General features: G+C 44.3%; 1 protein-coding gene across 1 annotated transcript; it reads left to right on the top strand.

The window, feature by feature from the left end:
• Window positions 1-64,715: 64,715 nt before the first annotated feature.
• On the top strand, window positions 64,716-223,078 carry ADGRB2 (adhesion G protein-coupled receptor B2). The gene is given in 30 exon segments (XM_063312278.1): window positions 64,716-65,493; window positions 101,852-101,935; window positions 102,295-102,312; window positions 110,970-111,116; window positions 136,472-136,636; window positions 142,987-143,151; window positions 144,074-144,175; window positions 147,585-147,691; window positions 149,191-149,385; window positions 150,803-150,871; window positions 150,955-151,063; window positions 152,245-152,391; window positions 154,444-154,519; window positions 154,664-154,766; window positions 155,668-155,711; window positions 175,452-175,578; window positions 179,992-180,095; window positions 181,498-181,600; window positions 187,692-187,842; window positions 189,887-189,956; window positions 190,924-190,990; window positions 192,652-192,737; window positions 201,725-201,896; window positions 205,816-205,911; window positions 207,872-207,911; window positions 209,235-209,899; window positions 213,507-213,542; window positions 219,082-219,186; window positions 221,374-221,427; window positions 222,405-223,078. Coding segments are annotated over 30 exon segments (4,368 nt in total). The 3' UTR covers window positions 222,588-223,078.
• The last annotated feature ends 65,280 nt before the right edge of the window (window positions 223,079-288,358 follow it).

Consider the following 288,358-nt stretch of genomic DNA (forward strand, 5'->3'; position numbering starts at 1 on the left):
AGAAGCATAAGAAAAAGAATTGACTCCCGACCTTCTTTGTTAGGGTTAGGGTTAACCCTAACCCTAACCCTAACCCTAACCCTAACCCTAACCCTAACCCTAACCTTCTTTGTTACACATGTAGGAATACATTTACTTCAAGCTCTTACTCTAACTTTACCAAATATTTTCCATTATTTCTACTGTCCATTATTTATTTAATCATCAAATCCAAATATCACAATTTCATTTTTTTTTCATTTTCACATAAAAAGTTCAGAAGAGGCATTCAGGTAGCAACGAAATTTGACAATGTCTTTTCCCTAATCAAAGCTGTCGGTTTTGCCAGCTCTGCTAACTCTGTCAACTTCACCATCCATTCTTCTCTGGTAGGTAGGCTGACCATATTTCCCTGAGAAAAAAAGGGGACATTGGGATGGCAAAACGGGGCAGGGCTGGGCGACAGGCTGGATTGGCAGGCAGGAACTTCTCTGGTTTTCTCGGGCTGGGAATCTTCGGATTCCTTCATTTGCGAGAGGCAAGGCTGGGCTGGAGAGTCTAGTGAACGGCTGGTCCTGACAAGCTGCTCCTCCTCTGGCTGCGCTTTTACGGTCTTTTCTTCCTGATGTTTTAAGGCAGGAGCCAATTGGCTTGTCCTCTGATCACCACCTATCAACTGATCCTGTTTTTCCCTTTTTAGGTTTCCTGCCGGGTTAAGCTCTGCAGCTTTTTTCCCACCATTTCTGCTGAGCTCCCCCTCCTTCCACCCAAAGTCAGACTGCCTTCTGACAGGTTCATGGGAACTTTCACATTTTTAAGTAAGGTTTTTAAGAAAACAGGATAAAATGGAAGTTTATATTAAAACGACAGGACAGTCTAGAAATGTTAAAAAAATGGGACTGTCCCATTCAAAACAGGATGTATGGTCAGCCTACTGGTAGGCAATGTCACCTCTTTCCACCAAGACTTAGGCCTTAAGAAGTTCCCCCAAGTTCCTCCATTCCCCTTCCACATTTCTGGCTGCCATAAGGTGGGAAGGCCTCCTAGCATGTGGCAACATTGCTCATTACAAAACAGAGGAAGCAGAAAGGAGGTTGAACACAGTTGCTTTGAGGCAACAGAGTTACATTTGGGCTCTCGGAGTCAAGCTTGACTTGAAGGAGATTTTGCCATTTGAATGCCCTTACTGCATAGCCAGCAGCCAAAGATAATCATTCTAGGTCATCTGAAACTGATCTCCAGGTTGAGGAATGAGGGATAATAAACAGAAACTTATGGTACTTTCATATGGTGCCATTTCCACGCCCCAGTCCCTCCAAACACTTTTGAAGATAGGATGGTCTTCATCCCTGCCAGTCTTGGACACCGGGAGAATCTTGGGCAGGGGCTTGGACTAGAAGACCTCCAAGGTCCCTTCCGACCCTATGTTTCTATGATCCTATGATATGAGAGGCATTGAATACCAGCTCCCTGTAATCAAATCACAGAAGCTACTCAAACTATTATTTACTAAGTGCCCTCCCCTTAATTTAAAACAGCTCCTGGATTTTTTTTTTTAACTGTGCCCCTTTCAGGGGGTTCCGCTAGAGGTAGGTCAAAAAGTCAAGATGGTGGCCATGACCACACTGTTGAAGACCTGATCCTTTTTAATGGGGCACACATGCAGCTCATGGAATAACAAGAGGGCAGGGCTTTGATCACACGGTTGCAATTGGCATCTTGATTTTTTGGCAGCTCCCTCCCACCCCCCAGTCACATACATTAAATGGGGAAAAATGGGTATTTCTTGCCAGTGTTTCTGGTATGTGTTACATGCATTTGTGAGGCCTTTTTGCAAAGCTTCTAAGCTGCATGCACACAGCAGCCTGGTCCTCAAGATGTCATTGCTCCATGTGGATATGTGCTTACTCCAGGTAAAACCAAAGTGGTTTTGGTTAGGAAGGATAATGTTAAGAAAAGCCTTAAAAATCAACTTTGCAGTTTTGGGGAGCTAGTTGGAATGTCAAGTGAGTAAAGTCACTTGGCACATCTTTTAGCAGTACTTTGGTTCCGTGTACCCCAACCTGATCAATTCCAGATATGTTTGAGCTAAAAATCTAAGAATTGCCAACCAGCTGGGGGCAATTTTATGACAAGTTGGCAGCCATAGGGGACCTCCCTTTGAACAGGTCCCCAAACTTAGCTGTCAACATGTGAGATGTTAATTATTTTCTTCTAAGAATTGATCAGTGTTGGTCTTCAGTGCACGTAGCTCTTTTCCTGTAACTGTGTTTACACAGCTCGCTGAGTCACAAGCAAGCCAATGTATCCTAGTGTGCTGTGGGAACCGCAGCACAATTGCTTAGCTCAGGGTTCAGCATGCTGGACAAATCCAGAAAACTGGGCTAACATAGTGACTATGGTTCATATAACCCTGGATGAATCCAACCCAAATTAATCAAAATCCTCAAAGATCGCATTATTCCATTGGGTCCAGATGGAGAAGCCCCCTTTCGTGGTGGTGGTGGTGGTGGTGGTGGTGGAACATGGGAGAAGCAGTGGCATCCAGATGTTTTTTTTCCTTCCTTTGGGAAATCTCCCTTGCTCTTGGTTCTGCTTTAGTGATGGTTTTGTTTCTATTAGCCTCTGCTCTCTGTTGTTGAGATTATTTTCTATTTGTTCCCTGTGATGTATGGTTATATTGATTGCCACAGCTTTCTGGCTTTTGTGATTATTTTCTCCCCATTGATGTAACCTGTCTTAAGCACAGTGTGCAGGGAGGAAGCAGGACAACATTTTGCACCACAAGTCAGTCATGCCCTTTTGCTAATCAAATCGCTTTTTGATCCAGTCTGGAAATTAAAAGGCTATTTAAATGAGTCAAAACCGCCAAACGTAACGTCACATCGGTTAGGAAGTCATGTTTGTGCCTTAGAACTCTGACCGTAGCTGAGCCCGGTTCGTCACTTTCCCGCAGAGTTATTATGGGATGTTTTGTCCCTAATGCAGCTGCAGGATTTCAGCATTTGCATATATTAATCCCTGAGTAATCCCCATATTGGACACTTATTAATTGCATTTATGAAAATATAGCTGTATTATTGTATGCTAGTCTTTCTCTGCTAATTGCTTTTAATTACAGTTTCTTTCTTCCTGCTTATTACCACATAGACACTAATTTTCCATTATTGGTAGAACACACTTTAGCAGGGGATGGCAGCTCAGCTAATGACGATCTGTCGCTCCCAGTCATCAATAACAACAACAACAAAATGATTCCTTTTATAACGAACGGAGCCATCGATGCCTCCAATATAGGATCAATCTTATGGAGGCTATTCCCACTCGGGTGCCCACCAGATGTATTGGACTTCCAACCTTACCTTCCCAGCCAGCACTGGAACGATGGGAGTTGAAGTCCAGCACATCTGGTGGGAAGCTAAGGAACAGCTCCCATGTGATCCACTAGAGGGCAGCGGTGCCCGGCTAGCCCGGCATCCTGTTGCAGGCACAGCAAACTGCTTCTTCTTTGGAGAGAGTGGCAAGCAGAGCAAGACCACAGATTTATCTCTCTTTCTGTTTCTCTTGTCTCTGGCCTTTGTTACACTGCCTCTAAACTGGGGGGTTCCATTTATTGACTGCAGCAACTGGACCTGCTCACCGGGCATCGATAAGCTCAGTTTTCTGATGTGATGGGAATAAGCTGCTCCCCTGGCTACATCAAAGCAAGGCGTCGTTGTTCTTGCATAAGAGCCCCCCAGTTGTCTGGCATTTATTTGTTTGTTTATGAAATGTATGCACCACCCATCTCACCATAAAAGTGACTCTGGACAGCTTACAAATAAAAGTTATAAATCCATTATACAAATAGAAAAAAGTACAAAAATAGAAGGTGAAAGAGGGAAACTAAGAAGTGGAGAGACCGTCTTAAGCCACCAACCACCCCCAGGGCTGCCTCGCTGTTGGACCCCCAAGCTAGTTGGCAATGTGGGTTCTTGGGTTCTTGACGTTCTTCCGGAAGGCCAGAAGAGGGGGGGCAACCTCACCTCGGGGGGCAAGAGGTTCCACAGGACGGGGGCCACGGCAGAGAAGGCTCTCCTCCTCGACCCCGCCAGTCAGAATTCTTTAGCCGATGGGGTCCGCAACGTGCCCTTCCTGCCGGACCAGGCAGGAAGGGTCGATGTGATTGGGACGAGACGGTTCCTCAGGTAACCTGGGCCCATGCCGTGAAGGGCTCTGGAGGTCATAACCCACACCTTGAATTGGACCCGGAAGCACACTGGCACCCAGCGCAGCTCACATCGGTGTATAAATTTAATACATAAATAAAGGAAGGCACCCGTGTTCTTGCCTAAGCATCCCCCAACTGTCTGGCCTTTGTGCCTATCAAATGCCTTGTACACCACGATAAGCTAAAGCCTGGCTGGCTGGCTTCTGACCTGACGCATCATGTCAATGTACCCTCTGGCATTGCCTTATAGTTCATGTTGCAAGTGAAAACCGAAATGGGGATTATTAAGTCAGTCACTTGGAAGCCACCACCTGTGGGAGTGGGTTTCTTTTCCCTCTTCATCCAAACAGACCTTTTATTCATTCCCCTTCCATCAGCTGTCCTGGTGGTCCATGTTTTGTCTTTAACCGTCTCTCTCCACCATTCAAATGTTTCAGGAACGTTCTGTGACATCACAGTAACTTAGCCAATTATGTGTGTTTATTCGTTTGGTCGCTTCCGACTCTTTGTGACTTCATGGACCAGCCCATGCCAGAGCTTCCTGTCGGTCGTCAACACCCCCAGCTCCCCCAGGGATGAGTCCATCACCTCTAGAATATCATCCATCCACCTTGCCCTTGGTCGGCCCCTCTTCCTTTTGCCTTCCACTCTCCCTAGCATCAGCATCTTGATCCATTTAGTTTTCATGCCAAGAATACTGGGGTGGGTTGCCATTACCTTCCCCAGGGATCGCATTTAGTCTGACCTCCCTGTCATGACCTTCCCGTCTTGGGTGGCCCTTCACGGTTTAGCTCATGGCATCATTGAGGTGCTCAAGCTCCAGCACCACGACAAGGTAACGATCCTTTGCTGAAGTAGCCAATTATAAAGAGGCATAAATGATGGGAGCCAAGTGCTACCTTGAGCATCCCTAGGCAACTCCATGGTCTGTGTGGGTGATGTTTTCCCAGGCCAAAAGGTACTTGGCTTCAAAAGCCTGGAACTCCTGGTATGTGATGATCTGGTCATACATCTCTGTTCCCCCCTTCACAAAAATGACAAATCTCCTCCCCTTAACATCAAGAATAACATGAGAACCTTTCCACCTTTGCCTATATAAAGGTTTCACATCTGAAAGTAGAGTCCTTGCTGGAATTTTTGCATTGTTACTTTAATCTTCTGAGTAGGTCTTACTAACCAGAGCTGTAAGAGATTGGTCCTTGAGATTAACTGGTTCCAGTCTAGGTGGCCACTGGAGAAGAGAAAATCCAATCAATAGATACATGAGAAGTTCTTCATAGGCTTATTACAATGATCTAATGATCTCATTATTATTATTATTGCTGTTGTTGTTGTTGCATTTGCCTCCAGAAATGGATACAAGTGTGATTGATGGTGGGGGGAGGAGGTGGGAAACAAAGCAAAAGGTTCATTTTTAGTGGTTTATGGAAGCAGAAGGATTTCTGAATTATTATTATCTGGAGGAGCTTCCATGAGTGAAGAGCTGTTGAGTGATCCTGTTGAGTCCTGTTGGCCTTGCTTAAAGAAACGGGAGGTGCGTGCAGCTGTTATGTGACTGCTTCTAAGCGTTCTGTCTGGTTTCCTGGGAGGTCGGAACAATAAAGCAGAGTGCAGAGGAAGAACACAAGGTTGTGGCTGACTGAACATGGATTCAAGGGCATCATTGTGCCTACGGCATGTCAAGAAGACAGGTGACACAACGTACATTTTCAACTGTCCATGATTTCTCCATGTTTCACAAATGTGCAAATTTAGCGGTGTACCCCTCCCCAAGTGGACAGACTCCATTACAGCAGACCTGGAGGACCAGGTTGGAGACAGACTGGGGAGGGGGGGGGGAAACAAAGCACATACGTGAAACACGGAGAAATCATGGCCAGTTGAAAACCTATCTACAGGCATGTCATTGCTATGAGAGCCAACATCCACTTGATGGCGCATAATCAATCACCCCCTTCAACTAGAGACATTTTCAAATGTTATTTTTTTAGCCACGAACTATGCTCCTTCTGAAAACTGTTGGCTGTGGTGTGCATTTAAGATCCTCCTATAATGTTTAGGAGGTCTAATTTTGGAACAGTCACCTAACGTTCTGCATGTTCTTTAATTTCTAATCCATCCCATAATTTTTAAAGCAGATAAATATGCAGTGATTGTTATCTGAAGGATTCGGTGGAATTGAAAAGCTTTTACTTCTTCTTTTCTAGATGGCCGTGTTGATGTAACATGTTGTGCTTGAAGTAAGCATAACAATGACTTAATGTGGTATCTAGGTTCAGACAATATGCTAAGACCATAGCTATGTTCCTAAAATACACTGAGCACCGACTACTCAACCCCATTTTAATGCTGACTAATGTGTTGTGTGAATCCTGTATTAATATCATGCCCGAAGAAACCAGATGCAAAGAATGATGACCTTTAAAAGATGTAGAAAGGAAATGTTGATCATTTGTAATAGAGAAGCAACTGAAATTGCCCCAACATTCAATCTAGTCTTACAAAAGTAATTACTACAATAATGATCTTAATCAGTTGTCCCTTCTTCTCAAAAGCTCAAGATTTAATCTCTCTCTCTCTCATCTTCATCTTGCTTAGCCTGTACCAACCTGGTGCCCTCTGGATGTGGTGGAAATGTAACTCCTACATCCCATTTTAGCTACACTGACACTTGTAATTCCAACAGATTACAAAAGTGCCAGACTGGAAAAGTACCCACTAGCTAAGTGGGGACATTGGTTCAAAAAGGTTCAGGGCTGTGTTCACACATCAAACGAAGCCAAGGTTCGCTCAACCAGCTTCCTATACGATTCCAGGTGCAATTCACCATGGTGCTTGGCGACTAGAAAGCTCTACCTAGCTTGACCCCAGGGTTCTTGCAGGACCGTCCCCTCCAGCTGGAATTGGCCAGCCCAACCTGTGCATCCCCCAGGAGAAACTCCTTTTCTCAATAGTTACACTTATTCTATGGAGCAAGTTCTCCTTAGAAATTAGCTTGGCCCTCGTTGCCTTAACTTTCTGGAAACTCCTGAAAGCTGAGTTTTTCCAGAGGACCTATGGGGAGTGACGCAATGCCCAATTTGATGGTGTATGTGGTGTTATGGTTTTGGAATTATTATGTTAGTTCCTACCAAGGACATTTTCTTTACATACTTGTTTTGCCTGTAATTACCGCAAACTGCTAAGAGCCTTGTGATCATGGTGGTAACTACAATAAACCGAATAGACCATTATCTGGCTGGCTTCAGACCAGGAGTGTGCAAAATACTTTAAATCAGGAGTTGGCACTCAGAGCATGAGTGGTGGGTTGGAGGCTGTGCAGTAAGAATTGAAAATTGGGCCACAGGAACAGGAGGGAGCAGGGGAAAAACCCTATGACTGATTTGGTTTGGTTGAAATTAATTAAGCAGGATTTATTTCCTCAGCATTTCATAATCTTCCCTTTATGACACAGTAAAAATTATAATTCGATGACCATTTTCAAAGCAGCTTGCGGTTTAGCTATGCTGCTCCGTCTCATGCAGTCTTCATACAAGACATGTCACCTGCTTACAGAACACCCGTTTTCTGCGCCTGCAGAGAGGATAGAACCGTCAACTAACCAACTGCCTGGATGTTCGCACAACACGCTAAGTCTCCAAGCAGTAAACCAGGTCACAAACAATTCAGCTTCGCAAATTGTGCAAATGCAGCAACCAGATTGGTGACTGACCTTAAGTGTCTTGTATGAACTGGCTGGCAAGGTTTTGCCTCCAGCTTTCCCTGGAGAGGTTGGGATGAACCTGGAGGATTTATCCTCTGCAGACAGAGCAGGCCCTTGGCCTCATAGCTCTCCCCTTGCCCCACCCCCCAGGGCTTCCATAAAAAATGGTTGAGTTCCCACAACAGGCTGGATTATGTCAGGTATGGGCTCAGTAGGTGCATTCTCACAACATGCTAACCTTGGTTAGGTTAGATGTGGGGATGTTTAGCATGTTGTACAAACCTCACCTCTGTCCTTCAAGGGACCATGATTGACCCCATGTTTGTTCAGAACCAGGGCTACCTCACCCTTTGATTAGGATGGCAAAGTGTGATGCCTGAATGTTAACCTTTTGTCATGAGGAAGAGATGCTGGGGGATTGGGGTTCTAACTTCGGCAACCCAATGCCCCAAGGAGCTTGGGGGGCTACCTGCCGATCCCTTGGACCGGTCTGTCAAACTTGGCGACTTTAAGACATGGGGACTTCGACTCCCAGAATTCCCCAGCAGAGAAACTCTGCCTTAGGCAGATTCCCTCTTGCCCCAAATGCCTTCAGGTTTCCTTTGCCATCAAACCAGACTCCCCCAACCTGGCACTCTTTGTACATGGCACTGGGGGCATGAAGTTCCCAAGGATGGAAGAACCAGCCCACTGGCCTCCTTTCTCAAAATCCACCTGTTCTCCATAGAACCTATTTTTGCTCAACACATAAAATCAGGAATCACGAGGATGAATTTATGGCCTCAATAATGCAGTAGGTTGAAGGCTTGAAGTTACAGGTAGTCCTTGTGTAATGACCACAATTGGGACCAGAATTTCAGTTGCTAAGTGAAGTCATCATTAAGTGAATCCAACCTGATTTTATGTCCTTTTCTGTGGCGGTCGTTAAGCAAATCACCACAGGCGTTAAGCGAATCACATGGTTCCCCACTGATTTTGCTTGCCAGAAGCCAGCTGGGAAGGTCGAAAATGGCAATCACATGACCATGGGACACCGTGACAGTCATAAATGTAAACCGGTTGCCAAGTACCCAAATCGTGATCATGTGACCACAGGGATGCTGCGATGGTCGTGTGAGGACTGGTTGTAAGGTGTGTTTTTTTCAGCACTGTTGTTAAGTCCAAACCATCACTAAACAAATGGTCATTAAGCAAGGACTACCTGTACTTGCAATGGAGCAGCTGCTTACAGACACAGATTACGTCAGGGTGATTACCAGGAAGTACAGTCGTCCTTGACAGAGATGGCGTGCAAAACTATATGTGTGTGTATTTGAGTGTGTGTACATGTATGTATATGTGTGTGTGTGTGTGTGTGTGTGTATGAGAGCCAGGGTGGTGCCAGGGGAAGAGGCTGGACTAGGAGAGGATCTAGTCCTCCCTTAGGCACCGAAGCTGGCTGGGTGACTTTGGGCTAAACCATTTCCCCAAAACTGTGAAGTCGAAAAAATCTACCTACCAACTCGCCCTGGATCAGCGTGGTCAATTATAGTCCATAGTCATAATCCTGCAGCAGAGTGATTCAGGCTATACCAATCATTGTACACACACACCTTTTCCTCTTTTTTCCTTTTCTGACTTTATTTAAAGGCAAAAAATTATATAACCTCATCAACCATAATTTAGATGCCACAACGGGTTATAATTTTATAAGTCAAAACAAAACACCTTAGAGTTTAATGAGATGGTCCGGTTCACACAACACACTAAGCCATCCTGTGGTTTATTTTGTCTCAGCATAGCCATTGTGGCTTGTTAAGCATGGCTGGCAGTGACCTTCCCAAACATGGTGTGCTCCAGATGTGTTGGGACTCCAGAATTCTCCAGCTAGCCTCTGACTTAACCAACCCTCCATTTACTTTATAATCCAGCATTTCTCAACCTTGGCAACTTTAAGATAGGTGGACTTCAACTCCCAGAATTCCCCAGCCAGCCATGATGGCTGGGGAATTCTGGGAGTTGAAGTCCACCTATCTTAAAGTTGCCAAGGTTGAGAAACACTGGTATAATCCAGTTTTATTTATGTGTAACTTAAATAAACTCTGGAGAAGGAGCCTTCTCTATCATGTAAGCAGGGCCATGCAGGAGCAGGTCCAAGGGCCCATGGCCCTCCAGAGGGGTGGGATTCCAGCTCCCAGCATTCCCCAGGACTGCAGCTGGGGAGAATCTTCTCCTATAGCAATAGGGGATAAACAGGATTTCTCCCTTCTGATGGCCCAGGAATAGATTAGCTCTATTTCTATCTTTGGTGAGCATGATGCTGAAATGTGGGCTGGGTTGGCATAACCCAAATGGAATTCCTAGAACCACATAAGAAAGCAGGCTAAAATAGACAAACCCTGTTAATGTGCTGGCCTCATTCACGCCACCTCATTTTAGCCTGGTTTAGCGGGTTGTGTGAAAGCAGCACTAACGTGTGAATACCGGTGCCTTGCTTGCTTGCTTGCTTGCTTGCAACAGCAACATTTACAGACAGGCGACCGGCTCCAGATCCTTATTGACCGACTATTGAATGTACTCCGCCGATTCTTCGCAGATGATCTCCGGCAGCGCCCGGAACCTCCGGTCGGAGCCCGGCCCGCCGTACGCCCCTTGCGGAATAAACCACAGTTAGAGGAACCCTGGCTTAGGGCGAAGCGCCGGCCACCTTAAGAGGAGTTTGGCCGGGCGGTCACCCGTGCTCGCGGGCGGGCTTCCGGCGCCCGTTTCCTACGGGAAAGGAAAGGCCGGCTCCAGGTCCGAGGGGCGGCCGCGCCGGTCCGCCCTCCGAGCGAGGCGAGGGCGCTCCCACCAAGCGCGCGCCTCGAAGGCGGCTCCCGGCCAGGTCGGAGAAGTCCCGGCGCGCGCTCCCCGCCCGCAACTTTGATCTGAGCGGGGCCACCTTAAGGCCCGGGGAGTCGCCTCCGCGGCTCCCCCGCGCGGCTGCCTTCCGCGCCATCTCTTCGCCGGGCCCGCCGCCGCCGCCCTCACACGCGCCCCGGCGCCAACCCCGCAGGAGCCGAGGCAGCTCCAGGCCAGCCCTGCCGCAAGCGGCCGCGGCGGCGCGAGCGAACGAGCAGACGAGCGAGGCAGCCCCGGCCGGGCACGCGTGCCTGCCTGCCTGCCTGCCGCCTGCAGGATGCGAGCCGGCGGCCGCCCCGCGCCCCCCGCAGCAGCCCCGCGCCCGCAGCCACAGCAGCAGCAGCAGCAGCAGCAGCAGCAGCCCCGCCGCCGCCGTCCAAACTGGGAGACGCTGGTGCAATAGTTCAAGCGACGCACCGAGGGAGTAGGGAGGGGGGAGCCTTCCCCCCTCCTCCCCATTTTTCCCCCGGGGGGGGAGGAGGAGGAAGGTGGAGACTTTTTTTTTTCGCCTCCCTTTCGCTTTTTTTCGAAATTACCGAAAGAGCTTCGCGGGCGCCGCAACTTCAAAGGCGCTTTCGCCTTAAAGCGCTCGCATCCACGCCTCCCCTGCCCCCACCCCCCCACCCCAAGGGATGGCAAACTTCAACTCTCTCGCTGCCTCGCTGGGGAAGATCTTAAAGTCCTGCTGAATAACGATCAGGTGAGGAGCGAGAGGGGGACTTCCCGGGAAAGAGGGGACCGGGCGGGGAGGGCAGGGCGGGGAGGGGGCCACGCGGCGGGAGTCGCCTCCCGGCAGGCTAGCCAACTGCCCCTTCCCCGCGCGATCACCCCCCCGCCACTTGTCACACACACACACACACACACACAGACACACACGGAAATTTCATCTAAAACAGGTAGGTCTCAAGTTCTTATGGCCGAAGGAATTCTCTTTCCATCCGCGCCCCCCCCCCCCCATTTCAGCATCCTTTTCTTCCCTGCTTCCCTCCCCCTTTTCCGCCGCTTCGCATCCCAGCCCGGTTCTTCAGCGGCCAGAGAGAGGAAACGGGGCGTCGCGTCTGGCTGCAAAATGCCGGGACTCCATCCGCCGCCCGCCCAGAAAACGATCCCCCCCCCGTACACATTCTTTCGGTGTAGGAAGAAGTTTGGTGGCGCTTGAAGCGGTCAGCCGCGGAAGGAGAAAAAAAAAGATAGTCTCCCCACCCCCCGGACCTTTTGCTGTTTCTAATGTATTTTATGAATGAGTCACCCCCCCCCTCCCCCGTGGCTGAGTGGACTTGAAGTTTTGCTCCGGTATTTATACAAGCATGGGGAGGCGGGGGTCGGTCGGATAAATACCTTCTTTTTTATCCCCCGTTTGCTGTGGAAGACGGAACGTAGCAGGGTCCGTTTCTCCCCCCAAACCAGCCCTCTTCCCCCCCCCCCGCCGCCTGCTTGATTCCTTTGCTGCATTGTTCGTTGTATTGGCGGCTGAGGTTTCCTTCTTCCTCAATCTTCGCCCCCTCCCCCCCCCACCGCATCCCCTTTGTCACTGGCATTTTTATCGCGACGCAAAATATTCCGAATAAATCGGTGAGGGGTTTAAGAGGGTGTTCCCCCACCCCCGCCGCGTGTGTGGATTTATCGATGCCCAAAACGTGCGGACTGGGGGGTGGGAGGGGGGGCGAGGTGGATTTTCCCAGCCGCTGGCTCGCTCCGTGGGCATGCAACGCCTCCGACCGGTCTGCAGCCGACGTGGGCGCGTTCGAATAAATTCTGTGTTCTGCTGAGATGGGGGGGGGGGGAGCTTAATTTGCGTTTCCCGGCGGTTGCGGGGGAGGTGATGGTCGCGAAGGGAAGAAGAGATCGGTGGTCGTCGGCCGTTTTACCTAATGCGGGCCGCGTGTGTAAGATTTGCTCTCCGCGGAAGGCAGGACAGTACCACTGGAGTCGGATAAGCAGCGGCTGGATTAGCCATCTTCGGCAGTTTGATTGCTTTTGCAGTATCTCTGTATCTTTTCTCAGGGGAGGGTGAAGTCTCTTTCCCCAGCCCCTCCCCTCCCGGAGCAGATGAAAGCCATGCCAGGCATCTGCTCTGAAAGGTAGAGTGGACTCCTTCTTGGAAACCTCACTTCCAACTACGGATTTTTATTTATTTTTTAGTATTTTCTCTCCCCAGCACACCCCGTGTTCTGTGTTCTTTGGCGCCTGCTAGAGGAAAAGGAAGGAACTGCACCTTGTGGTCCTGTCCCGAACTCTGGTTCTCAAGTGCCTGGAACCACCGGGGTTGTCATGACCTGGACAGTGGTCCAATGTGTCAACTGACTCCATTTTTTAAAAGTGGTTTTAAAGATGGGGAAGTGACCTGTTGCCACCTGAAGTTGCAATCACCTTGCCTTGCGTTATATATTGCATTATAGATAAATAGTTTTTTGGGTGTTGGGAAAAAGGTCACACTTCGCTTGTTGTCTACCCTCTTCTGACCAGGGTTGAGTTGCTGCTGGCTGGAGGCCTGCATGTAAATTTAGCAGCTGCTTCCAAAGACCTGAATATGAAATGTCCGTCTCTGCCTGTGTGTGTGGCTGATATCTCAGAAGCTCTCAGTGAGGCCTTCTGACTTACCTGGGTCTTAACTACCACCTTTGTCTCTTCCCACTGGAGAATCTCCCAAATCAGAGCTTGAGCATTAAAAAAAATCTCCAATATTGCCTTCTTTGGGTCAGCTTTCAGAAGCTTCCGTTCGCTGGCAAGGGAATCTGTAGGATTTGCTGGTTCTTCTCTTCCTATTTCAGCAAAAGCCATTGTATGAAAGAAACTTCTTTGATGAGTGAACTCATCGTTCGGGGCGGTCCTAAAGGCAATAGGAAACGAGATGCTTGCTGTGCACTCCAGCTTCAGCTGCCTTTAGCTGGAGAGGTGAGAAACGGCAGGCAGCGGCGGCCGGTCTGCAAATGTGTAAATAACCAAGTGGAAATGAAGGTTTGGATGCTGGCAGAGAAGGGTCATTCGTGATGAGTCATTTGCATGCAAGCCTTTGTCTTTCTTCCCCAGTTTGCACTGTTGGTTGGCATTCTGCTCTGGTCCTCTGCGCACTTGCCTCTCTGCATACAAAGGTTCAGATGTGGTGGAGGCTTCTGGACACACTTCAGCAGCACACAGGCGGCGTGGCTTTGGCTCGATTTTAGACGCTCAGCGCACGCTCCACTGATTTTTGTGATTACATATGTGAATCTGGAGTAATTTCTTGTGCCATAACTCTCTGGTTTGTGCGGTGGATATTTGGAACAGCATTTGAGGTTGGAAGCATGAGCGAAAATCCCTCCCATTCAGATGACCCCCTGGCTGTGATATATTCCCTCCTGGGTGGAGAGGGGCCGTCTTGCGTTATCCTCAGCCCCTCTGCGCTCGACAAAAAATGGTTGCAATAACGTTTTGCAGGATCCTTGGAAGAGTTGCTAAGACACACGTCGAGCCTTTTGCATCCTCAGATGTACTGCAGTATGGCTTCAGTATTATTATTATTATTATTATTATTATTATTATTATTATGGCTTTGACAATATTGTTCATCCTCAATGTCTGCTCTTTAGGAATTATGTTCCATTGAGTAGGGGGCTTTTTCAGTAGGAAATATATTGCCTGTGTATGATAACTCTGCATATATTTGGAAGTTCCTCCTCCTTCTCCCCCCTCCCCCCTACAGGACCTCATGGACCTGAATCACCTGCATTTTATCAGTCAAATGTGTGGTCTTCTTTTTGAGACTCACGTCTAATGATGAGGCAAGGAAGTTGGAAGAATTTTTTTTCCCCCTGACAGATGACTGGCAAAGGGAAATTAAGTACATAGCATAGCAGTTTAATGGCCTGTTCCTATCTGTAAGGAATGTTGCTCCCTTCCCTCAGCCTAGTCGTCTTAGATATTATGTATTTATAGGTTCGATGGATTTGAGATTTTTCCACTTTTTAGAGATTTTGGGCTGTTCCCTCCCTTCCACTGTAGCATGGTAAGTCTTTGCTCAGTTGCATGGGCTCCTAAAACTGGGTCTCATTGCCAGAATTCATTTGGAACGTCAGAACTCAGGGCCGGGGCTAGGAGTGGCGAGAATTCTGAGCATGTGCAGAGTGGCTTCCACAGAGCAACTTCAGAACTAGTTCTGACAAACCTGGCATGAGAAAGTGGAGCCTCCTGGGCACAGCGCATGCATCTCTGTGGAAGCTTTGGCCTGAGCACCTTGCTGTTCCTGCAAACGTCGGGGACGTTCTGTTTCTCTTTGGAGCCTCCTTGTTCTTCTTCACTCTTGAGATGCATTAAAATCTGTGTTGTGTCAGTTCATTCTGGAGAGAGAGGAAATACGTAAGGGTGGGGGATCCAGTTTGGAAATCCTAGATCTCCACCAGATATGAATCGCTGCAAAGAGAGATTGGCAAGCTAAGGAACCAGAGCTGTGATGGGCTAATACAGAGCTGTTGCATTGCCAGACAACTTGGAGGCACAAATGGTTTCAGTTTAACTCCTTACTGACCTGACAGTGTCATTACCTATGCAGCAACTGGGAAGGGCTCTTGGGGAGAGCTGCCCCTCAAAGCGTGTCCCTCAAGGGACTTGGTTTCATGTTACTCTTTGCAGCTTGCGCGAGGTGCACAGTGATGTCTTGGTCCAGTGCAAGGAGGGAATAATGTGGTGTGCTGGGAGGAAGGACGTAGCTTTGTAGATCTCTGAAGTGGGACACGGGGTCTCTGCTTCAAGCTGGTGGTGAAAGCTGCTGGAGGAGAGCTGTTGGCATTGCCGTGGGGTGAAGATGGGGTGGGGTGGGGAGATGGGGGAGAAATGGACCTCAGTATACTTTATGAAGCAGATTATGGGATGGCCCTGGGTGGTGTGGAAGGTTTTCAACGAAGGCCTTAATTCCTGGAAGCTTTTCCCTCTGTATTTGAAGTCGTGGAGGGGAATGCTTCTAGATGCTTGGCTGTGGAATCAGGCTTGGATAGGTGCCGAGAGAGGCCATCAAAGATGCTCAAATGTACCCAGGCAGCTTTCTCCAATATGGTGTCCCTGACAGGTCAGCCTGTGGTACCCAGCATCTCCCAGCCAGCTTGGCTGGCTGTGCAAAAGGATTTTGGGGTGGTCTTGAAATCTCAGACCGTAATTGGTAGATCTGTCTTGATCATCAGAGAAGAGTACGGTGCATGTTACTTTTTGGTTAAAGCCACAAGGAAGGGCAGAGGAGGCAGAAGCGAGAAATTATTATGATGAGAGGGTGGGAAGAGAAGTCTGGGAAAGAACCACGGAAAGTAGGATGATTTGGAAAATGAGTAAGTTCGTGTAGCCAGGAGCTGAACAAGGCATATGTTGACTTGGAAAGAAATGCCCAACACAGCTTTTCTGTGTGGGATCCTTTCTTTTCCATCTTATAAAAGAATGTGATTCCCCTATGCTGCAGCACACCCAGTATTGGCTCCTGGTTTTGCAGCCAGGAACTGAACTCTGCTTTGCAATTTCTCAGGTGCTTTCTTCCCCCACAAGAAATGCTTTATTTTATTTTACTGTATTTTATTTTACTTTATTTTTTTTGCAAGGTGCTTGAGAATTTTTCCTTCCTAATTTCTCATAGGGGATGTTTTGAGGTCTCTTTTATTATTAGAGGTCGTGGGAGATGTGCTACTGCTGGTATTCTGTTTTCTGCAACACCTCTCTTTATGCCTCTGAACCTCCCTGGTTGTGTGTAATGTCCAGCTCAAAAGAGCCCCTCCCCACCTCTCAGGACACGCATTTCCTTCCAATGACATGAGTGGATGGAAGTGTGGGAAGCCAAGGAGGTTGTGCCCTAGAGGAGGGAGGGTTGTATAAGGCAGGACATTCCCCATCAGCTCCCAGCCAACTACTCAATAAGTTTAAGGATGCCACGTTCAACTGGAACAATTTCTCCCCAATTCTTCTCCCTGGTAAATTGAATGAGTACTGGTGGAGAAAAACGCAGGTTCCCTATCAGTCATGGCATTAAATTCAACCCAGAAACATCTGCCTGCAAGCCATGGGTTGGAGGCCTCCAATGGACTGAATCCTTTTTTCTCCATTGCAAGACAGAATTAACTATTAGCTCAGACAGCTGCAACTACATTATGTTTGAGCAGGGCAAGAGAGAGTCTGTGCAGGCTTCCTCTCTGAGACACTCAATGCTGCTGTTCATCTGCTTATCAGCTACAGAAACCCAGCAGTAATTCTGCTAAAAGGTCTGTTTTATCCAAATCCTGTAATCGTTCGTGATGTGACAACTGTCACAGAGACCATGAGGGGCAAGATGTTGCGTATGATCAAGAACACCCTAGCCATCTGATTTTGGTCTGGGCTTGAACTCATCTGCAGAGCTGGCTAGGCTAGAAATGGGGAGGACATTGGTTAAGTTCACTTTTGATGTGAACTGACCCAGTTTGCTCTTCCCAAGCAGGTGTCTTCCCTCCCCCAACTGGGTGGCCCTAGAAGGGTGGAATATCAGCTCCCATAATACTAGCTCAATCTGCATAAGCTTTTGCCTCTGGATATGCAAGAGCTTCATTGTGACCTAGTTCCCACATCACACTTTGTCATGGTTTAACTCTGGTTTATTGAATCAATCATAGTTACTTTTGCATGACATGTCAAGTCATCAACCCTGGTTTATGAGCCACAGTGGCTGGCAAATGCAGTATGGTTCCTCGTAGCGGTCCCTTATAAGCTGTGATGATGTTAGGAGACCACCCCCAGACACACTCATTTCATAACATCATCACCTCAATGTAAATTAATTATATATTTTGCGTAATGTCATGATGTGTTGGATGCCCCTTGCCCCAACTCTGAAAATTGCATCATCCTATCATTGGGTGATGATTCAATGATGTATGCAGTGTTACTTGGCTCCCCCCACAATGAATGCCCACGAGGCTTAGCATGATGTGTGAACCTCATCTGTGCCTTAGGAGCAATAAAGCATTCCCTTCAGTCAGTCTGGCAGCCACGCAAAACCACTTAGATCATTTTATCCAAATCCGGTGTTTTTTTATTCTGACTTGCAGTGGAATTTTGGACAGAGATCCAAGACTTTGGGGAGAGATCTTTCACAAATCTGCAACCCCAAAATCTTTTTTCTTTTTCTTTTTCTTTTTCGAACAAACATGATTGGCTTTTGACTGAATGGCTTTGAAGAGTGTCCTGCAATTCTCGATAAGTAAATATGCTCCATTCTTCTTGGACTGTGTACAGAAGGGTAGCAGTGTATTTTCAAGGCTGTTGCATCTCTGGCCTGCTGCCCTCTCTAAACCTCACTCAGATTTTTCTACTTGAAAAATAGATTTAATTGTTCTAATAATTGCACTAAGTTTGCATAATTCAAGATACTGTAATAACTTGCAGATAAGCCCATGAAATTGAAATGGATGGTCTTTTATTTTTATATGCATTTCATGGCTGGTGGCTGATTCCTTTTCCTGGAGGCCCATTTTCTTGGAAACAACGATCAGGATAAACACCTCCCCACCCACCACCACCCAATTAATTGTTTCACTTGAGGCTTCAGGGGTTTGAAAGAGATTTGGATCTGAGATGTGCTACGTGTGAAAAATGGCATAGAGGTTATACAGTCACCTTATCTGGTTTAGTAAGATGCAGTTCTTTAGTGGACCCAGGGACATCCCCACCCCAGTCAATATTTCTTACACTCTCCAGTCACTGCATAGGAGTCAAGTTTAATATTCCTTGATTCTAGCAAATATTAAGATCCAGTGTCAAGGTGAACTTACATAGCAAAGCGGTTTCTTTCCTTGAAATGTGCAAGGTTTGAGAATTCAAAGAAGATTGAGAAACTAAGAAGGTGAAGAACAAATCAGCTGAAAGTGTGTGCCTGTGTGTGTATCGACATTTCTCAACCTTGGCAGCTTTCAGATGGGTGGACTCTAACCCCCAGAATTCCCTAGCCAGCAAGTTGGCTGGGGAATTCTGGGAGTTTCCATCCACCCATCTGAAAGGTGCCAAGGTTAAGAAACACTGGTGTGTGTGTGTGTGTGTGTGATATGAAAAGACCGTTGAGACCAGTAGTGGAAGGCCACAAACAGGACATTGAGATAATGGCCTTGCCCTGTTTAGGCTTCTCTTGTTCAAGGACATTCTGTCTTTTTTGGGTTTATTTAAGTCATCTTTCCCACCCACTTGCAAATGGAATCAGAGATGAAAGAGAGAATTTGGGTAGTTGCCTCCCAACACCTCTGGAAGGGGGTGGGTTTGGTTTAATCCCTTTATTATAAATGAGTCAATAAGGCTACCTGAATGCAGCATCTCCTCTAGAAAACCAGCATGTGGGCAGATCTTCTGGCTGAGTCAGCCCAGGGGAGGGTCAGAAGGGAATAGTTGCCTTGGGTGGGCTGTAAGAAGAGCAAAAGAGCAGAGGAATGGGCCAGAGGAAGTTTTAGGGTGTGGTTGCCCCCTCCCCTCCCCAGCCTAGCATATCTTATGCAACCTGTTGATAGGGACAACTGAGTCTGTGGAGTCCCTGGTGCTCTCTGAGCTTGGTTGCTTGCTTGCAGACATTTCGTTGCCCGACTGGGTAACATCTCCAGTGCTAGAAGAGGGTCTGGTTTGCTCTCTGGACATGCTTCATGATTAGCAGTCATATGAATGGATTTCAAAAACAGTTTAGCTCCTTAGTTATGGAAACTGCATTCAGAAAACCTTACAGGACATGCTATAGAGTAGTGTTCCTCAACCTCAGCAACTCTAACAGAGAGCAAACCCCACCCCTTCCAGCGCTGAAGATGTTACCTAGTCAGGTAATGAGACATCTGCAAGCAAACAACCAAGCTCAGAGAGCACCAAGGACTCCACAGTTACAGCCCTGAACTACAGGTATTCTCTTCTATTGATAGAGCTCTTCAGGTAGAACGTTTGCCTGTGGCAGGGTTGACCCACAGTCCTGTTGATGCAGGATCCCTGCTGCTGTTTGAGGCCATTATCAGTATCTGCAAACAAAAGTGACTGACAGAGATGAAAGGAATGCTAAACTTCTACACAGAGCACTAATAAAGAAAGCTTAGTCTGGAAAATTCAGGATTGTCAATGAACAGGCTTGGCAACCTATCAGAAAGGAGTCTTCATAAAACACTGTATGTTGGGCTCCTTGTATATTTCCCTGCTATGCTGAGGTATCATCAGTCAGGGCAGCTAACAACATTTAAGCTCAATAAAATTCATTCATTCATTCATTCATTCATTCATTCAATTTGTATAGCTGTCCATCTCAAACCAGTGACTCTGGGTGGCTAAGAATCATAAAAACAGTTAACAATTAAAACAGTAGAAAAAATTAAATACAAATAGCAGCCAAGAGATGTTAGAATCCATTGGTGTCAGCACAACCATGAAATGGAGCCCTTTGCACACTCGGGGCCTTGGGCCCGGGCGGGCACAAAGCCAGGTCTTCAAGGCCTTCTGGAAGCCAACAGGGTCGGGGCCATCCTAATCTCAGGAGGGAGGATGTTCCAGAGGGCAGGCGCCACAGCAGAAAAGCCGCGTCTCCTGGCCCCCGCCAGCCAACATTCCTTGGCTGATGGGACCCAGAACATGCTCATCCTGCTGGAGCAGATTGGACAGGTGGAGACAACTGGGAGAAGACGGTCCCTCAGGTAACCCGGTCCCAAGCCATGAAGGCTTTAAAGGTGACAACCAGCACCTTGAATTGCACCTGGAAGCACACTGGCAACCAACGCAGCCCCCAAAGCAGAGGTGTTACGTGTGCTGAGTAGCTGACGCTATCTACAACCTGGGCAGCTGCATTCTGTACCAGCTGAAGCTTCCAAACACTCTTCAAGGGCAGCCCCATGTAGAGCATGTTGCAGGAGTCCAATCAGGAGATCATGAGGGCACGAGTGACAGTGAGTAGTGCCTCCGTCCAGGATGAAGCAACAGTTCAGAAAGAAATACCTATAGTATCCCCCCACCAAGTTCCAAATGTGGGTATTAAATACATTTTATGTTTGCCATGGAACGAATGCCCTTCGCTTCAAAAGGCCTTCTCAGAGTAGCAGAAGACCATCAGCGAGAGTCTTGGGTGGCTCCACCATCTAAGTGCAGCGATGGAGAAAGACCCCAGCCACCAGCCTCTGCTATGTTTAGGACAATAAGGTAACCCCAGGCCAGATTTGAACAGCATGTTAGGCTAAGCTAAAATTGTGGTAGGTGGTTTGCTGGGCAGTGTGTTGTATTAAACAAACCATCATATAATGGCTTGTTTGTTTGAAACCAGCATGCAAAGCAAATAATGCAGTTGCGTGATGATACTAATGCAATTGTCTGAACGTAGTTTCTCTGCATTTGCAAAGTTGATGCAGCCAAGTCTGGAGATTTACCTGAGGCCCTGTGTGTTGTGCAAAGGCAGAGTGGCCACCATTTTGCAACAGTGAAGCCAACAGTAATCATCTGTAATTTTCATCTGTAACAGAGGTCTAGCATGTTTTGTGAACTCATCTGCACCTTCTGCTCCCCATAAAGATAGCCAGTGCTTGGAGGCTCACTTTTTCCTGCTTTTCCAAGCCAAGTGCCAAACATGCTTGCTGCTGTTAGAAGAAGAGTGGGCTCGTTGTGTCTCTGCTTGAATCCTTGCTCAGAGAGCAGTGACTCATCCAGAGAAGCAGTGGCCCCAGAGATAATCCAGTTAGTTCCATTTGCATCCAGAGGCAATGAAATGATCCCGCTCTGGCCACAAGGGAGGTGTGCTCTCTCTTGAATGTGTACTCTTAAACTGGAAAGCAAGCAAGTTGGAAATGCAGTGAGGGAAGACCCCAAATAATGCAAGCTTGTACAGCACTTTTAAGTTCTTCCTTCCAGAATGCAGAGAAGCTGCTCTGATCTTGGGCATGCTAAGGATCAAGCAAAACAGGACGTGTTTCCTGATTAGCGGTTGTGTGAATGGATTTCAAAAATGATTTATCTCCTTAGTTAGGGAAATTGCGTTTAGACTTTATAGGACGTGCTACAGAGCAGTGTTTCTCAACCTCAGCAACTTTAAGATGTACGGAATTCAACTCCCAGAATTCCCCAGCCAGCATCCTGGCTTGAGTGGGATTCAGCAAGTTTTAACACTTTGCTCCCTGCTGTGATTAAGATCTAGGGCAAGGGAGTCCAATGTCTGTTAATAGTTAAGGGGTGCTGCCTACTTTGGACCCCAGGGGGGCAGTAGGGCATGTTAAGACTTCTCTAACACCTCTTAGGGCCCTGTTCTGGATCGTCCTTGCCATCCATGCAGATATTAATTGAAGACCCCATTGGCAAGTTGTTGGGCTCCAAGGGGTGCATTCAGAGATAAATTCAGGGGCTGGATGTCCTTTCACATTTGGCCTCCCTTCCAGCAACCTTGAGGAACCAGGGAGAATTCTAGGATTCCAGGGATCAAGGGAAACAATGAGGCTTCCCAACCCACTCGGTGTGATTGTAGAAGCCAGTTTTAGCAGGATCACTGGGAAGGGGGTGGGAAACCATCCTTCCAGGTATTCTCTGAAAGACTTCTGATATGTTGCTGTGCTCAGTGAGAAGCCAGTGATCATGTGCAAGAACATTATGAGAAAGAAGGAAGCCCCATGACTTTTTTTCAAAGAGCCTAGGCAGTTTACTTGTTTCCCACTGTGATCAGCAGCGGGAAAGCAGCATTCTCTTTCCATTGACCAGCAAATGAGCTCGCCGGAGGAAAACACATGTTTGTGCGTGAAGCAATCGTAGTTTTTGTGACTGAAGACCACTGATGGGCCACTTCTGTGTTAAGGGGTTACAAGCTGAGAAGACCCCACATCCTTACGTTCTCTTATTAAGAGAGCCATCTTTATATTCGAAGAAATCCAGAGGGGTTCAAGACGAAGAATTTTTATTATGGTCACTGACTAGAATTGCAAACAGAAACTCATTAAAAATAGAAATAAAATAAAAAACAAAACAGGGTAAAATATTACAATTGATGATGGGTTCGTTGGTGGACAGAGTCTGCCTAATTTTACAGGCAGTATAATAAGAATTGGCTCTGTTCAAGGAGACTGAAGCATACTGATCTGGTAACAAGGAAGTCAAGTTGGCAGTGCAGTCCTGCAATCAAAATCCATTGCTTATAAAAAGGGGGGTGGGGTAGGCTGAGTGGCACCTGCTGCCATTTTGACTTTTTTGACGTCTTCCCCCACAAACACCCCTGTTTAAATCAGCTGTAAGTAAAACTCCTGGACTAAATATCCATAGCTATCTTAGAGCACATGCGACCATCCTTCTGCCAATGCCAAGCAAGTCCAGTGAGTGAGCAACGCTGTATCTATTCAGATGGGCAACAGCGGTAAGTATAAGACGATTCTCCCTCACACAGAAAAGAAAGGCAGGTTTTTCCCCCTGCCTAATCTTCCTCCATTATCATAATTTCAGGAACTCAAAGATGAACCTTCCATTGCAAAAGTAAATTATTTAGAAGAGGAAAAAAAATCATAGTTTTACTTTCATTTAAAAGCAGTATGATTTAGTTGTAAAAATGACTTATGGATAGGTTAACCTCTGTTCAAACATTGCTTCTCCTGCGAACTCATTATAGATTTTCTTAGATGGATTTTCTCTGTGCAGGGGTGTTAAGAGGGTACCAAGAAAATGTATGTGAACTCCTTGAGCATTAAAAAAATTGATTGATTGATTGATTATGTGCCATCTCGTCAGTGTCAATTCTTAGCGACCACATAGACGGATTTTCTGCATTACTATCTGTCCCTAACCATGGTCTTTCGGGTCTTTCAAAGATGCACCCATCACCGCTGTAACTGAGTCCATCCCCCTTGCTGCTGGTCATCCTCTTCTTCTCCACCTTTCCCAACACTAGAGCCTTCTCCAGAGAGCCTTAGGGGTCTTTGCATAATGTGTCCAGAGTAGAATAATTTGAGTCTAGTCATTTGTGTGTTGAGTGAGAACTCTGAGTTGATTTCTTCAATGATCCATTGGTTTGTTTTCTTGGCTGTCCAAAAGTATTAAATATTCTCAGGAGTCTTCTTGAACACCAAAGTTCAAAAGCATCAGTACTCTTACTATCTTGCTTCTTCAAAGTCCAACTTTCACTTCCATAGAAATAATAATTATTGAAATTATAGGTGCTTCAAAATCTGCTTTCTTCCCCCTACTTTTGAAGACCAAAATCATGCTATATCTGATCTTTGGGTTTCCTCCACTCATCCTCCATCTCTTCCCTCTCCTATGCCCCCTGCCCTTTGGAAAAGGCAAAGATGCTCTTGAGATATGACCCAGGTACATCACTCTAGTTCTCAGGTAGGCATTCACCGAGTCTTTTTTGCCAAGGAGAAATCCTTCATCTCTGAGAAGTTTTTAGGCCATGCCTCCCATTTGGAAAATAATGTTTAAGCTGACAGTTAAGGTAGAATAAATCCCACCAAAGGACCACAGGTCTGCTTGGAACAGGGTCTCTTTCTGACAAAAGTTACATCCATGAAATGACAGCAGCCAAGTCAGGATCCCTGGGACAGGGTGGCATGTTAAGAAAGAAGTGAAGGAACTGTCTTGACTCTCAGCTCAATGGGTTAGCCTCAAACTACTTCTGGGCAACCTCTTCTTTCTTCCATGCCTAGGGAAAACAAGGCCAGATAAAGCTTCTTTCTGTGGGTGCTGCCTGGGGAAAAAAATTGTATATATGTGTATGTGTATATGTGTGTGTGTGTGTGTGTGTGTGTGTGTGTGTGTGTATGTATGTATGTATGTATATATATATATATATATATATCAGTTTACTGAAATAGACAGTCTTGTGTGGTTCAGCTGGTCTTGGCTCTGAGCTCTCATTTGCAATCCTGCAAAAAAAAAAATCTGGAGAAGGATTGCTTCAGAGATAAAATCTCATCTCCAGATGCACTTGGGAGGCTATGTCTGGTTGGGATATCAGTCTAGGGACGTCAGGATTGCAACATGGTTTGTGCTGTCCTTCTTTCCACACTCAAAGCAGGTGTAGAAGTCAAATTTAGGATTAAATGACAAGTTAAGGCGTTTGTTGTAACCATATCTACCAAACTTCATGATAGCATCTTGATGCTCTTGGGAAGTCTTGGCTGTCGTTATATTCTCTTTCTTGGTTTCCGTGAGTCTTGGTCTGGAGAACACAAATTTCTGTGTCCTGAACGTGGAGACAACTTTTAATAATACGCTTGGGTTCAGAGATGCTATTCTTTTTTAATAATAATACTCAACAGCAATAGAAGTAGTGGTGGGGGTCCTCAACAAATAAGGTTTAGCTAGAGTGGAGAAAAGATGCTTTGTGGACTCCAGAGGCAATCGTGAAACTGAAATGAAGCTTCAATTGCTAACAAAATTTAAATTGAAAACGTGGTGAACAGAGATTGGCAAGTAGCCTTCTCAATTTATTCCTTAGACTTCTGTAATGTCACAGAAGTCTAGAGATTCAAAGCAAACTTGGCATGTTCCAAGCTGAGGGGGAGAGTCTAGTCAAAAGATTGCATCTAGGAAGAGGTGCCTCCATCTGCCTGGTGAAAAATTACAGAACTAGCAATTTTGGCCTAACATGAGGGATGAAAGGACAAAAGCTAAACATGAGGAACCATTAATGGTTCAGCTGTCTTCATGACTATGTGAAAATCAGGTGTTGATATGTGTACAGGTGGTCCTTGCTTAACAATCATTTGTTTAATGATGGTTCAGACTTATGATGGTGCTGAAAAATCTGACTAATGACTGGTCCTCACACTTATGACTGTCACAGCATCCCCATGGTCACGTGATCACAATTTGTCCCCCATTGGGGGAGATGGGCGGTGACATAAATTCAATAAATAAATAAATAAATATTTAAGTGCTTGGCAACTTGTTCACATTTATGACTGTCACAGTGTCCCATGGTCAGGTGATCACCATTTTCAAGCTTCCTGGCTGGCTTCTGGCAAGCAAAATCAATGGGGAACCATGTGATTTGCTTAACGACCATGTGGTTCACTTAACACCCACAGTGATTCACTTAATGACCACTGCCAAAAAGGTTGTAAAATCAGGTCAGATTTGCTTAATGACCACTTCACTTAAGAAACGAAATTCCCATCCCAATTGTGGTTGTTAAGCGAGAACTCCCTGTAGTCAGATCTGGTTTCTAAGCAGCTCAAAGATTCTTAGGAATCTTGGAGAGTCAGAATGTTTCCTGGATCACACCCACACCTCGCAATATTCTTTGTGATGAATTGTTCATAAGTGTAATTTTTTTCCCTTCCTTTTTGTCCATGGAAGTCAATAGCCCATTAATTGAGAGTGTGTAAGGAAACCATTGTATTTTAAGCGATTACTTTTGCCACCTTGAATGAAATATATTGATTCCACTGATCATTGTCCCCGTTTAAAAAGGCCCCGAAGGAATTATGATAGCATGTTTTTACCTCCAAGGTAACTGTTTTACGTGGTCCCAGACCTCTCAATTTATGCACTTTCAGAACATAAATGAGTAACATGGGGTGTTTGGCCAAACCGGCAGCTAAAAATGACTGGGGGTCAATCTTTCCAGGACTTGTACTTGCAATGCTGAGAGAAATGGCAGTTTTGCCCGGAGATACCTTCTTTGCAGAGTGTGGGAATTGATTTAGCTTTGCCAAGCGGTTGGCAGCCTTTTCAGGCACCGAGGGTCACCGCGTCATCATCTCCCTTCAAAATGGAAAAAAAAAAAAAAAGATTGGCAGAAATCTGCCAAAATCTTGCCAAGGTTCAGTGATCTTCCTGCTGCGAGCTTGTGTTTCTTCATGGGAGAATGCCGTGAAAGATTTTGGCATGCTCACCTGAAATTCCAGAGACCGTCATGCAAGAATACCAAAATCTTGGGAGATTTGGATGGTTTTTCATTTTTAAAGGAAATCATTCGATTCCAAGGTTCTGTGGACTCCATCTAGGGGTGTTTGGGGCCTTGTGAAGGCTGATTTGTCAGTTCCTTGCTTAAGCTCTTGGCTTCTCCCTTCCAGGTAACAGTGTGTTTGCTCCCTGAGAGTGTGTGTGTGTCTCTTTCACACACTCACATGCATACACCCAAGAGACCCACAAAAAGGGGAAACTGGAGGCTCCTGCAACTTCTCTTTGCCCTTAATTGATATTCTGTAATGTCTTGGTGAATTATAACAAGGCCATGGGGGAATGCTCCTTGTTTTCAGTTGCTGATATGACTATATCAGGAAAATATCTACACACTTTGAAGGAAATCTGTCCTGGGACAGCGAACGGATGGGGCTGTTTTCTCTGACATTGTGTAGTGCAAATCTGCTTTCAAGGTAGGGGTGTTTTGAAATGTAAATGCGCATCTCATCAGCACATGGAACGCTCTCTTTTCTTGCCTGTCAGATGGAATCCTTAGTGCATTTCTAAATGTATCATGAAAAAGGGGAACCCGTTGTAAGGTTTGCAAGTTTGGTATTTCTTTTTTGCGGACCACCAGTCTGCTTTTTTTAAAAAATGGCACAAGACATATCCAGAAAGCTACACTAGTTTTCCTTGACATTTCTCAGGTGTTTTGCAATCCGAATAGGCAACGTAGAATTGGTCTGAAGGTGAAAGTTATTTTCTTGCAGCTGGGCAAGGAGGAAAACATTGTTTAATATGAATTGAGCTCCAGAACATATACAAAAACTAGAATGCTATTTCTGGTCCTAATTTCTATATTTCTGGAAAATCATTATTGAGTCTCTCCTGTGTAGCTTCCCTTTATTTATTGAACTTGACCATCACATCTCCTCTTGGCCTTCTTTTCTCCAGACTGAGTGTACCCAGTTCCTTCAGCCTATCTTCATGGGGCATGTCCTTCAGCCCCTGTATCGTGTTTGTCCCCTTCCTCTGAACCCTCCCTAACTTGTGGAAATGCTTCTGGAAACAAGGGGTGCCCAGAATCATACATGGATCTCCAGGTATGACCTCACCGGTGCCGAGCAGAAGAGAAAAAGGACTTCAGATGTCTTTGGCAGAAGGCAGAAGATAATGAAGTTTGTTTTGATCTCCCTGGTACCCCAAATGCACATTACTCTCTCCCCCTGCACTTTTTATGGCTAACACCACTTCTGACCTGGAAAGGATCCCTGAAAATGTTACCTTTATGGTAGTTTGTCTTGCAGAATGCTTGAGGAAGGATTGTACAAAGAAAGAGGGAGTGGACACACACTCATCCCCTGGTCAACCCATATCTGATAACATCACACTCTACCCACAAGGATTTCACCAAAATGATGATCTTCTTCAGAAGGGGAAGGAAGAACACCTAATTGTGTTGTGTGAAAACAGTTGGAAAAGAACGGAAAAACCTGAGGCCAGTGTTAGCTTATGCAGCTGATAGCCACTCATGTTGTAAAGGTTTGAATGTTCAAGCTTGAGAACAGAGTGCAATACTTCCGTTGGCTATAAAATTAGTTTAGTGACCGGCCTGTCATGATCTCGGAGTGACTTAGCTTTTTGGTGAGGACAACGGGGGTTGAGGCAACGCTCCTCCTCCCCAGAACTCTTAGAAAGAAGGCAGGAACATAATAACCAGCTTTTCCCAAGAGAGATTGGATGTATCTATGGAACATGGGTTGAATTAATGGCTGTTAACCATGGCAGCTGAATGGATCCTCCACTTATAAGAGGAGAATGCTTTCACACACCACTGAGTGGGAGTAAATGGTGGGCAGCAACCATCAATTTGGGGTTCTGCCTCTTTGGACTTCCAAGGACTTGGTCATCCACTGCTAGGAACAGAATCCTCTGCCCCGATGATCCAGAGATTTTAAAAATGCTCTTTTGAATGCTGTTTACCTGGAATAGACTTTCAGCTTCAGCACTTTGCAATCAACAAATACTGTACGCCTGCCAAGAAAGTTGTCCAACCTCACAATAATGAGCTTAAGCACGGCCTCCCTCTCAAAGCATATCTGAAGAAAGCCACGTTAGTTTACAGTGGCAAAACGTCAAGAATTTGGTAGTATCTTTTCCAACTAACACATTTTATTAAAAGGCATAAGCTTTTGGGAGCTCATGAAGGCTTATGCCTTGTAATAAATTTGTTAGTCAGTAAATGTGCTACCAGACTCTTGATTTTCAACAAAAAAGTAAGCTAAAAACCTTCCTGGAAGGAAATTTGAAAGCATTCTGATAAAAGGATAGAAAAACAGAAGCAGGTAGCATTTGGGGTAGCATTAGGAAAATCTTCAGGCACAGAAACATCAAGCTTGTGACAGTTATTTCAAAGCTATTTCAAAGACATCCTGTGTCCTTCCACCTAACCAGGAAAGTATATCTAATTTGCTTTCAGAATTAATAGTTTGAAGTGAATTGGACAAATGGTGGCTCTCTGCTGCAAAAATCTTTGTTGCTTTTCTTTTTTTCTTTTTCTTTTTGCATAGTTGCTGCTGAGCAAGATAATGACAATTCTAAATAAAAGCTAATTTTTTTAGAGGCTATTAGGCAGCTAATAGCCTCTCTCTTGGCTATGGAAAGATCTAGCTTGGTTTTCTGTTGTCCCGTTTAGGGCCGAGATTAGGGATCCCAAAAAGTCAGAGATGTCTGAAGGGTGTCTTTGGAATGTCATTTTGGGGGTGAAGCTGTATGGTAGGACTCACTTACTGTAAGTGAGACCAGGATCTACTCACGGTGCCAGTGACATGACAATGGCTGGGGTCCATGTAGACCAGGGATCCCCAAACTCTTCAGCTCATTGACCCCTTCATGAAGCTTTAGATTGTTCATCAACCCCCAAACATTTATTATATGAAAATAATTTAATAAATACTAATTTAAGTAATAGAGAGCCAGTTTGGTGTATTGGTTATCAGGCTAGAAACTGGGAGACTGGGAGTTCTAGTCCTGCCTTAGGCACAAAGCCAGCTGGGGGACCTTGGGCCAGTCCGTCTCTCAGCCCTAGGAAGGAGGAAAGGGCAAACCACCTTCAAAAAACCTTGCCAAGAAAACTGCAGGGACTTGTCCAGGCAGTCACCGAGAATCAGAAATGATTGAACAGTTTAAAAAAAAAATTAGGTAGTAGTACTAAGAATAACTAACAGTAAAGACAACTCAAGGCTGGTCTTGCTGGCGGCTAACCATCCAACCCTGGGTAAACACTGTCTTGCCACTAGCCACCTCTCCTTCATGACTAGGGACTGGTATGGAGCTCTACAGAGTCCCCAAAAGATTAATTGACCCCAATTGACCTTCCATTATTTATCAACCATCTATTGACCCCTGGCCATTTACTGGGCCCCTTTTGACATTCAGCCCTTGGATAGTCCCATTGATCCTTGAGGGTCAATACTGGCCACTTTGGGGAGCCCTGACTTAGAACCTGAGAAGACCCACCACTGGAAATGGGAAGAGGATGGTAATTCCTCAGTACTGCCTTTTGCACAGCTTACCCCAGTTGTAAGTGCCACCACCCATCTTGGTCTAGAGTGGTTGATCAGGGTGGTGAGATACTCTTTGGATCAGCCTTAGTAACAGGCTCCCACATTTGTTGGGCTGAAAGTGCATCAGCCTTTGAACAGGATGATGGGGCAAAAGAGGTGGGTCAAGCAGAAGGAGGTTAAAAGGAGTGAGGGATTAAAATCAGCTAAATAACTTTGAGTATTGCTTTGACAATGTTATCTAGGCTGGTAATGAAACAGCTGCAGGAAAACAACCAAGCTCAAAGAACATCAAAAACCCAACACTTCAACCCTAAGCTTCATGTATTCTCTACTATTGCAGTATTACTTTAATTAAGGCAATTATTTGATTGTTCTAATACATACTTATAGCAATCTCCACCCGTTGGTATCTCAGTTGATTCCCACGTCTGAAATAAATAATGTATGTAAGGAAAAATCCATCCCTTTCTCTGCCTTGCATGTGCATTCTGCCGATACAGAGGAGGTGAGAGAGTTAGAAATGGGCAGCGTCAGTGGGAGGGTGGTTGTGGGTCACCGACAGAGTCTGGGAGGCAACTGCACAGCAGTGTCCACAGAGGGACAGGATGCCAAAGCATTGTGACTTCATGACAGAAGTTCCCTTTTGAAAGCAGCAAGCTCCTGTAGATGGCCATGGAGCCCCACCTCACTGCCAGAGTTCACAACTCTTGGCACAAAGGTCCTCCTGAAGCACCTGCTCCTGCTGGAAGCTCAAGAAGGCAGTTTGATGTTCCTGTTCACCTGTCACTTTAAACAGAGCTTCATTACATTCCATCTATTGATTAGGCTGGTCCTGCATCCCATTCTTGGTTCTGGAGCTTGTACCACTCTGATGATGGTGCCTGGCAATGTAGACTCCCTCATCTTTGACTCAGTGCTTTCTTGTAAGGTAGGCAGAGCCAGCAGCTTCTGATCTCTTTGTTGTTGGGACAAATTCACAACAGGGAAGCCAAGCGCACATAAAACACGGTATACCATCTTCTCTGGTAGTAATGCATTAAAGCAGAGATGGAGGTACTCTTCTGGTGCCCCAAGGTAACATTTTGGCGGGGAGGAAAAGTCACAGAATGGGGGGGATGGCCAGATATTGGCAAGAGTGCACTTTGAGAGGAAATGTGGGAGGTTTTCTGTGATGCGTTCTAGACTTAAACTACGTTTTTTAGGGATGTGCAAAGCTCCAGATTCCATTCGGAAGAAGTGATTCAGAGTGTGTAAGAATGCATGACTTATTTGAAAGCAGCCATGGCTGTGTCTGCTCTTTGGTGTTAGTCATGTCTGGAACAGACAGACCAGATTCCAGGGTTAGGGTTTTCTGTTATAGGGTATAACAAACAGAATCTTGAAAGCCTGCCAGGGTATCCCTCTGCCCTTATGACACTAAACAGAATCAAGATTTTGAATTTCTTTCTCACACCTTCTCCTTTCTCAAGACCGAGTTGTCGTTTACTGTCTCTTGACGGTTTTTGCATTCCTTCAAGGTTACGGTCATGCTCTTCTACAGACTGTTTCTAGGGTCACAGCTGCTGCTGCTACTGGTGTCTGGAAACAGAGGCAGCTATGTTAATGAGACACAAGCAGCTGCTGCGTTTATGCTCCTGAAAGACTTTTCCCCAATCAAATCCATATCACTGCAGAGACCCCTGAGAGAGGCCATCCCACCATCAGCTTTCAGCAACCCTGGGCAAAGAGGGCTTTCTTCCCAATCATTAAAGCTATGCACCGCCCTTGATGGGCATATTCAAGTCTGACATAAATATATAGTCTGTCCCGGTACAGCAAAACAGCAGGGCTGTCGTGGCTGTTGATGTACTCGTAGGATCCGGTCTCCTTGGTGGCATCTTCCATCAGGTGGAACATTCCTTTGTGGCAGCAAGGATCTTGCACGTGGGGGGGGGCAGGGAAAAATAAGGCAATTTTGGCTGGACGAAGGCCAAAGCCCTGCTTTCTTTCCATCCGACGCATGACCCAGTGAGATTAATTTCTGTTGGCTCCCATGATCTTCCAGGGACCAAGGGACAGCCTGCCTTGCCTGTACAGCTTGTGTATATTCAGAGCGTAAAAATAACTTTGCATGAGTTATGCAAATTACACCAATTTACATAACTGCCATCTTGACTGTTTTACATTATCTTTTATTTGGTGCTTTGTTTTTGCTTGTTCTGGCTTCTGGGATAGCATCAAGCCTGAATTCCTTATCCATCTTTGCAGTTGTGAGGGCTAGAAGCTTGCTTATCTGTTTTTTAAAACAGTCTCTTAGTATGCTGAATTCTGCAGCCAGGCTCCTGCGGAATCACACCATGTGTAGAACATAGCCAGAGCATTAAAATGGTGCCTAATCCAGAGTTTCAGTTAAGAATTTTGGGAGCGGTAGTCAAAATGCATCCTGGAGACCCCAGAATTGGGGAAGGTTGCTCAAGACAAGTTCAGGTTGAATTAAACTCTACCCTGTTTCTAATCGGGGTGTTCCCTCCTGCATCCTTCCACTGTTTGTGCAGGGTGCAGAGTTTTAAATGCTCTCTTCGGTGATTCCAGTTTTGATGGATTCTTTGTAGGAAAAATCAGCTGAAGGATTTTGAAGTCTCCTGCGCCTGCTTCCCTGGAAGCAGATCTCTTCCCCTGCCTGCCCAATCAACCATCAATCAACCAGCCAAGCTGCACAAGAGGAGACTCATAAAGAAATGCTGATAAAAATAATGCCCTGCTGAAATCTGCCTTGCAGCTTCCTGGGAATTTTCTTTCCCCATTGAAGCAGCTTCTGTTTTTCTGCCTTACTTGCAGGGCCCTTTGAAGTCCTCATACAGGGTTTTGAAGCTGGAGGTATCTGAAGAGGTTATTGCCGGTGCTGATATTTTCTGTTATGCAACTTTCTATCATTCTGAAAGAACGTGGTTGGCCACCCTTCCCAATCTGAAAAAGCCCCGTGGATGGGGGAGTTCCCTCCAGATTTCTTCCCTTGAGATGGAGTGGAAGTGTGAGAACCAAGGGCAAGTACATACCATCTGGGAGAATTTCATAAAAAAGTATTTCCTCCTTTGAAAGAAATTTCCAAAGTAACCCAGACAAGGCAGATTTTCAAGGTATGTTATACAGAGACCATCCCCCCTCACCCTGACTTATCCACTGAATGTTACCTGCTGTGAAATGCAAAGAAAGTTGGATGGTATCTGTCTTGCTTTGATGCCACATCGGCCTGAGGAATTTCTCTGGCAACTTAAAAGGTTTGATAAAGCTGGACCTCCCTAAGGAAGTGTTTAGCGTCTTCCTTTTTCAGCAGTACAAATATTTCCCTTTTGCACTACCCACTGCGCCAACACAATGGGGAGTAGACTTCTGTCTCTGTTTGTTTATTTAAGTCCACCTTTACTGAGAAGAAATCTTTCCCTGTCAGAGTGAATTGCTGTAATTGAGAGGAGGGGATACCTCCCCCAGTGAGTTGCTCTAGAAGAAGCAGATTATTAGGATCTCTTTCAGTTGTGGATTGAGCCTGGGCGTGGAACAGGAGCTGCATTGGTTGTGCTGATGGATGACCTGGAGCCAGGCATGGGTGGGGAGAGTCCATCCCTCCTGGTTCCTTTAGACCTCTTGGTAGCCTTCAGCATTGTTGGTCATATCATGGTGTCCTTCTGGGCCACCTGCAAGGATTGGGAGGTGGAGGCCCTGTTCTGCAGTACTTCTGCTCCTTCCTGCATTGATGGTTCCAGCTGGTGATACTAGAGATGGAGAGATCTGCCTGCTGGTTGCTCCAGTTTGGAGAATCGCAGGGTTCAGTCCTTCACCTTCTGCTTTTTAACATGGACATGAAGATGCTAGGAGAGGTCAGCTCTTAGTTCAGGATTAGGCATTACTGCATGATTTGGGGTTTGTGCCTTTCCTTCATCCCAGAGCTAGAGTGGTGTGGTTAAAAGGTTGGATTAGAAGCAGGAAGACTTAGGTTCTACTCCATTCTCAGCCACCGAAGCTACTGGGTGGTTTGGGGTCGCTCCCTCTCCATCTAATCTATCTCACAGGATGGTTGTCCTGTGGAAAACCAGGAGGAGGGATCACTATGGATATTACCTTGAGCTCCTGTACAAAAAAGGCACAACAAACAAACAAACAAACAGACAATTCCACCCTGGACTGAACTGGTGATGTGGTTGAAGTCTGGAGGCTTCAAGGATCTGAGTGGAGCAAAAGGGACTGAAGTTGAATCCCAGTAAGATTCTGCTTCTCCAGACAGAATCCGTTTATGAATTCCAGTGGTGAGTTTGGTTCTGGTAGTGGCCTGAAGGAACAATTCTGCAATGTGGGAATCTTCCTAGATTCCCTGGTATTGCTTAATAGGCAGATGGCAGCTGTGCCATGGGGAGGGAGGAGGCTCTGCCCAGCTTTGGCTGGTAGACCAGTTGCAGCCCCTTCTGGAGAAGGAGACTAAACAGTGCTAAATAGTGGCCCACACCTTTGTCACTTCCTGGCTAGATGGCTCAGTGCACTCTCTCTGGGGCTACCTTTGAAGACTATTCAGAAACTGCACTTGTCCCAAAGTGTAGCAGCTCACCTGTTGGCTTGTGAAAGCTGCTATGGGCACATCACCCCAAAGCTACAAGCTCTGCGTTGTTTACCAATAGGCTCCTAAGTACAGTGTAAATCTCTATATGACTTGGCATGCAGCAACCTCCAAGTAGATGCAATTCATCCAGTGTGCTTGATTCAGATCGGGATCCCGAGGGCTCTTCCCCCATGAGAGGTTCAGGGGAGAACAAGAACATTTCTTTTTTCTGTAATGGCACCTCCCCCAGAGAACAGCTGGAGGGCACTATGGCTTCTGGTGTTCAGAAACATCATCCACACCGAGCTGTTCGGAGGGGCCTTTAATTAAGATCTGTCATCATGATGCTTAATATTTTTGTTTGAGTGAGTTATTAAGCAGATTGCTGGTTTTAATGTATCATGACATTTCTGTTTCTTTTGAGATGATTACAATTATTTGGTGTTTTTCAATTCTCCATGCATCTCCGTGGAGACATGAGGCAGTGGAGGGCTTTGGCACGAGGGGGCAGTGTGCTGCAGATGCTGAGGAAGTCGGGATGATGAATAACAGCTTGGGATGACACTTGCGTGAAAGAAACACCCTGGCCTGCTGCAGCGTTGAAGAGGGTATCTGCCCCCTTGCTTCTGCTCCTTCAGCCTTGGGTCCCTTGATCTTGGTGAACTGGTAAGAGGGATCTAAAGACTGAAGCTTGCCTCCTCCAAGTCCTCCTCATAGCAGCCTTCGCTCCTATCTTCTGTTCCAGTCTTTGTTGATCCTGCCCTGGGCAGAACTTTGTGGACGTTGGACAGGTGTTCCTCGGTTTGCTTCAGCTGTGCGGCTATTCTACATGCAGACCCATAGCTGCATCTGTGTGACCTGCACACAGTTCCACATTGGCTGTCTGGCATCCTCAGCTGCACTGGGGAATTTGCAGCCTGAAAATACTGGAAAAAGCGTGCTAATTCATGGAGCGCTCATTGAGCTGGGTGGATCGGTCTTCCAAGGCATTATGAGACCACTTTCTATGTTTCTCCTGCTCCGTGACTGGAACGTAATTTACAGTTTAGCCAACTCCTCTTGGGTCTGCCCCCAAAGATGCTTCTTACTGCCCTGTGGACTTTCAGCAACTTAATTGCACAATGTTGGTAGCATCCGCTCCTGCCACATGCAGTGGGAAGCAAGAGCATGGCAGGGTCAGGGTGTCATGGTTAGAAAGGAGTTTGGCTAAAACCAGCAGGAACTCAACCTTGCCCAGGATAAAAGACATGGAAAAAAGGAAATATAGGTCCCATTCTGTCATGGAATGGCCGACAGACCTTAGGAACACAGAGGGGGAAGCAAGATCATTGCCAGCCCAACAAGGTAGACCAGATTAAGAAACCAATGCCATATAGGTCTGGACTACTACTACTGTAACAGTTTTGGAGCAGAATCCTGCAAGTCTGAATGTGCTTCCCCCCTCCCTCACTTTATCTTCATGTGAACTAGGGAGGGGTTTGTCTGAGATGTTTTCTCACGTTCTTTTCTTGGCCCGGGTTCAAGACGCTCTTATCTGAATGTTGCCTTGGTAGTGGCTCCTCCTCCTGTCCTTCGAGGCCATTCCCTATGCTTTCTGCCGCTGTTCAGACAGGACCCTTGCAGAAGAGGTTCGTGTAACCCAGGAGGATGGAAGCATGAGAAAGAGAATCAAAGAAATTAAATGCTAAGTCTAAGTTGTTCAGGAGAATTACTTTGGGAGGCTTTCAAGATTTTGTTACATTATCCTATTAGCAACAAAGACCTTTCCAAAAATCTAAGAGGTCAGGGGTATCCCCAGGGCATGGTCAAGGACAAGAAGGTGGGCAGGATGGTGCAATCAAAGCTCCGCCATTTTTATTGGGCGTCACACATTTTTACATGCGCCACAGCATACATGACATACATAAAAATGGGCGGAGCTTTGATTGCACCATCCTGCCCACCATCTTGTCTTTTTTAACCACCCCCTGGGGACACCCTAGCAAGTGGTTCTTCCCTGACCTTGCCACTCTCACAGAACTTAACACATTCACGTGTCTGATAGAACCCCACATACTTCGCAACATTGGGTCTTTCACTTGGACTTCTCACCTGCCCCCAAAATGAATGGGGTCTCCAGCCACCAAAACATTGCCTATTCCAGTTAAAGAAGAATGATGGTTTACCTTTGTGAATAAGCTTACACCGGGGAGTCCCCTTGTATTGCATCATTGTTTTGCCATGAAGCTACTTTGTAACTCTGTTTATCAGGCTGAGTTGAGGACTTGAGCCCAGTGGCTTATCTGCATGTGTAAATGAGAACATGGAGTCTCTCAGAGCCGGCATGAGGCACTGCACCCCCAGAGGTGAAGCATTTCCCATTTCCTTTAAAAATAAATTTAGGCAATCACAGAAGTAAATTTAGAGAATTGCTCTTTTCTAAGCAAGAAGAAACATGAACACTTTGGTTCTAAAGAGACAGAGAGGCTTAAATTTAAGCAAAAGTTAAGCTTTTGCTTAACTTACAAAAAAATATTATCAACATGTATACATAGCCTAGTTAAGCAGCTCTAGGCAACTGACAATAAAAAAAACCCCGAACAATATTTTATCATAAATAAGATAAACGTATTTGAAAATGTTGTCCTTTGTGCTTTTTATATTGTAATTTTTATAGAGATAGTTGGGTTTAAATACATTATTCCAATTCTGTCAAATTTTACAGGCCATTTGGATCTGTTTTCTTCTTTTCTGCTCTTATCAGTAAGGAGGTGCACATTACTCCCAATGCGGTAAACATCTAATAACTTGCAGCCTCCGAGAGGCAATAGCAAAAACTCCAGCTGCCGTCATTTAGTACATGTTAGTGGAATATATCTAAAATTTTAATAGGACTATATTAATTAGCAATAAGGCATTTTACTTTGCTGGTTAGCAGTTAATATGGCTGGCCCTTGGCTGCAATAGATGGACGTGGCTTGATAAAAATATAAACAGATTGCTGCCTGATTAAAACCTTATCCAAAGAGAACTGTCCTGACCAGTTTTCTACAACATAAAGGGTGGGGCTGACCTGATCTGAAGGGCCTGTTATTCCAGAGAGAAGGGTCCCAGTCTCCCAAATTCCCATGGGGTAGGCACACAAATCACCCTCTCTGTTAGAAATGTAGGGCAGGTAGATCTACCTGGAGGAGACCATCCCAAAGGTAACAAGGGTCAAATATAATATGTGTGACCACAAAGCAGGCATTGTTAAGTGTTGGGCTGGACCTTGGTACTTGCCATCCAAACATGTGAATGCTCTCCACTGATGCTTTATGGAGTTGTTCAGGAAGAATGCTTGAGAAGCAGCAGTTATGTGGTTCACACACCCTTGTCACATATCCTTTGTCCAGCCGTGTGGCTGAATAGGTGGTTACCATCACACAAAAGCCTTGAGGAGGTGAACTAACAGTACCATAAGCAGGTTGCAAATCAGCTGTGGTCTAGGCTGAACTGCTGATTCTATTTGGCTCACCAATCCAATTTGATTGAAAAATGGTTGATTGGCTTCTGTTTTCCAAATTTGATTGAGGGTAAGAAAGGGGGCTTTTGCATCATTGCATTCAGTCCCATTTGATGTTTTGAATCAATTCTCCCAACTAAAAGTCCACAGAAGACTTTGGGTGACCTGTTGATAGGGGGAAAAGAATGAGGACCAGCAGTGCTTTGCTTAAGGTGTCAGACCAAGTCTAAGGAGATCTTTCACAGCTGAACCTATCCTGGAGTGCTGTTGTAGGGAGAAAATTAAGAGCAATCCCCACGTGAGCCACCTGGAGCTCCTGGGGAAGAGACAAGATATTCATCAGATTCATCCATCCATCAAGCTATGTCCATATTGCTGCCAGGAAAATTACATGGACATGTTCTGGAATTGTGGATGACTTGAGATTTTATCTTCTTTGTCTTTGTCGAGATAAGTGTCCTCCCCCAACAATTCTCCAGTGATTTCAGAGGGCAGAGGGACCCAGCTCCACTTCTGGACCAGGGCTGGTTTGGCTGCAGAAGGAACAGCAGCCAAGGAGCTGGAGAGCTTGGACTTATCATATCTAGTGAATTGAGAGTGCTGTGACTCAGATGTCCTCATTTGATGGACCTCCTTGTTTTGCTGGAGGTAGGGGGAAAAAGATTCCCCTGGGGAATCTGAGTTTTTAATGGCACCTTTAAAAATTCCAAGGGGAAATTAGACTTGCATGCTTTCCATGGTTTTTCTTGATGCTTCATTATCGCAACGAAACAAGCACTGGGATTGGGGGTGGAGCTGGGCTGGGCTCAGCTTCCTCTTAGTGGTTCTCTGCCTCTGGCTCTCAGAGGGGGTGGGAATTAATAGGGAGGTGTTGGTGGGGATCCATAGCCTGAGCCCCTGGCTGTTTGCAGCAGGGAGGGCTGATGTGACTGTCTCAACCAGGTCTGGTGCTGTATGGTGCCTGCCATTATGAAGAGCTTGGCATTAGAGGACCTTAATCTCTATGTGGAGAAAATGGGAAATGCATTTTTTTTAAAAAGAAAAAGACCGTGCAAATATGGGTGATGTAATCTCCTATTTTAATAAGAAGAAAAAATATGGGGGGAGGGGGGAGTACAATAGGACATAAGTCATGCTTGTTCCAGTCTCTCAGTTTTACTGCTTTAATATAACTGCAATACAGAAGAAAAACAAAATGTGAAGTGCACCACACAAGAATATATGAAACAAATAAACCAACCAAGCACGCAAACAAAAAAATTCTAAGTGACAAGAATTACAATGTAGAATCACAGAATTGTTGGGTTGGAAGGGACCTGGGAGGTCTTCTAGTCCAACCCCCTGCCCAAGGCAGGAATCCTCCGACCATCTCAGACAAATGGTTGTCACAGCAGTGTGAGCATTACTGGAATTCATTTTTTAAACAACAAATCCAACCTTGTCCTCATGGAACCATATTGCCCAGACTTTCCTTAATGCTGATAGAGATCCAATACAAAGGCTGAGTTTTGACAAGTTTAACAAGCTATCTTTGGGATCTGGTACCCAACTATCTTTCCGGTGGCACAGTGATCTTTTTAGCAATCATCCAGGCATGGTAGATTCACTCATATGTAGACAGATTCCAATTTTGTGGAATGTAGTTCAGTGACACATTACGGTTGCAGCTCTACCTCTTAGCTTTCTTCCAAGAACTTGATTCACCATAATAAAAATGTTCAGTCAATACGAGGCAATGAAAGGACATGACTAAAGCATGTGTATTAATGCACCTTCTAGAACTTTTGGCTTGCTTTTTGACAGTGTGTGATAATACTTGAGTCAGATTCGAGCAGCTGGACACAATGGTTAAATATGGAAGATTAGACCAAGTCCCTTACAATGCATGTATTTGTATTTGCAGAGCTCCAGAGATAGAAGACATAACACAGAGATTATTTGAATGTCAACTGTGTAAGGAAGAGAGAGATCATTATCTCGGACCACACATTAGACAGACAATCTATTGGGACCCTTATATTAAAACAACACATTTCATGTGCAATCAGAATCCAAAAATGACATATAATACAGCCCTTTATTTGAACAAAACAGTTCAGCTGAGATCTGCATATGTGAGTCTGATTGGGGTAAACTATAGGGATGGTTCAGAAATATGATTTGCATTTTTTATTCTTATTGAATTTCTTTTATTCTATTTTTATATACAGTCTTATTAAGGTTCTGTGTATTATATTCCGTACTTTGATATGGCCTAATGGCTAATCAATAATGAACTAATACATTAGCGACAATGTGTGATAATCATGGTATAAACAGGAGGTGTCTGAAACAGAGCATCGTTTATTATTTTAGGCTGAAGATATTTGGTTTTTTTTAAACAATTATCAGAGCTCTTTATCTCATTTGGTGGGGATGGTATACCAATATGGTAAACATTGAGGTTATACTGTAAATTGGAATAAATCTAGAATCTTGCCAACAGGCAACACAGTTTCTATGGAAACATTAAAAAGTGAATTTCATTCTTTAAAATTTAGATTCCATTAAGTGTTTGGGAATAATTCCTAAGAAAAGGCATTTCTCAGTAGATCTGAATATTTCTAATTGTATAACACAGATTAATGGTGACATTCATAGATGGCTGAAAATACCCATGAATCTACAGGGAAGAATAAATGCGAAAATAAGTATGAACCCCCCCCCCCAATTGGTATACGTTTCAAGAGGATGTGTAATGATTGCCTATTCTAAAACAATATCAGGCTCACAGGCAAGATTCAAGGATATCTGATTTATTAAAGAACAGTAAGCAGGATCACAAAGAAGGCTGAGAATGATGAAAGTACGCCAAATTCAAACTAAAAACCCTGGGTGCAAATGAAATCCCTCCCCCCGTAGAATCTTCTCAAGTTCAAGTTCACAATCCCAGATGCTCCTAACGGTTTCTGATGGTCTGCAGGAAAAGGCCTTGAGCAGAGCACAGAACCCAAACACATCCCATTCTCCTGATTTCACATACAGAGCTTGGTACAAGGTCTCACAGCAGCTCCCTCCCAAACAGAAACGCGCGTCAGCGCCATGGCATGTGAAACGTTACGATGTACAGTGCACATTGAAACAGTGAACATGACAGGATGATTCACATATGAATATGGAGAGCTTGGGTGCATCTGTTAATCTCTGTTTGGTGCTGGAATGGTTATATTAAATATCTGCCATTCTGGGCCCAATTGGAGAGTTATTATCTAGCATCTTTGAAACTGTGGCAAGTCCATGGTACTATGCGTAGCAGGAATTCTATTGTATGTCCAGCACTGAAGGCAATCTGACACATTTGGATGATATTGAGTAAGAAGCCGAAGCTTCATTCCTGTTCCCATGAGAAATGGATTCATTGGAATTAATCTCATTTAAAAATGGTAGGTTACCATCTTTTCTGGGGCAGGGGGTATGGGCTGAAAATGGGTTGGCTATCTTGGATCAGCTAAATATTAGTTTAGCCCCTACTTTTCAAACTTGAGTAGTTACAGAAAGGGTTTAATTTAGCAAAAACAGGTGACTAGCAGTACATTAAGTTAAAACATTTGTAATGCTCTCTGTTGGGAGCAGATGCGTTGGCTGAAACCTCAGTGGCATTGAACATACCCGACAGTTTCCTTTAGAAGCCAAACAAGCATTTCAGATTTTTCCACAAAATACTAAAATAGTTATAACATAAAAATGGGTAATTTACACAAAGAATTGGAGCTTCACATTCTACAGTCTGTGATCTTGGCATTTAAGAAAAGTTAGATACCTTTCCTGTGATCTTAAAATGAGATTATTAATCCATTAAAACATTTTTTGGGAGCTTTATTGAGACCCTGCAATAGATGCTTAAAAGGATCAGTTGTTCGGGCTTCTGCTAACCCTAATCACTTGCATCACCGTGCAGCCTGCCATCTCTTCCTCGCCGAAAATTGTACTCCGTTTTCTCACCCCTGGATTCTGAGAATCCAACAGGTCTTGCTACTATACATTTTCTGGCCTCCATGAGAGCTGGATTTTTTTTTTCAATGAAAGCTGAGCTGCTGAGGAAGCGAAATGTCGTCCTTCGTGCCTTATTCTGTGCACAGAATGGCAACATGCCTGAGCTTCAGTGGCAGCAGTTAAACAGCAGGATCTGGGGAGCTGCGAAGCCAGGAAGCGTCCCAGATTGACTGCGATTCTTGGCTAAGGAGGCCCCCATCCTCTTCCTTCCTTACCGGAGCAGTTCAGGTGGTGCTGAGCAATGGTTTGGTCTGCAAGGTCTTATAATATTACTCTGACTGCATCATTTTTTTGGCAGGAATAAATAGTTTTAGTCTTGCAACTCAAGGCATGCCGGATGACCTCCTGCTTGCAATCCATATACCATGTAGCTGAGAATGTCAGAGGCATGAAGCAAGTCGAGATATCTTCAGGGCAACTCCTGCAACTTGTGTTCTATTTGCATACAGTACCAGACACGCTCGCATATAAGCCCATCCACAGATAAGCTGGCCCTCAATTTTTATTCCAAAATACCATGAAAAATGCACCATCCGCAGGTAGTTTTCAGGTAGTACAGTTCAGCGACCGTTCGAAGTTACAACGGTGCTGAATGAGGGGTACTTACGATGGTCCTTGTAGTTGCAGCTGTCGCAGCTTCCTGTGGTCACGCGATCGCCATTCGTGACCTTCACTGCCAGCTTCCAAGAAGCAAAGTCAATGGGGAAGCTGGCAGGAGGTCACAAATGGCAATCACATGACCGTGGGATGCTGTGACCACGTGGGATTCACCTAACGACGGCAGCTGGGACTGCCGTAACTGCTGTCATAAGTTGGTGCAGTAGTGTGATGTTGCACCTTATGACTGTGTTGTTTAGTGACAGAGTTCCTGGTCCCATTTACTGTTGGTAAGTGAGGACTACCTGTATATACAGGAAATATAGATATTTTAAAAAAGTATTACCATTCATACTCACGGATAAGCTCATCCACAGATAAGGTGAACCCCATTTTGGGGGTGTATTTTAGCACCGACAATTCTTTGCTTATTTGCAGGTACATGCAGTATATTGTACACTTGCTGCTTTCTTGCTAAAAACTGAAGCTTCTAGACCAGCATTTCTCAACCTTGGCAACTTTAAGATAGGTGGATTTCAACTTCCAGAATTCCCCAGCCAACTGCTGGCTGGGGAATTCTGGGAGTTTAAGTCCACCTATCTTAAAAGTGCCAAGATCGAGAAACACTGGTCTAGACCTTAGTTTTTTGGGGGGGAAATGGAAACGAGTGGAGCTTTAGATAAACTTTTTAAATTTTATGTTATTTAAAATAAAAAGTGGTCCCTTTGCTCCTCCATTTTCCCCCCAACACATCCTTGTGAGGTAGTTTGTGTTGAGAGATTGTGACTGGCTCAAAGTCTCCTATTGAATTCCCATGCTGATAGTGGTCAGTAAGAGGAAAGGTCACACCATCAACCCTTCCCAAAAGTCTTGTGATAAATTTTTAAGGAATATGCCTCAAAGTCAGGCCAAGTGAGTTTCCATGGGGAAGATATTCCGGTGTCAGTACCTGAGATAGGAGAACGAATAATTTCTACCCATACCCCAATTTCCATTTGTTAGTGTTAATTCATTTTGGTCTATTTCTGGATTCATTTGCAATGTCGTTTTTTTAATTGCAGCAAGATTAATTCATGCCTAATGTATGGTTTCTTTTGCTTGCATTTTCTGTGTGTATGAGCACTCATGTTTATTCTACACTGGAACATGTCCTAACAACCAGGAAACACACTGAGACAATGAACTGGTCTCTAATATTTATTGCTAGTACTTAACAGGAATCCTAACAAACTGAAGAAGCGTGGGAAAAACCCAGACATATAACCCCCAAGGGTTAAGGCGGTCCCGATCTGTGTGTCTTTGAATGGCTGAACAATTCATCAGTGCTACGCATGTGCTTGACAGTCTGGATGGGAGCCCCCTGCTCGCCATCCTTACTCATGACATAGATGATGGATGGATAGATGATAGATAGATAGATAGATAGATAGATAGATAGATAGATAGATAGATGATGGATGGATGGATGGATGGATGGATGGATGGATAGATAGATAGATAGATAGATAGATAATGGGTGGATGGATGGATGGATGGATGGATGGATGGATAGATAGATGATGGATGGATGGATGGATGGATGGATGGATAGGATAGATAATGGATGGATGGATGGATGGATAGATGATGGATGGATGGATGGATGGATGGATGGATAGATAAATAGATAGATGATGGATGGATGGATGGATGGATAGATAGATAGATAAATAGATTGTCCTAACTGCCAGGAAACACGCTGAGACAAGGAACTGGTCTCTAATGTTTTATTGCTTGTATATAACAGGGAATCCTAACTGAATAAGTGTGGGAAAAACCCCGACATATAAACCCCAAAGGTTAAGGCGGTTCCGATCTGTGTCTCTTTGAATGGCTGCTCAATTCCTCAGTGCTACGCATGCGCTTAACAGTCTGGATGGGAGCCCCCTGCTCGCCATCCTTACTCATGACAGGCGTGGCATGCATTTTCATGAAAAGACATTTACTGTTGCTTTTCAAGTGATACACAAACCAAAATATGGTTATCCTTCACTGTTCTTACTTCTCTAAATGTCCCATTAAAAAAAAATGTTAAGGTTAGGGGAAATGCAGAACAAATGTAGCAACCAGGGTTCCGTGGCACCCTAGGGTTCCGCAAGAGGTCACTAGGGGCAGGCCGCAAATAGGGTCTGTGTCACCCGGGGCAAACATGGATTCCACACCAATTTTGGCGCCCCCCCCAGAGCTCATTTTGGCACCCCCCCAGCACGGCGCCCGGGGCACATGCCCCGCTTGCCCCCCACCCCAGTTGCGGCCCTGACTAGGGGTTCTCTGAGAGATCATGATTTATTTTAAAAAAATATTTCAAATTTGGGCAACTTCACATTAAATAGGTAAGTTTCATTCTTTATTTTTAGTTTAAGAACATTGTGAATGCATCTATACAGGCCTAAACATGAAACAAGTATAATAATTTTGTAACTTCCGGCCTCCATTTGAGCCTGAATGTGCAGAGGTTCCCCGAGGCCTGAAAAATATTTCAAGGGTTCCTCCAGGGTCAAAAGGTTGAGAAAGGCTGGTGTAAGTGAAAAAAATGCCCACATTTACTGCCATATATTCAAAAACATTGCTCACCAAAGTGTATCTTGGAAAAATTCCCATGAAAATATATATGAATTTTTGCCTGATGAAAGTTTGCCCCATTGCTAGTTTATATCACCTTTGCCAATCATTTTTATAAAGCTGAAGGCCTGATACCTTCTCAGAATGCTCCGATTTTTCAGCATTTGGATGCCCACAGGCAAGTCACCATAGTGGTTATTTATAAACCAGCAGCCACTAGTAATAGGGGACTTTTTCTAAGCCATATTTAGCACTCTTGGAAAGATCATGCACAACGGTTCCACAGTGAAATCATACCAGGAAGATGAATACGTTTGCCTGCCCTTCATGATTGATTACACTAAAGTCTGCATATCTTTGGTTTTCATACTTAACTCTCCCTTGGGAGCAAGGGACATTTTTCTTCTCTCCACCCCTTTTCCATCCCATCATCTCTCCATCCAGGCCACGTTATTCCCTTGCCAGCAAACTGAAAAGAAGGAAAGGAAATATTGGAATTTCCTGAAAACAAATTCTTGGTCTAATCCAGTGTTTCTCAACCTTGGCAACTTGAAGATGGGTGGACTTCAACTCCCAGAATTCCCCAGCCAGCCATGCTGGCTGGGGAATTCTGGGAGTTGAAGTCCACCCATCTTCAAGTTGCCAAGGTTGAGAAACACTGGCCTAATCCATTGTCAGCCTTCCCAGGTAGACTAGACAGGAAGCACAACCAGATGAGCTAACTCTACTTTATTGTTAAGGCTACATTAACAGAATCTTGCAAGTCTGAAAGTACAAATCTCCTGCCGTCTCTTTTTACAGCCTGATCAGTGATTGCGGATCCTTTCTGAGTTTCTTTCTGTGCCTGTTATGCAGCTGCAGGCTCCCGCCGCCCCTTATCTGATCATTCCCTAGGCAGCATCTTTTCCCCCCATCTCCCAAGGTCATTCCCACATAACATTACATCCATAGAAGATATGAAGATGCAGAAGAGCAATGATGAGAGGGGGGATAAAGTTGTGAAGAATGCATGCACTTCCTTAAGGAGCAACGAGAATCGGGTTTCGTCAGGAGGAATTGTGCTGGTAGCTATGGCAGAGGTGATGGCCATCTATCAAGGATGATGCAGTAGCAGATTCTTGGGCTAGATGATCTCCAAGGTGCATTTCAGCTCTTTACATCCCACGGTTCTGCTGTTCAGACCTGGGAAGGGCTCATGGCCTGTATACCTGGCCCTGTGTTCTCTTCAGTAGTGAGATGGATCTCGGTACATTCACGCTCATTTTTCATAACTTACCCTATGACTCAGCCTCGATATTAAATCAAATTTCTTGGCTGAGCCCTGGTACAAAGGAAGCCCTGGGCAACGTCCTGTTTCACATGCTGATTGCAAATGATCACCAATGGCAGATCTACACAGGAGCTGGATCCTTTCAGCATGATGACTGCCGCACTCAGGGAGCGCACAACGCATATGCCGACTCATTCACTGATGATACTTTCCTTCAAATCATCTGTAGCCCCCATTTTTACAGGAGGTCTTTCAATTAATAGCGGCTTCTGTGTGCTGCCAAGTACATTGTGTTCCAAAGTTGCAGTGCTATTAATTTTACGTGTTTGATACTGCTAGGGACAGGTGCACACTGTTAATATAGCAAGGAAAATCAAGGCAGGGAATTGATAGAGACGTGAAACTGCACCCTGAGGTGACTTAAGCATGCAGCTTGCCCTAGAGAATGTCCTGGGTACTGCTTTTGAGAACCACTTGATCAGGGCAGACTGTGGAGAGAACCGTGTTGATAAGGAAATGAAGACCCGTTTCGGCACAATTTTCACATGTGCAGACTCAAACGGGGTGGCGCTGTTTCTGCCCCCCAAACAAAAGCCTACACATTTCTTTTGGGATCCTTCCCGCTGCCCTGTAATGAAGGGTTGCAAAAACTCTTTACACACTAGCTTGTTATCTTGATGTGAGTCAAATTTCTGCCTGGGTCTCTGGACTCTCTTGGTATCTGGTTCCTGCATCAGTGATGCTAATGGGCCTGTCATTCAGGTGAGGGCTGAAATCTGAGCATCTTCCTTCCTGGGCCACTGAGGGTAAAATGCAGAATGCAGCAACCAAGCATGTGCACCTGAGAAGACCCCCCCCCCCCACACACACACACACCCTTCTTTTTCACAGCTGTTTTGCCTGGCTCGTGTGGCAAGAGTTTCTGAGATTCCCCAGGGCAGGGGCAGAGTACGGGGACTGGGTTGAATGTTGTAAATGTGTTTTTCATGAAATGTCCTTGTGGCTTTGGCCCATCAGTCACCTACCTTCACAGGTTTGTTGATGTGAGGGCAAAATGAAGGGAGATCACCATGTCAGCTGCCTTGTGGTTCTGGAGGAAAGGTAGGAGAAGAAAAATCATAAGTAACTTGGGGAGAAGTTGGAGAGGTATCAACAGAAATGATAAAAATGTATTTTAAATGCCATTAAAGATGTGTGATAAAGACACAATTCCCACCCAGTTTAACAGCTGAAACAAGTTATTTGTCAGAGACTGGCCTGAATATAAAGTGCGTTGGTCTGTCAAAGGAGGGTAAGAGAGAGACAACCAACTTGAATGCCAGGATAACACCGAGAAGCCACTGTCCTTTGCGTCTCCGCTGATGGAAGAAAAAAGAAAGGATTAATCTAGTGTTCTTCAGACTTGGCAACTTTAAGATGTGTGTTCACACATCTTAAAGTTACCAAGTCTGAAGAACACTAGACGGAGCTCTTCAGCCTTTCACAGATCTAAAAGCTCATAGTGGAAAACATGCTAAAGAACATTTTCCTCCCACAGTTGGGCTGTCACTGGTTCTTTGCTCCATTTTTGGTAGAAACAATAAGGGGGTTCTTGATTTGCCCTTCCCAGAGCAAGATTAACCAAGTGGAGGTCTTCAGCTTCATATCTGCCATGCTGGTGGGGTTGATGGAAACTCTTGTTCAAAAACACCACCACAACACTCTTAATCGTTCCCCAGGGAGGCCTACTTGGCGCCCACATTGTGGCAACACTCTCGGTGTCAGATTCTTTCTGGTTGCTCCTGCTACTGAAAAGAACTGTTACTTGTTATTCTTGGCTGTTTTTCTCCTTGTCTTGGCCTTTCTCTACCTCTTGGCTGATTCCTTCTGTGAGATTGGTGGAATTAGAGCAGGTAGAAACCATCTAGAAGAATGAATGTAAAATCCTCATGCTGTTGGAACTGATTCATACCAAGAGACAAGATGGGGAGAAATGCCTTGCAGGTACATCTCTGCCCTCCACGTAAAACCCATTAGCTCAGGATGAAGCTGATAGGTAAAGAATGGGGCAGTGGCTCCATATTTGTTCAAAGCAGTTGAGAAGGTAGACAAGAACTTTCTACAGCTTTGTGTCCAGCTAAACCAAGTGAGATTTCAAGTACAGGATAGATGGCTGCTCCCACCATTGTCGCTGCAGCTGAAATTTGATCATGGTGTCATGTGGGAAGGTTGGGGAGACCCAGGTTCAATCCCATTGGGTCATGCAGCAAATTGGGCGACTTGGTTTGCACGTTAAGCTATAATGTGACATTAAGGAGGAGCACCTGAAGCCATAATGAACCTGAGGCCATGATTTGTTGCTGGTTTACTTACCTAAGTCCTGTGGGATGTTGCTTTTTGTTATTCATGGAAGGGTTCCACACTGTGTAAGCTCCCTCAATTTCTAGCCAGTCCCAGCATATCTGGAGTGGGTGAGGTTGCAGTGGACCAGCCTGAAAGATATCTAACCTTCCTCTACAGCTGCAGTTTCAGGAAACGACTAATAATTGTGAGCAAGTTGTGTTTGGGAGAAGGTTTTGCAACATTTGTACCTTTTTCCTGTAGGACCTCTCAATACTTTTTCAAAGAAGTCTCTTCCCTGACCACTCCATCGTTTGCTGGTTTGTAGGAACTCACTTGGAGGGCTCCATCTGGCTGCAATACACAGGAATCAGAGTTGGCTCTTGGTGAACACTTACAAAAGTGCTGTGGATATGAATGGATGATTTTTATTTTGAACCTGCCACTGTTGCCATTTCCCAGCCAGGGAACTGAGTCTGGAAGAGAGATGTCCAAGACCCAAAGGAGGTTCCCTGGACATTCATGCAAAGCTTCATATACGTTTGACCTTTCAGATTCACAAAACGTGCTCTGTTGAGTGTCTTTTAAAGCCCGTAAGCAATCTGAGTGTGTGTGACAGTGTGCCAGATGCATACCCTGACACCACTCTTCTTCTCTTTTTTCCCCATACTCCCACGATTCATCTGGAATCAAAAAACACTATTGATTATTCTCCTCTCTGACAGTCGCTCTACACTTTCCTTTTATAGCAGCAAATTGGCTCCTGCACCAGTACAATGGTTGCAAATGCTTCCACTCGACTTTGGTTGCTGAGTCCTGATTGCTGTATGTCTCCTTCCTTCCCATCTTTAGGTGGGTTTAATATTTGGAAGCAGAAGAGATCAGATGTGATTGCTTTCTCCTCCGAGAGGTCCAGAATCATCAAGCTGGACACAATATTTGAGGCCACGCCCTCCCTGCTCCATGCAGGACAGACAGGACTCGGACATCTCCAAAAAGAGGCTGCCTAGTTGGTCTTCCTAAATCATTGTTTCTTACTGATGAAAGCTCTGCCTTGACTCCACTCTGCTAAATGCACCTACGAATCTAGTCCTGCCCTTTGGGGCAACAGAAAGGAAGGGATGCTGCGAGTGACAACCCTTTGGTGCAGTGGAGAAGCTTTAGGCTGGGCGAAAGTCCACCGATTAAATCGAAGGCTGGCAGCCTTTTGACACTTAGGAGGGGGGCATTTGTGATTTTTTCCCTTATTTTTTAAGGTCCAAAGGCCATGGGGTGCAGCTGGTGGCACAGTACAGTAGAGTCCCCAGACTGGGAAGGCTAATTTTTTCACCCTGTTTTGGGGAGGTGGGGGACGTGAAGAAAAATATGCACTAAGCTGTGCAGAGTTTAAGATGGGCATTTGGTGCTACTGAATGGTGGTGGTGTGGCCTAGAGGAGCTCTGAATGCTGCAGAATGGATGTTGGGAAGTTAGGCATGTGTCAACCCCACTAGATAGACCAGACCAGGAAATCATCTCCACAGGAAGGCTAAATGCTCTTTATTGAGATTGACTATAATAACAAAATCTTGCAAGTCTAATTGTGCTGTCCTCCTCCTCCTCCTCCTCCTCCTCCTCCTCCTCCTCCTCCTCCTCCTCCTCCTCCTCCTCCTCCTCCTCCAATGAATTAGGGAGGTTTCTGCCTGAGTCACTTCCAAATGTTATCTTGTTTCTAAGGACTTAAAAATGTTTCAGCCTAGGTAACAGTTCTTCTGTATTTCTGTCAAGGTCATCTCCCTTACTCTCTTCGCCAGCCTTGCACAACTTGCAGGGGGGAACAAGACCTGGCCCGTCGATCAGCTGTTCTGCAGCTGGCAAAGTAGAGCTGGTGGTGACGATGAGGCACGTGGGCACTCAGCAGCACATCTCTCAGGGTGGTGGCAGCAAATTTATTACTTTTTAAAAAACGCCAGCAGGCTGCACAATGCTGCATGGTGGGCCACATGTGCAGGTCCGCTCTAAGCCATGACCATGAGTTGCAGGAAGGCCATGCCCGAGTTAAACCATAAGGTGGTTTGTCTGCTTTTGGCACAGTGTGCCAGGTAATGCAAGCCATTATGCGTTACATTTGGTGGTTTATGGCTTTGTTGATCGGTGAGCCCAACCAATCATGTTTTATTCAGTAAAACATGGTTAAACAAATCATGGCTTCATGCAGCATTTAAATGTTTCACCCAGCCAGGGAGCTTGGACTGTTGTACTAATATCCTTCAAGCCGAGGGAGTGGTCTCTGTTATTTTAGTGGTGACTTCTGGTTTTATAGGAATATGATGTGTTGCTGTTTTTTTTTACTTGATGTACATGATTTTAATCCCAGTTGCATATTGGGGAGTTGGTGGCTTGGAGCAGCCTGTAAGCACTGCAGATTAATCCAACAGTCCTGCTTAAACTTGAAGGGGAAGGGTTGGTGCATCTCTGGAGAGCCCAAGCGTTGGGTATTCCTGCCACGAGGCATGGTCTCGCATTCACTTTGCACGTAGTTCACAGTGCTGTTAGGAGCACATCAGCCTTCAACATTCCCTACCTTGAACGCTTTAGAGAAAATGCTGGCTATAAATCTGGTATTGTGTATGGAACAATTATTTCTCTCTGGCACTGCAGTGCTGAAACTTCCAGCTATGTATTCCTCTGTAAATCCAGTAGAATCAAGCAGTAATTTTTTTTTTCCTGGATTCCAGCAGTTCAAAATGCCAATAGAAGACGGTTTCTTTGTTTTAAATTTGAATGCAGGCAAGTGCATAAATGCAGGCACTTGTATTTGAAACATGTCCTTAGAAAGCCAGCATCTCAGGCAGAAGACTGGCTGAACTTTCCCATATACAGTAGGTAGTTTGCTGATGTAGAGTGGGAGTGGGTTGTGTGCAATTTCATTCATGCCCCCTGAAGTTTCTCCACTGGGTCATTACATACTTAGTGTCCTAACAGTCAGGAATCACGCTGAGATGAGGAGTAGGTCTCTAGTGTTTATTAGGTAAAGGTAAAGGTTTTCCTTGATGTAAAGTCCAGTCGTGTCCGACTCTAGGGGGCGGTGCTCATCTCGGTTTCAAAGCCGAAGAGCCGGCGTTTGTCCGAAGACACTTCCGGGTCATGTGGCCAGCATGACGACACGGAATGCCATTACCTGCCCGCCGAAGCGGTACCTATTGATCTACTCACATTGGCATGTTTTCGAACTGCTAGGTGAGCAGGAGCTGGGACTAGCAACGGGAGCTCACCCTGTCACGCAGATTTGAACCGCCGACCTTCCGATCGGCAGCTCAGCGGTTTAACCCGCAGAAAATCCTAACAAACTGAAGAAGCGTGGGAAAACCCAGACAGATAAACCCCCAAGAGTCAAGGCGGGTCTGTTCTGGGTTTCTTTGAATGGCTGCTCAAACTCTCTAAACTACGCATGTGTTTTCCACCCTGGATAGAGGCCCCCTCCTGCTCGCCATCAGCGCTCATGACACTTAGTAAGTGGGCACAGAGCCTTCCCCAATTTTGGAAGTTGTTATCTCAGTGCCGCTTAGGGACACCAGGTTGAAGAAGGCTTCAATAGAACAACTTCCAGTGCAGCAATATAGTCTCTGGGGTGCATTAACTGGGCATCCCAGAGACTGATTCTGGGATGCCCAGTTAATGCTCGATAAGGTGTTTGTGTGGCTACGTGAGCCAGCCCCAAGATAGGCTTCCCCATGATTTAGCTAAACATCCAAACTGGGACTTGACAAGGGGTTTTAGGAAGGGTTTCCCGGTCTACCAGTCATGAACTTTGACAAGCCTGAAAAAGTGGGAGCCATCCCAATAAATGTTGGGAGCAGGTGGAGGTTGGTCCTGAGGAATTGCCACATACAGCCAGCATCTTGATCTGAGTCAAAAGTTGCCGTGTTGCACTGATGTAAACATGTCTATGGTTACTCTGTGGGTTGAACTGGAGAGTCTACATAGGAGCTTGTGTCAATTAGAAGTAGGCAGGGCTTTTGATCTGAAGGAGGAAAAATGCATTAGAGCAGTGTTCCTCCACCTCGGCCACTTTAAGATGGGTGGACTACAACTCCCAGAATTCCCCAGCCAGCATGCTGGGAGTTGAAGTCCACCCATCTTAAAGTGGCCGAGGTTGAGAAACACTGCTTTAGAGGGCGTGAGGTGTTCACTTGGCACTGTCTGCAGCCCCTTAAAGCCTATGTACCACAGTCCTGGGAAAAGGCTTTTGGGTTAAGGGTTGTAGACAAGAGTTATATGTGGGGAGGGTACCACTTTGGGGGCAGTTGATTTGGGATGGAAAGATAGAGATTCAGATCTGTTAGGTTCAGATCCAGTCATCATCTCTCAAGCTAAAATACCTGAGAGGATTGCGTTGAATAGAAAAGGGAGGAACGGTCTACAATCATCCTTGGTTCCTTGGAGCATTGAGTCAGTGCAGCAACAGTGTAAAAATAATGGAATATTTTTAACTGCAAATCACTCTAGATAAAACCCCTCTTATTCTTTCCTGTCTTTAGAAGCTCACTCCACTAACTTGGAGCATCTGCAAAGAATTGCCACATTTTGCTTCCATTATATCTTTTTGCTATGTTGAATTATCAGTCCCAAATCTCTTCTCTGTGCATGGGCTAAGCAGGCCCAAATGGAGGCAAATGATTTGTTTTAATCACCTGGGTTCATTCTCTCCCTCACCATGGATCTTCAACCTCTCCTTGGCCCGGTTTCACTTTTTTCATAGCTGCATGGCTCCAAGGTGGCCTTAAACCTATTAAGTATTCAGAGTTCTGATTTAATAAGGCAACTTCACTCTCATTATTTTATTATTGAGTTATCAAAAGTCTGTTTGAAGACTTCAGGTCTTTCTGCGTTGAGTTATTCTTCAAAGATCCAATATTCTTTGCCCTAAATATTATTTGCTTTGACTTCTGTTGTAAAATAGATTCGGTAGTGATTTATGATCCCTAGGTGTATATGCAAAGCACAGCGTATGTAGGCCCTAGACCAGTCTCTCTCAACCTTGGCAGCTTGAAGAAGCACGGAGTTCAACTCCCAGAATTCCCCTTCCATCCAGGAGTTGAAGTCCCTGTAAGCTGGGATTCTTTTTAAGTACTTCTTTTCTCTAATCCAGAGATGTATAACCTCACGCTTCAGGATTACAAACAGCATCTAGAAGTCTTCCTAACCGTTTTCCCAATTATAATTTTTACTGCATCAGAAGTGGAGAAGCAATCAATACGTCAGTAGAGATGAATGCTATGAACTTTATTTCATTTTAATTAAATTTTAAAACAAATGAACTGAAATCAATTTTCATTTTTATCCTGCTTTCACACACTTGGTGGGGAACGTGGGTGGCCCCTGGCATGCCATTCAAAGATCAGGTGTGGCTTTCTATTTCCCCCCTTCTTAAAAAAAATACACAGCCTTGCTCTAGCCTGAGTGGACATAATCAGTTGCTCTGAGACGAACAGCCTGGCTACTTGCTAAACAAGCAAAGAGTTCCTCATTTATTCAAGGACTGCTGCTTATATTTCACACATCTTTAATTTGCTTAATTAGTGAGTTTCTCTGGTAGAGGGTGGATTTGAACCAGCTTCTACCCAGGCCTAGTCCAACATCTGCACCACTCTAGCGCTCAATCTCATTTCAATCTTTGATTTAGATATGATTAGTATTAAAAGTAATCCTGGTTGCTCTGGCTCATTGCTGAATTAAAATAAATTTGCTCCCCCAAATATTCCTCTAATATTGTCTGGTCTTGGCATTAATGAATAGGAGACAGCTAGCATCTTATTTCAGATTCCAGAATATCCAGTAGCTGGCATGCAGTACTCTTGAGCACTTGACAGTTGGCAGTTGAGCAAACTCAAATGTCACGCCTTTTTGTTGAAACTTAACATTTGAAATGATCAATGCGAAGCTTTGAATTAAAAAAGAGGATTGCAAAATGTGCAATGTTTTCTTAGTTACTTCACTTTCAGTGCTCCTTCTGATTTTCTCATTATTCTCCGCCCCCATATAGTAGGTGTCTGAGATATGTTGTCATGATGTCCTGTAGACGATGCAAACGAGATGATGTCACTAGCCCTCTCGCCCTTCCTCTGTGGACACCCACGTGCAATGAAACGTTGGGGAGCTGAGCTGTGCTGCCTTTGGCATGTCTGAAGCCACAATTCCAAAACTATTAGGACCAGACAAAACGGATCAATAGTTGACCTTGATCTCCAGTTTCTACTGGTGAATCTGATGCTATTGTGGGGTATGTGGAACCAGGTAATTCAGAGAAGCTTCATGGAGAAATGCAGTCAAGAGTTTGATGCCTATATCTAAAGAATACATCTGTTTAGTTGAAGAATATTCTGAAAAGCTGTAGGACAAGATTCCTGGCTTGAGCACAGGCCCGCAACTAGGGTCTCTGTCACCCGGGGCAAACATGGATTCCGTGCCCATTTTGGCGCCTCCCCAGCACGGTGCCCGGGGCACATGCCCCGCTTGCCCCTTGCTAGTTGGGGCCCTCTTTGAGCATGTGTACCTTCCCTCCTCTACAGCAGCACAAGGATGAAACGGTCATTTGGGACATGCTTCTCATACTTCCCAACCTTGTGGCATTAAAATAATTCCTAGGGCTGTTTGAAGAATCACCTTGGAGTTGATGAGATTGAATCTCCAAACTGAATTGGCTTTCTGAAGTGCATTGATAGTTCAGGTAGAATTAAATCAGATCCCTTGGAATCGATTGCATGATCTAAAGGCCTTTTGCAATTAGATTCCCCCCCCCCCCAAATTGATTCAGGGTCCTGAATCAAACTGTCCTGATTTAATCACCTCCCCCCAACTTGATTTTCAGGATCAGTTTGCTGCCTCAAATCCACTCAGTCCTTTGAATCAAATTGACACGATCGGAATCACCTCACAATCTCCTCTGTCTATAATAATACGATTAGAAATGGGTGGCAACTTTGGAGAGGGGGGGAGGACAGTGAGCTGTATGGGTTTATTAACTATAGCAGCTAAGTTCTCACAATACATTAAACCAAACAATCTGCGTTCCAAGTGGTTTTGGGTTTGTTTGTTTTTTGGTGCCTTTGAGTCAGTGTTGACTCCTGGCAACTGCCTGGACCAATCCCTGCAGTTTTCTAGGCAAGGTCTTTTGGAAGTAATTTGCCATTGCCTTCTTCCTAGGGCTGAGACAGAGTGACCTGCCGAAGATCACCCAGCTGGCTTCATGCCTAAGGTGGGACCAGAACTCATGGTCTCCTGGTCTAGCACCATCATCACTACACCAGACTGGCTCTCATTGTCTTCAAGTCAATCTTGATACCTGGTGACTGCCTGGACTGGTCCCTTCAGCTTTCTTGGCAAGGTATTTCAGTAGTGGTTTGCCATTGCCTGCTTCCTAGGGCTGAGAGGGAGTGAATGGCCCAAGGTCGCCCAGCTGGCTTCGTGCCTAAGGCAGGACTAGAACTCACGGTCTTCCAGTTTCTAGCCTGGTGCCCTAACCACTACACCAAACCGGCTCTCACATTCTAGGTTAAGCACAGTATAAACTATGTTTTGTTTTTTGGTTTATTCCAGTGACTTCTGGAATATAACATGAGCATGTTCCTAGAGCTTATCAAACATACTACTTGCATTCGCACCTAGCACAAAGCTAGAATGATTTGGCTTAATGTCTTCTATGAACCCAGCTTGTGGTTTACTCAGTGAGCTTACTTGTTGTTTAATCATAGTTAAACAAGCCGCAACCCCAACCATTAAACACTTAGAAGATTCTTGTTGGTATTCCCTTTTTACATACATATATACATACATACATACTCCCTTTTTCATAGTTAATGTGTGTGTGTGTGCGTGCGTGCATATGTATATATACACACACACATACATACTGTGTGTGTGTGTGTGTTTATATATGTGTGTGTGCCTATGTGTAAGACACTTACCATAGAAAAATGTGAGATCACAGCAAGAGGGTGCGCACTAAGCTGCATCCTGTCCAATCCTGAGCCACATCCTGAGGCTGTGAATTGTGCTCGTCTGCGTAATGCATAACCCCTTAACCTGCATAGGTATATTCTGTGTTTTGTCACACAGTACTAGGCAAAATTTTGGGAACTTGCCTACATATATTTGCTTGCAGGGGGTGGGGGTGGGGAAGACTATAATGCACCAGAGCATGTTTTATTTTGTTGACATTTATGAACATCCATTTGAAAATCTGAATGAATTTAAAAGCAATTTCAACAAGTATCAACCCACAACTAGATTGTATCATCAAATGACAGTTGTTGCAGCAGCAATAACCCTGCAATTTGCTGGGGAAGGAAGTGGTTTATGGAGAAAGGGCCACCGCAGACTCTTGGCAAAATCTTTTTTCAGCTGGAGTTGCAGAAACTTACAGATTCTCAGAATGAATGTCCCTTGAAAGGCTGTCCCATAGTTATCTGAATCACAGACTGTGACCTAATGCACAGCTAGTGTGAAGCCATGGTCTGTTTAACCACAGCTTGTTAACCAACCACAATTAACTGGGTTGCTGCAACGCTCTTGAGCCACCAAGTAGAAATGTCCAGCTTTTTCTTTGATCTGGATCTCTGCATTGTCCTCCAAACCTCTTAAGCATTTTTAATGTAGCTGATATCTGATGGAAATTTATTTTTATTTTATTTATCAAATGTATATGACCGCCCATCCCACAAAAAAGTTACACTTGCATATCAAGGGGTAATGAAAACAGAACTGCTGCTAGTTATTTATTGTGCTCATTCATAAACAGTTCACTGATCACAGCAAATTTACCTGCATTATTGCAAATAATGTGAATATGGTTTGGAAGACACCACCACCACCACCACTTTCTCCAGAGGTCCCTAGACCACAGATTCAGAGCGTTCTGTAAACCATAGTTTACAAGCCAGTGGATGCTGGTTTTGCAAAACGAGCTAATGAAATTAATTTGGGTTTTACATCTTGTCTGATCTCACCTTTAGATCAAGGGAGATCACTAGTGCCCTCTCCAGGGGCTTAGAGATTGGATGCCACCCTGCCATCCTGTTCAGTACCCCACGTGATCCGAGGGGCTGTGCCCCAACTCTTCCCAGAATCCCCTGCCACTCAACATGCTCCTTCAGCTGGAGGCTCCATCCTTCCAGATGATTTGTGTTTCCTTGTTGCCGGGGGTTATTAATTATTCGGAAATCTCTGGCTCTGGTTAACAAGACTGTCAAAACTCTCTGACCCCAGCACCAAAGTCAAGATGTTAATTAAAAGCCCCTCCTTCCTCCGGAGAAGCATTAAACGGCTGGGTCGATAGAGGAGCGGCAGTCACCTTGCGTCCTTGGAGGATCCCACGGTCGCATTCTCTGCACGGAGGCTGGGGAGGGAAACTGGCCGCACCAATTAGGAATATCCCCAGCCTGGTCCTCTGTGCAATTTCTCCTGCTCTCTGGGACGCAAAAGAGGGGGCTGCTTTGGTGACAGACAGACAGACAGAAGTCCCCTCAGGGTGTAAGCCAAGCCGTGACCTGCTGCTCTGTGGGTCTGCTCGGCCTTTGCCCCCTGCTCAGCCCCAAGGTGGGGGTTGCAGTCTTCCCATTTCTGAAGGGGGTCAGCTTGGAGAAGAACAAAAGGTTTGATTTGGGAAATGTTCAACAACTTCAGCAACCCAACAGTGATCCAGAGGACTTAATTTAGGAGGGTGGCTGTTAACACCCCCAACTTACCTTTGTACCCTTTTATGGGCCCACAGCAGTCCCCCCAATTACTAATCTGGGGGGAACAGAAAGGAGTGAGGAGCTGGGCTCTTATCCACCCTTTGTACATGATCTGCCTCGGATTTAGAAGCCAGAAGGGAGAAGCTCTCAGCCCATGCTCAGGGGCACCCCTCCTTTTGTGGTGGCTTAATTGGGGGGATTGTTTGCCTCAATTTTTGGGGCTGTTCAGCCAGGATGCCCAGTGGGCATCAGGTTGGGCAAGGCAGATGGCTTAGTTGACCCAAAGTCTGCCTTGGAAATCAGTGTCGGTGTTGTGGACCGCAAGTCTCCCCCAAGACTAATCCCATCGTTCGGGACGGGAGGAATATCAGTGATATTCACATCAAAGAGAAGTTCTGCCAACCCAGCCCATTCATAGCATGGGCTTCAGGAAGCCTAGAAGCAGCTGTGGCCTGCAGCTCATGGTATACTGCCTCTGGATTAGCGGGTTCTATTTATTTCTCACTCTGGTTAGTAATGGCTGGTAGGTGAACTTCCATGGCTTTCTCCAGCACCTGCGGTTGCTGTTTTTTCACTTGCACACTTTTCTCCAGCCATTTGAGGTTGTTCCCAGCCACAATTTCAGAGCCACCCGGAAGGAAACGATGCGCATTGCTCTCTGGGGACCAGCCTGGCCGAGTGGGCTCCTTCATGCACACTCAATGTCTGGAAACGTCCTGAGTCAGGCAGGAAATGTCGCTCTGCTGTGAAAATTTACCAGCTTTCTTTCCCTCCTCCTCTCTCTCCCCAGGTTTATTTTCCTGTCTGCATGCAGATCTTTCCAGGTAGCCGCGCTGGTGACAGCGACTCGTTTGTCTTGGTGTCAGGGGCTGCCTTCAGGGCTCTGGAGAGAGAAGCGGTGGGGGGTGGGCTTCGGTGGGGCGCCCGAACAGGACTGCACAGGTGATACCTTTCCACACTATAGCCGATATTACACTTTGAGCCCTCAGCCACGTGTGACAGCCACTGGCAGCCTGTGACAACTTGTCAGGGAGTCAGAAGGTCCCTGGACACCACCAGCTGCCACACTCCCCAGTTCCAAGTCGGCTCAGTTTTGCAAAGGGGAGGGGGAGGGCTGGCTTTTGGTTTTCCTTATTTTTCTTTTCGATGACTTGCTTTGCAACGAAAGAAGCGTTGGCATCCTTCAGTTCAAGGTAGGAACCTAGGGGAGTCTGCTTGGATTACAGGTCATCCTCGACTTATGACCATTTGTTTAGTGACCATTCAAAATTAAGATGGTGCTGAAAAAAGTGACTTGTGACCATTCCTTGCACTTACAACCGTCAGAGTGTCCCTGTGGTTTCATGATCAAAATTCAGGCATTTGGCAACTGGCATGATTTTACAATGGTTGCAGCATCCTGGGGTCATGGGATCATCATTTGCGACTTTCCCAGCTGCACTCTGTCAAGCAAAGTCAATGGGAGAAGCTGGATTCACTTAATGACCACATGATTCACTTAACGACAGGGTGATTTGCTTAATGACCATGGCAGAAAAGGTCTTAAAATTGAGTGTGACTCGCTTAATGGCCACCTGACTTAGTGACAGAAGTTCTGGTCCCAATTGTGGTCGTAAGTTGAGGACTACCTGTAGAGTCTGCCTGCCAAACAACTGGTCCACCAGCTGGCCACAGCCTTTTGAAAAATCTCTATTATGATTGCGGACGGAGAGTGTCTCAAATGACCCCATCAGTGACCCCGTCTCTTCTTTCTTTCTTCCTTTTACGTTCAGAGTCTAGTCTACTTTGGGTCTGCACCTCCAGGCTGCTGATCTTGTTTGCTTGGTGGCACCAAGGTCAACATCTGTTGGAGGAGACTTAGCTGGTGGTTATGGAGTTACTTTTTTGCTTGATGACATCCTGCTTCACTTACATATCTTTTGAAGGAGATTGGATATGATAGGGCAGAGTGGGCCATAGTCTAGTTCCCCCAAGTGGTTTTCGTATGAGTGCAAGTTCTCGTGCCAGCTGATCGGTGTGTTCAATAGCTGGTAGCCTCCAGCCATCAAAAACCAGTGAAAAAGCATCATCTTGCCATTAGGGCATGTTGAAGAACCACTTTCAGCTCTTCAGCTAAAGCAGTATTTTTCCAACTTGCCAACTTCAAGGTGCGTGGATGTCAACTCCCAGAATCCCCCAGCCAGCGTGCTGGGGACACATGGTTGACGTCCGCACATCTTAAAGTTGCCGAGTTGGAAAAACACTGAGCTAAAGCCTAAAAACTCAAAAGCTTTGATAAAGCAAAAATGCAATAAACAAAAGAAGGGCTAAGTTCCTTCCTCTTAAGGACAATTTTACGCCGGTGCCTCGGAATTACTTCTATTTTATTTCTTTTGGTGGTTACGCTATCCCTTGTAGAGCTGGCAATTCTGTCGGCTTCCACTCCGTTGTTAGGCTGGAAAATTGCCCAGCTCTCCAACTCCGCACCCTGTGGGGTTTATGAGGCCAGTGACTCTATAAACAGCACTTACCCGTGTCCAGGATGTTTGTGCTTAACGGCTTGGTAGATTAAAAAGAAAATGTGGCATGCAGGGTTGGGGGCTGGGGGTGGGAAATCCAAGCTTCAAGGAAGTCAGGGCATGGCTGCTTTAGGAAGTATTCCGCTTTTTAAGAACTTGGAGCCAATATGTATTCTCCTGGTAGGTCTAACTTCCTAATCTGCAGGCTTTCAGGTCACACCAAGCTCTTCTTTAAGATTCTTCTCCCTTGAGACTGCAGGCAGAAAAAGAAAACTGTAGGAACACCCACTGGGTAATTAACAAAAAGAATATCAGACCATTTAACTGCATTTAACTCTCCATTTCGGAGAACAGATTTCCGATACGGCAAGTTTTTGAACTGATTGGTAATTAAAATCTGCAGGAAAATGACCAGATTGGGGAGGAAATCTTTGCTGGTGCTGTAAGAGCAACTGGCTTTTGAAAAAGTTCCAGTAAAAAGGGAAAACTCTCAATGGCCGTGTATAGTTCAGGAAATGTGCAAATGCCATCCACTTTGACTTTTTTTTTTCCTGCCCCCTAGAAGAGCAAATGCTATCTTGATCAGTGTTCCTCAACCTCGGCAACTTTAAGAGAGGTGGACTTCAACTCCCAGAATTCCCCAGCCAACTTTCAGATACATGGACTTCAACTCCCAGAATTGGCTGGGGAATTCTGGGAGTTGAAGTCCACCTCTCTTAAAGTTGCCGAGGTTGAGGAACACTGCTCTAGATGACTTCTGACTAGGGTTTTGCTCAATATGATCCTTGATGGTCGTACTACAGAGGAATCCCCAAGTTTGCACACACCAGAATCCATGTTAGAATTCTTTTTAATCCCATTTTCTTTGCCCAAAGAAAGACATGTCTGTCATCATCAATTGCATTTGGCATTGATCAGTGGGTAAAACAAAAACGAAAAAACTTGCCCCTGCTCTTTTGCAGTTGGACAAATTGAAAGATGCAGGAGAAATGTTTTGCTCTCAGTGAACATTTCCTGGGAGACATCAGGGAGAAAAGTTGTAACCTAAGCTTATTTCTAATGTGGTTATTTCTGAGATGGAGAAGACTCAGTCATTCCATCTCCTCCTTGTTTTCCAGAGGTGTCACAATACCTTCAACTGTATGGTCTTTACCTGAACATAGGTATCTTCTCCTGCTCAAAAGGAGGTATGCCAGGTTGTTATTTCAACCCTCTGGGCATCATTTCTATGCAGTATCTGTCTCAGCATTTGGGGGGGGGGGAAACGATATGGACAAAGTCACCTTCCTTTTAATACTTTCCCGGCTGCCACGTACCCTTCATGGGCCATCCGTGAAGATAGACCAGAAGTTTCAATTTAGGCAAAATGAGGCAACCAATCTGCTAATACTGTTTGCCAGTTGCTTTCATGGCACAGTCTGAGGTGTGGGTTTTAGGGTTCAAGCTCTAAATAGGTTAGGATCAGACTATCAGAGGAAACAGCGATCACAATCTGAACTCCTCTGGGGTCTGAGATCCACAGAAGTCCTCTTAAGGATACCTCCTGGTCGGTCAGAAGGGACTTCCACATTGTTGCCATCCACAGGGTATGCTAGCAAAAGCCAAGATGTTGGCTGCAACAGTGATCGAAGCTCTGCCCGTTTTTATGGCAGAGCTTCCATCACACCCTCCTGGCTGCCCTCTTGGCGTTTTTGACTACATTCTGCGGACACCTCTGTTCCAAGCTGCAGAATATGTTTCCCTGGAAAGTTGCTTTAACCCTGATGTTTTGTACATTCAGGAAAGGACCTTCCCCTTCAACCAGGACCTATCATCTTGTTTAATAGATGAAGTGTATTCTATTTTGCCTTGGCTTATTCTTCGTTGTTGTGAGGGCCTTATGGGTTGAGAAGTGAGGTAATTGAAGTAATAAATCTGTATGTATTGTTAGAGCTGGAAGTGGAATTGTCCTTTGGGAAAACCAGCTCAGACTTACATTCTTTAAGGGTGGAGCAACAGTGCCCCTGGAAAGGAAAGGCATTGCTGGGTCCAACGTCCCTGTCCACGTGAGAAGGTTATGCTTTGCCTGTGGATCTCCAAGCAGCCTCTAGAGGTTGAGTGATCTGTCCTGCCACCGCTGTGGGATCCATTGGTCTGTTCAGGAGATTTTCAGTGAAGATGGAATGTCTGAGCCTGTGGAAAGTGTGTGCTGTGGCAGTCAACCCCCTTCTCCCCCACTATCCTAACAGTCAGGAACCACGCTGAGACGAGGAATAGGTCTCTAGTGTTTTATTACTGCTACATTAGACAGAAAATCCTAACAAACTGAAGAAGTGTGGGAAAAACCCAGACAGATAAACCCCAAAAGTCAAGGCAGGTCTGATCTGTGTCTCTTTGAATGGCTGCTTAACTCCTCAGTACTACGCATGCGTTTCCCCCCCTGGATAGGGGCCCCCTCTTGCTCACCATCAGTGCTCATGACACCCACTTTGCACAGAGTGGTCTTGAATTTAGAGGAACATCTGGAGAGGCTGGAATGGTTTCGAGGGAGAATTCTCCTCCTCCTCCTCCTCCTCCCCCTCCTCCTCCTCCTTCCTGAATTAAAACAATAGAGGTAACATTCTGGATTTTTGTTTTTTTTTAAGTGCATCTCAAAAGGCTTTGGTGACTTCCGTTATGGGAAAGAGTGAGCAGGATCCACCCTGGCAAGTGGTTGCATAAGCTGCACACTTTCTGCTAGAGAACAGGCAGCAACGAGTGGGGCAGTGGGCAGCCCCTGCCTCTGAGACTGGGCTGAGTGGGCTGCCTTCTGCACTGTAAAACTCTGAGGGGTGTGAAGGTGTTTCTCAAGTTGTATTCGGGTAGGACGAAAAGGGAGAAGATGAGTGGCTGTCTCTTGGAATGAGCAAAATATATTTTGCCCGTGCTTAGGGTTGCTTCCCTCGTTACTCTGTCCTTTCTTCAGAGACGGTTTTCGCAGGGATACAGGGGGAGGCTCAGCCGGGCCTCCGAAAGGAGGAAAACCGTTCTCCCCAGGGGCTTCTAATCTCCTTCTTTCAGGCCGTAGCTAAGGGGGCAGTGGGTGAGGCTGCCCTCTGCCATGGCCTCTGACCCCAGAGCCTTTCTCCTGAAGAAATTCTGTTGCTTGGGATGGCTCAGTGCCACGGCACTCTGCACATGCTGTCCGCCCTCCGCAGCCATGGCTCCCGGCAGGGATGTCTGCAGGGTGTAGCCAAAAAAATCAAGATGGCAGCCACGATGGCACGATCCAAGCTTCGCCTGTGCATGTGAAAAACAGGTGGAGCTTGACTCTGGCATCATGGCCGCCACCTTGGCTTTTGTTTTTACCCTACCCTGCGGACATCCCTGGCTCCCAGAGTGGTTCAGGCGTCCTTGACACCGTGCAGGTCTGTGTTGCAGCAACGAACGTGGGTCCTGCTGCAGCTTCTCCCCATCCTCTGGCATAACCGTCTTCTCTCTTTCTCTCCCGAAGGACAAATGTCATAGGATGAACCCTGCTGGACCATTCTTACTGTCTGTGATATCGTGTCTGGTGCGGCTCTCCTGGGGCTTTGATCCAGCTCCAAGTGCTTGCTCTGCCTTGGCCTCCGGGGTCCTCTACGGATCCTTTTCCCTCAAGGACCTCTTCCCCACTGTCTCCACCGGCTGCTCATGGACCCTGGAGAACCCCGATCCGACCAAATACTCCCTGTATCTCAAATTCAACCGGGAGGAGCAAGTCTGCACCCACTACTCTCCCATGGTGCTGCCGCTGGATCATTACCTCTCCAATGACACGTGCAGCCAGCCCAGAGCGACTGCCCTGCCCCAGGAGGGGGGAGAAGAAGAAGAGGAGGAGGTGGGCTTGGAGCTTTGCCAAGGAGGGGGGCCCTTTGCCTTTTTTCATTTCGACAAGAACTTTGTGCAGCTCTGCCTGGCTGAGGAGCCCGAAGCAGCCAGCCGCTTGCTGCCCCCCGAAGCCGTGGAGTTCCGCTTCGTAGAGGTCCTCCTGATCAATAACAACAATTCCAGCCAATTCACCTGCAGTGTCCTGTGCCGGTGGTTGGAGGACTGCCTTCGGCTGGGGACCAGCCAGCCCTGTGGCCTCTCACAAACAGGCTGCACCTGCCAGACACCCCGAACCCTGCCGGCTCCTCCCGAGGTCAACCAGACGCTCCCCAATGCCCTGACGCCCCCTGCAACCAGCAGCAGCAGAAGCAACTGCTGCGTGACCCAATTGCATTCTGGGAATGCGAATGATGTATATGCTCCAGAGATTAAGCACGGTAAGGGGCGGTGGAGCGGAGGTGGTTGGTTGACACTCTGCAACGGCCATTTGGCTGTTGTGATTTTTCCTAGAGAAGATTGCTCGCTAAATATTTGCATGTGAGATTCTCCTTTGGATAAATGCCCCGATTCATCCCTATGACTAATTTTGTATAGAGACAACGTGGGTTGGGGTCACCTTATACAAAAGAACTCACCCTTCCAATGTGTCCTCTTCTCTCTCTTTCCTTCTGGAGTTTTCTCTGCTTTCTGCTTCTCATATCGCTTGGTCTTGTCCTCAACCAGCATTTTTGCTGCTTTCCTCTTCGTAGATCAGGTTTCACCAGTTTGGCATTCTCTGAAAATAACTGATTGGCCTCTCTTTCTAGGGTCCTCCTTTTTTTGTCTCTTTTCCTCTCCCTTCACCCTCCTGGCAGTCACATTTATTTTTCTAAAGCGCTTGAGCTTCATCTAGAATGCTCAAATACCATGTCTTGTGTAAGAGAAGGGACCCAGATGTAGCTTTTAAATCATGATTTGTGCAAAACTTGAGTTTTTCTTTCATATTGCATTACAGGGAGAAGGGGTCATCAGGTGCTATCTGTATGAAGTAAGGGTAGGGAGCAAACTGATTTGTATTCTGTTGTGCGCTTAACTCATTTTCATTTCACAAACGGTTATACAAATTAGAATAGGGCTCTCTCTCCTGTGAGATGAAGTCTTATGATCTGATTTGTTCTCCAGGGTGGACAAAAGTGGGCCATTACATTAGGGGCCGGTACCCCAAAATATGTATATTTATGAATATAATGCAAAAAAACCCCACAACCCTTTCTAAAATGCATTTACGAGCAATGCATATGTTTGATGGATGTGGATTTTCATCTGTCTGTCTGTCTCTTTGTCTGCCAATGTCTGTGGGATGTAGTTGGAATCAATTATAGAGAACTGAAAATAAAGACACTGTGGTTTCCAGATGTAGCTGCAAAATATCCACCTTCCTTCGCCCTACCTTGCCTTCTGGAGCCTCTCTGCTTCCTGCTTCTCTTGGTCACCTCAAGCAGCTCTTCTGCTGTCCTCCTCTCCTTAGATCAAGTTTCATCAGTCTGGCATTCCCTAGAAATTTTAGATTGGATGCTCCATCAACTCTTGCAGCTGGGAGGAGCCTATGGGAGGAGGATCTGAGGAAGGGAACGCTGCCCTGGGCATCCACAGAGAAGGAACAAGGGGAGCATGAAGAGACATGCCTCACAGTTCAGACTCTACTCTTAATACTTAGTGCAGCATTGGGACACAAGTATGAAAGGGTGAAGCTTGCACTGTGATGTCACAATGCACATTTCATCATTTTGGTATTGTGGATGAGTGTGTGGGGTGCTGTCGAGGAGATGCAGTTTCTAGAAAGGGCAAAAATGGATTGCATTTCTGGGGGTCTCCAACCAGCTTGGAGAATTCAGTAACGGTCAATGGTTCATTGCAAGTTTACGAGAATTTTGGCAGATTTCCTTTAGGCCAAGAGAGTAAAAGAATAAGTGTAAATGAATGAATGAATGTGGTTTTCCTTCCCCCCTTTCCCCCAGTCTTTTAATGCATATGTGTTTTTATTATGCCTTTGTGTCAGTTTTGACTCTGGCAGCTGCCTGAACCAGTCCCACAGTTTTCTTGGCAAGATTTTCAGAAGTGGCTTGACATTGCCTCCTTCCTAGGGCTAAGTGACTGGCTCAAAGAAACCCAGCCCAAGACAAGACTAGAACTTACAGTCTCTGGGTTTCCAGCCTGGTGCTTTAACCACAACACCGAACTAGCATTCATGTGTTTATATTAGCTGTCTGCAATTTGTTGTGCTTTATTATTGTGGGTTAATCATTGTTATTTTGCTATTTCTACACCATGCTGGAATGGTTACATGGGAAGGGATCCAGAATGTATGTTACTGAAATAATAAAAAATAAAGAATACATTTAGGGATGTAAAATAATTTTGTCCCATATTTCCATGGAAACAGATTTGTAAGTTGTTGGTCTCCAAGGAATCTATGATGGGACAAATGCCAGCTGGAAAGTCTGGTTAGTGTTTTTCCTTGACCCAGTAAGAAAACAACTTTACCGAGCAGCTTAGTAATTTTGCATACTTTCTTAAAAGTGTGTGATGTGACCAAGGGATCTTGTTTCAGCTTTGTTTAACCTTTATGCGCATTTACAACACCAGCAGGCCCTTTGCAGATTTTTTCCCACAGTGCTGCCTAGAAAGACTTTTATTGTACAGCCATTCCAGGAAGCCCCAGAGCCGAAGAAAAGACTAGCAGAATCTGTGATACTGTTGTAAGCAATCCTGGTTTTTTAAATGGTAAAAACTTTGGAAGTGATTCATGCTAAACATCCAAGGAAACCTCTTCATGGAAGGAGGTGCTCCTCAGAGGACCAGCACCTTGGAAGCTGGGGATGTCCCTTCACTTAGACATTGTAGGAGGAGGACCATGGTAGCCAAAAAACAGGGGTCTGATAGCACCATTCCTGGGAAACAGTTATTATTAAAAGGCATCAGCTGAAGCCAGAGGAGCTCATGAAAGCGTATGGCTTTGAACAAAACTCCTGAATTCTTCTGATCCTTTCCTTAAAAGTACTGAAGCCAAGAGTTGGACTACAATCCATGAGGGAAGGTGAGGGTGGGATCTTGCATTGCAGATCCTGCAATGAGCAACTGTAAGGATTGGCCAGTCCCTCAAGGTCCCTTTCTGAGAATCTTAAGAGTCCTGTTCTTGCCTTGTGGTGGTGGTGTTACCAGTCCTTGAACACAAGTTCATTTTTCAAGGTAAGAAGCTGATGCTTCTTGAAGTAGCTATGGGCTGAGTCATTCCTAGGCCCTCCCTGTCGATCGTCTTGCTGGTGAGGGACCAGTGAACATGAGACCTTTTCTTGCTCTGCGTTGGTGAAGAGGAAGAAAACAATTTATGAAGAAAATAAGCCCTTTTCCTGTGGCAAATTATCTTGACTGTGACAGTCCAGGTGCTTGCTATTCCAAGCCAGAATACAAAGGAACTTATATAAGAGAATATAAAGAACCTTCCAGGCTATTAAACAGGTGGAATGAGGCCATTTGCTTGGTGAAGGATGGACAGCACATGCAGAACGCAGAATTAAACCTTTTCTTCCTGGGCCAGGCATGCTTTCTGGACTGCTGTTTTGATGATTCTTCTAGCACTGGCAGATAATTTCTTGTGAAGAGATTAATCTTCTGCTTCCCCACCACCATCTCATTTGGATTCATGTCTTCCACATCAACATGATCGTGCCAAGCTACCAAGCCCTCTGGCCATGCAGGTCCCCTGAGAGACTTCAGCTCTTTCAAATGACCTTCTATAAATCTTTTTTGTTATGTGTACTGGGCAAATTCCATTTAAGGGATTCCAATATTGACTCAGAAGAATATGTGGATCAGAATTTAGTTCGTTGGCATTTTTCTAACTTCCCAAATTTTCCATCACAGTTTTCATTTTTTTAAAAAGATATGTTAAAGAGATGCATATGTAAATGTGGGCTTTCCAAAGGTGTTTAAAAAGAAAAGCAAAACTGACAGCTTTATGCAGTGATTTGATGGGAAGGATTTATACTCCTATGTAAAAACTAGCCTGAGAAATATTGGCTTGCTTAACCTATAGAGCAGTGTTTTTCAAACTTGGCAACTTTATGATGTGTGGACCTCAATTCCCAGAATTCCCTGGCCAGCCTTGGAATGGAGAACTTTGTAGAATATCAGTTAGTTGGGACTGGCTTCTTTCTCCTTCCCTTTGCAGCTTCTTGTAATGATTGCCTAATCTAAAACACCATCAGACTCATAAGTAGGAATTCAAAGATATCTGATTTATTAAAGAACAGCATGCAGGATCACAAAGAAAGCTGAGAATGATGAAAGCGCACCAAATGCAAACTAAAAACCCTTGGTGCAAATGAAATCCCTCCCTCCATAGAATCTTCCCACATTCACAATCCCAGGTGCTCCTAACGGTTTCTGATGGTCTGTGGGAAAAATCCTTGGACAGAGAAAATAACCCAAACACATTCCATTGTACTGATTTCACATACAGAGCTTGGTACAAGGTCTCACAGCAGCTCCCTCCCAAACAGAAATGTGCGTCAGCGCCATGGCATATGAAACATTATGATGTATAAACTACATTGAATCAGTGAACATGACATGCTGCCCCCCAAAAACAAAGATTACATTAAACAGCAGGCTTTAAAGGATAACCAAGGTGGAAACAGTTAACTAAACGAGGAGTGTTAACATGGTGGGCAGACACCCATTCAGGATGAAGAAAGTGTTTCCATTGGACCAGGTACTGCAGGGTGCCATGAAGCTTGTGAGAATCAACGATGTCCTTGACTTCAAAGTGTTGTTGGCCATCAATCATAATTGGAGCAGGAGGAGGAGGTTGAGGGTGCCAACGCGGCGAGTGGTACACAGGCTTAAGCAAGCTGCAATGGAAAACAGGGTGCAAGCATTTGAAATTGTGAGGCAGGTCCAATTTAACAGTAACTGGATTGATAATTTGAACAACAGGAAAAGGACCAATAAATTTGGGAGCAAGTTTTTTAGAAGGTTGAGGTGATTTGATACATTTAGTAGATAGATACACCTGATCCCCAACTTTGAAGTCGTGTTGTAAAGAATGATGCTTATCAGCTTGAGACTTGTAAGCAGCCTGGGCATCAGCCAAAGCTTGTTGAATTACTGGCCAGGAATCAGACAGCTTAACAACCCAGTCAGATGCAGAACATGTGTGGGAAGGTGGCTGTGGCAGTTCAGGGATGGGAACAAAGTCGTGACCAGAAACCACACGAAAAGGGGTTTGGCCAGTACTTTGATGGACAGCATTGTTGTAAGCCACTTCAGCAAAAGGTAACAACTCCACCCAATCGTCCTGATGGTAGTTAATGTATGCTCTAAGAAACTGTTCAAGAGTGGAATTTAAAATCTCAGTAGAACCGTCAGTCTGTGGATGGGACGATGTGGACAGTGCTTGTTTAGTGCCAATCAATTTTAAAAATGATTTCCAAAATTGGGAAGTAAACTGTGTGCCGCGATCAGAGATTAAATGGGAGGGGCTACCGTGGAGGCAGTAGATGTGGTGGAGAAATAGGCGCACTAATTGTGGGGCTGACGGGATGGATGCACATGGAATGAAATGAGCTTGTTTAGAGAAAAAGTCTTTTACAACCCAAATGACAGTTTTCTTCTGACTGGGAGGTAGGTCCACAATGAAATCCATAGAAATCTCATCCCAGGGGTGGGACAGGCTGGCCACTGGCTGTAGAAGCCCCTGTGGTTTCCCTCCTTTTCGTTTTGATATGGCACAAACAGGACAGGAAGCAACATAGTCTTTTACATCACATCTTAAGGTTGGCCACCAAAATTGACAGCAAACCAAATGCAAGGTTTTGACAAAACCAAAGTGTCCAGCAAGTTTGTCATCATGGGAACGCTGCAAAACATCAGCTCTTAAAGTTTCAGGCACATAAAGGCGATGTTCCACCCACGCCAGACCGTTTTCAAAAGAAACATTGTCTCTATTAGCTAGCAACCAAGTGTCAGATTTCAGCGCCTGGAGAAAGTCCTTCTGTAACTGACAAGGAACTTGCACTTTCCGCTCCCCAGACGGAGCTGGGGGTGGGGTTGCCTGCTCACGGGTCTGGCTCCGGGTGACGGCAACCAAGCCCAGTTGTGGTTCAGTGAGAACAGTCCCAACCACATCTGCTACTTGGTCAAGGTCCTGAGGTAAACATGACAAAGCATCGGCCAGAAAGTTTTTCTTTCCCAGAATAAATTTTAACTGGAAGTTAAAGTGACTGAAAAATTGAGCCCAGCAAATTTGTTTAGGGCTGAGACGTCGTGGGGTGTGGAGGGCTTCCAAATTCCTGTGATCGGTCCAAACCTCAAAAGGGCATTTAGCACCTTCCAGGAGGTGATGCCAGGCTTCCAAAGCGGCTTTTACAGCAAAAGCCTCCTTTTCCCAAACATGCCAATGGCGTTCTGTTTCAGAAAATTTCTGGATAGATAAGCGCAGGGTTTTAAGCGATTTTCTGAATCTCTTTGTAACAAAATAGCCCTGATAGAGGAGTCAGAAGCATCAGCTTGGACCACAAAGGGGCGCTCAGGATCAGGGTGCTGTAGAATAGGTTCAGCAGTGAAAAGGGTTTTTAATTTCTCAAATGCTGCCTGGCATTCAGGCGTCCAAGTCAGCACTGCCCCAGGGCTTTTTACTTTGCGTGTCTCCCCCAAGCCCTTGGTACAGAGTAAATCAGTGAGGGGCAGAGCAATCTCAGCGAACCCCTGGATAAATTGCCGATAGAAAATTGAAGCACTGCCCTTCCAACCCCCACTCGTGCAACTATCTCTGCTGTAGGAGCATGGTAAAATCCATCTGCAAAAGTCACAGTTCTGTGCTCCCAGTTTATATAGGGGCTTCGATAGGTCAACCATGGGATCCCCAGGATTACCAACAGATTGCCAACAGGTGCTACCCTAGGAAACTTTGTAATTGCCTCCGGGTGCGGGGGCATTCCCAACTTAGAATCACCTGAATTTTTGCAGGGTCCATTTCTGTGCAGACACTCGATAGCCCAGATAGTCAAGTTGGGTTTTGTGAAACTCACATTTGGAAAGTTTGGCATAGACTCTGGCATCCCTAAGCTTGTGTAACACCTGTCTGAGGAGGTGTTCGTGTTCCTCCTCAGTTTCAGTGTAAATGAGGACATCATCTAAATAAACCAGAACCCCTTTAAACAAATAATCATGTAATACTTCATTAATCAATTGCATGAAGACTCCGGGCACCCCCACCAACCCAAAAGGCAGGACTTTGTATTGAAATGACCCTAGTGGGCAATTAAAAGCAGTTTTCCACTCATCCCCAGCTTTTATGCAAATGCGGAAGTAGGCTTCGTGAAGATCGAGCTTGGAGAAAATCTTGCCCTTTGACAAATGAGCTAACATGTCCTTCATGAGAGGTAGAGGGTACTTGTTGACAATAGAGATGGAATTTAACCCTCAATAGTCCATACAGAGTTGAAGCGTGCCATCTTTCTTTTCCCGGAATAACACAGGAGCCCCAACTGGGGAATTAGCAGGTTCAATAAACCCCCTTGACAGATTTTTGTCAATAAAGTCCTGTAATGCCTCGAGTTCCTTCTGAGTCATTGGATAAATTTTTTGCTTGGGCAATTGAGTGTTGGGAACCAATTCTATTGCACAGTCAGTTTTCCGGGGGGGGGGGCGGTAACTGATCTGCCTCCATCTCCCCAAATATGTCTGCAAAGTCTTGGTATCGATCGGGCAAGCCTTCTAAATGTGGCAAGTCAGGGCGTGGCGTGGCGATCGCAGCCCTTCCAACCCCCACTCGTGCAACTATCTCTGCTGTAGGAGCTTGGTAAAATCCATCTGCAAAAGTCACAGTTCTGTGCTCCCAGTTTATATAGGGGCTTCAATAGGTCAACCATGGGATCCCCAGGATTACCAAGGGATTGCCAACAGGTGCTACCATGAATTTCAAAGTCTCACGGTGACTGCCCATTTGCATTGCCACAGTTCCAGTGAAATGGGTTGCGCCCCCCGCTCCCCCCCACACTGTTGAGCCATCCAACTGTGTGAAGATCAAAGGATGTTGGAGGGGGAAACTAGGCAGGTCCAGAGCAGCAACCAGATCAGGGTGAATTAAACACCTGGAACATCCAGAATCAACTAAAGCCCAGACCTCTGTAGTTTTTGTGCCGGAACCCAATTTCACTTTTACTGCTAAAGTGGGACAGTCAGCACTCACCATAGCATCTTCATGCCCATCCTCTTCCACCTGCCCGCTGGCGCCCTTCATGGCAGGTGGCTGGCGTTTCCTGCTGGCTCCTTAGAGTCGTCTTCAGCCTCTCCCGAGATGTATATTACTTCTTCAGCATCGGCTGTCCCTTTGGCTGTTGTCATTTGCCACAAGGGGTGGGGGCAATTTGGCCGGCGGCTTCCCCGCTTGATCTCCAGCCTTGGCTTTTGGGCAATCAGCTGCTCGATGGCCCTCCTTTCCGCATCGGAGACACTGACCCCTCGTGTAGCGCCAATCTGTCTCCTCATCCCAGGCTCTATAGCTTGGCCGGGCAGCAGTCACAGCACTTCAGGGTCCCCTCATGGTGGTGGGTGGTTTTTCAGATTTTCTAGTTTGTATGAAGGTATGCTGAGCCTGCTCAGCCTTTCCTGCCAGACAGATCCAGTGGTACAGTGACTTGGGGTCGTCTCTACACAATGCCCATCGTAGGATGTCCCGGTTGAGTCCCTCTTTAAAACACTCTATTAGAGTGGACTCAGACTAGTCTGTGATTTTCCCAGCCAGAGCTTTAAACTCTAGGGCATAATCAGCTACTGACATTTGGCCCTGGGTAAGATCCTTCAGCGTCTTCTTAGCTCTTGCCTTGGCCAGAGGATCTTCAAAATGCAGCTTTAATGCCCACATGAAATCATCGAAATAATCAAGTGCAGGGGAGTCAGCATCACTTAATTGAACATACCAGTCAGCCTCTCGACCCTTCAACTTGGTGGCAATGGCAGTTATCTTAGCCTCTTCGGAAGGGAAGCATGCCCCAAATTGCCTCATATAACTTTTAGCATTTGTTAAAAAAAAAGATAACTTTGTTGGATCCCCTTCGAATTTGACAGAAAAGTCTCTCACTCCGCCTCTGGTTGGAGTGGGACCAGCAGGCACTTGAGTGGTTTGGCCCCAGGTTACAGTAGCTTTCCCCTTACGGGGTGGGGATACTGATGGCCGGGCTCCGCGGGGTGGAGATTCATCCCGGAGCCGTCTCCAGCCCCGCTCTGCTGGCGGTCTGGATGGGAGGATGGGGGATGGTTGCGGGAAGCTGGGATCTCCTCTGCGTCTCCCCTGCCCCTCCAATGACAAAGACAGGTTTTTCAACATGGACTCCATCGATTCTATTTTGGCTTCCACCACTCTTAGTCTCTCAGGGGTTCGAGAGTCCCCTCTCCTTCGCACGCCCGGTTTCCTCTCAGTTGACACCGTAGTAGATTCTTTGTCTGGGGTTAGCGGGAACTGATACTTCCAGGACTCCCCCGACATCCTTGGTTGGGGTTCCCCCACCTCATCCAAGGTGATCAACTCTGCGAGTAATTCGCTGGGTGCCTGTTGCTTTGGCTCTTCCCCATTGTCAGATTCCTCTGCATCAGAATTGGAACTTGATTCATTCCTTGACAGGTCTCGGGATTCTGAAGATTCTGGGGTGAGATTCAGTTCTCCGCTCTTGACCGTCGACTCGGGCATCACGCTAGCTGTCTCCTCGAGTCCCCCGGCCGTAGATTTTGACTCAGCCACCGTTAACCATTTTCCCTCACAAGAAACTGATCTTGGTAGGAGCTAACGGTACAACTTTGGGGATTCTCAGCTTTACGTAATGGTTGCCTATTCTAAAACACCATCAGATTCATGAGCAGGATCACAAAGATATCTGATTTATTAAAGAACAGTAAGCAGAATCACAGAGAAAGCTGAGAATGATGAAAGTACGCCAAATGCAAACTAAAAACCCTCAGTGCAAATGAAATCCCTCCCCCCATAGAATCTTCCCAAGCTCACACTCCCAGGTGCTCCTAACGGTTTCTGATGGTCTGCGGGAAAAGGCCTTGAACAGAGCACAGAACCCAAACACATCCCATTCTCCTGATTTCACATACAGAGCTTGGTACAAGGTCTCACAGCAGCTCCCTCCCAAACAGAAATGTGCATCAGCGCCATGGCATGGGAAACGTTACGATGTATAAACTACATTGAATCAGCGAACATGACACTTCTCTTTCCCTCTCCTTCCCCATCTCATCCTCTCCAACATTTCAGAGATTGGAAAATTGAAAGGCAGACTTTGCCATGAGTAACAATTGCTATGGATGTTCAGAGGTACACTTGGAGAGATATTTCCATTGCTTATTGGACCAACAAATGTACAGCTGGCTTACAGTTTCTGAGAGTGGGTGTTGCAATTCCTGAAAGAAAGGTGTGGGGGAGACAGCGGGTGGCCAGTTGGACGACCAGTTTCCCATGTTTCCCTAACTTTCTCAGGATGCCTCTTGCTGGCTGACTGGCTTTCGAAACCACCATCTTCCCGGGTAGAAAATGCCATCTATGAAGAGTATTCTACTGAAGTCTATCTGAGAAGATTGTATGAAATTAACTTGTTGGGGGAAAGACAGCTCATAAGAGATGTTATCCTTGGTGGACAGATGGAAGGAAGGGGGCAGTCCATGTGCAAAAGAAGCGAAGTCCGCTCAGCTCAAAGGTCAGCTTCAATTGCAAACAATGTTGTGCAGCCCTCACGGTCTAAGTGTCCTGTCCTCCCAGTGAATTGCATGGAAGGTGAGGGGTGAACTTTCTCATCCTTCCATGCTGCAAGCCTGCAGGTAATTTGCAACCACTGAATTGCTTTCTAAGGGCAGTATCTCAAACTCTCTGTTACCTTCCTCAAATTATGTTTGACATTCAATTAAAACCCCAAGGCACCTGGACATAAAATGTTAGTGTAGCTGGGTAGCTGAGAGGATAATGTGTTTTTTCATTTGCAGAGTCATCACACACCGGGCCCAGGGGGAATTGGACTCATCCGTGAGAACTCATTGACTGCAGCCAAGAAAGGGGTTTGTGGGGGGCAGAGGAGTCAGGTGGAGCCTAAGCAGGATGGAAACGTTGCCTGAGCCATAAGGAAGGTATTTTGGCCTTCAGCAATATTAGAAGATTGCTGATGGTCATATTTATGTCTTGCAACTACTTCCTTCTGAGAGGCCAAGGTGGTGTAGACAACCTAGGTGAAAGTATGGTTTCAAAACAAGTTCCTAGATGGATTCTTACATCTTAGCTTCTATTTTTTTTTCCCAGTGGTTTTGCTTACAAAATTGCTATTCTCAGGGCAGGATGTCATTTTGCATCGAATTCGTTCTTCCCACCCTGCTGAGTTTTGGCATCTGCAAGAGCTGGTTTCCAGACTGATAAAGATGCAGGAGATTGCTGTTATGCAGACAACCAGTTGCCGGCCTCCTTTTTATCAGTGCACAGAAATCTGATAGAAAATCAGAACTTCTCCACCCTAATGGCTATATTTGGATGTATTCCAAATGGGAAATAGTTTGGTTGCTGGAATTCCTGAATCTTGCTAGAGAGACTTGGCAAGAAGCACTTTCAGTTTTGGGCAGCTGCAGAAGAACCTGACAGCACCTTCATATGGAAGGAGATAATTCTGCAGCTTAGCTGAAGTGTCTCTCTCCCCCTCCCCCTGCCCCATTTCCTTTCAGTTATAAAAAAAGATATTGTTTTCAGATTTTCTTTAAAGAAGAGGAAGAAACTAGGTGACCTTCTTGTGGTTAGAGCATGCTGATTGTGCCCTTTATTCAGTTGTGAGTTGTTTAAAATCTCACTGTGTGTATCCTGTTCCTAGTTACCTTCAAGATCACTTGCTCCAGAATACATCTGCCTGTCCTATAAGATCTGGGAGGGTGGTCTTGCTGAGAAGTTCCACCTGCAGAGACCTCATAGAGACTTCTCCATGTGGACCACTCCTCTTAAGGGACCACTCCTCTACTTTTGCAGTGAAATTAAAACTTGGTTGTGGGAGAGAGCATTTGGGGAATGTTAAGTTTGGGACCCACCCCTTTTGGATTGTGCCATTGTGGTTTATTTTGCTTTCTGTTTGTTGTGTTGTTTTTCATTCATATTATTGCTGAACCCTACTCAAAGCCATTTGGAGTGGAGTGGGATGGAGGGAGATGATGGATGGATGATGGATGGATGGATGGATGACACATTGATCATCTCTCTAAACACTTTCAGTTTCCTTGGCTTCAGCACCAGCCGATGATAGCAGATGAAAGCTTCACCCAGTAGGTTGGAGAGCAGCAGAAAGATGTGGATTATAAAGCAGGGAGGGAACAACAGCATTCTCATAGTGTTAGCCCTGTGAGGTAGTCCAGACAAGAAGCACAACCGGGAATACTAGCTCTATCTTTATTGTAGGGTTACATTAACAGAATCTTGCAAGACTGAAAGTATTTCTCCCCTCCTTTCCTTTTACTCTTCAGAACCCTTCTGAAATGCTTCCCATGCCAGCTCTGCTTCTGTGGACTGAGATACCTTTTACATGATGGTTTTCCCATCTGCAGCTCTTCTTCCTGTCTCTCAAGGTCATTCCCACATACCATTACGCATAGATATGAAGGCCATACCAAGTTTGGAGGTCTTCTTTATTTTGTTAATCTCTGAACCCTCCCTCTGAGTTTTGCAAAGGAACAAAGTTCTCCCCTGGTACATCTAAAAACAAAATGGCTTCCAAGGTCTTGTGCAGAAGCCTTTTCTGGTGGCTGGAACTGCTGAAGGAGGCCTCAGAGGGACACGGGCTCTGATGAGGTGACTTGCAATAGCTCAGGGCCTCAACAGGTCCAGTTGCGTTGCCCGTACAGTGCAGAGGGCCTCATTGAAGCTGAACGCGGCTAACCTTGTGCTGGCCTATTTGTTATCTCACATTAATGAGATAAGCTGAAGCCTCATTCTCAGAGAAAAGAAATTTATAGGAAACTGGAGAACTGATTTCCCTCAACGGCTTGCCTGTATGCTAATATCGTGTAATGGCTAAGAACCCAAGATACGATCTGGACCATTACCAAGTCACATTTCCCCTTTGCAGTGAATTTATGAAGTTGACTTTAGGGACCTCCAAGGCCTTTACTCCAGCCCTCCCCATTTTGGAACCTGGGGACAGTCCTTCAGAGTCCCTTAACAAGGATTTCTACAGCTTATTTAACAGGTGACAGTGCTGTAGAAGTGTGAAGCATTATTGTTTTAATCAAATCAATATTTATACTCAAAGGGAAATGTAGAAAAGCTGAAACCCTGGCAGGCTGTAAGAAAAACTTTGCCTGTTGTCCTTTGCCGAGATGATCAGCCTGCCCCCTCAATCTTCTTGCTCATTGTACAAGAAACCAAAAGTCAGTGTGGTGGATGGGGATTCACACAACATGCAGAACCCAGGTTAATGAAACTCAGTTGCTATATTCATCTAACATGCCATGCCCAGAGTAACTTAGTGTGATGGTCTGCTTCACACAACATGGTTACACAGTTGCTGGGTTCCCACAATATGCTGAGCTATAAACTACACAACCTTATTTTAATCTTGGCTCTTGTTTGGGGCAAACCCAGTGCGGCATCTGTGCATACATACATACATACATGCAGTACATATATTATTATTAAAGCTTTTAAAGAAAAAGATAAAAACTAACACAAACTAATATAAAGTAAGCAAGAAAAAGGGAAAAAAAGAAAGAAATCAAGGAAAATCTGGCATCTGTACATAATTGAGGAGGGCAAACTCAGTAGAAGCTGTATTTTTTTATGGATTCTCTGAAAATCTTCTGAAAAAGGCCTCTTTTCTTACATGCCCAGTTAATGCGGCAGGAAAGGTATGCTTCTGAATTTTCATGGGCTTTCCATTGGAATCTTTAAAGAAAAAACTATTTTGGGATCTATACGACTGGCGTTGTTTCATTCCTATTCCAAAGAAATGTGTATATTTAGTGGAATGGGCAGGCATGCTATGGATTTTTGCTATTGGGACTAAAACTATGGGGGTACAGAAGAGAGGCTTGGGGCAACACATCCTGAATCTGGAAGACTGGGGAAAAGCTTGGCAGATCCCTGTCTAATCCCTGTCTCCCTATTTCTGTAGGCTGGATAAATTTGTCTTGATCAGGGTTCCCTGGACAGTCCCCCACCACAACCTATAGAAATCAAACAAACAAGCCAACAAACCTGCAGCCCAATAGATATGAGGGACGTCATCTCCTATCATTCCTGGGATTCTGAGAGTTGAAATCTAAGACGTGAGGATAACATCCAACAGGGGAAAGCTGCTCTAGAGTAGCAAGCAAGGTTTCATGGACACCCAGGGACACATGAGTGAAATAAACAGTAGGGGAACATGCTTCCCAGATAGGTCCTTTGGGAATCTAGAAATGATCGACAGAGGATGTATAACGCCACTATATTCTGGCTGCTGTTAATTACTGGTATGCCAGCATCTTCACACCCTTAATTCTGTAATCCTTTAGTGTCAGGTATCCAACTGTTGTTCCTCCAAGCTGTGGCTATAGCTTTGGCATTTCTTCTGGCCCATTTATCACTGCAACTTGCGAATGTCACACAGTTCCTTCCCAGTCAAGACCCAGGTCAATGGCATGGAGAGTTGGTCTCTTGATACACAAGTGAGTCTCTGGCAGGCCAGGTCGCCTTCTGCGGCGCTCCGATGTGGACCTACCGAGATGGTCCGCATGCCAGGCTGGCTCTCGGGGTGTTTGGAAAAGGCAGAAATGAAAAACCTGTGCAAATTCTTTCCGTCACCCTCTCTTTCAGTCACCGGCTTTAGAGATGGCAGCTCACTGAAGAGGTTAAAATGGAGATAGGGAAAAAAAACAGCAGGTAGCTATAGCAACTGACAGCTGAAGGAAGTTGCCTTTAGGAAGACTGATTAGGGTGTGTGTGTGTGTGTGTAAATGTATGCATGTGTGTGTGTGTGTTTGTGTGAATGAGTTCTGATATGAGCAGAGGGAAACTGTGTGTGGAAGAGATACAGGAACCGTTTTCCAAACAGGGTAGATTTTCATTATGTAGGTCCTGGATTTATCATTAGATTGTGAGACGAGGGGACATACATTGCTTCTTGGCATGCAACTCGGTTGCTACCTGTGTTAGAACAGCCCTGGTGCAAGAGCGCTACAGAAAACTCTTGTCTCTGAGATGCTGAGTGTAATTTGCGGCAAAGGTGGTCTCCCTCCCCTTCAGGATGGCATTTTCAGGATCAGGGTTTTGGCTTTTTTTTTGGTTTCAGAATAACTTCATCCAGTGAAAAGTGGGATTTCCAGCATTGGGCCCTTGCTTGGTGCTGCTGAATAAAGGCCGTCCTCTGTCTTCTCCAACTGGTGCTGTTTGGGCTACAACTCCTGCAATTGCTGACTTGCCTGGTCTAGGGCTCTCTTGACCAGCATTTGGGGGGGGGGTGGCCCTAACCTTTCTGGAGGGGCCCTACCCTTTCTTGGGGAGGGTTACCCTGGGGAATTGGGCCTTTTCTGTAATAATTCTGCACCTGTGCGGTGCTTTGCATTTAGTGTTCAAAGCGTGCTCTGGAATACCCAGGAGTGCAAGCCTGGCACCTCTCAGCTATTCCCGAAAACTGTGGCACCTTTTTCTCAGCATTGCCCATGATCCCAAGAAATGACACCCCTGCTTTAAGGGGTGCTACATCTGCACTCCTGCACACTCCTGGGCCCGTTTTGGAGACTGAATGTGATGCACTGCGCGGTCCTAAGCAACACCCAGTCGATAAAGGACTTTGGGATCTCCAGTCTGCACCCCCTTTTGCTGAGCTATTGCAGCAATGAGGCCTTTGAGCAGTTACAGTTGTCATTCTCCTGGGGTGTGTGTGTGTGTGTGTGTGCTTAAATCTGTTCTGCTGCTGTTCTGTCTCTATTGTTGCATTTTCTTTATAGATAATCACTGTTTCGGTTATTAGCTTGCTGTCCTCTTTTCTTTGTTTTAGGGTCTGAATCTATTGTACATTGCCCAAAATCACTTTGGCAGTGGAGGAGTATGTAAATTGGTATAAATAAGTAAGTAAGTAAGTAAGTAAGTAAGTAAGTAAATAAATAAATAAATAAAGGGGTGCCATTTCCCCTGTCGCTCAGCTTTGGGGTCTTTAAAGCAGAAGGATGCTCTGCAAGGCAGGAAGAGGGTCATAATCCCCAAATAAGACAGGTCAGGGTTTAATGTCAAAACTCGATGTTGGGGCATCATTAGCCTGGAATAACAGTGCTGGTGGGCTCACCTTATACCTGGGCCCAGCAATATTTGATTTCCCTGGCTGTTCCACCAGGTGGAATATTGCAACTGTTTACTCACCTATGGCTGAGTTCACCCAACACACCTAACCAGGTCATTTACAAACCAAGTAGCAGCATTCACACAACACAGGATGGGTTTTCTCCTGGTTTTTCTGGAGGTTGACTAGATTGGGTGAACCCAGGCCGTTTGGCTAATTATGATTCAGTCTATTTTGCAAGTCCAGCATAGTAACCAGATTCGGCATTTGCCGACTTCCATACCCTGATCCTGAAGTTTGGCCAAGTCTAGCGTGGTTCTGAGATTGGAGCATCTTTGCTAGCAGTGAGATTTTCTGTTGTGAGTGAGGGGAGAGGAAAGGGATCTTTACCTTGGCAGCAACAATAAGCAAATGAAGGACAAAAATGAAGAATAGTAATGCCGTATAGACGCTATGGCATACGTAGACAAGACTCTGCAATTGGACCCCTCAAATGATTGCTGAATTATATTATAAATTCCCTACGTTGTACTTGGTGGGAAGTTATTATTCCTGCTGCAATTTGTGAGAAGAAGTGTGGGGGTGGGGGTTGTTTTTGTTCTTTCTGTTTCTTACAGTGCCCACATGGATTGGAGTGAATGCATTAAGCAACAAAAGCAGGCGGGTATGGAGTATAGCTTAAGTAAGGACACTTCCTACGTTTGGGCCCATTTTATGCAACCAGTAAGGGTCAAGGTGATAAGTGAGGCACAGGAAGCAGATGAGAAGCAGTGGGTGACCTGGAGCAGCAGCATTAGCAAAGTTTTGCAGCCGAAGCAGGTTGCTCTTGACTAGCTTAATATGGTGGAAGGTGTGTGTTGAGAATAATGTCCAGTAAGAAGGGGGAGGATCTGGGGTAAAGCAGTATTGGAGAGCCAGTCTTATCAATGCCTATAGGAATGTAAAGAATGCTCCTCTGGCTTCTGCTTCTGGTGCCATCAGACTTCACACTCAGTCAACTATAAGAGTGGAGAACGTGGTGCTCTCTGAGCCTTGTTGTTCTCTTGCAGACGTTTCATTGCCAGACTAGGCAACACCTTCAGTGCGAAGGGGGAGTGAGCCTTGCTCTCAGTTTATGTACCGTGGCTTGCCCTGCTTGTGTTGGTGGGGGTGTTGCTCTCTCCTTGGGAGTTCTTTGGTTGGGCTGTTGTTTGCTGCTTGGTTGATTGCCTGAGTTAATTGTTCCTTGATTAGGGTGTATTGTGCTGTTTGATGGTTCATCTGGTGTTAATCCTAGTGTTGATTTTTGCATATCTGGGTGTTGATTGCCAGCAAGGGAGTGTCCTGGTCTTTCGGCTTTTCTATTGTCTCTTTTGAATGTATGTAAATGTTGTTTACCCCTATGTGTCTGTTGATGGCTGCTTTGTCTGAGTGCCAGGCTTTCAGGAATTATCTGGCGTTTTTGGATTTGGCTTGGTTTAGGATGCTCACAGTTTCCCAGTTGAAACTATGGTTGAGTCTGTCCATGTGTTGTGAGATTAAGGAGTTCTCATCGTGTCTTCTGACTGCTAGTTGGTGTTCGTGGATGTCCTCTGCTAGTCTTCTGCCTGTCTGTCCTACATAGTGGCTGTTACAGTCCTTGTATGCTGTAAACAACTCCTGTTTTTTCTTCTTGGGCTGTTGGGTCTTTTGGCTTGCTTAATATGTTTTGAAGAGTTTTAGTTGGTTTATGTGCTACGGTGATGCCATTTGGCAATAGCAGCCATCAACAGACACATAGGGGTAAACAACATTTACATACCATTCAAAAGAGACAACAGGAAGGCCAAAAGACCAGCACACTCCCTTGCCAGCAATCAACACCCAGATATGCAAAAATCAACACCAGGATCAACACCAGATGCACCATCAAACAGCACAATACACCCTAATCAAGGAACTATTAACTCAGGCAATCAACCAAGCAGCAAACAACAGCCCAACCAAAGAACTCCCAAGGAGAGAGCAACACCCCCACCAACACAAGCAGGGCAAGCCACGGTCTATAAACAGAGAGCAAGGCCCACTCCCCCTTTGCACTGAAGGTGTTGCCTGGTCTGGCCATGAAACATCTGCAAGAAAACAACAAGGCTCAGAGAGCACCAAGGACTCCACAGTTCAACCCTGAGCTACAAATATTCGCTTCGATTGGAACTATAAGAGTCACTCTTGCCCCCATCACAAATCTGAAAAAAAAAAAGCATACTATTAAAAGTTGAACAACAGTTTTGGAAAGAGAATTTTATGCATGTGGCTGAGTAAATGCTCAGGAAAGGTTGAAGTTTCAGCTGATATTGGGGAAAAGATTTCAGGGATAATAAATTGGACAAAACATACTATAGGAGGTGGTGTTACTGTTCTACAGATGGGAATTCTAGGAAAAAGAAAATGGCAAAACCAGTGGGGATGTGAAGAGTTGGATTTGGGTGAGGGGAGATAGTTATAGCCGAGATGAAGTTGAACGTGTATTTTCCCACCAAAAAATCCGGCTATTTTTTTTAAAAAAAATACAAAATGGCCAAGACTCCCCACCCACACTGTAGTGCAGAGTCCTAGATGCGTGTTTTTGATTTTGCACCACTTCCTGGAGTCATCATATAATTATGCAGCAGTGTGTGCTTACATGATCATTCCAGGAAGCATTGCAAAGAAGCAGCTTTTGGGAATATTTGAGGCATGAAAATAAATTAACCAGAATTCCTGGGTACCTTGTACATTTTCAGAAGTAAGTAAGAACCTCCTCTGTCCTTAAACAGACTAGTGAATTTATGTCTGGATATTTTATTCAAAATCTGGACATAAATCTTCTGGAATAGAATTCTGCCTTGCAAAGTGAGCAGTAAAATGGATCTGATTTACACCAATCTATATATCTTTTGATACCTGCCAAAAGGAGCCAGGAACAGTAATGATGAGTTTCACCTGAACATTGCCAATATGTCCCCACCCACCCACCCACCCGCTACCTCTCCATGGGTCCACAGAATTGGTATGGTGTAGATTTCAATCCAGCACTCAACAGATTTATCAGTCATCTCATCCAGGTCTGTGGCAGGAATTCCCTTTCAGGGAGTGCAGAAATTTCAACAAAAAACATCTTTTTCTTTCCAATGGCTCATGCATCTTGCATAAGTTAGATAGGGAATGATGTTGACCTCTTGACCTTGATGAAATGTGGGTGCAAGGAAGCCCATTCTGTTGGCAAACCAGACCCCTGGGAAGTCAGCAGCCTGCTGTGGCTATGGAACCTTAACCTCTGTTCTCAATTTGCTCTCCCCTTCTGTGCTCCGTCTAGGACTGCTGTTGGTAGTCTCCAAGCTGATAAGCGTGTTTGCTTTTTACTTCTTGCCATTTGTTTTCTTCTGACATGAAGCACATGCTGAGTAAATAGCAGGACTGTCTGCAGCTGCTGGCTGGCCAGGACAAAGTCACAAGTGATGGATTGTCAGTAACCACCCTCATCCACCATAAGCTGGTGGGGGATTTTGGTTACAAGAAGCAAACAACCCTGCTGTGTGTAACTGATAGGCTGTTTAGCAGCCATACTTGATGATGATGATGATGTTGATGATGATGACGACGATCTATGTCTTGGACTATATTTTTTATTTAAGAATGTTGTTTTATTGCATTTTAATGACTATTTACTCTTGTTTTATTGTAAACTGCCCAGAGTTGCTCTCTGAGTGGGATGGGCGGTGACTAAATTTGAAATATAAATAAATAAATAGATGATGATGATGATGATGATGATGATGATGATGATAGGAGGAAAAGGCCTCACACTTTCTTTGATGGCTAAGCAGGGCTAAACGGAGGCTAAGCTTTGAAAGATGGTTGATGGGATTTGAAGAACAGGAAGAAATTAAGTACAGTTGGAGCAGGAGCCCGGTTGATACTATGGATATTTGCAAAAGGGGGGCAATTACGTGCATCATAACTTCATGATATATATGACATCTTTGTGACTTGAAGCCAGACTTTTAAGATTGATATGGAAGTCCTCTTTACGTCTTTGTTTCTTTTGCTCGCAAAGAACATTCTCTGGATTTATCAGACTGGACAAGAGTCAGGGAGGAACAGGGAGCTTATGTGCCTGATATTTCTTTCTCCTTCCCTTGTTCTTTTTTCAAGTGTTCAATGCAGATAAATAAGTTCTTATTGCACAGCCATTAGATCACAACAAAAATTAAGAACAATGAAACAAGCCAGTCGGAAGGCCAACATATATTTCTTCACTTTTCCATAGAATCCTGTAGTTGGAAGGGATCCGTTTGATCCTGGAGTCCCATTCCCTACTCAGTGTAAAAATTGAAATTAAAACATCTCTGGCAGAGGGCTGTCTAGTCTTCTGAACATTTCCAGCAAAGGGGAATCCACACTTCTGTCACTTGAACTGTTCTTACCATTAGAACATTTTTTGGGACCATGGACAAGTTTCACCACCTGCTTAAGTTTAAAAAAAAAGTCATCTCATAACATCAATGACTATCTCCTTGGATCCATACCATCAGCATAGTTCTGAAGAAAGGGGGCAAAGTCTAACTGTCTACATCCATGTATGTAAATATGGCACCGACAGAAACATGAAAGTGTTCTTAATCAGCCTGTGCGGATCTTCAAGGGGGTGCTTTGCTTCATCAGAGATTTCAGACGGCCACCAGAGCCATACAAAACATTTTGAGTTAGAAAGACAGTTCCAAGTTTGAAACAGATGGTCCAATCCTCCTGGAAGTGTCCTGTGATTAAACAGTTCAGTTCCAAATCTAAAACACCTGTTTCCAACTCAAAGATGTGCCATTTTGAGTTTGGGATGGTTCCAGGATGGTCAGAGCTGTTTTTGGAACATCTTTGTAAGGTTAGAATGACCCATTTCAGATTCAGACTGTTTCAGATTTGAGTCATATGAAGCTCCTCTTCAAAACAATCCCGTGAAGTAGAGCAGTATTTGTTTATTTATCAAATTTATATCCCGCTGCAATCATAAATAGTCTCTTGGCGGCTGACAAAAAGATAATAACACAAACATCAATAATAAAATATATACTGCATACAGTCCCCATAAAATCCCAAAATACCCTCTAGAAAACTCAATCTTCAGCTGTTTCTGGAAGGTGGATAACGTTCGAACCAATCTGAACCATTCCATAGGTCCAGCCCCATCATGGAGAAACAATGCCTCTGGGCTTTACCTTCTTAACTTCCAATAAATGTATCCCATTTCTAATCAGAACAGCCTCATCTCTTCCTGTACTCAGTCACAGCAGCTTTGGCAGATACACAAAGCAGCAACTGGTTTGGCCAAGTGAAGTGAATTGCCCCTGCTTCCACTCATTGTCAAGGTGAAGCAGTGCTGCACTGCTGCAAGGCCAGTTGCCTGCTGGAGGCTGATCACTGAGAATCCCTATATCCTTGCTTCTCAAGAATACCCTGGCCAACTCCATCCTCTGAATGCTGTCCATGTGGCCAGATGACCTGTGATGTTTGCAGGACTATCTGTGTTGATCTGGGGATGACTGAAGAATCTTAATTGGAGTGAGGTCTGCACTTCAAAAACATCTGGGACCAGGACAAAGAAAGGTATGAGACGAAGTAAAAGAAAAAACAAAACCACCTTAAATGTGATAGTCATGTTTGAGGAAACCTACACAGACTTCAGGAAGGTCTCTTTCTTGCTAGTCTTGGGGTAAATACAGCACTGGAGGCCACATCCAGAGTTTTGGAGGGCCACTTGGCTACAGTGCCTTAGGTTGTTTGTGCAATGCTGTAATGGTATGTGGGAATGACCTTGGGAGACAGGGCAATGAGACGCAGCCAGAGGTCAGATGAAAGGCAGGTGAGCCTGCAGCTGGATAGTGGGTGGGGCAAGAGGCTCAGAAGGGACCCTCCCTAATTTCTTGGGCTGTAAAGGGGACAGGGGGAGATACATACTTTCAGAATTACAAGATTCTGTTAATGTAACCTTATAATAAAGTAGAATTAGCTCATCTGGTCGTGTTTCCTGTCTAGTCTACTTCATAAGGCTGACATCAGTCTTGCAAATCTGGAACTATCTCTCCCCCTGTCCCCTTTACAGCCCAAGAAACTAGGGAGGGTTTCTTCTGAGCCTCTTGCCCTACCCACATTCCTGCTGCAGGCTAAGCTACCTTTTATCTGACCATTCCTTTCGCTGAGTCTCATTGCCCTATCTCCCAAGGTCATTCCCACAAACCATTAGATTGCCTCACTAGGGGACAGGACTAACCAGCATTTTCTGGAGAGCCTCTCCATCTGTATGTTATCCTTAAGTCCCAAAGGCATCAAGAGAGTTTCCTCAGTCCTTGGCAATCAGTCTTGAAGGAAAGTGTTTTGCTTGCTCATTTCTCATCTTTCCAAATACCCCATATTTGGGACATTTAAGATAGGAACAAGTATGGCTTGACTCTTATCTGCATAAAGCCCTTTGGAGTGTTCAAAGCATTTCCTGTAAAATTAGGGCATTACTAAATCCAGCACCACCACCTCCATTTGTCTTGTAAAAAGGGAGGGCTGTTTTAAGTAACTGGTAAGTTTGCAGCAGAGATTAAAATCCATCTGGAAACTTCCCATTTTATATGCAGACTCTCTTAACCATGACACCACAGGGGTCTCAATTCTCAGCCATTATATTTTATTTTGCTATTTATTACAAATGGTCTTTAAAGTAGGTCAGCCGGCAGTAGGGTATAGGAAATACCAAGAAATGATATTCACTGCTGAGGTGTTTCCAGCTTCCTAGCTACCTCGGACATTCTTCTTAGGCAGCCTTTCCCAAATTGGTGTCCCCAGGGTGTGCTAGGACTTCAGCTCCCAGAATTCCTAGCCATAAAACTAGGGATTCTGGGAATTGCAATCCAATCCAGAAGGCACCAGCTTGGAGAAAACTATACTCAGGTGCTGAAGCCAAACTAGTTTAAGATGAACGTATTGTGTGGGACAAATGGGAAGACTTTTGGTGGGGGAGTCAAAGAGGGTCAGCCATGTAACATCTGCTTTGGAAACATCTTTTGGTTTAACTGAAACTGGGTGGTGGCAGAAGGTGGGTGGGGAATGGTGTCTTCTCAACTCCTTTATCTTTCTTTCTATTTCAAGCACAGTTGAGAGTCTGTGAACACCTTGAGGGTTCACAGGGACCAGGGCTACCCTCAGCCCAGGGGCCTCTGGGCCAGCCTCTCTCTAACTCAGCCCAACCTACTTTGGGGCAGCTGTGGTGGGGCTAAAATGGACAGAGGTAGCACCTACAAGGTGCCTCCTTCGCTGCTGGAAGAAAGACAGGATAGAAATAGAATGCCAGTCAGTGTCCTAAATGCATTGACACTGTGGGTCATCTGTCCAGCAGATCTCATGCTGAATGCCATCTCCATGAGAGGATGGCTTTTTTGACCAACTCCCTGCAGACACCCCTGTTGGTCATCCCTTTATCCCATCCTTGCTTGAGAGCAGGGTGGGTGTTTGTCAGCATAGTTCTGTTAGGTAGATTATTCTGGAGTCCTGAATCTCTAAGAAGCATGACCAGCAGCTGTGGGGCAGAGGTGTAAAGCTGCAGTACATTTCCCTCCTCCTGTTAGTTTTATTCTTTGCTACCAGCATTGCCTGATGAAGTTAATGTGGCCCAACGCTACTCCCTTGGAGCTTTGCACCCTTCCTAATAGATCCTTCAGCCTCTGGGATGACCCTCTGCTGCTCTTTTCCTGGCTCATTTCCCCTTCATCGCTGCTCATTTTTGCTTCTGTCGATCATGGATGACACCGTCTGGCCCCCATTACCTCTGCAGAGAGCGCTGTGTGGCTCTTCCGGTATTTATGGTTACAAGCATCCTGGAGGACCACATTAGAATGTCTCTCAGACAGGAAGTCAAATGATGACTCCATTCTGTGAACAGGGCTTTTCCTTTCTAAGGTGTCTGTTTAGCATGCTGGCTGCAGATTGATTATTACAGATTTTGACGCCAGACGTTTTGAACTTCTGGGTGGAAATGGCAGGTTCCTGAAAAGGAATTGCTAAAGTCTGCCAAGGTTTCTGCCTTCTTTCCTCCAAGCTTACCTAGGCTGCTCTTTGATGCAGCCAAGTTTCTGCTTACAGATCCTTCTACAAGGGGCTATATCTAGTGGTTAGGACACCATTTCATAGGGTTAGGTCATTTCCAGCAACTGGAGAAATTGATAGCAAAGTCTTTGCTGCTTTTTTGAGTGATGGAAGCTGGCTTACTGGCTTGCTTGACTTATTCTTCCAGCTGTGCTTATTCTTAGCATCACAGACCTGGGAGGGACCCTTGAGGCCATCAAATCCAGCCTCTTTCTCTGTGCAGGAATCTGCATTAAAGCATCCCAGAGAGATGCCATCTGCCTGAACACATCTGGCAAAAGAGAGACCCCTGCCTCTCTGAGTCATTGGTTTCCCTGTCAATCTGCTGCTCAGGATTTTTTTCCATTATGAGGTCAGAATGCCCTTCCTTTAATTTAAACCCGTAATTCTGGGTTTACACTCTGGAATGATGGGAAACAGCTCCTGAATGTCTTCTGTGTGACATCCTTCCTCCCTGGTGCTTGGGAAGAGCTATCATACCCCAGTCCCAGTTTCGTCTTCTCAAGGCAAATCCTGCCAATTTCCTTAATTTTTTTTTTTTTTTCAGTTTCTAGTCAGAACTCAGTACACTACTTGCTCCTTGGTGTATGTTTGTTTGTTACTTTGGGAAAATCAGTGAGAAACCACACAGCTGTTGTTTGGCAGTTTGCCAGCAAGTTTTAGTGGCACAGTTTTAGGAGGGCTCCCTGAGTAGCAAAATATGGTTTGAGCAGCTGTCTGTCTATCCCAGTTTTCTATGCAAAGCATCCTGGCTTCAATTCCCTGGAATTTGTTTCCTGTTTATTAAGGTTGTGTCTTGCCCTTGCATTAGAAAAAATAGCACTCCAGACAGTTAACACTAAAAGCCCAATAAAATAACAAGGCTTTCATGAAAAGTCATCCCATAAAGCACAACTCATAAAATCCTACTAGTACCAGCCCCCACCAGATTAAAACATACAAGGGCGGCAGGAGAATTGAAATGCCGGAGCCGTGTCTAAATAAAAATAGTTCTATCTGCTGGGGCAAACAATGGAGATGGAGCTACCTGGATCTCGTTGGGTGGATGTTTCAAAGATTTGGTTCTGGAGCAGCCATCAAGAAGGCCCTGTCCCATTCTGCTATACTGTACTTGGAAATGGATCAATAGTCAGAGAAGCTGTTAGAAAGGGATCATGCCCTGTCTATATCAAATCCTTGGCCAATGAGCTGCCTGTAGTAGCTGAAACATCTCCATACCTTTCAAATGCACTCTCATGTAGAGCACATTACTGATTTGTTGGTTACATGCATGTCCTACCTTCTCTCCAGAAGCTCAAGATGTATCCAGTGTGGGATCCATGGTGGGGGGGGCGTCAAAAAAAGGAAAAAAAATGAGTCATGACATTCCCTGCAGATGCTGCTGGTGGTGTTCATAGCACTCCCTCCTCTTCTTTTTTTTTTTCACACAGCAACCACAGAACTGTAAGAGAAGGTGGTGGGAGTGAGTGATTGACCCAAAGTGACCTAGTGAGCTTCCAAGGCTGAGGGTGGACTCGATTGGGTCTCTCTCGTCTTCACTCAGCTCCTTAACCGTCTTAATCACACTAGATCATTTACTGATGTAAAGAGGACTTAACTAAGGGCTGTATCGTTGTGAATCATTCCATATATCCATGACAGCATCTCCAGGTAGAACTGAAAAAAGACTTTGGTTAGAATCTTTGCACAGCTGCGTCTCAATTGATCGGTGAATATCAGTGAATTGATGAATGGGGCTGCTCTGAATAAAGAGCCCCTCTCTCTCTTTCTCTTAGAGCACCATTGTTTTTTTTCTTGAATGACTCGGGGACAGGGGACCAAAAGAGGTCTGGGTGGGACATAACACCAGATTTTGCTCTAGTGTGCTCCAGCTAGTCCGCACATGGCTCACATTTTTATGCACAATTAGTTCACCCACAAGATTGCTTCCCAAAGTCTCTTTTTTCTCTGAAAGACATTTCTAAAGCCAGTTCTCTTTCATCCTGATGAATAAGAACTGATAGGTAAACATGTGACGGAGTTTTTATCTGTGGACACTTACACAATACTAAAAGCACTTTGGGTATCTGTGGGACAGTTTAGCCTGAAGCCCTTTCAAGCTCTATAAACACATAATAGTGTTGACACCTTTTTCAACAGAGCAAAAGAATCGACAGACGTTCACCGAGTAAGTACATTTTATCTCTGTAAAAGCAGAAATATAATTTTCAGCTGGATGGGGTATTGTGAGCGGTTAGTGTTTAACAAATAGCCAAATTTTCTTTCGGTGATACAAATGGGGTGAGGCAATGCTTTTGCCGTCCCAGAGAGATTCTTTTCAAAAGCGCTGAAGGAATCATCATGGAACTGTAGAGTTGGGAGGGATCACAGGGATCATCTAGCCCAACCCTCTGCAATGTGCAAGACAGCTAATTAAACCATCCATCAAAGGTGACTGTCCAGCCTTTCTTTCAAAACTTCAGAGATGAAGAACCTCCACAGGTAGATTGTTTTACTGATCTTACTGTCAGCAAGTTTTCCTTATATTTAAATGAAGTGTAGATAGCTGCAGCTTGTATCTATTATTTCTGGCCCTAGTTTTTGTAGCAGTGGAAAGCAGTTCCTGATTACCTTCCCCATGGCATTGTAATGGTATGTGGGAATGTCCCTGGGAGTCTGGGCCCAGAGTTGCTGCCTAGGGAACGGTGAGAAAAGAGGCAGCATAGCCCGCAGCTGCATAATGGAAGGGTCAAAAGGCTCAGAAGGGACCCTCTCTAATTTCTTGGGGGTAAAGGAGATGGAAGAATTGTAATTTCAGACTTGCAAGATACCGTAATGTAACCTCACAATAAATTAGAATTAGCTGATCTGGTTGTGTTTTCTGTCTGGTCTACCTGGTAAGGCTGACAGGCATCCTTTTAGGCATCTGAACACTGCTATTGCATCTCCCCTTCATCTTCCTTTCTCCACTCTGAACGTCCCCTGTTCCTTCAGCCTGTCCTCATAGGGCATGTGCTCATTATCTTAGATGCTCTCCTCTAGATCTGCTTTAACTTTATGATATCCTTCTGGAAATAGTGTTTCCAGAATCATACCGAGTTCTCCAGGTATGGTCTCGCCAGTGCAGAATAAAGAGAGGAATAAGTATGTCTATGATTCAGTGTGGCTTCTAATGCAGCCCAGTAGTGTGTTAGTCCTGTGAGCAGCTGTCTCACACTTCTGGCTTATGCTCTTTTCTTTCTTTTGTGTTGTTCAATCATGTCCAATCTTCAGTGACTGCCTGAACTAGTCTCTGCAGTTTTTTTGGCAGGATTTTGGAAGTGGTTTGCCATTGCCTGCTTCCTAGGGCTGAGAGGGAATGACTGGCCCAAAGTCACCCAGCTGGTTTCATGCTTAAGGCGGGACTAGAACTCACAGTCTCCTGGTTTCTAGCCTGGTGCCTTAACCGCTACAGCAAACTGGCTTGACTTATGTTCAGATTGTTTTTAATGACCCACACTCAAGTTCTTCAGTGTAGTACTTCCAAACCATGAATCCCCCATCTTGTATGTGGGTCCTACATTTTTCTGTCCTATTGAAGGACATCTTGTTTCTTTCCACTCAGTCTTCCAACTTGTCCAGATTCAACTGCAATCTTATTTTGTCATCAATGCTATCAATAAATTTGACAAGCAGCCCATCAATCCCATTTTCCTGGTCATTAATAAAATGTTGAAAAATAAGAATGATGCCTATGGAAACCCACTGGCTGTTGCTTATCAAGTCAGTGTAGAACCATTAATGATGACTTTTTGAGTGTGATTAGCTGTCCAGTTGTGAATCTACCTTACTGTACTGACATCCAGACAGAGTTTAAGGTCAACTCTCCCCTGCACTGATGAGGTTACCTAACCTAGTAATGAAATGTTTTCAGGAAAGCAACCAAGCTCAGAGAACACCAAGAACCCAACAATTCTCCTGAACTTCTTCAGCCCATCTCCCCTACTCAGTTTGCCTTGGTCTTGTTTTTCCCTGGGCAGATTTGCATGCTTTCATCAGAGGCTGTCACCTACCAGTTGTTATTCAAGACAGCTATGAGGCCTAAATGGACATTTTTGCTTGGGAGCTCTGCAGCTTCTCATGTAGTTATTTTTTTAAGTGAATGGGGAAAGGACCAATGGGTGCCAAAGGGATTTCAAAGACACACTGTTTATCCATGAGCACATTGAAGACCCCAGGAACTGCTGGGCAGAGGGAAACTCCTGACTGGCTGGTCAGCATGCGAAGACTCTCTGCAGCTCCACTCAGTGCTCTTTCCCATTTTCATCCATGGTTGAGTTTGTTTGTTTGTTTGTTTGCTTATTAAAGAGATTGATATGGCTGCCCAACTCACTCACGGTGACTCTGGGTGGCTTACAAAAATAAAACCCTCAATACAAAACCCACTACACCCCCTACCCTCCTGGCAGCAACAATGCAATTCAAACAAACCACTTGATGGGCTCCCTATCAACCTGGGATCCCCAGGCCTGCTGGCCAGACCATGTCTTCAGGGCCTTTTGGAAGAGAATTCAGGTGGGACCCAATCTGATCTCTGTGGGGGGAACTGAATAATTCTTCCTGGGGATGGCTAGCCCCATAGGATTGCCCTGTTTGCTTGCAGATAGAAAGAATATCTTAGCCATCTGGATTTTATTATATTTTAATATATTTATATTTTTATGTCATTGATATTGTTGTATAATTGTATATTATATTGTGGTTGAATGTTTTTATTGGGAACTGCCCAGAGTCCCTCCTTGTGGGGGAATTGGGCAGTGATAAATTTGATAAATAAATAAAATAAATAAATAAACATACCGTGCCTCTCCAGTCTGGGTTGCTGTGTTTGGGAGAGTATCGACCCTGTATGAGTATGGTGGCTTACAGTTTTGCATCACATGCATATTTGGGTACAAACTTTCTTCTTTTTTTCTATAATAATTTTATTGAGCATAACAATTAAAAGGATAAAAGCTAATATAAACTAGAAAGAATAAAAGAGTAAAAAGAAAAAGTGCAGAAAAAAGAAAAAAAGTAGAAAGGAAAATAGAAAAGGAAAAAATAAGAAAATACGTATGTAAAGAAATGACTTCCCCCTTCATCACAAGTATAAACAATTTTAGTAACATCGCCTTCTCTTAAAATACAACAAATGATCTCTTCTTCCCATATTTCATCTCTTATCTACAAATAAAACTTAAAGTCTTGTCATTCAGTTCTGGTCAGCAAAAGTCCATTCAGGGTTACTAGAGATAACAACATATCTATTTTAACCTTGATCAAATAAACCAACTTTATATTCCTTCATTTTAACAATCTTGGCCTTTAATCCCTTCAAATAATGTCCCCAGAACTTGAATTCTTTTCATTTTTTCTTTGTCCCTTCTTGCAAAATCCTTCAAAGCTTTAACAGATCTCTTTTGTAAATTCAATATAGGAAAGTTACACAAGTCATTCTTCTGGTTTGTTATTTGTATATCCCTTTTAATTATTAAAATAGCTGGTTTCATTTGTATATGCAGTATGTCATCTTTTCCATATAATTCTTGTAGCCTGTCATTTTCAAATCCACATTCAAATCAATTTCAGTCTTATCCGGTAGAACTTGTCTTGTCTGGTAGAACTCACAAACCAAACCTAAAAACCTTGGTTCCTGCAGTCTGCTCTCAAGAAGCAGCTGTCCAGAGTGCATGTGGGCGATCTCACAATCTTTCCTTCCTCCGGAGAGATTTTGCTGGCCAGGATACAATCTCAGCCGTAATGCCATCCCTGCTCCTTCAGGGATGTCCTGTTCACCATGTCCTCACCGGAAGTCCAAAACAAGTTTCTTCAATGCCAGTCCCTTCTCTGCAGTTTGTTCATGTATCCAAAATGAGTTGCATGTAAAACCCACCATTCTGGGGTTGGAGCATTCTGTTTTTCCCAGATTATTCTGTTTTCTCCTGAAAGACCACATTCCAGCTGTTCTAAGAGGTGATCAGGTAGGTGCATCAAGTGAAAAATGGAACATTCCAAGAAAATCCTTGAAATTGTGAGTTTTGTACATTCCTGATCCTAACTACAGGGCTGGGAACTTGAGTGAAGAGAGCTTCTTTTTCTGGAGCAGACTCTAAATTGGGAAAAGCATCAAGGCCCCTTCTTCCCCTTCCCCCTTTTAGGCTTACAGCTGAGTGTGCATTTTTGTCATGCTCTTAGATTTTCCTGTTAATTTCACGCAAAGTGCTCTTGATGGATCTCTTGTTATTTTTTGTGAGCTGTGCCATAAATTTGTGACATCTCACTGTAGCAATCTGTTAAGTGAATGTTAGAGGTGGGGGAGGAGGAGGAAGGACAAGCCGCTGCTGAGCTGGACAGCCATGCGCAGGAGAGGAAGCGCACGGTACCTCTGCTTTATGGTGTGGTGAGCAAGTTCCTCTAGTGGGCTGTGTTTCCATCTTATGCTAATTATCTATTGAAATGAAGCCAAGGAAGAGGTTATACGCTGATGACATTCCACCAATTTGTATTTAATTTGCGTGTGCCTTTTTGCTGGCAGAGAGTGGCCAGTGGGAGTCACAATAGGGATGGCTATATCTGCTTCATGGTCACTGTGTTCACACAGCATGCTTACCCAGGTCAGTTAAAGATTGGCTACATTTACACAACAGGCTCAGCAAACCTAACTTCATTAAGGTTAATTTCCACCTTAATGTCTATCCCCAAATAGTGAGCAAGATCAAAAGAGGAAGAACTACTCAGATTCCAGTCAGGTGTCTGTAATTCTAGCCTGGGGTGCATACAGAATCTTGCAACCTTTCCAAGGAATTTCCCATCCTAATTTTTAGCGATTGAATTAAGGTGGAATCTCTTTGAATGATTGGAAATCATTCTTCAGAGGTTTATGAGACAAAGCATCAACTGGTTTGCTTTCTGTCTCCTGCATGTTTCTGTCTACTCTTCCTTCCATTTCTTTCTAGCCTCCCCAGAATCACACTTGGTTAGTTAACTTGTAGCTTAGGATGTTGTGCAAATGCAGGCCATTTGGCTGCTTTATGGTTTGACATATTGTGCAAACCAAATTAATTCAGTGACTAGGTTAAACATATTGTGTGGACCCAGTCTTTTTCTCTCTCTCATTCTGGTTTATCGTTTACTCTGCCTTTTGAATTAACTTTAGAGGGTGAGGGTGCTTCAGTTCAATACTCCTTCTTAAGAAATGATGTGCAGTTATCTAAGGGAGTCTGCCACCTTCTCAAACTTAAGAGCTTTTTTTCCACTTGAAAAGGGGAGGAACAAATAGCTACTACTTGGTGCAGTCTTCTGCCTTGACAAGCCCTGAATTCAGAGTTGGGCTAGGCTCAATATAGATTCGAGGCTTTCCAAGCTGGGAGAGTTTGTATTCTAGATTCCCCCATTTACCAGTTTCAGTTTATTGTTTACTGATTAGTCAAATGACCATATCGAAAAGTGTAATCAAGATAGTAAAATAGGGCAAAACGAATACAAACCATCAGAATATATATAAATATTCAATACAATAGTCAGATCAGATCATCTCCTTGATCACAATCTGATCTACCAACAACTTCCATCCCACTATAGAGTCCCCTGCAATAATTAAATTGCATGTATTATACAAGGTTGCATTATATGTGTTGATTGGTATTCCCCTGCAATCTTGGTTTTTCTATTTGTTTATTTTTGTTTGTACTTTCGTGTTTTAATGATCGTGATACTGTTTTAATTGTCACTGGGGTTGTACACCACCTGGAGTCATGTTCTGTGAGATGGGTGTCATATAAATCTGCCAGACAAACAAACAAACAAATAAATAAAGTGGGTATCCCAGTGCCTGGACTAAAAAAAAAAACAAAAACAGCTCTTAACTGCTTTGGCGAAAGCTAGGAGAGTGGGGGCCTGCCAGATCTCCCCCTTGGGAGAAAGAGGGAGATTTCTGACTGCCCAAGTCTTTGTACCTTGAAGGAGGCAGGATAACTTGTTGATGGGATCCCAGTGGGCTGTCCTGTCAATGTGACTTTAAATGCTGTTCTCTGGCTGAAGCATGCAGCTGGCAGCCCAAGAAGATATGAGTGGTGCCCCCTATTTGTGGTGCTCCACCTATGCATATCCTCTCTGAATGGGTGGACTGAAGGAATTTTTTATTTTTATTTATTTATTATTTATTTATTTGTTCAATTTCTATCAAGCTAAGTGAACAACTGTCTTTATTTCAAGGAACTCAGGAGGGATTAGCTACTAGCCTACTTTTAAAACTACCATGCAAGGAGTCAGTTCAGGCTTCTGGTAAGCAGGGACGGGCTCTGAATGGGTGGACTGATGGAATTTTAAATATAAATAAAAAAATAAAAAAAATAAAAATGAAAAAATTCCATCAGTCCACCCATTCAGAGAGGATGGAATTGCCCGTCCCTGCTTACCAGAAGCCCTTGCATGGTAGTTTTAAAATTAGGCTAGTAGCTGATCCCTCCTGAGTTCCTTGAAATAAAGACACAGTTGTTCACTTAGCTTGAAAAACCAGTTTTGTTCTTAGCCACCTTTCCAGATCTGTCTGTTTCAGGACTATGATGCTGGAGTTGTAGCCTCAACACACTGGGAAGGCACTGAATTACAGAGGATTGTTTTTGACTTGTAAATCCTGGCTTCTTCAGAAAAAAAAACCCAAAAATAAATCAGAATCTTCCATTTGGATGGTATGGTATATGAGGGAATGTGGACATCCAGTTGTTGCTGAATCACAGCTTCTAACAGGGACAGTATGGGAATTGATGAGAGATGTTCTAGTCCAGCTACATCTGGAGCACAAATTGACCACTTTTGGACTAGGAAAGGGCTTTCTGGGTTGTTAGGCATGGAAAGGAGGCAAACACAGCAAAGAAGCCAGAAGTGGGCCATTCATTCAGAGTAAATCAGGGCTTGTCAAAATCATGGCTTACTGTTCTGTAGAAACATCACCTGTGTCTTTAATCAGACCAGCTTTGTTCAACAGAGATCTCAGCCCACTTCTGGCTTTCATAGCATACTCTGGCCTATGCAAAGGTATCCCCTTCATACTACACATGGAAAACACACTGATGGATGATCTTCTCTTTGAATAGTTACTTTTCTCTCTCCCCTTCCCCCTCTCTCATACACACACATAGATACACACGCAGGACACAGCTCCACATTTTCCCAGTCACTCATTTAAGTGGCTCCTTTATCTGTATTCATGAGGTAGCATACTCTGGATGAGAACTTCAGATCTTCAGCTCCATGCTGCTGTCCTATACATCATTAATCTCTGCCACTTCTTTTATCTTCTGCAGATAGCTGCAGAAGAAGACAGAACTGCAGAAGAGCAGAGTGGAAGGGTGGGAAAAGACAGCCCACAGTGTGCCAAAGGAAAAGCATTCAAAGGGCAGTCACCGCAGCAGGATAGACACCACTTTGCATAGAATGGAAATCCTTGCCTCCTGTGCACAAGACCACTTACTGGCCTTCCTTACCACCTCCTGCCAGATCTATTGTTATTGGGGAAAGGAATGGAGTAGGACCTTCCTCCTGCAAGGCTCCTGCTGCTGGGCTTTGGCCCCTCCCCTCATCATCCTGAGCTAGCGAGGGATTCTGGGAAGTGAAGGGAACACTGGCAATGAGTCCAGGGAAGGTTTTCCAAGGCTTTGCCATAAAGACCCTTCAGCAAATTATCTTCCGTGGTGGATGTGGCAGAGTTCCTTTTCAAGGTTCACTTGCAGATGGTTTCCTCGGTGAAGGCATGTTAGAACGGCAGGGGAATAATGGTGCTATTAATAATTAATTAATTGATTAATTAACAATGGCGGGGGAAATTCCTGCATGGACTTAAAGTGGAGTGAAATGCCCCCTTCCCAACTCATCTTCCCACAGTAGTGAGTAGGAATCAGCTGTTAACATATGGTTGGTAGTCCTTTGGGTTCGAAGAAGACATGCTGTTGTGCAGTTCATCTGTGGACACGGAGGTGGCTCTGCAGTCCTAGTCTGGAAGAGCAGAGTCTAGCACAGCGGGGGCACTGGAAGTCCATTGTTGTCGTAACTGTGGGTGTTATTCTGTGATACCGCTCAAGGTTTTCTATCAGTTTTTGGTGGTGCCGGTCTTCAGCACAGGGCTTGCCAGCGGGTTCTGTCAGCAGCCACAGCTTCTAGTTCCCTTGGCTGGATGTCACAGTGGCATAGGGTTTCCTTCACAGTGTCTTTGTAGCGCTTGTGTGGTTGACCTCGAGGTCTCTTCCTAGACTCCAGTACATTATAGACTAGAGCAACTGGTGAGACATACAGTGGTCATCCATTCTGATGACATGCTCCACCTACCATGTCTGGGCTCTGGTAATCAGGGACTCAATGCTGGTGGACTCCAGGCAATCCAAGACCTCAAGGCTGGAGACACAGACTTGCCAACGAATGCCAAGGATGGAGCAGAGAGCATGTGTGTGAAACTTCTCCAGTTGTTTGATGTGCCTTCGGTACAGAGTCCAGGACTCACATCTGTATAGGAGAGAAGGGATATCTACAGCTCTGTAGACTTCCAGCTTTGTGGAGATACAGATGTTGTGTTGATTGAGCACTCTAGTGTGCAGCCGCTCCAGTGCCTTGTGACCTTGCTGATCCTGGAGTCAATTTCTTTGTCCAAAGACCCATCGCTCAAGATGATGCTTCCCAAGTATTTGAAGCTGTCTACATTTGTCAGCTGTGGGGTTGGTATTTGGCACGGACTGATAAAATACTTCAGGCTGATAGTCAGGTTGAAGAGCATAACAGTATCTGAGAATTTGTTCAGCATCAACTGTAACATATGGATTTATATTATCTTACATTGAACTCATTGATATAGGTCTGAGCTGAACATTTTTCTTGCCATGTTTTTTTAATTTTTTTTATTGCTTTTAAGATAATGACAGAAAAAAAGGAACAAAACACAGAAATAATTATGATACAAATACATACGTTCTCAAAGGGAAAAAAAACACATAAAAAGTACTTTAAAAATGAAAAAAAATACAACAGAAAAAGGGGAATAAAGAAGCAAAGTATAATATATTGTTATAACAGTTAACAATTACGATTCTATATATACTTACCTAATGTAACTATTCAAGTACATATACATTTATTTCTAATACACTTGTGTAACTATCGTTTTTTGACCTACTGTATTTTGTATAAATGAGTCCCATATTTCATTATACTTGTTCACACAAAGTCTACATCTATAGGCAGTCTGCCCATAGGTGACAAGATCTTCAATCTACAGAGTAAATGGGACCATACATTTATCTTTCCAATGCTGCGATACCAACCTTTTGGCCATAGTAAGGTCACGGAGAATCCATTTACATTGTCCAGTTGTCAGATTCCATGTAATAGGTATGTAGTTCAAGAGAATATTATCCTCTGAAAATTTAGTTTTTGTCGCACAGTCATATTTATATAGTCCACTTTTAAAAAAAAATATGTTCAATTGTGTCTGATTCTTGGAGACTGCCTGGACAAGTCCCTGCAGTTTTCTTGGCAAGATTTCAGAAGTGGTTTGCCATTGCCTGCTTCCTGGAGCTGAGGGAGAGTGACTGGCCCAAGGTCACCCAGCTGGCTTCGTGCCTAAGACAGGACTAGAACTCACAGTTTCCTGGTTTCTAGCCTGATGCTAGAACTTAACTACCACACCAAACTGGCTCTCTTATAGTCCACTACTTTCTCCCAAAACTTAGAAAGTATAGGACATTGTAAAAACATGTCTTTTAAAGAAGCTTTATCCTTATTACATCTCTGACATTTTTCTTGCCATGTTTTGATTCAGAATTGAAGCCCTTTGATATGGCAGATTTTTTTTTATGAAACTGCACATTCACCGTCTGTTTGGTTGTACTTGACCCAGTGTTCCATCCTGTCCTCAATGTGATGCCTAATGGATGAATATTGTACAACTTTGATTTCTTATAAACTTAATTTTTTTCAGACTACAGTGACAGGGGAATCAGCCTTGGGAGGTCAAAAAAGTCAAGATTGTTGCTGTGATCACATAACTGAAGCTCTGCTTCCTTTTTACATGCATCCACAACCTATGTGAAAAGGGGGCAGGGCTTCAATCACATTGTTACGGCTGCTGTCTTGATGGCCCTGAATGGAGACCATCTTCCTTTGTGTTGACATACCTTGTTATGTATTGGAATATGTTTGGTCTGGATGAGGTGGAGAGACAGGCAAGGAGATCCCCTAACTGGCCTTTTACTCCTGGATGTTGCATGGAAAGAAATTTGCATGGGCCTTTCCCTGGCAATAAGGTCTCCACTCACTCCCCGAGATGTGAGGCTTGCAGATCTGCTCATGGTTCTCTCCATCTTTTTAGGTGATGGTGTGCAAGAGGATCAGAAGGTGAAAACACAGTGGCCCCGGTCTGCAGATGAACCAGGAGTGTATATGGCACAAACAGGTAACACATTCTGTCATCAAGTGACAGCTGAAAATCACCCAAGGGCTTCCTTTCCTACTGAAGTTTTAATGGCTTTGCATATTTTTGGAAAAGTGGGGGGAAACCCTATGACATAATCCTAAGAGAGGCTTTAAAAAAACAAAAGGAGCCTTCAGGTTGAGCTCATCTGCTGGCTGGGATTTGCTATTGCCCTACTCTGAAGTGCTGCTTCACCTTTCCAGTCTAGCCCACGGCCCAGGGATTTCCTAATAGACTTCCATGCAAGGGCTGACTAGCTCAGAGCGGCTTAAGTTGTTTGAGAATTAGCCAGCCTTACCGATCCAAGTTATTAATTAATAAAATAAAAATAAATGAATAAGTCCACTAAGTGTGGCTACGTGCCTGGGTTGAAGAAAGGCTCAACATTTGGAATGAAGGGAAGAAAGGAAAAAGGGAGGAAGGAGATGGGTGGTGAGGGGAGGGAGGGAGGGAGGGAGGGAGGAGAGAAGGAGATGGGTGGGAGGGAGGGAGGAAGGAAGGAAGGAGATGGGTGAATGAGTGGAGGGAGGGAGGGAGGGTGGAAGGAAGGAAGGAGAAAAAAAGGAGGAAGGAAGGAAGGAAGGAAGGGGAAAGAAAAAGAAGGAAAGAAGGAAGGAAGGAGAAAGAAAAAGAAGGGAGGAAGGAAGGAAGAAAGGAGATGGGTGGGTGAGTGAGTGGATGAATGGAGAGAGGGATGGCTGGAGGGAGGGATGAAGGAAGGAAGGAGAAAAGAGAAGGAAGAAAGGAAGGAAGAAAGGAAGGAAGGAAGGAAGGAAGGAAGGAAGGAGAAAAAGGGAGGGAAGGAAGGAAGGAGGGAAGGAAGGCAGGCAGGCAGGCAGGTGATAGGTGGGTGAGGGGAGGGAAGGAGGAAAGGGATGGGTGGGTGGGTGAGGGGAGGGGGGAGGGAAGGAGGGAGGAGATCCTGAACTTGCTTGCAACTGCAACATAATCCCACCCACTTTACATCTTCACCCCACCCATTTCAGGTCTCACTCCATCCCAAAAGGTCTCTAGCCATCAAAGAGCTGTTGTCCATGCTGGCCTAAACAACATCCAGTGCACATTTGGAAAATCCTTTTGAGGCAAACATACTAAGAATTTTAAAGAACACGGTGTCCTAAAGATGAACACTGTAATATGTCAGTCTTCTAATTGGCTCAGCTCATAGATAGTCTGGATCAGATTATATTAAATAGCTCTGCTAAGGGAGACTTAAACAGGGAATTAACTTCTTTGGAGCTCCAAAGGAGCCAGTATGGTTGATTATATTATCATTCCATGCATTTATGCTCATTTAATAACCTATTTCTGTATTGGAAATTGCCCTGATGGTGACCATTTCCCATTAATCTGGTGGCTGAATCCTAAAGTAACTACAGAGTTTCTAGCTGTAGCTCATTGTTCCATTGAAGCCACAATAAAAGGATGCATTTTGAAGGAAACTTCCTTCTGGTCAGTCATCAGAATTAAGTTTTGATTTGGCTTGAAGGAAATTTCCAAGGCTTCAGTGAGCAAACTTCCATCAGCTCAGGTTGGAACTAAGTCAGAAATCATAAGCATTTCTGGAAAACAACTTGAATCCCTGCCAGAACCCTAATGGAATTTTAATCCTGGCTGTAACAGATGGTTCTGGTTTGACAGCTGATGCTGGGCAGAGAAATTCTCCATTGTTCTCTATCAGGTTCTCCTCTCCTCTCCTCTCCTCTCCTCTCCTCTCCTCTCTATGTAAAACGATTTGGTTTAGAAATGTCATGCACAATTGAAGGGTTTCAGAGACATTCTCATGTCTGGAACATAATTTTCTTGTACTTAACTGGTAATAAAAAATGATGTGCATGACTGTCAATGCTCTGGCAGTGTGCAGCCTCCTTGGATTCCCACATCACCATCCCTTTCCCAGGAAAGGTCTCAAGAAGATATTTATTCATTTATTTATTTATTATTCAAATTTAGTTACTGCCCATCTCCCCCAAAAGAGGGACTCTGGATGATTCTCAGTAGCTGTGCAACTTTTGCCACTAAATGGGAAGTCCTGCCGTTAGACATCCTTGGAGAATTTCTCCTTCCCCTTCAATTCTCTGCCACCAGATGTGTTCTGAAGACCACTTGGGTTCCTTCTCTTTAACATAAAGGTGTGCAAAATCTGGAGTATGGCCAGCCAAGAGTTAGGGACTTTCACAGCTGGTAAGGCTATATATTTTGTAAAGGATTATTACACTTTTTTCTTCCAGCTGTTCTCATAGCTCCTCATTCCCTTGCAGATGTTTTGAGATTGACCAGGATGGAATTCTGGGACTTGTCCAGACACATGTGGAAGGCACCCAGTGGGGGAAGCATGCCTTTATTTTATTTTATTTTATTTGCTTTTTCACTCCTAATGAATGCTAAAAACCTTTCCTTTTAGAAGCATGAGGGTTGTGAAATGCAGATTAGAGCATTTGCATCACTAACAAAATTAGTTTCTGAATCAGGCAATTATGGAGTCTAGCAATCTCACTTGCTTTGATGAGACTAGCAACCTTTTTTCTGACTTCTTCTGCCTATGTCAATTTCACCATGACTGTCAGGACCAATCTTTGTGTCCTTGGGACAGCCCTATGAATCCTCATTGCTCTGAGAAGTGCTAGAGCAGGGTTCAGGCAACATGCCTGCATTTGAGGGCTAAAAGGAAGGTCTAATATTTCAGATGTTGGGCTCCATATTCTCAGGTCCTAAATGGGGGTGGAGGATGTCCATCTGTACTGGGATATCGGATTCAAATAGAGATGCTTGAATCCCAATCCCACCTTTTCATTTGCATCGGGTCACAATTTCTGATGTTGAATTTAGTGTGAGTTTTCAGTTAAAAAATGCATACATTTGCATAGCCCCAGAAAAAAGAGAGAGGGAGAGGTCGACTTGGCACTCTTCTGTGATTTTCCCAACAGTTTTGCGTTGTTCAAAGGTGACCACTTTGGGGAGAAGGAGAATGCCAGCTCTTTAGCTTAGTACTTCGGTTGGCACGCGAAGGTGCTGTTGCTTCTCAGCGCCTCCTTGAGCCTTAATAATCACATGCAATTTAATTAAGATGCAGCTTCCAATGGCTGAGAAGCTGCATCTCATCTTCAATTCCCACCTGTCCCCTGAGTACCATCATTTTCATGGTGACAGCAGATTGAGGAGAGGCACGATCCCCTTCCTTCCTCTTTCTCCACCCCACCTCTCCCTGGTGCAACTGAGTTTAATTTGCTCCATTTATGTGTTCTCTTAGCACCTTCCTTGGAGACCTATAAAGAAAACAAATGTATTAATTGTTTAGCTTCTATGTATTTATTTAGCAAATTCGTCTGGGTAATGCGAATGCCAGTCATTTTGCCTCTCTGCTATCCTTCTCCTTGTCTTTGATTTATTGTCTCCAAGCCATTATGTGCCTTGCACGGGAAGACAAATGGAACAAAAGTCCAGGAGCTTAGCAAGGTGTGCTAGGCCAGTTGTGCAAATACAGATACTGGCAGGGTTTTAAACCTTGCTATCTGAGCTAGCAGGATGCCTACATTGACTCAAAGGTCAGATACCGGCTTCGCACACAGTGGCTTCGGATGAGGGATCGTCTCTGTGGTTTTTCTATCAGGGATAGCAAGGGGAGGATCTTTCTTTCTCCTTATCAGTAATAACAACAATTTTCCCCTTATCCATAATAGCAACGATTTCTAGCATGAAATTCATTTTTTGGGGCTGCGTTTTAGGAAAGGGTTGAAAACAATCATGGGTAATTAAACCTGGTTCAGGACCAGAATGATAACTAAATAAAGAAAAAGAGTTTTCCCCTGGACTGCCTCAGCCGTGCAGTAGAATCAGGACTTAATTTTCCATTTAGCAGGAAATGGCATATGATGATGAATGCTTTATTTTGCACCCTTGAGGACTAAAAAGTCTGATTTTAGAGAGAAGGCATGTGAGGAAATAAAGGAAAGTTGCGCATCTCAAGATCTTACTGAAACTATGGGGTTTTTTTGGGGGGGGGGTGTTTTATTTTATAACACAAACCCTAACCCCCCCCCTCTCCACCACTGAGTTCAGCTTTCTTGATCTCCTTGGAACTACACACTATTTTTCCATCCTATGGTTGGGCCTCTTACTCTCTATGGAGTTCTGAATCTTGCCTTTACCGGCCATACTCTGAGAACAGAAGGGCTCCCCACCTTAATAGTAATTTTGCCCTCATATCTGAAGGTCAGCTTTCTGCAGGAATGGCTCCTCACATAGATTTCCTTTCAGCTATTGTTAATTCATTCTCTCTCTCTCTTTCTCCTTCTCTCATGTTCTTTGGAAAAATATTAGCCACCCACACCCCCTCCTCCTTCCTCCATCTGTTCCTCCATAATTTAAATGGACGTCCTTTACTACAGGCCTGTCCAATAACTTCAGATAGATCATCAAGTCTCATAAAGAAGCAGATTGTTGTAAATGACTTGTCTGCCCAAGGTAGACAGAAAGAAAGGCTGGCTGGCTGACTGACTGAGATCCCAGTTTGATACTGGGGGGCTGCGAAGGCTGGAAACGTGGAGTATAAATGGCAGATCACACCATCAAATGACTACTGTGAAGGATATATCCATGTCTGAGAATGTGGGGGCCCTCTTAGGCAGTGGAAATTATTACCGGTTGTTTTTGGAATGTGCCAGTGCTCTTTTTAACGTCATAAAAACAATTCAGAAGATCCAGGGAAGGTATAGGAATGAGTCACAAACAGAAAAGTCCATAGAGGAATCTCCCTTCCATAAAGCTCTCATAGAAGGTGTCCAAACCTATTTGGATGTTCAGCCCATCAGGAATTACCACACTGTATCCTGGGTCTAAGTCCCTGTACAGATACAGTCCCTGTATCTAAGGGACACGGTGGCGCTGCAGGTTAAACTGCTGAGCTGCTGAGCTTGCTGATCGGAAGGTTGGCAGTTCAAATCTGCGTGACGTTGCTAGTCCCAGATCCTGCCAACCTAGCAGTTTGAAAACATGCAAATGTGAGTTGATTAATAGGCACCACTTCGGCGGGCAGGTAACGGCGTTCCGTGTAGTCATGCCGGCCACATGACCACGGAAGTGTCTACGGACAGACGCCGGCTCTTCGGCTTTGAAACAGAGATGAGCACCGCCCCCTAGAGTCGGACACGACTGGACTTAATGTCAAGGGAAACCTTTACCTTTACCTTTACCTTTACTATCCTGGGTCTAGTTAGGTACAGTATGTACAGAAAGCTGGGAAGTGGTTCCAATTCAGTTTAAACTTGTTTGTTGGAAGAAGGGGGAAACTTTGTTCAAAATTCCTGAGAATTTTTCCCTGCAGGGGTAGTCTTCAAATTCACTCAGAATTCAGCCCCAGAAAAAAGACAAGCCATCTTGGCTAACAGATATACCCTTCATTCAAAGAGCTGTCCAGCCGAGTGGTGCTGAAACTTTTCTTTGTAACAGCAGTTAGGTTTTCTCAATCCTGTGTCCTTTGTTGGACTACAAGACCCTCAATTCTCAGACAACATAACCATTGGACATATTAGGAGAGTGCTAATTGTTTTTATGACTGCAGGGTAGAGTAGTTTAAACTCCCTGAGTATCTTTGTCCCATGATTGTTTGTATTCTTAAAATTCTCTCTAGTTAATGCCAAAATGCATTGAACATCACACCGAATGTGTGACCTTTCTAATAAATTAATGACCTGAATGCCTTTTTGCCACTTGCAAAATGTAAATTTAAAGAGAAAAATCCAATTTAAACCAACAGGCAATAACTGTGTCTGAAGTACCTATCCTCAGAATGATAACCAGTGCAACAAGTTCAAATAATATTGGACAAGATAAGTTGCAGATGTGGGTGAAGCTTCCAGGAGGGACTTTTCTTCTGTGAAGTTTCAGTCAAAACACTTGGAAGCCCTTCCAGAGTTCAGGGTGAGAAGGCCACACTTCTCTGACCCAGATGATAAATGGGATGGGTGTGCTTGCTCTGCACACATGCAGAAGGCCTCTTCACTGTGGTGAAGTAGCCAGCTGAGGCAGTGACACAGATGCACTGGATCAAAATGCACCTCTCAATGGTGATTGGGATGTAAACTGTTGCCACCGAATTCAGACCCTCATGATGAAGTCAACTGAGAGAAGTTCCTCATGGCTTTCTTGAGAAGAAATGGTGGTGGCAGCAGCTAGCATAGATGCTATTCTGAGGGAAAACAGTAATTTCATAAATATACCTCATTGGGTTAATACCTTGTGTTCATGGTTATTACTCCCAGACACAGGCAGAAGGCTAAAAGTGTTGTTCTGCATTAGGCAGGATGAAAAATATCTGCAGAAGACACAGTTTTGTTTTCTTTCACATTTTGAGAGAGTAGGATCTGCTGGGCTGACCACCAGCACTTGTACACTCTCTGAAGGCAGCTCTTCAAAGCCACTGTGCTTGAAAAAGCTACACAAGCATACCCCAAGGGTTGGGTTCCCACAGCATGCTAGATTAGTTAAAATAAGGTACAATTGTGTTCATCATGCTATGGGAATTCAGCCACTGATTCTGTACTTTGGGTGATCCAGATCATCACGTGAAGCCGTAGTATGGTTTATCGATTTGGGCATCGCACATTATGTGAACACAACAGTTCGCCTTTGTTTACCCGTGTGCAGAATTTAGTGAGTTGTGTGAATTCAGTCACTGTGTTTAGATGATATCTAGTGGTACCTCTGCCAAAAGAAAGCGTAATAAAGGACCTTAACAGAGCTGCTGAGCCATAAACCATGACTAAAACCCATGTTGGCTGAGTTCATACAACACACTGTTTCAAAACCAAGCAAGCAGGAGCCAGGAAAGAGGCAGGGTGCACAAGTCAAGATGGTGGCTGCAGCCACATTATTTGATCCCCACATTACTCATAACACACAAACAAGAGACAGAGTTTCAATAATGTCACAGTCACCGTCTTGACTTTTTTGACACCCCCCCCCCATGGATGACCCTGCAAGCAAGCCAATGTGTGATTTAGCCTATTGCGTTAAACCAGGCCTTTCCTAGTTACCTCTACAGGGCTGTTTCTGCTTCTCATTGCTTGTGGCTGGCTATCAGTTCAGCAGAAAGTAGAACGTAGTGGAGGAATTCTAGTTTTTACCAATTCAATTGCATTAAAATTCCATTTTATAGCTACCCTTGTTAGAAAAATGGTAAAACCAAAGGGAAACTGCACATAGACAACTACCATATCAAATGAAACCAACTTAGAACTCCCTAGATTTTATTCTAGGGAGATTTTTATGTCTCTCTGTCTGTCTGTCTGTCTGCCTGCCCTTCCCCCCCTCCCTCCCTCCCTCTCTCTCATCTATTTATCTATCATCTATCATCTATCTTTCATCTTTCTATCATCTATCATCTGTCTGTCTATCATGTATCATGTATCATCTTTTTATCTCTCTCTCTCTCTCTCAATCTCTCATCTATTATCTGTCTGTCTATCTGTCTATCTATCTATCATCTGTCTATCATCTATCTATCTTGTATCATCTGTTTATCTCCCTATCTCTCAATCTATCATCTATTTATCTATCATCTATCTATCTACCTACCTACCTACCTACCTATCTATCTATCTATCTATCTATCTATCTATCACCATTTGGAACTACCACAAAGCTTTCCACCTCATGTGGAATTTCTGAAGCAAAGTGCTGCAGTTCACAGGTACAGGATTGTGTCCATGATGATGAATCAATTGTTGTCATGTTCACACATGCAGGTTTGTTTGCTTTAAGCTGCAAGAGCCTGGCTCTAATTTTTAATATATGAAGATTATTAAAGGCTAACATTTATAGTCCAAACTTGCTCAGTCTTCTCAACAAACATTCCAAAACCCAAGTATAAGAGTTTATCTGAAGAATTCCTGATTCATATCAGCTTCTGCAAATTCTAGTATAAATGGAACTGTCTGACTATGGATCAGTCTTTAATTGCCCAAAGTCTTTTGCTATTTACACACTCAGTCTGACAAAATCGTAGCTCCAACGATAGATCAAGGTACATTTAAAATGTATGTTATTAGAGAGAGGGAAATTGATTTAGAATATATTTGCTTTTCTTTATTTATTGCATTTTTATGATGCCTTTCCTTTGGGAGCTTAAAGGCAGCATACATCGGGATCACCCCTTATTTCTACACACACACCCCAACAGTCTAGTGAGGTAGCTGGGTTGAAAGAGAGAGACCGGCCCATGTCATCTTAATGAGCTCCATGGTTAATTTGGGACTTGAATCTGGCCCTCACTGAGCCCAGTCCTTGGAAGGAAAACACATCTTGAAATACTGTACTATAAAATGAGACATTTTAATTCAGATTAAAAGAAAGCCCCTAAATCACTGTGTTGATGGAAATGGCTGCTTGATTGATCTACCTATCTGCAGGGCAGGAACTTTTATAAAATTTTGCTAAGCCTTTTAGGAGATGGCTGTCTCCAGGAGTAGAGAGCAGAGTTTCTCAGCCTCAGCAACTATAAGCTGTGTGGACGTCAACTCCCAGAATTCCCCAGCCAGCCTGCTTCAGGGCTGGCTGGGTAATTCTGGGAGTTGACGTCCACACAGCTTAAAGTTGCTGAGGCTGAGAAACACAGGTAGAGAGTACATGTACCTCAGGGTTCAACTGTTGCGGTCTTGATGCTCTCTGAGCTTGGCTGTTTTCCTGCAGATGTTTTGTTACCTGGCCAGGAAACATCAGTGCAGAGGGGAATATACAGCATCATGCCCTGCCAGCCTTGGTGGGGGTATGGCTTCCTTGATTAGGGTATTGTTCATCTGGTGCTATTTCATGCTCCCTGTATCTGGGTGTTGGCTGCTAGGGAGAATGTGGTCTGGGCTGTTTGTTTCCTTCCTTGACTTTTGGTTGTATCTTTTTTAAAAGGATATGGAGATGGGGTTTAACTTTGCGTGTCGGTTGACAGACTCCATTTTTCTTCCTACCTGTGTGCTTGGGCATCCATGTCTCTCTTTCCCCCCAGGTGATCCAGCAGCAGAAGAGTGGTCGCAATGGAGTGTCTGTTCCCTTACCTGCGGGCAGGGCACCCAGGTGCGAACCCGCTCCTGTGTCTCATCACCTTACGGGACTTTGTGTAGTGGCTTGCTGCGGGAGACCAGGACATGCAACAACACCGCCACCTGCCCAGGTAGGTGGAGAGAAAACAGAGAGTGGAGTTTCCTCTTTCCCCTCGCCTTTCTTGCTGCTTCTCTCCTTCATTGTCTTGGACCCCTTCCCGCAGAGTTGCCTGTTGACCATGATTATTGGAAATGGCACAGCGATCCAAATAAGTCATGTTCACAGGCTCATATTAAATCCCCTTGAAGTAGGAGTGTCCTGACTAAGCAAAGACCACACTGAGACGAGGAGAAAGTCTCTAGTGCTTTATTATTGCTATAGTAGACAGAAAATCCTACCAAACTGAAGAAGCGTGGGAAAACCCAGACAGATAAACCCCAAAACTCAAGACGGGTCTATTCTGGGTTTCTTTGAATGACAGCTCAAAGTCTCTAAACTACGCATGTGTTTTCCCCCCTGGATAGTGGCCCCCTCCTGCTCACCATCCGTACTCATGACATGGAGATTGTCCAGAAAACACATGGCTTGGTTCCCATTTTGATGTTGGTTTGTGCTTGCTTTGGGCTAGCCCAGCCTTTCTCAACCTTTTGACCCTGGAGGAACTCTTGAAATATTTTTCAGGCTTCAGGGATCCCCTGCATATTCAGGCTTGAATATAGGCCAGAAGTTACAAAATTATTACATTCGTTTCCTGTGTAGGCCTGTATATAGTCAATAATCGTGTTCCTAAACTAAAAATAAAGAATGAAACTTACCTCTTTAATGTGAAGTTGAAATAACTTTTAAAATAAGTCTTGATCTCCCAGGGAAGCCCTAGGGACCTCTCATGGAACCCTAGGGTGTCATGGAACCCTGGTGGAGAAGCCCTGGTTTAGCCCCAGAATGTGCCTATCGTAATTCACTCCTCCATTCAGCCTCTTCTTTGTCTCCCTCTTCCTCCACTCCGAAGTCTGGTTCAGATCTTGTTCACAAATAGAAGGAAGTTAATAGGTCCTATTACAGGCCATGACTTGCGCATAATGTGGAAAATTAATGAAATAATAACCCCGAGGACTGTTAATGGTATGTTTGCAGCATGTTTCTAATGTGTACAGTTTCATTAAGGGGTTTTCCACCCTTTGTCTTGCAAGACCAGGGCCTGCTGGGTGACAGGCAAGAGTGTGTCCCCATCCCACTCAGACCCATCTCCCCACGTCCCAGAACGGTTGATATTGGTTGCATTTTTCACTTGAAGCAACTTTGCTTTGCTCTCCATTTGAATAAGATGCTGGTCCTCTAATTTCTTGCTTTGTCCACCTGAACTCTGCAACAAGTGCCAACCAATTTCTGCCTTCTGGTCTCCCTGTGATGCTGAGCTTTTTTCAAAGGTTCTTTTAATGAAAGATAAATTAGAAAACTGGATTGCTCCAAAACCAAGCGCCAAACTCCAGCACTATCTTTGTTTCCAAGAATTCTCTGAGCCGCATCGGCCCCACAGACGGTGTAAATGGTGCTTGAATGAATGAATGAATGAATATTTTTATGATGGTCGCTGACCAGAATTGCAAACAAAAATACATTAAAAATAAAAATAAAATAAAAACAAGACAAGATAAAGTATTACAATTGGTGGTGGGTCCATCAGTGGATAATCAAAATCTGCCTAAAAGTACAGGCAGTATAACAAAATTTAGCTATGTTCAAGGAGACTGAATCATACTGATCTGATAACAACAACTGTACATTAAAAAAAAAAAATCCTGGGTGTTTTACCAGGTAAGGAGTTATATGGTGGATCCTTTAGTCCTTATAGAGGGCACAGGTAGTCCTCAACTTACAACCATTCATTTAACAACAGTCTGAAGTTAGGACAGCCTCAGAATGGGTGCTTTATGGCCTGTAAAGCACTTCTGAATGTCACAAAACATCATACCCCCCTGCGGTGACATGATTTCATTTTGGGTGCTTGGCAATCAGCTCACATTTACAACCCGTCGCAGCATCCAGTGGTCACGTGATCACATTTCATGACCTTTTTGCCGTTTTCAGGCAAAAAACGCCCAGTGGAGAAGCTGGATTCACTTAATGACCCATGATTTGCTTAATGACCACCATAAAAGTGGTTGTAAAATTGGGTCTGGTCACATGGTGACTTGATTTATGACTGCAACAACTTAAGATGGAAATTCTGGTCCCAATTGTGGTTGTAAGTTGAGGACTACCTGTACAATATAGCAGGACATGGCTCTAGTTTCAAGAGCCCTTGTCCACAGGGGCACAGTCTTAGCTCATAGGGGCCTTTTTTTCTATCAGCCCTTCAAAACTGCTGTGGGGAGAGGGTTGGAGAGTGCTAAAGTTAGTGCTCTTTGGAATTTGGAAACAGCTATATGGTGTACGTCTCTCGCTGGTTTGTAAAAAGGGGCTTGACTGCTCAGAAAAACTTTCTTAGGTAGAGCACACTGGTCCTGTTGGGCTTCCAGGCCTTGATATGTTGTTTAAATGTTCTGAGTGCACACTCAGAACCCATCATTAGGAACACCTCCCTGGAAAAGCCGAGATGTTGAAGTTTCTGTGAGGTTGTCCTGAGCCAGATTGATTTGTAACTGCCCTCAATAAGGACAGAATTCAAACCTGTGGGAAAGAACAGTAACTTCAACCAACGTGTTATGATACAGGTCCATGCACCTGTTTTGGCTTTAGACAGCCCTGACTCTCTCCTTAGTACTACATTTGGAAGGCAAGGAGCTACCTGGAAGATAGCCCTTAGGGATTTAGACTGGACTCTTTCAAGAGCAGTAAAGGATGTGTAAAGTCCTGGCTGGGCACCAAAAAGTCATTGTGCGTGAGTCTTAGCTGAATGTAGCTTCAGTCCTGCTGGGATATGCTGTGCTCCTCTGGTGAAGTGAAAAGGTTGCATTGTGGCTTCTGTTTTTTGAACATTTTGTATGACCTAATTCTGGTGTGCACTGTGTTTGGTGGAGCTGTGGAAAACCATGTCCAAATATTTAAAAGATTTCACTTGTTCAATACTCTGGCCATTTATCCTTCAGTAGCTTAGGTCTCTCTGCAAAGATCAGAATCTTAGTTTGGCTATAGTTGATTTCAGGTGCTTCCTCAGAGCAGTAATTAGCCAGAGCATTCACAGCTCCTTTAAGTCCAAATAAGTGATGCTTTGTTCAAAAAATTCTCCACCTATCCTGAAAAAATGCAGTAGTAGATTGGAAGCATCCTGGGAAGCTAGAAAATGTCATAGGGAGCAATCTTCCCAGTTTCTTTTCTGGGAAATGGGTGGCTTGTGATTAACTATATGCCCCATGGCCCCCATTCAGGAAGTACATGTACACCCCCCACCCCAGTACATGTATGAATATATACTGGAAGGAATCTATAAAACTGAAGATCCTAATAATAGGATAGCTTTGTCATTAAGTGTCAAATGTCTTATCTGGCATTGAATAGTATGTTCAGCTGACAGATGATTCCCAGCTCCCCAAGGCTGAGTCGGTTAACTAGTGCTCTTAGGGCTGGAAATCCAGCAGGGAAACCCATACTTGTAAACTCAGTCTAAGTTTAAAGGGAATAGAGTTCCTACTAGTAGTCAAAGTTCATAGGCCAAGTCAGTGTTCCATATCAGGTTCAAATAAGGGTTGAAGTTTCCAGGAAAGCTTTATTCCAAGAGATATGGTTGAAAACAGGAAGGAAGGAAGGAAGGAAGGAAGGAAGGAAGGAAGGAAGGAAGGAAGGAAGGAAGGAAGGAAGGAAGGAAGGAGGGAGGGAGGGAGGGAGGGAAGAGTAGAGTACAAGGCATACCAAGTTAGGTGATCATGGACAGTTGTTTCAATACTCAGAGTATCTGGGAAAATTCTCAACCTCTGCTAGAGAACAGCTACCCCTGACCTGTCCTAATTTCCAGCATCAGTCTGCTCTCAGATTAGACTGGCCTTGCCAGAAGCATCTCTATGTGGCAAGCACTCCTTGGCTTCCTTGCTCCCTGGTCTTCTGTAGAGAGACAATAAGATTCCCGTTGGCTAGGTGGATGTCAGCTCTTCAAGGCTGTCCAGCTCAGGAAACAGTTTTCAGAAGATTAGAACTAAGCTTTATGGAGATAGGCTATATGAAGAGAATCGTGCAAGTCCGCCTGTGTTTTTCCTCTCCTCCCTCTTATAACCCAGGGAGTCAGGTAGGAGCCAGCCTGAGTCTCCTGCTAGCACTACCTCCTCTCCCGGGGGCTCTGCTCTTTTTTGTTTTGGTAACAGCTCCTGAATATTTCCCTCAAGGCCATCTCTGTGGCTCTGTACAGTGGATAAGATTCTGGCATAAAGTGTGGATTGCAAAACCAGGAGTGATGGATTCTGACACCTGTTCATCACTTTGCTGGGGCCACTTCACTCATTTCTTTATCTTGGTCATCTTCCATCTTTAAGGAGGACTTTTCAGCCAGGACACAACAATACTTGGGGAGCTTTAGATCCAAGGTGGGCAGGTTGGGCCCTATAGGCTACCTATATCCTCTGAACCCCTTCAAAGCCCCCTGAAAGCCAGGAGATGTCCTTTAAATATTTAAATAACATGCCAGCCTTATTTTATGTTTAATACATAATACATTTAATACATAACTTCCCTCCCACAGCCCAGTTGAGGGACATCACCGTTTCATCACTTTGCCCCCACCGTTTTAAAAAAAAAAATGTATAAATGTTTTCATCTTCTCTGTTAGATAGTAAAGAAGTTGCCCCATTGAAAATCGAATTTTGTATATACAGTTCGTAAAATAGTCTTCATTATTGAAATAATCCGCTTTCCTACAGATTGGACTTCCAGTCTTGAAGCTCAGACACACAGAGACAGAAGATCAAGGACATATCCTTCCAATTAGATAAGATTAAATATGTACCCCATATACCTTGTACAATATTTATTGCTCATTAATTGATAAGTGAGAACTTTAAGCGCACTGTTGACCTTCAGTAATAGAGTTGTACGAGACTTCATTCTCCGTATAACCTCTTTTATCTTGCACGATGAGCTTTAATTCAATTCTTTTCCTGTAGCTATTACCTAAGCATGCTTGGAATTTTCTGTAGCTATTGTCTAACCAAGATTTCATTACGAATTCTTCATGTAACCCTTCCCAGTGGAGAATCTGCCCGATATCTAGGAACAGGAGTTCTCAAAGCCACTTTCTTCCCACTGCATCACTCACTGCTATATATTCCCCACTCTCTTGTTTTTTGTCAATTGAAATCAATGGTTGGGTAAACAAGAGTGTGAGGGGAAGCCTCAAATACTGGAATAACGTTTTGGCTTACATTTCAACTGATTAGGGCCTCAAGTAAAAAATACTGAACCAGGAGGTAGCAAGGTGATGGGTTTTGCACAAACAAACATAGCAGCTTCATCTACACAATATGCAAAAATTGATTGGCTTTCACCTTTGTGAGAACTATTGTTTAGTTGTTGTTGTTTTAGCGGCTTAGTATGTTGTATAAGCCAGCCTGTTTGAATAGTGCATGATTAAATGCATTGGGCAAAGCCTGCAAATGGTTTAATTGAGCAGCCAGGTTAAGTGTGCTGAGTTCCCACAGTACTTTCCTGACTTCATCATACTTCTTCATCTGCTTGAGCTTTTTTTTTTTTTTGGTTGGTTGGTTGGGGGGGATTATTCTTGGTGTGTTGAGATTTTTTTTAGGTTCCTTGGGGTAGAATTTTTTTTATATAGTAAATTTTATTAAGTTTCAAAGGAAGAATAAGAACTGCAGAAAAACAAAGAACTACAAAGAAAAAAAAACTAAAAAGGTGCAGAAACAAGAGAAAATTTTTTCAGTTTTACAAAAAGATGTGGCTTCCGACTTTTTAACAGCAAGGATATACAAAAATGTCCATAATCAATCTCTTACTCTATAGTAAACCAAAACATCACATTATTTCTATAAATCATTCCCCTTTAACACATAATAAAAATCACTAAGGATGGTTACTCCTCCCCCTTATATTAAAATAAAGGGAAAAAAAGTTCATATAAACCTCCTAAACATCTTTCTCCCCTCCAAAAAATAGCACCTATTTAATTATTCAGTCCCTACCCCTATTCTATACATTTCTGTCTACTATAAGAATCAAATTAAAAAGCACAGAAGTTGTCTGCCATTATACTTAATAATACAACCATTTTAATACTCCCAATCTTAATAAACCCCTCAAAAAAAGACAATTCAAAACAGTAATTCCATATCTTTAAAAGCAAATAGCATCAATCAAATCCTTAAAGCAAACCAGATGAACATTCTTCAACCCTTATCCCACTTCAAAATAAACCAGAGCAGTTAGATATCCCCGCAATGTGCATAGAGCTTTCCTCTTGAAAGAATCAAACAGCCCATCTGCCCACCTCAGAGATTCCAGGTTCTTTTCGTGGCATTCCATCAGGAGATTGATTTTACTTACGGCTTGCAGGTCACTCTCTCCCTTAGATTTTTCCAACTCTATTATCCAATCTTCATCCAACATCTTGATAAAAATCCCAATCTCAGTCTTAAAAAAAACCCTTTCTATCTCTCTTAAATTCCTCAATTCATCCACCACATCCCCAACCTGATGGCACATTTTAGATGTTTTCCACAATGTCTTGGATATCGTGCATAAAAGCTCAATAGAAGTCAGAAGAATTCTGTTTAAGATCCAGGTGAAGGACAGAAAGGATCTGTTTGAAATCCTCCATGTCTCACGCAGTAGATTATGGCGCCCCCTGGAGCTTAACCAGCGAAAGCCGAAGATTGGAAGAGTTCCAAAGTGTGTTTACATGAAGTGAGAGTGAGATAGGCAGACAGTTCCCAGGGGAAAGGGAAAACAGGAAGCTGAAGGTTCAAATTAGCCGATTCAACGTGTAGGAAAATGCTAATATCTTCAAATTTAATACAAAAATAATAACAGGAAGACGATTGTTTACTCTCAATCTTTGGGATTTCCTTTGGAAGGAAAATGAAATCCAAAACTTAAAAGAATTTCTTTTAAAAAAGTAATTCCAAAAATAGCGTTAAGCACCAAGAGAACCAGCTTCTCCTCCCTGTAGAAAGCCCCTCTGGGGTACATATACTTAAAAAAAATACAAATTGGTGATTTAGAAATGGGGTGCCCAGTCTTAGTGTCCCTTTAAGGTTACAGCATGGCTTGGAAAGTGATGAAGTCCCCGCCTCCCAGCTGGCTCTTACCCGTTGAATGCGAATGCTGGCTGCGATCTGCTGGCTGCAAGCAACCATCTGGAGGACAGATGGGATGATTCCAGGTATTCTCCTTGATACAGAGAACATTTCTGGGCTTCAGGAAAACCTGCCTGAGCCGGAAAAAAATTGCCACGTTGTCAGCTCCTCTGGGGTAGAATTTTTGAGTTTGCTTTATTGTTGGAGGTGGGGGAAGGGCACATTGTACAGTGAAAGACAGGACATCTGCACACATCCCTTGGACCCTTGTAACTAGACCAGTAAAGGAACACCACATTCCACCCAGAAGGATGTCTCCAGAAGCTTTGTCTTCTTTGAAGGACATTTTGAAAGCATTCTTTTCCCTGAAATTCTTTTCTCTTTTGAAGGAAAATTCTAAAATAAATTTGCTGGTAGAAAAAGAAAATGCAGGCTATTTTTTTTTTTCCTGATGGTCTTAATTTTGGTGACTCTTCCACTGACTTTTGTGACAAGACCCTGAGCAAAGTGAATTGACAGTTTCTCTGCAGCCTTCCTAGCAAATTAATGATTCTCGTGGAATGCATGGCACGGGTTCAGTCATGCTTATTCCCAGGAAGTGTTCTTAGGACTGTAGCTTTCAAGCAGGTAGAGAGCTAGTGAGCTAGATGAGAAAGATGTGTGGCCCTCCCCTCATTGCTTTCTAATCTAGCCCCTGACAGCTCAGGAGAGAAAACTCAAGATCAACTGATCCTTGGGAAGAGTTTGAAGTTGGGCAAATGGGCATAATGGAATATTCATCTTCTGCATGGCTATTCCCAGTCCAGAGGTTCTTATTTCCAACAGTAAACCACACACTTACATTTTAGTCATAGATCTCCTGCAAAAATGCCATTTGGCTGGCATCAGCATCTCCGGTTGGCCTGGGGGAAGGGGCTGCAAGGACTTACTCCCCCCTGAATCCCACACACAGAGCAGACAAGCATCGCATTGCTCAGCTTGATTCAATCAGGTTCAGAAGAGAATGTCAAGGCAATTTATCAGATTCAGACTTCTAGCTAGCTTGCAGGCTCAGACATTCTAGGAATCACAGATCTCATGATCTCCTTAAGGAGAAGAGGACTCATGATCTCAGCATGGAAGGTTGAGTTCTGAAAATCTCAGCCATTTCTGTTTGTTTATTTATTTAATTTCTATAGCCGCTCATCTCAACAAGCGACCATCTTCAGAATAGCCTCCCTCTAGATTAGTTGGGACCACAGCTCTTAAAGACCACATTCAGTGCTGCAGTCCCAAGATTTTTGGAGGGACACCTGCTTGAAGATGGCATGTACACTTGGTTTTTCCTGCTAGGATTACAGCTTTCAATTGTGTTGTGTTGTGTAATACTTAATGCTCATCACTTTTTAGCAACCCAAATCACAAAAAGGGGTTTAAGGAGCAACTGTGGCCAGTGATTTGCAAGCAGCAAGGTCAAAGCACCTTCAAACTGGCCTCATAGAATCATAGGGCTGGAAGGGACCTTGGAGGTCTTCTAGTCCAACCCCTGCTTTCTCTGACACACCGTCAAAATGTTTTGTTAAGATCCTTCCCTGTAGCGTTAAAGGCAGACAGAGCTGCAGCAAAGAGCGTAGCTGGTTAAACAAACAGAAATGAAAAGATGAAGGCACATACAGCTTGGAAGAGATCCAAGCTGATGGTCCATTAAAATGACAGCCCAAAATGAGAGGTCAGGCCCTTTGCAATTCAAATTGTCCTTTGCAGTGTACACATCTAACGAGAACATCTCTTGGCCAAGGAAAGGAAGCCAGAGTTGTCAGTGGGAATATTGGGGTTATTCTTTCATAGAATCATAGAATCATAGAGTCATAGAGTCATAGGGTTGGAAGGGAGCTTGGAGGTCTTCTAGTCCAACCCCCTGCCCTAGGCAGGAATCCTCATACCATTTTGGACAAATGGTTGTCTAATGTTTTCTTGAAAACCTCTAGTGATGGAGCACCCACCACACCAGGAGGCAAGCTGTCCCACTGCTTAATAGTTTGCACTGTCAGGAAATTCCTCCTGGTTTCCAGGTTGGATCTCCCTCGGGTGAGCTTCCACCCATTGCCTTAACTCATCCTGACATGGGAATAAGGTAGAAGGGGTTCCCCTTTGCCATCTTCTGGGACATGAGTGTCTGCAGGATCGGTATGATTGGATTAAGTGTGTGTGTGGGGGGGGGAGGTTGTCCCTATTCATTAAAATGTATTCACCTGCTGCCTATTGGTTTCTCAGCAATTTGTAATTTAAAATCAAAATTAAAGGCAATAATTAAACTTAATTAAAATCAGAAATTACAACTATTTTTTTGAAAAGAGCATTTTGAGGTTGCGTAGTTGTTAAGGTAGATTGTCATGGAGAAAATCTATCAATGTGGCTGCCAAGAGGTGATACCAACTTGATGGCACATAAGCATTGGACTAGGATGAGGAAGACCCAGGTTTAGGTCCACCTTCAGTCATGAAGCTCACAGGATGACTTTGGGTCAGTCTCTGTCTGTTAGCCTGGCCTGCTTCACAGGGTTGTTGCTGTGGGAGTGAGAAAGGGGAGATTCCTGTCGAAACTGTCCTGAGCTCCTGGAGAAAAGGCAAGATACAAATCGAAAGAATAAATGTTGTTGCCAGGATGACTACATAGATATGTCCACAAAGTCATTAAGGGTCAAGCTGGACTGGAAGAAGTATTTTTAAAACACACACACACACAGCCTCAAGAGGAAACAGTATAAGTTGTCCAGAATCACTATCGTGAAATGGGCAGTTATATAAATCGAGCAAATAAGTAAATAAGCGTTGTCATAATTCACTCTGCATCAATAGTGGCATCCTAGCTGGTGTGAACGCAAGATCTTTTTCCACAGAGAAAGTCATTCAGGGTATTACAGTCTGTCTCTGAGGGTTCTGTAATGGAAGTCTGGGAGAACGGAGATGATATGTATCAGCCAACTCAAAACAACTCAGCAGGCCACGAGCTTGCAGATGCAATACATGCTGGAAAAATGGCTTTTTTACTGCCTGCTGTTTCCACAGCGTAAGCCTTCAAATGGGCTTCATGCTGTGTCTTATCGGATTTGAGTTGAGTCTTCCTCTATCTGCTCCTTGTCATCTTCCTTCCCTCTTCTGTCCCCATCGTTTGCGCATTGCCAGCCATCTTTCATCAGTTAGTGAAGGACCATTAAAGTCAGTGTTTGGTCTCCTGAGCTAAGGAGTTTGGGGTTTCAGGTTAGGTCACTTAGAGGGGGGCATCTTTGAAACAAGTTTAGGAGAACACCTGGGTATAAATTGCAGGGCTGTCTAGAAAGCTCTTGATGCCAGGTGTCAACCAGGGCATCAGAATCACCTACAAGATCAACAAGGAATTCCCCCAAGTCCTTTTAGAATCCAAATAGCATTTTCAGGAAGCCACCCTAAGAGGTTCATTGCCCCAAAAGAGGAGAGGTGCAGCCAGTGATTCAACCTTCACTAGGTGGTGATTCATCCTTGAAGAGAGCAACTAGGTGTCCCTTAGCCACACAACATATTTCTGATCAGAACAAGAAGTCCAACTGGGCTCAGAATCATGCCTTAGTAGGGCTGCACATAGGGCTGTGCATTTTCCCCAGATTCAAAGAGGAAAAGATAGAATACTTATAGGCACTCCTTTTTTGGGGGTGGTGGCAACTGCCCAGAGAAGCTGTTCCTTTTCCTGGCGTCCTATGGCTCCTATGTTTATAGAAGTTCTGGCAAGTAACGTGTGTGTGCCCACACACGTCCTCTGATTTTTTCCCCCTCTGGAATTTGGATCACTGCACAGCACCACCAACTAGGTTAGGCCCTGATGCTGCTCTGAATTCCTGGGCCATCCCAGAGTGATTATTGAAATCATCCGCAACCATCATCTCCAAGATGAGCTAAAAATTCCGTTGGCAGAGAGATGGACACCATTTTAACAGAATCCCCACCATGTTCCTGGTCCCAAGGCCGAGCACAGCTGTTCAACAGAGCAGGTTCTCTCCCAGATATCCTGGTGAGGAGCTATGGAACACACCTGTGAAATGAATACCTTCCTAAGGAGGAGGAAAGCCTTAATCAGTTGGTGAAGGAAGCGTTTGGTCTCCTGGCACAGGGACTTGAGAGTTTTAGATTAGGTCCCTGAGAAGGCCGTACTGGGAAGGTAGCACTTTTTACACCACTCCTCATGGAGTCCTTTGTCTCCCTCCTTTGGTAAAGTCATACTAGTCTCTGCAAGCCCTGAAAAGCTTTTTGATTTTTTAAAAATGGAAGAGTTTACCAATGATCAGTAGTCTGAGCTCATGATGGCTAATCAATGTTGGAACACCAATGGGTTGCCAAGCCTGACTCCTGCCTGAAAGCATCAAATGGAGCTGAATTTGCAGGCATTCATAAGGGCACTGTGAAAGACAGGTATTTTTGACAGCTGTCTTCATGACATCCATGTCATTGGGATTCATCAAAGCCTACGTTTCCCCAAATTTCTCATCAGTGTGCTATGAGCAAATTATTCCTTTTGAACCCAGTCTCCAATTTCATCTCATGTGTGAATGAATAACAAATTGAGGGGCCTTGTTTGGAGGAACAGTTGGGGAGGGGGTGATTCACCAAAGCCTGCAACTGGCATGTCATAAAAGAGAACTCTAAGTAAGAAACATTACTTCTCAGAAGGCTTCTATGGTCTTAATGGTACCTTACCTTTATTAGACCCTACTGGAAATCAGAAAATGGCAAGCTGGCTTTCACTGTTTCACGACAAATGGTTCACCCAGTGCTGTAAGCCAAAAGGTGGCTGGTTTGAGTTAGGATAGTGCCAACTGCAGTGTGTAGCATAAGCCAGCTGGCTGTGGCTTAGTGAACCATGGCTTAGCTCAGTTGGAACACAAGTCACAGAATCCGTCTTTGGAAGTTATCTGGCCTTTTAAAATCTAAACCAGGAAGGGATACTGAGTATATAAAAATTTTACTTGCAGATGAAAATCCTGAGCTCACAGTGGCAACAGCCAGATTTTTAATTATGGTTATAAAAACAAGGTTTTTAGTAACAAATCAGTGAATTGGGCTTTTAAGTGTATCATGTAATATTTATCAAATATTTTATCTGTTAAACTGCTTTATCTAATGTTAGGTCTGGATTATATTTATAACTTGTTTTCGGGCCTTTTGGCTGTAAAATTAAAAAATTGATTTGATCCATCTTTGGACATGCTATTAAAAAGAGTCACAAATGGAGGAAAGAGAACCAAATTGTTTTTTGGTAAGCATCACAGTACATGGCAATTCTGCAGTATTTTTAATCTTATCGTACTCTTCATGGAGTAATTACCCTGTCCTGGACTCAGTGCAAATTCCACTTAGCATCCCAAGATGAAGTTATGGCCATCCTCAAGCCAGCGGTTATTCAGGTGTGCCTCAGCTGTTAATCTGCCAAAGGTCTGAGTCCCTTGAGAAACTGAGAGATCAGAATTTTAAAAAACAGAACAAAGCCAGAACAGAACAGAACAGAATAGCTCTCTAGCAAAGCTGGAGTAATTTTGGAAGATATAGCCAGGTATCGTCAGATTTCTATAGAGACAAAACATGGAATACTTTAGATAAGAGACTGGAGTGAAAACATTTGGCTTGAGTTCAAATGAAATACAGGTGAAAGTTGAGTAGAAAACTGCCTAGCTGTTTTCCAGATGATCTCCCTGGAAGAATCTGATCTCTCTTGACAGCTGGAAATTTCAGCAGCGCTTTCCAGACCAAACCCACAAGCCATTCTTCAAATTTTTGGAATGTCCTCCTTCATCATATTCTTTGGATGCTGAGAGGTGTGTGTTGGGTAACAATGGAGAAGTACATTTTGACTTTGAGTGTTCATTTTCTCACTTGGGAAACTTCTGGAAAAGTGTAGAAATGAAACCAGAAAAATAGAGCAAAAAAGAAAAAAAACAGACAAACTCACAACCTTAAGCTAACCTCCAAGGTCATTTGATTCTCCTAAAATCTCTGGCTGAAATTATATTACAAATAGGAAAGACTGCTTTGCTTGAATGGGAGGGAACATGTGGGATTCTGAGGGCATGTATTGGAGGCTCTCAAATAATGGCTGAGCATTCACCACATACCTGGTGAAGGGCATGGCCAGATACATAAGACTTATATCTCGTGAAGATACTCCCCACAACTTGCTTTAGCACCCAAGGATGCTCTCTGCCTCCCTTCTTAACACTGCCATTTTCAGGGCAGGTGAGTAATGTAAGAACTGGAGATACATACATACATACATATTTTAATCATCCATTCAATCATGTCCGATTCTTGGAGACTGCCTGGACAAGTCCCTGCAGTTTTCTCGGCAAGGTTTTTTCAGAAGTGGTTGGCCCTTGCCTGCTTCCTAGGGCTAAGAGGGAGGGACTGGCCCAAGGTCACCCAGCTGGCCTTGTGCCTAAGGCGGGACTAGAACTCAGGGTCCCCCGGTTTCTAGCCTGATGCCTTAACCACTATGTCGAAATGGCTGTCGGTTCTTGAATAGTCTCAGGCAAACATCCTGATAACAGATCAGTCTGTTACCAAAGCCTGAGACGGATAGAAACCATCTACCCCGGCATAAAGAGAAAGGCGTGTAGCCCATTATACTGCATGGGTGGGAGAAATTGGCACAAGCATTTGAACCGTGATTTCACTATAAATAGCCCTTGTGTTTGATTCACAGCAGTCCCTGGAATTATTTCATAATGGCTTCTTCAGCTTTGTTACAATAAATCAACTTATCAGAGCTTTCAAGTCCTTGAAAATCTATTATTGCGGTTTCTTGCCTAGCCAGTCGAAAGAAGCCTGATGGGTACAGTGCTACAGACAGGGTTATACTGCGGCTACCCACTATTTTTGTTCTGTAAGAATACCTCTGGGCCCTATATGAGGGCTCAGAGGCTTTCTTGGGAATAAAGATGGTGCTAGAGGGTAGCCATTTGCTTTGAGCATGCCAGCTGAACGCTAAGAGAACTGGGAAAAAAAGGAAGACCAGGCAGGTAGCTCGGCAGGCCTTAAGAGATGAAGAGAGGGGGCGAAGTTCTCCAATGTTTTGGAGTGAAAACCGCACCACTGTTGAAAACTCCCTCCCGGAGGAGTTCCCTCCCGATCTCTTCCTTTGGACTGAACTGGAAAATGAAAAGCCAGGGAGGCTGCAGATGGCTGGAGAGATGCAAGAGAAGATGCTCTCCTGCAGGAAGGCTTTTTCTGAAACGTTTTTCCCCTTGGAAAGAATGTTGAAAAGAAAATCTCTTTCATCACACCAGGTGAGACCAGGTAGAAAAATGTGGTAGGATAGTATCTCTGCAGGACATAGACATCTGAAGGGCCAGGGGTTGGGGGCAAGGGAGGGCCAGATCATAACATGAGCACATGATGCAGTTGTGCAGCCACACAAATTAGGTACTTGATCATCTTACGTTGCAAAAGAGTGCAAGTGCATGATCTGCATCCTTTGAAGAATTGTGCCACGCTAGCCATGTCATTTTGATGTCATTGTAGCTTCTAATAGATGCTGCTGCTGGGCAGTCACATCAAGGGACTTTGGGATTCTGGATCAGGGCATAGAAAATCGCTAATGCTGGCTAGGAACCCTTGACTGCAGGGTGTTCCAACAATGATGAAAGATTGACCAGACTTTCTTCTGGCAGACATTTCTGGAGATTGAACCAGAGACCCTGTGCATGCAATACGCATGGTCTCTCCATGTGCATCAGACCCAGGATACATCTTGTTCCCCTTTCATAATCCTTGACAGGAGTAGAAAAGACTGCAGATGTGAATAATGTTTGGGTGTTGTCTATGCACTGACTTAATTCCACAACATGTTTATCTTTAGGGGGAGATGGGCGGTAGCAAAATTTGAATAATAAATAAATGAATAAATAAATCTTCATCCATTGATAGAGGTTTCAGAGCATACATTTTACTGGAGAGTTGTTGAACATTGCATGCACAGTTGGCTTAATTGTACCACACTCTAGCTTGCCATAGACTGTGGGGCATGAGTGGGTTTCTTTTCTGTACATTTGTTGTCATGTTTCATCCAATTATACTCAAGCAATATTTAATTTTGCCATCTTTTTTTCAAAAAGAAAGACCTCCCCCCCTTTTTTTTTGTGCAAATCTTGCTGTTCTGTGCTCCCTGAAAGGTATGCCACTTCAGAACATGATTTTGATTTCATTTTGAAAAATGAAAATTGTCAGTTGGCTCTCTACGAGAGCTTAAAGCAAGACTTTGCATGTTTGCTGTGCTTTGTGCTATTTTTCTGATTGTTTTTTGTCCTTGGCAACCCAGCCTATCTATCCATCTGCTTTCTTTCCATCCAAGGTTGGATTTACCAATAAAACCCCCAAAGGGTAGGCCTGAGAAAGCTCTTCTCTTTTAAAGGTGTGTTCATACAAATGCATTTTTTCATAGCTAGGAGAAAATGGCAAAAGAAAGAGAAAGCAGAGTATTTCAGGTTTCCAGAAATAGGAATGTTCTGTCCTCTTTAAGTGGGAATTGTACTTCCAAAACCCCTGGAAAGCAAAGGGTTTTGAAAGGCTAATCTAAATTGCTGGAGAAAGTTCCTTGCTGGCCTTCATTTATAAGACCTGCAGGGATTTAATTTTGGGACATTGCTTTGTATGTTGTACCTTGTTAGTGAAGCTGTTGCTACCATTTATTAATTCAGATTAATATTTTGGGCCACTTCAGTCGCCTGAGCATGATGCTGAGAGAAATACAGGGGCATGGCTCTGTGTTTATGTACAGCTGAGTCACCATTTTGCAGGGGTAGGTTGACCTGTGTTTGTGGAGGAGCTGTGGTGCTGATGGAAAAGGAGAACTACTTGGCTCTGGACAGAAGAAAGGAGGCTGATATTAAGCATAGAACTGCACGACTGATATTAAGATAGAAATAGATTATCTTGAGAAAGAGCATAAATAATTTACTGCAAATCTACACTCAACTGGAGATTGAAACTGGAACTTTTCCCTACATATCACAAATGGCCATGCTGAAGACATGTTTCATTTAGCTAACGGGTGTTACTAGACTATCAGCAAGATTCAACTAAGCCATAATATGCTTGCCTACTTGTGACCAAGTGTCCATCCATTCCAATTTAGAAACTCTGGGTGTGGTTTCACACAGCCTAGGTACCTTGTTGTGGTGTGGACCTCAACTTCCAGAATTCCTAGCCCCTGCATTCATTGCTGAGATTTCTGGGACTTGAAGTCCATGTGTCTTGTGGATGCACAGGTTGGGCAACATTGGCTGTGCTATGTGAACCTAGCACAGTTGTGACTTACTCAGTAAACTGCTGTTCAGTAAACCATGGCTTAGCATGATGTGCAAACCCAATAATCCTCTGCAGACTTCTTCAATCCCTTACAAACTTGTGTCAATTGATTTCTAAGTTCTAGTGCGGGAGCTGGTTCTGCTAAGATCAGCAAAGAGCCTGAGACCGCACAAGTCCATTGCAATTACAAGGCACAAGGGGTAACCCTCCCTCCTGCCTGTTGCACCTTACAAGAGGGAGAGAGATGTGCAAGAATTGAATTTTAATTTCACTGTAAATAGGGCTCACATTTCAGACTTAGCAGTCCCTGGAATGCTTTCTCAGCTCTTGCAAGTAGTTTATTTGTCAGAGATCTGATCCTCGAACCACTGCCTGAGCAACTCCCTGTGCTAATATCAGCTGAGAGAAGTTTGATAGCTAGTATTACAAGGGAGAAGATCCTTAACACGTATTGCTCTTATTTTATAAAATGTTCATTATGGCATACTGATTTATATTTGCAGTATGTGCCTGTTTCTTTCTCTAACTTTACTTGCTTGGTGTTGCCACCTCTCACTTTTGTTGAATTTTCTGGAGGTAACCTGACAAACGTGTGGAAATAACAGTTGTCAGCATTAATTCATGCTCTAACCCTAAATATTCTGGAAATTCACCAGATGCAGTTGAGATCAATAAGGTTCATTTCCTTGAGATGTTTGAGGATCAGGGTATGGACAGGCATGCAATTTAAGACATCTAGAGGTGGTGCATCAGAAGCAGGAAGAATGCCAGACCTCAGTCTCTTAAGGGAACCCGTTATTTGTATTTTCTCTGCTTCTGGCTTATCTGAGTTGATTATAGGGATGCATTAGCCACCTTCTCTTCATCCTCCCAATTTATGTTCTTTTCACACTGGAGAAAGTGGGAAATACAGACCTCCTGGCCTTTCTCAAGGACTCCTAAAACAATCTCCAAGCCTCTAATCTACCAGCACCCATCATCCCACAGAGTTCATCTTTTTTCAGAGATCAGACCAAGTGTCATTGCCGTGGTCGAAAGACATCCTGGGTGAAGAAGAGAAAGAACATACCATCTCTTCTTAATACCGGTTGCATATACCATTTGAGTGATCTCACCCAATGAGATCTAAAACTTGGGAAATAGAGAGAGCTTATCTTGCAAGAGGAAATCCTCAAAGTAGTGTTCAGAAATCGATCAGTGGAGAAATGATAAAAGATAGGAAAGGCCAATATGGATCAACTTGGGTCTTCCTTCTATCTGAAGGAGATAAAATGTGAAATACTCGCCTAACAATGTACTTAAATGCCTTCAAGCTGGGTTCCATTCCTGACAACCCTTTGGACAAATGCTCATCATTTCAACCCGTCTTCAGCAATAACTTACAGTTCTTCCAAGGATTTTCTGGTGATCTTCATCCTCTCCATCTGCCTCCCCTTTCTGCTTCCCTCAATCTTGCCAAGGATAGTTATCCATCATCTACTCACAACTCATGTCCAAAATATGTGAGTTTCTGCTTGTTGATCATTACCTCAAGAGAGCAGCCAGTTTTTATTTGCTCTAGGATTGATTGCCTGGTTCTTCTTGCAGTCCATGGTGTTCCTAGTAACCATCTCCAAATCAATAATTCAAAGGTGTTTATTTTCTTTCTCTTCCTCTTTCTCAATGTCAAGCTTTCACAGCCATACGTTATCACTCTAAAGATCATTGCTTTAACTATTCTTATCTTTGTTGTCATAGAAATATCCTTACCCTTCATGATTGTGTCTAGATTCATCATTGCCCTAAGATTAATCTCCTTTTTACTTCTCCATCATACCGTCCACTTTTAGTTATTCCTGAGCACATGAAAACAAAGCAGCTAACCATCTTCTCTTCTCCACTTTCAGCTGTAAGTTCACTAATCAAGCTGGCTGATACTATCTTTGTTTTCTACTATATAATATTAACACAGATTTCCCAGTTTCCATTTTGGTTTCATAATGAGCACTTACAGTTTTATTTATTTATTTCCATAATTGTTACACTGTCCCAAGCTATCAACTCTGGTCAGTTAACTGTAAAGCATGAAATAACTATAGCCTTAGATCAACATAAGATAGCTACGAATGGTTGTCCGATCACCATCAGGTGTCCTCTTAAAAAGGAAAGTAATCTTCCTTCCTTTTGGCTAACAAAAGTGTGTTGTTTTCATATCTCAGATTGTTAAATACAATAATATTGGCCTTCTGTTTGGTTTCTACCTGTCATATTTTCCAATCCTGCTCTTCCTAAAATATATATGCTGTATAAGTGAAACTATACCTTCCTGTCACTCTTCTTTCCCTGTTCTGAATACTCTGTTTCTCCAGATTTACTGCTTAGCGTGCTTTCTCTTCAGAGTAAAAGTTCCTTAGAACACTAAACAGATACTTTGGCACACCTCTTATTAAACTCAGGTTAGGAAAATGTTGTTGCTGCATTCCCATGATCTGCTTTACCAAGGCAAAGAAATAATTGCTGGGCTTCCACAAAGTACCCAGTTCATTTTAGCCTCCTTTTGTATATTGTACAAACTCAACTATTGGACTAAATTATATACAGCAACAGTAGATTAAAAGATTAGAACTGATTTAAACTGTTTGGTGGGAGCGAGTGCTGTGAATGCTAATGAAAATCCCAGTAATGAATATTCCATTTCATTCCTGAATTAAGATTATTTTGATAAACTGGGACACAGGGCTGAAACCAACTCAAGGGAAGTCAACTATGATAAATTAAGGTCTTGCAACTCTAGTATAGATATAGACGGGAGAGATCTGACTTGGCAGCAGAACGTGCAACGAGAATCCAACTGCTTCAGTGGATAACCTGAATATAAGCCAGCAGTGTAATGCATCTGCTAAAAGAATAGAAAAGCCAATTTTAGGCTGCATTGAGAGAGACAGCATCCAGTACGTTGGAAACTAAGTTCTATAAGAAATGTTTGAAGGAGCCAAATATTTTAAACCTGGAAAAATGGAAGTTCGGGGGAGACCTCCTCCAGGAAGGAGATGGAACAACATTATATTTTGAGTGGAAATGTCAGACATGCAGATCTGGGCTAAACGTTAAGAGAAGCTTCCCAACCGTAGGAACCATTCAACGGTGAAACAGCCCGCCTGGAGAGCTGGCAGAGCTACGAGATGGACAGCCACCTGCCAGCAATGCTGCAGTTTCATCCTTCATTGAAGATCCTGCAGTGAGCAAGGGGCTGGACTAAATCACCTCAAAGGCCCCATTATGATTTAATGAGGCATCTTTATTGGATCCTACCTATAGTAGCAGAAGCGGACTAGGGCAGACAGCAGCTTTTGCACAGCCTCAAGGAGGAGAGGCCACCATCCTCACCAGCTGCTGTAAATTGCTTCATAGAAACTATCCAGAACTTTACCTTCTCCTTATTTTAGTCAGCACTGAACTTGTCCTTTGGGTATACCAGGTGTTATTCAGAGGAAGACTGCGGGCCAGGCTTGTACAGGATACATCAGCTCCTTTGACTACATGCAGCTTGCAGCCATTTCTTTTGAGCTGCCAGGTCCTTAAGGCAGGCCAAGTGATACCTCATGGCCTTCTGGAAAGGCTGCTTTCTTAGCTACTGATTTTAGACCTGGGATTTGGGGCTGTGAGAGGATTCCAGGTCTCTGGCTAATGGGGAGATCAGATTTTGCCACTGAACATGAATGTTTATCTAGCTAGGAACAGGTGCTCTCAATAGCTGGCAGAACCTCATCCACCTTCTCTGGATTCAGAAGCTAAGCAGGGTCTTGAGGATGAGCAGAGGGATATCAAGGTTCTAGGTTAAACAGAGAAGGGGGAAAAAAAACATCTTGGAAGAAGGTAGTACCAACCACTTCCACACTATTGCTGAGAATGACATCACCAGGAATCAACATGTTCTTTTTTTTAGAGAACGGGCAGAGGCAAGTATAAAGTCACGGAGGAGTCCAGATTAAGGAAACACCCTGGCAGGTAAGGGGAGTGAGGCAAGATGAGATAGGCAGGGAAGCCAGTCTAAGGAATGATGTCCTTACAATCAGACCAGATCGTTGCTACATGGCCCTGCTGTTGTTCTTCTCTGGGTTTACTTTTTCTTAGTCTAAGGTTGGCTTTCATCAGAGTCATCATTTTGCACATAGCCCACTTCTTCACCAAATCCACCATCTATCATTTATAGCTAGGTTGAGCATGACTGAAGACCCTCACTGGATGGCTTTATATTTATAAAATAAAGAATAAAATGCTGTCTTACTGGGAAAAAGTGATCAATCCATGCTTTACATGGAACCCTCAAAGCTGGTCAGTGTTGCTGAGAAGGAATCCATCAATAGAAGAGGAGGGCTAGAATGGGAGAGGACAATGGCTTGGATTACTGCTGTTTGTGTCTGGAACACGAAGGCCAAATATAACAATCACAGGGCACCAATACACTGGAGGCACCTTCTCTAAGATGCCCCTTCCCATGTGATGATTATGATCATGCTTTCCAGGGCCCTAATTTATCTCCCAGTTCTGGGTTGCAAAAGATCTCCCCCAGTTCTACCACTTTTTCCTCTGCTTTTCTTTCCCTTTTTCCAGGTAACACAGGAAAAGGGACAATTGAGGAAGCCCAAGAGAAATAATGGTTTTTGGAGACAACAGATTGGAGGACTGTACAAGCAAGGGACACACAACCTAGAACTGGCCATAACAGGCTTAGAAGACCAACTCCCTGGAAGCCGGAAGTCTTTTCAAGACTTCTCCCCCAGTTTCAAAGCCTCCCCCAGATTCTCCTCCTCCTCGGATATTTTTCCTAAGATCACCAGGCTTAAAGGCATCCTTTGCTCCTTTGTCCCTGTTAGGCTTGGAGATAGCACTTGGAGGCTTAGGTAAATACATGGGAGAGTCCCTGTATAGCTCTGGACCAGGAACTGAAATGTCAGCTTGTGCTTTGTTGCTAGCTTCATCTGGAACAACTTGTTCCGTTAAATGTGCTGCTTTTGCCAGCAAAAGCAGCAGCCATACAGTTAACTGTTGCAGCTCCTTATCCAGAGCTGAATAGCGATACTCCGGCAGATAGCTCTGCCGCCCATAGCAGCTTATTGCTCCACAGCTTGCTTGCTTTCCCCACAGAGGGGCCAAAGAGGACGTTAAATTTGACCCCGTGGCTGCACTGCTGGATCCTTGTTCCAGAGCAATGTACTCACGCCCCAATCTTGTGATACTTCGGGGTTTCCCTGTCTCAAACCATTGGCTGCTGCTGATAGGAATAGGACACAGCAGTGGGCAAATGCTCAATGCTGTCGCCTTGGATTATGGCAAGATGTGGCAAGGAGAGGCATGGGAGCATGCAGTAATCCTTTCCCTAACAAGGCCTTGCCCCACACAGCTGGGCAAAATCAAGGAAGCAAGAATTACACAGATTGTCTGGGATAAATACAGAATCTTAGAAACTGGATTCCAAGGAATCCCCCAGCCTCCTTTATGGTGAGTATCATTAAGGTGGAGATTCTTTGAATACTTTGAAAATGCTTCTTGGCAGATTTCTCCCCACTTGGGCTGAGTTGCCATTTAGAAGATAAGCCATCAACCGATCCATCCGCTATTCTCTCTTCCGTTCCGTTCCAGCCTCCCTGTAATCTCTCACCATCAGCTGCTCATCTTATACAATGTATATTTCCAGTTTTGAAGTCTAAGCAAGAGCCCTAATTCCATTCACATCAGTAATTATCAGTCTTTTACATCTTAAATCTCATCAAGCACTTGTCTGAAAAACTTGTCCCATGAAAGACCCCCCCCAAAAGGTCCTCCCAAGAAGAACATAGATATGTTTATAGATATGCTGTTATTAGACTTATCTATTGTAGTACGTTGAAGGGTGGAAAAATGCAATAAAACACAGTGAGTGAGAACTAACAGGGCTGAAACAGAACTTGTGATCACAGCAGCTGTTTTCCCTGAGGCCCAAACCCAAAAAATATGTATCCAAACTGTCTGTCTGTCTGTCTGTCTGTCTGTCTGTCTGTCTGTCTGTCTATCTATCTATCTATCTACACACACACACACACACAGTGTGTGTGTGTATACACATACAGTGTGTGTGTGTATGTACATGTGTGTATACACACACACACACATACATACATACATACATACATATACACATACACACATACGGTATAAACTGTATATATACATATATACATAACATCTGCCTTGTGTGGTGCAGAGTGGCAGGCGGCAGAATTGCAGCCGAAACTCTCCCCGCAACCTGAGTTCGGTCCCAGCGGAAGCCAGATTCTCGGGCAGCCGGCTCAGGTTGACTCAGCCCTCCATCCTTCCGAGATCAGTCAAATGAGCACCCGGCTCGCTGGGGAAGGTGTCCTAACAGTCAGGAACCACGCTGAGACGAGGAGTAGGTCTCTAGTGTTTATTACTGCTACATTAAACAGAATCCTAACAAACTGAATAAGCGTGAGAAAAACCCAGACAGATAAACCCCAAAGGCTAAGGCGGGCCTGATCTGTGTCTCTTTGAATGGCTGCTTAATTCCTCAGTACTACGCATGCGCTTTACAGCCTGGATAGGGGCCCCCTCCTGCTCGCCATCAGTGCTCATGACCGATATAGATGCTAAAGTCTATCACAAAATCCCATCCTTCCAAGGGTGGTAAAATGAGCACCCGGCTTGCTGGGGAAGGAGAAGACTGGGGAAGGCAATGGCAAACCACCCCGCTCTATAGTCTGCCAAGAAAGCGTCACAAAAGCGGCGTCCCCCCAAAGGGTCAGACATGACTCGGTGCTTGCTCAGGGGACCTTTCACCACACATACATACATATACATATACATATCTCTCTCCAAGCAAAGGCCCTTCCTATTCATCAGGATATTGCACAGACCAGCACAAGATTGAAATCTCATAGGCCAGCTTGGAAAACAGCCATACATCTAACATCTATCCAGTTCAACTGTAAGAATGTCTGGAGAGAGGAATGGTCCAAGTTGTCACATCACGGCTTGGTCATTAGTGATCCCTCTTCCAAACCTCCTGGCTTTAATCTGCCTCGCTCTGTCTGGACGAAATTGACCTGTAGTATCAGATGTGATGAAGGGACGCGGTGGCGCTGCGGGTTAAACCGCTGAGCTGCTGATCGGAAGGTTGGCGGTTCGAAACCGCGCGGCGGGGTGAGCTCCCGTTGCTAGTCCCAGCTCCTGCCAACCTAGCAGTTCGAAAACATGCAAATGTGAGTAGATCAATAGGTACCGCTTCGGCGGGAAGGTAACAGCGTTCCGAGTCGTCATGCTGGCCACATGACCCGGAAGTGTCTATGACAACGCCGGCTCCAAGGCTTAGAAACGGAGATGAGCACCGCCCCCTAGAGTCGGATTCGACTGGACTTTACGTCAAGGGAAACCTTTACCTTTTATCAGATGTGATACTGGAAGGAGTGCCTCTGCTCTGTATCAGTGGGGCTGGAAAGATTCTCCTTGTTGCAACTGTGGTGCCGATATGCCAACTATTAAACACATTGTGTTAGACTGCCCACAACATGCGTTCCCTGGCTCCTCAGAAGATCTGCACGAAGCAACACCAGAAGCAATCGCCTGGATAGCTGAACTGGACATCCAGTTATGAAGCTATTACTGTGTCTCTTCAGAAGTTCTGTATACAATTGTGTGGACTGTGTGTATATATTTGCCTTTCTCTTGTCATGTACTCATCATACGAGATATATGTATGTATGTATGTATGTATGTATGTATGTATGTATGTGAGGGACGTGGTGGCGGTGCGGGTTAAACCGCTGAACTGCTGAGCTTGCCGATCAGAAGGTCGGCGGTTCGAATCTGCGTGACGGGGTGAGCTCCCATTGCCAGTCCCAGCTCCTGCCAACCTGGCAGTTCGAAAACATGCAAATGTGAGTAGATTAATAGGCACCGCTTTGGCGGGCAGGTAACGGTGTTCCGTTTAGTCATGCCGGCCACATGACCACGGAAGTGTCTACGGACAGACGCCGGCTCTTCGGCTTTGAAACGGAGATGAGCACCGCCCTCTAGAGTCGGACACGACTGGACTTAATGTGAAGGGAAACCCTATATATATATATATATCTCCAAACAATGAGTTAGCTACTTTAAAACATTTTTTATTTTACTTTAGCTCCTATGCTCAAACATTTCAGAGACTGCTCCAGTCCCTACTCCTGTAAACATACCCTTGAGGTGCTCTAATTCTCCTCATCTTGGTATGTTTGTTTGGAGACTGGTAGCTCTGCCCTCCTCATTTCCATCTGTCTCTCCCTGTCCTATTTGGAGAGGGAAGCTATGTCCTAAACTACTACTGGGTACCTCCAGGGCTACAATGTACTATGGGTTGAGAAAGCTGGTTTACGTTATTTTGGCCATTCTTTTGACCCTCTTCCTTCTCATGACGCATGATGTGGTTGTTTGTGAGTGCCTGCTGGGTGGCATTGCTGTGTTCTTCTTTGGAGGGAGACACTTTGCATAATCAGACAGTTGGTTATCTAGTCCATCTTCTTGTTCATTCAAGGTCTGCTCAAGTTAAGTTTGAGGAGAAGCTTAATGAGGGATTCCTGCTTTGGGAGCTAGATGGGATGGTGTAATGGTATGTGGAAATGACCTTGGGAGATGGAGCAAAGAGATGCTGCATAGGGAACAGTCAGATAAGGGAGGACATCGCCCATAGCTGGATAGTGGGAAGGGCAAGAGGTTCAGAAGGGGTGTAAAGGAGGCAGGGGAGAATTGCACTTTCAGACCTGCAAGATTCTGTTAATGTAGCCTTACAAAAAAGTAGAATTAGTTCATCTGGTCATGTTTCCTGTTTGGTCCACCTGGGAAGACTGACACCTGGGAAGACTGACAGATGGGATTTCCACTCCTACTCCATTCTTCATTAAAGGACCTTTCCCTGTGCTTCTTTGTGACAGTGGAAGGCCAGTGGCTGGACTGGGGATCCTGGAGCCGGTGCTCTGTGTCATGTTCCAGTGGTACTCAGCAGCGCACCCGCAAATGCAGTGTCTTGGCTCATGGCTTGGCGGAGTGCAAAGGCGCCCATGCTGATGCCAGGGAATGTTACAACCCAGAATGTTCAGGTAAGGAAGCTATATTTATTCACTGTCTTCAGAAAACCAGGCAACGGCTTGAGGAGAACCCAGCACAATGGCAGATGGATGTGACTGGTTCGGGTCTGCATATCAACCCCCACATCACCCAGCAAGATTGAGGAAGAACAAATTACAGACTTCAGAAAGTTATGTCTCATGCTAGGCTCTTGGGGTAAACACAGCATCTTGGAAACTGCAAAAGGACTTTTCAGCCCTCATTTACAGCTAAAACATGAAGGTGGAATCTCTTTCAATGATTTGAAATGTTTCTTCCCAACTGGGCCAAGTTGGTGCTTATGAGATAGGCTGCCAATGGACTCTCCTTCTGTCTTTGATGGTTTATGTTCTATCTCCCTTCTGTTCCTTTCTCTGTCTCTTCATAATTTCTCACAGCAGGAATCATTCAGTCAATTTGTGGGAAAACGTGTTATTCAGGAACTGCCACCAGATATACACTCTCAAGTGTTCGAAATAGGTACCTCATGGTTTGCCCCACATGAGAGAGGGCAACAATAGTCATCTGTGTGAGGTCCGTGGGACCCTTTTAAGCAGGAAAGAGGTTAAATGTTCACGACGCCAACATAGCTAATTGGCAAACACCATCAGTATGAAACCACTGTCCAGCAGGGAAGTCCAGGGGGGCATATGTGTGTCAAAACCTACAAGATGGTAGGCGTACCATTGTGGTCAAACATACATGCAAAAGGGGTGGGGTTTGACTGAGACACCATCTCTGCCATGTTGCAGATTTTTGCTTGCCCCTTCCCCCCAAGGCTGGGCCTGTGATAAATATTTGACTTCCATTTCCCAGACCTGTTGCTTTGTAGCTACAACTTTTCCATTTCTTCTTCCCTGCCCAAGGTGATATATCTCCTAGATGAGTCTGAGGTTGCTGATTTCAACAAATAATTTTTGAACAACTCATCCCCACTGTCTCATTGATCTCAGGGACCTTGATGAGGGGAACGAAGTCTCCAGTCAAGCAAAATCAGGGGATTTATTTAGTTGGTTTTTTTTGAATCCTACTGAGCCTAGTTGTCAGATTGGCCTGCAGGCATTTTTAAAAACAAAGCAAGCAACTGAGATGAAACAGCAGAAAAAGAGGTTGGATCCAGAAAGCCCAACTGAGCAAGCATTTTAAACTCTCCGAGGAAGGGAGATGAATAGAACTTTATTTTTTTATTTCACTTTTATCAAGCTTTTACTTTAATGAGCTCAAGTAAGCATGGGGCCAGCTCTTATTATGTTCTCACAACAACAACAACAACAACAGTTGTGCGAGGTAAGTTGGTGTGACAAAAAATGCTTGGCCCAAAGACATCCAGTGGTTGAGTTTAGACCAGTGATATGCAAAACATGTCAAGTCTGAATTGTTTGACATCCAAAACCACCTTGTTTTGACCTCAGGACAGTTGCTTCAGCTGCAAAAAGTTGCTTTGCAGTTTGAAACAGACTCACTTGATTAGTTTGGAAGTGTTTTGTGATAGAAATAGAGTTAACTGGGGCTGCTCACTTTCAACTTGAAAGAAAACATTTTTTGAATTTGAAACTGCTAGATTTCAAACTCAGGACAGTACGGAACTTACCGATGTACTCAAAATAACTCTTTCATGCTCAGCCCCAGATGTTTCAAATTCTAGATACTTTGCACCCTCCATGAACCCCTAAATCTCCCTGGCTCTATCAAAGCCCATCTATTGCCCCCCCCCAAAAAAAAAATGTATTAAGCACAGGTAAGCTTTGCTGGATGCCACATCTGAAGGCAGGACAGTGAGACAGATTTCAACTCTGCCATGAAGTGTTTTCATGAGGACTGAAGCCCAGCCATACTTCAACTTTGAAGGCCTTCTGCTAAGGAGTGGCCATGATGTGGGACCCAACGTCTTCCTCACTGCATCAGGAACACCTGGAAAATGACTGCTGACCTGGGCTGTAGGCAAATGGGAAGAACATAAAGAGTCTGAAAGGACTTCATGATCCTGAGTCCTTTCCTGGGCCAAACTGGACAATTCTCAGCTGTTATGAACCCAGTCTGAAACTGTGCCCCAGAATCTTGGGTAGCTGCTGTCCAAATTCTGGGGTATAAGCTTGGCAAGTCATGTTTAACATCCACCCTGTACTCTGCCAATTGGTCGGGAGCAACAGCTGCTCTTTGTAAAATCACAGGTCCTAATGCAGTGGGTTTGAAGATGACAGTCATCAGGCAGTAGTGACAGATGGCCTTGGGCTGCTTCTGCCTCCCTTCCCTCCCTTCCCCTTCTCCCAGCATCAAGTTTCATTTGCCAGTTTTTACTGAAGAGTGACAGCTGGATCTGGAGATGGCCAGAATTTGTTATTTAGTATCCCTTAGGTTCTTTCTTTCTGAAGCTCAGCGGGTATTTGGCTCCTGTTGTTCACCTTTTTTGAGATTATTTGGGGTGTGTGTTTGTGTGTGTGCTCACTCTCACTGATCCTGCAGGGCAAATCACTGTTGCTTCCTGTTTCCAGTGACTGAATGTTCAACTTGTTCCTTTCTCAGATTATGTGAAGGGTCTGTATCTGAAGTGGGACTTGAATCCAGATCTCTAAGTTTTGATTTTGGCTGGGTATTGGGTTGCTCTGGGGCAGGTCTGTTATAGTCACAGAGCCTTGGTGAAAAGGTCGTCTGCAAGTCAAAAGACAGGAAGCACAATACAGTATTGAAAGGAGCTTATAATGGAATTATCTTACCCTGAAAAGGGGAATGGACATTTTCAGATATTGAAGAACAAGAACAGATGGACATTCCTTTCGTATCTATTAAATGGATAGCAATCTCCTTGCTTTCCCAGTCAAGAAAAGAATCAAAGGCATCAAGGAAGCTCTGTCTTAATATGCCCAGTAATAAATGGGAGCTAAAGTACGTATCTCCAGCTTCCAAGATTCTGCAACCAAATCCCTTTTCCCTTACAAGAAGCCTAGCTAATGAGACAGTGAGAATCTAGCAGTTTTAGTTGTGAACTGCTTGATATGTTGAGTGAGAAGCATAGCCAAGATGCAGGTGAGAATCCAGTTTTGATCATGTGCATAGAACACAAGGCACACTAAAATGGGAACGGTCTCCAGCAATGCCTGCATCCATTATTCTATAAAGGGCTACTAAGGTTCCCCGTAGGCAGCCTTCTTAAAATCAGACAGTGCTTATTATGGCTTCTATGTGATTCTGACTCCCAGGAAGGCTACTTTTCCTGGGGAGGCCAAAACCTGAACCTCCTGCACTATTTGGTCCTCCATTCCTCCACTCAACAGTGCATAATGCTGTGTAAGACCCAAAAGCTGCAGATCAGAATCAGGAATTGGGGCTGTATCCTCCAATCGTAGAAGACATGGGATGGCCTTCAGCTTCCATTCCCCAAACCAAACTTCCAAACAAATGGAAGAGAAATCCCAGGTTCCATGGTCTCATCCCTGATATCTTCTTAGGAGGAGGAAGGATCCAGGGCTGATATGTCTCTGAGCACTAGCATGAAAATGGCTAGTTGCCTGGTCGAGTTGTGGCTGTTTATGACTTTGAGCCCAGGAAATGATGATGATGATGATGGCTTACAGATTACCTTATGGGGGAACTTTGCAGCTGGTTAAAAGCCTTTTTGAAGCAGAAGATTGGGCAATGGGAATTTCCCAAGGACCACTTAGGAGAGCAAAACTATTTCCAGGACCAGAGAAGTTCCAAAGGAATTAGGGCTTCTTTTATGCATTCAGCAAAATCAAGATGATAAGATATTTCCTAGATCAGGTGTAAGAGCTGGTTCCCAGACCACTAGAGATTGAAGAGACTGTTATTTAACCAGCCAGCTGTAAATTTCCCCATTATCAGTGAAGAGACCCACCTTCCTGGATCGTCAGAAGGCTGTTAGAAAGAAAATCAAAGAGTCTTTACTAACCTACCTGGAGATAGATTGATTCTAAATGGGAAGTGGTTCAGTTGCTGGAATTCTTGTAACTCCATCCAATTCATCTCAATAAATCTCACTAAATACTCCCTGTGAGAGTCCTGCTAGGAAAAAAACCCAGTTTTCAGCAACTGCCAAAGTGCCTGATGCCAAGCATAGGCTGTCCCCAACCCCAGCAAGTATTTACTGCCATGCCGCCCCAAAAAGCCCTATGTTTTTGCATTTTGAGAGGTCCAGTTAAGGGATGAAATGAGTACCTGTATATTTGCAGCGGGTTAATACACTCCACCCCTTTAAAAGCTCAAGCCCCATAAAAAGGGCTCTTCCCCCTATGCTCTCACTGGTGTCTAAAGCTGCATGGCATCATTGGCCACAGCCCCCAGGCAAGTTACAAAGGCCCCTTGTGGTTCCCATCCTGAAAACAGCTGTCCATCCCTCTCCTAGACCTTTGCAGCTGTAGGCATCTGCCTGAGATGATGTCATGGCAAGACCCTTGCATTTCTAAAGCTTGCACTCCAAAAAGAATAATGAGGGGCGCTAGCTTTCTCTGCGATGTGCTGTCATTCTTTGCACAATGACTTTGGCTTAATGCTTATTGGGGAGCATTAAAATATATCATTTTCTGACTGGAACTTGTAATGTTTCAGTTAAGCCAAATGCTAAGAGATCAGGTAAGGGAAGAAGGTAAAGAGTGGAGCAGTCATCTGCAGGTTTTGCTGAGAAAAAGACAGTGGTGTGCCATGATAAGTGTAATTAACAAAGGCTCCTATGTGCTCAAAGTGCCTGCCCATCAAGGAAGCTTCCTCTTGTGTCTCTGAATGAGTCCCTGTACTACTGACCTGAGATGCTTCTAAACATTCTACCTTGGAATATAAGCAAACCATCTAGTATCTCTGTATTAGACGCCACTGGATTGTTCCTGATGCAAAGAGGTAACTGAACTAGCTGCTTGCTGCATCTCCTTATGAGTAGGCAAAGAGAGAGCAATCAGCTTCCACAGGAAACAAGTCACCCAGGATCATCCAGTCATTCCTGGTGTAAAGGAATTTCCTTGGGGAAAGCATGAAAGAGGTGATAAAGTTGGACTTAAAGATGTGATTTCACAGATGGGAGAAGGAAACTCAGAGTAACCCAGCCTTGCTTTTGTTGTGTACAAATGGGTCAGAGAGAAAATTTGAGGGGCTTTCACAATTCCATTATCCTACCCAACAACCAGGGCCAGATTAAGGCCAACCGATGCCCTAAGCCCAGCCCAACAACGGTGCCCACCAGCCCTTCCATTGTTTAACTGACAAGACATTAAGACTCGTTACGTGCTGAAAATTAAAGTTGAGTATGGCAGTGAGAGAGGTAAGGGCAGGATAGTGGGGTGGGGGGGACCTCTGTGGTGCCCCCCTCCCTTGGTGCCCTAAGCATGTCCTTATTCTGCCTAATGGTTAATCAAAGGCTGCCTGCAACAGTGCAGTAGCGTTCCTGACATCCCTGTGGTGTCTGTTTCTCAACTGGCCAACCTCAAAGGGCTGACACCCAGTGAAGAAAACCAATGACCTTTCTTCAGGGGAATCATAGATTCATAAGGTTGGAAGGGACCTTGGAGATCTTCTAGTCCAACCCCCTTTTCTAGTCCCACCACTCCAATGGCGCCGCCTGTGGGAACTCTTACCATGGACTCCATTCCTCCAGAGAAGAGTAATTTTGGTACATTCTTCATGTACCAAGGGCATTAGGGGTTATGTATATTTCCAAACGTATATACTAAATATATATACTTCCAAATGTGTAAACTTCCAAATGTATATGTATATATCCATGTATACTTAGGGGTGATGTATACTTCCAAAACAAAAAAATGCGGTCCACTGCCATCAGAAATGTGGGGAGAGCAGAGTATTTGCCCTGTGATGCGGGAGACCCAGGCCCAGCTCCTGTCCTGGCAAATAGCCCAAAGTTTGCTCCTGGGTGACCGTATTCTAGAATGTCTTGCTGCTGCTTTTTTTGGCAAAAGGGCAGAATTGCCCTGGGTCTCCAGATGGTTTGGATCTGCTAAACGTGCAGCCATGAAAACAGCATACCGCCTGAGGGATGGGAAATGAATTCCATTTGTTAAGTTACCCCTTGCAATCACAGCCCGGGTGGGAAGAGAGACGGGCCGTTTTAGTTTAAATGAGATCTGAATTATTGATAAATGGGTTTAATCATCTGTGGAATATTGAATTAAAGCAATTATCAGCCAGCCCCGTTGCACCCCTCTGATCAAGAAGGTGTTCTTCCATCTCCCAGCCCTTCTGTCTGGCCCTCCAGCTAAGGGAAAGCTAAATTAGGAGTACGTGCACGCATGTGTGTGAACAAGGAAGAACAGAGAGTATGTGCCATGGGGTTCAGAAGCTTCTCCTAACCCTTCACACTTTCCACTCCCTCGACCTGCAGCCGTGAGCAAATGGGGTCCATGGAACGACTGGAACATGTGCTCCAAGACTTGTGACACAGGCTGGCAGAAACGTTTCCGGATGTGCCAGGGGACGGGCGTACAAGACTATCCATGCGAAGGCAGTGGGGAAGAGGTGAAGGCGTGCAACGAGAAAAAATGCCCAGGTATTTGGCAACGTGGCATGGCGCCTCTCCTTGAGAGGGATGGGCAGAGATATTCTCCCACAGGGTTTTCTACTGGTTTTAATTCTTTTTAATGGGAGGGTTGCTTTTGAAACTCCTCCTGAGAAGAAGAAATTGCAAATTGTGCAGGAGTGAAAGATGATCATCCAATGAAGGGCTGAAATCAGAAGCAGTCGGTAGCACCTGTGCAGACCAACAAGTTTTATTACAATTTAAGAGGCACAAGCTTTTTAAATAAAATTTGTTATTCTGAAAAGATGCTACCAGACTCCTAAGTTTTTCCTACCTTACTCTAGCATGGCTCTCCCTACAGTGTGCACAACAAAGGGCTGGGCATTCATCGGTGTCTGGGGCCATTTTGCCATTCCACAGGGGCAAGGTTACACAGCGTGTCAGCCTTGCGAGGTAGTCCAGACCAGAAGCACACCCAGAAGTGCTAGCTCTGTCTTTATGGTAAGGTTACATCAACAGAACCGTGCAAGTCTGAAAGTACATCCCTCCCCCCTCACCTTTACAGTCCAAGGAACCAGGGAGGGTCCCTTCCGAGACGTTTGCCACGCCCCCGTTCCTTCTGAGGACTCAGCTGCCTCTTACCTGCCTATCTCCCAAGGTCATTCCCACAGACCATTACACAGCTCCACCTTTGGGGATACATTCTAAATCTCTTGCCTCTGAAATGAATTTAAAAACACATTCTGTTCCCTCCAATTATATGAGAATCAGTAGGGAAAAAAATATGAGGTCCTTTATCTGCATGGCCTTGATTTGCTCATTAACCACTTACGCACCTATTGCTTCTGCTGCGTCTGTTCCCCTTTTCCCACCAACTCATCCGGCGGCGCACTTTGCTAGGCGGGTGCACTTGTTCTGCTGCCCCACCCTGTTTGCTTTTCTCTCCTCCCAGCCTTCCATGAGATGTGCAGGGATGAGTCCGTTGCCCTGATGACTTGGAAGAAAGCTGCAGCCGGTGAAATAGTCTACAACAAATGCCCAACCAATGCTACGGGTAGGTAGACGCTTGGGTAGAGATGCACACTGTAGGTTCCCCAAATTGGGGTCTGAAATCCCACAGAGGACAACTGGAAAAGGAGAGGATGGTTTATGAATGACAGTGAGACCTTTTCCAAGCTGGATTTCACAATGAAAATAGAGGACGGCTTTCATTGACATTAATGGCAACCAACCTTACGGTGTGTTGGAATGTCGGTTCCATCAGGGCCAAGGTGACTGGGCTGGATGGGAGCTATAATGCAACACCAGATTTTTTTTCCCCCTTTATTGACTACTTCGAGGAAAATTATATACAGGTAGTCCTCACTTAATGACCGTTCATTTAACAGCAGTCCAAAGTTACAACAGCCTTGAAAAACGTGCTTTACAACCTGTACTCACACTTACGGCTGTCGCACAATGTTGCACTACTCCCGCTGTCACAGGATCGCAATTTGGGCACTTGACGGACGGCTTTCACATTTACGACCAGTTGCAGTGTCCTGTGGTCACGTGATTGCAATTTGTGACCTTTTTTGCCAGTTTCCAGCAAAAAACATCCATTGGGGAAGCTGGATTCACTTAACGGTCGAGGTGATTTGCTTAACGAACTGTGATTCACTTAACGACCATTGTAAAAATGGATGTGAAATCAGGTCCAGTCACATGGTGACTTACTTAACGACCACACCACTTGACAACCAGTTTTCTGGTCCCTGTTGTTGTTGTTAAGTGAGGACTACCTGTATACAAGAGGAAATACAAAAAAAAGTAAAATAAGATAAATGAACTGGGGATTTTAAAATGTCAGGGAAGTCTTGAATATCATTAACATTGAATAATTAAATATATTATATAAATCATCTTAAAAGACTAAAAATCACTATTCAACCTAGGCTGAAAATGAGCAGCAAAGACCATGGTCAACAGAATATAAATTAAATAAAATGGTATATTGTAGTAAATTTAATCCATGTTAATCAAAATCTGTTCGGATTTAGATAGATTATAAAATTGAAATACAGGCTCTTTGCATAAAAAAACCCAAACGTGGATGTGGTACCGCTCCTTATTTTTAAATCAGAACCTTGGCATGCTTCCCACTTTAAGTTGAAACCTCTGGCCAGGGTTGCTTTTAAGGTAGGAAGTCACCCTAGACGTTGAGCTCTAACAACACCAGGCAGAAGAAGACAGCGCTGGGGTTGTCTGCGTCAGCCGGCTAGTTTACAATACAAACTAGCCTGGTCAATCCTCCTTCAACGTATTATATGTCCGTGGCACTCTTCCTTCTGAAAGATGCAATTTTGCTTGTGACCTTTGGTTTATAACATCCCACGATGGAACACAATATCCCACAATATCCCCACTCTGATGCCCTCCAGATGTTTTGGGACCCCAGACCTAAGAATTTCCCAACAAAGCTGATGTTGGCTAGTAATTGGGACTTTTTATCCCAGCCTATCTGGAGGGCGGTTCTCATTACCTTGGTTTAACATTTGACACTTTCACACACTGCGGACAGTGCTTTGCCTTCATCCAGCACCAATGTTTATGGAATTAATGTCCATCTTCTCCTTAAAAAGAAAAAAAAAAAAGCACCCTCTTTCAAACTTCTGCTTTTGAATTTGCAGAAAGCCATTGTTTTTGCAAGCTTCCTTTAAAGGCAATTTTGCAAACATCATTGCTTTGCCCCATGGTGAAAAATTTGCAATTTTAGTAGAGTTGAAAGAAGCAAAATTCTGACTCCATACAATCTTGGTTCATGATGAAGGGGAGTGGGGGAGAACAGTGCTGGACCTGGGTGCAATGCAAAGTGCTGGTTGTCACCTTTGAATCCCTGCATGGAATGGGGCCAGGTTACCTGTGGGACTGCCTATCCCTGATGGTTTCTGCCCTCCACACCAAATCAGTTAGAGTGGGCATGCTCCAGGTCCCATTGGTGAAGCAGTGTCATTGGTGGGCCCCAGGAGGTGAACCTTCTCTCTCACGGCACCTGTCTTGTGGAACAGCCTCCCTCTGATGACCCCAACTCCACTAACCTTTCAGAAGGCTATGAAGACCTGGCTCTTCCGCGAGGCATTGGGCCTGGGATGCTGATGGAGCATTGATTGGGGTGTGGTTTTATTTGATATGTTGATAATGTAATTTTTAGGAGCCTCGACCCAAGTCCTTATGAATTGGGCCAAACATAGTTTGGTTATGTTTTATTTCCATTTGCTACCCAAAGTTCCTTGGGTAGATGGGAAGCTTTATGAATTTGTTAAATAAAGGACTAGAACTATCCATGCTTCAGCTAAAAAGGAATAGCTCTGTTTCTTTATTCTAAGAGAGAGAGGGGGAAAAAAGCCAGTGTGTAACCAAAACGCAATGCTTGGGCGCAGTGCTACGGATGAGGCAAGTCTGTGTCACATGAAATCATGAGATTGCACTGGGAGCCTTTTTTCACCTGAGGTTGGCTCCCCATCTGGATCTTCTTCCACTTACAATATCTGCTAAGATCACAATCTGTCCATATTCAAAACACTCCCTAGGGCAATAAACATAATAAATAATAAGCACTTTAAGAGAGCAAAAAGTTGGAAAGATATTTTTATTTGTTTGCTTGTTTCAGTAATGTGTTAGGATTGGGACAATTATTGAGGGAGGCAACAGCAGGGTTAGCACGGAAGCTGGAAGTGGCAGGGGAATATAAAGCTGTTGGGTTGGATTCTCACTTCCATCATTCCCTATTCTACACTTGAAGTGGGAAAGCATTTTTCCAAATAAAATGCAGTACACAGGGTCACCAGGCCCAAAGAACGTAGATCTTCTCATACAGAGGTGTGACTTCCATAGACCTCATTCACTTCTAAGAGGTTGGAAACTGAAAACGTTACGCAGTATTTTCTTGTTATTTGTAACTCAAAATGCTTCCGATAAGGCAACTGAGGCAAGGAGTTGCACTGCTAAATCTATCTGGAGTGTGCCCAAGTTTAAAACTGAGGGACGTAAGCCAGCTTTGGTTGGTTGCCTAAGCATTCTTGGTAAACCGCCCAGAGTCCCCCATTGGGGGAGATGGGCGGTGATATAAATTTAATAAATCATAACATCATCATCATCATCATCATCATCAATGCCAACCAAATCTGTGCAGAAGTCAGGGACGTCCTCAAGGGGTTCAAAAGGAGTCAAGATGGTAGGTTCCATGCGTAGTTGCGGCCATCCTCTTTACTTTTCTGAACTCCTCACCTCCCTGATGGGAGTGAGAGTTTCCTAACTTATTTTTGCCACCTGAATCGCAGAGCAGGTGACAAACCTGTTAGGGTCACTTCAACCCCACCACTCCCCAAGCTAACCTCTGGGGAGCGAGAGACTGAATGTGGTGGGGCTGGACATGCTGACCTCTTCAGCGATGGGGACTAACCAGTGGCTTGCCTCTTTCCTAGGATCTGCCAGCCGACAGTGCCTGCTCAACTCCCACGGTGTGGCTTACTGGGGCGTGCCCAGCTTCGCACGCTGCATTTCCCACGAGTACCGATACTTACATCTTTCAGTAGGTGCAAACTTTGGCAAGGCCACTGTGGCTCCTGGGTCTCCCTTCTTCTCTGCCGCTTGACCCACCCTCCTGTCTTGTTCAAAACAGGGCTTGACATGGTGGAAAAGGAGGGCCAGGACTGTGGGCAAGATGTATAAAATATGTAACATCCAGCTGTTCTGTTTGCAGTAATGTCAACTTAGGGTAGAGTCGTGATCAAGACCAGAGTTCCCTGAGCAGGGAGGCTTAAAGCTTCCAGCCATTTTCAACACAGAATCAACACTCAGGCTTTCTCTTTCACACACACACACTGAACTTTAAGAAAAAGCAGGGGGTCAGGTTTGTCCCCCTCTTTGAAATCCCCATGTAAAACCTCCTGGTTCAATCAGTCATTGGCAGTTGGTGCTGAGACTGATTGATTTATTAGGTTTACAACCTGCCTTTCATTCAGAATCAAAGCAGTATGTACAGAACTTCCTCCCTCCATTTTCCCCTACAACAACTCCGAGGGAGGCTGGGCTGAAAGAGAGGGGCTGGCCCAAAGTCTCTCAGGAAGCTTCCATGGCAGAAGAGACTTGAACCTGGGGCTCCCTGCTCCCAGTACGGTATCTTAACCACTACACTTCACTGGCTTTCCTTCATGCTGTGATAGAACATGTATTGACGAGAAAGCCTACAGATATTTTGCCAGTAAAGGTGAAGCAAACTGTGTTGGCAGTTATTTAATCAAATTATTATTGCCTGAGCAGTACAATCCTATGCATGTGGATTTCTCGGTAGATTCTCACAAGGGGGAGATTACAGCTTTTTCTAATCTGGCTGAGCGTGAAAGCTGTGCTCCAAAGCTGAATTGCCCAAAGTTGCAAACCTGGAGAATCTTACCAGTTCAGGCCTTAAGAAGTAGGGGAAAAAAGAAGAATAGGTTCCTGCAGATCTTTGCTTCAGGAAGAAAACTGAGGAGACGAAATCCAGAAATCTTGTATTTCTCAGTTTCTGCTGAGTCGTTTCCTAGGAAGTTTTCCATGTAATTTGTGGCTAAAGTCTAAGAAAGATTGCTTAAGCTTTCCTGGAAGCTGTTCTTTCTGATCTTGAAAGCTTTTAACCCGAGACCCATGAAGGCATTCGTAGAGAGTACAGGTTTTAGGAGGGAGCAGTCAAGCCTGGCTCTATGTCCTAAATGGTGCAAGGACCCAAATCAGCTGAAGAAGTTCCAGAGACATTAAGCCCAGCTCTTCATGGGCTTCTGTAGAGGTCCTCTTCCCAAAGTTGAGGAGAAAGAGCATCTGCTCCTAAACAGTTGGTACAGAATCAGTTGGCTTCAGAAGGAGCAAAAGTCCTGACGACCATAGCAGAAATCTCTCAGATCTTTATCATTATATTTGAGGAGCAAGTGGAAGTCCCAGGATGATTGCAGTGAGACTTTTTTCATGTTCTGGGCCTGAAGAGCAAAACATATTTGCTTGTAACCCATGATCTGATCTTGTTCTCGTTTTCTCCTTCTCTGTCTCATATTTAAGCTCCGTGAGCATCTGGCCAAGGGCCAGCGCATGCTGGCAGGTGAGGGCATGTCTCAGGTGGTCCGTAGTTTGCTGGAGCTTGTTGCCCGCCGAAGCTACTACAGTGGGGACCTGCTCTTCTCAGTGGAGATCCTGCGCAATGTCACAGATACTTACAAAAGAGCCACCTATATCCCTTCCTCAGATGATGTGCAGGTATCATGCTGACACCCAATAAGGGAATAACCATTATTTGTCTCTAAGTGCATGAGGTCATTGGAACTGGAGAGACGGGTTGCAATGCACATGCTAGGGCTGGGAGCATGGGTGTCCACAGATGGGTAAAAGGGGACAAATGACCACATGCTTGCTGACAGCATCATGCCCATACTATGACTCACATACTTGCTTAGAATTGCAGCATTTGCATGATAATGTCATCAGGCACATACCGGTAGTCCTTGCTTAATGACCATTTGTTTAGCAACTGTTCAAACTTATGACGGTGCTGAAAAATTGTCTGTGGTCATGTGATCGCCATTTTCGACCTCCCTGGCCAGCTTCCAGCAAGCAAAATCAATGGGGAACCGCCTGATCCGCTTAACAACTGCCTCAAAAAGGTTGTAAAATCAGGTCAGATTTACTTAATGACCATTCGCTTAGCAACCGAAATTCCAGTCCCAGTTGTGATCTTTATGCAAGGAGTACCTGTATTGTCATTTTGACAGCAGAATTTGCGACAGCTGCTGCTGCTGGGGTGGGCCTCCTTATCACTCGGCCATGCAAGGTGCTGGGCTAGACTGAGAAGATTGTTGTGGAGTTGTGGACCCCAGCTCCTTTCTGTGTGGGTTGGATGAACTAGAACATCATGGGCAGACATCCTACGAGTTATCTGTTTGGGCACACGGCACTACCAAGAACACAGCGATGGCGCATTTTAGCCCCAACCATCCAGTTCCCATGCTGTGGCTTACAGTGACAGAGCAGCGGTTTGCTTGCAAGTGTTTCTCCAGATGAACCTGAATATGTTAGGAGTGAACCTGCATGCAAAGCAGATTTTCTACCTCTGATCTATGCCTTACCAGGAGGCATTTTAGAGAAATGCAAAAGAAACACATTATAATGACTAGTGGAATATCTCAAGCGGGTTCTGCCTCTTTCCTGATTTTTGAGCCAGTTCAGAATGCACTTTGACATAAAGGCAGGGAAGAAAAATAAATGTGCCTAGTGTTAACTTGTATGCAAACAGACCATTTTCAGACTTCAAAATAAACAGAACTATTTTTTTTAAAAGCTTGCAATATGGGCACCACTCGGAATAGGCACACACAAAGGAGTAGATTGGGGAAGGGCAGATAGGTACAAACCCCACATTCAATAATGGCAAAAATGACTTGCCAACAGAGGAGGTCCTAGGAAATTGCCTGTGAATGTAAAAAAAAAAAAAAAAAATGAGCAGGAATATTCAAGTGAATGATTTTCAGCCAACTATATAAAGTAATACAAAAATGGGGTTGAATGGAATTTGCAGCGGGGAAATTGAGAAAAGTGCCTAAAGCCGAATTGCCATAAAGATTACAACCGTCTGGTGCAGTCCGGCCTCTTCCCCTCACTTTCTCCTCTCTGCCCCCAGCGATTCTTCCAGGTTGTGAGCTACATGGTAGATGCAGAAAACAGGGACAAATGGGAAGATGCACAACAGGTGAGCTGCTGGGCATCGGGCATGGGACTCTGGTGGGAATTGGAAGTCTCTGTTAATGCTGACTCCTCCATTCCCCTCCACAGGTGTTGCCTGGTTCTGTCCTCCTCATGAAAGTGGTTGAAGATTTCATCCATCTGGTAGGAGGTGCCCTCAAGGCTTTTCAGAGCTCCCTTATTGTCACGGACAACTTGGGTGAGCAGCTGGAAGGGACTGGACAGAAGGATAGTTTCCTTGGGCTTGGGACAGGGAGTGGACTCTGGGCAAAGGCAGAGTCTTCTTTAGGCCCAGGGTCTTGCAATCCATTGGTGAACCTCATGGTAGAGCAGAGGGAGGTGATTTACAAGATGCATGCTACTCCCGGCATCCATTTTGTGGCTCCCAGGGTTACCTCTAGATCTCTTTGCAAAAATTGGGCAGTGCGATGTGCTGCCTTGTTTTCTCCGCCCCCAAACTTTCACAGCTGTTTTTCACTTAAGCCCCTCCCTGGAAAAAGTTATAATTCATCCCTGCCTCCTTGAGATGCCACCACATCATAAGATGTGTCCCTTTGGCCCCAAGAGACTGAAACCCCTTTCTTTTTTAATGGATCATAAGCAAGCGGGGGGGGGGGGGGCAGCCAAATGTGAGACAGGCAGGATAGCATTGATCTCCAAGCCAGGGAAGGGCAAAAGATCAAGTTTTTTCTAAAGGCTTTCTGCTTCTTCTTTCTGCTCTGGACGGTCTGTCCTGCCTGTCAGTCACTGATGCTACTTTCTTCTGTGTCCAGGGACCTGTGCGGTCTGTGACTACCATCCTTGATAGTAGGCTAGTTTGCACCCGTAGAGTCTGATGGTGAGATTCCTGGCTGTTAATCTAGAACAGGCCCAGGCAATCCTTCTGGGCCAAGGGCCATTTAGGACTTCTGAGGGCCTGTGGTGGGCATGCTCACAAAATGGCTACCAAGGGAGACGTGCCTGCTCAGAAATGGCTCCCTAGTGGTTATATGAGAAGCACAAAACACCCATTCATCAAGAAGGTGAATGCACTCATTCCCATCACAAGATGCTGCCCATGATTCCAATATGACTTTGTGGGGCCCAAAGGCATTCCTCCAAAACAATATAGGGTTAGCAGGTAGTGTTTTGTTAGCTTTACAGCATGTCAGCTGCCTGTGTATTTTTTAAATTAACCTTTAAAAACTTTTAGTGACTTGGGGGGGGGGGTGTCTGATGGGCACCAAAGAAGGTGTTCTACGCCTTTTCTGCCCTGCTCTAGAAGGCCATGATGTTAAGGGTGAGGATGAAGGGTGCTTTGATTTCCCGATATCTATCCCAGAGTGACGCCCACTGCTTCCTCCCTGGTCTCCCCTCCCCTCCCCTCCCTTCCCTTGGCAGTGATTAGCATCCAGAGAGAGCCGGTTTCTGCCGTGTCCAGTGACATCAATTTCCCCATGAAGGGCCGTCGGGGCATGAAAGATTGGGCCCGCCACTCCGAAGACAAGATCTTCATTCCCAAAGAAGTGCTCAATCTCTCCTCATCTGGTATGTGGCCTCCACAAAGGATGAACTCATTGCTGGAAGGGGGGTTGGGAGGAAAAGGAGGCCCAGGAGTAGTGGTTAGAGCAGGGATGGGCAGCCTGAAGAAGATATGTGCCCCAGATGCTCTTCTGCCACTGAATTAGGAGACAGTGGATCTTTCTGAAGTATGCTGGGCTTTAAAGAGGTACCCATCAGAGTGCCTAGGCATTGCCGCATTTTTGCTCAGGCCCTGCTGACATTTTGAGGGTACAGGTAGTCCCTGCTTCAATCAATCAATCTTTAATATGGTCACGGACCAGAATTAATAGTCCTTGCTTAACAAGCATTTGTTTAGCAATGGTTCAGACTTACAACGGTACTGAAAAAACCAACTTACGACCAGTCCTCACACCTATGACCATCACAGCATCCCACAATCACATGATCACCATTTTTGACCTTCCCAGCCAGCTTCCAGCAAGCAAAATCAATGGGGAACCACGTAATTCATTTAGCGACCATGTGGTTTTGCTTGAGGACCGCATTGATTCACTTAACGACTGCTGCAAAAAAGATCATGAAATTGAGTTGGATTTGCTTAATGGCCACTTTGCTTAGTGACCAAAATTCCGGTCCCAATTGTGCTCATTAAGTGAGGACTACCTATAGTCCCTAACAGATCCATCAAAGGCTAATTGCAAGCTGCATCATAAAAAAAAAAGAAGAGTTTCCCTGGATTTGAGCCTTCTGTACATTTCTCCTAAGAATAGGAAAAAAGGACAGTTCACCCTTTGGAAAACAGCTTTGGCCTGATAGAGACTCAAAGAAATGATCTGTGCAAGATCAGCAAAGTAGAATAATGATGAAGGAATAATGCTTTTCTTGAGAAAGGGAAGGAGGAATTGTGAAGTGCTCAGTCCAATTTTTTAATACATTCTTTATAGATAAGTTGGAAAGAGTTCAGAACATTTTAGATTTATTTTTTTATACAGGACTGCCAAAACACCAGTTTTTAAAGCCAGATCCATTTGTCTCTGACATTATTGCTAATCTGTGCTTACAGACATTATTATATAGACTGGACCGAGGTGATGTTGTGTTGTTGTTATTATTATAACTGACTCACAGAGTTGGATGTGAAATTTCTAATTTTGATTTGGCATTCCACTTACCAGCTCCGTCTCCACTATTGTGAAAGTCAAGCCTCTTTTTCCAGATTTCAAATCAGAAGTGGAAATGTGAGGCTTAGATATTTATAGGCCCATTTATACTTTGTGCATGCATATGTTATAAAGCTGAAATGAATGCATTTGGCCAACCTGCCATATGCTTGCATTTCCACTCAGAAACCAGGAAAATTACACTGTAAGAAAAGACATTTTAAATTCCGTACTGAGTGTGCTGTAAAGACTTGGTTTGATCTTGTAGTCTGTTGGCTTGGTTCCTGCAGATGTGGTTTGGTTTTTCACATCAACATTGGCCCCAGAAATGATGGCCCAGGCAGACATTTAATGGGTGCAGTTTCCCCAGGCACATGACAGAGGCAATCCTACAGCTGCAGAATTTTCTCACCACTTCCTTCTTTGCTCAGTGCATGAATAACCTAGTGTGATGGTGAAAGGTCCCCTGTGCAAGCACCGAGTCATGTCTGACCCTTTGGGGGGACACCGTTTCCTTGGCAGTCTATAGCTGGGTGGTTTGCTGTTGCCTTCCCCAGCCGTCTCCTTCCCCAGCAAGCCGGGTGCTCATTTTACTGACCTCGGAAGGATGGAGGGCTGAGTCGACCTGAGCCGGCTGCCCGAGAATCCAGCTTCTGCTGGGTCACGGGGAGAGTTTCGGCTGCAATACTGCCACCTACCCCTCTGCGCCACACGAGCCTTAAATAACCTAGTACATTCTTGAAATCTTGCAACAAATATTCATTCTGGCAGTCATATTTTTGGAGTCTTCTCATTGCTATGGGCCTTGCTGAAGACCACAAAGTCCTGACTTCATACCCCACACATCCCTAGACAGCCCCTTAGCTGCCGTGTTAATAATTGTGGCTCTTTTCCTTCTTTCTCCCTCTTTCTGAAGAAACAGATGACTCAGCTTATTTTGTCATTGGCGCCATCCTGTACCGTACCTTGGGACTAATTCTGCCCCCTCCTAGGTGAGTGGATCTTCCAGATAGCTTGTGAAAAGCAGGTCCATGAGGTAATGCACTTGCAGCCTCAGGACTGTCTCCATGCAAATGTGGTGTATTTGTATTGCAAATGCATTCCCATTCAAGAGATCTTGCAAATTTCATCAACAGAAGTCCTCTCGCAGTCATGTCCAAAGTTCTCACAGTGACGGTGAAGCCACCAACAAAGGCCATGGAACCTTTGATTACCGTGGAGTTGTCCCATATTATCAATGTAAGTGTGGGGGCTCTTGGCACTTTAGCCTGTGGGGTGGGTAGAGATCAGTGTGGTCCAGCCCAGCATGGTCAGTAGAGAAACTCTTGACTTACACATCCCATTCCCTCACTTACCACCTCCCCAGATCTTTGTGCTACAAAATAACTGCTCTGTGGCTGGATGTTGAGTAGCCAAGCCAGGCCAAAACCTGGTATTGGTGCAGAGGGAACCCTGGATGCAGAGGGACAGATCTAGCATCTATCCTTCTTATTTTCTGTGAACATAGTCTGGGCAAATGTCTATAATCTTGGGTTTTGATACTGAAATGAGACTTTGAGTTCAAGGGAGGGTGGATTTCCCTAATGAGAAGCATAAGAGGGTAACAGCCAGCTGTAGAATAAAAAGTTGCAGAGAGAAAGTATTGGAAAAATATACAGCATTGGTAGATGTATCCACCATTTTATTTTTACTTTTTAAAAACTGCTGGAGAAAAAAAATTCAGAAGTTTTTCTGTTAGATCAGCATAAAGGATTTTACCCCATCCCGCTGTAATTAAGAGGGAAAGGGAAGAAATTCTCCCTTGGTGAAATTATTCTTATAATTTATGCTTCATTTCTGCTGTGCCTTTTTCCAATATTCTAATAGAGTCTAATAATAAACATAGGAAACTACAAAATGTTTTGAAGTGCATTGAATATCTAGGCAGCCTCTGAAATCTTTACTGATACTCCATTTGAGGGAGGAAAACCCACATCATAATTAGAAATTGATATCTGAAGATAATGGATGGATGGATGGATGGACGGACGGACGGACGGACGGACGGATGGATGGATGGATGGATGGATTTGCTAGGTGTACCATGTCTTGTTCCATATTCTGCTTTCAACTAATCACCCTCTTTCTGCTTGTTCTCCAGGGCACCTCACATCCACAATGTGTGACCTGGGAATACGCTAAAGTGTGAGTATATTTCATCTTGCTGCATTAAGTGGATTGTGTAAGACACACATGCACATGTGCAATTTTATTCAATCAATGCCCTACTTTCCTACTCAAGGCACTCAACAAAAATGAAAGCACAAAACGTGGAATCAGAAGTTCCATTATGCTGGTCTTTGACTGTAATAAAGGTTTGTTTGTTTGTTTGTTTGAAGTTTCAGAACATAACCTAAACTAATTCTAAAGTTAGCTATTCAAGCGATTGTGCAAGTGCTGATGATAGCTGGAGCTCTTGGGTGCCTCCACATATCTTATCCTGAGCTTGGAAGCTTATCCCACTCCTACATCCATCTTTCTTGTCCCTCATTTCCATCCTCCCATAGACTGGATATCCTTCTAAGGCTGGAAGGGGTGTCCCAGATGGAGAAGGAAGTCTTGCCGTTCACTCTTTTGCTCTGCAGTCCTGTAGATAACCTGACGGTGGCTAATTATACTTTTGATTTACTCCCAATATGGGGTTGTAGGAGGACAGCTGTTAGTCTATAGGGGCAAACCATCAGAAATCTAGTAGCACCTTTTCTGACTAACAACTTTATTAAAAATCAAAAGCTGTCATGAGCTGCAGCTCACTTCATCAGATGCATAGAGTGGCTAGACCAGTGTAGGATTTAAACTTGGGGGTGGGGGGGAGGAAGGGAGGGAGGAAAAGAAAAGAAGAGACTAGAGGTTGCTTATATGTGGAACAGATTACATATACCTTATCAAGGAACAATTGTACTGTGTTATAAAACCCATTGTGTTTGTTGAGAACTTCTGAGATTGCCTGACACCTTTTGAAATATTCTTACATCAAATGGATCTATTGATCTTGATAAGATATTGATGTGCATGTACATCAAAAGGTGTCAGGCAATCTCAAACATTGGTCAGAAAAGATGCTACCAGACTCCTCCCAATTTTTTTCCAGTATGAGGGAGACTGTAACTACCCCTTGGAAAACCATTCCTCCCCGATGTACTCAGGCAAGGACTCCTTGGGATGATATGCAGTACCAGGTCCTGGGCATGAGTATCTGTCCATTTGTGTACTTGCTCAGTAGGACCTTCTATGTGCTTGTGATGATACCATCCCAGAATGAGGAACTATCAGCATGATAGGCACGTGTCGGCCTGGAATGTCAACAGTCGTTGAAAGTCGCTGGTTTGTCAAAATTTACCTGATGGCTCTGTTGCCTAAGATGGAATGTGTGTTATTAGTCCTGGAGAAGAGCAGAGAAATTCTGCTGGTTTGTTGCTTATTTTTTCAGGCTGAAGATTACAGATGGCCTTTGAATTACGTGCCTGGTGCTGCATTTCAAATAGGAGTGGGTGGAGCCAGCCCAGAAACTAACTTTGATTTTCTTTCACTTAGTATATTTAAATTTAATCAACATTCATCATAGAGGAAATGATCACCCTCTAGTCACATACATAACGATTTTCCCCTTCGATCATAATTAAACATTACAGTTTGGTAACTATTTTCACAGACCTCTGGGAGCAACACTTGAGGCTTTCAGTCTGCATTCCTTTCCTCGACCTAAGAGTATCCTGCTTTTCTGAGATTTCCGAGGGTCATGTTGGTCAGATTGCAAAACTCACTTCTCCATCTGTAAAATAAGGATAATATCAGCTCACCCTAGTGCCAAGATAGGATGAAATGGCTGAAGACATGACAGTAGTGACTTTGAAAGCTGGGACCTGCCCAGGGGAAGACAAGGAAACCAAGTCAACAAATGTCAGGTCCCTTCCAGACTGATACTTGAACTAAAAGGCTCACAGGCAGGGATTGAAGGACGCAGCTCTTGATAAGTTTTTATTACAGATACTAGAAAAGCTGTTTATATGAAGACAACCAACAGCTGCAAACTCAAGCCACTTATCTATAGCAAACCCAAGGATCATTCCTTATGCCTCTTTTTCTTGCCCACACATGATAGCACTCTGTGAGCCAATTATTTTCCAGTGGGAGGTGCACATTATTATTCTTACTGATTGGCCTGCTCTCAAGACCTTTACTCCTGAACCTTGCTCAAGTTCACCCTCACAGGTAATTAATAAAGCAGGCTTCTGAATTAGTAGCTGACCAGAAGGCCATCTCCTCTGCTATTCTTATATGACAGGTTTTTACTTTTTCCCCTCCTCAACACATGTACACTCACAATATTGAGACATATCTCAAGAAGCTGTGTTTTTTTTTCTGTGCAATAAAGTAACATGGGAAAGTAATCTTCTCTTCCCATGTTAGGTTTGTGCAATTATGCACAATCCAGCTCTTCTACCATTCCACTGTGTTTTCTTCAAAGCAATGAGTCCTGGAAGTTCTTTTTGGAGAAAATGTGATTTCTTCATTGAAATGGTTCAGGAGTTAAGTGCAGCTGAAGCGGGGGAGCTGTCCACCCCTCTGGTGCTGACACATCCCTCATCTAGAGATTCCAGGAATTTCCTTCATTATCTTCACAAAAAAGACCCCAGGGGTATGTCTGCTGCACTCTGGCCTGGACTCAGAGCAAGAGACCCTTTAACAAGGCTTCCCTCCCTCACCTTGCTAATAACAGCTATTGATTGGCGGGTGCATCTTGCCTGCAAGATGTAATTCATTGTCCACTGGCTTGCAAGGAAAGGGAATAAAATAGGAGAGTTTTTCTTTTATATATTCAAGAAAAATAGTGCCCATCTTTTAGTCTGCCTTTATGTCTTTTATTGGGCCTCAAAAACACGAATTAATCTTTGCACCAGGTGACAAGGTTGCTGGTTCAGATCTTGTAAAACAAGACTCACTGGTCCCATGCCCCCTCAATGCATTGGCTTCAACTCTTATTATCTGTTTCTGGCAAGGACTTATGAGAAAGTGAGCCTGACACATCTAGAGGTCACCAAGGATTTTGCTGAAGCTGTAGGAATTGCACAACAAGGCAAATTCATACAGTCCAGAGGCTACACAAGATCCATCTGATGGAATGTGTCCACAAAGGGGGAGGTGATGTGATGGACTACAGTAATGCAGGTGGCCCTCAGGAAGGAGGGAACACATTCCAAGGAGGGGGGAGAGACAAGAGACAGCACAGCCCACAGACCATGGGAAGAAGAAAATATTCAGATTAGCCATGCCCTAGAGTCTCCCAAGATATATCCATCAGGTTAGACTAGTATGGATTTAGCCTAGCACAGTCTGTCCATACAGTGTAAGAAAATAAAGAACTGAACTTGGCTGGATTGATTCTATGTCATTCTTGGGCTGGGTGTCCTGGCTAAGCAAAGACCACACTGAAATGAGGAGAAAGTCTCTAGTGTTTTATTTTACTGCTATTGTAGACAGAAAATCCTACCAAAGTGAAGAATCATCGGAAAACCCAGTCAGATAAACCCCAAAAGTCAAGGCAGGTCTTCGAATGACAGTTCAAAGTCTCTAAACTACACATGCGTTTTCCTCCCTGGATATGGGCCTCCTCCTGCTCACCATCCATATTCATGACACTGGGCCTGACAATCCAGTTAGTACAGAAAGGCACTCAGTTGCAGCACCTCCCCTCTGGAATAGCACCCATACCCCTCCCAGAAATCCATGTGCCTCCCACCCTATCGGGATTCTGGAAGTCCTTAAAAACCTGGCTCCTCTCCCCAGTCCTGCAGCGGGGTGACTGCTGAACCTGTGTCAGGTGTATTTCATGCATCCTGGGGGTTTGTTTGTTCAGACATGTCTGCTTTCTTTTGTCTATTATGGTTTCTTCTATTTGTTTATAATGTGAGCTGCCTAGAGTTGCTCTGGAATTGGGCAGCCTTAAATCAAATCAGTCAATAAATGAGCAAACAAGCAGGCAAGCAGTTAGGAGAAGCCAGCACCTTCAGGCACTGAGCCCATAGTACGGGGCCTCAGAACATGCAGAATTGAGAGTAAAAGATGTTCTTAGAAAACATCTTTTACTCTCATTTCTGCATGTTCTGCATGTGAAAGTTGGCCTTCCTAGTCCTCAGTTTTAATGGGAGCTTGGAGTAAATTGTCAGAGGTCTTGAAGCTTTGACATGCTTGCTGCTGCCGTCTTCATGTTCCCTTTGGCACAATCAGAGGTGCATTGAGAGAGGGGGGAAAAAAATAACTGCCAGAAACATAACATAATTAAGAAGGAAAAGAGGGGAAAGGAGGTACCCTGCTGGTATGGCAGAGGAGGGGTGCGTTTAATTACTTGTGATTTCAAGACAGAATGCCAGTTTTTGAAGTGGCAGCTGTACATCTGTTTTGCTTTCTCCCTCTTCTGGAGGTTTGCAAATTCTTAAGTTTTCGTATGGCTTTCAAGAGCTTCCAGAGTCCAACACAGCTGGAGGGCATCAGGCCAGCAAAGACTGATGTACAGTGATGAGCAATGAATCTTGAGATTTTTGATACGCAGTACAATTACACTATCAGAGAGCAATTCTACTTTATATCATTGTAGAGAGGGACGATTATGGAAGTGGTTCATACGATTACCATAATCTTCCCACTTTGTATTGATATAAGGGAGAACCATATAGTGGGGGTGGCAAGGGCATCATTTCTCCCTAGAAAAGAGTAATCCCTTTGCTCATCATGACTTGGATAGATGTGAAGGGGTCTCCGTAAAAAGAACCAAAAATGAAGCAGCAGTTTTTCACTTCTGAGCTAGATAAAATGTACTGCTACTTTCCTCTCCCTGCACTGTTCTTTGTCTCAGCCTGTCCCTAAAATGACCTCCCCTCTTTCCTGCTTTGGACCTTGTTTTATAGTTCCCCCAAAGTTGTTCTCAAGCAAAAGAATTTAAAAATAAACAAAATATTGTGTACCTGCTCTTCGTTAGAGGAGGAGGAAGCAAATGAGAAGGCCTTCCTCTTTCTACTTATGAAGCACGTCTTCTTTTTATTTAATTGTGGGCTGGATGCATAGTAAGCACTCTGATGTTCTTTAATCAGACAAATGTGTATCCATATGAACTGGAAAGGAATTCGCTCTTTGTTCATCTCCAGATCATCAAGCCCTCTTTTTGCAGCTTGCTCATCATCTGCTTTATAATTAATGCCACATACTTAATTAGGTGCTGTCAAGATGGATTCTAATTGCATGGACAAATTCCCACCGTCTCAACCTGTGTCTAAGAACTAGTATCTCTTCTAAGAATAGTCCCACCATCTTTTTGAACCCATGCATCCATTCCACTGATTATCTGATCCTCCTACTTCCTTCATCCTGGCCAAGCATAACTTTTTCTCATCCCTCCTTCACTCCCGTTATGTCCCCAAAGAACAGTACGTGATTCCTGTTTGTCACATGGAGGGTCACAAAGAAGATCCTCATAATACCTCCTCTACTTATCCAGAGACTCTGGGCTCATATAAACAAATGCAGATTTACAATGTTATTGTTTCCTTTCTGAACAAAAAGCTTCACAAACTCTCTGTCTCATTCATATGCAGAAAGATACCCATACTTTGTTGTTTTTAAGGCCATTATATAAGCTTTGCAGAGTTACTTTTGTGATTGAGATGGTCTATAAATCAATCAGATAAATAGTACATACATGCATTCATACCCAGTTCAGAAGTGTAGCTGGCCAGGCTACATATGAATTTCAGAACTGAGGTGGGAAGCCTACCATTTACAGAATTTTGATCTATGTGATGTTGAAGTATTATAGTCCCCATTCCATTTTATTACTCCTAAGGAGGCTTGATCAGTCCCAGCTCGGTAGTTTCTTCTCACCTCCTCCTACTTTTCCAGTTAAGTGCCACTGCCTCAACCAGTTCATCTTTTAAGAACCTTCTTTTGTTGTGTCTTTGTCGAAATCTTCTATCTGGTGTTTTTCCAATAGCTGCAGAAACTGACATCAGCCAGGACAATCTCTCTGGCTTTATGGTCTCCTCTGGGAGGGTCTCACATACTCCACATTTCATCCTGGTCCATTCACACCCTAAAGCAAATACACAGCACAGGATATATTTATACGAGCCAAACAGCTATGAATCAGTGGAGGCGATAACTAAATCGTAACACTGGTAGCAGTATGATAGACATGCGTGCTGATCATCCTCTCAAGGGAGCAGTCAGCCTTTATTTGGTCTAGAACTAATTGACTGTTTCTTCCTGCAGTCTACAGTGCTCTTAGTGACCATCTCTACCACCATAATTCAGAGGCATCTGTCTACTTTCCCTCACTCTTTTTTAATGTTCAGCTTTCATAGCCATAGATTGGTACTGGAAAAAAAATACTACCGGAACTATTCTATCTTGCTTGCTACTGAACTGTTTTGCCCATGTAATTCCTGACCGCCAGTGATAGCTAGGTGAGTGGCAAATGCAAGAGGAGCCTCCAGGACTAGGACAACATCAATAATATTTCTGCTGGAGAAGAACGAGTGGAAACTCCACTCAAGAACATTTAGTGAGCCAGGGCAACACTGGGCAGTGGTAGCTTCTCAACGGCTGTTGGGAGCAGGTGGGAGATGTACAGGTAGGTAAAGGTAAAGGTTTCCCTCGACGTAAAGTCCAGTCGTGTCCGACTCTAGGGGGCGGTGCTCATCTCCGTCTCAAAGCCGAAGAGCCGGCATCTGTCCGAAGACACTTCCTCCGTGGTCATGTGGCCAGCATGACGACTCGGAACGCCATTACCTTCCCGCCGAAGCGGTACCTATTGATCTACTCACATTGGCATGTTTTCGAACTGCTTGGTGTGCAGGAGCTGGGACGAGCAACGGGAGCTCACCCCGCCGCGCGGTTTCGAACCGCCGACCTTCCGATCGGCAGCTCAGCAGTTTAACCCGCAGCGCCACCGCGTCCCTTACAGGTAGTCCTCACTTAATGCACATTTGTTTAGCAATGGTTCAGACTTATGACAGTGCCGAAAAACCCAACTTGTGACTGGTCCTCACACTTAGGACCATCGCAGCATTCCCCCAGTCACACGCTCATGACTCAGGCACTTGGCAATTGGTTTGCATTTACGACCGTTGCAGCGTCCCATGGTCACGTGATCACCATTTTCAACCTTCCCAGCTGGCTTCTGGCAAGCAAAATCAATGGGAAACCATATGATTCACTTAATGACCACCACAAAAAGGTAGTAAAATCAGATCAGATTCACTTAATGACTGCTTCGCTTAGCAAACGAAATCCCAGTCCCAACTGTGGTAGTTAAGTGAGGACTTAACTCCAGTATTGGAATTCTTTATCACAGAATTTAATCTGGACTAGAGTAGAATCAGATGTCTTGTAAGAATAATACCTTTCTGAAGCTCACATCATCATTCCTTGAAGCCTTTTTCTAGCTCTGAGGTCTCAGCTTCATGTCCTCTTTGCCTCAGTGCAACAATGGCTGACTAACTCTTTCTAGAGGGCAGAAACACACAGCCTTGTCCTCCTCCCATTCCCAGCCTCTCAGGGAGGCAACCTTGGAAATACCTTTTCTTCCTCTACATCAGAAGTTGTGTTCTCCATTTTCTGCCAGCCTACTGGTGCTGTGCCATCCATCTGCTGCATTAAAACAGTGAATGGCAGGAGACTTGTTTGTTTATTTGCTGGTGGACAGTGGAACGCCGGATGCGTGAACAAAGAACGTCCAGCAGTCTTGTGGAGGCTGCTGGATATGCTGGGATGGGGAAGGTGAAAAGTGACACCTGGGAGAGGAAGTCAGCTGTGGGGGGAGGGGAATTATTCAAAAGGTCCGTTAATGGAAACTGTATGTCTGCACAGGCTCACCCAGAGAAGGGAAAGCGATTGGCACTTGCTTTCCCAGCATGGGTGGGAGGGGGAGAGAAGCGAAGTAATCTGCCAATCAGGGGCTATGCTGTCCACCATCTGGGCAGCTCACATGGCTGCCACCACTGTCAATGCACAGGAAGGGATTGGAATCTGGACAGCAATTTCTTACACTGATTTCCTTTCCATTCAGCAACTTAAGGTCGTTGTGCAGGAGAGCCAAAATCTGTACTTTCCAACTAGGGTAACTATACCGTAAATTTTATTTATTGGTTTCCCTTTCAAGGATGACTCCTGAGCTGTGGGACCCAGACAGGTGAATTTCCGTGCTATGTGCAAATGTGGGCCTATCTTGTTATTGTTTTTCAAGGAGGCTTCTTTGAACCTTTTTCTGAGCCACCTTAATAGAGCAATTATTTTTTTCCAAGTGCCAACCAAGTCTACGTATCCTTTGGCCATTTGTACATCCTTCTGTATCTCCAAGCCATTTCTGGCCTTTTATTTTGTCTAACGTTCCTAAGTGTCTTTCCTGCACAGCTAAATGGTAGCCTCGGTGGGGGGGAGGTGTTATTTTTGAGCAAATCTCTGTTGTTGTGTTTGTGAGTTTCAAAGACATCAGGTAGACATTCTTCTGACCCTGAAATATTCTTCCAGAAATTATAGCCTTGTTCTTGCAGCAGGTAGCCTTTTAAAAGCTCTTTGATCTCAGCCTGTGTTACTTGTAATGTAGAGTGAGTCACATTACCCACTTTCTTTGAAGTGTGGCCTCTCTTCACATCAAAGTACTTGAATAGGAAGAGAGATTTCCACACTTTATAAAGTTAGTTCATGACCAGTATGTGGACACTCAACTTGGACAATCATGTGGAGCTGTTACAGAATTATTAATTTCCATAGCTCATATCCAGTAGAGCAGACCCTTGCCTGTCTTTGAACCACAGAGAAATGGGGTTGAATACTTGGAGGACTGATCCATTAGGGCTGGACTAAAGAGCATGGTCTTGTGACGCCAGCCTTTTGAGGTAGTCCAAACAAGAAACCAAAACTATGAGTACTCATATTACCTTTATTGTAAGGTTTGGGGGTCTTTTGGAGGGGGGGCTTCGAGTCAGTTTTGACTCCTGGCAACTAGTCCCTGCAGTTTTCTTGGCATGGATTTTCAGAAATGCTTTGCTATTGCCTCCTTCCTGGGTCTGAGAGAGGGACTGGCCCAAGGCCATCCAGCTGGCTTTGTGCCTAAAGCGGGACTAGAACTCACAGTCTCCTGGTTTCTGGCCTGGTGCCTTAACCAATGCACCCAACTGGCTCTCATTTTACTGTAAGGTTACAGCAACAGAATCTTGCAAGTCTGAAAGCACATCTCTCCCCACTAGCCTTTACTTTCCAGGGAACTAGGGAGGGTCCCTTCTGAGATGCTTTCTCCATCCCCATTCCTTCTGTGGGCTGAGATGTCTCTCATCTAACTGTTGCCCTGTCTGCAGCTCATCCTCCTCCTGTCTCTCAGGGATATTCCCACAGACCATTACATCTAAGTCTGCCACCTTGTGCCTCATTTAATCTTTTCTCCAACTCTTCTCTAGTCCCATGAGTCTTGCCCTATTGTCCAACCTTAATGTGGTTGCAAACCTTCTGAACATGGGCATCAGAGCTTCTGGGCAGCATGTGAAGCCCTCTCAGTTGTAATAGTGGCAGCCCCCTGCTTTTCTCTGAAGACTAAAACTTTTCTGCCATAAAGGTAGTGAGTGACTAGATTGCTGGAGGATCCCTGAAATTGCCATGGAAACTCTATGCCCTGCAGAGGATTCTGAGACATGTTGCAAGGTGCACTATCGGATCTCATGAGTTCTGCACCCCGATCTACTTACATGAACTACAGCGCATCCAAAAACACAGCATAACTGTCTGACACACCTTGCAGAGAATAGATAATGGACAGCTGGCAAATGTTTATTTCAGGGAACTTCATCCAGCCTTGCTTAACTTCTCTGACTCAGAATCCTAATAACTTCCCAAAGAACGGTGTTTCAGAGCAAGTTAAAACTTCTGGGATGAAGAGACGGACCGTTGTATCCCACAGTTTGAGACAATCCTGCAAGGCTTCTCCTGCCTTCTTCTCACTGTGTCGTGGAGTTACCAGATTGGTCATTATACAAGGGGTCATGGCTTTTTAAGATTCCCCTCACTTATTTATGGACACATTTGTTTATTTAGGACATTTGTCTTACTTCTTTTAGGTGCTTTTTTATGCAATGTCTAAGCATAGACAGCAGAGGTCCTGCCCAACAAACCGAGAATGTGATGAATAATTTTCTAACTACTTTATTAGAACGTTTTCTGCAAGCACACACCCGTTCACATGTGCACAATATACGTCCAAAAGGAAGAAAAAATGATGAGAAAGAAATGAAATAGATAAAAAGACAGCATTCTTCTCCACCACTGGCCTAGTGAATGAAAGGAACGTGAGAAATGCCAAAGAGTTCATTGGGGGAAAATCTCAACCTTTCAAGAATTATGTGTTCATCTTTTTTACTCTATTGGTCAAGGTATCTGTGCTGATTCTCAAAACAAGCGTTAGTTTTCACAGTTAGTTCCTCCCTTGTACCCTTTCTTCTCCTATTTAAAATTTTCAGTTCCTTTCCTTAAGGAGATAAAAATCTGTTTATTATTATTTAGCATGCAGTCATGATAGATAGTTGCTTCCTTTAGTCTGTTTCTGTTTACCAGCTCTAAATGGTGCCAGTTGATGATTAAGTCTGTATTCTTCAGCTCACATCTTGTTCTTCCCTTACCTCCCCTTTTCTGGTTAGCTAGTAAAAGAAGGAAGGGCATAGATTGAGCATTGTAGGATCCAGAGAGAATATAATAGAAGGATGCATGTGGAGAACCAAATAAACAATGAAGATATGTATGTATACAGTAAAGGTACTACTGCCTGGAAACTACAGTTGGTCCAAAATGCAGTGGTCTGCATACTTTGGGGCTCTCAGAAAATGGGAGCATATAACATTGGTTTTGTAGATCCCACATTAGTTTGTCTGTCTGTCTGTTTGTTTGTTTATTTGTTTATCTATCTAATTTATCCCCGCCCATCTCCTCCCATCGGAGGCCTCTGGGCGGTTGCTGATCAGTTTCCAGGCACATTTTAAGATGCTTAAATTATAGGTTATAGGTTTAACTTATAGGTTTAACCTATAAAGCCCTTTATGGTTGGCACTCAGATTTTATTTTTATTTTGTTTTTATTATTTTATTTATTTAATATTGGAATAGATTATTTATTTAAGAATGTTTGTCATGAGTACGGATGCTGAGCAGGAGGGGGGCCCTATCCAGGGGGGAAAACGCATGCGTAGTTTAGAGACTTTGAGCAGCCATTCAAAGAAACCCAGAACAGACCCGCCTTGACTTTTGGGGTTTATCTGTCTGGGTTTTCCCACGCTCCTTCAGTTTGGTAGGACTGATGTCCTGACTAAACAAAGACCATGCCGAGACGAGGAGAAAGTCTCTAGTGTTTTATTTATTGCTATTGTAGACAATATTGTTTTATTGTATTTTAACTAGCATTTTTATTGTCAACTGCCCAGAGTCATTCCTTGAGTGAGATGGGTGGTGACTAAATTTGAAATATAAATAGATAGATAAATAAATAAATAAGTCAAATTTATATAGCTGCCCATCTCACGGGAAGATACCTGCAGGACCACTTTCTCCAACCACTACTGGCCCAACCAATTAAAACAGTAAGTGAGAAACTGCTGCAAATCCCACATTTTCAGGCCTTTCGGGGGGGCTGAAGTGAGAAAATACTGCTTTTCTGTGGCAAGGACGCCTTCTTATGGAGATCAAGGTAGCCCCGTCCTTGTTGATGTTTCGGAAATTGTTGAAGATGGAATTCTTTAGGAGAGCCTTCTCCTAATTTTATAATCCCATCTTTATTTTCATTTTTCTTCTCTTCATTTTTGTGGTTTGGGCTGTGATTTTTGTTGTGATTCATTAAGATTGCACATTTTTTTACAAATATTATCATGTTTGTTTGAACTGGTCTTTTAATATGCTGTGTAAGCTGCTGAGAATCTTTTTGTGATGGGATAGAAATGTGTTTACTAAATAATGCATAAATATTATATAGAGAATACATGTCTTGGCTAAAAGATTGATATTGCATCATTGGAAATATAAATGCATGGCCCCATTTATGGATTGAAGACAAGGTTGCAGTTGCCACCTATGAGCGGATTGCCTACAGACATAGACTTCGTATGGATAAATATAATGAAATATGGGACTAATTTATACAAAATACAGTAGTTTAGGGAAAACATGATGGCTATTTAATTGTATTAGAAATAAATATTTGCATCATATTTGAATTAGATAACAATACAGAATTGTAACTGTGTATTGCTGTAATGATATAGTATATTTCATATTTCAATTTTACTTTTTCTGTTACACGTTTCTTACTTTCTTAAGCACTTGTTATGGTTTTTTGATAACATATGCATCTTTGTGTATTTTTGCATTTTTCTGTTATTATCCAAAAAAGCAATTAAACGTTAATAAAAAAAAATAGAGAATACATTTCATATCAGCCTTCTCTCATCCGAGCACTCATCTTATGGTCCTTCAAGATTATTCTTGGCTCATGCTTTGGGTTCAGTGATGGGTGAAGTCTGAAGATTGCACCTCCTTCTACTTTCAGTTCCTACTCTGTCCCTTTATGGCCATATCGCAGCTCCTCTTAGCCATTTTGAAGTGAGAGACCAAACGGAGGGATTTTTGGACTCACCGCTTGTAAAACGTTCTGGAAAAACTGTAATATTTTTGAAGTCTCTCCACAACTCCTATCAGAAAGCTCTCCTTCCTGCATGCCTTTTAGCGAGGATGCTGTGCTGCTTAAACAGCACAGGAGTTTGGTGAGACAGAGAAATGGGGGGTTGCCAACTAAGATAGAAAATGTTTCCCTTTTGCGCAGTAAATGAGTGAACAGGGAGAGGGACTGTAACAAGGGCTTGGCAGGGAGTTTAAGGGGTAAGGTAAAGGTAAAGGTTTCCCTTGACATTAAGTCCAGTCGTGTCCGACTCTAGGGGGCAGTGCTCATCTCTGTTTCAAAGCCGAAGAGCCGGCGTTTGTCTGTAGACACTTCCTCCGTGGTCATGTGGCCAGCATGACTAAACGGAACGCCGTTACCTGCCCGCTGAAGTGGTACCTATTAATCTACTCACATTGGCATGTTTTCGAACTGCCAGGTTGGCAGGAGCTGGGACTAGCAACGGGAGCTCACCCCGCCATGCAGTTTCGAACCGCCGACCTTCTGATCGGCAAGCTCAGCAATTTAACCCGCAGCACCACCGCGTCCCTGATAGTTTAAGGGGAACTCCTAACAAATAGTCTCTCTAAGTCAAGACTTTACATGGATAACCTGAGTGCCTAAGAAGGAAACGAGAAGGAATAAAGGCTTTTCTGGTATTCTTGTTCAGTGGAGCCAAAGTGAATGGCCAGGAGACTCTAAATGCCATTTTACATTCTGTAAGCAGCGAACGTGGCAATTACATGCCAACTGATGTGTGGACTTCAGCTCCCAGAACTCTAACATCTGTACAGCCCAAAGTGATCAGCTTCCAAGACCTATAGAAACAGCCCAATGCAAATTCCTAAGATTTATTCTCCAAATACCTCAGAACATCTCTAGCTCCTTATTTCAGTGTTTCTCAACCTCAGCAACGTGAAGATGTGTGGACTTCAACTCCCAGAGTTACCCAGCCAGCTGTCTGGGGAATTCTAGGAGTTGAAGTCCACACATCTTCAAGTTGCTGAGGTTGAGAAACACTGCCTTATTACATCTGGAATTTGGATTTGTCCCAGGTGGGGTCTTTCACCCCAGATTCTGAGTTCAATTAATTTTCAGAGAGGGATCTTTAGTTTCTTTGGCCCGCCTGGTTAATTTTTATTCCACCTGGCAAAAGGACCTGGACCTGGACCTCAGGCAGCATGGCTTCTCAGCATGTTAAGTAATCTCTCTAGGGCCTGAGGGAGCTAACACAGAATTGAAACAGTACATCTTTGACATTGTCTTTCATAGGGACCACAGTAGTATACCACCAGATTATGGAGGAATCTCTGCTGAGAGATCATTTCTTCAAGGGAACCACCAAGTTGCCACACATGGAAGAATCGTCTCCCTGACAGGATGTAACTTCTTCCTTTCAAGGCTAATAGAGGGCAGATATAGGGCAGACCGAGTCGGTTAGCTATGTTTTACTGTCCTGTCCTCTCAGTACAGGGCTGTCTGCAGCTCTGATAGCTCTTTCACTATTAAACTATTATGGCTGGTCTTACAAGGAGGAAACTCAATTTCCCATGGCTGACATGTCCCTAAAGCATCCAAGAAGGTAGCCAACTTTTGCACAATTGTTGTTTTCAATAAGAGACTTAGAACTTTTGTTATAATATACCTGCTATTGTTATATTTATCCTTCCTATGCCATATATGAGAGCCAGTTGGGTGTGGTGGTTAAGGCACCAGGCTAGAAACCAGGAGACCATGAGTTCTAATCCCACCTTAGGCATGAAGTCAGCTGGGTGACCTTGGGTCAGTCACTCTCAGCCCTAGGAAGGAGGCAAGGGCAAACCACTTCCAAAAATCTTGCCAGGAAAACTGCAGCGACTTGTCCAGGCAGTCGCCAGAAGTCAAGAGTGACTGAGTACACACACACACACACACAGACAAGCCATATAGAAGGCTAGGCTATTAAAAAAAAAATTCTGAACTTAGTCATATTTCTTGACCAGCTATCTACAGATCATGAAGTTTCAACACTGTGTTATATATTGAATTTTATTTTATTTTATTTTTCTATCTTTTCCTTTTCCTTTTTGCTTGTTCTTAGTTTGGCACTTGTAAATTTGCATTGTCATTGTTATTTGGTCTCAGCCCATAAATAAAATTCAATCGATCAGTGGCCTTGACTGTACATACTCAGTGCTTAGAGTATGAGAAATAAACAAGATGAGTTTCAATTCTTAGTAAGGAAGGGTAATATAACAGTAGCTTTAACAGAGACTTGGTGGGATGACTCCCATAATTACAACAATTAAAGAGTGCAATTTGTTGAAAAGGACAGAAAAAGGAGAATTTCTTACAGTGTATTGTGTGTGTGCATGTAAGTATATATGTATATATGCATGTGTGTATAAAGGGAGCATCTGGGTTAAAATAAATGGAGGGACAATAAAACTGATACGGTCACTGTTATCTACTATTAGCTGCCCAGCCAAGGAGAAGACATAGACAATGTCTTCCAGAAGCAAATTGCAGATCTTTCAAAAAGGCACAAAACCATTGTAATGGGAGACATCAATTACCCGGACATCTGTTGGGAGACAAATTCTGCCATGCACGGTCCTGTCTTGTCTTTCTGACAATTTTCTCTTTCTGGGGGTGGAGGAAAATGCAAGAGGATCAGCTGTCCTAGATCTGATACTAATCACTGGGGAAGACTTAGAGGAAGAAGAGTGACCTTTCATGCTGAAGTTTCCATGTTAAGGGAAAGTACCATTGCATGATCTCAAACACATATCTTGGGCTTCTGAATTAGTGGATTTCAAGCATCTCAGAGCAATGATAAGTTGGACCTAATAGCAGGAGAGGCTGATGGAAAAGGAGCTTGAGATAGGTGGGATTTCCCAAAGACAGCAGAACTAAAGCCACAATTGTAACAAGCCCAATGAGGGAGAAAAAGTGAATGACAGCAGAAGCCAGTATGGCTACACAAAATAATTAGTAAAAGTGTATGTGTGTATGTGTGTATATATATGTGTGTGTGTGTGTATTAAAAAGCACATGGAGAAAATTGAAAGAAGGTCAGGACACAAAGAAAAAGTGCAATTAGTAGCCCAGAGCTGTACAGCTGGCATCAGAAAAGTGAAAACTCAGGGTGAGCTGAGGTTAACAAAGAAAGCTAAAAATAACAGGAAGGGCTCCTTTAGATACATTTGGAATAAAAGGAAAAGAAAAAAATAGATGCTCAGTGTCAATGGCAAAATGTAAAAGTGAGAAAAGAAAAACAGAGCTACTCAGCTCCCATTTCGGTTCACAAACAAAGGGGGGAAAAATCCATGTGTCCATCAGGAACTTGAGAAGGGAAAGATGAAGGGGCATAATTGAAGGTTGTGTGAGGTTTCAGTCCACTTCTGACTCTGAAAACGAAACTTATCCGGAGTCAGAAGGGGAAAACGAAACTCATCGGGAAGGATGTCAGAAGTGACTCAACAGAGCGGGAGAATTTGCAGATGCGGATTGGTCAAACTCGGGAGGGGGATTTGAACTCTCCAATCAGCACTTGAGACAGGAGAGCAGAGAAGCACACGAATCAGAAGGCAGCCCAATTGGCTGCAGGACAGAAAAGGCACGGAAAGGATCGCCTTAAAAGGCAGATGCGCGAAGAGCAAGCTGCCGGAGACAACCGATCCTTCGGGCTCACAGCGCTTGCAGAGGAGTCCTCACCTGAGTCAGAAGCCTCGCCTGTAGCCAGCGTGGAACCAGCGTCAGTGTCTTCTACCACCATGGAACCGCCTTCTGCACAAGCTGCTCCAGCTGAGTCTCTCCTTGCCGGCCCTGCTGAGCACAGCCTCGCGTTCAGCTCCGGACCTTGTTGCTGCACTTCAGCACAATCCAGGTGTGCTTCTAGCCTTGTTTCCAATCTTCAGCCTTGTTTAGACTCTGCAGTCAGCCCAGCCTTGTTTCCAGCTCTCAGCCTTCCTTGAACTCTCCAGTCCAGTCCAGTCCAGTCTTGCTTCCAGCTCTCAGCCTTGCCTAGACCATCCAGTCAAGTCCAACCTTGTTTCAAGAGATCAGCATTGCCTGGACTGGACTGGACAGTCTAGCCTCCACAGCCAAGCCTTGTCTAAGGGTTCCAGTCCAGTCTTGCCTAGCCTCCACATTCCAGATTGATCCTGTCCACGTGCCAGTCTATGCGACCTCACCTTCAGCTTCTGCCTTGCCACGCAATCAAGCATCAACAAGTCTGACAGCTTCAATCAGAAAGTTAGCTGAATTCTGCCTTGCTGTTCTGCCTAAGTCTGACCCTGCAGCCTTGTCTGTTCATCTGCTCTTGCCTGGGTGGTCTTGATTGAGATTGCTTGCCTATTTATTCATAGACTTTTACTATTGTAAATAGTTGTTTTAAATAAAGAGTTTGATAATACTTCTGTCTGGCTGCCTCATAGTCTGAACAGGACAGGTTGAGATGAATAGAAACATGGTCATGGAAATATCTCTTTACTAGGAATGTGCTTAAATCTCCAGAACCAGATAAATTGTATCCTAGGCTGCTGAGAGCCAGTTTGGCATAGTGGTTAAGGCATCAGGCTAGAAACCAGGAGACCCTGAGTTCTAGTCCCGCCTTAGGCTCAAAGCCAGCTGGGTGACCTTGGGCCAGTCCCTCTCTCTCAGCCCTAGGAAGGAGACAATGGCCAACCACTTCCAAAACCTTGCCAAGAAAACTGCAGGGACATATCCAGGGAGTCACCCGGCATCAAGATTGTTCTGAAGGCAATGAGAGACAGTTTGGTGGGTGATGATGGTGCTAGACCAGAAGCCAGGAGACCATGAGGTCTAGTACCACCTCAGGCACAAAGCCAGCTGGGTGACCTTGGGCAGGCCACTCTGTCTCAGCCCTAGGAAGAAGGCAATGGCAAGTCACTTCTGAAAAACCTTGCCAAGAAAACTGCAGGGTCTAGTCCAGGCAGTCACCAGGAGTCAAAAACTAACCTGAAGGCACCAAAAAAAAAAAAAAAATGCTAAAGGAGCTAGCTGGTGGTCTGGCCAAACCTTTTATACTGTATGATCTGATAAATCCTGGACAATTGGGTTAATATAAGATGAATGGAGGAGGAAAAAGAGAAGGTGTATTCATGGCGCAGATACCATGACTTCAGCCATGCCCATGCACACTCCCTATGAGCACTTCAGTGTATCTGCAGATGTGTTCAGAGTTAATTCTGGAATGGAACTTCATGACAGCATCAAAAAGGAGACTACAAACTCCCGACTTGGAGTAGACAAATACCCAAATAAAATATTGCGCTTTCTCCTCAACCTATACCGGTCACATCCTCTGCCCTGTGTTCCTGCCAATCAGTCATTCCCTCTCTAGAATACTCCCTTCTATCTTCTATCACTTCCTTATTTCCTCTTTCTCTTTTCTCAACTGACGTTCACCATTTGGTGATAAGACAATGTTCTCGATCCTCATTCTTTTGAAGTATTTTGTCCGTGTATTTATTCTACTCCTAATGTGCAATTAAAAATTTCAGGAGTAAACATCTCAGCTTGCTAGTATTTTCTATTTGCTTCTTTGTGCCTTACGTTGCCTCCATTTCCACCACAGTTTCCACCCTGAGCTTTTAGGAGTGGCGCAATGTACATTTCAAGCTGAGATTGATTAGGAGGCCTTTACACATACTAGTTTCACCCCTCTATTTCTTTAAGCCAACGTAATGCACTATGGCCCTGTCCCAGTTCATTCTGCATACACCAGTTTGGGTCAGAGAATACATATGGTTAATACAGCAGAACCCACAGAAATGTTAAAAATAGGATTATATGCATATCCACATGAACATGCGCTCAGTCCCTTAAGCTCATGAGTGGTTCTTATGCACATATCTCTGCATTTTTCAGTCAAGACTTACTAAAATCTACATCCCACTGAAAATTAGAGGTAAGAATTCACAGGAATGTATATACGCATATATGCATGTGTGTATATGGAGAGCATCTGGGCTAAAATAAATGGAGAAACAGTAAAACTGATATGGTTGGTGTTATCTACTATTCATGGGAATGCACCTTTGCATTCAAAAAAATGATGATTTTCATAATTATCTCATTGAAGAGATGAATAGAGACTGTAGGGCATAAAAAAGGAAAATCTGGGTTGGAGTCTTAATATGTCTTGATTAGTTCTGGGCTAATTTAGGGCTCTATCGGTCTTTTCGCATTCCATGAAAGTAGATTGGTGTAGGAATGTGTAAAGTTGCCTTGATTCAATTCAAATTTTCAGTTCAGTTTGGAAAACGATTCTATTCAATGTGGATTTTCAAACTGATTCAGAAAAAGGGCATTTGTGCATGTATAGATGACCTTTCAATGAATGCATCCAGTCAAGTCAAGTTAATCAGATCACCTTCAGACTGAATCTTAAAATAAAATAGTCACATTAGCCTACTTTTTTTATACCAGGTGAACTTGCCAGGCTTAATACCACCAGGAAGCCTGACTCCATATTGAACAGGCCCTAGCATTCAAGTCAAGTTTCCTTTGCGCTGAGCTCAGCTCTTGGTGATGTCACGTCCAAGTAGTTTCCATGGCCGCAATATGGAAGTTGGGTTGCCATTGCATTCTTACTGGATGTTTTTCCACTTTCAAGTCCAGCCTCAACCCTGGGGTCTACTGGTGGTCTCCCATCCAAGCCTTAGCAAAACCCAACCCTGCTTAGCTTCACAGCCCAGAGATAAAGAAACTGCCAGGCTAATAGCACTGAGCACCCTGGATGATGATCTTTCAATCCAGACTCTTCAGTCCAATCTCTCCCAACCCCCTGCATCATCAGCCTTCAAGTTAAGTCCAACTTGACTGGAATACAACACAACTTCCCTCCCTTTCCAATCTTCCTCACTCAAGGAGATGATCTGCAGCAATGCCAGGAGCAGGAGGAGGAATGGGCTGACTGAGCTCTCTGCCTGAGGGAAAGGAAGGGGAAGGGAAGACTTTTCACCCCATCCACTGGGTCAGGAGATTAAGGATGCAACTTCATCTAAACTCCAAGGCCTACCACCTGTTTGCAACCAGCCTGTTGGAGCTGGCAGAAGATGACACATTTTTAGGAGGGCACTTGCAAAGGGTTAAAAGCAGGCTCCAAGCTGAAGAGAGATGGACTCTGTGCTGCATGACTGATTGCTCAGATTCTCCCTTTTTCTCCCCCTTTCTGCTTCGCCCTGGGCCATCCATCAGAGAGACTGGCACTGGGAACTGGGACACCGAAAGCTGCCAGACGGTGGAAACCCTCTCAGCTCACACCAAGTGCCAGTGCAGACAACTCTCGACCTTTGCTGTGATTGCTCAGCTCCCCAAAGACCTGGTAAGTGTGGCTGAGGAGGAAGGGAATGGGGGACGCAAGTTGGGTGGGCCCTGTCCTGTCCTTTGAGGCGGCCCACTCCCCAGGAAGGGCCAAAGGGTCAGATATGGGGTTCCACTAAAGGAGAAGAGAGCGTGGGGAGACAAGACAGTCCTAATCCTGTCGCTCAGCACACCAGTAGGAAGTTCTGAAAACTGAGTGGAAATCGCTCAGGACATCCAGTTTCAAGGAGCTTGTTGGATTTTCTCTGATGGTACCAAGTTAGGCAGATGGAGACTGGAATGTCCTTTTGTGTCTCTGCTCCCCATTCAGTTCTGGGCATATGACAGAGGAAGAAAGAATGCTTCCTTGGGCTGAAACTCTCAGAGGTACAGAAGAAGCTATGTTTAATTTATGTCCAGTATGAAATTGCAAGAAAATAGGGTTTCATTGGGATTGTCCAGGTGCATTACTCATGCATAAGAATCCACACTTCTATTTCACTTGCATATGCTGAAACTTTCCCTTTCCCTCGTCTTTGCAATCAAGAGTAGTATCTAAATGTGGGTGGTCAGCTAGTTCAAACCTCGTCTTACTCTCCTGGGAATTAACTAGCTAGACTTGGCAGTTTCCCATCTGTGATTTGGGCAGAATTGTGGTCATCCTTATGGTTTGTGGCAATGGTTACAGTTGTGCTATGTTAATATTATGCAGAGTGCTTACACATTCCAGAGTAGTGATATAAATATTAGATATTTATTAGTAGCATGCGGCATGCAATAATTGTTGTAGTTTCTACTATGGATAAATAAATCTTCTGGTTCCAATTTGTGACCCTCTCTTGGTTTGCTTATAAATTGATTCCACCACATTTCCATATTAATCTGCAATTTTAAAAACCTGTACTATAACTGTCATTAAATAGATATTTTAATACATATTTAATGCTCATAAACTGCATTTTAAAGATAATATCCAAAGCATGCACTGTGGTGCTGTTTCTTCTTTTCATTTTTCTTGTAGCCAAGACCTAAGTTTTGATCTGTGTGTTAGTCCACAGGCTAAATGGGTCAGATTGTATTGAATTCATACTGTAAATGTCAGATTCCAAGGCATTCCAAGTTTTTCTCTTGGGCCCCTTTTTCTCCTGCACATGGGCATATCCACACATATGCTTCATGCTCAGCCATTTGCTTAATGAACCAATCCTTCATATAGTTTATTTCTTTGGACAGAACATGTTAAGAGGGCATAGTTATTGTGTTTGGCTCAGCTGCATTTAGGGGTCAGTGTATTGTGTGACTCAAGCATGTTTCAGACAAAACGTCTCAGAGGAAGTGTGAAAAGGCATCCTAATAAGATCATTTTGTCAGAAGAGGCAGAGAAAACAAGATCTCTGTTTTCATGCCTGAGGGGGCCTCTAGAGCTGGGCCAGAAGATCTCAGAAGAAAAATTGATTGTGATGGAAGGAAGCCCTGAGCTTGGTCCTTTCTCATTGCAGTTGTTTTCACCCATCACTTCTTCCTTCCAGTGATAAAACAGCCCTGCAGTTGTCTTCCACGTTCGATCAAAGTTTCTCAAAGGACCTTCTGAGTAACCTTCATTCTCTCATGCACCGTAAACTATTTCAGATGTCTGTTGCGTTCCTACACTTTTGGTCACTTGCACGCAAGGTTTGAGGGTTGCATCTTGTCCATCAGGTGAAAGTGAGTAGTGGATTTCGGAAAACCAGTCTAAACAAGATGGGTTCAGTAGCAGCCATCTGGCCCCTACCAACAATGGTCCTTAAATTATGGGGTGTTGGCAACCTGTGTTACTGCAAGAGTCTACAACAGAGAAACAGCATTGTGGGGACATTGTACATTGCCTATAATGCCACCCCGCACCATTTCATTCCATATGAAGGAGAACTTGAGTAGCTTGGCTTTTGAAAACAAGAGAGGAGATGGCTTAGGAAGGCATATCCAAAGTCCTTCATCCATGTTTTTGTGCCACCAGTGTTGTTCCCTTTTCCCCATTTCTGTCTGACAGCAGTTGCCATTTTTTCCCTTTCTCTTCTATGCAAAAAATCAATGTTCTCTTCAGAACTGTCTTGGCCCATCCTTCTTCCCACTGAACATAGGAAGGGGGACCATTTCACATTTCAAAGAGAAATACACCCACTCCTCCTTTAGCAACCAAGTTCTGTTCCAAGAACCAGGTTGTTAAGCAAAATGGTCTCTAAGTGAACACGTGAGAGAGAGAGAGAGAGAGAGAGTCTGCAAAGATCATTGGTTGCTGCCGTCTCATTCAGATGAAGTTCTCTCGTATAGCTACACCACCATTACTCTCACTCCAGTGCATGTTGTTCTCAGGTGCACAAAATTTGGTCATAAATGCACACGTTGGTCAGAAAATGATTTTTTTTATTACCTTCATATTTGTGAATGGTCACTAACCAAGGTAGTTGGTAACCGAGGAGTGGGTGTAAAGATATAATTGAAGAAAAGGGTGTTTTGGTGCATGTGCAAGCTCTTTCTGTCTTTGTGAATTCTTCAAGCTCTCTTCCCACAAGCATTTGGGAATTAGGGGAAGGGGGCTTCCAAGATAGTGTGGGTGATAGGGAGCCCCCAACTTCTCTCTTCATAGCAGTTTTAACCACTGGCCACTGTCTTCCCTCTCCACCTCAAATTACTATCTGATTCCTTTTGTCCTTTCAGTTGCCACCTCCTGCAAGTTCATTTTTGTCTGAGCATCCCCACATTTTTCACCCTCTTTTTTCAATCTCTGAATTCTTCCCACATCCAGACATCTTTTAAAATTCTGTGGCAAAGCACATGAAACGATCCTCAGCTGTGATTCTTATCCCCTCTGCCAGTGCCACTGAAATTTATAACACGATTAACCAGTCTTCAGGACTTAGCACTGGGGAGGAGACTCGCCTCCATTAACAGCAATGGCAGAGCAACTGTCCACATTTACTTGCCCAGAATGATTTGGTCTCTTTCATGCTTCCCTAGTTGGCTGGGATACTGGTATTCCAGAAGTATGACCTGTTGGTGTCAGCCCTCCCAGGTAAACCAGACAGGAAACATGACTAGATGAGATAATTCTACTGTATTGTACGGCTATATCTTGCAAGAATCTTGCAAGTCTGAAAGTACAAATCTCCCACCCTCCCTATTTACTGGTAGCCTGAGTAGCTACGGCGGGTCCTTCCTAAGTTTCTTCCTCTGGCCCTTACTTCGTTGCAGGCTCCTTTCTCTTTTATCTGATCATTACCTAGGTAGCATCTCCCCACTCCCCGTCTTCCAAGGTCACCCTCACATTCCATCACAGGTGGCAAGGAGATGGCAAACCACCTTTTAGCATGCAGAAAAGCAAAAAGTTCCACCACCATCTAGACCCCCAAACGTGTGTGTCTAGATGAAAAACAGAGGCAGACAAATTCCCACTCCAGTTGTTCCAAGCCACTTCCTTCCTTCTTGTTAGAGAAGGGGTTGTGCTCTGGAAAAGGCATGAGGGTCCTGTCACATTGGTTTAAAAAAATTTGGACATGCCCACCAACAATAGAGGGACACTGACATTCATTCACAAAGCAGATCAGAGACTTAGACTCTCTTTCCTTTACTCACTGAATGCTGGGAATTGTAGTTTTGAAAGGAGGCGGCTAACGGAGTATACAGCACCATCAACAAACTATACATTTCAGGATTTTTTGAGGGATGTTATGAGAGTCAACAGGCATGCAAATAGTCAATGCTTCTAGTACAAATTTATCCTAAACCATTCATACAGGCTGGCTTTGTGCGTTGGACTAAGCCATAATGTAGTATTTTGCCTCTGGCATTCGTGTGCTCTGGGAATCTGTTCATTCTGGTTTGTATACCAGAGTTTGCAGCTTAAAGTAATTTAGGACTCATGGCTGCAGGAACCCACGGCTGCAAATCATGATTTAGCACCATTTGTGGGTCCAGACTTCCTCACATGCACAGATATATACATGTTCAACCAGGTTAGATAAAACCATCATGACTGCATTCACACAAGGTGCTAAGCTTGCTTATTATAGCTGCATAGGTTATGAGAAATGAGCCCATTGAGTTTAGCTGAGGTTTGGTGCATTCAGTAAACCCATAAAATGGGCTGATTTCCAATCCAGGGTAAGCATGTTGGGCGAATGCAGACCCACAGTAATTAATATTATGCATCAAACTGCACTCTATAGCTATTGCTTCATACAGAGGAGGAAGGTTCAGAGCAAAATCTTTCGTCAAGCCAGTTTTGGTTCTTCTGGCCAAGGAGCAGATCTTGGCTTGCTGTTGGTCTGAAATGTTTGGGCGGCTTCATACTGGGTGGCTGTGACTCCCTTTGAACATGGAGTTCCTGCATCACCAGCTGCCTCCTTTATTGGCGCACAGGGCGACCTCCTTCTCTTTCTCCTCTTTTTCCTTACAGGCCATGAATCCTGGAAGTTCACCCTCAGTCCCCCTCATGATTGGCTGTGCTGTATCCTGTATGGCTTTGCTGACCTTGCTAGCGATCTATGCTGCATTTTGGAGGTACGTTGGCCCCAAAGCCATGGTTAGAAGGAGACTTGCCAAAACCTACCCATGGTTAATCTCAACAGTAGGGGCAGATATAAAGCAGGACCACAGAGAGAGTTGGCATTTAAGGGAGGGGGATGATTTCCTGTGTTAGAGCCAAAATAAAATACTGTATTGTACACATTAGCCATGTAGATTATCAGACTTAGCCCTTTTGGTATGCTCTTCTTTTAATTTTCACATGTGTCATTGAGAGTCTGTTAAGACATTTGGTGCCAGATCTGAAGACAATGTTTTTTTTAATAAATCTGGAGAATCATTATTTTTGTCCCCTAGTGTTTCAAGACCTCTATATTCAACAACACGCATCAAGGGGAATGGGGTGAAACAAAACAGAGTGGTCCATAACAGACCCGATCCGTTTGCAGCAATTTGAGCTAAGGGTTAAAGTAAAATTCAGTTTTGATTTCAGCCACAAAGGAGCAAAAAGGATGGTATTTTTGTTCTGCCTCCCACTTTTGACACTGTGAATCTATCCCACGTTTGGGATTGAAAAGATACAGGCAGAGGTAACAATTACAGAAGATTAAAGAAGAGTTTGGGAACTACCCACAGAGGCCTTCTTAAAGCATTATGTGTGCACTGTGGGAGATGTTTTCCTTGGGGCTCATCCCATAATACCACAAAAGCTTGTGAGAGCTTTCCTCCCTCCAAAAACAAAACAGCTGCAGAATCAGCATTCACCGACCCTTAGAATCAACACTGTACATGACGCTGGTGTGGGTGGGGTTGTTGCTAATTCTAAAAAAAGAACCCTACAATTGTTGTGTGGCATTACATCTTCCAGGAACACCAGACAGTGAATACATAAATAAATATTTCCCCTCATGCTCCTTTAACCTTAAACAACCCATACAGGTAGTCCTCGCTGAACAACCACTTGTTCAGTGATTGTTCAAACTTATGATGGCGCTGAACGAGTGGTGCTTATGATTGGTCCTCATAGTTGTGGCTGTTGTAGTGTCCTCGCAGTCACATGATCACAATCCGGGCATTTGACAGCTTGCAATTATGATGTTTCAGCACCCATGGTCATGTGACCACCATTTGTGACCTTAACTGCTGGCTTCTGACAAGCGAAGTCAATGGGGAAGACAGCAGGAGGACACAAATGGCGACCATGTGACGTTGCACCTAAAAATGGTGTGGGATTTGCTTAATGATGGTGACTGGAATTGCTGTCACTAAGTGGCATTGTCACGTGTCATCATGCTTTACAACCACATTGCTTAGTGACAGAAATTCTTGTCCCAATTGCCATCGTTAACTGAGGACTTCCTGTATCAACAAAGAGATAAACAGATTCAAGGTCCAGATATCTCAGAAAGGGTAATTCACCTGCTCTTATTTTTTCCAGGTTTATCAAATCGGAACGTTCCATCATTCTTCTGAATTTTTGTGTCTCCATTTTGGCCTCCAATGTCTTGATCCTGGTGGGACAGTCCCAGATGCTCAGTAAGGTGAGGGAAGTCACTGCCTTCCAGAGAGGAGAACATCACGATGTCTTCTGCCATGCTTTTATGTTTAGTTGTACTCTGCTTTTGGGTGCCCTTTATGGATTTTCCTTATTGGGTGCCCTTGTTTTTGGTGGAAAACCAGAAAAAAATAGACCAAATTGGAATCTAGATGGTTATCTTTCAAAATGTGCAAGGTTTTTGCCTTCTAATTTAGGCACTTTAAACCTAAAACGATGGAGCTTAATTAAAAATAAAATCATTTTCCCAATTACTAGTTTACCTTCCTGCTAGTTTTTCTGTCAATGAAGGATTTGGCAGGGCATTGAGGAAGGCAGTTTTTTGTTTCTCTGACGCTCTTTGCGTTATTGTGGATTACAATGCATTCCCAAAGTACACGTTCCATTGTTCCGTTTCAACCATAGATGTGTTAGAGCCATGCAGTGCTTCAAATCCAAGGGCGCTGGACCGTCATGCAATCTAGGAAAAGATATGGCTGCTTTAAAGACTTGCTTGAATGGAAAGTAACAATTCAGATTTGTAAGAAATTAAACCGTAAAGTAATACAAAAAAATACAAAGAAGAATGAAAAGAAAAGAATTTAAAAAACCATAGAATTGTGCCTTCCACCCTACCTTCCATCAAGTAATTGTCGTCTTAACCTTTTCCCCATCCTCTTTGTGCCTTTTCGTTGAACTGAAAATTCTAATTTTACAGTTCGACAATTCTATCATTGGTTTTGATCTAAATTCTACAATTTAGATAAAAACCAATGCTAACATTCACTTTACTTTTTAAAATTATATATATAGAGAGAGAAAGAGAGAGAGAGAGAGAGAGAATATATATATATATATATATATATATATATATAGTGTGTGTGTGTTTGTGTGTCTGTGTGTGTGTGTATGTATGTGTGTGTGTGTGTGCGTGTATGTGTGTGTGTATATATATATATATATATATATATATATATATATATATATATATATATATAAAATTTTAAAAAGTAAAGTGAATGTTAGTAATGGTTTTGATCTAAACTGTACAATTTACCATCTAAATTGTAGAATGTAGAATTGGAATACCCCATTTTGGAGAATCAATAGGTCCAGGTATTAAGAATTGTGAAATGGACTTTTCATAATTTAAAAATGAAATTAATTCATCAGAAAATACAATTTTGTGTTCATTGAACCCCTCAACGAATGCTTAAACAGGGAATGGATGTTGGCACTGGATTTCTTGTGCTATAAGAAATTTGAAGGTTCTTTAACAGATCCAGGATATGAATTCACTAACCTATTTTTGAAAGTTCTCTGTGTTCTAAAAATGATACAATATGTTGATATGGTCTAGATTTAAAGATAAGTGTAAGGGTTGAATTAACTTTATATTGTAGTTCTTATATATATCTCTTTCTGCTATTTTTTCTTCTGTTTTTGTCATTTTTTTTTTTTGAGCATCGTGTGGCGCAGAGTGGTAGGTGGCAGTATTGCAGCCGAAACTCTCCCCACGATCTGAGTTCGATCCCAACGGAAGCCGGATTCTCTCTGGGTAGCCGGCTCAGGTCGACTCAGCCCTCTGTCCTTCCGAGGTCGGTAAAATGAACGCCCAGCTTGCTGGGGAATATGACAACCGGGGAAGGCAACGGCAAACCACCCCGCTCTATAGTCTGCTGAGAAAATGTCACGAAAGCGGTGTTCCCCCAGAGGGTCAGAAAATGACTCGGGGACCTTTCTTTCTTCTTCTTTTGTTATGTTTAGTTTATTTTAATCACTATAATATGTCTAGATATTCTTTTTTCGCTGTGCAATCACAATGTATCTCTTTTTCTCAGTTGGAGACGTGGGAGTGCGTGTTGTATTTAAAATTCAAAAAGAAGACAAAAGAGCTGCAGATGAGTGCTAGTGTCCCTATGTGTCCCAAAGCCCTTTTTTAAAAGAAGAAATCTGAAATGCTGTACTGCACCAATATTCATTTTACCTAATATCAATGGATATAGATGGAGAGGGAGAGGGAGAGGGAGAGGGAGGGTGTGTGTGTGTGCGCACGGGCTTTTTTCACTGTGTTAAATAGGCCAGCCCCCATTTCTGTAAATCAAGGTTACCCATGTATCCTGCTTCTTGTTTTCCTCTTCCTCTCAACATTTCCATCCCAAAGTCTTCAGTGCAATTAATTTCAGTTTTTTAAGACCAGCGATAGGGTGCATATCCTTTTTCTGTGGCTCTTATTTCTGTTCCAGCTGGTTACGTAGATTTGGAAACCTGCAGTATCCCTTTAACCGAAGAGCTGGGGGAAAATGTTACGTGTTCACCCAAAGCGATAAATAGCCCTACTCCGTTTCACCCTTGGAGAGAAGAATCTTCTGAGACCTTCCTTCCATTTGCTGTGATAGTCTTGAGCCTGAGCCCACCATGCCTCCCCACTCTTCCTTGTAACTCTGCCAGCTTAATCTGACTCAGGGAGATCAATTATGGTTGCAGAAGCTCTGTCAACTCTAGATGCAATGTACCCATCGTTGTGGAGTCCTTGGTGCTCCCTGAGCTTGGTTGTTTTCTTGCAGATGTTTCATTGATTGCACTGAAGATGTTACCTAGTTGGGCAGTGAAATGTCTGCAAGCAAACAGCCAAGCTCAGGGAGCACCAGGGACTCCACAGTTCAACCCTGAGCTACAGAGATTCGCTTTGATTGGTACCCATCATTGCCTGACTCACTGGCAAACAGCCTTCTGCATAATAAATTATTGCCCTGTCGCATTTTCTCCTGTTGTACCAGAGAAAGCCCATTATAAGCACAATAAAGGAAAGAAGGTCATGTCTCTACCACCACAGGAGCTGGCAATGGTCTGGGTAGGATTTGTCTTGCAATGGAAATACTTCTAAAACTGAGGGAATCACTGCATTTGAACAGGGCTGGAAGCAGACAAAGGGGTTGGTTATTGTGGGTTGTTGTCACTGTTGTGTGGAAGTGAGTGTTTTGCTAGTTGCTAAAAGTACTGTAGTGGAATGACAGCTTTTATATAGCCACGTTTAAAGACTTTGCAAGTTTGGTCCATCAAGACAGCCCACAGAATCATTCTTTCTTCCCAGATTCCTGCAGAATCTGTTTGAAAGGAGAAGAAAGGGTCGGGGAAAAAAAATAAAATGAAATAAAATAAAATAAAGCATGTGTTCTGGGGATGAGACATGAGATATTGCTGCAGTCTCTTTACAAAACTCCATTTATAGCTCATAAAGTGGGTGAATGGTGGGAGAATTGTAAGCAATTTACACCCAGCAGCTGATGTGTTTTTGAAGCAAGGTGAACATGGCCTGTATAGTGGGACCAAGTTTTGATGTTTCCAGACACTGATAATGATGTGTATGTGCAAGAGAGAGAGAAAAAGAGGAGACCACAAACACTTGTGCAAAAATGGGACATTTTTGGCCAGACCTGTACTTGATGCCACCAGAAAGACCTCCTGTTGTAGAATAGCTAAAGATACAAAGGGAAGGCAAGACATTTCTGGCCGAAATCTTACTTCAGCCACATATTTACCAGAGAATCAACACCTATGGCTTGGAGTCACACCCTGCAGTAAATAATAAACCCTGGAACTGGATTCCTGGGTAAGAAAAAACTGGTTCTGTGGCTTTGGGGGGTTTCTAACTCTTTGTCTTCCTCCTTGGTCTCCAAGTTGGTCATGACACCCAACATGGTCTGATAAGGCAGGGAGCCATCCGTTGTATGGAAGGGCTCAGTACATGACTAGTCGACATTGCCCAGGCTTATGGATCCCAACCTGCATTGGCTTTGATGTCTCATTTCTTCGATGGACACACATGGTGATGCATTTTGTGTCCCTCATATGGACAATAATAATGTGATGGACTGCAGTAACACAGCAGGTTCTCAGGAAGGAGAGAACACACTCCAAGGAGGGGGGCAAGACAAGAGACAACACAGCCCAGAGTGGGATTGTAGGAAGAGGAAGAGATTTAGGATAGCCGCTCCCTAGAATCGCCCAGGGTATATCCATTAGGTTAGAGCAGCCTTTCTCAACCTTTTGTCCCTGGAGGAACCCTTGAAATATTTTCCAGGCCTCAGGGAACCCCTGCACATTCAGGCTCAACTAGAGGCCAGAAGTTACAAAGTTATTATATTTGTTTCGTGGATAGGCCTGTATATACGTATGTATTAACTGTGTTCTTAATATGAAGAATGAAACTTGCCTCTTTAATGTGAAGTTGCCCGAATTGGAAATAATTTTTTATATAAATTGTGATCTCCCAGGGGACCCCTAGTGAGCTCTCGCGGAACCCTGGGGTGCCACGGAACCCTGGTTGATTAACCCTGGTTTAGAGTAATGCAAGTTTAGTCTGGCAAGATTCAGTCTATATGGTGTAAACAAATAAAGAACTGAACTTTGGCTGGACTGCTTCGATGTCATTCTTGGGCTGAGCCTGACCAATAGGGAGGGTTCAACTCCTTTTCCAGACCATGGATTTGAGCCAGATATCCCCTTTTGCCACCTTGTCTGTCTACCCATAAACCTAATCAAGCCATTGATTGATTAAAGCCAGAGGAGATGTGTGTTGGGGGGGAGGGGGTAGCTGGGACAGCAGCCACTTTGCAACCTGATGCAAAAACTGAACGGTGAGGAAAAGCAGGGCGGATTGTTTCTGAGCTTTGAAATGTAGCCCAGTGATGTCTCGAGGGCCTGGTCTTAAATTCAATAAATATCAATCTGCAAACAAACAACAGCTAGAGTGCAGCACCATGCTTCAGGAGTTTTATGCATACATTGTGCAGGAAACCATTTAAACAATGCCCATGGTGCTTGTGCATTGTAGGAACAACCTCGCTCATTTGGTGTTCCTTTTTAAGGAGTGCCAAAGATGCACCTTCCATTTCTCGCACATTTACAAGCATCTTCCTTTCGTTTTCTTGCCATCCTTCTCTGCCTTTTGCTTTCAATGGCCATCAGCTTCAGTTTCAATCCACTTGGTTGCTGCAATGATTCCTTTGATTTTCTGGATGACATCACAGCTCTGCAGCTGAAATTATGATGATGTCATGGGCTAGGGAGAAAACTGTTCTTTAATTACAATCAGAGATCAGAAATGAGCAGTCAATGAGTAGATGAAGCAACAATTACCAAGTAGGTGAAAACTACAAAAAAGTAAAAATGTTGCTCAGGTAAAGCAGTAGTCAGCTGTTTACAGATAGTTATGGCTGCTGTACAAAACCTTGCAACTTCATGTCTGATAAAACATGTTCTTATAGGATAAAATATTAAGATATGTCAGATAGGACTCATGATCTCATGGGGGGGGAAAGCACTTCCCCCTAATGGACAGCAGCCTTCCTTGCAGCATGTGTCCTCCAGATGTTTGCAGCTGCACCTTCCAGAATTCCCTCAGCATGGACATGAACTGGGGTTGCAGAAAGCTAAACAGATGGTAAGGTTGAGGCTGGAAGTTCCTGGTTTGGAAGTGGTGACTTGTCTGTGAACTCAAGGTTGGTCTTCTGCTAAGCAGTTAGGAAATAACCCTATCAGCCTGCCTTACAGGGTGGTCAGTCCTGCACCTTAGATGTGCCCTGTGTTGAATATCTAAAATGGACAATAAAGGCTAGTTGTTGTCATCAATATGAATAGCATCATTGTTGTCTTGTTGTTATTAAATAGAATTCCAAACCAGTTCTCCTTTGGCAAGATGCATATTTTGTAGGGAATGCATAGGGGTCTGTGGGAAAGTCAAGGGAGGGGTGGGTGACAAAATGTGTGTTGCGACACCACCACAACACAATGCAAGCTCTGTACGTGTGTCCCCCACCGAATCAGAGTGAGGCTTATAGACTGTAATCCATCCCTATAATCATGTTAAGAAATGCAGAATTAGGGCATCTTTGACAAAGTACTGCTCAGCCTCTGTTCAAAGATCTCCAACTGCCACTCTTTCAGCTGGTTGAAGCATCAAACTGTTCTTTCATTAGCAAACTTTGTCGTTTTGATGTTCTCATAATTAGGAACTGAAACCTCGGAGTAAACGCCTTTCACGATGAGGCTCTTTTCCTCTTCACCCAGACAACTCCTGTTTTGTTCCCCTCCAGGGCATCTGCACCATGACAGCAGCCTTCCTCCACTTCTTCTTCCTTTCGTCCTTCTGTTGGGTGCTGACAGAAGCTTGGCAATCTTACTTGGCCGTGATTGGCAGAATCCGGACACGGCTAGTCCGTAAACGCTTCCTCTGCCTTGGATGGGGTAAGAAAGAAATTCTCATTCTGCTCTAGAACACCCTTGGTTCATCACTGGATGGCTGCATTCATACAACATGTTTAACCAGGTCAGCAAAAGGCATACTGTAGCAGCTGCATTCACATCCTATGCTCAGCTTAGCTGGTGTTAACTGTGGTTTATTTTGGGATGACTTAGCTTGTTATGTGAATCAAGGCCCAGGTTAGTCTTTGGATCCATGTGTTGTATAAACCCTGATAATGAGGCTAATTTAGGAACCACCTTAAGGATGTTGCGTGAATACAACCAGTGAGTGCAAAATCCAGTGGTGAAGTAAGTGTTCTGACGGATGAAGCCACCGAATCAGAGTGAGGCTTATAGACTGTAATCCATCCCTATAATCATGTTAAGAAATCCAGAATTAGGGCATCTTTGACAAAGTACTGCTCGGCCTCTGTTCAAAGATCTGTCCTAACAGTCAGGAACCATGCTGAGACAAGGAATAAGTCTCTAGTGTTTTATTACTGCTACATTAGACAGAAAATCCTAACAAACTGAAGAAGCGTGGGAAAAACCCAGACAGATAAACCCCAAAGGCTAAGGCGGGTCTGTTCTGTGTCTCTTTGAATGGCTGCTCAACTCCTCAGTACTACGCATGCATTTCCCCCCCTGGATAGGGGCCCCCTCCTGCTCGCCATCAGTGCTCATGACAGATCTCCAACTGCTACTCTTTCAGCTGGTTGACGCATCAAACTGTTCTATCATTAACAGGCTTCTCCAGATGATTAACCAAGATCCTTCCTCCTGTAGTCTGTTTGATGAGGGGCGGATGGGGGGAACAACATTTTTAAATGGCAAGCCCACAGGCTGTCAAGCCCCTGAGGCTAGCAAACTCAGGAAAGAAGAACCTCTTGGATTTTGGGAATGATCTTCATTGCTAGAAAGGTTTCATAACAGGATCTTGAAATGCTGCCCAAGCAGTTCCCCAGATCAGCTTATACCTAGAGTAATTAAGGCAGGGTTACTCTGTGTCTCTTTCTCACACTTCCCCCTTCCCAGGGCTAAGGAAGCTTTTCTGCATGAACCATGCTCCCGTAATGGTCCTTCTCTGTCCTCCCTATTCCCAGGATCTCCTAGACATTCTGTCACATGTGCATGGAAGTCTGTGTGTATGTGCGTGTGTGTGTCTGTATGCACAGTGTATATAAATATAAATATTTATTTATTTTTATTTATTTATCCAGTTTGTCCCCACCCATCTCCTCCCATCGGGGGACTCTGGGCGGTTTACAACAATCAATTAAAATAACAATCACAAAATATACACTATAAAAATACAATAATAAATAATATAAATAAGAGTAAAGACAAAAAGTCCAAGTGGCGAAAGAATCTAGAACAGTGCAAGTGTGGGAGGAGTGGTCTATAGCAGCCATCCCCATGTAGATCTGTTCCCCTCTCCGCCCCAAGCGAGGCGGCAGAGCCAGGTCTTCAGACTCCTCCGAAAGGCCAGGAGCGATGGGGCCAGTCTCACCTCTGGGGGCAGCATGTTCCACAGGGCGGGAGCTACTGCGGAGAAGGCAGTAGCCTTCTAGGCAGTAGCCTTGAAAAATCTTTCAAGATTCCCGAGTTGTCCCCTGCAAATTCTCACCATTTCTTGTGAGAATATTGGAATCTTGCAAAATCTTGTGGCCATTTCACAAGATTTTGGCCTTTCAACAGAATTTGTTTGAACATTTCATTTGAGGGTGTCTATAGGGATCATGGACAGCTTGGCCCCTGTATTCTGTATTTGATCCAGCTGTCTTCTGGGACAGCAGTCTGCTCTATTCTGGGCGGTGGCCCCTTAGCGATTAGCCCCTTTCCTGAGTAGAATTTGTTTCTTTCACTATTTCTGTGTCTGCTAAACTGTTTCTGCTACAGTATATTCCTATTATACTCACATTCTGTGCTGAATTCTTAATATTATATATTGTACTTGCATCAGTATTCTTACTCTATAAGGTTTCTCTCAATGGGCAGTCTTACAAAGGTCATAAAACACTTTTTGGTCTATTTCTTACCTGCCCAGGTCTGCCAGCCTTGGTGGTTGCCGTTTCAGTTGGCTTCACTCGGACCAAAGGATATGGAACTGCCAACTAGTAGGTTTTGCTGGGGTGGAAGGGCTGGGGAAGGGGGAAATTAGGAACTAATGCAGTGTTGAACAGTGACCCCACTTCCAGTGCTTGCCAGTTCCATGAAGGGGAGGGGGAGATGGGATTCCCCCTCCAAGGTGCAGAGATCCAAATTGGAAGGGGCCCCAAATCAAATATCATCTGATGAGGATTGGAAGGATGGGAGGTCACCCTATTGGTAAAAGTCCGGTGAGCCATTTTCTCTTCCTGGCTTTAAATGACACCCTCTCATATCCTTGGACTGGAGTGATTACTTACTGCCTCCATCCTCACTTTTTAAATTACCACCTGGCCAGGCAGTTATTAGGTGCCCTCCCTGGCTGATAGCCTTCTGATCACTATAAGATCCTTCAGATTGTTCAAAGAATCACCATACAGGTAGTCCTCGACTTACGACCACAATTGGGACTGGAATTTCCATCATAAGTCATTGCGGTCTAAAGCCGAGTCACCATGTGAACGAACCCAAAATTTATGACTGTCTTTATGGCAGTCATTAAGCAAATCACTGCAGCCGTTAACCAAATCCAGCTTCCCCAATGGGTGTTTTTTTTGCTGGAAAACAGCAAAAAAGTTGCAAAACTTGATCACATGACCACGGGATACTGCAACTGGTCATAAATGTGAGCTGGTTGCCAAGCACCAAAATGCAATTGTGTGACTATGGAGGGGTGCAATGTTTTACAGCTCCCACGAGTGATTTACAGGCTGTAAAGCACCCATTCCGAGGCCGTCATAACTTCCAACCATCATTAAACAAATGGTCATAAGTCGAGGACTACCTGTATATCCTTAAAGTTACAAAGACCTGGAGGAGGTGGGACTAAGCCAAGATGGGATTGTCATTGGGGAGGCACCAGAGATGCTAATCCTTTGGATCCTTGTTCCTGCTCTTCTTTGGTTTTGCAACAGCAAATCTTCCTTTTCTCTCCAGCTGCTGGCTGTCCCTAGAAGGAGGATTGCTGTATGCCTTTGTTGGTCCCGCTGCTGTGATTGTTCTGGTAGGAACCCAGTGACTCTTCTGGGGCGCCAGCGATCTGACTCAGGGGCTGATCTCATTCTTTCTCATTTGTGGGTTTTCCATTTCATTGACTCTGATGCTGACAGGCAAGAACTTATAAGGGCTCAGTGAAAATCACACTTTTTTGCAAGGAATTCCACGTGCTTGCACAACATGAGTGGATAAAAAATCATCCCTCCATGCCCCCACATTCTGCCATCCCACCCCTGATGCAAAATAGAGAGCAGTAGCAAGGGGTGGGGTGGGAAATGTGAAGTCCAGGCTATCCATCCCACTCCTGATGATGTCCCTAACTTTTCCCATTGATGTGGTCTCCTTCCCTCTCTCAAGACCAGTGTTTCTCAACCTTGGCGACTTTAAGATGTGTGGACTTCAACTCCCAGAATTCCCCAGCCAGCCATGACTGGCTGGGGAATTCTGGGAGTTGAAGTCCACACATCTTAAAGTCGCCAAGGTTGAGAAACACTGCCCTAGACATTTTTTAACCAGGTCAGGATGGGAGCAGGATAGATTGCCTCCCATCTTCTTAGGAACAGGAAGAACTTCTTGGACTGGTGGAAGAAAGCAGCCCTCTGTGGGGAGTTTTGTGGCCACCAAATTTGCATGAAGAGCCAGCCATGTTAAAGAGGGGAATTTCTCCCCCGTCCCCAGCTTTTGAGAAAAATGGTACGGTGGGTTCACCATAGAGTAGGGTTTGTCCAAAGTGGGTTGAGAAGGAAAAGAACCTTCTGTCTTCATTTCCACCCCTGGAAACTGTGACCAGGGCTATTAGATGTAGACACAGAGTGGATAATTTGCTCTTGAAGTATCCAGTGTGCCATGTGAACCCTTATAACAGACCAAACTTAAGCATACTTCAGCACTATGCCTCATTTAGCCAGGATCTCGCCCAACCTCATACTCGTCCAACGCAATCCCCTTTACAGCATAAAAATGATACCACGTCTCTGGAGCTAAAAGGGCTACAGCATTCCAAATACAGATAATATCTTAAAATCGTGATCAAACGTGTAGCTAAAAGCTAAAGAGAACCAGGATCTGAAGGCCAGCCTAAACATAACTAAACCCAGCTTTTCTAGTTTATGAAGTTTACTCCCCTGTGGAAAAGGTTTCTTTCTGGGGTAACGTATTCTCAAAGTCCTTGAGAGTTTGTTTAGAATTCCTCGTTGGACTGTTTTTTAAAAAAATCTTTATTACTAGACATGGCGGAGGAGAGCGTCTTACGATCAGTTCTCCTTATAAAGTCTTTCCGTAGTAAGTGGTGAAGACAGAGAGACTGCAGACAGCAAGAGAGGCTGCAGTATAATGAAAAACAAGATATTCACACACATCTCTTGTCTCCCTGGTTATTCAGGAAGTGCAGGAACAGGGCGTGCCACCCTGGAGAATTTCACTGGTATTTTCTTCTGTGTAAGCAATTCCAGAGAGCAAATCCTCTTCCATCAAACCGAATGAGCATCCATTTTTTTAACAGGGGAATGTGGGTGCTCTGGTTTCACCCTTTCCCCCTTTTATTGTGGTGTCTTTGCTTTTATGTTGTTACAGTAACTTCATAGTAAGGCCTGTACTTCATAGCAAACAGCGGTCTATAAAGGAAAGAGCCCACGGTCGCTGCTTCTCATGAATTTCTCTCCCACCCAGGTCAACATGCTGATTGGCATCATCGTCTTCAACAAGCTGATGTCTCGAGATGGCATCTCAGATAAGTCCAAAAAGCAGCGAGCTGGGTAAGTCTCTGTGCGATCTCCAGACACGCTCCACACCAATACTTGGAGACGGAGCCCCTCTTTCAGGCAGGTGGGCCTGCTTCCATCTTGGGACTGCAGAGGCAACCGTGCTCCCTCCCCACCCTCTCGGTTTAACAGACACTGTGAGAGAGAAAAAGGAAAAGGAAGAGGGGGTAGTCCTCGCTTAATGACCATTCGGTTAACAACAGTTCAGAGATACGATGGGAAAAAAAGTTACTTATGACCCGTCCTCGAAATTACAACTGTTGCACCACCCCCATGGTCATGTGATTGTGATTTTGGCGCTTGGTGACTGGCTCATATTTACGACCGGTCGCAGCATCCTGCAGTCATGCGATTGTGATTTGCGACCTTTCCAGCCGGCTTCTGATAAGCCAAATCAAGAGAGAACCATTGATTTGCTTAACGACCAAATGATTTGCTTAGTGACCGCAGTAAAAGTGGTTGTAAAATCGGATCTGGTCACGTGATGCCTCGCTTAACAACTGTATCACTTAGTGAGCGAAATTCCAGTCCCAGTTATGGTCATTAAGCAAGGGCTACCTGTAGAATCGAAGAGTTTTTAATGTACTCCCTTGAATTTGATGGTTTGAGCATACAGTATCTTGAAAACAATGTATACAAAAACAATTGGCCTGAGCAGAGCCCCCTCCCAATTCCTTGTGAATCTCACTTCAGTTGAATTCTTGTAGGTGTCCAAGGCTTTCTTCAAATGCCTCCAGGCCTTTGCTCAGCTTTTTGAAATGCTGCTCATATTAATTAAAATATTTTTAGCATCCTATGACACTTTGACAAATGTATTCCTAAGAGGATTCTTGGAAGTCACTTTGTATTTTTGATTTAGGTAAAATTCAGTGGCGTCTGTAAGGTGGAACTATGCCTGACAGTGAAAAATCAATATACTTAGCACATCTTGTCCTATTATCCCCAAATTTGGGGCTAAAATCAAGAGGACAGTCAATATCCTGCATTGATTGCTGCATGTTAAAAAAGCATATGTCCTTCTGGGGTATATCCCCAGTATTTGGAATTTATGAACACATCAGGAATTAGACATTTTAAGCTTGCGGGCTGGATGATGATTTATTATACAACTCTAGAATGGAACCGCGGCTGGCAGTGGAAATCAATACATTTAGCGTATCTTTTATGCGTGCATATGTAGGCACAGAAGCCTTTGAAAGTGCAGTGCAGATTTTCCTTAACTCTTGCAGAAATTATAATACAGTATACAATTTTTTGCATAAGAAAACATGCTTAAACCCTTTTTGGGCGACCCGCATCCCTCCAGTTGTCCTGCTAGAGTAGGGTTGGTGCCATCTTGAGGTGGGAAACACATGAAAACTGCTGTACAAATATTGTCACCTTAGCAGTTTTAAAAAGTGGGTCCCCACAGAAAATCTTATTCTCCACTCATATGGTTGGTGCAGCTCTACCCACTTTGACATTGTCCTGTCCTCTCCACTCCAAACGAAGTCAGACCCTGAGTTAGATCAGAGGAGAATCCTCTCCTACATGGTCTTTTCTACCCAGTGGCCTATGAATAGAATGGCGCCCTCTAGCCTGGTGGTGTCATAGTGAAGGTGTTGGGCTAAGATCGGGGAGGTTTAAGTTGACCTTCAACCATGGAAGCTCCCTGGAGGGATTTGGACCAGTTTCTGTCAGGGGAAGGGCTTGTATACCATTTTATATTCCTGTAGGAAAAGCAAGATGTAAATTTAACAAAAATAAATAAATAAATAAATCTCCCAGGATCCACAGCTTGGCCCTTGTTTGTGCTTTGTGCTTCTAATTCAAGAAGAAGGACAGACACAGGAGGAGGAGGAGGAGGAGGAGGGAAGAGATTCTTTGGGGAAAGTTGCAAAGAAAAGGATGTTGTACACATGCCCCACTAGAGCATTTTCACCCATCTCTTTTCCCATCCCCTGCCCACCCTCCCCAAAAAGGCTAATCAAATAGACAATACCCCTTCTGGTAAGGTCTTGTGGCTTCAACCCAAGGAAAGTGGCCCATCCTATCTAGAGTGCCAAAGGGAATGATCAGTCCATGCGGATGATCAGGAACAAACAAAGCTCCTGCTTGGCTTCTTTTGGTAGACAGAAGAAAGTACCATGTCCTGGAGGGCTCCTAAAATTGGAGGCCCTCCTCGATGGTAATGACCCATTGGATATGCTTTCCTGCTTGCAGATATGATGTCACTTCGATACACTCATGAGAAAATCCAAGAACTAAGAACAAGTCATATTTATTGAAGAAAGTTAGGAAGCCCTAATCAAAAGAACTTTGGCACCAGCTGGCATTCAAGAACTAGTCCTATTTATAAAATGAGGTTCAAGCCCTCCTGCTTTTATGTTCTTTCCTGCCCTACATAACAGATTGCTTGGCCCCCCTGTTTTGAGCAAGTTGGCCTGCTTCCATCTGTGCTTCGTGCTGAGTTCAGATTTGCTTTTATCTTGTTTGTGTGAGATGCAGTCCTCACAGGGACACACACAATGTCACTTATGCCCCGTGGACTCCATGTTCTGATGTTAACTTGGAGTTGTGGGTTGTTACCACAGAATGACAGATGGGGATACCTCATCTGGGAGGAAATCTCTCTTGGCCAGGGTGTGAAAGTGAGAGTGCTTTGGAGGGCTGAGATTCTGCAGAGGCAGCTCATGAAAATTTGCATCTTTCCCTTATTTTTAGAAGCGTATTGCAATAAGGCTATGAGCGATGTGTTTACTGATAATTTGTAATCCAGGAGAAAGAAATTGACTGGTGGATTTGTGACTCAGACCAGCCTTCCAAAGAGTGTCTTCTGCTGGCCTCCAAAACAGAAAGCCCAACGCATAAATTGGGATCTGGTGTTGCTCCATTTTGGCAATACGTTTCTAACCGTCCTTAGTTTCTGCAATGGTCAGATTTGTTCTTACCTTGTTTTTGGTTTTCTGGGTTGATTTACTAACTCTCACATATGAACTGCAGAAAAAGAAGTTTTGCGCATCATTTGGCCATGGCATTCCTTTCTGCAAGCTAAACCATTTCCTTCTTGGGAAAGGGGAGGGGGTGGCAGGGAAGATGGAAGGACCACAGTTAAATTGGATTTGACCCAAGCTCACACTGAGCACTTGAAAAGCCTCCAGCATAATGAACACTCCAAAACCCAAATGCACTTAGTTATGCAGCGTAAGTGGGCAAACAAACCAGAAGATAAGCACCATCTCTGAAATCAGCGCTTTCAAAGAACCCTGGTTGTGTGGACTAATGTCAGAGGACTTAGGTTGCACAAGTGGGTGCAGAAAGAGCACCTTGGCCACCAGCAAGGGCTATGATGATGATATGCCTCACCCTTGCTATATGCAATAATAGATTGCACGCAGTGTGGATGCTTTATATTGCTTTGGTGTTAAGCTCTCAGCCCCTCCCAGGTGCCTCATGCTCCTTTTGGGCATGGGGGTCAAGCAAGACCTTCCAGCCCTGTGATGTGGGAGGGAGCCAGGAGAAGTCTTAAACTGGACCTGAAGACCTGCCCTCCTCTTATTTGGAATTATGGGGGGAAGGTTAGCTTCCCCACCATTGGCTTGGAAAGCTAGTGGGATAGTCCTAGCATTCAACCTGAAAAAGTGGGGGGCAAAGCCAGCTTGCCAGCTTTTCTTCTCCCACCTCTCCAGCACCAAGGGAAGGGAGAAAAGGGTAAACCATGCTAGTTATTGATGGGTGGTCCTTTTTACAACTAATCCATCTTTTTTTTCTTTTTTCTTTTCCCCTGCATTTTTCCCATCTCTCATTTGCTTTCTCCTGAATGCCCCAACCTTTCCGCCTGTCAGAGTCTTTGGCATCTGCCTAAAACCAAAAACGATTCTTTCCAAGCACCATTCTCAGCCAAAAGGGCAGAAAGAGCACCTTTGCCACCAGCAAGGGCAGAAAGATAGTGGTGTGCTTCACCCTTGCTATACAGTATGCGATAATGGATTGCACGCAATGTGGGCCCTCTGCATTCCAAATGCACCTTTAACCACTGAATTATCTCCCCTCTCCTCCTTTTGCTTATATTCAGATTTAGCAAGTTGTTTTGAGGGAGGGGGGAAATCTTCCCACAAAATACGGAGAGCCTACAGTGAGCTTCCCCAATCTTGTGCCTTCTTGAAGTCTTGGGCTAAAATTCTCATCAGCTCTGTCTATTTAACCAGAGAGTGAGGATGGTTGGAATGATGGTTCAGCATATCCAGAAGGCACCAAATTTGGCAGCTGTTCATGTATTCCTCTCGAAAGTTTTTGAGTGTCATTCTTTCTGTAGGCTATTGGGGTGTTTTCTTTTTTGACTCCTTCTCTAGTGGTTTTGGTGGTTTCTTCCAGATGTTCCCACTGCTATTTTTTATCATTGTCATTATCATTATTTTAAATTTATTAGCCACCCAGCTCCAATGGATTCTTTGTCTTTCCTTCATGGGTCCACCATCTGGATCATGAATCAAAGGGGTTGATGTTGTGGTGCCACATGGCCATCGTCTGTGATTAATTTAAACACCTTAACCAAAAAAAAAAAAAGAGGTGGAGGAGGTTGAAAAAAACTTCAGAAAAAGATGATATTTCTCAAAACAGCCAAAAATGTGCAGAAAAAGCCATGAGCCAATGTGATCTAGGTCAAACGTGGTCTAGAGCAGATTTTTCAGGCCAAGGGATGTACAGACAAGAAGCACAACCAGGAGGACTATGTATCTTTATTTTAAGGCTACAGTAACAAAATCTTGCAAGTCTGAAAGTAGCCCTCCCATCCCTCACTTTACTCTCCCAAAAAACTAGGGAGGGTCCCTTCTGAGATGCTTTCTCCACCCCCACCCCTCCTTCGGACTCAGATTTTGTTTATCAGACCGTTATCTAGGCTTCAGCTCTTGCTCCTGTCTCCCAAGGTCATTCCCACACACCCATGGGGAGTCACAAAATCAAGATAGTGGTTGGGGCTATGCCAAGCCCACCCTTTTTTAGCTGTGATGCTTGTATGATGCACATAAAAGGGGTGGGGCTTCAATGATGCAGCCTCCGTCTTGACATTTTTGACTCCCTCTCAGGATGCTCTTGGGATGCACTTGAGAGTAGATGAAAGCAGAACAATATAAGTAAGTAAAATTTACTGTTGTAACCACAGGTCATACCAAAAGAATGCAATAAAATACAAGGAAGTATAAGAACAATAAAATAATGACATTATAAAATAAAATGATAAAAGAGGCATTAAATATAAAAAGGTTACAACAAAATAGAGCCAAAGCTTCAACTAAGAACTAGTAAATATTTCTTCCTAAGTTTAAATGAGAGCAGAGCAAAAGTAGCAACTTGGTTGCTAACAGTTGGAAACACATCTGCAAGAAGATAAATCAGTTTTTCAAGGTCGGAGCCCTTGAGTTCATCTGCCATTAATAATTTGGCCCTGATGTCATTGAAAATGGGGCAGTGGTGAAAGCAGAGCAACTGAATCCCAACCCCGAAGAGATATTTAAAAAAAATAATAATGACATGGTAAATTAAGGAATTACCCATTGATTGCCATTTTATGTTTTCTCCAATCTACTACCTGACTTTGTCTAAGGTTTGGGCCTGCCTGGGCTCTCCATGAGGAAGTTGTGGCCTCCTTCCGCACCATTAGAGAACATCCTGTTCCACCAAGGCAAGGGGATCCTCAATCTAATGCTACGTGGGAAAGAACCTGGGAGACAGGGAGAAGAGATGCTGCCTAGGGAACGGTCAGATAAGAGACAGCTTAGCCCACAGCTGCATAATGGGTGGAGAAAGAGGCTCAGAAGGGACCCTCCCTATTTCTCAGCCTGTGAAGGAGACAGCGGGAGATTTGTACTTTCAGACTTGCAAGATTCTGTTAATGCAGCCTTACAATAAAATAGAATTAGCTCACCTGGTCATGTTTCCTGTCTGGTCTACCAGGGAAGGCTGACACTCAGGGTGCGGTTAGAAAAATCGAGATGGGAGCCCCAATGGAGCAATCAAAGCTCTGCCCATTTTTATGGGCCACACGTTGTCATGGCAGCCACCTTGACTTTTTTTTCTTTTTCTTTTACCATATTCTGTGGACATTCCTGCACCTGAGCAAATGCACTGGGCCACCTTCTGCTCCCAACCTTTTTGCCATCAGCACCCAGGGAGCAAAGCAGGTAGAGTTGAAGAGGAGTTTAATTTTTAAAGGCAATTTTTTAAAAGCCCTGCTTGCTGAAAAGGCACTTTGGAAAAAGTGTGCATGTGTGAATCGCTTGCGATAGCAGTTCTTTTGGCAGAGGGCAGCAAGCTGAAGCAAGTCACCCCCCCCAGCCCAGGGGCTGGGAAACTTTTCCATTTCTCTTGCAAATTGACAACCGCTTGTGGCCTTCCAAATTGGACCTAGCTGACTCCCTGGCCTCTTCTACAGACGGTGATTGCCTAGAGAGCAGCTATGCCCTACTGGCAGCTCTTCTTTGTTTTCGCAAAGCTTCTGCAGGAGACCTTCCCTGGTGCAATAAACTCAGGTTTTGGGGCCACTCAGGTCTCCTCCCCTAAGAAATTGAGAAGATCCTTGGAAGGAAACAAATCTGATTCCCTTTAGCTTAGTTTAGTCTTTACTGCGGTAATTAACCAGCGCAAGGAATTTAGTATCCAAATGTCCAAAATATCCAAAACTAAATTGACAATATCAGGGTAATTAGGGACAGTGCATAATTTTGGCTGAAAGACAATGTTAAATCAAAATATGCTAAGCGGCTTGCTCAGGCTACACATATAAAACAACAGCAACAGAAAAATATTAAATTTGCAATCTGGGCAATATGGACTTTAAAATAGCAATATAAACCACCCCCCAACCTTGCACCAATGGAACTTGTTCAGTCTAAATTTTTAAGAGAAATTTTCCAAGTTCCTCACTGTGTCCCCAATGCTTCACTAGGCATGGAGGCTGGAATGGGGAGTGGAGACTAGTATGTGGCAAACTGTGATTCCCTTTAGCAAACTGGCAATCCACCCTCCTTGAGTCTCACCTGCTTTTCCTCTGCCGTGTCTTCTCCCATCTACGTGGCTGGAAACATGCGCTCCGTTTTCTTGCATTTCATTTAACAAGCTTTTAACAGCCAAGCAAGACACAGAAGGGGACTCTGGAATTAAAAGACAGTTAAAACTAATTAATCGCATGCATGAACTGCTGCCTGCTTATTTTTCCACATTTTTCTCTCTCTTGCTTTTAGTGCATGCAAAGGACAGAGACAAGAGGATGCAATGCAGCCTATTACATCTGGAAAAAGCCATTAATCTTTCCATGTTCCTGGAAAGATAAAGAGGGTTGAGTGTGGGCTTGAGCAGGGACATCAAACGGGATTTTCTTTTTTAGACTCTTCACCAACCAACTTCCACCCTACCCCAGAAGTGGCCAGGTTTGCAATCTGGGCAGGATGAATAGATCTCGAGAAGGTTTTAGCCTTTATCGATAGAAACCCAGTTTTGTTGAATGCCCAGCTGGGAGACAATGTTGCCACCATCTCAAAAGCAAACTCGGGACAGTTGAGCCTCTGCTGTTTTGAAATGCTGGGCAGTTTGGCAGCAGGGACGCTGCAAGGAAATATTCCAGATTTAGGAGGTTTTTTTGCCTGGAGCAAATAGGGGAAAAGTGGGTCATAATAGATACATATAAAATAATGCAGAGTGTATTTGGTATTGGACTTCAGGATCCATCCATTAGAACTAACTTTGGGGAGATTCTGGACCATCTTTTTCACACCGTGTGGAATTAAACTGTGGACTTCTCTACTTTCAGGCCAAGTCAGCAAACAAGTTTGGGTGGTTGTAAAAGTGGATTGCACAGATTCATGGCAGGTCAGATTATCAATGGCTCTTTAGTGCTTCTGGAATCAGAGATAGTAGGCCTATTATGGACCAATAGTGGGAACAGCTATCAACCTCCCATTCATATTTGTGAATTTCTGAAGGCAGCTGGTTGACCACAGTGTGATGCAAGTTGTTGGCCCAGATAGGATCTTGGCCTGATCCAGCAAGTCTTATTTTAAGTTCTATTGTGCAGAACAGGGAATGAAGAATTCCTTTGTAACTTCCTAGCTATGTCTGTGTTGTTGTTGGGTTTTGTTCTTTTTTTTTAATGTGGATTTTTTTTACCACGTTGTCTAGTTGGCCCTCTGCAGATTTTGTGAAGAACCGCATGGAATTTAGGAAGCAAACTAATCCTTTGCCCAGACGAGAGTCTAATCCAAGGTTTAGGCAATGACAGAAGCAGTGGGTTTGCAGGTCATCTCAGGTTTGGTTAACTTGGTCCAAGACAGGGATGGCTGAAGGAGGAAAGCCTTAAAGAAGGGGAAAGGAAATGGACTGAATGAGGAGCAAGAAGCAGGATCTTGCTGGTGAATTTCTTCCTGCAAGAACCCCAGGGCCTCAGAGAAGTGGGGACCCCTCATTTCATGCCACTGCTCAACCCTGGAATGCTAAAATTCTAGATGAGCATGCCACTGGGTACATGCAGAGCATGTTCCCTCATTGACTGTAGAGACTTACCACATTTCTCAAGCATGGTCATCCTCCACCTATTGCCTCCTGGATGTGTTGAACTTCTGTTCCAGTCATCCTTAGTACAGTACAGTAGAGCTGTATTGATTAATCAGTTGACCCTACCAAGAAACAATGGGCATCAGCCAGAATAAAATAGAATTTTAAAAGAGGAGATAAAATGAAGAGGAGATAAAATAGCATGGTATCATGCATCCATGATCTTAAAGGCACAGGTTGGGACAAGGGAGTGGGAGGTAGACCTGACACACCCTGAGCTGTCCGTTCATCCAACAGCTGTCTGACATCAGCCCTCCCATTCAAACTGCTTCATAGCCCAGCAAAATGGTCCCGAGGCTCTTTCCCAGCCAGCCTGTACGCATCCCTGACCCAACGTCTCTGCAATTGGCCCCTGGGCCTGTCTCTCTCACCTTCTCCCTCCTGCCCCCTCCCAGGGCATCGCTGTGGAGCTCCTGCGTGGTTCTTCCCCTCCTGGCACTCACCTGGATGTCGGCTGTGCTTGCCATGACTGACCGGCGCTCCATCCTCTTTCAAGTCCTCTTTGCCGTCTTCAACTCAGTGCAGGGCTTCGTCATCATCACCGTCCACTGCTTTCTGCGCAGAGAGGTGGGCCTTTGGAGTGGTCAGCTTGCTGGGTGTTCACTGGGTCTGGAGGTGTTCCTGGGGTGTCTTTGAGCAGGCCAGTCCTGAGAATGGCAGTGGGTAGCCCAAGTCACTGACCATTCATACAACATGCCAAACCCAGCCCATTGTTTAGCCCATTTTCTGGAGTCGCTGCAGACATGATTCATAACCTAACCAAGGGGGCTGGGTTTGCGGAGCCCAGACACACACACACACACACACACACACACGGGCATTAACTACGTTTTACAAGCTGTACAAATGTAGCCTTCAGGTTTTTAACTGATCTAGTTAATGGAGTTGGCCAAGGCAGTGAACAAGATTTGATGGAGACAAAAACAAAAACAAATCTATTTTGTCTTTTGTCAGAAAATCACCACTTCTACCTCAGAAAGAGTGTTCCTAAATCATAGGAACAGGAAATACAGACCTATGGCCATCAGTGCATTCCCAAGCCCCTCCCTTGTTGCTCACCTGGTTCCCTGCCCCACCTGAATTAAAACATTAAAACTAGGCATAGCACAAGCATCAAGCTTCATACTTTGGGTCCCCTAGATAGCCTACTGTAAGGAGAAGCACATACTGGAAGACCGTCCTGGGAATGGATCCACAAGATGCATCCAAATTCCAAATGTGACCTTGGCTCAGAATTGTCCCTTAATCCTCTACTACTGCACTCTCCTTTTCGTTGCTCATTAAAGGGATGACGAAATGGGAGACAGCATTCTTTCTTGTTCTGCCACAACTTTTTCAGTTCTAAAAACATTATATATGAAGGCTCCCTCTAGAGCTAAGGAGAGAAGGTGGGCAAAGTTCTAGACCTCTGTTCCAACTGGACTTCCCACTTACCCCGCCTCCATACAAAGGAATGTGTTGTGGGGGGACTTGTATCCTGAAATGTGGGGGACAGAAACTAAACACAACAACAACAATGTTACTACTGCCTGTAGGAGACAACACCTGGCCACCCTTCTCAGAGCTCAGAAGCTAAGGAGGTTGGGAAATGCGGCACCTCCAAGATAGACTGGAAAAACGAAAATTACACTCTGGCAGAAGACTCTTATCAAACCACTTCAATACCATTGTCAAGGAAACTACACAAATATGTCCATGAAGTCCCCAGCAGTTGAGCTTGACTTGATGGAGACTCCAGCAACAACAATAATGTACTTTCACCTTTAGTTCAGAAAATAAATGTGCTGTAGCTAGCCAACATCCGGAAGAGAGAATTGCCTACAGAGCAGGGAGCATTTCATGTAGTGAAATCAATTGAGCTAAGTGCAGATGGCTTTTCAATATTCCCCACCGCATTTGGAGGAGGCAAACTGGGTCGAGCATTTTGGCAAACTCTTCTGTGGAAACAGAGGACTTCTCTAAGAATTTCTGTAGGACAGGGTCTCCCTTCGCAGTGATTGTAACACTGCCCCTGAAAAAGTCCAGGGGAGGAAATCTGTCTGGTTGTCTTCCCTGAATGGAAGCCTTAGAAGCCAGGGAGACTGCAACTCTCTGGAGAGTGACTTGTAGAGTGCAAGACACAGCGGTTGCATGGTGCCTTTGGCCAACTCACAACTAAATATGTTCAAGGAGACCAGGTGGTAAATTTTACTGAATTCTCTTATTGTTCGCAAGAAAATGTGAAAGCAAATTCTCTATCATTCAGTTGAAAGAGACGCAATAGAAAACAATGCAGGTGATGGCTTGAATGGTTTTCAAGAGGGGGCCCCATCCTTTGCTCAATCATGAGCCCAATCAATGGCCACCACCTATATGGAAGAAGATGGACCCTCCTGTCCTTTGACCTGTGCTGTTTCTTCCCTATTTCATCCATCTTGGCTCTGAAGGCTGGAATCCCCCACTCCTTTTCCAGTGCCCTGTTTCTCTTACTGTGAGTTTCATAGTCACAAAGCATCAGCACAGGGATGTGGTGAGGGCAGGGCCTGCTGCAACCAGCCGCTCCCTGCAGTCTTCATTCCCTGGTCAGAATGAGGGAGCTTTGCACAGCTGTACCCTTGGAACCAACTTGGTAACTTGGACACATGGGACCGCTGACATCTGGGTGCCAAGGCGATCTGAAATAGCTGGCATATTTGGGTATGCTGTCAGAGAGAGTCAGAATTTTTAAAAACTGATAAAAGTGGTGTCCAGGGATGGTAGGAGATGCAGATCCTGCCAGCTTCTAAATAGACTCTATGTAAAAATCTAGCTCAGTGTTTCTCAACCTTGGCCACCTTCAAATGTGTGGAGTTCAACTCCCAGAATTCTGGGAGTTGGGGTCCACTCATCTGAAAGTGGCCAAGGTTGAGAAACACTGATCTAAGTATCTGTTGAAAACATTGTTAATATAAGACCAGAAACATTTGGTAACAAACCAGGGGCATCCACCTGTGGGGAATGGGGAACAACAGGGTCAAAACCAGGAGTCTGTGAGTTCTAGTCCTGCCTTAGGCATGAAAGCCGGCTGGGTGCCCTTGGGCCAGTCCCTCTCTCTCAGCCCAAGAGCCAATCAGGCATGGAAGGAGAGTTCTAGTCCCGCCTTGGGCAGGAAAGCCGGCTGGGTGCCCTTGGGCCAGTCCCTCTCTCTCAGCCCAAGAGCCAATCAGGCATGGAAGGAGAGTTCTAGTCCCGCCTTGGGCAGGAAAGCCGGCTGGGTGCCCTTGGGCCAGTCCCTCTCTCCCAGCCCAAGAGCCAATCAGGCATGGAAGGAGAGTTCTAGTCCCGCCTTGGGCAGGAAAGCCGGCTGGGTGCCCTTGGGCCAGTCCCTCTCTCCCAGCCCAAGAGCCAATCAGGCATGGAAGGAGAGTTCTAGTCCCGCCTTGGGCAGGAAAGCCGGCTGGGTGCCCTTGGGCCAGTCCCTCTCTCCCAGCCCAAGAGCCAATCAGGCATGGAAGGAGAGTTCTAGTCCCGCCTTGGGCAGGAAAGCCGGCTGGGTGACCTTGGGCCAGTCCCTCTCTCTCAGCCCAACTCACCTCACAGGGTTGCTGTTGTGGGGAAAATAGGAGGAGGAAAGAGTATTTGGTATGTTTGCTGCCTTGAGTTATTTATAAAAATAATAAAGGTGGGATATAAAATAAATAAGAAAATGGCAGGCACAACTGGGCAGTGGAAGCCCCACCCTCTCCCTTCAGTGTTATTCACATTAAGGGGTGGGACTTTGATTGCCCCATCACGCCTGCTATTCTGACACATCTTCCCAACTGCAGGGAAGTTGCCAGCAGCTTCTACTTACTTTCCATGAATTGTTCATGTCCCTTCTGCTAATTCCAGGAGAATCCATAACTAGCCTGCATTCCTGTAGTCCCTCATCCCTTTAGAGTGGGTGAAACCAACACCTTCAGCCCAGTTCTTAGGTGATTTGGGGGAGAGAGAAGTGAAATGGATGTCTTTTAGAGGTTCATGGATTCCTTTTAGCAAGGGGTAAATGGGTGGCTTAAGGCATCCATTTCATCCTTTAAATCCCTCTAACCAATACTTGGGCCAAAAATGGTGATGCCATTGGTCATTCTCCCTACATCCCTTGGAGGCCAAATTAACAAAAGTGCCAGGTCAGAAAACTTGTTCCCTTCTCAAGCTCACCCAGAAGGAATCACAGGGGAAGGATCCTTTTACAGATCCCTACATTTTCTTCCTACATTGACCTTTCTGTGTTAGGGCAATAAGAGAACCAGCTGGTATCCTGCAAGGGTCAATCAGCTTCCCTCTCATGAGCCCCAAATCAGGAAATCTCTTTGCAAGCCATCAGCACTCCTTTCCACCCAATTTCCTCTTTTCTACAGCAGTAGGACACAGGTGGTATCTAGGGTTTATTTGGGAAATGTGCCAGATTTTATCTTCCAGAACCTAAATATGGAAAACAGGTAGTGGAGAAAGACTTGGAGCCAAATGATGTGTCTGTCTCCTACAGGTCCAGGATGTGGTGAAATGCCAGATTGGAGTGTGTAAAAGTGATGAAAATGAGAATTCCCCAGATTCCTGCAAGAATGGGCAAGTCCAGATCATGGTGAGTGAGTGTGGGCTGTGTTGTGGGAAAAGAAGAGACAAAGTAGAACAGCTGTAGACACCCAAAAGGCCAGAGTCTTGCACCTAGAGGCTATTGAGGTAAAGCAGAGGTATGCACCCTAAAGTCCCAGGGCTGGGTGTGCTCCCCACAAGATCTTCAGGGTGGCTTGACACTTCCCAACATTACCAAATTTATTTTAATGCACAGGAGGAGAGGATCCCATACATAATCGGAGAATTGTTTGAATTATATTTGATGTTAACTCTATTTAAATGTAAATGAAAACAAATGTAGTTGTCCAGACCCATCAAAGGCTAAGGAAGGTCCTTAGGGTAGAAAAAGTCACACATCTTGCTGTTGCAGCCCTTCAAAGCCAACCCTCCTGGCTTTGCTTTGATCTCTTCCTAGTTCTCTCCATGACAACATTCTGTGCATGTGATGCGGATGGGGGGACACATGAATGTCTCAATCTCCCACCAGCTCCTGGCAGCTCACAGATCCTTGGAGATTAAGCATTCAAGTTTGTGGATCTGTTACTCATGTGCAGTTTTCCTCAACCCTGGCAACTTGAAGATGTGTGGACAACTCCCAGAATGCCCCAGTAGGATTCTGGGAGTTGATGTCCACAAGTCTTCAAGTTACCAAGTTTGAGAAACACTGCTCTTGTATATTGTCAATAGAAGCCTTCTACAGGCCTTCAATGTCCAAATGCCTTCAACCTCCACACATACTGTGGAGATTGGCTGTGCTGATAGTTTCATGGATGGTGATTATTGAACATTTCTATTATGATAAATCAATTTTCCTAATATTCAAAGGATTGCAGGGACATTCTCTGAATTTTACATTATGGATTGCAGTCAGGATGATATAGGAAGCCAGATATTTTGAATATATTCTACGAACCATGATTAAAATAACAACTCCTAATGCAGTATGTGAATCCAGTGAAGGGCTAATGAGATCAAAGTTACTGAGACTAGACTAAGAGGTCCCTGACTCACAGCACACACTTGTGTGTGTTTTTAAGCTATGATCTGGTTGGTGGTAATGGCCTTACTTATGGGACGGGCTTTGCCATTTTGGCCATCTTTGACATCACCTCTATGCCAGTTTCGTGCTGATCAGTCATCAAATATTAACTCTGCCATTGGGGGTGCAGCCAAGCACACACAATAAAACCATTTGAGCCTGGCTTTCAAAATATACTATATACTTAAATATGCAAACAGTGCTCAAAACTTTTCAAGTGGATTGTGTTCCAATAGAACAGAACTGAAAACATGTTGATTTTTCCAATACAGGGAATGATAAGAGCTTACAACAAGTCTTTCATTTTTATCCTAGGACCACACATGTAGGTGGGATGGTAATCCCTGCTGAGTGCTCCTTATCCCAATAAATCAATAAATCAGCAAGCAAGCAAGCAGAAGGGCTGCAGAACATGTTCATTTCCATTTAACTGTCCCTTTGTTTCTTTGCTATAGGAATTTTTATTTATTTTCTTAAGTCATTCCCTTCTTCTGTTTTGCTGTAGGTGAGCAGCATTCAGTGTTGATAATCAACCCAGACATGTTTTTTATGTTGAAAAGTGAGGATCAAAGACTTGTTTTGAATTCCTGTTGTTCATTATGGCAGAACACTCAGAACAATAGGGAAAGAAATTCTTCGTTTGGTCCCAAGCTTAGGCCAAAACTGATCTACAAGGTGCTTGAGAACAGAACAGCCATTCCAAATTTAGAACACGTTGTGCATCCCTACTTCCTCTAATCCCCAACATAACGTTAGTCAATGTGGAAAGTCCAAAGTTAAGCAAGATAACTGAATCTCGTTTGCTACCCATGATGCATTCATTTCTCCACTCCCACCTTCTCTTCTCTTCTCTTCTCTTCTCTTCCCTCCCTCTGTCTCTCTCTCTCTTTTTCTCTCCCTTTCTCCCCCTCTTCCTGTGTTTTTATAGACAGATTTTGAAAAGGATGTTGACCTGGCGTGTCAGACAGGTGAGGGCCTCTCTCTTCCTTCCTGTGTGAGAAAAGGAGGGTTTGGCTGTGGAATGACCATATTGGATGATGGAGAAGGGGCCAGTTTTACCTCCTTTCCCGATGTAGAAGAAACCCAAGTTCTTGTTGGACTGTGGGAGGTCAAGAGCTTAGAATTTGATGGGGATGGGCACATGCCGCAAAAAGAAAGGAAGTATACAAGAAGTGGAGTTTCCAGTCCAAGGCCCAGTCAGCTCAAGGTTAATGTTATGACCAGGTCAGACTATTTACAGATGTACCAATAGTCATTTCTGACCACCCCAATTTCCCTTCGCTTTCCCCATGAGCCTCCACATCACCTATTCAGCCTGATGCTTAAAATGAATGTTGTGCTGAAACCGGTTTTGCGATTGGTCCAAATTTTTCTTCCCCTTCTGCTTTACCCCTTTATTCTCAAGAGTGCTTGAGATTTCTTCCAACTTTCACTAAGTGATTTTCAGCTGACTTTAGGGTTGGAAGTAGCAGAAGAAGCTACCAGAAGAGGAATTATTTTCTATGACATCCCCCAGCACCTTTCTGCCTGCGTACTCTTTCCAGTTTAAAAGGTGCCTGGCAGGGATGTCTCTAAGTTGGAGAGGTGGAGTCAACATCTGCAAGATGGCAGGCACAACATCACAATGGACGTCCTGCTCTTTCTGTACACGGGTGTGTGTGCCCCAATCACAACATGTCCATCACCTTGCAAATTTTGAGCCACCCCTCCCCTATTCCTGGGAGGAAATCCTTCCTAATGGGATTCAGTGAAAATGTGAGACTCCAGGGAGGAGGCAATTTACTGGGGATGTGGCAGTGCAATGAAAGGCAAGCCATTCGGGCATGACCCTTGATTCTCTCCTAAATAAGCGCAGGAACACTCAGGAGGACTTTACCAACATTCTCATTTGCGTTGGAAGGAATTTTGAAAGCAAAGTCTGTTTCGTCAAGCAGAATGAGAATTGCTAGAGGGGAGAAGCAGATTTTTCCCCCCTTGCTAGCACTGCTTAAAGCTGAGCTCAGATGAACTTAGTGGTTTCTCCCTGCCCCAGGTTTCAGGATTCTCCACTCCTTCCTTAAACACTCAGATTTCCAGCCTCAGGAAAATCAGTTTCTCTGCACCTGGGGCACTTTGACGTAGGGTAGCTGAGAGACAGACACGCTCCTACCCCCGCTAGAAAAGTTTAAAAATAGAAAGGACCCCTGTTGGGCAATTGGTTTTCTTGTTGTCCAAACTCCCTAGAGTGACAAATTGCCAGAGCACAGGGGGCTCTGCTTCGCAATCGGTCTAATCACCCTCTTCCCTCCCAGTCCTCTTTAAAGGGGTTAACACGTGCAACCCAGCCACCATCACAAGCACATTGTCGCGCATCTCCCTGGACGGCGATGAGGATCCAAAACTCAACACCAGCCCCGAAGGTGGCCTGGGCTTCTCCACCCTCCCTGGGAACATCCCGCCCACTTCCATCCTGGCCCAGATGCCCCAAATGACACACAATGTGGCAAAAGGGCTGAAGGAGCTCAGTGACCCGCCTGCCAAGAAGGACGTTAACTTGGATGTCGCACGAGGGCCAGTCTACCTGTGCGGAGACAGCGACCTGCGGCAACTGGATTACGGTTGGCTGCCTTCGCAGGAGGCTTCCCTTGAGAGCAACTACATGGTGCTTCCCCGGCGGACAGTGAGCCTTAAACCTTTCACCAGGGAAGAGGGCAAACTCAACATCAAGTTGGATGAACCTCCAGGCCTGGCCCAGGGCCGGCACTCGATGGAGGCCGAGGCTTACCCCAGCTTTGCCTCAATGGACCACATCACCGTGAACTTGAACCAGCCCTATGGGACAGTCAAGCACCCGTACGGCCTTCAATTCAAGCAACACCCCACCGTGCGGCAGATCCTGGCCTCAGACTTGTCAGAGCGCAGCCGCAGCATGCCACGCACCGTGCCTGGCTCGGCCATGAAAGTGGGCTCCCTGGAGGTAAGAGTCCCTCTGTGTCTGCACAGGCTGCCTTGAAGTTGAACTGAAGCAGCTGGCAGCTGGTTTCTGCCCTGAGCCGAGCTTCCGGCTCATGAGTTTGCTTGTGCAAGCATGAGTTCAGAGGTAGCCAGGGAGGTAAAGAATAAGTAGCTTAGTGTGGAAGGCTGAAAGGATGGCAGAAACCCAAAGTGAGCTATTCTTTGGGCTGTTAAATACTTCTGCATACTTGCTCTGAGATAAGTCCTGTTGAGTTTAACTGGGTTTGTTTCTGTTTAAGAACACATTGAATCTTAACCTTTCCCTTGTTCTGGGTCCAGGATGAGGAGCTGCCACAGAAGCATGTTCGCTTTGCTTCCATCCTATCTGCCAATGCTTCCTAGCTTTTTTTCTGCAAATGGTGCTGCTGCCTTCCTCCTCCTCCTCCTCCTCCTCCTCCTCCTCCTCCTCCTCCTCCTCCTCCCCTCCAGCTAAGGATCCAATGATGGTGGAGGGCAGCTGAAGCTTCGTCTTGTTTCCTTTCCCAGGTGCAACTAGCAAAGATTTCAGTCCTGTGCACAGCAACATGAAATAAATCCCACTGAATGCCATGAGTCTTAACTTGCAGATAAGAGCATACATAGTCAGAGTAGAACTAATCAGAACTGTTTTTCTGTAATACACCACCTGGTTGTCTCAAGACTGAACTCATATCTGCTAGCAAGTGCAGATGTAATCTAGATGTGATAAACAACACATTATCTCCAGAACAAGTGTTGGAAAACGGTAGCTTAATGTCCATTTATTAGCCATTGCCTATGATTTTATCCTGGCTTAAGATGCTGGTGAGGAAAAGGACCTTAAGCTATTTCTGTTGCAACAAGGAATTGTAGTTTAGAGCAGGATTGCAGCCTTGAAGCAGAATGCAGGAAAAGTTGAAAAGTATGGCACGTTTGGATGGTGCTGTCTCCAAAACAGTTGTCAGCACCTAGAAATAGAACATCTCATGAAAAAGGTTTCCAGTCCAGACATCTCCCTCCAATATCAAGTTTTCCATGTGCAAAGAAGTTTTTGCATAGATTTTATGAAAAGTGGTATACGCCTATAAGACCTTTTCCTCCTCAATTCTACTAATTGCATAGGTTGGCTCTGAAAATGCTATAAATGCATTTGATGTGCACAGGTGTCCATGTGGGGAGAGGTGGTGGTTGCAACATTTGGTTCTGCATAAGGGAATCCATAAAAAAAGGTGTGTAAATGTATAAAAGTTGATATTTGAGCCTAAGTGGGGGCTGGCATACAAGATAACCTGTGCACAACTTTGGAATCATCTGTCTAATTAAATGTGCCTTGACTGCAACAGAAGCTGGAAGAGCTCTCTGCAACTCAGATTTACACTGGGATTATTTACATTTAACTGTTGTGGCTTCCCCCCAGAGGCTCTCAAAGAGCTGTGATGAAGGTCCAAAGGTTCCCTCTTTCAACAATGCTGGCCACTTATTAGAAACAGAAGCTAGGATCATGAGTAGGAAGGGATTTCATAGATCTGGTCCAACCTTCTGCTTAGGGCAGGATCTCACTCAACCACCCCCATCAGTTGTCCATCCGGCCCCAAACTGAAAACTCCAGCAAAGAGGAATCTACCACACCTTCAGGCAGCCTGTTCCATTGCGTGATGCCTTTTACTGTCATGAAATTCCACCTCATACTCAACTTGAATCTTCTTCCTCTTAATTTCAACCATTGGACCTTTGTCCTCCTCTCAATTTTGTTAGAAAAAAGACCTGGCCCTTCTTGCATGTAACAGCCTGCCAGCTCCTTATAGACCACTGCAATTATTTCCTTTTGGTCTTCCTTTTGGCCAGCTGAACATGCCCAGCTCCTTGAACCATTCCTCGTATGCTGTGGGTTCCAGATCAGTATGGTAGCTTTCCTCTGAACGTGCTCCAAATTCTCGGTGCTCTTTTAAAGTGGGGTACCCAGAACTGGATACAGCATTCCAAGTCTGGACTAATCAGTGCAGGTGCCACTGGAGCTGGATGCCAGGCTGTTGTTAGTGCCGCCAAAGATGGCCTTCGCCTTTTTAGCTCCCAGTGGTTAGCAGTGGTTGTTCAACCAGTCTGACCCTGTAGCATGACTGTGTCTGTTTCCCCTGCATGGCCTGTTGCCTGCAACCCGTGGCCTGGCTTGGAATTCAGGGGCAGGAATGGGGCAAGGGTGTTTCTGCTGTGAAAAGCAGAGCTCGCTCAAGAAGCATAAGAGGATCCATTCTTCCATCTGTTCCAGGATGCCTTTCCTGCATCCTGAGACCACACGGATCCCTAACTTGACAACCTGCATTTATCCCCTAGTTTTTCCTCTGGTGTTCATTGCCTGTGCCGTGAGCCAAGTGTTCCCTTGCACCCTCTCCTTTGCTGAAGAGCTTCTCTGCTTGGCACTGCCATGGGAGCTTTTGCATTTTCATCCTCAAATTTGGGTTTTCTGAGGAGAAAAAGGAGTCGCTTCAGACAAGGCTGGCTGTGGGAGTGACTTTTGCTGGTTTGTTTGTTTTGTGGGAAGCCCCGAAACAGCAGCTTCAGGACGGGTCCAGAGGAGGGAGGGAAAGTAAATGGGTTCTGCAGAGATTGGGGAAGGAACGCCACAGCTGAAGTAAAGCTGAGCTTGCAAGTTGCCAGTGGGACTGAGATTGGTAGACAGGGAGAAGAGGGGGCCTGCCCTCTGGATTCTGTTCTCATGGCCATGGAGTTTGGGAAGGGCTGGTGGTTAATTTATTATCTCTTCCACCATACGCGGAAGGCCCCAAAATGGGAGAGTTGTGCCGAAATGCAATCAACTCCCCATCTTTGAGGTCCAAAACCAACTTCCCTAAAGCTCGGCATCTCCCCTTACATTTGCTCTCCCAATGCTTTGGGTACTAACCAAGAGAAAACTCGCCCAAGTGATCTGTGCTCCTCAGGTCTGGATGCCACTGGAAGATGGTTATCTAAGAGCTTGTTAGAAGATGCAGCTAGAGTAGTAGCTGCTCCATCTGCCAGATCCTGGAGCAAACTGCTCCGCTTAACATATTCTACAGCCACAGACAATCGGCCACAGGAAATGGCCATCAAACTGCACACTGGGGTTGTCCCTGTTGTCCGCTCCTGTGAGGTTTTGGGGATAACTTCCTCCTCCTGCTGCTCCTAGCCCCTTCCCCATACTTGCATCTCTGCAGGTTCTGAGGATTCCTTGGGGGCCTCCCAACCCACCTGTTCTCCAAAACTCAGTCTAAGGACTTGTGATGGAATGTGAGGATGGCCTTGGAAGACTGGGGTAGAGGGGAGGAGAGATGCCTCCTAGGGAACAATCAGATAAAAGAGAAAGAAGCCCACAACAGTGTAACCATCAGAGGAAGAAACTAGGAAGGGTCCACCCTAATTACTCAGGTTGTAAATAGAGAGGGTGGGAGGCTTGTACTCTCAGACTTGCAAGATTCTGTTAATTTAACCTTACAATAAAGTAGGATTAGCTCATCTCGTTGTGTCTCCTGTCTGATTTACCTGGGAGGACTGACAGGACTAGACAAAGTAATGAAGGCTTTTCTTTTTTTCCCCCTCCCCCCTTGTGGTGTGCTTACTTCATGCCTCCTCCCCAGAGGAAAAGACTACGGTACTCTGACCTGGATTTTGAGGTGAGTGCCCACCTGGGGTATAATTGAGTGACACCTTTTGGCATATCAGAAATTCCAGTTGTGCCCTGTCTTTACCTGCTGGCCAGACAGTTATCTAGGCTCTATAATGATACCCCTGGGATGGATGGTGTCCAGTCAACCATGTTCTGGTGGGAGCTGAATTTGGGGGACAGTGTCCTAGGTGGGAGCTCTGTCTTTGAACTCACACTCCTGGTGTGGGGGATGGGCTGATAGGTAGTTGCCCAGAGCTATTTGTAAAATATTTATTCTCTTCCTATCTAAGATTGCATTACCTCTTTGATGGCCATGAGTCTGTTTAAAGTTGTCATCAAGCCAACGCATGAGCCAGGGCACTAGCCTTGATTTGGCATTTTCCTTAGATTTTATTTATTTATTTACTTATTTATCTAATTTATCCCTGCCCATCTCCTCCCATTGGAGGCCTCTGGGCAGTTTGATTATGGAGAGATTATGGAGAGATCTGAATATTTGGGGCATGACGATCTGCGTTCATGGGCAGACCATCACATGGGGAAGTTAGGTATCTCTTCACTTTCCTTCTCCAGCAGGGAGGGGGACCAATTAGAAAATCAGTCCTGGAGTTTTAGGGAATCTGTTGGGTTCTGGAATGTTCTGGAGGAATTTCCAGAACAGTGAACTTTTTGGGACCTCTGTTGATCTATGGAATGGAAACAGAATAAGCCATTGATAACAATTATCATTAAGACCTCTCTCTGGAACAGTGAAATCCAGTGTCATTGCTTCTTCAGGAAACCACTAGAATGCAGATGCTATAAGACTCATTCATGCCTATTACACAGTGGTGAAGGCTGCCGAGAAAGCTTTCTGTGCAATCTCCATTACATCCTCAAGTAGCTGTCCAGCAGAGCTCTTTAAAGTGATTAAGTGTTTGTTGTCATCTGCTTTGGAAATCCCAATGTTGGAACCTTCAGGGATCTGCAGTGACAGATTTGTGAGGCTTTTAGAGGATAAAATCACTTGTCGTTATATTATCATGAACTCTGCATTTGCTGCAGTACATACCAAGATGTCCAGGCCATACCTGGCCGATTTCTATGAGATCACTTCCAGTTTATAAGTCTCAAGGACATCAGTAAGATTTGTGAGGAATCTTTTGGCCTGGTTTGAGGAGACAATAATCAGGCATGGTAAATGACCTCCTGCAGAAGAGAGATATTCTTCATCCTGGTTGATCTTTCAGTGGCTTTTGATAACATCAACAATAATATCCTCCTGGAGCATCTCTGTGAGTTAGGGTTGGGGCCTTAGGTTCCAGTGATGCCAATAGTACTTGCAGAGATGGTTTTGAAGAATTAGACTAGGTGACTGCCTCAGCTATACTGAGGGATGACCACAGTGGCATTTAGCATCTGTATGAAGCCACTGGAGGTAGTTATCAACTTGGGATGAAGTATCATCAATATGTTGGTATTTATTGATACATTCAGAAATAGATACACTGCCTAATTCACAGGACTCAAAGTGGTTTACAATACAAGAAAGAAAAAAAAATGTAAAAAAAAAACTAGCTGAAAGGCAGCAGTATCAGCTCTACACTCCTTTGCCTTTGAAACCATTCAACCTGAAAACTGAATCTGGACAGGTTGGAAATCAAGGGTGTGGGGAGAATCCAAGAATTACCAAGTTTGCTTCACCTAATGGGAAGGCACTTCCTGCTTGAAAGAGCAGGTATGTTATTTGGGGGTGATCCTAGGACTATCAATGTCACTGAAGCCCAAAGAAACTTATCATGCATCAGCTGAAGCTACTGCATGGCCTGCTGTGTAGCTACCAAGATAAGCTCCAGGTTTTGCTCTTGACCTAGAAATGACTTCAGGACACCTGACAGATTGTTTTCCATGTCACAGACCACATTGATTGCTAAGATCAACTGGGAAAGTCCTCCACTGGATGCCAAGAACCACAAGCTGATCAGGCCTCCTCAGTGTAGCCTCTTCAATCTGAAATGTTCTCCATCCTGAAGCGCTAGAATTCTAAAATGTAAGGGTAGAAGTGAGCCTGAAGAACATCTAATCCAACCACCTGCTGAGTGCAGGGATCCACCACTGCTGTATCCCCCAACCGATGGCCATCAAGAGTTTATATCTCTTAGGCACTTTTTAAGTCTACTTTTTCACTGAGACATTACTGTGTAAAAGTTGTGTGTGTGTGTGTGTTTTCATTTCATTTTTGTCTTTTTCTTCCTGCACTGTTTAAATTGAATAGTTGGTACTGTTTCAGTCTGTTTTTTGCATTTTACATTATTGCGAACCAATTTAAGATCTGTAATTATGGGCAGCTCTGCAATAATAATAATAACCGCAATCGTAATAATAACCCCTCTTGCCCAGTGATCTTCTGAAACTTCAGGAATTAATGGGGGAGAGGTTTTTTTACAAATGAATACATATTCTTGGCAATTTGCTAATCCCAGAATTCTTGGGGGGGGGGGGAATTGTGTCAGTGTAACTGGCATAAAACTGTTGCAAACTTCTAGTGCAGAATGCCCAGGACTCTGCTGTCAATCTGCTTTTGACTCAGGTGAATTTGTCAAGTTTAATTTTGCTTAGATTCTTATTTCCAGATCAGCTGGGGAGCGGCAGGAGGGAAGAGAAGATAGAATTCTATTTTACGTGGACCTTTTTTCTAACGTATAAAAGAGTGTGTGCTGTTTTCTAATATAAGCATTCTTTTCCAAATGAGTTCCCTTCTTATAATACATTTCAGTTATTTTTTGCCAGTATAAGCATTTTGTGCCCATTTTCACAAATACCTGCATTTCCTAACATCTGGATTTAGGAAACAGCTTTGCAAAATTCAGAAAAACATGAATATTAAAAAGACAGTTGCGTTATGGTCTGTGTATTGGTTCTGGAAATAAGCGTTAAGGAAATCTGGAATAAATGCAAACTAAACACATTTTTCACGAAACCCTACTTTACAGCAGTATCTTTCACCTTCAGCTCAGGACTCAGTTTTATTTGTTTTCTTAACGCTCACCTGTCTTGTTTCTTCTCTCCCCCACTTCCCTTCTTGTCAAAATAGGAAGGCTGTTTGTGAACCAGGTACAGGTTCTCTGCAGTTACACTTTCGACCACATTTCTGGATTGATGTAGGGCAGAGTGAACGTCTTGTCCCTCCCCAGCAACCCCCCGTAGTGACAGAAATTTCAACTCAACCTAAATGCAAAACCTTCAAAACCTAGAAACAGCAATGGTGTTGTGGATTCCCAGATACATTTCCCAGTAATCAAGAGAACAGTAAGATATCCCTGTCCTGGATACTTCCATGTCTAGCTTGACTTCGAATGTCTCTGGGAATCATCTGTGCCCTTGCATTGTTTCAAGTGGTGTGGCTGAAAGTAGCATCTGACCAGGCCTGAGTCATCTGGTCGTGTGGTCAAAGTAAAATTTTCATGCGTGCAAATTGCATGCATCCTTCTTACTCTTCCAGATTGCTATGATACGATCTTCACATACTCCTCCTGGTGAAGCAGAGAAAGGCTGTGATCCTCTCATCCTTGCACGGGTTCCTAACTGCCACTTTTCCATATGTTCTGTGCTGTGACATGTCACCAGTCTGCTAGTTAGTTATGCTTTATGATGGGTGTTACTGTTGGCAGTGTTCTGGAACATCTGTTTATTGATTGATTTCTTTGCTTATTTATTACATTGGTGTGCTCCTGAATCCTTCCAGGCTCCCTTCAGCTTACAACAAAAAGTATACAGTACAATAAAACAGCCATGGTAAAGAATGCTCACTAAACCTCATAACAGCATAACACGAAGTACAATATTATAAAAGTAAAATAAAACCAGATACCAACCATGGGTACACGATTCCCAAAGTATTGATGGTGATCAGTCCCAAAGGCCCTTTGGAAAAATTTAATTTTGAAGCTTCTGGAAGGCCATCCCCAAGTCTAGGTTTCTGGTTTCAGCCCCTGTCGCCTCATGAGATAGCCTGGACCTCTTTGAATGGGTTGACTCCGGTTTTGTTATTGGTTATTATCTATCTATTAAAAGCATTGCTGCCCTGTTCTGATTGGAAAAAGGTCTCTGAGTGGTTTATAGACAAGTATAGTAAAAAAAAAAATGTGGAAGAAGATAATCCCTGTAACCTTCAGGTTCACAATCTGAAAAGGCAGAATACAAGAGGAAAGTTTGATTGGGAGGGGAGAGGAGAACAAAAACATGCTGAGCCCAGTCTTTGATTCATATAATGTCCAGTTGTAATGCACCTGAAAACTATTCTTCTTCTCATTGTGACAAAACAAGATGGAAGCAGGTCAAGGAGAATGCGCCCCAAACTGTTGGTCCTTCCCCTGAGCCAGTACAATAGCCTAGTCCAGTGTTTCTCAATCTTGGCAACTTTAAGAGGTCTGGACTTCAACTCCCAGAATTCCCCAGCCAGCAGGACTGGAGTTTGATTCTGGGACTTGAAGTCCACACACCTTCAAGTTGCTGAGGTTGAGAAACACTGATATGCTTCCCAGCTCCATATTTGCAAATATAATCATTTCCCCAATAGCTACTTTTTGGTGAATGTCCATCTGTGAGTATGCACATGCACACATGTGCACATGCATGAAACTGAAGATTAGCCCCTTAAACACCACATCACTTTCTAGTCCTAGGTGCCAGGTTTTGTTGTCCCAACTTCATGCTTCAATGCCAGAAAGAGGAGCATCTGCTGGGAAGCTAAAAAAAAAGTCAAGATGGTGCTGTGACTATGGAACCCAAATCCCATCTCTTGTTTATGGGCATTGCATGACACACATAAGGGGTGGGCCTTCAGACACAGCACCATCTTCACTTTTTTGACTCATCTCTTCAGATTTCCACTTTCACTTGTATTCAGAGAGCTTGGAAGAAGGTTGGCCACCCTAACTGATCCACAGAGTAGGTGACAACTGCACCTTCTTGGCCTGAAAAAGAGGGCCTTTGCCTCCAGAAAAATACTGGGGGGTTGTTTGCCCATTATAAGTTCCCCTGCCCATTTTTCATAAGCACCCTACAGCAGAAAACAGGGAAGCATACTTTACCTTGCCTAGAAGGATGGTGTAATGCAAAGTGAGAATGAAGACAGGGGAGGAGATGCTACCTAGGGAACGACCAGATAAAAGGGGGAGGAGCCCACAACTGAGTAATGGGCAGAGGAAGAAGCTTAGAAAGGATCTGCCCTAACTTGGTAGGCCGTAAAAAGGGACAGCAGGAGATTTGTACTTTCAGACTTGCAAGATTCTCTTATTGTAGCCTTACAATAAAGTAGAATTAGCTCATCTGGTCGTGTTTCCTGCCCGGTCTACCTGGGAAGGCTGACAGGTGGTGGCTGAGCTAAGCTTCAAGGGGGTATGAAGACAGCTCCCCCACTTGATTCTTCTGCCATTTTAGCCACAGACGTTGGGTGCTAGATGCGAGGGGAATTGCTCCTCTAACCAAACAGCCTCTAGTGACTTCTCTTTTCCCTTCTGTCTCCCTCCTCTCATCTTGGGGATTGTTGCTGTGAACCTTTGTAGAAAGTTATGCACACCAAGAAACGCCACTCAGAACTGTACCATGAGTTGAATCAGAAATTCCACACATTGGATCGGTATCGTGCTCCAGCCACTAATGCTGCAAAGGTAAGGATGGGAGGACAAGAACAAAAGGCAACTCCTTCTCAGTGAGACAAGGAAGGGGGCTCCAGAGAGCTGCAGGCTGAGAAGCAGGTTTGACACCCTTGAAACAAAAGTCTAGAATCTCAGAGTTGGAAGGGGGCAGTTACTTGGCTGAGCCCAACCCTCTGCTCAGTGCAGGACTCCAGATGAAAGCGTCCCTGATTGTAGAGATTTCTTCCACAACAGTGGAAGAAGACACTAGCTAGATGCTTAGTCATTATTAATGCAAGAGAAAGACGACTGGCTAGAACACATCCAAGGTATGGAACTCACCATCTCCTGGATAACACCATTGTGTGCAAAGCGCAAGGTGGATGAAATAATGTAATTGGTACAAAGCATTCCATTTAAGGGGTTGACTGCCACTGGAGTGTCTAAGCTTCTTATACACACCATCACCATCACCACCGCCACAAAACAAAAACAAAACCCAGATCCTGGTACATTTATTAATCATGGTGAAGAATGATTGCCAGGATAGCACCTCCATGCTGAGAGGTTCCCAGTCTCTAAAGCAGTGTTTCTCAACCATGTCAACTTTAAGATACGTGGACTTCAACTCCCAGAATTCTCCATGATCACTGGGGAATTCTGGGAGTATAAGTCCACATACCTTAAAGCCGCCAAGGTTGAGAAATGCTGCTGTAGATATTCCCTTTTGAGGGAGAATTGCAACTGACCAAACTTAGGGGTCTGACTGAAGTCTCAATACCTCTACACGTATCATGGACCCTTCTACTAAAGATAAGTAGTCTAGACTAAGTAGTCTAGAATTTACACGAAGAGTAGAACAAGGGGTTGGAAAACCTTGCTTTTACAAATGAGTGAGTTAGTTTGTTAAATACAAACCCAGAGTCCCTTCTTTGGGGGGAGATGGGCGGTGATAAAATTGGACAAACAGACAGACAAATAAATAAAATAATTTTAAGATGCATTTAATCCAACAAAAGATTCAAGTGTTTTGGATTTCTCAAGGATGGTTAGTAAGGGCTGGATTTCATTGTCAATGTGCTGAAAGTGTAAAATGAAAGAAGGAACGTAGAAATGTGGTTTGGGCCTGCTCCAAAATGGTGCCTTTTTGGTTCAATAAGAATAAGTATGCTAACAGGCACAGAAGTAAGTTTTGTTAATGTGACATTGAATTATATATCAAATATTACAGTTCATTGATGTATGAAAAAATGTGGATTTACTGGACTATAACTAAAAAATGTTTTACTTTGATGGAACACTCCATCTGATTTTAAAGCTTGGATTGATGAAATGTCTTCGCTCTCCCCCAATTAATTTATTTTTCACTGGCATAGAAGAAGGATGACCAATACTTACCTGTGCAGTCAAGGTTTACTTTGTTGTTTAAGGATTTAAATTACTTATTTGCAAATTCTGAAAGGAACTAATCTGAACTGTAGTTTCAGAGCTAAGATGTAGATCAAAGTTTAAGTCATTTTATCAGAGTTCTTAAAATTTCCACTCAGATGTTGACTCAAAAACATAACAAAATATATTATAAAGTGCATAATGTAAGAGACAATACATTTAGAAATGTGTATTTAAATATTATTTTAATGTGGTTTGTTTTAAAAAATCACTTTAATGTGGAAATAAGATAGGATGCATTTATAGTTGAATATAACAGGGGAAGTATTAAGCAGGAAATCATCAGATTCATTTTTTAACTGATTTGCCTGTTCAGTTTTGACTTACCTAATTTTCACTTTAAGCAGAACAAAATGGACTTCTTCACCAGTATTTGCACTCTTTTTTAGATTTTGTGATGCAGTTTTAAAAAGGAAAAGGAAACTCTGCACAATCATATTGGTGTGTTAGGAGAAATGGATATAAATGAGTATAAAAATGGTGCTGGCCTTTCTTTAAAAACAAAATCACAAACTCGGATGGCCAGCATGCATCTGAGTTTGGAAAAATTATAAACAGATCTAAAACAAAGTGATTCAGACACATATACACCCACACCCACACATACGCATTATACACACACACACACACACACACACATACTTACATACGTGCCAAGGGAATCAGACTTTTACAGCTAGAAATGTCAAACGTTGTGTGACCTTGGCTGAATTGGATCATGAGGTGGAGTGAAATGGAGTAACACGACCCATCTGGGCTCTTTTCATGCAGAGAGAAAAGCGGTGGAGCGTCTCTTCAGGAAGCGGTGAAAAGCATATAACCAGCGTAAGTACTCTTTGAAGGAAGAGAAGAGAAGAGAAATATGCACCATGCAAGAGGATATTTAGGCTTTTTAAAAAAAGTAATAAAGACACCCTCAAGTCAAACTCAGCCAGGCAGTTTTCTTGGCAGTGTGACAAAAGTAATTAGCAATTTGCCTGGCGGGCTGTTTTCACGCATGGCTTCCCTACTATAAAGATTTTCACTACAGTTTGCTTCGTGCAATGAGTGAAGCTTCTTTCATAAACCACAGTTCAATTAATCTTGAGCTGCATGAACCCAGCCCTACCTGAAGACTGGGTGTAACGGACGCGGGGGTTTTGCCCAAGGAACATTGGGCATCTTCGCTTAGAGCCCTGTGGGTCAAATTCAACTTCAAATATCTTTCTTACAGTCTTAGACCAGCCTTTTCAACAGAAGAAGAAGATTAGTTTAGGGGGGGGGGGAAAGGAAAACAATAAAACAGTGAAACAACATATCTAATTAAAAGTATTGTGCAATTGTATAATTCAATAAAAATATTTGGCTGCCTGGTGTGTGAGTGTAGAGTCAGCATCCCTTAAAAAGAAATAAACGTAAAATCTATCAGTGTGACCTTCAAATTTGGAGATGATTGGGGAGATCAGAGCATGAGTTGGGGCATCATAAAAAGGACACCGTATGAGGACATAGGCAAGAGTTTCCATCTCCCCAGATCCACAAGGGCAAAGTCTCTATAGATAAGGAGTCCCATGAAATCTTGGGACGTTAAAGCGTTAAAGCGGGCTCTGGAAAAGGCCCGTCTCTACTTAAGTTTAAATTGTACAGATACCCTGTAGTAGAGAGTAGCTCTGTGGGTCATAGAGGGTTTGGTTTCCACCTTGAATAATAATAATAATAATAATAATAATAATAATAATAATAATCATAATCATAATCATAATAATCTTCTTCTTCTTCTTCTTCTTCTTCTTCTTCTTCTTCTTCTTCTTCTTCTTCTTCAGCAAGAGCTAACCAGCCCAGAGAGCCAGCAGCAGAAGCAAAAGTCTTGGAGTACCTTCAAGGCCATGACGCTCAGCTCCCTGCCCTCCAAGCCACGGGAGAAACTGAAGCTGCACTCGGCCGACTGGGAAAAGCATTGCATGAGCCTGGATCTCTCGGAGGGCGACTTCCAAACAGAAGTGTGAGCCTCGTGGACTCTGTGCTTTAGCAAACTATAAATATATATAAATATAAATATATATATATATATATATTTTTCACACTGACACTTTGGAAAAATCAAGCAAATCAGGACAGACAGACAAGAGTTTCTTCCCATTCTGGTGTTTTTCTGGGGAGACTTTTTTTAAACTCGGCGCTCTCTTTAGACACACCCCAAGGAGGAAGTCAAGGAGCACCACGGACGCTGTGCTCCTTCCCCAGCTGCCAAGCAGGCACAGCTGCACTCACCTTCCCACAAGCCTTTCTCTGCCCCACTTGCAGATCCTATGGGGACGTATTCCTTTCAGCATCGGTAGGTCTCCTGCCCCCACTCCTCCCATTTCCCCACTAGGGTTCACTGCTGGGACACAGAACTGCACTCCCAACCATACTCGTGACTCTCCATTTGTCCCTCCACCGGGCAAGGGAGGGCAGGAGATCCTGCCCTTTTCAGGGACCAGAGAATGTTCTTCGACTCCCTCCCTCCCTCCCTCTCTTCCTTCCTTCCTTCCTTCCTTCCTTCCTTCCTTCCTTCCTTCCTTCCTTCCTTCCTTCCTTCCTTCCTTCCTTCCTTCTCTCTCTCCCTTCCTTCCTTCCTTCCTTCCTTCCTTCCTTCTTTCCTTCCTGCTTTTGCTTGTTTGTTTTTAAATCTGGGTATTTCCTTATGCCATGCACTGTGTGCCCTAACAGCATTCTGGGATAGAAGTTCCCACCAGCTGCCTCCTGTCTTCCCCAATTGCAAATCTCACTTGGAGGATAGAAGCAGGGAAGAAAACATTGCCACTTTCTCAATTCACCCCACACATGGCTGTCTTCCCACCTGTTTCTCCCTACCCAAGTCCTCATTCAGCCCCAACCCCACTTCCTATATATCCCAGGCCAGGCGGGTGCTGTATTTGTTGGAAATAAAAAGAGAAAAAAAAATCACTCAGTGGATTGTCTGCTACTGTTGTCATTTTCTTTCGGTTGATAAGGAGTCAACGACAGTTAAGAAACCAAACCTGTACGAAGTGAAATATAAATTGAAGAACTTGTGCCATTTTTTTTAAACATAGTAAGACTTCCATTCATCCTGGAGAAACCCTGCTCTGTGTGGTCACTAAGAGTTGATGCCAACTTGATGCCTTTTTACAGCAGGAGGTATATTTTGGGGAGTCAGGCATGAGATAGCAAACTTCAACTGTCTGGGTGAAATTCATCCAAGTTGGACAAAATAACTTGCTTCTTTTTTAAAATGTAGGGTCTTTTCCCATAACTACATTTGGAAGGGAGCTTGGAAATATCCTTTTGATCTCAAGCATCAGCACGCTTCAGTAGAAGTTCCAAATAATTTTGGTGAGGTGGCTGTTGAATTCTGAGAAGCCTGTGCAGCTGAAATTTCTACCAGGGCGGAAGAATTTGCCTGCATTTTTTTTTCCTCTATCAGATTTCATTCCACTTGATGAAAGAGAAATTGCTTTCAAAACTCTTTCAGAGGAGAAGACAACCTTGGGGACGTTCTTCTGGTGGAATGTGATCGTCTGACATTTCCAGGGGGCCATGACTGTGCACTAACTTCCTTCTCATTGCACCATCTGAACCTACCTGGCTTTCCTGCTTCTGTTCAATCCCAAAGGAACAGGAACCAATAGAATTGTGTCCCAGGGAACTTTTCACTGAGTGGGACATGCAGATAAACCATAAGGCTGGCTGGGGAATTCTGGGAGTTGAAGTCCACACATCTTCAAGTTGCTGAGGTTGAGAAACACTGCCGTAAGGTATCCCGGAGACACCATCTAGTGAAATGCGCCATGTATTGTCAAGAAGCCTGAGAGTAAGGTAGAAAAATGGAAGTCTTTTTTGCAGGGGGGGAAAAAAACAACTAAGAAATAATAAGGTAGATTTTGGCACCGAGTGAGCAGGAAGGCATTCTGCAGCAAAGGGGGTTTTTTTGGTTTTCAATCCAGTTCAGCTTAGCAACATTTCTGAGAAGAGATAGGGCTACAGATCTCTGTAAGTTCGGCTAAGGTACATCTCTGCTGCCTGGAATTGCTGCCTCTCAGTATTCCCAAAACAGAAGTTAGCACAATCTATGATGGTTTACTCAGCACTAAACCCCACTATATCCAGTGGAAGTTAATTGCAGAGCTGGCCAAGCATGCAAGGAGCCCTGCTCGGATTGTTGCCAGTGTATTTGAAGAAGGCACTCCACCTTCCTTCTGCTGACACCCCTAAGTCCCATTGCAACCCACCACCTTGTCCTTTTCCTCCAGCAGAGAAGAATACATTACCCTTGCGAAAGACAGTCACAGTGACAATTGATGTTGTGTCCTCTCCTTGATAGAGGAAGTCTATGGAGCTCCCTTCTTTCCTGACACCATAAGGCAGTGTTTCTCAACCTTGACCAGGCGTGTGGACTTCAACTCCCTAAGTTCCTTAGCCAGCATGGCTGGTTGGGGAATTCTGGGAATTGAAGTCCACATGTCTTAAAGTTGCCAAGGTTGAAAAACCCTGCCATAAGGAATGCAGTATCCTCCTGCCTGGGCCACGGAGACTGAACTCCAAAGTCTATGATCCAAGGAGGAAGAAGACACCAACTGTGCTTTTTCATCAGATGGAAAAGAGGAACAGCCACACAACTGTCTATTGCCTTCCATCATTTTACGGAGCCACAGAAAAGGGGCTGGTGGGCCAGCAATCTTCGGCCTACAGCCAGGACCATCAACAGGAGATCAAAAAATTCAAGATGGCAGCTTTGAGCAAGATAGCCGCCATCTTCACCTTGTTGTCCCCCACCCATGGATGCCCCTGCCTACAGTTTACCCAGTCATACCCTGAGAAGAAGCAGGAAAGTTTTAGCTGTTCCACTGAAACTGGTCCTATGTTTCTCTGATGGACAAATTCATGTTTGGGAGCTGAGGGAAATGAATGGACAACTGGCCAAACTTCTTCAGGAAATAAGACATTATCCATGGATTTCTCAAGAGCAGTAGCAACAGACCTCCTTGCAGGGGTTCTTGCTGAGGTCTTCCCTTACAAGTGAATGGAAGTGGAGGAAGCCAGAGGTTGTAGATCAAAAGACAAAACACTTTACTGTGAACCGCCCAGGGTCCCCCATGTGGGGGAGATGGGCAGTGCTAAAAATATGGCAAATAAAATAAAATAAAATTAAATTAAATTAAATTAATAAATGAATAAATAAATTTGCGTGTCCCTCTTGGCCAGAGGCCACAAAATAAACAGAAGAAACACACTCACACTCCACCTATTCCTTGGAAGGAAATGGTGAAAGCAAATTCTCTTTCATGCAACTGAATGTAAACTGGTGAGGAAAAAACTGCAGGAGATTGTCTGTGTGATGGCTCGAATGTATGACTTATCTATGTATTTGTCCATTCAATTGATATGGCCACCAGTCTATCCAAGAAAGTTCTGGGTGGTGAACAAACAAAACTGGGCAAGAACAAAACTTTCCATTCAAAACAAAACAAAACAAGCAATAAAAAGCCCAGTACAATCTCCATAATCACCAATTGCATACACCCCATGCCAGGAGCAATGCCAGATCTACACAGCCTTCCAAAAGGCCAGTAGAGCTGGGACTGTCCAACTTTGCAGAACATGGCTATGGGACCAAGCAGAGCTACATCTACATGGCTGAATGTTTCTGCATTGCTATAAGTAGGAGTGCCGGGCAGAATGAGCATAATGATCCTGCCCACTGATCCACCTTTGTGGATAAGCTCCACAAAGCCTACCTAGAAATGCTGGAAGAGCTCCATATAGCTGCTTACCATGCCCAAGTCCTTTGAAAGGAAAATGAGGTGTTTGCAGAGCTCCTAATCAGCTGCCTATAATGGCTGGTGGGTCTCAGACCTACAACACTGAAGATTTTCAGAAGGCAGATTCCAAATGGAAGTTAGAGAAAAAGCTTTCAGACTGGAGCAGCTGTTTGCCAGGTGAACCAATTACCAGGGGAAGTGGCTGTCTTCCCTTCACTGGTTATGTTGAAGTGGAGAAGAGATGGTCATTTCTCTGGAATGCTCTAATTTGGATTCCAGCACTGAGCAGGGGGTTGGGCTCAGTGGCCTTAATTGGCTCCTTCTAACTCTAGGATTCTGCAGAGGAGGCTAACAGGTCTGCAGAGCTAAGTTTAAACCATCAAATATTTTGGCAACTGGGCAATTAGTCCACTGGCAGCTGGGATCAATGGATGGAATTGGGATTTTGGGTGTACTGCAGCAGCACCTCCCCACTGGGAGCCAGAGATGATACTGCAGCTTATTTGCCTACAGGTGATCTGGGGAGCCAGTTAGGTCCTGATGGTCTTATATAAAGATGGTCTTGGGTCTGATTTCTCAATGCAAGCTGCTGCTTGTTGCTCAATCTAATTATACTGAGGTTCATGACTTGCTTCTTTCCCTGATTTATTCCACTCCTTGAAACCTGATTATCTGCCTGCCCTGTATCTTATACCTATCTGGAACTTCTCAAGCTCCTGACTACATTCAATCCTATCACAAGTGTGCAATTTCTTTCATCTTGAGAATCACAGTGGGCATGTGTGGGTTGCTTTTTATTTCTTCTTTAATTGTATTTATTTCTTTGCAATATTTGTATAGCCGCCCATTTCGCATTGTGACTCTGGATGGCATACATAAGAAAACAAAATACATAAAAGTAAAATACATAAAAACCAAGAAAACCACAATTTAAATTTAAAAAACAATGTAAAAAACAAAATGGAAGCCAGCATACAGAGAGTGAATCAGTTAATGATCATATAACTATCCAACAGGCTCCACTCTGTCATGGGATCCCCAACCTCATTGACAAAATCATGTTTTGAGGACCTTCCAGAAGCCCAACAGGTTGGGGCCAGCCTCACCTTGGTGGGAATGATGTTGCACAGGGCGGGGGCTATGGCAGAAAAGGCTTTCCACCTAGGGCCCACCAGAAGAAGCTCCCTAGCTGACAGGACCCACAACATGCCTCTCCTGCAAGACCTGATTGGACAGGTAGATGTCACTGGGGAGAGGTGTTCCCTCAGATAACCTGGCTTTTAAAGTAGGGCTTTAAAGGTCAAAACCAGCACCTTGAATTGGACCTGGAAACAAACTGGTAACCAATGTTGCTCACAAAACAGAGGTATAACATGTGCATTTCTTGAAGCACACATAACTGTCCGCACCACCACAGTTTGCACCAGCTGAAGCTTCCAGATACTCTTCAAGGGCAGCCCCATGTAAAGCACATTGCAGTAGTCCATTTGGGAGGTGACTAGGCCATGAGTGACTGTGAGTAAAGCCTCCTCCCTGAGGAATGGGCACAACTGGCATACAACATGAAGCTGTGCAAAGGGCCTTCTGGCCACGACTGCCATCTGTTCTTTGAACGGGAGTCATGAGTCCAGAAGGACCCCCAGATTGTGCACTGGTCTGTTTGGGGCAGTGCAACTCCATCCAGGACCAAAGATGGTAAATCCCCAGATACAGAAGGCCCCAAAGCCCAAAGCCACTCAGCCCTACCAGAGTTTAGTTGAAGCCTGTAGTTCCCCATCCAGACCCCCACAGCCTCCAGGCACTAAGGACATCAACAGCATCACTTAACTCACCAGGGGTGGAGATATATAACTGGGTGTCATCAGCATACTGATGATGCCTCACCCCATGGCGATGGATGTTCTCACCCAGGAGCTTCATGTAGATATTAAAGAGGAGTGGAGAAAGTACCAAATCCTGTGGCACCCTGCACAGTAGGGGCCGAGAGTGGGCCTTCTTGCTCCCAATCAACACCAAATGGAACTGGCCTCAGAGAAAGGAAGAGAACCAGCACAACACTGTGCCACCACCTCCCAATCCCCAAAGCCGATCCAGAAGGATACCATGGTCAATGGTATCAAGAGCCACCAAGAGGTCAAGCAGAGCAAGGATGGATGCACTACCCCCCATCCCGCTCCCATCAGAGATAATTCAAAAGCACAACCAATGCCATTTCCAGGCCTGAATCCTGACTGAAAGGGGTCCAGATAGTCCATTTCATCCAGGGTCTTCTGTAGCTGCTGTGCAACCACCTTCCCTAGAAAGGGAAGATTGGACACTGGACGAAAGTTGTCCAGTATGGTGGAGGTCTAGCGATAGCTTCTCAAGGATGAGGCAAACCAATGCCTCTTTAAGAGGTGAAGGGACAACCCCCTCCCTCGAGGAAGAATTCACTACTGCTAGAACCCGCCCACATGTCACCCCCTAGGCAGCCTTAGTCAACCATGGGTCTAAAGGCAGGTGGCTGAGTTCACAGTCATAAGGACCCTGTCCTCTTCCTCTCTCCAACAGTTCAAAGTATTATAAAGTACTATATACTTAGTTTATTTTGTTGTTTTAAATATGTATTTTATTTCATTATGGGGAGGGGACTGGGATTAATGGCAAATCCCCCCTCCCATAATAAGCTCCAGGTTTTTTTTTTTCTTCATCATGAAAGGCAGTAAAGACAGAAGCAATTTTTTCAGTGTCTAGCACTTGTGCTGATAAACAGAACACTGCATCTGTTTGATTCACTGTTTAATAGCTGAAAGAACAAGTGGAAAAGGGACATAATTGGAATAGGTGGATCTGAAGAGGCCATTTGGGAGACTTTGGGGTGAAATTGGTGTCTTAAACTCGAGTAACGTGAGATGGGATGGGATTATCATTTACAAAACCTGAGTGCTAATAATCAGAATCAGAATGCCTCCTACATACCAAATTCCTCCTCCTTCTATTTCATGCTAAGTTAACATTCTGGGAGAATCTGGAGTGCATGCATTAAATTAAAAGGAGCAGATGATGAATCTTCCCCATTTCAAAAGCTGCAATGTCTTTGCCAGAATTGCTGTGTGGCAATGTCTCCTGTTAAAACAGCTTTTGACATCTAGATTTGGACTTGTACGTCTCAGTGCTCAAAAGCCCTTTATTTATAGAGGATTTAACAGACCATCTACAAAAATAAAAAGCCTACAACTATAATTTATAAATGGTTGTGAAAGTATGTTCAATTACACATTCAGGAGTTTAGGTTGCATGGAACAGGGAATCAGAGTATCTAATAAATCCACACGAAAGGAAAACTAGGATTTTGGCATCCCCAAGTTGTATTTCTTTAGACTGAAAATGGCAAAGAATTCAACAAAAGGGCTTTGGGGTATGCGCGTGTTCAAAGCACAACACTGTTTCATACAATGTGGTCTTATGAATTAGTGGTTCCCTTTCTTGGCTAGAAGTTAGCAGGCCTATTAATTTTACTTTGGAAGATTCATTGGTTCTTACAGATGCGCATGCTCTTTGCCACGACGTACCAGTGGTGTGACAATTAACAAGAGGGCAAAGGAGATGGGCACCGTGTGTTCTGGGGAGTGCCAAAAGGTTGATACCACAATAATAAAAGTACATCTATTCTCTGCCAATTGCACAATGGTGGAGAAAGTCACCTGGCTCAAGGCCGTGCATTGGTGAACATGTGGAAGCTGTTAACAATTACAACACAGCCTTCCACAGTCTAGTGTTTACTCAATAAGCTGAGCTTTCAATACTTGGAATTTGCAGCTGACATCTCTCCATGTGACAATTTTTTTACAATACCACATCCCTGCAAGGAATGGCATATTTCATGCTGCCTCTGCTGCTCTCAGGAACACTTGCACCTCCAGTTCTACCAGATATGACTCAAGCCATGCATAGTGGCTATGTGGCTCATGCCAGTAAAGGACATATTAACCCTTAGGAGATCACCTCAATAGACCTCTATTATGTTTGCAGGTGGAAATCCATAACCTCCTTGCAACGTTCTTCCTCCCAGGAGGCTGCCTCTAGTTTTGGGTGTCTCCTTGTGTCCTTTCCATCAGGCTTGGCCAAAGACATTCAATGTCTCAAGGCCACCCAGACTGGCAGCAGAAGCTTTCTTTGAGTCCTCTGTCTCACTTGAGGACATCAGGTCAGTTGGGAGAACCAGGGAGCATCATGAGCAAAAAGAGCACCGTCCCTATTAACCAGTGCACCTTGTGCCTGGTTCCTACTCAGGGAAGTATCCAGGACCACAGTGCTTGTTCAGGTACATCACACAAGCAAAGTCTTCTCTGAACAGGCACAACTCTGCTTGGACTGTGGGATGCCAGCTGATTGCCACCAAACCTGCTTTCCTCGTCAGAGGCCTGTCCAAAGGAATGACAAGGCAAGGGAGGAGCTGCTGCTGCTACTGTCTTACTTGCTGCCAGGGGGAGCTGCCCCACTCTGCCAAATGGCATTGCTGGTCTTGCCCAAAGCTGCAGGGTGTCTACCAGCTGCTTCCTGCTCTTCCCTGTTTCTCCTTGTTTCTCCCTGCTGTCTTCTCTTCTCTGCCTATTATTCTCCTCTGGCTTCAGGTTTATTCATTGCAGTCCCATTAGTGATCTGAAAACCAAAAAAAGAAACTAAAAACAAAACAAAAAGCAAACCAAGACACACTCTCTGACTGCAAATGGGTTCATTTTTTAATGGAAAGAGATGGCAGTCTAATTGCTTTCTGAAGCAGAATGAAAGGAGTCTAGCCTGAAGGAGGAGGAGGAGGAGATACCATGTGGAGCCATTCCTGAGTGTAAAGTTGCTGGGGTCTCTCTCTCTCTGCCCCTGCTGGCACGCACCCCCAGGATCTGGGATGCAGCACTCCAGTTGACCACCAGATGGTAGCAAGGAGATACAGAAACACCAATTCTTTGCTGCCATCTCACAGTCTTACAGATTTCCGTAGCCCTATCTCACTCTCCACAATTCAGGGGAAAAATCTTGCATCCATCAGAGGTGGTGAAACCTGCGACTGTTCAGAATCCCTACAGAATCTTTGCAGTGAATCTTGAGTCAACCAGCATGGCTACCTAAAGTTGTGTGAGATACATGCACACACCTAAGCATGTTGGAGCACGCCCAGAGGAAGGTAACCAGGTTAGCAGGAGAACACAGAAGCCTAGAGTTGGAAAGGGCAATTTACGCCATTAAGTCCATTCCTCCAATCAGTGTGGGAATCCAGGTTAAAGCATCCCAGATAGATGCTGTCCAGCTTTTGTCTGAATGCACTCAGCAAAGGAGAGCCCACCATGTTTCTGGATCATTGGCTACCCTTGATAAATTGCTCCCTCTCTCAGAAAGTTATTTTAACCTTCCATGGAAACCTGCTTTCCTGTAACTTAAATTCATTATTCTGTGCCCTTTTCTGTGGGGTGATCAAGAAGACGACTTGGCTGTTTTTCTCACACCCTTCCAGATACTGAGAAAGTGCTACCATTTATCTTGCTTGTTAATCTTTCTTCGAAGCTAGGCCCCGCCCCCAGTTTTTGCAATGTCTTCTCAGGATACTTAGATCCCAGTCTTCTGACTAGCCTTTTGCCCTTCCCTTCACTAGCTGGAGCTTTTCTGAATCTTCCTCAAATTATGGTACCCATAAATTATGGATGCAGTACTTGGCACCCGAATCCCATGAGGACTGGTTTAAAGAACTGGGCAATTTAAGAGAGAAAGATTAAGGGAGATCCAATGTTGGTCATATCATGACAGAAGAAAATTGTTCTCTGTTCTCTGTAACTTTGGAGAGCGGACTAGAACAAAAAGGGTGGAAACTGAAGGATAGCTGAGTTCAACTGAACATCTGAAGGAACATCCTCAGGAGAAGAGCTGTGGGCAAAATTGCCTTGGAGATGGCACAGGAGCCAACTTGACTTTTTTGACCTCTCACATGAAGGCGCTTCTGGCTGGGTACTCCCTCGGTGGAAGTATTATGTACATTTGGAAGGCCATCTTTGAGGGATATCATGGCATTATTATGTATTGTAGATCCTGAATTGAGAAACAACTAAACCAATTAATGGGGTAACGAATGCTTATTGGAAATATTCTCTTGGTGAAGGAACTTTTTATCATCTTTGGTGGACTTGTGAGAAGGCTAAAAAAAATTGGGATCAAATATGTGTTAATATTCAAAGGATTCTTAAAGTGGATTTACAAAAAACCCAAACTGTTTCTCTTAGGATTGAGAGTCCTCAAGAAACAGCATGAGACTTTGCTTTTATATATGATTTATATATGACAGCAAGACTTTTATATGGAAAGATTCACAAATCCCTACAGTGGAAGAATGAATGATTAAACTAATGGAATTGGCCCAAATGGCTAAGTTAGCAGCACTGATAAGAGAAAATACCATGTCTGGATTTGTTTCTACTTGGCAACCACTTTTAGACTATTTGCTTGTGTCTGAAAAAAATGAACTTTTGATTTTGGGTTTTGATGATTAAATGGTTTGATTTTATAGAAATAATGTTATTAAGGTTTAACTAATGGTAAGAGATTATACCTGTATAAAATGTATTTATATCTGTACTGGGGAAGGTCCGAAGTCACTTTCTTTTTCTGCTTTCTATCTAATTCCTCATTTTTATAGATTTTCTTTTTTCTTTAATTCTGTACTCTGTCTTATGTATACTCTATATTTTGTATATTAACTATACTTTGGAAATCAGTAAAGTTGTTTAAAAAAAAGAGAAACAACTAAGCCAAATGATCTTTTAAACCAGTGTTTTTCAAACTTGGCAACTTTAAGATGTGTGGACTTCAACTCCCAGAATTCCCCAGCAAGACATATGCTGTCTGGGAATTCTGGGAGTTGAAGTCCACACATCTTAAAGTTGCCAAGTTTGAAAAAACATCGTTTTAAACTCTAGTATTCTAGGATACTTTGGCTGTTTTGCTTGGGGATAAACCCTTAGTTAGTTAGGACCCAAACTGGGTTAAAGGTAGCATTCAATGGTAACTCTATAATTATCTGTCTTAATAGCAAACACAGTCCAGTGAAGATATTTATGCCATCTTTCTCCAGAAGAACAAAAGGACAAATAAAGCTTAGACTCTAAGCACCCTGGCGTTTCAAACTTATCACTCCCTGAATCAAGTGTTCCTTAGAAAAATGTTGTGCAAAGCAAAAATATTGCCTTTTGGCAACTGGGAAAGTGCTGGGTAATGGACTTTAATACAGCTCAGTGCTTGCCAACAACATGTAACGCATCTCAAATACAGCCACTTGCCTTGCAGAAGCTACTCCAAGAGATGCTGTTTGGGAAATAAAAGATGCTCAAATGTTACTTCTTGTTGGGCTGGGGTTCGGCTTTCACCTCTTTTTATTGGGTGTGGATTATCCCTTTCAACTGTTAGCCCAGCAAAAGAATGTGTCAGCCTCATCCAGCAGCTACTGAAACCCCTGCAAGCATCAGTCTCTGCAGCAATGCCTGCCACCTCATCTGAAACCAGGATCCATAAAACTCCCTCCGTTGCCCAAGGGGCAGCCCTGATTTCAACTGCTCTCTGGCCAGCCCTGGATGATGGCGTCTGCCCAGCTGCAAGGGCAGGACTTTGTGCCCAGCATCTCCACCACAAAGCTCTTGTGCCAGCCTTGTATTGGGTCTTCCTCATCGGCGGCCTCTGCAGGCTGGGAGGGGGGAATGGCAAAGCTAACATTTTTGTGTGTGCTAGGGCAGCTTCAATCCCCCCACCCTGATGCAGTCTGCAGGCATCCCCGGTCCTCCTTCCAGCTCAGGTCAACAACCAGCAGCCGCCAGCAGATAAAACCATCATTTCCATCTTCCACAACGCTCTGGAGCAACACTGCATCAAGAGCGAGTGTGTGTGTGGATGTGTGTGCATGCAAGTGTGTTTTGGGATGACATAATTGGTAGTATATGGAGATAAGGGTTGGTTATACAGAGAATACTTTTTGTTATTAATTAAGGTAAGTTTTTTTGTTAATCCAAGCCCTATTCTTTTTTGGCACATGGCTTCTAACACACACACACACACACACATTTTATATGGCAGCCCATCTCACACAGGTGATTCTGGGCAGCATACAATGATTAAAAGCATAAGACCCACAATATACAACTCCTAGTGCCCAAGGATAAAACAATGACCCCACTCACACCCATTCACATAAACACATACAAACCACATCAGCAGCCGCAGAGCTCACCTAACACCTATAAATATATATATAGAGAGAAGTGTGTCACTGGCACACCTTTCCAGAATTAATTTTAGCTGAAGCTGGCAATTATAAATAGACAAGCTGGGGGACCTGTGCAATGTCTGGGTTTATAATTTTTTATTCTGTTTACTCTCCCATTTGGAGTGGGAGGGTCTTAAATCCATCCTTTCAGGTCAGTTGTGTGTATAGATAAATGAAAAGTAAAATCTCTACTGAGCTGAGCCTGACTTCTGGCGATTACATGGGTATATCCATGTACTCTTCCCAGCAACATGCAGAAGTATGTAGGTTGCCTTTACTGCATTCTTCAATCTTGCTTTGTGGTTTGTTTGTTTTTTCCTTTTTTCTTTCCCAGTCTAACCAACAGGTCCCGCTGGTCTCCTGGTGGTCTCCCATCCAAATTCTAACCCGCTCTATAACTGCTTAGCTTTCCCCAGCTCAGTCCAGTTTGGCCCTAGACTGCCATTTGCCAAGGTGCACTCCGTGGATCTCTTGAATGTCTAAACTGTCTTCTGGGAGTCTGGAGCTGAGCCCTAGGATGCCCTACACATCTCTGTTACGCAGGTAGGAAGTGCTGCAGTGTTGGGGTGGGGAGGATGCATCGTAGAGAACACCCTGCCCTCTGCTGTCTTTGCTTTGTGACTGAAAATCCCTCTTTATCTTACGCAGGTTCATTACCTCTCCATTACTGCTTCTCCCATCACTCACTGGGCCAGACGCCGCTGTTCTCGGAGAAGCCAATCCCTCTAAATTATGTCTCCTGCTGTTGCTGTTGCTTCCTTCACCAATTTTATCTGCCTAAGGTGGAAACGGAGGAGGGCAGCCAGCCAGGTTCCCTTGGCATGTAGCCGGGCCCAGTGAGGTGCCCTCCAGCAATGCTGGACCTACGACCCTTAAGACTCTCCAGCCAACATGCTGGAATTGTGGTCCCAGTGTTTCTGGAGGGCCCTCAGGAGAAGAAGGCTCTCATGCAGGTAGGTATCGGCTTTTCTTCTGGACTGGGATGCTGGCATCTCCCAGAAGGGTGGCAAAAGCGGGATATTACCCTGGACAGACAAAAGTAGAGCCAGGAGGAATCTGGAAAGCTGAAGGGTGGAGGATTAGAATTGGGGCCAAAGCAGGTTTCAGGAGGGGGGAAGTAATGTGTAGTTTTGCCACATGTAGTCAAATCTGTGGTGCAATTTCTTGACCAGTTATCTGATTGGTATTCAAAGAATGGTGGATGATTGGGAATCTTTGGACCCTCTATCACACCCACACCAGAAGAGATGTAGGGGAGGGAAGAACGGAAAAGATGTGCCTAGGGTGGACACATTATACAGGTGCTCTAATCTCCCAGCTCTCTCTGAGAGTTAACAACAGGCCTAGTTCAACACACACAAGGAACCAAGGTTAGGTAACTAAAAGTGAAATACTCTCCCTTAACCCCAGTTTGCCCCACAATATAATGGCTGCATTCAAATAACGTGCTCAATCAGATCAGTTTCAAACCTAGCTGCTATGTTCACGCAACCCCTGAGCTAACAGACAGCAAATTAGATTTCACTTTGGTTAGTGGATGCTTCTTTTATTTCCTTTTCTCTTACTTTTTGATAGCTTAACCTATTGGGAGAACTGGGCCATTGGATTTGCATGCTTTTTCTCCAGTGATGGCTGAATTCAGTTACCAGTTACACTGACTACCAGGAGAGCATGCCATGGGAACAGACTTGTTCAGCCTGACAACTTCTCAGCTCTGAATGTTGTATAGGTGTCAGTGGATCAGTGTGTTCCTGCCAATTCCCTGGCCAAAGCCCTTTCTGATCTCAGATCCATCTAACAGATCACATGAAGGTGGTCTCTGGTGGAGATGCTGAACACGAAGGCCTGCCCTTGCAGCTTGGTGGATGCCATCATCCAGGGCTGGCCAGAGGGAATTCAAACCAGGGCTGCCCCTTGGGCAGTGTGGGAAGTTTTATAGATTCTGGGTTCAGATTAGGTGGCAGGCAGAGCTGCAGAGACTGAAGTTCATTGTCCTCTGTGGCATCTTCAAGCATTTACAAAGGTTTCTGTGGTGTTTCTAATGGCCACCTGCGGGTTGAGGCCTTGCATGCCCTTCTCTGGAGATGGTTCTTCTTACTTCCTTTGCACTGTGAGGAAGTGCTGCCAAAGGGCTGTGAGTGCCCCCTTTCGTGAGTTCGCTCTCAAACTAACTCCCTGAAAACACATGGGGATGGATCAGAAGCTGAGGACTACAGAAATCCAGATGATCACAGATGGGAACCATTTTAATGTATTCCTTTGCAGCCATCCAGGGGTCACCTGGATTATTCCAGCCCAGATCTCATAGCCCTGAAGCTGCACAGTCCAGGCTCCATAACCGAAAGAAGATTGACAGGTGGCTGGCTAAGCTAGCAAAGGAGAAGTGAAAACCTGCAGCGGCAGCTTACAAAAGCAAAGGGCGAAGAAGTCAGAGAACTTGCCAAGTAAACTTAAAAAGACAGTCCAGGAAGACAGTGAGAAAAGAACCATGGTAGGAGGGTTGAGGAAGGGAGGAAGTCAGAGAAAAGGTGGAAGAAAACCCATAATCCCCCTGGCTTGGACCTGGACTGATGGACATTTCAGATGCTTAGTGCTTGAAAAGTACCTTCCTTCACTATTTTAGAAGACTGGTGGAGCAGTGTGCCGCAATCTCAGCAACTTTAAGATGTCTAGACTCCAACTCCCAGAATTCTCCAGCCATCATGCTTTCAGATGCATGGACTTCAACTCATAGAATTCCCCAGCCAGCATAGGGAAGTCTGGGAGTTGAAGTCCACACATCTTAAAGTTGCTGAGATTGAGAAACACTGATTTAGAGTTTGGCCAGGCTTTATTTCAGAGCACAGTTTGTTTCCCAGCTGTTGTTCCAGGATCATTCCAGGCAATGCTGGAATGGAAACGCCTCCTCATCCCCATCACTGCAAGCAAAGCTGAGCAGATCAGGGAGGTGGCACCTCCACCAGGCCAAGCAGATGGTCCTCTTGCTCATCCTGCCAGGTGCTTGGAACTGACAGCAAGTGTGGATGAAGGGGGGCACAAGCCAGCTGATGAAAGAGAGTCATGAGGGTGAAACTGGCACTCTTCCCTTTTTGCAAAGTCTAGAGCATACAGTCATGTCAGTACATGGAAAGGCGTCCTGGTCCATCAGATTTCATCCTGGCCATCAGTCGCTCTCTGGGTTTGAGAATCAGAATGTTTCTGCTTCCTTGGAGCTGGCAGAGCATCTGCATCTATGCAGCTGGAGTTCTCAACTCTCTCCTGGCTGGGTTTGCAGAATATGCTTAACAGCAATGGCGACAACTTGTTTTCTATGTTTGCACAGATTCTGTGAATCATAAATGCCCCAAACGGGCTACATCCAATTCGTACAACATGGTGAGTGACCAAAACAGGTAAAACTAAGCTTAACATACTGTACATCAGGTCTTTAACGGACACATTTGGTGAAAGGTGTAGAGTTAACTCAGCTGATGAGTACAGGAGGGATGATCCCCAGCTGGTGGGTTAACCCCCTCATTTTCCCATTCAAGAGTTTTGTTTTCTCTGCTTTTGCTTCCTGATAGCTTTTGCCTTAGCAAATTACTTGCTGCAAACGGTTGATCCGCAACTCCTTGACTCCCCCAGAAGATGAAGCGTGCTGAGCAAATGGATCGCTTATTCTAGCAAAGGTGATTTTTTTAAAAAACTGGAGAATGGGTCATCCTCTTCTCTGGTGAGTGGACGAAGGGGGAATTATTAAGATGGGAGCAGGGAGATCCTATGTACTTTTCAGCTCATCCTTTCACATTGAGAATCCAAGTCATTAGAATATAATCCATTTAATAATGTATTAACCATCTACTGAGAATTTGACTTGTGCATCATCTCTAAGCAAAGTACTTGCAGGGATTTTCAAGCAAACACTGACACTGTATGCATTGTTCACACACACCTGTATTCACACACTACACACAGAGAGTTCCAAGTTCCTTACACAGCTGGCTCAGTTTATATAACTGAGAAGTACAGCTTGGTGAGATTTTTTTTCCTTTCTTTTTCATGAATGTTAAATCTTCCATAGTTATGTTTAGCTGGTCCCTGTATTTGTTTGTTATTTAACTATACTTTTCTCCTGTTTATCAAATGGTAGCCCTGAGAGTTTAATCCTTCTATAGAACCTGGAAAAGTTCTGTTTTAACTCCTGACTTATAGTTGAGGCTTGATTGATTGATTGATTGATTATGTGCCATCAAGTTGTCAACTCTTACTGACCACATAGACAGATTTTCTCCTTGATGACCTGTCCCTAACCTTCAGGTCTCCCAAGAGTCCCCCCATCACCACTGTAATTGAATTGATCCACCTTGCTGCTCGTCATCCTCTTCTTCTCTTTCTTTCCAACAGTTGAGGTTTAAGTATTGTTTATGTTGAATTCTAAATGTTTCACATGTATGCCTAGAGTGTAAGTCAACTGGTACAGTGGACCTGAATTATTATCCCCATTTTGCAGATAGAGAGACTGAGGTTTAGACTGCTTAACTGTGGCCAGTGAATGATTCCCAGCTGCTTATTGAATAGAAACTTCCTGGTTCACCAAATCCAATCACTTTCTCAGACTGATAGTGTTGGATCCATCATCCTTGTCCAAGAAACCCACAGCATTCTTTCCAGGGCTGTGTAAAGTTCTGTCTCCTTTTGATAAATATGCATAGACAGATAATCTGATCTGGATCTGGGAACTGACTGGGACTCTTCAGCAAAGGATCGTTACCTTGTCGTGGTGCTGGAGCTTGAGCACCTCAATGATGCCATGAGCTAAACCGTGAAGGGCCACCCAAGACGGGAAGGTCATGACAGAGAGGTCAGACTAAATGCGATCCCTGGGGAAGGTAATGGCAACCCACCCCAGTATTCTTGCCGTGAAAACTAAATGGATCAGTACAACCAGAGATATGTCAGTATACCATCGGAAGGTGAGACCCCCAGGTCGGAAGATGGTCAAAATGCTACTGGGGAGGAACAGAGGATGAGCTCAACTAGCCCCAGACGTGATGACGCAGCTAGCTCAAAGCCGAAAGGACGGCTAGCAGCCGACGGTGCTGGTGGTGAAGGGCGAATCCGATGTTCTAAGGATCAACACACCATTGGAACCTGGAATGTAAGATCTATGAGCCAGGGCAAATTGGATGTGGTTATTGGTGAGATGTCAAGATTAAAGATAGACATTCTGGGCGTCAGTGAACTGAAATGGACTGGAATGGGCCACTTCACATCAAATGACCACCAGATCTACTACTGTGGACAAGAGGACCACAGAAGAAATGGAGTAGCCTTCATAATTAATAGTAAAGTGGCTAAAGCAGTGCTTGGATACAACCCAAAAAACGACAGAATGATCTCAATTCGAATTCAGGGCAAGCCATCTAACATCACAGTGATCCAAATATACACCCCAACCACAAATGCTGAAGAAGCTGAAGTAGAGCAGTTCTATGAGGATCTGCAGCACCTACTGGACAACACGCCTAAAAGAGATGTTATTTTCATCACAGGAGACTGGAATGCTAAGGTGGGCAGTCAAATGACACCTCGAATTACAGGTAAGTATGGCCTGGGAGAACAAAACGAAGCAGGACACAGGCTGATAGAATTTTGCCAAGACAATTCACTCTGCATAACAAACACTCTCTTCCAACAACCTAAGAGACGGCTTTATACATGGACTTCACCAGATGGACAACACCGAAATCAGATTGATTACATCCTTTGCAGCCAAAGGTGGCGGACATCTGTACAGTCGGTAAAAACAAGGCCTGGAGCTGACTGTAGTTCAGATCACGAACTTCTTCTTGCACAATTTAGGATCAGACTAAAGAGATTAGGGAAGACCCACAGATCAGCTAGATATGAGCTCACTAATATTCCTAAGGAATATGCAGTGGAGGTGAAGAATAGATTTAAAGGACTGGACTTAGTAGATAGGGTCCCGGAAGAACTCTGGACAGAAGTTGGCAGCATTGTCCAAGAGGCAGCAACAAAATACATCCCAAAGAAAGAGAAAACCAAGAAGGCAAAATGGCTGTCTGCTGAGACACTAGAAGTAGCCCAAGAAAGAAGGAAAGCAAAAGGCAACAGTGATAGGGGGAGATATGCCCAATTAAATGCAAAATTCCAGAGGTTAGCCAGAAGAGATAAGGAATTATTTTTAAACAAGCAATGCGCGGAAGTGGAAGAAGACAATAGAATAGGAAGGACAAGAGACCTCTTCCAGAAAATTAGAAACATCGGAGGTAAATTCCAGGCAAAAATGGGTATGATCAAAAACAAAGATGGCAAGGACCTAACAGAAGAAGAAGAGATCAAGAAAAGGTGGCAAGAATATACAGAAGACCTGTATAGGAAGGATAACAATATCGGGGATAGCTTTGACGGTGTGGTCAGTGAGCTAGAGCCAGACATCCTGAAGAGTGAGGTTGAGTGGGCCTTAAGAAGCATTGCTAATAACAAGGCAACAGGAGACGACGGCATCCCAGCTGAACTGTTCAAAATCTTGCAAGATGATGCTGTCAAGGTAATGCATGCTATATGCCAGCAAATTTGGAAAACACAAGAATGGCCATCAGACTGGAAAAAATCAACTTATATCCCCATACCAAAAAAGGGAAACACTAAAGAATGTTCAAACTATCGAACAGTGGCACTCATTTCACATGCCAGTAAGGTAATGCTCAAGATCCTGCAAGGTAGACTTCAGCAGTTCATGGAGCGAGAATTGCCAGATGTACAAGCTGGGTTTAGAAAAGGCAGAGGAACTAGAGACCAAATTGCCAATATCCGCTGGATAATGGAAAAAGCCAGGGAGTTTCAGAAAAACATCTATTTCTGTTTTATTGACTATTCTAAAGCCTTTGACTGTGTGGACCATAACAAATTGTGGCAAGTTCTTAGTGGTATGGGGATACCAAGTCATCTTGTCTGCCTCCTGAAGAATCTGTATAACGACCAAGTAGCAACAGTAAGAACAGATCACGGAACAACAGACTGGTTTACGATTGGGAAAGGAGTACGGCAGGGCTGTATCCTCTCACCCTACCTATTCAACTTGTATGCAGAACACATCATGCGACAAGCTGGCCTTGAGGAATCCAAGGCTGGAGTTAAAATCTCTGGAAGAAACATTAACAATCTCAGATATGCAGATGATACCACTTTGATGGCTGAAAGTGAAGAGGAACTGAGGAGCCTTATGATGAAGGTGAAAGAAGAAAGTGCAAAAGCTGGCTTGCAGCTAAACCTCAAAAAAACCAAGATTATGGCAACCAGCTTGATTGATAACTGGCAAATAGAGGGAGAAAATGTAGAAGCAGTGAAAGACTTTGTATTCCTAGGTGCGAAGATTACTGCAGATGCTGACTGCAGTCAGGAAATCAGAAGACGCTTAATCCTTGGGAGAAGAGCAATGACAAATCTCAATAAAATAGTTAAGAGCAGAGACATCACGCTGACAACAAAGGCCCGCATAGTTAAAGCAATGGTGTTCCCCGTAGTAACATATGGCTGCGAGAGCTGGACCATAAGGAAGGCTGAGCGAAGGAAGATCGATGCTTTTGAACTGTGGTGTTGGAGGAAAATTCTGAGAGTGCCTTGGACTGCACGAAGATCAAACCAGTCCATCCTCCAGGAAATAAAGCCAGACTGCTCACTTGAGGGAATGATATTAAAGGCCAAACTGAAATACTTTGGCCACATAATGAGAAGACAGGACACCTTGGAGAAGATGCTGATGCTCGGGAGAGTGGAGGGCAAAAGGAAGAGGGGCCGACCAAGGGCAAGGTGGATAGATGATATTCTAGAGGTGACGGACTCGTCCCTGAGGGAGCTGGGGGTGTTGACGACCGACAGGAAGCTCTGGCGTGGGCTGGTCCATGAAGTCACGAAGAGTCGGAAGCGACTAAACGAATAAACAACAACAATGCTGGGTGCAACTAAATTGGAAGTTACTCACAGTCGTTTTCCAACAGCCAGAAGGTTTGAGGAAACTGGTGGGGCAGTATATGGGTTCATACACTGCACTAATCTACACATGCTTGGCTTGTTTGAGGCTTAGCTTTTGTAGACCCAGCAAGTTGTTGTTTAATCAGTTAACTATAGTTAAATAAGCCACATCTTAGTGCAGTGTGTGACCCCTGCTCAGCATGTGCCCTGAAAGATGTGTTGCAAATTCCTTTGCATGTGTGTATGACTACCAAATTCCTACTCAATGCTGAACTAAGCTGGAGTGTTTGTGATTTAGCAGGTTGCCAGACACCCAACCACAGTCTTGGTATGTTGCAATGAACAGGCCATCACATAAACTTAGAGTATATTGCTACAGCATAGCACGTTCTCTGAACACAGCAATTGTATTTTGTCAGGCTAGATTTATGGTTAAGAATGGTGTGTGAACTCAGCCTTAAAGTCATGATTAGATTTCACACTGAGTGCCTTATAGAAAACCACAAACCTTTATGAACCAATAAGAACTAGAACTTGTCATCCACCAATATACAAAGTCCTATCAAACCCAAGTTCCCTTGTCTTCTAAATCAGATTTTGCAGAATTTAACACTAACTGGAAGCTTGGTTGTGCCAACACAACAGCCAATCAGGACTCTGAAGATGTTGGATAGCAGAGCAATGCAACAGCATTGCATTGTCATAGAGATTCCGCAAGTGGGCATGGCATTGATCCTCAACCTTCTACATTGCCCCTGCTGGAGCATCTATGGGTGTGTGTGTGTGTGTAGCGGGGGATCATAAAAATCAAGATGGCAACCATGAATGCACATTAAAAAGGATGGAGCTTTGAGTGTGTGGTTGTAGCCACTATCTTGACTTATTTGACCCACCCATGGATACTCAAGTAGCCCTGCCAAGTTTTCTTCCCAAGATGTTCCCTCTAAACCAGTGTTTCTCAACCTGGTCCCTTTAAGATGAGTGGACTTCAACTCCCAGAATTCCCCAGCCAGCCATGCTGGCTGGGGAATTCTGGGAGTTGAAGTCCACTCATCTTAAAGTTGTCAAGTTCAAAAACACTGCTCTAAACAGAGAGCAGAATGGCATATGGTGTGGAAGCCAGCCAACCCAGTTTTCTCTTTCAAGTGTTCCTGATCTTTCTCTTGTGCCATTTTCCTTGAGCTTCCATGCATCGTTATTTGTGTTTCACCCAATGGGGCAGGTGAATTTCACCCCTGAGGCCCATTCTTGGCTCAGGGTGCCAAAGTGCTAGCACCTAAATTGCCCACTAAGCCCAATTCTTTCTCCTTCATTTTTTTTAGGGGGGGGGACTGTACAGGAGGGACTTGGCTGGACATTTACTTAGCTATTCATGTGATTGTTTTAGTTTTAAAAATGCATTATTCCTTTCCAAAGTAGAACACTTATTCCCAAATAAATGTGTCCAGCTTTTGGTTTATAGCTTTGATCATGAATATGCAGCGATTTAAGTGAGTTTGAAATGTCAAGCTGCTGCACATGTTCAGGCATTACAATTTATTTTACAAATAGTTGCTCTGTTTTTCCTGTAAAAAAATAGTGAGAGGGAGGGAGGGAGAAGAAGGTCAAGCAGGGGAAGTGCCATGGCAAGACAAGACCCTGTACGGGATGTACCATCCACAGACAGCTGAGGTGGCTGACCTTGGGAAATCCTACCAGTGGCTGGAAAGGGCTGGACTAAAGACAGCATGGAGGCATTGATCATAGCAGCAGAAGAACAGGCACTAAGCACCAGATCCATAGAAGCAGTGGTCTACCACACTAGGCAGGGCCGAGGTGCAGACTGTGCAGAGAGGCCTCAGAGACAGTCCAACACACAGTGCCAGGGTGTAAGAGGCAGGCAGGAACAGCATACACTGAACGGCACAAGCAAGTAGCTGGCATTGTGCTCAGGAACATCTGCACAGCGTATGGGCTAGACCCTCCCAGGTCCAGATGGGAGACCGCACAGAAGGTTGTGGAGAATGATAGGACTGAGATCCTGTGGGACTTCCAGATCCAGACAGACAGGCAGGTACTGGCCAATCAACCAGAGATCGTGGTAGTAGACAAGGACCAGAAGACAGCGGTGGTGATAGATGTAGCAGTGCCAAGTGACAGCAACATCAGGAGGAGGAGAATGAGAAGCTGGAGAAGTACCAGGGCCTGAAGGAGGACCTAGGGAGGATGTGGAAAGTGAAGGCCAAAGTGGTCCCAGTGGTGGTAGGGGCACTTGGGGCTGTGACCCCCAAGCTGGGAGAATCGCTCCAACAGACCCCAGGAGCAACATCAGAGCGCTCTGCCCAGAAGAGTGCAGTGCTAGGGACAGACAAGATACTGCGCAGAACCCTCAAGCTCCCAGGCCTCTGGTGGAGGACCTGAGGCTGAGGAAGACACAGACCACCCACAGGGCTGAGGAGGGAATTTTATGTATATGTGTAAGTGTATGTGTATGTGTGTGTGTGTGTATGTGTATATGTGTGTATGTATGTATGTGTGTATGTGTGTGTATATATATATATATATGTGTATGTGTGTGTGTGTGTGTGTGTGTGTATATGCCCTTGTAAAGCACTGGGAACTAGAGAGAAGAGAAGAGCTACTAAGTCTGTGTACCACTACAGACATAACGTACCGTACACTCTCTTCCAAAGGAGACGAAGGGAGGGGTCATACGGTCATTAAATCCAAAGTCTACAATCACCAACTTGCCCTGCAGGTTTCGTTCTTCATCAAACATGAGCGTGCATCACACTTGCATTCTTGCCTTTGAGGGAAACTCTGGCCACAAGCTCATTTGGACTTAGATTAGTAGCTACAGTAGGAAGAATGGTGGCCTCTTCTTTTTAAAAGTCCTTTCCCAAGAGGTCCAATCAACCTAAATTCTCCTGTCCCAAAATTTGCCCAGAAATTTCAAAGAGATACTAAAGAATCTCCATATGAGTAAAAATGATCTAACTGGGTTCATGCATTACTCTAAGCCATTATACTTTTTCTTTGATTTTGGATCATCTCTGTGAACTCAGCTATTGTGGCTTATTTAATAAGCCATGGATAAGCAAGCAGAGGCTTAGTGTGACATGTGAACTCATGCTCTGAGCCATTGGGATACATGGCATATGGTTTCTTGAGATTGGTGTCTCCACTCCGTCTGGTTTAGAGATGGTTTTAATCTTCTTGTGTCATCTACTGATGCTAGGAGGAGAACATGGCTAAAATGAGTAGTAGGTTGGGCTGGATTGTTTCTCTGAGTAGCATCCTTCCAGACACTACCACACTATTATTATTATTATTTTAATCCATTCAATTGTGTCCGATTCTTGGAGACTGCCTGGACAAGTCCCTGAAGTTTTCTTGGCAAGGTTCTTCAGAAGTAGTTTGCCATTACCTGCTTCCTAGAGCTGAGAGAAAGTGACTGGCCCAAGGTCACCCAGATGGCTTTGTGCCTGAGGCAGGACTAGAACTCACGGTCTCCCGGTTTCTAGCCTGGTGCCTTAACCACTACCCCAAACTGACTCTCTCTATTCAAGTATAGCCCTGTGCAAAATGAGTGGTTACTTCAATGCTCCTCTTGGTGCATCAGAGGTGATGGAAGGGATCCCCATGAAAGGGCGAGGGGCAATGCTCTCTACCTTGTTGGAGCATCAGGGAGAAGGGGGGCTGATCCCTCTCAGCCAGCTGTTTCACACATCCAGAGACTATTGCACAGCCCTAGAAGCAGCCAGAGCCGCTCTGGTCTGGAAAGTAAACGTGCCATGTTGCTTTGCTTGGTTGATCTCCTCCTGTGGGTGATTTGATTGAAGCCCTTTCCACTCAACCAGCCCATCAGAGCTTTGCATGTCCCTATTAAGTAAATTGTAAATAAATGCATACAGCAGCCATTGGCAAATGATGGGGCGCAGTTTGTACCCGCAGTCCACAATTCCCAGTACGTCATAACCCACGCTGATGTAGAGGTGCTGAAGGACAGGAGGAATTGCCACTACCAAGCCAGTGGTCAGAGAAGAGGGGCTTGAGCCCAGGCCAAGAAAGTAACTTGACAAAACTCTCAGACAAGCTCTTCCCTAGTCCACCCAAAGATAACGTGCGGGAGGGGGAAGCACATTCAGACTTCCAAGGTTCTGTTACTACTGCACAGCTGTTACATGAAAGTCATCCTGACCTAGACAGCATTGGTTTCTTGGTCTGGTCTACCTTGCTCAGATTTTCACAGTCCTTCAGGCCCATTCCCTATGCTCTCTGCATCTGATCATCTCATCTGTATGGGGTGTTGAAGACTTTTCTCTTTCAGAAAAAAGAAGGGCCAAATAACTTTGTGGCCCTTACAGATTAAAGGGTATTTTTGCTCATCATTGTACAAATGGGTAATGTTCTCCACTGAGGCTAAGGATAAAGTCTAACTGTGGGGGTAAGGGGGGTCTGCTCCTTGCACCTCCATAGCTGTTACCTGGGGCAGCTGCTTTCCTTTGACTAATGGTAGGGTTGGCCTTTTCTGCATCTGCCTTGATCTCCTAATTCACTCTTCAGCCTCAGTTTTGTTCCTTGAATCCAGTCCCTGTACAGCTCCTGGTTCTCTGCTCCCACTTCATCTGAGGACATTTGCTTGCCTCGAACAAGAAAGAGGGAATTTAACCATGATGCTAAGAAAGCCACCACCATCAAGAAACAGAATGTTGAATCAACACGTGTTCCACATTCTGAACTTCTTCTGAATTATCCCTGCAGGGGGAAAAACATCTTTAAGGAAAATATAAAGCTTTTCATCCCTCTCTCACAGCTTTATTTTGCCCCATTTCCTCTTCCCACCCCCAAATCCAAACAGATTCAAACTTCATAAAAATGCTTAATAACTGAGCACTTAGCACTTAATGGAAAATTTCTTTTTGCTCTCATGATTAGTTCTGGGTCAGTAAAATACCATTTACAGCTTATAGAAGCTGATTGCTTTTGACGTGGTGGGTTTCTTTCTTTTTCCCAATTTATAAAGTTAGGCTTATAAGAAAAGAAGTAAAAGTGGACTACCAGAGAGCCTGCAGTGGGAGGATGGATGAGTTACATGGCAAGTGGGTTCCATGCCTAATGAAAGGGGAAATCTCAGGAGTTCCCTGAGATGGGACCCCATTGAGCACACCTTGAGCTGTAGGGGAAGCCACACGCTCAAGATACCCACCCCCAGACCCACCTTTAGACACTCCCCTGAGACTTCCATTTTTCTGATAACAATTTCTGGGCTATCAGTGGGGGATTGTAGAGAGGCTCAAAAAGGAGTGGAAGGGAGTATGGACACAAACAGGCCCTGATGTAGAGAAACCTGGGAAGAAATGTTTCAAGTCATTCAAAGGGACTCCACCTTAATCATCTCACTATACGTGAAGGTAGGAAATTCCTTCTGCAGTTTCCAAGATTCTGTATTTACTCCAAGACCAGCATTAAAGAGACCTTCCTGAAGTCTGTATTGGTCTTCTTCTTTGGCCTTGGCCAGCTGGGTGGGGCTTGACACTATTTTCCTTGGTTTCTCTGGGCTTTCTCAGAAAGCTGGACAATTGGGAAGGGGTGAAGAGATCTGTTCCTATCAGCAAGCCTTCTTTAACAGAACGTAGGGTCTTCTTTGTCTATGGAGTTCCCCTCTGGCCTTTCCTTTGCAGAACGCCCACAAAAAGAGGGATTCTGTGGAGCACAAATGACAGAAGATTTCAGTTGGATCTCAGAATGTCATCTGTCTGAGAAATGCATTTTGTTGAATGAGCAAGAGCTGAAAAGTTCAACTCTCCATTTACAGTGGTTGCAATAGATGTACTTGAGCATTATGGAATAGAGTTACAAGCTCTACTATTTCTAGCCAATTTTTGTGCTGGGAAGATCAGCAAGAACTGGTATTTAGTTATTTGCATTTATAGTATACTTTTATACTCAAGTGAGTACTTATGATGATGAACACATTTTAAACATAGAAACCCCCCAAATTAAAATTAGAGAGCCTATAATAACCTGGGCCCACATTTTGGAGGAACAGAGGGCTCTGCTTGAAATGACTTTAAGGGGGATTCTCTCATCTGTACAATCTCTTTTTCAATTTGAGGAGTGGAAAAGGAAGCCCAGAATCTGTTGGAGTGAAATCAAGGTGAATAAAGGCAAAGAGGAATCAAGCTGAGCATGCATGACTGCAAAGGCAAGACAGAAATCTCTCCTGTGCAGAAGGCTGATGAAAACAGACCATCTGCCTTCTGACAACAAATGAAGCCAGAGCAGGACACTGATTCAGAGGAAGATAAACCTAACAAAATTCTTAGATAACACTGATAAAACCTGTACTGTTCTTAGCTCAGAAGAGTTATATGGCACCCACCTCATTTTGTACTCGTTGGCTTTTGTAAGACTGAATTGGAGGATGATGGCAAAGGCGAGGCCATTGTCATGGAAAGCTGCTGAAGAGAATATTTATAGTTCTTCCCCAAGGATGCAGTCTTTCTGGAACAGTTCATGGAGGAGAACGGTGCCACAAAATTCTGCAATAAAAGCTGATCCGTGTGTCAATCCATGAAGTGCCAATCAGTTTGCTTTATTTAAAAATACGGATCCAACAGGGTCTTCAGCATCCCTAATCATTCCCCCTTTTTCAACTCTGAATGTGTGCCTCATTCCAAAAGGGCTTCCGCAAGATTCTCCCAGTGCACCTGGAACCTTATCTTAATTCTGGAAGAAGGTCTGGAAGAAGGAATGCTGTGAATATAGCAAAACCTGGAAATATAGTATTCTTAAAAATAGTTCAACATGAGTTTTTTTCTCCCTTTTGCACCTGAGAGCCACGAGGTGAGAAATATGAAGAGATCAATGCCAAGTCATGGATACATCAACTATCTTTAATTGTTAGGGGAAGCAATAATTTTTTGCCTAATTTTTGAGCATTCATTCATATTTTTTTAAAAAAATAAATGCCTTTTGGGGAAAAAAAAACACTCCTTAGACCTTTCTAAATGCTAATTGCCAGCTTCCGCCTTTTAAGCTGAGCTGAGGAGAAGAATCAGTTTAATAATTCTTCCTAATAAGGAACAGTTTAATAATTCAACTGAAACTTAGTTGATAGGCCAGTTTTAATTTCTGAGGTCCAATATTAAGCCGTAAGAATGCAAGTGCTTAGCTCTCTCCAGTTACCAGCTGTCACTGCTGAGGCTTAAAGAGGAAGAGAAATCTTTCCTCTGCTAAGATCTGAAGAAGAAGCTCTTTAAATCAAATGATGAATGCAATTCAATTTGTCTAAGTGTAAAGTGATGCACATTGGGGCAATCCCCCCCCCTTTCACATATGCCAGTGATGTATTGTATGTATGTATTGCCTGTAACTAGCCAGGAGAAAGATCTGGGGGTCATAATTGACAGCTCAATGAAAATGTCAGCTCAGTTTCTGGCAACTGTGAAAATGGCAAATTCCATGCTAGGGATCATTAAGAGAAGGGACTGAAAATAAATCTGCCCACAATATAATGTCCTTATGCAAATATATGGTAAGTTTGCCTCTGGAGCATTGTGTCTAGCTCTGGTTGCCACCATTGGAACAGGATATGACAGAGCTGAAAATGGGCAGAGTGAGGCAATGAAAAGAATCAGGGGCTCAAACATCTTCCCTACCAGAAATGGTGAGAAAGTTTGGGAGCCTTTAGTTCTAGAAGAGGTGACTGAGGGAAAACAGGATGGAGGGGGTATCAAATCACACATGGCATGGAAGACTGGGCAGAGAGAAAAACTCTCTCCAAACATCTGGACCAAGGGTCATCCAACAAAGCTGACTGGAAGCAAAGTACTTTTTCGCAAGCACACAATTAACCGATAGAATTCGTTATCACAAAATGATGTGATGGCCATGGAGGATGGGTCTGTCAAAGGCTATTAGTCATGAAGGCTCAATGTTACCCCAAGGCCAGTAACAGAGTGCCTCGAAATTCCAGGTGCAGTTGCAGGAGAAAATGGTGGGAGAGAAGCACATCTGTGATGGGTTGTGAGGGTGACTTTGGAGGACAGAGGGAACAGATGCTGCCTGGGGAACTATCAGATGAAAGGAAAGGGAGTCCAAGAGAGGGTGATGGTCGAAAGAAGAAACTTAGGAAAGACCCACCCATCTGAAAGTACAAATCTCCTGCCCTCCCTATTTACTGCCTACTTAGGGCGGGCCCTTCCTAAGTTTCTTTCTCTGGCCGTTACTCAGCTGCGGCCTCCTTTCTCTTCTATCTGACCATTCCACAGACAGCATCTCTTCCTTCTGTTCTCCATGGTCTCCATTCCATCACATCATCTCAGCCATGTTTGCAGGCATCCCAGAGGCATCTGGCTGGCCACTGTGAGAAACAAAATGCTAGACTAAGATAGAGCTTAGCCCGATCCAGTAGGGCTGTTCTTACGTTCTGATGATTTCATGATGGTCTTACAAAACCAGCTACTGAGGTAGTCATGGAACAAAGTTCTTTAGTATGCTTACAAAAGAGGGGGGCAGTCTTTGAACTGCTTCCATTTTCCTTGTCCCAACTCAAGTTTCCCCCCCCCACACACACAAATCAACTTGGACAACCAAAGACCACATTCAATCCACCTTAGTTCCCAGAGCACCACTGATCAAGACATAAATTTTCAGGGATGCACTTTTCATGTGGCTTTGTTTATGTGTGTGTGTAAAGAAAAAAAAAAGTGCAAAATAGAATAACTTTCCATCTGGCTTCCAGCTACTGTGCACTTAATAATCCCCATGTAAAATGTAAAAATCTGACATTTTTTGGTCTCCCCCTGTAATGATTGCCTATTCTAAACACCATCAGACTCACAAGCAGGTGTTTAGAATAGGCAATCATTACATAAAGCTGAGAATGAAAAACGTGCCAAATGCAAACTAAAAACCCTCGGTGCAAATGAGATCCCTCCCCCCGTAGAATCTTCCCAGGCTCACAATCCCAGGTGCTCCTAACGGTTTCTGATGGTCTGCGGGAAAAGTCCTTGAGCAGAGCACATAACCCAGACACATTCCATTGAAATGAACATAGATACAGAGCTTGGTACAACGTCTCACAGCAGTTCCCTCCCACCAGAAACGTGTGTCAGCGCCATGGCATGTGAAACGTTACGATGTATACTATACATTGAAACAAGTGAACATGACACCCCCACTCTTCCAGAGATGTTATTTTTCATTCTTGGGTCCCCAGGAACTGATTTCTTTTTTTAATATAGCGGTCCAGACCATTAAAAGGTTACCTGTCCCTGTTTTACATGCTGAGACCCTTCTTTGCTTCTCCATGGTATCACCCCTCTTGTGTTCTTGCTGCACCCCAGCCTCATAATCTCCTCCGGGCCACAACTAGAAGTATCATTGTTCAAACATCCACTGACAAAATTTGCGATTTCTGTAGGAGAGAAACTCTCACCTTTTCCTTTTTGACCCTTAACTTCTTGGTCCCCTTTTTCTTTCTTCTCCTTCTCTGAAGAAAGTCAAGATCTATTCAAAGACTTAGATAAAAGCTTCTGCTGTTGCCTAAAAACAGTCCTGGAAAATACTGGAGGTGGTGAAGAGTCCCTCTTTCTTTAGCTTTGATCCTTTGGTGGTTTCTTTAGGTCTCCATCCTACTTTCCAGCTCTTGAGCCTTGTGAAGCATCCCTGCACATCGCCATCCCCCCAGGATAAACCCCAGCACTGGAAAAGGCCATGCTGCATCTCTTGCTACACGCTTGATATCTTGGCAGGTTGGAGGACCTGCAGGGCTGGTGGAATTTGTCTTCTTCTCATCTCAGGGATTGGCTGGAGGTCCTGTTTTTATTTGCAGACCAGCTTGTTTTGATGCTTTCCAGTTCTGGAATCTGAGTAAGGATGGCATTTAGTACTCTTTGCCTTTTACAACCACAGTGATTGTTGGAGGCACTATTTTTTTTTCTTTCCCTGCAAAGTAAATTGCTTTTCTCCTTTTAATTAGGGAAATTAGAAAGCATTCACCTTCTGGAACTTGAGTCGGGAGACGCGCCATGGAGCACAAAGGAAGTGAGGGCATAGCATGATGAAATCCAAAGGTCTGCATGCTTGTTTGTAGGTGCTGTGCACCCGACTTTCTTGGACCCTCAATTTCCAGGGTCATTCCTTACAAGTTTGTCTTCTAGCCAGCACTTCAAACCGTACTCTGAAAACTCACAGTTTCTGGTTTTCAGTCCCATTATAAAGACTGAACCAATTGGCTGTGTTCACACAATGCATGCACAACCTGGTTTCTGAGTTATCCTGCTCTCTAGCTTTGTACAATGCATTGAACCATAAGCTGACTGAAAGGGATGGGTTTGCATAACACACTAAACCAAGGAAAACCCTAACTGAGCTTAAATCTAGCCAGGTTTAGCATGCTGTGCAAATACAGTGACTAGATTTGTAACTGATCTGGTCAAATATGAGTAAATCCAGACACTGTGATTGGTTGCATAGCTACCAGCATTCAAGAGGGTTCCACTCCTTTTCCAGGGTCTCCATTTTCAATTGGTGTCACGTAAACAGGCCATAGGATGCAGTAGTCACATTTTTGTTGATGCTGAAGGACACATTCTCTTGGGAATAAGCAGTAAAGTTCAGAGATTAAGTGAATTTCCCTCCTTCCTCATAAAAGAACTGTAGAGTTGGAAGGAACCATAAAGATCATTGCAGAACCCAACTCTCTGCAATGTGCAGGAAAACCAATCAAACCATCCATGAGAGGTGACTGTCCAGCTTCTTCTTGAAAACCTCCAGTGATGGAAAACCTCCAGTCTCCAAGATTATTCCACTGTTGTGCAGATCAGGAAGTTTTTCTTTATACTTAAATGAAATCTAGGTAACTGCAACTTACCCTGTTATTTTGGATAGCCACAGAAAATAGTTTTTGACTGTTTTTCTTGTAGCTTCCCAGCTGTCATGCCTTCTCTGTGTCCTCTTTTTTCCAGACTGAACATCCTGAGTTCCTTCAGCCTGTCCTCTTAGGCCCCATCCTCAAATCCAGGAATCATCTTCCTCAGAACCTTTTCTAACTGTTGATATCCTTTTGGAAATGTGGTACCCCAGAATCAGGCACATATGCAGGTGTGGTCTTACCCCACCCTCTCTCCTTCCTTCTTCCTCTTTTTCCCTCCCTCCCTCCGTCCCAGCAGACTTTTCTTGCCACCATTCTGAATTAATTACCTGCTAAGGACCTCTGAAATTCAGCCAAGGGACACATGTAGCCCTGGGACTACCAGTTGCCAATTTCAGCCCTAGAATGATCATTCCCTCTGAAGCCCTAAGAAGAGGGACAAGGCAAGAGTCACTCTGAGTACCAAGGTGAAAAAGACCATAAGCCAGGATATAACTGCAAGAGCTGGCTGCTGAGTTCAAAGGCAAATGAAATTGTTATAGGCTAAGATGTGGCAGTAATGGAGAAGAAGGGATGTGTGCAGGATTTTAAGTATGAAAGCCATTTTTAACCAGGAGACAAAGCCCCACAGGTTCCTTGTCTTCATTACAGAGTTTTCTTGATGGTTTATTTAAACAAATATGTGTTAATGAAGACAAATGCAGTGAAGGCTGCACTGTGTGAGGAAGCAGTTGTGAACACAGCCCAGGAGCGGGTGCAAACTGGATTCCGTCAGACGTAGCATGTTTCTTCTGGGGGTGGGGGTGGGTAGGCAGGGGCCGCCTTGTTTTCTGAGCAGTGTTTTTCTCTGCAAGAAGAAGAATGCTGACTTAATTAAACTTGGCTTCCATATATCAGCAGCTGCCACAGGGGCTCACTGGCAACGCCAAGTTTGAGTGGTTTTGCTAACTTCATTGTCTTGAAAGGTTTTTTCCAAGTCTGAGCTTTGAATCCCCGAGAGTTTGGCTGGAGGCTGATGGATTGTGATTAGTTAACCAGGGCAAAGCTTTAAGCTTGCAACCTTGGGCTCGGGGACTTCAGATTCAGGCTTAATGCTAGCATCTGAGCTACACAAAGATAGAGAATGCACCTGTGTGCGTGCATGATAGCGAGCAAGCGAAGGAGAGAGAGAGAGAGAGAATATAGGAATCTGTTGTCCAATCTAATGGAGTTATTGCTTTGCATTGCAATCTTATTTAAGTACATTCATCTCACTATATTTGGTGGTTGCTTCCTCATCAGTGCATGGCCTTTTCCAATGTAGAACTGCTGCAGTAAAATAAGGGTACCACCCAATGACCATGGACAGCATCAGGGCTAGAGACTAGGGGTGTGTCTGTCTCTGTGTGTGTGTCTGTGTGTATCCACCTTCAAAGTTTAGTGACAAAAATGGACATGTTGGGCACTGGGTTGAAGGCAGGGGAGAAGAAGCTCTTTTAGACTCACTCCATCCCTTTCCCATACCTGCAGCCAAGATTGACTTTTCCCTTCCTAATGGCAAGGGAAAATATTAAATAAATGGATCTGGGAAGAAGATACTGAAACATAAATACCATTTTTGTCTTCCCTTCTTCCATGCTAGAAGGGAATTCTCTCACTTCTAGCACTTGATAGAGCAGTCGTGAAGGCCTCAAAATAGAGATTCAGATGCCGTGATGCGTCTATACCAGAGTTTCTCGACTTTGGCAACTTCAAGATGTTTGGACTTCAACTCCCAGAATTCCCCAGCCAGCATGGTCTATAACTGGTCTACACTCACAAAGTTCAGAATTGTGCAAGCCATGGTATTCCCTGTGGTACTCTATGGAAGTGAAAGTTGGACTTTGAAGAAGCAGGATTGGAAGTGGATTGATGCCTTTGGACTTCAGTGTTGGAGAAGACTCCTGAGAATACTGTGGACAGCCAAGAAAACAAACAAATAGATCATCAAACAAATCAGAGTTCTCATTCGTGGCACAAATGTCCAGGCTCAAATTATCCTACCTTGAACTCATTATGTGAAGACCCAGCTCTCTGGAGAAGGCTCTGATGCTGGGAAGGGTAGAAGGAAAGAGAAGAAGAGGACGATCAGCAGCAAGGGGGGTGGACTCGGTTACAGTGGTGATGGATGCACCATTGGAAGACCTGAAAGACCAGGTTAGGGACAGATTGTCATGAAAAAGGTCTATCCATGCAGTCTCCAATTGATGGTGTATCTATCTATCTATCTATCTATCTATCTATCTATCTATCTATCTATCTATCTATCTATCTATCACACATTATGTGAAGACCCAGCTCTCTGGAGAAGGCTCTGATGCTGGGAAGGGTGGGAGGAAAGAGAAGAAGAGGAGGACCAGCAGCAAGGGGGGTGGACTTAGTTACAGTGGTGATGGATGCACCGTTGGAAGACCTGAAAGACCAGGTTAGGGACAGATTGTCATGAAAAAGGTCTATCCATGCAGTCTCCAATTGATGGTGTATCTATCTATCTATCTATCTATCTATCTATCTATCTATCTATCAATCACACATTATGTGAAGACCCAGCTCTCTGGAGAAGGCTCTGATGCTGGGAAGGGTGGGAGGAAAGAGAAGAAGAGGAGGACCAGCAGCAAGGGGGGTGGACTTAGTTACAGTGGTGATGGATGCACCGTTGGAAGACCTGAAAGACCAGGTTAGGGACAGATTGTCATGAAAAAGGTCTATCCATGCAGTCTCCAATTGATGGTGTATCTATCTATCTATCTATCTATCTATCTATCAATCACACATTATGTGAAGACCCAGCTCTCTAGAGAAGGCTCTGATGCTGGGAAGGGTGGGAGGAAAGAGAAGAAGAGGAGGACCAGCAGCAAGGGGGGTGGACTCGGTTACAGTGGTGATGGATGCACCGTTGGGAGACTTGAAAGAACAGGTTAGGGACAGTTCATCATGGGGGAAATCTATGTGGTTGCTAATAGTCAACAACGACTTGATGGCAGATAATCAATCAATCAATCAGAATTAGGTCCTGGCATTTTTAAAAAGATTTTTTATCCCGCCTTTATTATTTTTATAAATAACCCAAGGTGGGGGACATACCAAATACTCCCTTTCCTCCTCCTGTTTTCCCCACAACAGCAACAACCCTGCGAGGTGAGTTGGGCTGAGAGAGAGCAATTGGCCCAAGGTCACCCAGCCGACTTTCATGCCTAAGGCGGGACTAGAACTCTCCTAACACGCCTGGTTGGCTCTGGGGCTGAGAGGGAGGGACTGGCCCAAGGTCACCCAGCCAGCTTTCAGGCCTAAGACAGGACTAGAACTCTCAGTCTCCTGGTTTCTAGAGCCTGGTGCCTTCACCAGTAGACCAAACTGGCAAAATTGTGGCCAATTTTGTTATTGGAGTGGTCTTAATCAGAGTGTAGGAAAACAGTCAGGTATCTATCAATATTTTAAGGGGGTCCAGGTCTCTTTTGGGAAAAAAAAACAGACATATGTCACAGGTTTTGAAGATCTAGTAAAGGGCTGGTTTCCATCCATATCTCTTTCCAACACCTGAAGTTCTTGTCAGAGTCACAGAGATTCCAAACCAGGAGTGGAGTGAAATAAAGATGAAGATGGAGGAAGAACTGGGAGGGATTGGCTGGAACTGGACTAAATAGTACATACTCTTTAGGGCTGGAATTAGATACACATACATTGGGTGGTGACAGCCTCACAGATTTCTAAGAGTGGATTTGCAAGACCTGCCAAATGCTTTGGCCACAAATTCTGTCCCAAACGGCAGCATGGAAGTGGGTTTGTTAACACCTGTCTTTCAAAGGTCAAAAATTTACACCAAAATAAACTATTTCTCTGTGAGAGGGTTATGAATATTTCTGAAGTTTCCCTCAAAAAGTGGTGAGGGAAAAGGAATTTACACCAAAGAAATTTATCTTGTAGTGATTTAGAACAAATTCATTACAAGATTGCAAACTAAAGTCTTCTTACAAATGTCAAAAAGTAAAGTGCAGTTCTTGTAGAGACATTGTGGCTTCAGGGAGTTTCCAGCTCCCCATGGATTGGAATTATATCTGTGAGGCATTGGGGGGGCTTCATGAGTCAACCCACCTTCTCCTGTTTATGTGGACCATAGATATAAGTCCCTACTACTATCACCTGGTTTGGCTGGTGGTTAAGAACTTCGTATGCTAGAGATGGAAAAGTAAATCCATATTCACATTCAACCTGAGCTAATTTCTCATTTTCAAAGCATCCATGAGGCACAGTTAGCCTTCAAAATCCTTCTTCCTTGGTGTTTTCCACTGCAGTTTGCCATCAACAATAACAACAGATATGAATTTCTCTGTGGACGCTTCTGTTTATCTGTCCGTAAAAACGATGTAGAAAGTGCATTAGGGAAATTTGTCTGCAAAAATATTGTACATTGGACAAACAAAATGCATGTGTTGGAAGAACTTGCTCTATAGAGAGTTTAGTGCAAATGGTTTAAAAAAAAAAAAAACCTCAAGTGCAACAGACTCTGTTTGACAGTTTTGCCAGAACAATGAACAACTTAGAGAAGCTGGATCAGACACGTATAGTGAAGGAGGAGCATGGAACCCAATCCTCTGTCATGTGAGGGATCTCTACCTGAGTAGAGGTCTGTCCTGTTCAGACTATGAGGCAGCCAGGCAGAATTATTATCAAAAACTGTTTATTAAAACAACCATTTACAATAATAGAGTCCTGGTGAAATAATAAGCAAGGTAGTTCTAACCAAGACCACCCAGGCAATGATGGATGAACAGGCATGGCTTCAGGGTCAGACTCTGGCAGAACAGCAAGGCAGAATTCAGCTAACTCTCTGAGCAAGGCAGTCAGACTTGGTGAAGCTAGAGTGCGTGGCAAGGCAGAAGATGGAGGCAAGGATCTGTGGGCTGGCACTCAGGTAAGGCTGGGCTGAAACTTGGAGGCTAGGCAAGATGGAACTGGATCCACTGGACAAGGCTTGACCCTGGAGACTAAGCTGGGCTTGGCAGGATCTTCTAGACAAGGCTGAGAATTGGAGGCAAGGCAACACTGGTAGCTGGAATCCAGGCTGGACTGCACTGGAGACTCGAGGCAAGGCTGAGAGCTTGAAGCAAGACTGGGCTGGACTGGAATTCCTAGGCAAGGCTGAGAACTTGAAGCACAACTGGACTGGACTGGACTGGAGACCCAAGGCAAGGCTGGGAGCTTGGAGCAACACTGGACTGGACTGGAGATCTTGAACAAGGCTGAGGACTTGAAGCATGACTGGGCTGGACTGGAGATTTGAGACAAGGCTGTGGGCTTGGAGCGAGACTGGACTGGACTGGAGATTTTAGGCAAGACTGAGAGCTAGGAGCAAGGCTGGGCGTAAACCTGGATCACACTGGGGCACAGCTACAAGTTCCGGAGCTGGATGTGATGCTGTGTTCAGCAGGGACTGCAAGAAAAGGATCCTCTGGAGAGGCCGGTGTAGGAGGCAATTCCATGTAGGCAGAAGACGCTGGTGCTGATTCCCCTCTGGCTACAGGTGAGGCTTTCAACACAGGTAAGGACTCTTCCGTAAAGGCTGTGAGCTCGAAGGATCGGTTGTCTCTGGCAGCTTGCTCTTCGCGCATCTGCCTTTCATGTCGATCCTTTGCGCACCTGTTTCCTTCTGCAGCCAGTCAGGCTGCCTTTTCCGCGCTTTTCTGCATGCCTTTCCTGTGCGCTGATTGACAGATTCAAAGTCTCCTCTGAGGTCTGGCCAATCAGCTTCTCAAGCTTCTCCCACTCTGCTGAGTTACTTCTAGGTTTTGTTTTCCAGAGTTCTGCCTGGTAAGGTTCTATTTCTCCTTCTGACTCAGAACAGGTTTTGTTTTCTGAGTCAGAGGCTGGCTGAAACCTCACAAGGTCCTCACACCCCTGCCCACCTTCCATGTGGACCAAATACACAGTTAGAAGGAGGAATTTCCCTAGCGATCAATCTATGATGTGTGTTGGAACTAGCTCCCCCAGATGTTTAGCTGGCCCCAAACCTACTGGTCTTCCATACAGCTGTTCTTCTCCCATGCATTGGGCCAAAATGGTAGAAAAGCCCATTTTGCAATATAATTGATTGATTATGTGCCATCAAGTCACTGTTGACTCTTAGCGACCACCTAGATAGATTTTCTTTTGCAATATGGGTGCACATTATCATAAGCCTCAGCTGTATGTGGCTTATGTATTGGGCTTTTGCTTTGTAATGTCAGTTGGGTAGTTATTTCCATTTTTTTTTTCTTTTTTGGGGTCTTGATTTTCTATTTCTTTTTATTGTTGTACACCTCCCAGAGTCACAAACCATGACAGGGATGGCTTATATGTTTTTTGAATGCATGAATGAATGAATGCAGAAAGAGTCTTCATGGACCTGGAAACTAACACATATTTCTTCAACACCTGGCAAAATAATTATTTGGCAAAATAGAAAGAAATCTGAAGTCTTTCAGAATTCTCCAGTTCTTTCTTTAAGGGCAGGATACTCCAGCACGTTGCTCCTGAGAAATCCCCCTTGGAGAACTTTCTTCCTGAGCTCCTCCTTGGGAATGTTAAGAAAGGGTGGGAAGCCAGCAAAGGTGTTGATTCCTGGAGAGAGGGTTGCACAGTGAAAGACGGGACACTCACTCATGTTGCCTGGTAAATAAATAAGTCCTAAAAACTAGAACTAGACATAAATGGCCTATCAGTCCTTCACGGTAGGCCAGATCAAGAAACACGCACCACAGGGATTCCAGGAATGCTACTTTATTGTTGAAGGGTATCCTAACAGAATCTTGAAAGCCTGATTTTTCACTTTACAGGTAGCCCTCGACTTATGACCACAACTGGAACTGTAATTTCCATTGCTAAGTGAGGCAGTTGTTAAGTGAGTCATGCCCAATTTTACATCCTTTTTAGCCATAGTTGTTAAGTGAATCACCATGGTCATTAAGTGAATCCGGCTTCCCCATTGACTTTGCTTGTCGGAAGCTGGCTGGGAAGGTTGCAAATGGTGATCACATGACACTGGAACGCAGCAACCGTCATAAGTGCAAGCTGGTTGCCAAGTGCCTGAATTTTGATCATATGACTGCAGGGATGCTGTGACAGTTGTAAATGCAAGGACCAGTCATAAGTCACTTTTTCAGCACCATTGTAACTTCGCACACTCCCTAAACGAATGGTAGGAAGCCAAGGGCTACCTGTGCTCCATCTTATACCGGTCAAAATCAAGGTGGGGTTATTTTGCATTCCCTTCTCGTGCTTTCCCCTTCCTCAGGACTCTGTAATCTCATCTCCAAATCCCTCCTTGATGGCTTGCTGGTTCCTACGCCTAAAGTCAGCTCTGCTTTCTTTTCCATGGCCTCCTGAAATTCTCTGCCAATTTGGCAGGCAGCGAATTTGGAGAGATGGTTTTCCCCATTTTTTCCCCCGGGAATGGAGAAGTCCCACAGATTTCTCATGGCTACAGCTTCCCCTTGGTTGTGACAGTAGCACCGCCATAGTGGGAAAAGCTCCCGGGCAGATGAGGCGTTCTCAACTATATTAATTGCATTAGATAACTGGAGGTCATTTAACGAAAGGGTGGGAAAGTGCAGGGGCAACCCTGCTGGTGCTGAAACCTCACAGTCCAAGGCAGGAGATTCCCACGTGGCCGTTATCTATCTCATCAGAAAATCAGTGCAGGAACACCCCACTTTGACTGGGAGAATTTCTCTAGAACTCTTCTCCTTTGAAAGTGGTTGCAAAAACAAATTCTCTTTCATCAAGCTTAATGAGAAATGGGCGGGGGGGAGGGGAGCAGGAAAATGACTCTCCCTGGCTTTGCTAATATCAGGAAGAGAAAGATAGAATCTGCAACACTCCTACATATTGACAGATTCAAGTCGAATGCTCAGTCAAACAGAAAAGTGCATCGTACGTGTGTGTGCTTGGCGAGGCTGTGCAAAACTTGCGGATCTTTGGGGGAGGGGGCTCTGTTGCAGAGCAGGCCCGAGCAGACACACAGAAAAAACAGCAAAGCTTTGACCACCCTGCTTCAGCTGGCATCTTGACTTTATTAACCAGACCCTGCAGAGACCTCAGTGCCTATACAGGTAGTCCTCGCTTAGCGACAACAATTGGAACCGGAATTTCAGTTGCTAAGCGAAGCGGTCATTAAGCAGATCTGACCCAATTTTATGACCTTTTTGTGGCAGTCATTAGGTGAATCACCATGGGTGTTAATTGAACCACATGGTTGTTAAGTGAATCACACATTTCCCCATTGTTTTTGCTTGTCAGAAGCTGGCCAGGAAGGTTGAAAATAGTGATCATGTGACCACAGGATGCTGCAATGGTCATAAATGCGAACCGGTTGCCAAGAGCCCAAATTGTGATCACGTGACCTCAGGGACACTGTGACGGCTGTAAGTGTGAGGATCAGTCGTAAGTCAGTTTTTTCAGCATAATCTTAAGTCCAAACCATCACTAAACAAAGAGTTGTTAAGCGAGACTACCTGTACTAATAATTTACTGTGATCCATTTAGTTAACACAGACATTTCTTAGCAGGTTTCCTCTGCATGTCTAGACAGCCACGTAAACCAAGTCCTTTTACAAGAAATGGCTTGAGCTGACTTCCCCTGTTCTTACCACCTGATTCCACGGTATAATCTGTAAAATGAAATGGAATAATATTTAACCACAGAGCAACTGTTTTTAGAAGCACCAAAGATATGTTTAATGAGGAACTGGAGCCAGATAAAGCTTCCCTGAGGACCTGAAGCACAGCGAATGCACATTTCACGTCCCTTATTTTTCTATAGCGTGCATTTTACTTAACATACTTGTGCTGGTGACTTATGCAGTTGGTAAACTAACAGCGCCTCCAAGCTGGATGTCTCTTTAGATACAAGCGTTGCATTTCCTGATAGACAGAAGGATGGCAAAGAGGGAATTGTCTCTTTTTTAAAAAGTGTATTTATTTGTTATATTTCTACCCTCTCTCTCCCCTGGAAACAGCGCTGCTGGCTGCTAAGAGTAAAACTAAAATAACAGCTAAAAGTTGTAGTGAAAGGCCAATCACCTCACAATTAAAAATTCATCAGAGAAGGTATTAAGAGATCAATAGCACCATCCATTAGCTTCAAGCTAATTTGGTAGCAACCCTATATAAAAAGAGTCCTCATTTTTTAAAAGTTGTTTGTCTGCCAGAGGAACTGTTCGCAGGGTCACAGAAGTGAAATGAGCTTGGTTTCTTGTGGCAAGGAATTCCAGAGGCTGGGCCTGTCTCCCGAACAGGTCTTTGCTCATGCTCCTGTTCAGTGGGTCCTTCAATCATGACCAGGAGAACAAAGTCAGAGGCCAAGCCCTGGTTTACAATGGAGAATTGCCCCCTCCTTTTGGGTGTCTCCACAAGACTAGAAAAAAACCCAGCTTCTTAGAGAGAAAGTCTCATTCCCTGACCAAACTTCCCCAACCTGGTGCAATGGGGCCAAAAGTCCTAGAATCCAGCAACCATTATGGTTAAAACTGACTTGCATAAAACTCTGGGCATTCACCAAGTTGAGGGAAGCCACCTTTGATGTTAGAGTAGAACTGGTTAAGACCCAGGTGCAAGCTCATCCTCAGCCATGAAAGCTTACTCTAGACCAGTCTCTTCGTCCCACCCCAGACCACCTCATGAGTGACTGTTATGGGGATGGGTTGAAGCGAGATCCTTGGATAAGCTGTCTTCAGCTTCTAGAAAAAAAGGTGAAATATAAATCTAACAAATAAGAAAGAAACAGAAGCACTGCAGGTTTTCACAAAATAATTGGATTCCTTAAGCAGTTATTACCCCAAAGTGAGTTACATACTCATCCTTGACCAGTGCTTAGTTAACCAGAGGCACAGAGAACCATATTTAGTTCAGAAATGTATTCAGCAAAGCCCTCTAATTACACACATAAGGGTGTCCATGGGGGATGCATATCACAAGCCAAGATGACGATCACAACTGTGAGATCAGCCCCACCCATATTTGCTTATGTCACATAAAATGGGTGGGGCTTCAATCTTTCATCCATGACTGCCATCTTGACTTTGTGACCCACACACACACACATCCCATGGACCCTCCTCCCCATGCACACATTTTGGCAATTTTCATTTGTCATCTTAATGCCTTGTGGTTGCTTGTACTAAGAAGAGGCTAGTGCCACATTCCTGGAGGCCACCAGCTTATTTTCCATACCTTGTTTCAACCTGTTCCCCTGGGGAGCTGGGGGGGGGGGATTATTAGGTAGGTATTTAACAATCAAAGGGGAAAGCAGATTATCTCTTGCTCTTGTTAGTCAATTACTGTGTGTTAAGTAAACACAATTGCAGCAACCTTTTACATTAGCATTCAACCAGCATTTTGCACCACTGTCACCTATCTCCAATTAATGTGGAATTAAAAACAAAATGACTTAAAAGTCTATTAGGGAAAAACATCCTCCAGCTATATTGTGGGTGTTTCCGGAATCGTCCGTTTCCAAGTGTCTTTGCTCATCCTGTGAGAACCAGCAGAGTAAGCATGCTTCAGGGCCCTTCGTGAAACCGTGTCACCTAGAGGGAAACAAGTCGCAGAGCCTGCTTTCCCTGTGGAATGTCATTTCCTCCCACCCCTAAAGTCTGGATGGTCCCAACCCTTCTGTCTTTCCCTAAAAACCTGGCTGTTCTCCCAAGTGTTGAGCCAGACCATAGAATGAATGGAAGACTTTTGAGAAAGACACGCATTGAATGGACTCAGTTGTGTCAGTTATTATTCATATTTCTGTTCCTCCATTGTCATTATTTTTTTAAGTATTCCAAAGACTTTATATTTCATTTCCTTTCATTTTAATTCAGTTCAATTGCTGTCATTTCATATTTTATTGTATTTTTAATTCCCTGTCTTTTTTTCTGTTTCTTCAAAGTTTAAGTTCCCTAGAGTCACCTTTGTGAACTGGGTGGCCATATAAATCTAAGAAAGGAACAAACAAAACATAAATACATGAAACAAAACATTTCCTTTCTGGGTAAGAAAGCATTTTTATTCCTATCAACAGGAAGGGGAGCAAAATCATTGGTTCCCCTTTTCTTACATATACACCCCCATCCGTCCACCCATTCTTCCTTTTGCAAGTGGGTTGCCGCTGTGCAGTGGGGGAACGGCTACGCTGTCTCCCCGCTCACCATAAATATGGAAATGTGCATTGAGTATGCTGAAACAAGTGCTGTTTGCCCTTTTGCATAAATATTAATGCCCTGGAAACAAAATATGCTGCAGTTTTTCTTCTCAGTTCTCATCCAGTTGGATGAAAGGGTTTGCTTTCCAAATGTCTTTCCAAGGTTGAAGGGGATCTTGGAGAAATTCTCGGAGCTGAGCATGATATTCCTGCAACAGTTTAGCATTAAGCTGGTCAAGGAGTCTGCCTGAATAGCCTGAATTTCATTGAGTGCCCTCTCTCCTGTCTTCTCAGGTTTAAAAACAGAAGCAGTGCCCTGCTGGATGAGACCTCTGACCCATTCTCGGAGTGGCCAGCCAGCTGCCTAAGGAGGCCCACTGGCCTCCCAGTAGATGACCTTCAAAGGCAGTCCCGCTGCCATTAAAGCTAACAGCTACTGATCCCCATGAAATCTCCACTTCCATGAAATACCTCAAGAGGCAACTTCTCCTGATTTTCTGTCTGCTTCCCCTCACCTTCCACCCACTCCCCCATGGTAGGGACGTGTGGACAGGGTGGGAAGCTTTAGATTGATGATAAGTTGTGGAACAGATAATACCAGTATTTACTCCCTCCACCATCTCCTAAAATAAATACTGTCAACAGGAAGAACAAAACCCCAAACAAATTAAAATAAATTCTGATGCAACATTAAATAAGGGTTTAAAAAAAAACCTGTTGAAGACTCTTGAGAAACTGCAAAGGCCATTTTATGCTTTTTACTGGAAATCACATTTAATTCAGGCATTAAAGAATGACAGCTTAAACTCTGGAGCACACATCAATAACTTCCTACATGAGACGCAAGTCCGATGTTAGTTTCAGTTTGACCTGGGAAATGTTTATGGAGTACAATTCTGTACATGGCATGCTGACACATCCAAAATGTGGGTCGTCTTAAAATAAGGCTTCTAAACTCTTTAACTATGATGATTTATTTTTATGTGGACCTCTTAGTCAGTCTAAAATCTGATTTTAATAAATACTACCATTTGAAAGTTCTACAGTGTTAAACGGTCATGAAATTATATTTGTTTTAATCCAAGTTGATTAACTTTTAGCCTTATATGAGAAGTCTCTTCCAAGAGAATATTTTGCACTGTTTTTTAGTTTTATCTTACATTACTCTGCAAACTTTTTTGTGTAATGTCTGTATTCTGTCATTTCTACGTATTTTTCTTTTCTTTTTCTATCTTTCCTTTTAAAATAAATATTGATTGATTACGAGCCATCAAGTTGTTTTTGACTCTTGGTAACCACATAGGTAGATTTCTCCATGACACTTTGTCCCTAACCTGGTCCTTCAGGTCTTCCAACATGAACCCATTGACACTGTAACCGAGTCCATCCACCTTGTTGCTGGTCCTCCTCTTCTTCTCTTTCCTTCCAGCTTTCCCAGCCTGCAAGGGAGGTTCTGACAAATCATTAGTGTCAGCGGGAAAACCTCCCAAAAGAATTCCAATCCACAAGGTTCGATGATACAGAGAAAAGAGTTTATTTGTAACGCGTTTGCAAAGGCGGGTCCCTCCGTGCAAGAAGGAACCAAGAACAAAGTTAACACAAAACTTTTATACCCTAGCTGTCCTCCCCCTCATACGAGGGCTCAGCTCACAATCTTTCTATCTATTCCAAAACATTTTATGACCTAATTGCCATATTCATATGTTAGCAGGATGTTCCTGCAACTCTTATCACCTACTTGTTTCAGGGTCTCATCCTACTCAAGCATATCTCTGCTGGCGCCAGCCGGCAGTTTATACACAATTAACTACACATTTCTAACCTAAATAACTTTATCTAACACCCATGTCCTCCATTCCCCCTTCAGTTCAGGGTCTGGTGGCATATTTCCCTTTTCATGAGTTTGAGGCACATACAGGGGTTTTTCTTCACCTTGCCCCCCACTCACAATTAGTATATATCCGTGTTTCTCAACCTTGGCAACTGGAAGATGTGTGGATTTCAACTCCTAAAATTCTCCAGCCAGCATGCCAAGGTTGAGAAACACCAGTATATAGTATACGATCATTCTGTGGAACTGAAGGGATTTCCTGACCACTGGAACTATGATACAATTGGAACAGCCTGCCTCCTGGTGCCATGGAGACTCAGTCGCTGGAGATTTTCAAACAAAGGTTGGACACCAGATGTGCACCAAAATATACTGTATACAAAGTTAGTGTACACTTTTAAAAATAAGGATTGAGTTCTATAAACAAAATTTGACCTATTCACAAAAATGTGAGTCAGAGAGAATGCTTGATCCCCACTTGTATGTCTTAGTGGAAGAATCCTGCTGATCAAGGGTGTCTGCAGGGTGTGGTCAAAAAAGACAAAATGGGAGCCATGACAGTGCAGTTGAAGCACTGCATCCTTGCTGCTGCTTCAGATGAAAATACCTAACTCATAAGAGTTCAGTATCTTCAGGAAACTTGCAAATATATTGCAAAGGCAGTGGGACCTCCTTCAACCCCCAGATTGCCTAACTTGTGTCAGATCAATGTAGAATCAGTGGTCCCATTCCCCTCCTGAGGGGGCTATGGCTATGGGTATCTGCTGGCATGGGGCAGTGGAACCAATCACATCCCATGATTTGCACCATTTGAGCAATGGTGTCAGGAGACATGTGATGTCAGCTTGGCTTCTCCTGGATCTCTGTGGCCGTGGTCTTGTTGGTCACATGACTACATTACTGGGATGCCCGTCAATATCTCTTGGCACATGTTCCAAGGGATGCTGCTTGGCTGATCCACTGTAGAGCTCAATCCAGGCCATGTAACTTGCAGGAATTGCAACCTGTCCGTAATTAATATTGGCAGCAGCCAGAAAAACAAAGACTGGCAGGTTTAATTTACTTCTGGCCTCCTCCAGAGCAGCAGACCACTAAAATCAAAGATTGCAGTCATGATTCATTGGTTGGCCGGCCTGTGCTGGCTGCTTGGCAGCTCCCTGGAACCCTCTGATAAGCTTGCTTTGATCTCCTTCCTCCAGTATTGTCCACCTGCCTTCCTGACCTTCACTGTAAGACCTTTCTTGAAAGGCTCATCTGGAAAGAGACAGCCCAGGGCCCCTCTTGACTGAGATGACTGCAGGAGATAGCAACTCATTCAGAAAACCAGACACGTGTGAAGTAGGGGGTTCTCGTTTAAATAAAATAAAAAGTGGGGTGGCTTGTCATGCTGTTTAAAAAGTGGGGTGGCTTGTCATGCCATTTAGACCTTGTTACCCCTTCCTTTTCCCTTCTTCAGGCTTTAAGCTTTGTGGGGAGCAATTGTGGGTACCCATATAAATCAATGCTACCCCAGAGCATTCTGGAAAATAGTAGTCATGCCTATCGGTAGTGTGACTTCCAGGGAAATGTAAAGACTCCTTGAGTTGAACTTAGCTCACAGTGATTTGATCAATTTTCTTGAGAACAGTTCAGAAGGGGTTGGCCATTCCCTTCTCCTGGGAGATGACTTTTATTTTGACTTCCCAGTTGACAGTCCTGGGATTTCCTAGTCAAGCTCAACTCTAGGCTGCCCCCACTGCCCCAACATCCCTCCTTCATTCTGTCCTCCAAAATGAGGAATCAGCCTATTTAAAAAGCAGTAATAGTTCAATTTTGCAAAAACATTCAGTTGTCCAAAACTGGAAACAAACTTGCAAATTCTCTTCTCTCTCAATCTGGGACTGGGTCTGCCCAGTGAATAGGGAGAAGTCCCATCCTAAAATGTTCAGCCAAGAAAGAGTTAAAAGAAAACCTCAATCTCACCTGTCAATCAAACCTACCCTGTCAATTCCAGCACAGGGCAGTGATAATAAAAACACAGCAATTAAAGCTGAGCTGCTAATCAGGAGTGAAAAGATTTGCCTCCCAGGTGAGGTTTCAAGAAGAGGAGGGACCAGCTCTATCTTGCTTTGGTCTTCTACTCTCTGTTGCCCTTGGAGTGTTTCGCCAAGGCTGACTAAATGCCAGATAACAAAAGGAACCATAAACCTTGAGCAGAAAGCTATAGAGCAAGGTATGGACTAGCCAACCCTAGATCCAGATAAGAAATTTAGTTTTGCTTCCAGGTCGATGGAGCAAAGTGTGGGGACTTTGTTCTGCCCGGGCATGGTACATGTCCTATGATAATGGATGACTGATGATCGCCTTTCAGAGCAGTTCTTCCATTTTTGTTTCTTTGTTTCCTTTCTTCGTCTGCTTCTCGTACTCCCTCTAGTTGCTCTACCTTGATATACATAATAAAGAGTTGAAATCTGTTTTTTAATTAATAATTTGTTTGTTTAAAACATTTAAAGAACAGAAAAAAAGGGAAAAAAGAAAAGAAACAAAGTGGAAGATGACCTGGTGGATGAAGAATAAAATAACGGTAAATAAGCATTTACAATTATCATAAAATTTAAAACTCATTATTTCATTGTTTTGTTCATTAATTATTTAGAACAGTGTTTCTCAACCTTGGCCCTTTTAAGAGGTGTGGACTTCAACTTCAAGGCTGGCTGGGGAATCCTGGGAGTTGAAGTCCACACCTCTTAAAAGGGCCAAGGTTGAGAAACACTGATTTAGAGAGAGCTAGGTTCATTGTATCATCTTAAGAAATAAGATGAAGAAAAAACAATAAAAACAATATTCTAAGTTCCCTCCCATTGTACCTGACTGGTGATTGCATCAAATTATTTATAAGCATTGAAATAGCTTCTAATTACTCTCTGTACTTCAGTTTACCTTCCCTCTTGAAAACTGTACTCAACTCTCACACCAACAAAGAGAGTAAGGAAGATGACCTAGACGGAGATACGCTCAAAGCTGTTGACTAGGCAAAAGGAGCGTCTTCTTTTTTTAAGTCCAGAACATTCAGATAATATCCAGAAGTGGCTCAGGCAGAGACCTCCATAATTCACTGGAGTATAAGGAAGGGGAGAAGGTACAGCACAATCAGTCTTGCAAGATTCTGTTTATCTATCTACCTATCTACCTATCTACCTATCTACCTATCTACCTATCTAGTGGGACGCGGTGGCGCTGCGGGTTAAACCGCTGAGCTGTCGATCGGAAGGTCGGCGGTTCGAAACCGCGCGGCGGGGTGAGCTCCCGTTGTTAATCCCAGCTCCTGCTCACCTAGCAGTTCGAAAACATGCCAATGTGAGTAGATCAATAGGTACCGCTTCGGCGGGAAGGTAACGGCGTTCCGAGTCGTCATGCTGGCCACATGACCCGGAAGTGTCTATGACAACGCCGGCTCCAAGGCTTAGAAACGGAGATGAGCACCGCCCCCTAGAGTCGGATTCGACTGGACTTTACGTCAAGGGAAACCTTTACCTTTACCTTATCTACCTATCTACCTATCTACCTATCTATCTATCTACCTATCTACCTATCTACCTATCTATCTATCTATCTAATTTGTCCCCACCCATCTCCTCCCGTCGGGGGACTCTGGGCGGTTTACAACAATCGATTAAAAACAATAACCATAAAATACACAGAATAAAATACAATAATAAATAATATAAATAAAGGTAAAAATATTATTATAGCCACTCTCAATAAAAGGAGTTATAGCTTTCCTGTGGAGTTGATTGCCTGGTCTGGGCTACCCTGTGGGGATGACAGCACTGAAGCTACAAGTGAAAAGGTAGGAGGATCACCACTCTACAGGTATTTATCTTGTAAAAATATGGGTTACGGTGCCCCACCCTGCAGGATTCTGTACCTGCTTTAACGTGATCCCACATGGCATGAGAAAGAAGGAAGTGCAGAATGGGAGGGGTCAATGAAGTCAACCCTGATCTCTTATGTAAAGGGGAGAATGCTCATAGCATCTGAATTACGTCAACCATGGTGAAGATTATACAATTAGATTTCCAAAAGATTGATGGACGCAAAAATTCTGGCAATATTGAGTACTGCTTTGATGAAACTTGCTTGCTGTACACTTTAGGATTCAACCTCTCCACTCTGCTGACAGTACTCAACTTCTCCTTCATGTCCGTCTTATTCTAACAGAATTACTCCAGTCCTAAACCAACATCGGTTGTTAGCAATGAGCTGGATGAGGAACAACGGAATCTAATTCAAGCTTGATCAGTCAAAGGATGCATTAAGAAATACAGAGGCAAGTGGGGGGAATCAAACCTACCAAGCTGATGGTTGTAATCATGCAGCTGAAACCCTGGTGTGTTGCATGTGCAGTGCAGGTAGAAAAAAAGGGATGGGGCTTTAACCATGTAGTTGTGGCCACCATCTTGACTTTTTTGACCTCTTCACATGGACATGACTGAAGGTTTTGTACTTTGGGTATATTCAGATGCCAGCCTAGATTTCTTGGTTTTGTCAGTAGCTGAGAATGTATTTCTGCCACTAAAACTAATGATTCACTGTGCCCATTCCCGGAGCTGTCAGATATAATCTCAGTGGCAGAGATCTTAGCGTATCCCCTGGCAGACTAGATGTTTCCATCTTTTTTATTTTCAGCAATGTTCCTATTTAAATGGGTGCAACATGTTATTGTACCCATCACTGGCTAAATGAAACTGAATAGCACACAAAAAATATACTCACCTCGTTATGCACATTTTGCACATGTTTTTTGCAAGTCCTTTTCTTCTAAATATAGTTTTGTGTTGTTTCTCCTGTATTGCATAGTGGTTTTTTTATGCATTCCGTAAAAAATTCTCTTCTAAGTTGTGCACATTATTTTTCAGTCTGCCCATGACTCAGATATTTGTTGAACTCTCTGATCTATTTCATAAACAAGGCCAGGTGCTCTGTAGATAGATGCAAAACAAGAAGATGAAGCAAGGAGCGCAAGGTTTATTTTTAAAATGAAACCAGCTTTTTGCATTATAAGCCATGATTTATCAAATGGGGATACATTTTTTCATTTCAGAAAGTGCTGGTAAATACATCTGTAGCAACTGTTATCTCATGAAATTAAATTCAACCAATGCTGTTAACAGGATTTCAACTGTTGGCTTAATCGTCTTGGGTACACCATTTGCAAGGGAGCAAGGATGGAAAAACGGTAATGATAGAAAATGGAGATGGCAAGTGGGACAATTCACCCACTCTATTTGAACCTGGGAATGCAAACCAGGGCTCTTTTGGGCTCAGTTGTACCATGGGGTCTCCTTCAGCATCCATCCCCTGGTCCCCTCATGGCTTGGCTACTGCAGCACACTCTACATAGGGCTGCCCTTGAAGACCACACAGAAACTTCAGCTGGTCCAGAATGCAGTGGCATGGTCAACGATGAGCATGCTTTGGTATGCCCATTTAACACTTCTGCTTTGTGAGCTGTGCTGCTTGCCAGTTTGCTTCCTTGGGCAATTCAAGGTGCTGGGTGTTATCTATAAAGCCCTACATGGCATAGGGCCTGGTTACTTGAGGGACCGCCTGTCACCCATAACATCTGCCTGCAGAGGAGACATGCTCCAGGTTCCTTTGATTAAACAATGTCATCTATCAGGACCCCAGAAGTGAAGCTTCTCTGTAGCAGTGCCTGCCATCTGGAAAGCGGTTCCTCCCAAGATCCAGATGGTCCCCACCCTGCTGGTCTTTAGAAGTGACATGAGAACCTGGCATCATCATGTTTGCCACCTTTTGTCTTTTACTGATTGTATTGTAATTTCTTTGATTGTTGTGAACCATCCAGAGTCATTGAGAGTTGGGTGGCATACCAGTCTAATAAATGATTATTAATTATTATTATGCTCATATGATCATATGGGAAGCATGGTCCAGACTAGCCATCCCCAATTCTTTATGTTGCAGGTGACCATGCTGGTTTGGATGGTGGAACTTATAGTCCAACAGAACTGCAGGGCCTAGTCTGGACAAGCCTGTACATAAGGTGGCTGTGTGAACAGTGTTTTCTGACCTCCCACATTCATCCTTCCTCCTTGGAGAAGTCTATAATCTTCAGGCTTGATTCCCTGAATTTAGCAACTCAAATAGGTGGAATCATCTATCTGGTCCTTCTGCATTGGCTTGCAGTCAGCTTCCTTCTTTCATTCTTGGTAAGTCTCTGGCACTGAATGAGTAATGTTTTCAGCTTTAGACAGCTCCTTATGCAGCCTGTTTGGAACTTGGCCCAACAGCTCGTAAAACAGCCGCTTTCCTCCACCTTAGCTGCTGGTGGCTGTGGCAGAAGGTAAGGAGAACGGTTGAGCTGATGAAATGGATTCAGACTGGGAAAAAGACATTCCTATTTATGGCACGTGACACGTGCTTTGTGCATCTGGTGAGCATTGTTGGACATTGCTTAAGTCTGGTGGAGGTCTGCAATCCAAGATTTACAGGTGATCGATAATGCGGTTATTGAGAGCAACCTAGATAGCACAAAAGAATATGCAGGTTCTGCCTTTATCAGACCCCATGTTGCAAAAAGCAGGAAGAAAACATCCTCAAAAGTTAGGCCTGATTTTATAGTCCTTTGGACTGCAGTTCTGAATCAGTCTTAAGTAAGACCTTGACATCACAAGAGGCCGTAAAAGGGCCAGACAGCTATGTTATGAAACACACATAAGAAGCTCAGTTACGATCCTTGCTGAATCCACAGAACAGAAGTTAATGAGACTTTGGTTAGGCTTTATGTGAATTAGTGAGTTGTACTGTCATCTTGTTCAGTTAGTTTATGAATCAATATACTGAGAAGACCCAGGAGATGGGTCAGTTAGGAAAGCAGGCAGAGGGTGCTGCGTGAACCCTGCTATAGGGTTCCATTGTGTTTCGACGATCCCAATCTAGCTTGATTGGTAGGTTAAGCTGAGCAATGAATCTACTCGTCCAACATTTTCCAGGATGTGTGTGTCAGCATCGAGTGCAGAGCTGTCCAAGAATCTCTGCCCCAGTCATGGAAGTTCTTCTCAGGCTCTTGAGAGGAAGTGACATCACTTGTCTCATGACACCATTGGGCAAATGACATCATGACACACGATGGTGTCATTTGCATGATGATTTCATGGGATGTGTGACATCTCTGGGTGCTCTTCAACGCCTGTTCTTGAGGGTATCCAGAAGGAATCAGGGAACCAAACCAAGGAACTACTCTAGTCTTTTCAATCTGGTCTTCTCCAAATATGTTGGGATTGCAAGTCCCAGAATCCCCAGCTTTCCTTTTTCAGGCCGAGACGCAACAATCATGACTGCAGATGCCGAAGGCCAGACACAGAGGTATGTGGGTCTGCTTCCCCTTAGACATATCAAATAGGCCCAAAGATGTTTTCTCACATTAATTTTGGGAGAAGAACCCCATTGGCATCAATTAGAGGAGTTTACATTCTCCCTGTGTATTTTAACTGTTAAAATACCCATGGAGGAAAAGATTAACCCTTCCTTGCCAATTTCTCTGCTGCTGCAGGGGAGCTAAAGAAAATAGGAGACGAGGAAGGGCTTTCAGCAAACGGGAAGGTAGAGTTAACTTCCTCTTTCCAAGGGTGTGATTGTTCTTCAAAAGGCTTCTATTGTTGCCTGTCAAAGCTTGCTTGAGAAGCCTAATTGTTACCTGCTGGCAGGGATTTTTAGAAGAGCCAGAACAAAGGGTGGGTTAAGCCTTCTCTGCAAGCTGCAGTTAGGCACCAATAAATTGGGGGTATGGAAAGGGAAAGGCAGAGGCCAATGGGGAGAAGTGCACAAAAAGCATTTATGCACCAAAAGCCCATGGGGCAGATGTAGGGTTATCTGGGGGGTTAGTTCAAAACACTGCCCCCCACACACAGTTAGAGGCCTGGTCCCCTTTTTACACACAACAAACATAAAAAAGGGGGCCAGGGCTTTGACTGTGTGGTCATGACTGCCATCTTGACTTTTTTGACTCCTCCCCCCACTGTGGAGCCTCCTGCTGTGCAGAGGAATTTAGCTCTGGCCTTGAGGGGAGGGTGGCAGGTGGGAAACGGTTGCACAGCATTTGTGCAAAAGCATGAGAAAGAGGCTCAGAACCACCTCACCTTGACCTTGTTGACCTTGAAATGGGGCAGTGAAAGTTTTGGAGAGGCTTTCAAGATTCGGTTCACCCTCCAGCAATAAAGAACGTAGAACCCCTGGGGTGGCTGTTCCTTGACTTGGCCTACCTTGAAGGGCTGGCATGCTTGAAGAAGCTATGTCACTCCAGCCAGCTGTGGCATCTTGGGGCTCACGTAATCCTGGCATCTTGCTCCCTCCTTCTATCCTTGCACACTGGCACAATCACACCAAGGCCCAATCCCACATACAACTGATGGAGTCAACGGCCTCTCCTCACTCCTGGATTTGATGTCTCCTCTCTTGTTGCCGTTCCTTTTTGGGGCCTTGCTTTGCATTTATGGCCGCATCGCACGGAGAATATGAGCACACCTGCCCCTTTGCATTTCCTGTCCTCTCTTGTAAAAGATCTTAACGCTAAGTAATTCGTTTTAGACAGAAACTATTGTCAAACAAATACTACTTTGATATGAAATGCAGCGGTCCTTTTTTTTATGTTACACTTAATTTTGGATGAAAAGTTAAATAATTTTATGCTTGAATTATTGACATCCTAAAATGCTATTCATATTGATAGAATTTTTATTTTTATTTTTTTGCTTCTTAGTTTCAATACTTTAAACTTTCTAAATAACAGAAGGTTCATAATTTATGACCAAGAGTCTGTCTGGTGTGGTGGTGAAGGCACCAGGCTAGAGACTGGGAGACAGTTCTAGTCCAGCGTTGGGCATCAAGCCAGCTGGGTGTAGTGGCAACATGGAAGACCACTGTTATTTCAAGGAGTTTAAGTGACATGTTGATTTTCTCATTCACACGAAGAAACTTACAGTTTATTTTGAATTATACTAATGTTTAGCTAGCTTGTTTTTTTTAAAATTTCTGTTTGAAATGCGGGGGTGGGGGGGAGATAAGAGAAAACCCCAAGATCGTTTTTGTTAAGCACTAGCTTATCTGGATAGCTTCCCAGGCTCTTGGATTATGTCATAAACAGGTGCTCCAGACCCTGGGATCTAACCAGTCAAGGTCGGATCCTGCAGCCTCTGTACCATGGACACGGGGTCGTGAGGTTTTAGGGCCAGACTTTGATAAAAACCTTAGGATTGCCTCATGAGTTTGGGAGCTTCTGCACAGACCTGAGCGAAGGGTGCTGTGGGAGTTGAGCCCCCCTGGGGTATCTCCGCTGTCCTTATTAAGGGGCTCGTGACAGCCTATGGGAGACTGAGTTTCAGCTTGCTTGGTATGTTATGATTTTTCTTTCTTTATGCTATGCTTTTTATGCTTCTGTTTAATCTGTCTAAACTATGTTTGTCTAAACTATGTTTCTCTTTAACTCTGTTTGCTTAAGTTAATAATAAAGCTTAAAATCTCTTTATCCACCGGGGTGCTTATTGTCTCTGGATCTAAAAGAACCCACTGTCTGGGCACCTGATCCCTGCTTGGACACTTGGCAGAACACTGGGTGACCTTGGGCCAGTCACTTTCTCTCAGCCCCAGGAAGGAGGCAATGGCAAACCACTTCTGAAAACCCTTGCCAAGAAAACCACAGGGACCAGTCCAGGCAGTCCCTGAGAATTGGACACAACTGAACAAAAGAAAAGGAAAGGAAAAGAAAGGAAAAAAACAAAGAAAACACCTGAGAAGAAAGGGATGGGACTGAAGGATTTTGTATACTGAAGGATCAGTAGATTTTGCACTTGGCACTGAATGTTTCCTATACCAAATGTTATGCTGTATCTATATATTCCTATGGAATCCATCCTGCAGGAATAAGTTAATAAAGATGGAGCCACTCCATGCATTAATTCCCACCTAAAACAGTCTTGGGGCTTTCTCACCAAGCATTTTTGACTTCTACCAAAGGGAAACTCAGATTAAGGGATTCTACTGCTATTGATATCAAGAGCCAGTGGTGTGTAGTAGTCAAGGCACCAGGCTAGAAACTGGGAGACTCTGAGTACTAGTCCCAGCTTAGTGACAAAGCCATCTGGATGACCTTGGGCCAGCTACTCTCTCTCAGCCCTAGGAAGGAGGCAATGGCAAACCACTTCTGAAAAACCTTGCCAAGAAAACCGCAGGGACTTGTCCAGGCAGTCTCCGTGAATCGGACATGATGGAACCAATTAAAAAATATATACAATCATGTCACATCAATGTTATTGCACTGAAATCTGCATTGAAATAATAGGATGTATCAAGATTTATAGCGCACATTATAAATAAAAAGAAAAAAAAAAGAAATCAGCAGAGAAAGCTAAAATAAATAAATGAATAAAATTTTGAAGATAACTTGAAGGAGGAATGGATGACCCCTTAAGAGAGGGGAAATGACAACTCAGTTCTGGGAAAGAAATGTGACCTAACCTCATCTTGGTTCTATTTGTTATAAAAGGGGGAAGAGGGAAACTCTGACAGGCTTTCAAGTTTCTGTTATTGTACCCTATAACAATAAAATAGCATTCCTGGAATATTTGCAGTGCCTGTTTCCTGACCTGGCCTACCTCAAAGGGCTGGCATCTCTCTCCCCCAGCTGATCCAGACATGTCCGAGCAATGGAACAGCATGCAGTCTGAAGGGGCACAGCAGTGTGCATTGACTCAATTACTATCAGAGCCAATCAGTCCCCTATCCGGAGGGCTGGCAGTACAAGGTCTGTGTTCAGAAAAACAGGCAGCTCAGTTGCGAATCTAGCAGCTGCACTCACCCTACATGCTAAATTACTTTCTAGCCTTGGTTAGTTTTTGATGGCTGAACATGGGGTGCAACCCTCTCCTGTCTGATTACGTTATAGCTAAAGGTACTATGCAAACAGATAAATGTATTTATTTTATTATTCAACTTTAATTACTTAAATTAACTTAATTAAATTGAGTAGTAGAGCATGCAGATTAAATATGTTGTGTGAATGCAGCCAACGAGATTTTCTTTTGTTCTTCAGACTGCCATCCTTTGCCTGTTTTCCTGGAAATAAGCCACTATTGAAAGAGTGGGACTTAATTCCCACTAGACCTGTCTGTTAGGGTGGACCATATCCAATGCAAAGAAAATTGCAGCTTGTAACAGAGTGTGCCTGTGTGAAAAAGCAATAGAGGTTCTTCTTTTGAAATGGAATATTGGGCAAAGCTGGAACTTTCACAGCTGAAACACATGGAACCTTTGTGCTGCAGACAGCAGAAGTGAAGAGAAAGTGTCTTCATCTACAGGCAGTCCTCACTTAACAACCATTTGTTTAGTGATAGTTCAGAGTTACAACAGTGCTGGAAAAAATGACTTAGGGCCAGTCCTCACACTTATGACCATTGCAGCGTCCCCCCTGGTCTTGTGATTGCGATTTGGGCGCTTGGCAACCGGTTCACTTTTATGGCTGTTGCAGCATCCTGTGATCAAGTGATCGCCATTTTTGACCTTCCTGGCCAGCTTCTGGCAAGGAAAATCAATGGGGAAACATGTAATTCCCTTAATGACCACAAGGTTTGCTTAACAACCACGGTGATTCGCTTAACGGCTGCCACAAAAAAAGGTCATAGCATAGGATTGGATTTGCTTAATGACCGCTTTCCTTAGCGACCAAAATTCCTGTCCCAATTGTGGTTGTTAAGTGAGGACAGCCTGTACTTTCTCTCTCTCCTTTCCTTGAGCAAAGAGGTAGCTTCTCAAACGCAGCCAGGAGAATGGGGTAATTTATGGAACTTTACGGTGAACCCCCTGGGCAGAAAAGGGCTTTTGCCCCCCACTTGTGTGTTAAAAAACCATGTAGCTGCAAACTATCCAAGTTCCCGCAGAAGCATGGCAAGCATCTCTCCACTCTGATCCAGAAGTGAGCCAGAGGTGTTGTTTCAAGCTGACAGCTGGGGAGAAGGAACAAATGCCAACAACTGGAGAGGAGCTAGAGAATAATTTTATTTAGCAAATTAGCAGGTTACAGCAAGTCACTGAATTCTTGTACCTAGGAAGGCCAAGAGGAAGCAACCACAGGAATACAGAAAACTGCTACAGGGGTTGGATCAAAGAAGTTGCAGTGCACAATAGAATGAAACCAAGGAATTACTTAGAATTAACACAGGGATATAAGGCTTGCCACATGCTCAAGATGTGAGAGGCACAAAGGCACACCTTGAAAGGCAAGATAGTTTCCTTGATCACATGCAAAGTGAGTGCTCTGTTGTGTTTTGACCAACTTGCAGACTGCCTCCTTAGCCACAGGTGCAGAAGGAAAGCGAGAAGGACCCACAGATCAATTCCTAAGATCTCAGCAGTCTTCATGGACATCAAACTAGCCCACACATTTTGAAGGTAAGTTGGTGCCTGTTGATCTTTAGGTATATAGATTCCTGCAATTATATTTGGTTGAGGGTTCTATAAAATATAAACATCTTGACATAGTAGGTAGAAAACAAAGTATATTGAATATGCAATCAAATGAATGCAGATATAAGATGGGCATTTATCAAAAACGCATGAAAGATACATGAGAGAATATCTTCTGGTGGAGGCTCTGCTAATTACCATTATTGTAAACAACTCTAAATAGATACACATAGTCTAATCTTTAAACGGCAATCTGTACTTCTTCCTCAATTTCATCACATTTGCCACCAGAGTTTCTAGATTAGAGATCCTAGGTTTCACTGCATAGATTGAGCATGCTTGGGACAAAAATGGGCTTTGCCTTTGTGGCATCCTGGCCAAAATGTGACTAGATGAGCCAGTATTGCCCTCACCAGTAGGCAAAGCTGTACTTGGCATGTATTTGACTAGGCACGATCTACACCTACACACTCTTTGACTAAAAAGTGATGTGGAAAAACTTCGCTTGACCAAAGCCAGGATGAGTGTTGGCAGTCAGTATCTAGGAGCCCATCTGGTGACGATCACAGTATATAGAAGATTGTGACTTGGAATATGAGAAGAGAAAATAGTAAACAGCATGAATTAATGAATGAAATAAAATAAAGAAAAACATATGATTGTATCTGAGACAAAGAGGAGGAGGAAGGACATAATTAAGAGTTGATGAAGACATGAAGAATAGGGAAGGTGTAGGCTTAATTACGAATAAAGGCTTAAATGTGGGAATGGATGGAGGCTGAATGAATGTGAATTGAAATAAAAAAATCAGGGACTAACCTGAAAGAAGTCCTTTCATTATATCAAGGGAATAAATGAACTGTAAAATAAGTGTATGTAGGTAGACCGCACAGGTAGAGCAGCAGGAGAAGATCAGGAAAGTCATGGTTGGGTGGAGTTAAAGAGATCCTCAGCGGAAGAGATGTGAGAGCTTTAAAAACAAGGGGCGATGTACGGACCAGTGGGTGGACATGCAGGAGCGAGGATGGTTTGCAGAGACAGAACTGTACAGAGAAATATAGTGAAAGGTGCTGGTATCAGCTGGATTGAAATATATTTCCTTTCCTTCTTCTTATCCCACGCCTCTAATTTTATAAATCAAATCAGGGCCAATTCAGAGGAAATCATTTGGCTGAACCAAAGTGAACGAAATGGAAAGTTGCAATCAGATTGGACCCAACTTGCACCTGCCTAGTCATTCCTCGACAGTGGTCCTTGAAGCGTTTGCAGTATGAATTAAGACCTTACCCCGAGAGACCCCTGCTTGTGCTAACATTGCTGAGGCTAAGCATGTTGGCAGAGTGCTGGGAAAGCCTTTGGTTTGCTCACCAATGGGCAGCCAAAGATTCTCTCTGCAAAGATACATCTCCACCTTCAGGGCCCAATTCAAATAGTTGGTCTCTGATAGGCGCTCCAGAGGCATCGCCGAGGGCTGGGAGGTGGCCATGGCTTCTTCCTTCTTTTGCAAGTCACCTCAGCTGGCTTCTTTCCCCTGTAGACCGGCAGTTGCTAGAAAATCTCCAGGCGGCTCCAAAGAAAATCTTCACAGGTCTTTGCTACCTGCCTTTAAATTGTGCATGAGGTGTGGAGCTGATCTCTCTCTTTTCTCTGGGTTTTACTGGGCTTACTGGGCTGTTTACTGGGCCCATAACCTGTTGGCAGATTGCTGGGAAAGCCTTTGGCCCAGGAGAGATCAGAAAAGTCACACACCAGGCATTTCTATAAAAATAATTTTATTTAGAAAGCAAAACATATTTAAAGGCTTCTGCATTCTTGCAGGCCCTCAGTGAGAGCTGCTTAACTCAACTCTACATGCCTACACAGAAGGGAAACAGAAACTAAAACAAGTCCAAGCACGTTCTTTCCCCCCAGGTGCAAAAATTAACATTCGAAAAGGGGGCAGTTGAATTCAACCTCTGCACCCGGCCAAAATGATTAGTTACCATAGTAACCTTAATCTGTAGTAGAAAACAATATATTAACACTCCCTTTTTATACTACAGAATAAGATGCAAACCAATTTTCTTTGACAACTCTGTCTTTCCATTCACATTATTTTAACATTATCTCCCCTTCGGTTTAACAGAAAGCTACCATCCTTCTTCCTGTGTATTTCTAAACCTAGGTTGTTATAATTCCAAGGCTTTTTAATGTGAAATGGCTTTTCATGCAGGCTTCAAAATCAAGCCTTTGTTTTTCTGTTGATGTGAACAGCAGCAAATCATCAACATAAATGCACAGATACATACAGCCTTGTTTGTCTTTCTTCATATATACACATGGATCTGCTTTTCCTTTTTCAAAACCAAAATTCTGCAGTTTTTCATCTAAGTTTTGGTTCCAGGATCTAGCAGCTTGTTTTAACCCATAGATTGACTTCTGCAGTTCACAGACTAGATTCTCCCCTTTTTCATAGCCAGGGGGTTGCTGCATGTATAATTTGTGGTCTAAATCACCATAGAGAAATGCAGTTTGAATGTCATAGTGGTGAACTGACATTCCTTTCAGTGCAGCAACTTTTAACAGTAATCTAATTGATTCACCTTTAGTAACTGGTGCAAAAGTCTTGTCAAAGTCTAAATCTTTCCTTTGAGTGAACCCTTTTGCAATCAATGTTGCTTTATATTTTTGGATTTTGCCATCAGCATCCCTTTTTAGTTTGAAAACCCACCTACAACCCAGACAGCATTCATTGGGAGGTAGATTTACCAGTTTCCATGTTTTATTTTCTTTCAAGGATGCTAACTCCTGTTGCATGGCAGAATGCCAATTTTGTGCAATCTCAGGTGGTAAAGCATTCACTTGTTCTAAAGACTCAGGTTCTGTGAATATGTGAAAAGCCTTTACTGTTTCAGCCTGAAAACGTGATGGAGGAACACCTTTATTACTTCTCTGAGATCTGCAGGGTAATACAGGGCTTAAATTTTGACTCCTATCACTTTCCTGAGAAGCATCTGTCTCATCAGACAGATCTTCAGTTTGCTTTTCTGGTTTAATGTCCTCATCAGGCAAAAGATCACCATCAGCAAGTCCTTGCTGTTCTCTTGTGGTGGTCAGATCAACTGGAGAGCCAGAATTTAATCTCCCCCAGTTTTGTTCAGCAAAAGAAGCACTTTTGCTAATTATTAATTTCTCTCCCATTATGAACTGTAGCTCCTCTGGCTTTGTTCATAGCCAACAAAGATGGCTTTCTTTGTTGTGGGGCCTCCTTTCCTTCTCTGCTGTTTTGGAATGTGAACCCATGCAGTGTTACCAAACACTCTCAGATGGTTTACCTTTGGTTTCACACCATAAAACAAATGGAATGGAGTGTCCTGAATGACAGAGTTATACAATCTGTTTTGTACATAACAGGCCGTAGATATTGCCTCTCCCCAATACTTAAAAGATAAATGTGAATCTTTCAGCATGCATTCCATCGCATTTTGCAAGGTTCTGCCCTTTCTTTCAGCAACACCATTTTGCTGAGGGGTGTCAGGGTTAGAAAGAATTTGTTCTATCCCCTTTTCCACTAGGAACCTTTTGAATTCATGAGAAAGGTACTCTCCTCCCCTATCACACTGGACTGCAGATACAGGCCTAGGGAATTTTCTATTTGCCCATGTCACAAAACTTTTAAATTTCTCAAATGCCTCATCTTTGTGTTTTAAGATGTAGATGAATGTGTGTCTTGAGAAATCATCAATGATGGTCATTGCATACCTTGCTTGTCCAAGACTTGGAGCAAAAGGACCAATAATGTCAGAGTGTACAATTTCCGAAGGTCTAGTTGTAACTCGGTCACTGTGCTTACTCACAGGAGCTTTTAGTGTTTTGCAGTCTTTGCAAACTACATAGTCTAAATATTTATCACAGGGTTTTATCTTTAGGTCAGCACACAGCTGTGGCATTTGTGCTATATACTTGAAATTAGCATGACCAAATCTCCTGTGCATCAGGTGTACACATTGGTCATGATATGGCGTGTTGCCAACTGCAGCCTTGCAGCTTGGCTTCCTTGCATTTTGCACAATGTACAAGGAGTCTTTTAATATACCAGTAGCACACAATTTTCCATTTTTACGTATCTCACAACCATTTTTCTTAAATGTTAGGACATACCCTGTTGCAGCCAATTGTGCCACAGATAAAAAGTTTGATTGTAAAGGGAAGGGAAGGGAAACAGAAACTAAAACTAAAGTCAGAGTGCAACAGGAGCCATCCATAAAATGGATGCAGCCAGGCACAAGCAAGGCAAATTGCTCAACCTCCTTTGGAAGCAGGAACAGAAAACAGAAGCCTCGTTGGCTGTTGTCTATGGGAAGAGAATGGAGGCCATCAATCCCATTCCAGAATTGCCCTGGAATTCCAACATCTTTTTGGTTCTGCGCTAATCCGAGATCCAGATTTCGGAAGAGCAGCGTATCAGCTGATGCTGGACTTTCACCATTCCTCATCTGTACTCTTAAACAAAACTTACTTTTGCTTTTTGTCTCCGTGATCACTGCGCAGGGGAAGGGCAGATTCCCGCTGCTTTTTTTTCTGATTTCCTCCTTTTGTTTCGTTTTGCTCACTGCAGAGTTGCTCAGCTCCTCGCCCTTCGGCTCTAGAGTTTTGATCTGAACCGAGAGAAACTCTAAAATTGATTTTGGAACTCGAATAGCAACAGATTGCTTAAGTTTGCCTTGGCCTCTACAAAAAAAAAAGGTCATTTCTTTCCCCTTGACTATTCAATGGATGAATGGGAGTAACATGAAGACACCGCAAAGCAGTCTGTAAATTATTTCGGGGTGAGATTGTCTTTTGGGGTTGTTTGTTGGTTGTTGTTATTTAAACCCCCTCCCCCCAATCCCCAATAGCTAATAGGAGAGGGACATTTTCCTCACAAACATAACCAAAATTGTGTTTCCTCGGTGGAAATGAACTTCTTCTTCAGGTGATCCTCCTCCTCCTCCAAATGTAATACAATTACGTTTACAAAACCAGAGCTTTCATTCTCATATAGCCAAATAAACTAGAGAACCTTTGGCCACTGAACAATGAATCACTGCAGAACTTAACTGAATACCAAGCAGTCAATATTTTATAGAGTGTAGAAAAGTCTCCTTCAAGCTGAGTTCAGCTCCTGGTGACTTCATGGACTCCATCAAATAGCTTTCTTGGCAGCAAGACAGGTTTCCCATTGCTCTCTTCTGGGAGAGTTTTTCAACTTCCCAATATAATCTCCTGCTACAAACCAGGACCATGCCTGTTTTGCTTTTCTGAGATCATTCAAGGTCAGCTAGATGTGGCCAGCTGGGGTTCATCATCATCATCACCACCATCATCATCTAGAATTCTCTGAGCTAACATATAATTAAAATAATCAAACAGCTTATATTTTGAATAAAATAAAGATAATATAAAATTACTACTATGTCATTGAGGCAGTCAGGGTCTGCCTCGTTCCGTCGAACAAAATTTAGCCACATTCAAGGAAATGAAATTGTATTGGTGCGATAAAAGCAACCTACATAAAATAAATCAGAATTCTCTGGGTACTTTGCTAAATGGGGAATTATATTTGCATTCTTATAGAAGGCACAGTATAAAAGGGTACGAGCTATGGATTCCATAGGTCCTTCCCCACAATAGCACAATCGGCTCATAAGGGAGTCTTCCTTGATTCCTGATGGTCCCATGGACACATCCATGCAGTTGTCTTGGCCACAGTATCCTAACTTGGGTAGTTTCTAAACTTCCCAGTCTAGCCTTTTGTTGTTTATTCGTTTAGTCGCTTCCGACTCTTCGTGACTTCATGGACCAGCCCACGCCAGAGCTTCCTGTCGGTCGTCAACACCCCCAGCTCCCCCAGGGACGAGTCCGTCACCTCTAGAATATCATCCATCCATCTTGCCCTTGGTCGGCCCCTCTTCCTTTTGCCTTCCACTCTCCCTAGCATCAGCATCTTCTCCAGGGTGTCCTGTCTTCTCATTATGTGGCCAAAGTATTTCAGTTTTGCCTTTAATATCATTCCCTCAAGTGAGCAGTCTGGCTTTATTTCCTGGAGGATGGACTGGTTGGATCTTCTGGCAGTCCAAGGCACTCTCAGAATTTTCCTCCAACACCACAGTTCAAAAGCATCGATCTTCCTTCGCTCAGCCTTCCTTATGGTCCAGCTCTCGCAGCCATATGTTACTACGGGGAACACCATTGCTTTAACTATGCGGGCCTTTGTTGTCAGTGTGATGTCTCTGCTCTTAACTATTTTATCGAGATTTGTCATCGCTCTTCTTCCAAGGATTAAGCGTCTTCTGATTTCCTGACTGCAGTCAGCATCTGCAGTAATCTTTGCACCTAGGAATACAAAGTCTTTCACTGCTTCTACATTTTCTCCCTCTATTTGCCAGTTATCAATCAAGCTGGTTGCCATAATCTTGGTTTTTTTGAGGTTTAGCTGCAAACCAGCTTTTGCACTTTCTTCTTTCACCTTCATCATAAGGCTCCTCAGTTCCTCTTCACTTTCAGCCATCAAAGTGGTATCATCTGCATATCTGAGATTGTTAATGTTTCTTCCAGAGATTTTAACTCCAGCCTTGGATTCCTCAAGGCCAGCTTGTCGCATGATGTGTTCTGCATACAAGTTGAATAGGTAGGGTGAGAGTATACAGCCCTGCCGTACTCCTTTCCCAATCTTAAACCAGTCTGTTGTTCCGTGGTCTGTTCTTACTGTTGCTACTTGGTCGTTATACAGATTCTTCAGGAGGCATACAAGATGACTTGGTATCCCCATACCACTAAGAACTTGCCACAATTTGTTATGGTCCACACAGTCAAAGGCTTTAGAATAGTCAATAAAACAGAAATAGATCTTTTTCTGAAACTCCCTGGCTTTTTCCATTATCCAGCGGATATTGGCAATTTGGTCTCTAGTTCCTCTGCCTTTTCTAAACCCAGCTTGTACGTCTGGCAATTCTCGCTCCATGAACTGCTGAAGTCTACCTTGCAGGATCTTGAGCATTACCTTACTGGCATGTGAAATGAGTGCCACTGTTCGATAGTTTGAACATTCTTTAGTGTTTCCCTTTTTTGGTATGGGGATATAAGTTGATTTTTTCCAGTCTGATGGCCATTCTTGTGTTTTCCAAATTTGCTGGCATATAGCATGCATTACCTTGACAGCATCATCTTGCAAGATTTTGAACAGTTCAGCTGGGATGCCGTCGTCTCCTGTTGCCTTGTTATTAGCAATGCTTCTTAAGGCCCACTCAACCTCACTCTTCAGGATGTCTGGCTCTAGCTCACCGACCACACCGTCAAAGCTATCCCCGATATTGTTATCCTTCCTATACAGGTTTTCTGTATATTCTTGCCACCTTTTCTTGATCTCTTCTTCTTCTGTTAGGTCCTTGCCATCTTTGTTTTTGATCATACCCATTTTTGCCTGGAATTTACCTCCAATGTTTCTAATTTTCTGGAAGAGGTCTCTTGTCCTTCCTATTCTATTGTCTTCTTCCACTTCCGCGCATTGCTTGTTTAAAAATAATTCCTTATCTCTTCTGGCTAACCTCTGGAATTTTGCATTTAATTGGGCATATCTCCCCCTATCACTGTTGCCTTTTGCTTTCCTTCTTTCTTGGGCTACTTCTAGTGTCTCAGCAGACAGCCATTTTGCCTTCTTGGTTTTCTCTTTCTTTGGGATGTATTTTGTTGCCGCCTCCTGAACAATGCTGCCAACTTCTGTCCAGAGTTCTTCCGGGACCCTATCTACTAAGTCCAGTCCCTTAAATCTATTCTTCACCTCCACTGCATATTCTTTAGGAATATTAGTGAGCTCATATCTAGCTGATCTGTGGGTCTTCCCTAATCTCTTTAGTCTGATCCTAAATTGTGCAAGAAGAAGTTCGTGATCTGAACTACAGTCAGCTCCAGGCCTTGTTTTTACTGACTGTACAGATGTCCGCCACCTTTGGCTGCAAAGGATGTAATCAATCTGATTTCGGTGTTGTCCATCTGGTGAAGTCCATGTATAAAGCGGTCTCTTAGGTTGTTGGAAGAGAGTGTTTGTTATGCATAGTGAGTTGTTGTCATGAGTGCCGTTGAGCTAAAGTCATCAGCGCAATGGCACACATGACAATGACAAGGAAATAAGTGAAGGGGCACAAGTTAAGTAGCCATCAACCCACAACGACTAACGGCTAACAAACAATAGCTAAACGAATCACGGAGCCACCCAAGCCATCAGCGGCAATACAACGGGGATCGCCCAGCTGAAAGCAATCAGCAGAAGAATGGAAACCTGAGGATGGGCGATCCTGGAAACCCTCAACCAATGGCAGGGCAACGCATGGGACAAAGGGGGGTGACGTGATCGTGAGCGAGGGGGCGCTGACCGGCGCGGGGTATTTAAACCCCGCACCGGCGCGCTCCTGTCACTCTCAGCTTTTTTCTACCAACGTTGTACCTGCCCTGAAATAAACCAGAACCTGATTTGCAAACCAGCGTCTGAACGTTATTCAGAGGTAGGCAGCGCATGACAGTTGTCTTGGCAAAATTCTATCAGCCTGTGTCCTGCTTCGTTTTGTTCTCCCAGGCCATACTTACCTGTAATTCCAGGTGTCATTTGACTGCCCACCTTAGCATTCCAGTCTCCTGTGATGAAAATAACATCTCTTTTAGGCGTGTTGTCCAGTAGGTGCTGCAGATCCTCATAGAACTGCTCTACTTCAGCTTCTTCAGCATTTGTGGTTGGGGCGTATATTTGGATCACTGTGATGTTAGATGGCTTGCCCTGAATTCGAATTGAGATCATTCTGTCGTTTTTTGGGTTGTATCCAAGCACTGCTTTAGCCACTTTACTATTAATTATGAAGGCTACTCCATTTCTTCTGTGGTCCTCTTGTCCGCAGTAGTAGATCTGGTGGTCATTTGATGTGAAGTGGCCCATTCCAGTCCATTTCAGTTCACTGACGCCCAGAATGTCTATCTTTAATCTTGACATCTCACCAATAACCACATCCAATTTGCCCTGGCTCATAGATCTTACATTCCAGGTTCCGATGGTGTGTTGATCCTTAGAACATCGGATTCGCCGTTCACCACCAGCACCGTCGGCCGCTAGCCGTCCTTTCGGCTTTGAGCTAGCTGCGTCATCACGTCTGGGGCTAGTTGAGCTCATCCTCTGTTCCTCCCCAGTAGCATTTTGACCATCTTCCGACCTGGGGGTCTCATCTTCCGATGGTATACCGACATATCTCTGGTTGTACTGATCCATTTAGTTTTCACGGCAAGAATACTGAGGTGGGTTGCCATTACCTTCCCCAGGGATCGCATTTAGTCTGACCTCTCTGTCATGACCTTCCCGTCTTGGGTGGCCCTTCATGGTTTAGCTCATGGCATCATTGAGGTGCTC

Source organism: Candoia aspera, chromosome 10 (assembly GCF_035149785.1).
Source record: "Candoia aspera isolate rCanAsp1 chromosome 10, rCanAsp1.hap2, whole genome shotgun sequence".
Taxonomy (NCBI): Eukaryota; Metazoa; Chordata; class Lepidosauria; order Squamata; family Boidae; genus Candoia; species Candoia aspera.